This window comes from Camelina sativa, chromosome 14 (genome assembly GCF_030686135.1).
Source record: "Camelina sativa cultivar CO46 ecotype springtype chromosome 14, ASM3068613v1".
Taxonomy (NCBI): domain Eukaryota; kingdom Viridiplantae; phylum Streptophyta; class Magnoliopsida; order Brassicales; family Brassicaceae; genus Camelina; species Camelina sativa.
In genome coordinates this window covers 12,988,185-13,265,743 of record NC_141893.1, presented here as the reverse complement: position 1 = coordinate 13,265,743, position 277,559 = coordinate 12,988,185, and the positions used below count along the sequence as shown (strand labels likewise).

Genomic DNA, 277,559 nt, shown 5'->3' with positions numbered 1-277,559 from the left:
CCAGTCGCTAGAGTGAGAAAAAAGTGTCGCGGGGTAAAAATAGAGTCGCTGGATTATCAAGCGACAGTTGCCGTCGTTCATCGCAACAGTAACGGCGACTCTTTTCCCAGTTGCAGCGACTGTTTAATTAATTACGATCTCGTTTTTGTCTTATTTCTTTGGTCGCTATCGCTCGATGAGCGACATAAAAAAGAACAGGCCCCTTATGTAATAGCATAAGATATACACAAAGTAATTAAATGCTTATTACTAGCTAATAAGCCCATTCCTTGGGAAGAAAGACTTGTCTAGAATGAGAGGAGGTGACAGGGCATGGCTTCTTCGTGAGTCGGTTCTTTTCTAAGCTACCCACTGGTCTCTCGGGAAGAAACACTCCAGTGCCTCGTGGCTTAACTTTTGCTGCACCTGCATCCTTACTTTGCATGTCCATGAAACCATAGTGGTTCAACGTGTAGCACATTCTTGGCTTCCGATTTTGGTAGCTACCTCCTCTCTTCCTCTATCAATTATGTAACACAGGTTGATTCATTTATAACATCCTTAACATTAAGAATGATAACAAATGATGTTATAAGAATGGAGTTATTATATTTTAAAAGAGTACCTGTGGCAATGGACCGATACAATCAAGAAAGAGTTCATTGAATAGGTTTGAAGGTAAAAGAAACAATCCTTCCTCCACACCAACGACAATATCTCCTTTGCAAGACATGTTGGAACGATTTCGAAGAATACTACAAAACTCCCTCCAATGCATTAGCATATATTTATATATGTTACTTAGCCCAAGATCCCATGCATGGTGCAAATTGGTCATAAAGGTCGGATCATGTTTGGTGAACCTCTCTTGTGGAGTGGTGGTGGTGGTTGCAGTTTATGTACGTATGTGGCTTCTCTCTATGGTTTAGCTCGGCTTAAACCATAAATACCAGATTTGTGTGTAGTTGAGGAGGTGGTTATGTACATTCTTCTAACCCACCACACCAACCCGTTTGTATTATTCCTTTTCATATGACACCTTTACCCCATTTATAGATTTTGTTAATGGTTGACCTAAAATATTCAAATCAAAATCTATGTATTTTATCTTTGCTTTGAAACAGACATGAAGGAAATTATTAATTATTGACAATCATACTGTTATACGCTTGGCAATATTCATTTCGTCAGCATAGAGGTGTCCAATTTTGAATTATTCGGTTTATGTGATATTATTGGTTTTGATTTGGTTCGGTGTAGTTAGGGTTGTTTGGAAAAGGGAAATTGAAACTAAATCGGTTTACTTGCACTTTTTGGTTATATCTCTGAATTAGATTTTTTGACCGGGTTTAGTTCGATTTAAACATGTTTAACCGAGATTTTAGCAATTCTAGTTTTTTCGTACAAACCAAACAGTAGGAGGGAGATAAATTCGTGTTTCTTGTGTTTTGGTTACGTTACATGTTAACAAATTGGATTTGATAAAATCTTTTGCATGTCTCGATCCTCTTGTTCGTTATCGCTATGCCTTCATCTTGTCGTTGTTCCGAGAAGATATGAACGTTATCATCGGATCTAGTTGTTCGTTTTTTGGTTGATATGCTCCTTCACGAGAGACGCCCACCACATGTTCGACGAAAGTCCTGAACCAGCTCTCTTGGCTCACAGCTATGTCATATGTTCCACATGTTACGCAGGCTGATTGGAGAACCTTACAGCTACCGTGATTCAGCGGCAAAAAGGGGTAAGTACTTGTCTTTTCATATCATTTTCGCTGGCTCATTCTGCTTTATAGTTCCTCTTTTGTTTAGAATGTAAGCTGTTCAATGGGTTAATATTAGGGTCGAACGTATATATTTTCTGTATCTTATACTAGAGCCTACGTTTACTACTAAGTAGATCATCATACCACTAGACCAAATGCCCTGTTGTTGATAAAAATCAGTTAATGCATAATTGTTCTTGAATCTTAAATACCCTTTTTTTTGGATGTGTTCTTTTCATTTCCTGCAGGTCTCTCTTGAATTATTTTGGCAGCATTCAGCTAGTGACGTTCTATGTTTAATCCGCTATCTAGAAACTGTTTTCTTGCTGCACTTATCAGCCCGTGGACGTGAAAGACAAGGTGCATTGCAATTCTCATTCTCTTTGTAGCATTCAGCTATTTATACCAAAAGTATTAATCTGTAAATTGTTAGAAATTGAAGGGGAGACTCATGCATTAGAACCAGGTTTTGTTCTATGATAGTTATCAATTGGCATTTAAAATAGACATCCAAAAAAGTCAATGGGGGGGGGGCATTCCGAGAATCGAACTCGGGACCTCTCGCACCCAAAGCGAGAATCATACCACTAGACCAAATGCCCTGTTGTTAATCAATCTAGTTTAAGCATTGAACTCGTCATATTTTGATTTCGTTCTCTTAGTTGACTTGCACTAAATAAATATTTTAGTAGGATGTTCCTAGATCTAATCTATGAAATTGAAATTCCTATCCAATGATGTCGTTTGGATTTTCGTCATAAGTTGATTTCTGGTTTGTATTGTTCCCTGTATGGAGATACAAGTTGGCGCAATTATTCAAAACTCTTCTGTATGGATAGTCTTTTTCTCGTCCTACACTTTTCAATTGGCTTTATGATCTTGTTTGTCTTAGCATTTGACTCATTAACTAATTTTGTTAAGAACCTAGAGAATACCACTGGAGTTGTACTCTAGCTTTTTTTGGCTTTCTGCTATCTAAAATCCAATTCCTGAATCCCTATATAATTTCTTTAGCTGGACTGCATTCAAAATGTATCATTCATATCTCAGTTTATTTTTTAATGGAACCAAAAAATGTCAATGGGGGCATTCCGAGAATCGAACTCGGGACCTCTCGCACCCAAAGCGAGAATCATACCACTAGACCAAATGCCCTGTTGTTTATGTAATTTAGTTCAACTATTTTGTTTGATGTTTACAATCCTTTGCAGATAATTTCATACTTGATGAGTCTGGATATTTTTAGTTTAGTATTTTTTTATCTATTCTAGTTCTGATGCTTACAGCTGTTATTGTAGTGTCTTGTTTTTGTCTAGCAAATCTAAGATGAAAGCTTCTTTAGTTCTATCTGTTGAGGTTTGGCAATAGTACTGAAAGTTTTACATGTAATTATTCGTAAATTAATCTTGGTGAAGTTTTAATAATGATATTTATCATTGAAATGCTGAATGTGATCTGTGACAAACCAGGGCCAAAGAAAAATTTATATGCAGTATATATGAGCTTGCATTTACGTTATATATGAGCTTGCATCTACGTTGGGCGTTCCGAGAATTGATCTCGGGACCTCTCCTGTTTTCTTATTATTTGAGAGAATTGTTGCTTCCATTTGCTTTTGTGGTCAATTCTTAATAACAATTCGTTTGCTGTTTCTCCAGTTGAATCTGGCTGCCTACAAAAGATGACAGCCCTCCCCCTATATGGAGTTTACTGAGCGGACGTGACAGCGCTATGCTCTTAGATTCCATTGTATTAAGCACTTAAAATGAAACTTTAAGGTGCCTTTGGTTTGTAATTTCTCTAGCTGAAATGAAAGGGCAATAATGGTTCTTACGTGGATCACCATATGCAACAGAACTAGGACTAAATAAAGATCTGATTTTCTAAGCATATTTCTGGTTGTGTTTGGATCATCATCTTCTTCAAAAAAGTCAAAGGGGCATTCCGAGAATCGAACTCGGGACCTCTCGCACCCAAAGCGAGAATCATACCACTAGACCAAATGCCCTGTTTTTATTATGTTGTTCAGGTAATGCCTCCTAGTAGCATTCTCTATTTTATTTCAGAGGTTTGTTGCTTCGTTTGATTTTCAAGTAGATTCGTAATCAAATTTCTTTCTCTGTTTCTGCAGCTCATTCTTTATAAATCTGGCTGCTCAGAAAACATGATGGTTCTTTATAATAGAAGGATACTGGTTTCAATGATATATTGGTTGGACGTGAAAGAGCGGTAAGTTTCTTTTCCTTAACAATTATCACTTCTCTTACTGAAATGCAAGGGTAATATGATCTGCTGTAGAACTAAGAGTAGATAAAATAAGCAATCTACTTAAAAAGAAGTCAATGGGGCATTCCGAGAATCGAACTCGGGACCTCTCGCACCCAAAGCGAGAATCATACCACTAGACCAAATGCCCATTTGTTAAGCATTTTAGTTGAAACGTTGAAGATTTGGTCAGATTTTGATCCCATTCTCTTAGTTGACTTTTACAAATACAAATTTTAGTCTTAGTAGAGTGTTCCTAGATCTATTAAATTCTATTGAGATGATCATACGCATTTTTGTTTGATACGCTGGTTTGTATTGAATGGAAAATCTTCAGAAGTTTATTGGTCCAATTGTCTTAGTTTCTTCGACGAGAAATCATTAGAAGAGTTGATTAGTCATGTGATCTTGTTTGCCTTATAATTTGACTGATCGATCATGTTGCTATGTCAAATCCTTAGCTATTCACTGACTTTGTAGAAGACATTACGCCAGTAATATTGCTGAAGTTTTAGGTAAAGACTCATAGTTTAAAGGCTGAATGTGATCTGTGGGAAATGAGGGATAAAATAGAAATTTATATGTAAGAATTTAGACTGGAACTTACAATGTATGGTTTCAAAAAGGTCAATGGGGCATTCCGAGAATCGAACTCGGGACCTCTCGCACCCAAAGCGAGAATCATACCACTAGACCAAATGCCCTGTTTTTATAGATTGTTACATGAACACATTCTATTAGCATTCTGTTTTTCCGTTACGAAAATATTTGCTTCCCTTTGCTTTCATTGATTGCTTTTATGCTGTTTCTGCAGCTCAATCTTTGGCAGGTTACAAAATGTGTCTGTCATGACTGTATGAATTTTACTGGCTAAAAAGACATAGATTGGACGTAAAACCGCGGTAAGTTCTTTTTCTTGCATTGTGCAGTTAATTATGAAAATTTTAAGGTATTTTTGTTCTCTTCTTGCTAAACTGGAAGGGTAATATATGGTCTGCAGTTAGGTTAGCTGTGAAAAAATTAGGATTGGATCTTGATATGCTAAGCAAGCTGGCATTTAGAACAGATGTTTTACAAAAAGGCATGGGTGCATTTTGAGAATTAAACTGACGACCTCTCGCACCCTAAGCGAGAATCATACCACTAGAGCCCTGTTCTTAATTTAATTACATTGAATCATGTTCTTGTTTGATCCTGTGGAAAAGAGATATCATGCTTCACTCTGTTTTTACAGGAAAGTTTACTTTTGAGGGTCCTGTTCTTGAAGAAGCTGCCAACATGCAGTAAGTTTAAACTTTTCTATATCTTTATATTTTAATCTGATACTAGAATTTTCTCTTGTTTAGATAATCGAAGAAAGACATTACGTTTTAGATCTAGTTCAATTAGTTGACTTTTGGGCTTAATAGTGAAGGTGGATTGTCTTTAATTTAATGTTGATGAAATGTTAGCTGGCATTTAGAAAACTTTTTACAAAAATTTAACGGGGCATTTCTAGAATTGAACTCGGGGGCCTCTTGCACCCTAAGCGAGAATCATCCCACTATACCAAATGCCCTGTTTCTTATGGTTTTCAGGGATGACATTTCCTTTCCTTACCGTTTCTGAAAATAATAGTCCTATGTTTGTATCAGTTAACAAACTTTTTTAATTCTTCATTGACATTTATGTTTGATACTTGCCTTGTTGCTATAGTTTGGTTTCGGAGAATTTAGTGTTACAGAGCTAGTATAAGTATTGACACTATCTCATGTTTACTAGTTGAAGCTGCAGCAGGGATGTGTTTTCTAGTTGAAGACTAGTTCCTTTACTACTCTCGAGATTTATTACAAGAATACCAGTAGCTGAAGTCGTAGACCGAAAGGCCAGACTACGTGCCCAACTCGTTGATTTCTTTCTGTTAAAAATGGTAACAATCTGGTCCTTCGTTTGATGAGATGATAATTTCATTGTTTAAGAGCAAGTAGTGGCGTTTCTAATATGGTCCTGCTTAAATTTGGTATATCATAAATGCTCAATTGCTGAATGCTGAAAACTTATTTGCAGCGACGTGATCGCTCCATTGGGCAACATGGAAGGAAAGGTATGTTACATTTCTGAAACATGTGATTTGATCATACCAAAGTTACTACCTATTTTTGTTAAACGTCCTACAGAATACTCAAATAGAAGTCTATTGAATATTTAGTTCCTGTTGCCTAACTTTGATATTGAAATGGATTTACTCTACAAGTTCGGCTTTACTAGTATTTATTTATATCTAGTACTATTAGTTGACTTTGTGGGCTTATAGTAAATTGTCTGTAAACTAAGATATTTGTTGAAATATAACACGAAACCACAATCTTGAATTGCTGCATGTTTATTTTATCTTTTATAGATCAGGATGAAGGAAAATATTGTCAGCTGAAATTTAGCCAATAAGATATATAAGAAAATATTGAAATAACATTTATAAGATTCTCTAAAGGAAATAGAATATTACGTGGGCGTGATGATGATAATCGCGAGACATTAAAACTAGAAATACGTAAACACCAAAAACCCTAGAACGAAAGATGATTCGTATGTGACGTACTCGGGAAGGATCCTTAAAAGCGTGAATTAGGTTTTTACATATTAAATTGAGGCTACTTTCTGTGTATGATGATTTTTTAGTATTTTTTCTTGTATCACAAAAAATAATTTTCTGTATACTTTCATCAATTAATGCTATAAAATTTGAATTTTTTTAAAATTTGATGAAATAGTATTGGTTAATAATTATAAAATATCTTATTATAAATAAATAATATACTTATTGTTAAATATGAAATATTTTTCTTAATTCATATGAAAATCTTAAAACATTATCTATTGTGATATAGAGGAGTATTACATTTAATTGGTATGAGTGTTACATCCAAATCCGTTATATAAATATAGGTTAAATACTTAAATTGTAGTATGCTAATTTAAAGAGAAAAAGGCACATGAAATATAGGTGAATCTCCTACCCTAATAATCCGATTAAACCAAAAACATGTCTTCCGGCCATAACTCCTCCGGTAATCTCGCGATGGCCATTGCTCTTCTTTTTGCCGGCGCCCTATATATCTACTTCTCATCACGTTCTGTTTCTGATCCCATCTCCGATTTCCAAAACTATGTCGACTCTCTGGTAAGTTAATTGATTCGTGAAATATAGGAATGTAAGAGTAATTATAGCTAGGAAGATTTGTAATATTGAAGTGATGACAGAGAAGGATAGCGTATCCGGTGGACGAGCTAGAGGCCGTGCTAGACATGGCTGCGACACGAAACAACAAGACGGTGATAATAGCAATGGTGAACAAAGCCTACGTGAAGGAGGTTGGAGGAGGGAGGACGATGTTGGATCTGTTTTTGGAGAGTTTTTGGGAAGGAGAGGGGACTATGCCGCTACTAGACCATCTAGTGGTGGTGGCAGCGGATCAGACGGCCTACGATCGTTGCCGTTTCAAGAGGCTCCACTGCTATAAGATGGAGACCGAAGGGATAGACTTGGAGGGAGAGAAAGTATACATGTCAAAAGATTTCATTGAGATGATGTGGCGAAGGACTCGCTTGCTCCTAGACGTCCTCAGCCGCGGGTACCATCTTATTTTCACGGTAAGGTCGTCTGTTCCTCGATTTTGGAACATATAACAAAACACTTGATTTGTTGCTTTAAAATAGTGTGTACATATGTCAGGATACGGACGTGATGTGGCTAAGGAGCCCTTTGTCCCGATTAAGCAACAACGAAAACTTGGATATGCAAATAAGCGTGGACAGTAATAATGGCACGGGAGGACACTTGATCAACACAGGATTCTACCACGTCCGGTCCAACAACAAGACCATCTCCCTCTTCCAGAAATGGTACGAAATGAGGCTCGAGTGGACGGACATGAAGGAACAGGACGTCCTTAAGAAGCTCTTGGACTCCGGCTTCTTTGACCAGCTTGGCCTCAACGTTGGCTTCCTCAACACAACCGAATTCAGTGGCTTCTGCCAAGACAGCCCTGACTTGGGCGTTGTCACCACAGTCCACGCCAACTGTTGCCGCCACATCTCTGCTAAGGTCTCTGATCTCACTCTTGTTCTTGGTGATTGGAAACGCTACAAAGCCTCCCGTGTCAACAGCAAGTGGAGCCCCCATGTTGAGTGCGGGCGTTCATGGAGTGACGCCCACTATATCCCCAGGCTCTGACCTTCTTTCGTTCATATAGTGAGATTACTATTTGTATACAGAACTCCAGTATCTATTAACTGCATATCGTATTTAGGTTAATCGTAACTAGCTAGTGGAGCATTGCATGCTTCTCTTTTGACAAGTAATTACAAAACAACTTATATGTGTGTTACAACAAGATTGGTTTTTGCTCTGCCTTTTAATTATACCACCTATCTAGCTACTTGAAATATAATTCACAGAAGATGAGTTCCTAGAAGATGAGTCCCAAAGCAAGAATCATACCATTGCACCAAATGTCCTGTTCTTGAAACTTAAATTCATCATTTCACTTGTGTTTTGGGGAAATCAATTGATGTAGGCGGTAAGCTGTTCATCAATTGATGTGAGTCGTAGGATGTGAAAGAAAGGTACGTTGTGGATCCACTTTTTGGTTGAAACTTCAGACTTGATTTCTGAAAGTCTTAATGGGGGAATTATTATGCTTCTTGATGTATAAGATATTGTAAAGTTTTAGTTACATATTATGTTGTTTACTCTATGCACATTATGTTAAGGTTAAAATTGTCAAAATGATTACGAGAAACTAATACTAAAATATAATTATTCTCGTTTTACTGTTTAATTCAAAGAAACTAAAAACAGTAATTTCGTAATACATTATATTAATAATCTAATATGTTTTAAAAAGTATATTTTCGTTAGGAAAAAATCTTTGGCAAATCTAAAAAAGAAAAGGAATTGAAGAGGAGATAATAAAAAGGGGAAAAAACAAATCTCAACTAATTAAATAAAATATGATTGTATCATAATCCAAATATCATAACTCAAAGTGCATTTGCACCATGTCAACCCAGATTCAATTTTTTTCCTTTTCTTTTTACCCTAATTTTTATAAAATCTGAACTAAACTAATAAAATTATTTACACTTAAACCTAAATTTAAACATATTGTTGCTTTTTTTTTTTGTTGGCAACTCATCATTGATTTTCCATATATTCTCAAAATCTGGTAAGTAGTGTAGTCAATGTTTAAGCCGGCGTTAGTTCATAGCAATTGAATCTAAAGAAAAGAGAAATAAAGTGCGTCGTCATAAAACAAAAAAACACAAAAGCCTAATTAATATAAGACGATTTTGTGACGTATTCGAGAAGAAACCTAAAGAACGTTAATTAGGACATTCCGAGAAATAGTTAAATACATAATTGTTAAGTTGATTCTTAAGTCACAATAAATAGATAAATATAGGTTAATTGTTGTGTACAAAATCAAGAGAGAGAGAGAGATAGAGTGGATAATGACACAACAAAGACGTGAGTCTCCTAATTCCTACTAATCAGATAAACCAAAAACATGCCTCTCTGCAATAACTTCTCCGGCAGTCTCGCCGTTGCCGTCGCTCTCCTCTTTTTCGGTGTTTTATATATCTTCAATCTTCAAAACCATGCCAACAACACTCTGGTAAGTGGATTTATAAATATACTGTAATGTAGACTAAATACATAGGAGGAAGAATTATTGAAATATTTTTTTAATTGGTAACAGAGAAGCACCGAGTATCCGATGGATGAGCTAGAAGCGGCGCTGGTTAGGGCAGCTGCAGGAAACAACAAGACGGTTATAATAACGATGGTGAACAAAGCGTACGTGGAGGATGTCAGGAGAGGCAGGTCGATGCTGGATCTGTTTTTGGATAGCTTTTGGGAAGGAGAAGGGACTCTGCCGCTTTTGGACCACCTGATGGTAGTGGCAGCGGATCAGACTGCCTATGATCGGTGCCGTTTCAGGAGGCTTCACTGCTACAAGATGGAGACCGATGGGGTTGACTTAGAGGAAGAGAAACTATTCATGTCAAAGGATTTTATTGAGATGATGTGGCGAAGGACTCGCTTGCTCCTAGACGTTCTTCGCCGTGGTTACCATGTTATTTTCACCGTAAGGTCGTTACTCGATTTTGTTACATATGAAAAACAAAACAAACTTAAATTAATTGCTCAATGATGTCAGGACACGGACGTAATGTGGCTGAGGAGTCCCTTGTCTCGGCTAAACGAGAGCTTGGATATGCAAATAAGCGTGGACCGTAATGGCGTGGGAGGACACTTGATCAACACGGGATTCTACCACGTCCGGTCCAACAACAAGACCATCTCCCTCTTCCAGAAGTGGTACGACATGAGGCTCAACTCAACTAGCATGAAGGAACAAGACGTCCTCCAGAATCTCCTAGACTCCGGCTACTTCGACCAGCTTGGCCTCACCGTTGACTTCCTCAACACCAACGAATTCAGCGGTTTCTGCCAAGACAGCTCTGACATGAGCGCTGTGACAACCGTTCATGCCAACTGCTGCCGCCACATCCCTGCAAAGGTCTTTGATCTCACTCGTGTGCTTCGTGATTGGAAACTCTACAAAACCTCACATGTCAATAGCAAATGGAGTCCCCATGTTAAGTGCTGGCGTTCATGGAATGACTGAATCTGTATGACACCTCAATGCTCTGACCCTCTTCGTTTATAATACATAACCAAACATTTATGAGATTGCTTGTATTAGAAAACTTTGACTTGGACATCACTACATCAAATGTCTTAAAAACGCTGTCGTTTTTCTACCAACCTATCTCTCTCTTCTTTGTCATTATGGAAACAGAGTTTACTATAATTGACTCGGAAAGTTTCAATCTTTATCACAAATTCAAAGCTTTTTTTATGTAAGCATGAGAATCTTCAGATTCACGTCAGTATCACGGCGAATTCTCCCGTCGAATCACTACTCAACAATCCCGTCGAAACAAGACGTTACGTCTCTGTCACCGGCGAGATGCATTGCGGCTGCTCTTCAAGAACACATCAATTCTCCGTCTCCAAAAGCTGGGATGAAGATACACGCAGATATGATCAAAACTGGGTTTTTACCAGATTTGAACATATCCATCAAACTACTCATCCTCCATTTAAAATGCGGCTGCGTGACTTATGCACGCCAAGTGTTCGACGAATTACCCAAACCAACTTTATCGGCGTATAACTATTTGATTAGTGGGTACCTAAAGCATGGATTGACGAAGGAATTTATTCTACTAGTTAAAAAGATGGCATACTCTGGCGAAAAGGCAGATGGGTACACGCTTTCAATGGTTCTAAAGGCATCTAGTAGCTTTGGCTCGAATGTGATGAGACTGCCGCGTAGCTTATGCAAGTTGGTCCATGCCCGGATTATAAAGTTTGAAGTTGAGTTAGATGATGTGTTGTTTACTGCACTTGTGGATGCTTATGTGAAGAGTGGGAACCTGGAGTGTGCAAGGACTGTGTTCGAAACTATGAAAGATGAGATTGTTGTTTGCTCTACATCAATGATCTCAGGTTACATGAACCAAGGTTTTGTGGATGATGCGGTAGAGGTTTTTAATACGACTAAAGTGAAGGATATTGTAGTTTACAATGCTATGGTGGAAGGTTTCAGCAGATCAGCTGAGACTGCTAAGAGAGCAGTTGACATGTATGTTTCTATGCAACGAGTTGGCTTCCATCCGAATATTTCAACTTTTGCTAGTGTGATTGGGGCATGTTCGGTTTTGACATCCCATGAACTTGGTCAGCAAGTGCACGCTCAGGTTATGAAGAGTGGAGTCTATACACATATCAAAATGGGGAGCTCTTTGTTAGACATGTATGCCAAATGCGGAGGGATAGATGATGCAAGAAGAGTCTTTGACCAGATGCAAGAGAAGAACGTGTTTTCGTGGACTTCGATGATTGATGGATATGGAAAAAATGGAAACCCTGAGGAAGCACTCCAACTCTTCACTAGGATGAAGGAATTAAGTATAGAACCCAATTATGTAACCTTTCTTGGAGCTCTCTCTGCTTGTTCACATTCTGGTTTAGTCGACAAAGGTTATGAGATATTTGAGAGCATGCAGAGAGATTATTCCTTGAAACCGAAGATGGAACACTATGCTTGCATGGTTGATCTCATGGGACGAGCTGGAGAATTGACTAAAGCTTTTGAATTTGTTAGGACGATGCCGGAAAGGCATAATTCAGATGTTTGGGCAGCTCTTCTCAGTTCTTGTAATTTGCATGGTAATGTTGACCTTGCAAGCATAGCTGCCAGTGAGCTTTTCAAACTGAATGCTGACAAAAGACCTGGAGCTTATTTGGCATTATCCAATGTATACGCTTCTAATGATAGATGGGACAATGTGAGCAAGATCCGAGAGGTGATGAAAGCAAGAAAGATATCTAAAAATATTGGTCGTAGTTGGACTAGAGAAGATTGATTGTAGGTACTTGAATAAGAGTCTCAGATTTATCATGCTTTTGGGTTTGGTCTATTCATAGAAGATTGATTGGAGATGAGACTTTTTGCCTCAAGAGTCAAGAGTGTTTTACACATATAGTAATGCTTCTCTTATTCATGCTCTTCAAATCAAATACAGTGAGCTCAAAAACATTTGTTCAGTGATGAAACCGGAATTTACACATAGTTGATGATTTTGTGATTCTGTTTCTGCTTTACTGTGCGTACATAGAGTTCGTTATTTTGGTGATCAAGACAGAGCAATTTCACCTTTGTGGAACCTGTCCATGGCCTCCTTAAACTCAGGCATTGCAGATTCGCGTAGGTTCACCAAAACCTTAAATCCACTGTCCTTGCTTCCAGCTGCAGCATCAGCAGAATATGGCAAGAAGAAACATGGTTCCATGCTTCCAAGCAACTTGTTTGATAGTGGCAAAACCGTCACGGGTCCTCCCCATCCGAAATCAATCGTCGAATGCCCTAGGTATCTCCAGTCTGTGAATCCAGTCACTCCTGTTTTATATGATCCAAACATGAAAACGAAAAAAGCTTAAACTTTGTTTTGAGTTTTCCTTAATTTCCAAAACCAAAAAAAAGTTCTTGTATGTTCTTTACCTGAACCGGCATTGATTCCATCTTTGTGATGCAGCTCTTGGAAGTCGATAAAGGAGCGTACATATTCATCACTCGCATTGGATTTGCTCTGTTTTATGAGCTCTGCTGTTTTCCAAATTGGTTGCTCTATGAGCTCTCCAGCTTTGATCTGAGCATACATTGGCACACATCCGTTTCCCCAGTAGCCTTTAGGCAAAGGTGGGTTCATCAATCTTCTTATATTTATCGCATACACATACTTCACATTCTCGTCTTCCCCAGTCTTTGCAGCTCTTACCCTGAACAGTTCAAAATTTTCTTGTTTTCAGATCAAACCTTTCAAGAACTTTGATTAAACAAACATTTCAAAACGATTGTGTTTACTTACTTGGCACGCCAAATGTAAGCACCTAGAGCTTCAAATGTAGTGAAATTCAAACCCGATTTCTCGAGTAACTGGGCCTTGAACCGGTCCAAAGACTCGTCCGTCACAAAGAAACACTCTCGTTTAACGTCTCCAATGGCTTGTCCGTACGGATCAAAGTCCTTATCCAGGCTCAAGAAGTCACGAACCGGAGCTCCAACCCAAGGTTTCTCCCTTGGACCAAGTAAACGTGCTCTGTCCCAAACAGGTTCAATCGAGATCTTAGTCGCTCCACGAGCTAATTCCGCCATAACGTTAAAGAACAGACTCGCACCTAACCCGTCGCATATCGCATGGTGAATCGCCGCTCCTAAAACCCAACCACCACACTGAAACATCGTGACTTGGAGTATACAAGGATTAACCATTCCCTCTTCCCGGGTCGGATCCGGTACCAGTCTCTCGACGAAACCCGGATCAGGTCCATCCAAATACCCAACGGACTCGAGCGGACAGTTAACAGTAGCGTTGACTATAGGCACGCTTTGACCAGCGGTGCAGTATAGTTCAAAGCGATCATCGGAGGCAGAACGACGGAGAGATCCTGCGAGAGGGTAATAGTGAATGAGAGCTGTGGCTAGAGAGGCGGAGACGACGGCGGATGGGGATTTTCCGGCGACGGTGGAAGAGGAGGAGGAGTAGACGCGGAGGTAACGGAAGCTGACGTGGAGGTTGTTATCGTTGTCGAGATGAGAGAGAGAGAGTGTTTGGTCGTTGGGGAGTGGTTGGTGGGAAGGTTGAACGAGGGTTGTTTCGGTAATTTCAAGTTTCGCCATACCTTTGATAATAAAAAAGATTGGTGTCGTGATGTGTGGTATGGGTCTTTGCTGGTTCGTTTTGGGGTCCAAATTTATACTTAAGTATCGATTAGAAAGGCAAATTCAACGCCTTGAGGACAGCTCACACGATCGTAGGCTTCACCAACTACCAAACAGTCAAGTCCCATGTCCAATTTGGTGTTACCTACAACAGTTTTCAAACATAACAATTTTGAAGTTTCTTACTCATACCATACTTGTCTTCACTGTTTTTTTTGTACGAGTCTTTTCAGATCATACTTGTCTTGTTGTCTTCACTGTTTTTTTTTTCTCCTCCACAAGATTAGTATTTTTTTTCTTTTTGCTTTCGTTAAGGACTAAAGTTGTGGTTGAAAAAGAGAGTAACTGCATGCAAGAGATATATAAAAAAAAATGTGAACTAGAGTGCTTCAATAATTCAATTGGTGAAAAGAATAAGGCCTTGAATGTTTTGTAGATTTTAAAAGAGATTTTGGTTTTTGTTTTTCAAAAACTCATTTTTAACCAATCAAGATTTTAAAATTTTAGATTCTCTAGTATTTAGAAAAACTTTTTCGTTGTACTCTTCCATTCACGATTTTAGTTTTTTTAGTACTCCTATAATTTAGAGAATCTAGTTTTTACTCTTTCTAGGTTTCTTTCTCTCAAAAACCAAAAACCATTTTGTTGGGATTTTTCAAACAAAAACCTAATAGCAAAATCTAAAACTAAAATCTAAAATTCAAAAACCAAAAACCAAATCGAAAAACTGAATCAAAAACTGCATCCATTCATGGCCTAATTTTAATCTGTCAGATTTTGGGAATAAAACGATGGCTAGTGAACAAAAAATTCTTGGTAAGAAACAATAAAATAAATTAGAAGTCGAGAAGTAGATATAATAGTTGGTGGAACGAAAATGGTTCTGGTTCATTAGTAAAACACAAGTTGTATGGTAACCACTAAACCTTTTTTTTATAGTCAACTTGACTGGTGCTGATTCCAAAATAATTTAAATAAATGTCGGTTAGATTATTATACTCCTATTTTAGAATTAGATCGAAATTTTAGTTGGAATGATAATCAAATGTGAGATTTCTTGAAAATTGTATAGGCTTTGCTTCAAGATCGAATAGGGTTTTTTTTTTTTTTTTTTTTTTGAATTTAATGTTAAATTATATTTAAAAGAAAAATAAACGTTTTACAAAGTTTACGTTGGAAAAACATTGAACATTTTGACATAAAAGTCACTCAGTAGAATATAGCTGCAAACCAAACTTGGATGGTTTTGTCTTGGCCACCTAGTAGTATACTGAGTCGATTTCGGACAATCTTGTCTATACGCTTGATCAGATGCTCTGCCGTCAAAAGGTGTTTTCCATGCCATCGACCGTTTCTTTCTCTCTAAAGCGAGTAGATGGTAGTTTGGAAAGCATAACTGTAACGCCTCCGAACCGTCCTATGGCCGTACAGGCCACGGGCCGCCCCGGGATGCCACTTGAAAACATCCACCAACGATCCGGCCGAGGTTCGAGAACGAATCAGGACCTTTAGCCAGTCCGTAGGCGGCGTTTCCGACCGCATGGGACGTCCTTTAGGCTTTGCAACCCTTGTGACATCCCAGACGTTGAGCCGACTCGGACAAAGTCTATATCAGTTATTACTCGTACGAATATAAAATCCGATTGTATTAATATATAATGAGTTTATTACAAAATGGTTACCAAAAAGATTATAGTTCGAAGATAAGGCCTAGTGCCAAAGATCAGTTACATATAAAACATACTTGATTTTACAAACAGACACAAAAATCTACTCCGGGGTCCTATCGTTCACTACACCCTCTAATCCCCTCTAAGGTTACCTGCAAGAGAAATTTTTATCATAAGTAATCTAATATTACTTAGTGAGTCACAGGGTTCCTGCAGAAAATAAATCCCCAACTCCAAATCCCCAAAACAAACAATCAAGCAAGCAAGCAATCAAACAAACAACATGCAAGCAAGCAAACAATCAAACAATCAATCAGAGATAGCATGCGGAAGATAATGAGCTAATTAAGCAAATAAATCTAGCAAGCAATCAATCAACTACAAGCAATAAAACTTGAATAAAAGCTAAAAAGTTTTTAACAAGTTTTAATTTATGGGCCCGGTATGCTTCCTCTCCTCAACACCTCCGCATTGCAACCACAAAGGAATGCAACCGGAACAACACTTCGCGCTACACCGTCGTGTAGACAGCCTCGGCCAGGGTAGCGAGCCCAGTAACCTCCGAGCTCTTCATACCAACCCTACAACTCAACGCACATGGGTTACATGACGCGGCTACATGCTGGTACGAAATAGTCTGAGGACAGCTATACCCTAGTTGTAACGCCCCCAAACCGTCCTATGACCGGACAGGCCAACAGACAGTCACAGGACGCTACTATGGGAACTGCACTGGGGTGTTCCAGCCGAGGGACGGAAGCTGCAGACTTCCCGACCGGTCCTCCCTAGCACAATTCCGCCCGAGACCGAGACTGCTTAGGCTTTGCAACCCTTGCGGCCTGGTGCGTTGTGTTGGCCCTGACAAGGTTAGTACCATTTGAACCACACCACTTTAATAAAACAACTTTCATACTTTAATTATTTAACAAAATACGTTCATAAAACATTAACAACGTTTTTGGTACCAGGCCTAGAGCCAAAACATGATAATTTAATTTTACAAAAACAACATCTTGCAAAGGCAACGCAACTCTACACCGGCTGGCCTAACGTCTTGTGCTCCCCTCTAAGGATTTTCTCCACTATGGTTACCTGCAAAAAAAATATGGAGTCTTGAGTGCTAATACTCAGTGAGTTCGGAAACCTAACAAGAAACCAAACCCAACCCCAACCCCAACAAGAAACACACAACATGCAAGCTAACTAACAACAACTACATGCAGCACTCAAATGCAACATGCAAGCCAAATGCAAGAAAACAAGCAAGATAATATGCAAGTTAGTCATGCAATAAGTATACTATCAAAGTATACGCATGCGGAAGCTAACAACTCTTCTTCATCTTCAAGGCCCTTCACTCTTTCACTCCATCAATTCATCACTTCATCACTTCATCACTTCATCACTTCATCACTTCATCACTTCATCACTTTGTTACTTCATCACTTTGTTACTTCCCCCATACCCGTGAACACCTATACTCACAGCCACAAAGGCACAAGAGCATAGAACATCACATGCGAGTCCCTCTCTACAAGCGCTCTCGCCTACACCGTCGTGTAGTACTCGGCCCTAGGCAGCAACCCCGTCTATAACGCCCCCGAACCGCCGTACGGCCGGACAGGACCGTGGACGACACTGGGACGCTACATATGTGGGAACCGCACCCTGGTGGTCCGGTCGAGGGACGAAAGCTGCAGCTTCCCGACCAGTCCTCCTGGACGCGACTCTGCCTGCGGCTGAGGTTCACTTAGGCTTTGCAACCCTTGCGTCCCACGCGCGTTGTGTTGACCCAGACAAGAACACAGAAAACCCTATCCGCTACCCTAAAGTTTGCTCCAGCTCTAGACTCAATTAGGCTTCCTGCAAGACAAAATAATATCATGAGTAATCTAAGATTACTCAGTGAGCCTGGGCACCCCTTTCCTAAACAGGATTCTACCTCCCCAACCCGACTACCCCAGCAAGCAAAGCAAACAAGCAAGACAAGCAATCAACAAGCAATCAAAGCAACACAATAGAAAAAATAGCGGAAGCTATAAACATTGACCAAGCAAGAGAGGTTAGAACGACACGACTCAACTCGGACGATCTAAACTCGCTATTCACAGAGAAAGACGACTAAAGGGAACAAGGACTACTCTTAACTCTTACACAACTCGCAAAGACGACTAGAATAAAACAAGGGACACTTGAAATACTCTAGACTCTTTCACCTATGGGCCCTCGATAATCTGTTCCGTTCCACAACATTTCCCATGCCGAAACCACAAAGGTAACCAACATGAGCCCACACAAATGCTACATCGTCATGTAGCGGTCACGCTAGTAGCTAGCTAGCCGTGACATTGTCCCGCGCGAGTGTTCATCGGGAACTCTCGCGAGACAAACCGCATTTGGAACAGAAGATCGACTACTCTATTCTAGCTAAGACTCAAGAAACAAATTCGAGAGACTTAGCTAAAATACACAGAACAATTCAAGCAAGAAGATCAAGCATTGCAAGCAAGAAAATCAAGCAAGAAAACATGCAACAATCAAGAAGCAACAAGAATGACAATTCATGCAACTTAGATTGTTCTACAAGCATGCAACCACTTTAAGCAACTTAAGCAATTTAATGCAACAAATTCAATTATGCATGCAAGCCAATTTTAAGCGATTTACCCAATTAAATCCTTTAAGTCCATTTATGCATGCAAGCCAACCTCGTCCAGTTTTATGCAATAAAACTGCAAAATAAACTTCACCCATTTAATTCATGCATGCAACCGATTTTAAGCAAGAAATATTGCAAGTAAAATCTTTCAAATTCAACCATGCATGCAAACCCTTTTGTCCAAATTTTAAGCAAGTCCAACTTACTTTAAAATGCATCCAAATTCATTTTCGCATGGTGATTCCTAGCTCAAATTCTATGTGCATTTGAACATGAATTTAGCATGAATCCTACCATATTTCGCATGCATCAATTTAAATTGATTCTAACATGAATCTAGTCTAAATGCAACAAGCAAAGGGTACATGCAAGGATCTAAAGATCAATGCAGCACCACACACACAATTACCGCATAACTCACTTTGATGCAGCGGATGATGGTCGGACTTCACTGCACCGCGGATCAGACAACTCCCTCCTTGCGGCCAACAGCGTCTTCACAGCGCTTCTTCCTCAGCTCTCTCTCTTTGTCCGCAACAGCGTTTCCCCCCTTGGCTCAACAATGACCCTCTCGAACCACTCTCTCCTCTCTTGACTTTGAGAGCAAAATCGAAGCTTTGTGAGTGTTTTAGGGTTTTTAGAGAATGAGAAAAATGATCTCAAGAGCCATATATGTAACACCCCCGAACCGCCGTACGGCCGGAAAGGACCGCGGATGGCACCGGGATGCTACTTGTTTGGGAACCGCACCCTCGTGGTCCGGTCGAGGGACGGAAGCTGCAGCTTCCCGACCAGTCCTCCTGGACGCGACTCCACCCGCGGCCGAGGTTCGCTTAGACTTTGCAACCCTTGCGCCCCACGCGCGTTGTGTTGACCCGGACAAGGCCGAGTACCATTTGCAACTTGCCTTATTTTCCCGAAAACCGCATATATTACTTTAATACTTCATTTTATTGAAAACAAGTCATCAAAGCAATATACATAGATAGTCGGATAATTTTACAAGTATCATTTAGGAAAATATAGGGTTTTACAAAGAGCACAGAAAAACCCTATCCGGTACCCTAATGTTTGCTCCAGCTCTAGACTCACTTAGGCTTCCTGCAAGACAAAAATATTATCATGAGTAATCTAAGATTACTCAGTGAGCATGGGCACCCTTTTCCTAAGCAGGATTCTACTTCCCCAGCCCGACTACCCCAACAGGCAAAGGAAAACAAGCAAACAAACAACAAACAATCAAAGCAACACAGCAGAAACAATAGCGGAAGCAATAAACAACAACCAAGCGAGAGAGATTAGAACGACACGACTCTACTCGGACGATCTATACTCGCTAAATACAGAAAGAGATGACTAAAATAAAACAAGGGACACTTGAAATACTCTAGACTCTTTCAGCTCAACAACAAACAAGACATCTAGAATACTACAAGGAATACTTGAGATACTCTAGACTCTTTCACCTATGGGCCCTCGATAATCTGTTCCATTCCACAACACTTCCCATGCTGAGACCACGAAGGTAACCAGCATGAGCCCCCACAAAGGCTACATCATCATGTAGCGGTCACGCTAGTAGCTAGCTAGCCGTGACATTGTCCCGCGCGAGTGGTCATCGGGAACTCTCACGAGACAAAACACAATTGGAACAGAAGATCGACTACACTATTCTAGCTAGGACTCAAGAAACAAATTCAGGAGACTTAGCTAAAATACACCAAATAACTCAAGCATGAAATCAAGCAAAACAAGCAAGAAAATCAAGCAAGAGAACATGCAACAATCAACAAGCAACTAGAATGATAATTCATGTGCTTAGATTGTCTTACAAGCATGCAACACATCTACCCAATTTAAGCAATTAATGCAACAAGTTGAAATATGCATGCGATCACATTTTAAGCGATTTAACCCATTTAAATGCTTTAAGTCCATTTGCGCATGCAAGCTAACCTCAACCGGTTTTATACAATAAAGATTGCAATTAAGCTTCACCAATTTACTTGTGCATGCAATCGATTTTATGCAAGAACTATTGCAAATAAAATCCTTCCAACTTAACCATGCATGCAACCCTTTTATCCAAATTTTAAGCAAATTCCAAATTACTTAACATGCACCCAAGTTCATTTTCTCATGGTGATCCCTAGGTCAAATTCTATGTGCATTTATACATGAACTTAGCATGAATCCTACCATGTTTCACATGCATCAAAATTAAACTGATTCTAACATGAATCTAGTCTAATTACATCATGCAAAGGTTACACGCAAAGATCTAAAGATCCATGCTGTGTCCCACACACAATTACCACAGACAATTACCACAGAACTCACCTTGGGGCAACGGATGATGGTTGGACTTCACTGCACCACGGATCAGACAACTCCCTCTTCTTGCGACCAACAACAACTCTTCACAGCTCTTATCCAATTCTCTCCTTGTCCGCAACAGCGTTTCCCCTCTTGCCTCAACAGATTCACCCTCTTGAACCACTCTCTCTTCTCTTGGATTTGAGAGCAAAAATCGCAACTTTGAGTGTTTAGGGTTTTCGAAAATGAGAGAAAATGGTCTCAAGGGTCCTATTTATAGGTCGAGCATCCCCCTCTCTTCCCTTAGTGCGTTTTGACAAATGGCAAGCATGAGCTTGCATGTGGCGCGTGTAAGCCACTCGCCAGCCACTTGGCGAACATGTGCTTGCATGTAGAGCGTGAGATACACTCTCCCTTGCATGAAATTTGATTGGCCCAACTCATAGAGACATAATGATTATGCCGTCACTAACACCTCATTCCTCAACCAAAAATCGCACTGTCCTACCGTACAGCACGTACGACATCGTCCGGTCATCTTTCGGCCATGGGTCGGTCTAGGTCCAGAATACGTTCGGTTCCTCCGGACTCCCTCGGTCTTCTCTCGGACAACTCTCGGCTTTCTCTCTCGGGTCCTTCATGTCCTTTCCGGTACTTCCCTCAGACCGTACCGTCCTTCCCGGTACCTCTCAGACCGTACTGGTCTTTCGGGTACTTCTCGGTCCGTACTGTCCTTTCTGGTACTTCTCGGACCATCTCTTCCGCATACGCGGTTTTCTGCGTAAACTGCCAACTCCCGATCGGTCTTAAGGTCTCGATCGTACATTCGGCCACTTTGGTCTTGGCTTGGCCATCCTCCGACTCATGTATTTTTCCTCGGACTTCCTTCGGCCATTCTTCTTTGTTTTTCTTCCTTTTCCTCTTTAAATCCTTTCCACGCCATTTCCTCGAACTTTTATTTTCGGGATTTCTACCCTTAGTGAGGATCATTACAATATATATAGGTCGATCTCCCCCTCTCTTCCCTTAGTGCGTTTTGACAAATGACAAGCATGAGCTTGCATGTGGCGCGTGTAAGCCAATCGCCAGCCACTTGGCAAGCATGAGCTTGCATGTGGCGCGTGTATTGCACTCGCCCTTGCATGAAATTTGATTGGCCCAAATCATAGAGACATAATGATTATGCCGCCACTAACGGTTCGTTCTTCAGCAAAATTTGCACTGTCCTACCGGCTGGTACGTACGGCATTGTTTGGACATCTCTCGGCCATGGGCCGGTCTCGGTCTGGATTGCGTTCGGTTCTTCTGGACTCCCTCGATATTTTCTCGGACAACTCTTGGTCCTTTATCCCTTCGGTCTTTCTCGTCCCTTCCGGCACTTCTCGGACCGTACTGTCTTTCTTGGTACTTAACCGTCTATCCCGTGTACGTAGTTTTCAGCGTAAACCGCCAACTCCCGATAGGTCTTAAGGTCTCGATCATACATTCGGCCACTTTGGTCTTGGCTTGGCCATTCTCCGACTCGCACATTTTTCCTCGGACTTCCTTCGGCCTTTCTCCTTTGTTTTTCTTCCTCTTCTTCTTTAAGTCTTATCCGGGCCATTTCTCCGAACTTTTATTTTGGGATTTCTGCCCTTAGTGAGGGTCACTACATTCTCCCCCCCTTATAAGAATTTGTCCCCGAATTCTCAGGCCTTCTCCTTCTTTTCTTGTGATGTCGATACTTCTTGACACTTGCGTCCTCGTCTTGTGATTACTATCACATTGATATCTTCATTGAAATAATCTTGGAAGACTAAACTTCCCTCACTTCTCCTTGGCTTTCTTGTTGATATAACCTTTCTCCGTTCGATACTTGTTCCGCTTACACCATTGACTGTTGCTTTTGGAAGGCTTTTTCATCTCCAACATCCACTTGGTTCCCCATATTTTTCAAACTCTTCAAGTATTAAAGCTTCTTCCTTATTGTACCATGACTCGTCCACTCCTTTAGATTCTTCGACTCAATACTTCTCTTTTTTTCAGCTTATGCTTGATACTTCTCTTGGTTTTTAACTTTGCACTCTATAAGTCTTTAACTTTTTCCGATTTCTTCGGCTTCACATAGCTTCTCTCCCATACTACTTGAACTCCTTTTTCTTGACTTATATCTTCACTGTCCTTGATTGACTTTAACTCTGGACTTGTTCAAATGATCTTGGTAGAAATTATTGACTTCTCCATCTTCAATGTTTGCCTCCATTTGCGAACTTCTTGTTCAACTCCCATATTTCCACCAACTCCTCGCCATGCTCGGTTCAGCAGAACCTTACTGGTTCAAAACATAGTCTATGTTTTATCCTCCCTTAGTCGACTTTTTACTTCACCCAAATTTTTCTAGCTCCTTTACTCATGAGGTTTCTCAACTCTTGCCACTTAGCATAATAATGCTTCTTCTTCGCCATCCATTATTTTCTTGCACCCTCTTTGTCTATTCGTAGACAATTTCGTCTTCCATGCATTATCTTCTTGCATCCTCTTTTGCACTTATTTCTTGGACCATGCATTACTTTTTTCACTCTCTTGCTCATACTTGGTTTGACCTTCTCAATTTGTTTCGCCATTTTCGATTGATTTGCACCGCTCTTTTGCTCTTCTGATTTCTTAGGATTTGCCTCATCCTCCTCCATCATTTCTCTCTTTTTGCTCTCTCTTTTTTTTTTTTTTTTTTTTTTTTTTTTTTTTTTTGTTTTGCACTGGTTGCTCTTTCTTGATTGTAGTTTCTTGAACTTTCTTGGACTTTCTTGCACTTCTTCTCTTTTGTCTGATCGCGCTTTGTGGTGACTTATGTGAATCCTCATCAATCACGCTGATGCAATGCAAGCTAATTAACTATGCAACCTATAAAACTCAAGCAAATCAAAGCAAGCAGTTAAACAAGCAAAGATTAGCAAACAACAAACACAACAACACCACAAACACGGCTAAATAACACAAGGTACTTTACAAACGAGGAAAAGGTACAAAGGTTCTACACCACTTAGCCGATACTTCAAGGGTTTGGATCCTAGACAAACACAACAATGGTTAAGTCTAGAAGCTTACAACACTAGGAAAACTATCCAACCCTTACACGCAAACCTTAGAGAAAAATTTCCCTTACTCCCAACCATTCTACTGGTTCCTGCGCTTGGTACACTCTTCGCAAGTGCACACACACGCCCTAGCCGGCTCATCAGGTCGCGGTTCAGCGGGAGACTCGGTTGTGGTAGAGGCACCAAACAATGAGGTTCCAGCTTGATTCATCGGGCTTTCTTCATCTCGAACAGCTCGGTCTAACGGGTTCTCCCCCGTATGCACAAGTTGGCTTGATGGGTTCTCTCCCTCTCGCACAACTCAGTCCGGACAGCTATGAGTGAAATGTCCACTCTTCCCGCAACCGGTACCGATGATATGATCTGGGATCAACGGATGTTGCGGTCTTGCTCTCCAGCAATGATTATTCAAGTGTCCCGGCATCCCACACGAATCACAAGGCCTCGAATGCCTCATGTAATCTGGGTTCGGACAGCGATAGGCAAAGTGCCCTCGCATCCCACAATCCTCACACTCCGCATTCTCTGGGGACAGCATACGTCTAAGCGACATCCTCCAACAGTTCCTGGTCCAATGTCTAACTCCCTCGCACAGATCGCAATAAGGTTGATTCCTCATATGGACTTGGTTCGGATACACCACTCTCTTTCGGGCAGTGGCTCTAGTCCTCAGTCGGCCTCTCAGTTGCGAAATCACGGACTGCGCGTCCGGCTGCTCTCTCGACTGTATCTCCTTATATGTCATCCTCGGCCTCTTCAAACTACTTTCTCCTTCCTCGAACCTTACATGCCCTCGGTTCACTCTCCTTAACTCGGTCATCCTCTCCCATTCTAGGTCTCTTGGTTCTTCCTCTTGGTCAGCTAACACCATCCGCAAAGGTATGGCTCGAATAGGACTGTTGTGTCTAGGCACAACCTGGTCCGGTACTACTTGGTCTGGCACCACTTGATCTGGTCCACCTTGGTCTCGGCTTGAACTGGTCCTTGGTCTCGCGTCCTCTCTATGTTCCACACTTACGTCAGCTTCTTGGTCTTGATCTCTTGGTATCGCTTCTTGATCACTCCTTGGTTCTACCACCAAGGTCGGTATCCCCTCGTCATCACTTAACAAAATCTGGATCACCTCCACAAACTCCTCCCTTCTTGTCGTCAGCTCCTCGGACTTAGAGTCTCCATCACCTGGATTCTCTTTCCTCTCGGCTTCCGGTACTATAGGCTCACCTTCAACTTCACCTGCTCTCTCCGGTGAGTGCAACTCATTCAACATATGAAGAATTCTTGTAACCGTCTCCGCTCTCTCCTCCACCGGTTGTCCCGTACTGGTACCTCCGGTCTCGGGTGTTACCCCATTCCCACTAGCAGCAACTTCTTCTCCTGGTGCATACACCTTCGTCAAGAAGTTCAGAATCCTCTCGACTACCTCCGAGTACTCTCTCATATAATCTTCGGGATTAATATCGTCATATTGATCCTCCACAAGTTCCAACAGTAACTTTTGTAACTTATCGGCGAGCTTAACCTCCACCTCCCCATGATCTCATATTGGAACAGTTTGAAAACTTCCTTGCGCGTCTATCCTGACTTGGATACGACTCGGCTCACCAATCTCCAACACAACCATCTGATCATCCTGATCCACTTCCACCTCCTCCGATCCGTCTAGACACTTGGATGGATCGGTCTCAATAGACAGGTTGGCATCGTCTCCGACCAATCGCCAATCCACACTCCAAGTGTTCGGATCAATTGGCTCGTGACTACTCTCCGACTCCGTCGACAAATACCCGTTGTGATGCTCAGAACCCTCATGTCTCGCCCCTCTTCCCCTGAACCATCCCCGCAACCTGAATCAGCTGAAGACATCTAAACCCACACGAAACAAGGTCAGATGCTAGCCCATTCTAAGGTTCAACTTAAAACTAGACAAGCAAACAACCGGATAAAATTTGTGTTTTTGTGACACATTTACTCGATAAAACTTTGAAAAGCACAAGTGCTCGCGGGTTCAAAAACACCGCTCTGATACCACCGTTGTAACGCCTGTGAACCGCCATACGGCTGGATCGGACCGCGGACGGCACCGGGACGCTACATATGTGGGAACTGCACCCTGGTGGTCCGGTCGAGGGACGGAAGCTGCATCTTCCCGACCAGTCCTCCTGGACGCAACTCCGCCCGCGGCTAGGTTCACTTAGGCTTTGCAACCCTTGCGTCCCACGCGTGTTGTGTTGACCCGGACGAGGCCGAGTACCATTTGCAACGTGCCATGTTTTCCCCAAAAACCGAATATATATTACTTTAATAATTTATTACATTGAAAGCAAATCATCAAAGCAATATACATAGATAGTCGGATAATTTTACAGAAATCATTTAGGAAAATATAGGGTTTTACAAAGAACACAGAAAACCCTATCCGGTACCCTAAAGGTTGCTCCAGCTCTAGACTCACTTAGGCTTCCTGCAAGATAAAATAATATCATGAGTAATCTAAGATTACTCAGTGAGCCTCAACACCCCTTTCCTAAACAGGATTTTACTTCCCCAACCCGACTACCCCAACAAGCAAAGCAAACAAGCAAGAAAAGCAATCAACAAGCAATCAAACCAACGCAACAGAAACAATAGCAAAAGCTATAAACAATGACCAAGCGAGAGAGGTTAGAAAGACACGACTCAACTCGGATGATCTAAACTCGCTATTCACAGAGAAAGACGACTAAAGGGAACAAGGACTACCCGACCACTTTAGACTCTTAACTCTTACACAACTCGCAAAGACGACTAGAATAAAACAAGGGACACTTGAAATACTCTAGACTCTTTCACCTAAGGGCCCTCGATAATCTGTTCCGTTCCACAATATTTCCCATGCCGAAACCACAAAGGTAACCAGCATGAGCCCACACAAATTCTACAACCATGCATGCAACCCCTTTTGTCCAAATTTTAAGCAAGTCCAACTTACTTTAAAATGCATCCAAATTCATTTTCGCATGGTGATTCCTAGCTCAAATTCTATGTGCATTTGAACATGAATTTAGCATGAATCCTACCATATTTCGCATGCATCAATCTAAAGATCAATGCAGAACCCCACACACAATTACCGCAGAACTCACTCTGACGCAGCGGATGATGGTCGGACTTCACTGCTCCGCGGATCAGACAACTCCCTCCTTGCGGCCAACAGCGTCTTCACAGCGCTTCTTCCTCAGCTCTCTCTCTTTTTCCGCAACAGCGTTTCCCCCCTTGGCTCAACAACGACCCTTTCGAACCACTCTCTCCTCTCTTGACTTTGAGAGAAAAATCGAAGCTTTGAGTGTTTTAGGGTTTTTAGAGAATGAGAAAAATGATCTCAAGAGCCATATATATAGGTCGATCTCCCCCTCTCTTCCCTTAGTGCGTTTTGACAAATGGCAAGCATGAGCTTGCATGTGGTGCGTGTAAGCCAATCGCCAACCACTTGGCAAGAATGAGCTTGCATGTGGCGCGTGTATTGCACTCACCCTTGCATGAAATTTGATTGGCCCAAATCATAGAGACATGATGATTATGCCGCCACTAACCGTTCGTTCTTCAGCAAAAATCGCACTGTCCTACCGTCCGGTACGTACGGCATTGTTCGGACATCTCTCGGCCATGGGCTGGTCTCGGTCCGGACTGCGTTCGGTTCCTCCGGACTCCCTCGAGCTTTTCTTGGACTACTCTCGGTCCTTTCTCCCTTCCGTCCTTCCCGTCCCTTCCGGCACTTCTCGGAACCATGTACTGTCTTTCTTGGTACTTGACCGTCTATCCCGTGTATGCAGTTTTCCGCGTAAACTTCCAACTCCCGACACTACAAGAAAACATGGAATTGCCGACTGCAAGTTGCGACTAAAAACACAGTCGCTTAATTTTGCGACTGAATTGCGATTGTCTTGCTACTGAATGGCTACTAAAATAAATCAGTCGCCTAGTAAACGCTAATTCGAGACTGATGCATAATGTTGCAGTGTAGTCGCCAATTTGCTACTAATTTGGAGACCAGTTTGACAGTCGCTAAAAATTGCGACTAAAGAGCTACTATTTAGCGACTGCTTTAATTAATTTGGGCTTTAACAAAATTTGGGCCGTAACAAAACACGAAAATCCATTTCTTATTCGTTAATAGGCGCACCATATAAAATGGAAAAACCCTAGTTCTAAGCTTTTCTAATCTCTTTTTTTTCTCCTACGAGAGAAGAACTCTCTGTCTCCTCCTTCGATGTTCCCTTTTCTCATTCTACTATGTTCTTAGCTTCATCTTCCCCACCTCAAGAGAGAGTTGAAACGTTGTTGGCCTTTTCACCCTAATCCATAGTCATAAAAAATCCATTCCCTCCGACTACGAATCTGTGGTTAAGATTCGAAGTTTCTTGATCGTTTATCGCTGGATTCTCTGTTAGTAGTTTCCTCATCACCAAACTCACGGTTGGTAAGTCCATAGATCAGATCTACTCGATTTTCATTTTTTGTTTGTTGTTGAATTCCTATTTTTCAGTTTTAGATGAAAGATTGCATGTTGTTTGTCTTGATTATTGTAGGTGATCTCGAGAGGGCATATTTCTTCACCGGGAGATCTTACTATCAGATGCCATCATCAATGCTACCGTCGCAGATCCGGCGGCTTTGTAAGAGAGCAGCGGCGTGTAGTCCATGAACCCTCATTATTGATGGAATTGTGTTTTTTGTCATCTAATTTGGGCTCGTGTATTGTATAGGGCCCATGATTTATTCGGTTGTAATTCTAATTTTCGAAGGTCCATTATCATCAATTTGTTCTAATTCGGTTTGAATAAACCGAATTATAAAAAAATTCGGTTCATTTTGGAATTGATTTTAAATCTAATAACCGACCCGAATAACCCAATTACCGAATAACCCGAACCGAATTTTTATTCGATTCAATTCGGCAGAATTTATAGAAAACCAAAATTTTGAAAAACCGAATAACCCGAACCGAATAACCCGAAATAATCGAATGCCCAGGGCTACAAAACAGTAACAAAAACAGTTGCAAATGAGTAACCACATCAGTCGCTAAAGCGTTGCAGATTTAGTCGCAACTTTAGCGACTGTTTGGCGAGGGAAGAACGACCACAATTATCAGTCGCCAATTAGTAGCTCCGTTTCGACTGTTTGGCGACTGATTATTTTAGCGACGAACTGTTTAGCGACTACGTATTTCAGTCGCCAATCAGTCGTAACTAAGTAGTTTGCGGCTGTTTAGTGACTGTTTTGTAGTCGGCAAATCCATGTTTTCTTGTAGTGCGATAGGTCTTAAGGTCTCGATCGTACATTCGGCCACTTCGGTCTTGGCTTGGCCATTCTCCGACTCGCACATTTTTCTTCGGACTTCCTTCGGCCGTTCTCCTTTGTTTTTCTTCCTCTTCTTCTTTAAGTCTTATCCGGGCCATTTCTCCGAAATTTTATTTTGGGATTTCTGCCTTATTGAGGGTCATTACACCGTCTCTCCGAGTCTTCGTAATCCACTCTGATTACGGCCTTGGGGAAGTCTTCTCCTGCACAACCTCAACACACAACCAAACAAACCTGCAAAGCACACAAGCTACATGCAAGCTACAAACACACACAGGCGATGCACACAAAGCAACATGCAACAATAACAACATGCAAAGCGCACAAGCCACTTGCAACCAGAAACAAGCAACAAAGAAACTAGAAATAAATCTAGAGACTAAGTGCTAGACACAACCTCACCAACATGCAAGGAAACAAAGAAAACGAGACTTATCTATCTAGAACTCAATCTAGAAGAAAAAGAATCGAATCTACCCCAACACCCACGAAAATGCCTAGATTAAACCCGTAAATCCTAATCAAAAACAATTAAAAACCCCACCTATCATGTGCCATATCACATGCATGGAAACTCACCTGGCTTGGCTGAGAAGAACAAAATCTAAACAGACTTTTAGCAAGGACTGGACGCGAACAGCTCATACAGCGGCACTTGGCTAACAACTCGCAGAAGAGAAAATCTAAGGAAAGAACTCTCTCTCTCGCTCTTTCTCTAGTCCTCACTCTCTCACTCTCTCTAACTTCTCTTAACTCTCTAGCTCTCTCTTTTACTCTAACTTAGCAAGAGAAACGAAAATCTCTCTCAACACACACTAAGGCCTCCTATTTATAGTAGAAATGGTGTGATTCTGGCTGGGACAAGTGGCTGGACATACGGCTCTCTCTTTGCATGGCGAACAAGTGGAGATTTTAGAAGCTTCTCCTCCACTTCTTTCTATGATTAAATTATTCACTTAGTGCTCCACTAACACCTACTAATTAAAATAATTCCGCTAATACAAAATAAGGGAATAAAATATTCCCACTAATCCATCACTTTAATAAAATAATTCTTAGTGGGTTTCCTCCCCACTAACACCAAAATTGCCCATAAAATAATTGTTAATGAGTTTCCTTCTCATTAACGCACGCTGGCAGTCGGACACGGACGGATATGCAGTACGCTCTCGGATGGATCTGTAGTACATGGTACATGGTATGTGGTACGGTACTATCGTCCATTTTGCGGCCTTTCTTCTTCTGTTTCGACTATCCTTCCTTATTCGGTCTCCTTTGTCTTCCCAACTCTCTTTTTCCGAGGAATTTTGACTTTGGATTTTTACTCTTAGCATGGGTCACTAAATTCTCCCCCCCTTATAGGAATTCGTCCCCGAATTCCCCTTGAACTCCTCTGGTCCTCCTTCTAATGCGTCTTGCTTCAATTCTCTTCTTCTCCTTCGTGCGCTTGATCTTGGCTAACTCTCTCAAACACGAACTTGCTTCCAGCCACCAACACAACTTGCTAAACCAAACTCAAAACTTCCACTAACAGGCTAGGAAAAGGGTTCGACCTAGAACACTAAGGTTTCCCTACACGGCCTATCACAAAGGGTTCTCTAAAACGCTTAGCTAGATGGCTTCCTGCACACAACAACTAGGACTTAGACTAGCACCACCAAATGCTTCCATAGCTGAGGAATACTCCTGTGCTTCAGCTTCCGCGTTCTTCGTTCTCCAATCCCAAATGGTCCTTCTGGGTATGTGAGATTGGTCTTCAACTCCTTGATAGGCTCGGGTACAATCATGTTAGGATCCGGTACATGCTTCCGTAGTTGTGAAACATGGAAGACTTTATGCAGTCGCATAACTTCTGGCATAGATAGCCGGTAGGCTACTTCACCAACTCACTTTTCAATCGGGTATGGTCCTATGAACCTTACTGCGAGCTTTCCAACTTTACCGAACCGATCCTTCCCTTTCTGAGGTGCAACTTTCAAATACACCATATCTCCAACTTCAAACTCCACTTCTCGCTTGTTCCGATCTGCGTACTTCTTCTGGCGGTCTTGAGCCTTCTTCATACTTTCGCGGATAAACTTGATCTTCTCCGTCGTCTCATCGATCAGCTTGTGGTTGAAACTCGTCCTTTCTCCAACTTCTGTCCAACAGAATGGCGTTCGACAAGGTCTTCCGTACATTGCTTCGAACGGTGACATGCCGATGCTTGAGTGATAACTGTTGTTATAAGCAAATTCAACCAACGGTAGATTTCCTTCCCAATCCGTAGACCATTCCAGTGCACATAGTCGAATCATGTCTTCTATGGTTCGGATAGTCCTTTCTGTCTGCCCATCGGTCTCCGGGTGGAATGAGGTGCTCATATGAACATTTGTTCCTAGCGCTCTCGGTAGATCTTGCCAAAATATCGAGGCGAATTTTGGATCACGATCAGAGACGATGTTGGCTGGCACTCCATGTAACTTCAAAATCTCGTCAATATACTTCTCTGCTAAAATCGGCGGTTGATCTATACTCTTCACCGAAACTAAGTGGGCGACTTTTGCAAAGCGATCGACCACTACCCATACTGTGTCGTTGATTCTTCCTGGTCTTGTTGGTAGTCCAGTGATGAAATCCATCGAGATAGACTCCTACTTCCATGTTGGTATGGGCAAGTTACAAAGTAATCCTGCTGGCACTCGGTGCTCCACTTTGATTCTTTGACATGCATCACACTGGTTTACCCAATTTGCTACTGATCGCTTCAATCCAGGCCAATGGTAATACCTACGCACGTCCTTGTACATCTTGGTGCTTCCTGGATGAATACTCAATGTTGAACTGTGGGCTGCTCTGAGAATCTCCTGTCGCAGTCCAATCCGGTCGGGTACGGTGATTCTCCCATTAAGAAGTAAGGTGCTGTCATCTGCTAAGTGGTATCCACTAGCATTCGGTCTGTCTAAACTTCTCAATTCTTCAACTATCTTCTTCATGTTATCGTCCTTGGGCTGCTCTTCTCGAATTAGTTGAACTAGGCTTGCTTGAGTAACGGCTTGTATACCCAATGGCTCACTAGATCCTCCTTCTAAGGCTAAAAGCCTTACCTTCTTCAAATCGTCGGCTAGAGACTCTACGTCTCTCTCGACATTAACTTCTACCTTCCGGCGGCTTAGTGCATCTGCCACTACATTGGCTTTGCCTGGGTGGTACTGGATCTTCAAGTCGTAATCGGAAATGAATTCCATCCACCTTCGCTGGCGTAAATTGAGATCTGGTTGCGTGAACAAGTATTTAAGACTTTGGTGATCCGTAAATACCTTAACCACTTCTCCATATAGGTATGATCTCCATATCCTTAGCGCAAACACCACGACAGCCATCTCTAGGTCATGTGTGGGGTAATTCTCTACATGCTTCCTCAATTGCCTTGAGGCGTAGGCAATTACCTTGTCTCCTTGCATCAGAACACATCCTACTCCAACTCTTGATGCATCAGTGTACACGACATAAGGCTGATTTGGCTCTCGCAATGCTTAGATAGGTGCCGTAGTCAATGCTTCCTTCAACTTCCCAAAGGCTTCTTCCACTTCTTCACTCCAAATGAATGGTACTCCTTTTCCGGTGAGTCGCGTCAAGGGCTTAGCGGTAGATGAAAACCCTTTTACGAATTTCCGGTAATAGCCTGCTAGGCCTAAGAAACTTCGGACCTCCTAGCAGGTTCAATTAACCTTAAGTGTTGTAGTATTTAAGGTGTCAATCCAAATGGGATGTTGCTAGCAATCAAGATGCAATCAAGGAATCACAAGTTAAGCCAATTCAAAGAGTGTTTTTATCTAAGAGTCCTAGAATGATCAAAATGCGAAATGGAAATGAGTCACAGAACAAGAAACAAGAATGCATGACGAGAAGCGAAAGTGAATAAAAACGTAAAAGATTCTAAGCATGAACAAACGAAACAGTTCCAGGAATGTAATAAAAATCAGAAAGAAAGAAGTCCTAAGGATGGGGTAATTGATGTCGGTGGAGTATCCTAGTCTAAGGAGTGTTTAACATACCACAAGCAAAGTATCCCTAAACAATGAACATCACAACTTAGCTAATCCAATCTCTTGGCAAAAGCTACTCAGACTCAACCACTTCCATACCTAGCTCTCGCTAGAGAAACGTGGTTGAGCAGGCATGACAGACAAGTTCATTCGTGTCAACAAACATCCTAGACAACTAATCTCTTAGGCTAGGAACGTAAGTCTCTGGCACTAGTTGGTCAGACATTTCATCAAACACCTTTTGGGTGCGGAAATGTCTCGAACCTAGTTCCAATTGATCAGAGAGAAACAAGTAATTCTAACTCTAGTCCAGAAGGGAATCATACAATCAAAGCTTAAACACTCCACATCCTAAGATCCTCCACCTAATCTATCCCATCCTCAGGAACTAACACACTACTCAGATCCGAAAATCATAGTCAAGGATGCAAACACCGAAATCATTGAATCAAGCATAATAAGATAGATAAAAATAAGATTAACAACTTTGTAGAAGGAATCAAATGCAAAATCTCAATAAATCTCAACGATATCGGAATACAAGTCTGAGAACGTGTTTTGGATGCTAGGTTAAAAACCTTCTGGGAACGAAAACGAGATTAAAAGATAAGATGTCTCCGCAAAGACTTAACAAAATGTATATATAGTAGTCCAACATGGAAAGCCCTAAAACTTAAAACGACAAGGTAAAGCGTCGGTTCGGTAATCTCCTGAAGCATGTGAAACCAAACGTCTTTCTTCCCGACATGTGCGATCAAGTCCATGTGCGTCGAATGGAATCCAATGTCATCATAGCTCGGATGGAAGGCTGAGGAGCATGGCTTGGACGGATAGCTCGGACGGAACGGAGATGGTGACAATGGCTCGGACGAGACGGAGATGGTGACCATGGCTCGGACGAGAATGAAGATGGTGACCATGGCTCGGACGAGAATGAAGATGGTGACCATGGCTCGGACGAGAATGAAGATGGTGACCATGGCTCGGACGAAACGAAGATGGTGACCATGGCTCGGACGAGAATGAAGATGGTGACCATGGCTCGGACGAGAATGAAGATGGTGACCATGGCTCGGACGAGAATAGCTTCCAACGTTTCCTAAATACCTGAAATACTCCAAAATGCACAATGTATGCAAGGATGATGCAAGAGCTACCTAGACGTGCAAAGTGTATAGAAAAAACTAGAAAACGATGCAAACCAATGAGTTATCCTAGCTAAATGCATGATAAAAATAGGCTAAGGAGAGACAAAATATAGACATATCAACTCCCCCAAGCTTACTCTTTGCTTGCCCTCAAGCAAACAATCAAGAATAGAGTATGGAGAAGAGGTGTGAAGATGGGGTCTCAGAACCTAAAACATGCTAAATAAAATAGTTAGAATCAAGGTCCTTGTTTTTAGTTCTATGATGCATGGTGAAAGAACTCTATATTTTTTTTACACATGCAATCCTATCAATCATTCCCTTTAACATTCATTAACAGAGAACCGTGAATCAAGCTAAGCAATGTCGTTGAACTCATTTGGCTAGGGTGAAGGGTTGGAGACTTAGATGGTCTCCTTCTCGAGTGGTTTCATCAATACATGACAAGGTTCTCTCACAAAAATGAGTTGAGCTTAAGAGAAGGCTAAAGGTTGAAACCAACTGATACATACAAGAGCAGCGTCCTGTCTACCCAAAGAACATTCCAAACCGAAGTTGGTCCTATCTCTACCCTTCATCAGAAACATCATCTCAAACCCATTCTTTCACTCTTTATACTTGGTCTTAGGGGAAGTTCACTTATTATCATTCTAGCAGATTGGGAAATCTTTATTATCACTATGGTTCTTTTTCTTTTCTTCTAAGGACTCTAGACATCATAAGCATTTTTACTTTCTTTCCTTTGTCTAATCTTTTCGTTTTATGCCCAGAACCAATAACTCATTGTTTTGCTCAACCCAAATCCTTTACTAGACTTGTAAACCTTGAAAACACATCCCCCTCCTAAAGACTTTCTCCCCTTTACTTTCTGTTTACACTTCACTTTTCTGCACAAATCCATACCCAATACCCAAAATCGAGTTCTCACCTAGTCCTACTAGTCCGGATAACGCGAACTAGAACTACACAGGATCCTACTCTTGTCGGTTAGAACCTAACACTTTCTAACAAGCTCAACTCGGAAAAAGGCCTGACATTCAAGAATACAATTGGCTTGAAAGAACGGTTGGTTAAGGGTGCGGGGAACTGTTCCAAAGATGGGAATCAGCTACTTGGATCGACAAGGGTGGTAAAAATGTGAAAGACAATCCAAGTATGTATATGGTATCCATGAGTTCAACTTCAATGCATAACAGGATAATTGCAAGTCAGGATTAGGTTCAAGTAGATAGGGAATGATATCAATTCAAAACATGCTTCAATCTTAAATTTTCAAGTTCAATCAACAAGCATCAAAGAACTAAGAACAAGGGCCTTGATCCTATCCTATTGAATCCAACATGCTAACAAGGTTACAATCATCATCAACCCCTATGCTAAATGCAACAACCCTATATGAATAAACCTAGACTCAATCCTAATATGCAATTGCAAACTACATGAACACTCTGTTTTTGTGGAAATTTTCGAAATTTTTTTTTTTCAAATTTTTTTATGGTTTTTCTATACAAATAGATGGATGCAGACTCAAACATGATATGATGCAAAGATTTGAAATAAGAATCACAAAACACGACATTAGATACATCATCTCAAACCCTCCCCCAAACTTAAAATACACAGTCTCCTGTGTAAGAAAAATTTGCTGGAGGATTTAAGAATCACAATACAAACAATGCAGAAATGAAATGGTATATACAAAGGAAGGTAGGAGTACCTCAGTAGTAGAAAAAGGAGTCTGAGCTCGCCCAAGGAGCTGGTGCGTGGTACTGGCTCTGTCCTTCACCGTGTTCGGGATCCGCAGGAGTGGTCCCACCTGGTTGGTCGACTTGTTGCTCAACCGCTTGAGTATTCTGATAAGTGCTCGGCTGCTCGTCGCACTGCATGTCGTCGACTCTAGACTCGCCATGGTCCGAGACCAATACTACCACATCCGTAGGCTGATAATCACCTTGCTGCCCAACTTGTTGCTCAACCTCTTGCTCAGCTTGAGCTGCAGAACGACGCGCTGATCGACGACTTGAGGAGGCTCTTGAACCACGCAAACCGCGTCCCCTTCTCTCCCTAGATTCATGTGATGAGTGGCGTGAAGGGACGGGAGAAGATGGGCGCTGTCGCGGCACATATGAAGATTGACGTGCGGGTGATGGAATCGGAGAAGGTGTTCGCTCTAGGTTCGCGGAAGGGCGTCCTGGCATTGGTATGGTATCCTCGGGGATGGACTTTGGGACCGCGGTTGTGGATGTCGAACAGCTAAACTTACGCATGAAGTTCATGACATTCTTGGTGAAACGGCTAAACGTTTTGTCTCTGGCTTTCCCCCATTGTTGCAGCAGGTTGAGTCTATGATGAGCGGCTCGATCCCCCTTGGACATTCTCGGATCCGAGTACTCCTCGAAGTGGAATTGCTCCGGGCGGTACTCCTCTGGGCGGTAGTCCTCTGTGTCTTCTTCCATTGGCTCCGCGCGTGTTTCCACAACGTCGACATGATCCTCTTCAGCTTCAGAGTTGTATAAGATTGTCGTAGGAGGGATAAACTCGATATGCTCTCCACCTAAGATTGTAGTCAACTCGACGCAAGGGAGGAGTAATCTCGAAGGTCCGACCGCAGGATGCACAAAATTGTAGAGCAACCTTCCATGCCTCAAACCCCAATCCAAAGTGCGTAGCTGTCGCAGGTAGCGGAGGTCTATCCAACGTGGTGGGTGCGCCTCAGAGTGTAGGGGGACGCCAGCAGCCTCAAGGAACCAAGTCACGATGCCTCCCATGCACATCACTCCGGGAGTGTGGTTGAGGCTTAGTCGCGAGACCCAATGCTTGTATGTCAGCATGTGGTTGATAAGGTAGAGCGAGACGGAAGCGTTGGATATGTCACCTTGCAGCGCGGTGCAATCCATGGCAGTGAATGAGAGTCCCTTAAGCGCCAAATCGATCATCTCTAGATCGCCATTCGTCATGTATCCTTTAATCTCTTTAGCGTAAAATGCATTGGTGACCGCCTTCTGGAAGTAACGCAACACTGGGCTCCGCATGTTCAGCGCTTTTGTCTTCGAGGAGGTGAATGTGGGTGCACTCCCAATCGTTGCCCAGAGTGCGGATATCTCATCCCGATCGAACTGCGGCGTAGTCCCTGTTCCGCTGGGAAATCCAAACATCTCTTCGACAGTTTTGAAACTGAGAGTGTAGAACTGGCCATGAACGCGAAATGTAATGTAGCCCAGACCTCCATCAGACATCATTCCCGGCTCATCCGCATACAGATGCGTCTCCAGAGTACAGAGGAACTGAATTGTCTCCTCCCTGTATCCGCTTTTTGGTGTGTTCATGATTCCCCCCAGATGGCACCGGCTAAACAGATACTGAACATCCTCCCAAATCCCAAGTTGCTGCATAGTCTCAACATGGGGATATCTTGTTCCCTCAAACTCCATCTGCTGGAACAGCTCGTAGTATTCCTTGGGAGTTAATTTCGTCTCAGTGCTCTTCCGTTTGACCGATTTTCTGGGAGCTGGTGTTGAGCGCAAAGCGGGTTCCTCCTGTTCATAATCGCTCCCGTCCTCCTTTGAGTGTGAAGCTTGTGCCGGTCGCTTCCCGCGACTCTTGCTCTTAGAGAGCGGTTTGGCCGGTCTGCTTGACCCAGCGCCTTGCGTAGGCGGCTTGGAAGTAGCAACACGTCCTGGAACCTGACAACCATACTTATCATACATCTCATCCCAAAAATTGTCAGACATTGCAAAGCTGAAACAATTCAAACTCAAAATCAAAGATTAGTAGGTTAGTGACCGAGCAATAATAAAAATCGCAAAAAAAATCAATGAGAGTGAGTGTGGCGCGAGACACACGCAGATTGCGACAGTAGCTCGGTCAACACGCAGATTGCAACAGTAGCTCGGTCAAAACGCAGATTGCGACAGTGGCTCGGTTGATGCCTCACGGAAGCGCGGGGTGAGACGGCGGTGATGAACGGGAGAGTGGAGCTTCGGCGAGAAGATGGAGAGTGAACTGCAGCAGGTCGAAGATGGAGAGTGAGCAGAGGTAATAGAACAAAGTGAGAACGTAAACAAAGAGTGATGAGGGAGTGGAATAATAATGGTCCTGAGGAGAGTATTTGTTTGGTAGGGGTGAAGAGTGAAGGGAGGGGAGAGTTGAATTTAAAGAGGAGAAAAGAAGGAAGAGTGGTGGAGTGATGGGAAGAAAGAAGACATAAAGTGATGTGTTTGTTGTGAGGGAACAAGAGAGGGGGGGAGTGAGGTGATTGAAGATAATAGAGGTTCACGTGGGAGGGGAAGCCAACAAAGAGGGAGATGCAAGTGGGTTGCTTTCTTTTCGTTTTTTCGTTTTTTTTTTTTTTTTTTTTTTTTTTTTTTTTTTTTTTTTCACTCCCTCTCCTTTTCACTCTGTTTTTCTCTGTATCCTCTATCTTTGTTGCACACACTCCCTTCTGTAGATTCCTGAACACAGAAAACCAAAAACAAAAATTAAAAACACAAGAATCCTAAAAATATTTACAGTGATACCTTTGGGACTTCCTCCCAAGTGAGCTTGTTTAAAGTCTCTAGCTTGACTTTTCAGCTTTTTATGCTTTTTGGGGTTCATGGAGGAGTACAGAAAACCCCTTTGGGCGGACTTGATCAGCTAAATATTTTTTTACTCTTTGGCCGTTTACAGTGAATTCGCTGCCATCCTTGTTCAGAAGAGTGATAGCTCCAAATGACAAAACGTCTTTGACTGTAAATGGTCCAGACCACCTAGACTTAAGCTTTCCAGGAAATAACTTAAGTCTGGAATTGAACAGCAAAACCTGATCTCCAGCTTTGAGCTCCTTGACAATAATCTTCTTGTCATGAAAATTCTTTGTCCTCTCCTTGTAAATCTTGGAACTCTCATAAGCATCAAGTCTTATTTCTTCCAACTCATGGATGTCAAGAGTTCTCTTAGCCTGAGCTGTGTCAATATCCAAGTTCAGCAGCTTGATTGCCCAAAGTGCCTTGTACTCAACCTCCACAGGGAGATGACATGCTTTACCATATACCAACTGAAACGGTGTTCTGCCTATTGGCGTCTTGAACGCTGTTCTGTATGCCCAGAGAGTCTCGTCCAACTTGACAGACCAATCTTTCTTCGAGACTCCAACAATTCTTGACAAGATACCCTTGATCTGTTTGTTCGAAACTTCAACCTGACCGCTGGTCTGAGGGTGATACGCAGTAGACACTTTGTGCTTGACCCCATACTTTCTCAGCATGCTCTCAAAAACTTTGTTGACGAAGTGAGTTCCACCATCACTGATCACCGCTCTAGGTATCCCATACCTTGGAAAGATTATACTTTTGAACAGCTTCAGAACAACCTTGTGATCATTGGTGGGGCTGGCTATGGCTTCGACCCACTTAGAAACATAATCAACTGCCACCAAGATATAGACATTCCCATTAGATGGGGGGTTGAAAGGACCCATGAAGTCTATCCCCCAGACGTCAAATATCTCCACTTCCAGGATTGGATTTTGGGGCATCTCGTTTCTCCTTGTGATGTTGCCCATCCTCTGACAAGCGTCACACTTGGTGATGAAGTTGTGAGCGTCTTTGAACAAGGTTGGCCACCAGAGACCTGCTTGGAGAACCTTCTGAGCTGTCTTGAATGTGGCGAAATGACCTCCGTAGACGGAACCGTGACAATGCTCAAGCACTCCCTGCACTTCCCCTTCTGCTATGCATCTTCTGAACAGACCGTCAGAACCTCTCTTGTACAGATAGGGTTCATCCCAGAAGTAGTGGTTGACCTCTCTGAAAAGCTTCTTCTTCCTGTATGGATCCATGTCATCAGGAACTTCTCCACATACCTTGTAATTCACAACATCTGCATACCAGGGTGCAGTCTCAGAAGTGATTGCCATGCATCTGATTTTGAGGTTCTCAACCCCTGTGTCATGCATCCGCTCACAAACCTGGGCTACCAGAAGTTGTTCCTCAGGCATTGAGTCATTTATTGGAACAACATCTTCTATCCTCATTCTTGACAAGTGGTCTGCAACTCCATTTTCTATTCCTTTCTTGTCAACTATCTCCATGTCAAACTCTTGGAGAAGCAGGATCCATCTCAGCAGTCTCGGTTTGGTATCCTTCTTCGAGTAGATGTGTCTCAGAGCGGCATGATCGGTATACACAATGACCTTCGAACCTACAAGATAACTCCTGAATTTCTCGAATGCAAACACAACTGCTAGGAGTTCCTTCTCTGTGGTAGCATACCTTCCCTGGGTCTCGTCCAAGGTGCGACTTGCGTAGTAGATGACATGAAGCTTCTTGTCAATACGCTGTCCCAGAACTGCTCCAACTGCAAAGTCTGAAGCATCACACATGATCTCAAAAGGATGATCCCAATTCGGAGCTTGCACTATGGGTGCTGAAACCAAGGCCTCCTTGATCTTGCTGAAAGCTTCCAAACATGCTGCATCAAATTCGAACTCAACCTCCTTGCACAACAACCTTGTCAAAGGTCTTGCAATTTTTGAGAAGTCCTTGATGAATCTCCTGTAAAACCCAGCATGTCCCAGAAAACTCCTGATGTCCTTCACTGTCTTAGGCTGTTGAAGCTGAACCATGACCTCAATCTTAGCTTTGTCAACCTCAATCCCTTTCTCAGAAATTTTGTGTCCCAGAACAATCCCTTCTTCAACCATGAAATGGCACTTCTCCCAGTTCAGCACCAGGTTCGTCTCCTCACATCGCGTCAATACCCTGCACAAATTTAACAAACAGGAGGAGAAAGTGGAACCGTATACAGAGAAGTCGTCCATAAACACTTCCACCGACTCCTCAATTAAATCCGAGAAAATTGAAGTCATGCACCTCTGAAAGGTGGCAGGAGCATTGCACAAACCAAATGGCATGCGTCTGTAGGCAAATGTGCCATAGGGACAAGTAAAGGTTGTCTTTTCCTGATCATTTGGGTGAATAGGGATTTGGAAGAATCCACTATACCCATCAAGGAAACAATAATAGGGATGACTAGCTAGTCTTTCCAACATTTGATCAATGAAAGGCAAAGGAAAATGATCTTTCCTAGATACAGCATTCAACTTCCTATAATCTATACACATCCTATGTCCTGTGATGGTTCTAGTTGGGATTAACTCATTTTTGTCGTTTTTGATCACAGTTATGCCTCCCTTCTTAGGTACACAGTGCACTGGAGATACCCAAGTACTATCAGAGATAGGATAGATAACTCCAGCATCAAGCAGTTTTAGGATTTCTTTCTTTACTACTTCTTTCAGATTAGGGTTCAATCTTCTTTGGGGTTCAATACTAGCATAAGACTCATTTTCAAGATTGATCCTATGTGTGCAAAGACTAGGTGAGATTCCTTTGATATCATCTAAAGAATAACCTATGGCCTTTCTAAACTTTTTTAGCTCAGTGACTAGCAACCCCAATTCATCATCACTCAACCTAGCATTCACTATGACAGGATAAGTAGAATTGGTTCCCAGAAAAACGTACCTGAGTCCGGAAGGGAGAGTTTTGAGTTCTACCTTCGGAGCTTTCAGTTCCGACCAGTCATCAGCACGGGAGTCTGGAATGATCGCGGTCGAGTGGGAGATATCACGTTCTGAACTCTCTGTCTCAACTGCACGTACCTCCTTTGCGTCAGATATCTGCTCGAATTCCTCTGATCCATCCGTTTCTCTGTGGGAATCTAGCATATTCTTGTAACAAGTTGTCTCCCCATGCAGGAACCCTTCTTCTCCATCCTTGGTTAGAGCAGTTTTGAGATGATCCTCCTCAGCTAGTTCCTCCAACAGCTCATCAGCCAACTTATCCATCTCTTCAATATAGAAGACTTGTCCTCCTATTGTTGGCTTCTTCAAAGTATCCTTGATATCAAACTTCATGATGAAGTCATCGCCCAGATTAAGATCAATCTTGCCATTTCTGACATCAATGATGGCTCCAGCAGTCGCTAGGAACGGTCTTCCTAAAATCAGAGGATCTTTAGGTTCTTCATCCATCTCCAGAACCACGAAGTCAGTTGGTACTTCCACGTCTCTGATCCTGACAGGTAAGTCCTCTAAGATACCATGTGGAAGTCTCACTGATCTATCTGCAAGGATGAGGGAGATGTCGCATCCCTTAAACCTTGTGAAACCCAACCTCTTAGCCACAGAGAATGGCATCAGATTCACTGAAGCGCCAAGATCACATAAGCACCTCTCAAAAGACATGGGTCCAATGGAGCAGGGAAGAGTGAATGATCCAGGATCTTTGAGCTTCTTGGGTACAACCTTCTTCTGGATGATTGCACTGCACTCAAGACTTAGTACCACCATGCCTTGAACTTCTTTTGATCTCTCCATCACCAAGTCCTTGAGGAATTTCTGGTAGTGAGGAACAAGTGCGAATGCATCTAGCAATGGCATTCTCAACTCAATCTCCTTGACTTGCTTTTCGAACAAGGCTTTGTACTTCTCAGTAAGCTGCTTCTTGAACCTCACTGGAAATGGTAGAGGAGGCTTGTACGGTGGAGGGATGAACTTCGCAGGTCTGTCTTCAGGAACAGCAGGCTCCTTAACAGCTTCAGGCTCGGATTGCTTCACTGGCTCGATTGGATCTTTGACTGCCTCGACGGGGTTCTCCATCTGAGTGTCATCCTGACCAAAATCCTCCCCATCTAATTCCGCACTGTCCTCAGTGACGTCTGGTACTCCTTGCCTGGGAGGCAATGTTTTCCCACTTCTTAGCGTAATGGCATTGGCAAACTCCTTGGGGTTCTGAACAGCTTTACCTGGGAATTGGCCAGGCTTTGGTGCAGAAGTAGAAACCGATTGGCCCTCCATGTACCTTATCTTCGAATTCAGAGTTTCGAATTTGACGTTCAGATCATTGTAGGAACATTCCATCCGCTGACTTAGGTCAGCGAACTTCTTTGCAGTATCCATGGAACCGCTAGCTTGACCCTGAAGAATTTGTTGCATCATATGCTTCAGTTCTTGATCTGGGGTTGGTGTAGGCTGAACTGGTTGAGGGCGGAATCCTGGCGGTGGTCCCGAGGGAGCTTGGTAACCCTGATGGAACTGTTGTTTTGGAGCGAATCCCGGATTGTAAGGCACAAAAGGTTTTTGTTGCCCTTGCTGTTGTTGTTGAGGAGGGTACACCTGATCTTGTGGATTAGCAACATTGGTACTTCGGTAAGACAAATTGGGATTCGTCTTGTAGGGGTTGTAACCTTTGTTGTAGCCACCCTGATTCTGAACATAGCTGATCTCTTCACTCTGCTCACCCTCCCCATCTGGAACTTGGAAAGGGTCGTCCTCAGAGACGAAGTGGACGCTCCTCTGCTGGCTCAGCAAGATACGGTCAAGCTTCTCATTTACATTCTTGAGGTCCTTCTTGTACTTCTCTTCAGACCCAGCGTCGCCGCGAAATGTGCGGTCATAATCCTCATTGTAGTTGCCGTCTGACTGGGCGAGATTCTCAACCAATTGCCATCCTTCCTCAACCTCTTTGTTCAAGAAATTACCGTTGGAAGCAGTGTCAAGCAGCATGCGGATTTTTGGAAGTACACCACGGTATAGAGTGCTCAGCAGTGACTCGTTGCTGAAACCATGGTGTGGACACTGGCTGTGGTAACCCTTGAAACGCTCCCAGGCTTCACAGAATGATTCTGAGCTCCTCTGAGTGAAACTGGAAATCTCATTCCTGAGACGTGCCGTTCTGGAGTTAGAGAAAAACTTGGCCAAGAATGCCTTCTTGCAGCCATCCCAGGTGGTGATTGAGCCCTTGGGAAGGTTTTTCTCCCATTGATGAGCCTTGTCTCCCAGGGAGAAAGGGAAGAGGCGCAACTTGTAACCATCCTCACTCACGCCGTTGATCTTGGTGAGACCACAAAGACGGTCGAACTCGTCCAAGTGGTCGAGTGGATCCTCCATAGGCAACCCGTGAAACTTGTTTCCTTGGATCATGGTAATCAGACCACTTTTGATCTCGAAGTTGTTGTTCGGCACGGCGGGAGGGACGATTCCAGCACGTTGAGTGTGAGTGTTCGGTGCATCCCCAGCACCAATGTTTCGCGGTCCCTGATGTGGTTCATGCTGTTGTTCCATAGTGACGTGTGCGAGATGCTCAACGGGTTGACGAGCTTGTCGTGGGCGTTGCAACCGGTTGATTTCGTCGATCACAGGAAGGAGATTCTGATGCCCTCTTGATCTGGTGTGCATGCAAGGTTGCAATCAACAGGTTCCTGAGATGCAAAACAAACAAGCAAACAACCAAAACAAGTCAGTACTCAGAATGATAAGTGTAACAGAACTTAATCTTGCAAAACTTGAAATCTCAAATGTAACAATACGAATCCCAAATGGCAACGGCGCCAAATTGATACTAAGATTTTTGTGTCTCCTAGCAGGTTCAATTAACCTTAAGTGTTGTAGTATTTAAGGTGTCAATCCAAATGGGATGTTGCTAGCAATCAAGATGCAATCAAGGAATCACAAGTTAAGCCAATTCAAAGAGTGTTTTTATCTAAGAGTCCTAGAATGATCAAAATGCGAAATGGAAATGAGTCACAGAACAAGAAACAAGAATGCATGACGAGAAGCGAAAATGAATAAAAACGTAAAAGATTCTAAGCATGAACAAACGAAACAGTTCCAGGAATGTAATAAAAATCAGAAAGAAAGAAGTCCTAAGGATGGGGTAATTGATGTCGGTGGAGTATCCTAGTCTAAGGAGTGTTTAACATACCACAAGCAAAGTATCCCTAAACAATGAACATCACAACTTAGCTAATCCAATCTCTTGGCAAAAGCTACTCAGACTCAACCACTTCCATACCTAGCTCTCGCTAGAGAAACGTGGTTGAGCAGGCATGACAGACAAGTTCATTCGTGTCAACAAACATCCTAGACAACTAATCTCTTAGGCTAGGAACGTAAGTCTCTGGCACTAGTTGGTCAGACATTTCATCAAACACCTTTTGGGTGCGGAAATGTCTCGAACCTAGTTCCAATTGATCAGAGAGAAACAAGTAATTCTAACTCTAGTCCAGAAGGGAATCATACAATCAAAGCTTAAACACTCCACATCCTAAGATCCTCCACCTAATCTATCCCATCCTCAGGAACTAACACACTACTCAGATCCGAAAATCATAGTCAAGGATGCAAACACCGAAATCATTGAATCAAGCATAATAAGATAGATAAAAATAAGATTAACAACTTTGTAGAAGGAATCAAATGCAAAATCTCAATAAATCTCAACGATATCGGAATACAAGTCTGAGAACGTGTTTTGGATGCTAGGTTAAAAACCTTCTGGGAACGAAAACGAGATGAAAAGATAAGATGTCTCCGCAAAGACTTAACAAAATGTATATATAGTAGTCCAACATGGAAAGCCCTAAAACTTAAAACGACAAGGTAAAGCGTCGGTTCGGTAATCTCCTGAAGCATGTGAAACCAAACGTCTTTCTTCCCGACATGTGCGATCAAGTCCATGTGCGTCGAATGGAATCCAATGTCATCATAGCTCGGATGGAAGGCTGAGGAGCATGGCTTGGACGGATAGCTCGGACGGAACGGAGATGGTGACAATGGCTCGGACGAGACGGAGATGGTGACCATGGCTCGGACGAGAATGAAGATGGTGACCATGGCTCGGACGAGAATGAAGATGGTGACCATGGCTCGGACGAGAATGAAGATGGTGACCATGGCTCGGACGAAACGAAGATGGTGACCATGGCTCGGACGAGAATGAAGATGGTGACCATGGCTCGGACGAGAATGAAGATGGTGACCATGGCTCGGACGAGAATAGCTTCCAACGTTTCCTAAATACCTGAAATACTCCAAAATGCACAATGTATGCAAGGATGATGCAAGAGCTACCTAGACGTGCAAAGTGTATAGAAAAAACTAGAAAACGATGCAAACCAATGAGTTATCCTAGCTAAATGCATGATAAAAATAGGCTAAGGAGAGACAAAATATAGACATATCAGGACCTCTGTCAAAAACATTGGCCTTGGCCAATCCTGGATTGCGGCAATCTTCTCTGGGTCGGCGGACACTCCTTGTTATGAGACTCGATGTCCTAAGAACCCAATTTCCCTTTGCCAAAATCTGCACTTGCTGAACTTGGTGAACAACTTCTTCTCCCTTAGTCGTTCTAACACCTTCCTCAAATGTTCTTCATGTTCTTCAGCGCTCCGTGAGTATATAAGGATGGCATCGATGAATATTATCACGAATTGATCAAAATAGTCATGAAAAACTTCATTCATGAGTCGCATGAATGCTGCTGGCGCGTTGGTAAGTCCAAATGGTATCACTACGAACTCATACTGGCCATATCTTGTTCGAAAGGCTATCTTCATCACATCTGGCTCTGAGATCGAAATTTGGTGGTAGCCGGAGGCTAAATCAATCTTCGAAAACCATCTTGCTCCTCTGAGTTGATCTAACAGCAAGTAATTCTGTGGCAACAGATATTTGTCCTTGATGGTGATGTTATTGATTCCTTGGTAATCAATACATAAATGCATGCTCCCGTCCTTCTTCTTGACAAACAGCACTGGGGCTCCCCATGGCGATGAACTTGGTCGAATGAATCCTTTTTCTAGCAAGTCCTCTAGCTGAGTCTTGAGTTCAGCCAACTCGGCTGGTGCCATGAGATACGACGCCTTAGCAATCAGGGTAGCTCCCGGCTCTATATTTATGGTAAAAGGATGGCTTCTTGGTGGAGGCAATCCTTCTAACAGCCTGAATACATCTTCAAAGTCCTTGACTACTTTGATGTCCTCAACTTCTGGATCTTCCTTGTCATCTCCTCCCATTGCGGTAAGAGTGACTAAGTAAACACTCCCTTCCTCGAAAGAATTTCCAATTCTTAACGCTGATGCGAAATATGCCTTTGAGCTTGGGCAAATTCCGTAGAAAACTAGAGGTGTCCTTCCTCTATTTTCCATTGTGACTCGGGTCCTGCTGCAGTCTATATGGGCTTGGTATTCCGATAACCAATCCATTCCGAGTATGACTTCAAATCTCTCCATCGGCATTACAAGCAGATTCCTGGTAGATTTGTATTTTGCAAGACTATCGACGCTTCCTTGATCCTCCTTCAGGTCTTGAGGGGCAGTTGATTACCAGCGGTGTAAACGTTGATATTCACTTCATCCTCCTCACACAATTCTCCAAACTTATCGACCACTTCGGGAGTCACAAAACTATTGGACGCTCCCGAATCGAACAATACATGAGTGGGGTTACTACCAACTAGTAATGTTCCTAATGCATAACAAATATAAAAATGCAATGCAAAAACTAAACACGCAATCACACAAACACACAATCCATCACAAGAGAGTTAAAACCCAATCAAACCTGTTATCGGACCTTTCGCAAGTGTTGGAGGTTTGGGTGGCTCTAATCCTAAGGCATAAACATTGGCTGGGGTCGCTTGTTTCTTTGTCGGGGGTTCCTTCACTTGATGCACTAGCTGAGCACGGTTCACAGTTTGGGCGTTCAGTTTGGTCGGCGTCGATGGACATGAGGTCGCATAGTGTCCCATTTCTCCACAGTAGAAACATGTGATCAGCGCAAGATTGGGACTCTCGGCTTCAGAAAGTGTCGGACAAGTTCGGGCAAAGTGTCTGAGTTGACCATACATAAAACATCCTCTCGGATCAAAGTGGTTCGTTGTACGTCCTCCTTGGTTGGCAATCATGTTGACCTTACTACGGTTCGCACCTTTGTTCCGTCCAGCTACTTTGTTAACCTTTCAGAAATTCACTACCTTGCTCTGCTGCACAGGTTCTTTCTTCTTCTCTTGGGCCATGAATTCTTTCTCCAGCTCAATTCCCTCCTCTACATTCACTGCTCGCTCTTCCACTTCGGCGACATTCTTGTATGTCACAGTATGCAATCTTCCTTTTACTTCTGGTCATAGTCCGTAAAGAAATCTACGGGCCATAGCTTCTTCGTCGTCATTTCCCTTGTACATATATCTCCGCAGTCGTGTGAAGATCTGTCCATAAGCGCAAACACTCATAACTCCTTGTTCCAAATGTAGAAACTGATTCTCTAATCGATCTCGGGACTCTGGTGGAAATTACTTCTGCTCAAACTCTCTCCTGAAAAACTCCCAAGTTATCGGCATGTAGTGGTAATGAGGGACTACACTATCCCACCATGCGCGTGCGTCTTCCTCCAGGAAATTAATTGCAATCACCTTCTTGTATTCCTCCGGGCATCTTGATGTCTCGAAATTCATCTCCAGTTCTCTTATCCACTTGTCTGCTAACATCGTATTCTGCTCTCCCTTGAAATTTTGGACTCCTAAGTTCCTCATCATTATCACCAGGTTCAAAAAACTAGACGATGGAGTATCGTCCTGCTGGCTCCTTTGGTTCTGCTGTTGTTGCTGTTGGATCATGTGTTTTAGAAGATCTTGTATCATCTTTAGTGTTTGATGGGTCTCTGGTACCCTCTGCTCATCTGGGTTCTCCTCACGTCCTTGGTCTCCTCTTGTCATGTTTGAATTCGGGTTGGTAGTGAACTGTCCAATCGGCGAATACTCTCGATTTGGCGGGTACATGTACTCTGGTGTGTTGTACCGGATAGAATTTGGTGGCGAGTACCTCGGCATCGCACCAGGCACATCCCATTCAGGCATAAACATATTTGGCTCGTAAATGGCTGGAAACGATTCCTCTTCTTGCTCATCTCCAAAATGCGGACCCCATTCCTCCGGACCAAACTGTTGACTTGAACCCCTCTCTGGATCCGGCGTGAAGTGCATCGATCTAGACCTTTCAGATCCTTGGCCAGACATCTGCATCCATCATCAATAATAAGGGTTACCTAATCCCATCCCATCTAATCCTAAAGTGGTTAACAAACCGGATTATCCTAAGTGTCTATTTGCGACCATTTTGACTCGATAAAACGTTTGAAAATACGAGTCCTACTAGCATCATGACCATGCTCTGATACCATCGTTGTAACGCCCCAGAACCGTCCTATGGCCGGACAGGCCACGGACCGCCCTGGGACGCCACTTGAAAACATCCACCAACGATCCGGCCGAGGTTCGAGAACGTATCAGGACCCTTAGCCAGTCCGTCGGCGGCGTTTCCGACCGTATGGGACGTCCTTTAGGCTTTGCAACCCTTGTGCATCCCAGACGTTGAGCCGACTCGGATAAAGTCTATATCAGTTATTACTCGTACGAATATAAAATCCGATTGTATTAATATATATGGAGTTTATTACAAAATGGTTACCAAAAAGATTATAGTTTGAAGATAAGGCCTAGTGCCAAAGATCGGTTACATATAAAACATACTTGATTTTACAAGGGAAATTTGATTTAAAAAGACATTTTTTCTTCAATTTGTCCCATTATGCCTTCTACGCTAAATTTGCCACTATGCCTAAATTACCCTTTAAAAAAATCAAACGAACTTTTAAGCAATTTTAAAATTTCAATTCCCTAAAAACAAATTCTAGAAATAAGAAAGAGGTTGCCATAAGGTGTTTTTGATGAAAATTTGGTGTTTTAACATTGAAAAAAAATTGTTCTGCAACATTTAGAATACATCTTCTACTAATTGTATATATTCTGAAGATATTAGATTATAAATTCTACATAAAATACATGTTCTAAATAATGTATATTACAAATTCTTCGCACTCTACTTGTTCTGAAAACATTAGAATAAATATATCTTCTAAAACTTTTAGAAGTCGGATTTTGTATGTATTCTACAGAAATTAGAATATATATTCTACACATAACTCTATATTCTACAAATTTTAGAATTTGTTTTCTTCACTTTATACATATTCTACTGAAGTCAGAATATGAAATCGACATTTTATCATGTGTCCTACGGAAATTAGAACACTAATTATACACTTTACTCTATGTTCTTCATAATTTAGAAAGTTTATTCTACAATTATGTTAAACAAGGAAACTGAATCCGAAATTTAAGAAAACAAAATATTTACGTAATCCCTGAATTATGCAAATCATATATATTCTTAAGATTACGTTCTAATATGTTTAGAAAACGTGTTCTGAAAACATACAAAATCGATTTGGTTAAAGGTTTTTCATCATTTTCCTACGCTTGTCAACCTAAATTCGGCTGTTCTTTCATTCAAGAGTTTATTTTGCAGTATGATGCAAATCTATGTAACATGTGGTGTATGGAGATGTATCGGCCAAAATGAATAGAGATTTATTGTTGATGAAGGAAAACGTGGGAGACTTCTTACTTTTCAAGCCAATTCAACTCTTGAAGAGCTAAAGACGATGGTTTTGGAAGACTATGAAATACAACAAAATATGGTTGATGTGGAATTCAGTTATTTACCCTTTGATCTCAGTGTTGATTCTCCTCCGGTTGTTATGATGAATGATCGCCAAGTGAAAAATATTGTTGCTTATTGGAAAATGAAGAATAACATACGGTCGTGTGTGACGTTTAAAGCCACGGTGAATGATATAAGCAATATTGATCTGAATAAGGAACCAAGCGACTCAAGTGAGGGAGGCTTTGACGTTCTTCTGCGTGAAAAGCTGCCAAAATTTGTGAGCAAAACAAAACCGAATGATTCTAACTTCATAACTTCTAAGGACGCTGAATTTGGTGCTAGATATATGATGGTTGATTTTATGGTAAAGAAGGGGCAATATTTCAAAAGCAAGGAAGCTTTACAGGCAAGTTTAGAAATTTTTGCGATGAAGTATAACTTCGATTACAGAGTTACTAAAACTGGTACAAGATTTTGGTGTATACGCTGTATTGATAATGTTTGCAAATGGCGTGTTTGTGCTGAGTGCTTAGAAGGGTTTGTGTGTTGGAAAATCAACAAGTATGTGGGTAGCCATACTTGTGCTCCTTCAAGGAAAACGAAATTTGGTAGAACACGTTCAGCAAGAACAATCGGGAATCTCATCAAACATAATTATGAAGGTGTCAAGGAGGGACCTAAACCCAATGACATCATTAATATTATGCGTACGGAGAATGGATGTGAGCTAACTTATTCCCAAGCTTGGGAATCTCGTGAGTATGCAGTTAACGAAGTAAGAGGAATCCCAGAGAAAAGTTTTGCTAAGATACCTAAATACTTGCACATGCTAGAAGAGGCGAATCATGGTACGCATACAAATTATGATATTGATTGTGATGGTAGATTCAAGTATCTATTCATTTCATTTGGTCAATCAATAAGAGGGTTCTACAAGAAAATTCGGAAGGTCATTGTAGTTGACGGAACGTTTTTAAAGAGCAAGTACAAAGGAGTTCTACTAGTTGCTATGGCCGTAGATGATAACTCTAATTTGTATCCAATTGCATTTGGGATTGCTGATTCTGAGAATGATGCTTCATGGGAGTGGTTTTTAATGCAGCTTAAGGTTGTTATTGCGGATGACAAAGATTTAGCTTTTGTGTCAGATCGATATATATCTATTTGTAAAATGATTGGAAAAATCTACCTGTTGGCTAAACATGGTATTTGCATCCACCACTTGATAGGTAATGTGGTAAAAAATTATAAAGGAAGAGGTGTGGCTGGTCGTCTTGCAAAAGCGTCAAAAGCGTATAGAGTCGCTGAGTTTGATAAACATTTTGCGGAAATTTGCAATATCAGTCCGGCGATTGGAGGTTATCTACAGGAGGCTGATGTGAAAAAATGGGCTAGATGTCATTTTCCTGGATATAGATATGACATAAACACCAACAACCCTGCTGAATCGATAAATTCAGCTTTGAGATCACCGAGAGAGTATCCAGTAATTCCTTTGTTAGATAGCATTAGAGAAATGTTAACCCGCTGGTTTTATGAGCGTAGGGCATTAAGTGAGCAGCAGAACGACCCTTTAACCATTGAGGTGGATAAGAAGATTTGTAGAAGAATAGAGAAGGGTGAAAAGTTTAAAGCTTATCCTATTTCTCAATTCATATTAAAAATTAAAGGTAAAGGAGTAGATTTTATTGTTGATTTGGAGAAGAGGACTTGTTCATGTGGAAAGTTTGACATAGGAAAACTTCCTTGTAGACATGCCATAGAAGCATGTTTTAGTATTGGGAAAAGTCTGTACCCATACGCTGATGATGTGTTCACTACTGTTGCATGGAGATCATTCTACGAGGAAACCATTAATCCTATAGGTGTTATTGAAGATGAATGGTGTGTTCCCGAAACTGTTGGTGATGTAAAAATTGTACCACCTAAGACAAGAAAAGGAGTTGGTAGAAGAAGAAAAAGAAGATATGAATCAGTGGAAGACAAGATAAGATCGTCACAAGGAGCGAAGAGGCATAAGTGTGGCCGTTGTGGTAAAGAAAGCCACAACAGATTGACATGTGAAAACACGATCTTATAATAGGTTTGTGCAGCAACTTTTACACATCATTATTTGGAGTTCACGTTATTGGATTTCTTATGTTTTTTAATTTTGTATTGCTTATGTTTCAAATACATGTTATTGGATTTCTTATGTTTTTTTAATTTTGAATTGCTTATGTTTCAAATACATGTTATTGGATTTCTTATGTTTTTTAATTTTGAATTGCTAAATATTTGTGTGTCCTCGATGGTGTTGAAAATCTAAATAAGATAATCTAAATAAATAAAGAAATGATAATGTCAATAAGCACAAGATGAAACAATCTTAATTGTAGCACAATTAAAAATTTAACTAAGGTCTACAATATGAGGCGACACAGATGGAGGCTCATACTTCTCCATTCGCTCAATGAACACAGGATCATATGCTGCTTCCCACAAATCAACTGCAATCTTCGTACGAGCTTCTTTATTGTTTTCATCGTTTATCAAACTCATATCTAGGTTAAGCATATGACACTCTATGTATTTAAGTGCATACACTCCGCAATCACAACATGACTTATTAAGATTTGGTGGCACTGAAGCAAAAATGATAGAATATGGAGACACATGAAGATATTTACCATAGGTTTTGGTCTGAACTTCCTTCACAAGTCGAGGGATGAGGATTGCAAATGGATCCACATGACTTCTGTGGGTTAGACCAGAACAATCAAATACTTCAACAGTTCTTAGGCCAAAATTAATGCACACAGATATCCAGTGATTATTATTGACGTTCACAGGAGCGTAAACTCTGTCGAAGTCTAATGCCCATTTCTTCCCCGTCTTTCCATGAGAAGGCAAGTCACCTTTTGCATAACCCAAGATCATAGAATCCCACTTGTGGCTTTTTTTACCTTCTCTAAACTTCAAATATTCGATTTTCATTTGCATGCTAAACATACAATACATGAAGCCAACACGATTTGACTTCAATCGGCCTAAAGATGTATTCTCCCGAAATATATACATCATAGCATCCATTTCCTGAAAATATTGAAACGTACCGGATTCCGAAGCCAAGTGTTGCTTATCATGACTCGATTTAGTAATTCATCGTTAATTACACTTGGACCCAACTTAATCATTCTGCAAATACACAAAAAGAATACACTATGCATAAGCATCAAAAAAGCATAAATCTGTAATAATTATAGTAAAATATAATTGAACAACTTACCCCCTTGTTCTATGCCACTCTGCAAAAGCATCGAATCGATTATCAGAAACGAACACCAAAACAGAATCCATGTCAAATTCACCCGCGTTTGTAGTATTCAATCTTCGTACGTCATCTTTGCACAATACATTTTGTGTAGGATCAAACCCAAGTACATATGCTTTTTGAGATAGGTGTCCTACTGATTTCTTTAAAAATTCTTGTGAATCCAAATTAAGATCTATTTCACTATGATGAGTGAAAAGATCATCAACTAAAAAGGTTTCATCCTGTCCATACAAAAAGTTTAACAAAAATATTAACACTTATTATTACACCCACAAACATACATATCCGATTACATATTCTTCTGAAGTCTTAAAAAAAAAAAACAAACAAACATAACATAGAGATTTAAGTCTTACGTACCACAAATTTACTCTTCTTTTCTGCTGGAATGGATGGTTGATCAACCGTAGCTTGAGTGCTTATTGTAATTCCAGCTGAAGTTATAGTATCCTTCAACGGTGAGACATCCTTTTCTATTTTTCCCAATCGACTGTCAACCTTCTTCTCAAAACTCTTGAAACAAGTCTCAAACACACTAATAAAAGACTTCATTTGTTCATCTGTAGCAGCTCGATGTGTTGTTGCTGCTCGCTCATAGAGCAGTTTTTTTTTTCCTCTTCTCTGCACCATGATCAGGTTGTCTCTTCCTCTTGCACCTGACTCTTCATCGTTAGCAGCTTGCATACTCTCACCACTCTTTGTTGCACTAGAACCTTGATTTTCTTTGCACACCTCACTGCCAACATCATCTTTTACTTGAATATGTTCACCCTCCACATCATCAATTTGTACAGTTCCCCAAATATGGTCTCCAAAATCATTTCCAGAACTGATCTTAGCTTTCAAATTATCGACTTCACCATCGCTAGTTTCGTCAGGCCATAAAAACTCAATGGAGTCAACAATGTCGAAATCGCCAGTCATAGATATGTATGGATAAACAATATCCTAAATAAATAAATAAAAAACAGTTGGAAGTTAAGATTAAACAATGACATCAACTATTAACAAAAAACATGTGATAAGAGTTGGATTGGCAAAGAAAGTACCTTCGGTCCAAATGTACTTTCTAGTTGGATGATTTCATCATATGATACTTTGGCTGCGCCTTTCCAATTAGAACATCGAGGAGCTACTGTAAATTCTTTGATAATCTTTTCTCCCAACAACTTTCCAATGTCTGGAATTGCCTCCATCACCCATATTTGAAATGCATATGAGAAACCATCTAATGCATAGCTATTGATCTTCTTCAAATCTTCTCTTTTTTCTATGATAGACTTAGAAAGACTTTTAAAAGCTTTAAGACCCCAAGGATAAGTCCTCACCTTATCAAGATCCATTACCATCTGGATGTATTTGAGTGGAATATAATTTTTCTCATCCTTAGCCATAATCAACCCAGCTATCACAAGAAGATACACCAATCGGATCTTATCTATCTCACTCCATTCGTGAATTACAGGTAAGTGCACATCAACCAAGCCCTTAATGCTAATAGTCGGACCTTTTCTCTTCATCAATTTGCTCCAAAACCCACCATCATCTTTCCAATTCTCTAAATCACAACTAGAATCGGCAGTGCATTTGAGCCCAGTCACAGCATGAAACTCTTGCATTAAAAATCTGAGTGGCTTCCCTCCAAACACAAACCATATCTCTCTTTTTTTCTTTGTAACCAATTGCCTAGACATAATGCGGTGTATCAAACGCCCTGAATACCCTAAACCATTCTCGTAGATTGCAAACACATGTGAAAAGACTGGATCATTCTTCACTTTCTCATACTCTTTAGGTAATGCTTGTTTGACTTTGCCCAAGATAGAAATTCGACAGGAATTGTTAATCTTCTTCATGTGTGGCTCAAATCCATCTCTAAATAGGCGTTTAGGAAATTCTGTTTCCATACCTACAAAAAAAAATGAAATTCATTAGTATGAACCCAATTAGCTCAATCTCACAATGATTCAATCACATATACAAACTATATTGACATCACCCTAAAGCAAAACCTAGTTTAAACGATACATTATCAAATTTACTGCCGATTTTTTAATTTTTGTAGATCACGGCTTGCTTCAGCTAGTGTTCCTATCACAAAACCGGAAGGGTTGCAAGAGAGTAAACAGAAAATGATTCCTTTACTATGTTCAATCTGCAAGAAAACAGAACTACAACAATCCAATCCAAAAAAACAGAACAACAACAATAAAAAAAAAACAGAATCACAACAATCCAATCCAATCAAAAAAAAAAGAACCACAACAATCCATAAAAACAGAACCACAACAATCCAATCCAATCCAAAAAAACAGAACCACAACAATCCAATAAAACAATTGCATGCATCGATTGAGAGAGAGAGAGAACTTCGATTGGAAATAGATTCCGAGAGAGAGAGAGAGAGAGAGGGAGAGGGAGAGGGAGAAGAAGAAGGTACCGGAGAACTTTGATTCTCGCCGGTGGGAGAAGCTACCGGAGTCGCCAAAGGAAAAACTGTGTCGATATCGAGAGAGAGAGAGAGACAGAGAGTTATGTCGAGAGAGAGAGTAAACAAATGAAAATTTTAATTAAAAAGGAAGTATTTTTTGATTAAATTTAGGAATTATACAAAATAAAAGTTAAGATTTAGGGAAATTTGATTTTTTCTGCAATTAAGGGTATAATTGAGTTTTTCTGTAGAGTATCAGCATAATGGGACAACCCAAAAAAAAAAGAGCATAGTGGGACAAATTGAAGAAAAAATGTCCTTTTAAATCAAATTTCCCATTTTACAAACAGACACAAAAATCTACTCCGGGGTCCTATCGTTCACCACACCCTCTAATCCCCTCTAAGGTTACCTGCAAGACAATTTTTTATCATAAGTAATCTAATATTACTTAGTGAGTCACAGGGTTCCTGCAGAAAATAAATCCCCAACCCCAAATCCCCAAAACAAACAATCAAGCAAGCAACCAATCAAACAAGCAATCAAGCAATCAAACAAACAACATGCAAGCAAGCAAACAATCAAACAATCAATCAGAGATAGCATGCAGAAGATAATGAGCTAATTAAGCAAATAAATCTAGCAAGCAATCAATCAACTACAAGCAATAAAACTTGAATAAAAGCTAAAAAGTTTTTAACAAGTTTTAATTTATTGGCCCGGTATGCTTCCTCTCCTCAACACCTCCGCATTGCAACCACAAAGGCATGCAACCGGAACAACACTTCGAGCTACACCGTCGTGTAGACAGCCTCGGCCAGGGTAGCGTGCCCAGTAACCTCCGACCTCTTCATACCAACCCTACAACTCAATGCACATGGGTTACATGACGCGGCTGCATGCTGGTACGAAAATAGACTGAGGACAGCCATACCCTAGTCTTACTACACTAGCCGGAATTTCTCGCGGACTAAACGCCTTAAGACTTCAACCGATTGATACTTGCGTTTTTAAGCTCATAATTTTACAAGTATCTTAACCAAGTTACCATCTCCAATACTAGAACATTTCGAGCTAGTATCGAGAGTAACCTCACAATTAAGTTACCATCTCTATTACTAGAACATTTTGAGCTAGCAATGAGAGTAACCTCACAGCACATGCATTTAACCAAGAAAAATCACAAAGATAAATTCAAGAAAAATGCAACTATATGCTTAATGCAAACCGTTTACTAGACGGAAGTTTTTAAACTCCATATAGTTCGGTGAATGTGCCTGGACTCACAGAATACCGACAAACTCTTGGTTGAGTGAACGGATTATCTTAGCAACGTCTCTCCCTTGGCAGCACTTCGAATCTTCCCTTGTTGCAAACGAGTTCCTTCTCGATGCAACAGTCTTGGCAGTAGTCGATAGTCTTGTCTTGCTTTTCTCCTTCCTTCACACTCTTCTTCTTCACGCCTTCTTCCTTCTCAACCCTCTCTCTTTTCTCTCTTTTCTCTCTTTTCTCTCCTTCTTCTTTACTTAGCTTCATTTTGCGAAAATAAAGAGAAGTGAGCTTAGAGAGCTTGGGCGGCGAAATGAGCCAATGCATGGCGAGCTTCGAAACTTGGTGAGCAAGTTTTCAAAAACTTGGTGAGAATTCAAAGACTTGGCCGATTCTTCACCACTCCTTTTTCTTCTAGACAATACTTGGTGAGAAATGCATTACTTGGTCGATTCTTCACCACTTCTTCTCCTCTAGATAATGCTTGGTGAAGGCATGCATTACTTGGTTAAATAATAACCACTTCTTCTCCTTTGTCTCACACTCCTTTTGCATGCAATTTGATTGACCAATTTTGTGAAAACATAATGATTATGTTTCTCCACTTTTTGCATGAATTATGATTGGTCAATTAAGGAGACATAAGTTCCTTAATCCTTTGACTCTTGTCAGCTCGGCTAGTGACATCGTGGTGCAGTCGACGGTTCGTGTCGCAGCACGGTCACGGACAACTCTGCGGTACGTCTTGGGGTCTGCGGTACGTCTCGGACGACTCTGTCCTGCGGTACATGGGACGTCCGTGGTATTGTACATGGTACGGTACATGGTACATGGTATATCACATGGTACATGGTACATGGCCATCTTCCTGTCCGTCAACATTTTCTCGGGTCCTTTGGCCAAGGGTTTTTAATTTGAAATTTACCTCGTGGTGAGGGTCATTACAATAACCCAGGATGAACTTTTTGTGTTTTATAGGGGTTTTATTCGAAAATAGATTTTCAAATTCATAAAATACAAGATTTCCATAAAACTTGGTCACACCAAGCAGGTCAAAACATATTTCCTTAAGTGACATATCTATCTTAACATTTTTGAAGTACATTTTTGTGTCATCCTCTCTTATCTTTGTATCCAAACAAGTCTCAACTAAATTCTCTACAATCCTTGCAACCAAATACAATCATTTTCTTATTTGATAATATTAATTTCCTAAAATATATCTATCTAATTTAAATAAATATGTTAGATTAAAATATAATTTTCCTTTCATTTTTATTTAATCTTATATTTAATTATTTTAATTACTATTCAATACATAAAGTTAATAAAATTTTAGATATTTTTCAGCATCTAATGTGATTTGAATTTTTATAAATTGTCTTAGGATATTTGTAACCAAACAAGTATATCCACATATAGAGCTCGAAATACATTTTTGGAGTACAATAGGGTGCCATCACTTTTTGCCAACTTCGGGTCGGGTTTTTAACTAAAATTATAACCGATTCAATTATCCGGATCCTCCTTAAGATTGCCGAATATTTTGGGCCGGTTTTTAATCCATAGCATACTTATTTACATCCAATTAGTTTGAACAGATCAATTACTATGGTGATCAAGAAACATGTAAACGTGGGGGTAAGTATCACCCACCAGGGAACATGCCGGATGGATATGGGAGCACTCACAATTGGCACAAGCAGTGTATTTTTTGGGAGCTTCCATATTGGAAAAATCTTCTCTTGAGGCATAACCTTGACGTGATGCACATTGAGAAAAACTTTTTTGAAAATTTCATCACTACGCTTTTGAATGTGCAGGGTAAAACAAAAGATAGTATGAAATCAAGTTTGGATTTGGCGGAAATATGCGCAAGGATCGAGTTACATATTACAAGAGATGGGAAATTACCAGTACACCATTTTCGATTGACAGCGGATGCTAAGAGGGTGTTGTTCGAGTGGGTTAAATCTGAAGTGAAGTTTCCAGATGGATTTGTCTCAAAATTTTCAAGGTGTGTTGAGCAAGGCCAAAAATTTTCAAGTATGAAGAGTCACGATTGTCATGTCTTCATGCAACGACTACTACCATTTGTATTTCTTGAGCTATTGCTGGGAAACGTTCATGAAGCTATTGCAGGTATATGATTATAAAATGGTATACATTTTTATAAACTTATTTAATTAATTCACCCATTAATTGAGTATGCATTGGCTTGTAGGAATCGGAGTATTTTTCCGGGACTTTTGCTGTAGAACATTGACCATTGATGTGATACAGCAGTTACGGAATAATATTCCAGTGTTGATATGTAACTTGGAGAAAATATTCCCTCCTGCCTTTTTTGACGTGATGGAACATCTTCCAGTCCATCTCCCACATGAAGCAGATCTTGGTGGGCCAGGGAAATTTCGGTGGATGTATCCTTTTGAGCGGTTTATGAAATCTCTGAAAGGAAAGGCCAAAAATCTTGCGAGAGTTGAGGGATCAATAGTCGCCGGAAGTTTAACAGAGGAAACATCTCACTTCACATCATACTACTTTAGCCCCACCGTGAGAACAAAAAACACACGTACTCGACGATATGACGACAGAGGTGTTGCACCTACATATAATGTTCCCGATGTTCCAGATATCTTTGCTCAGATAGGAAGACTCGCTGGAAAGTTAAAGGAAGTTTGGTGGGAAGATCATAGCTACTCTCGAGCTGCTCACAATTACATCTTGCGGAATCTAGATTACGTTCAACCTTTTGGAAGGTATTCTTTTAAAAAAATAAATTTATATTTTATTTACTAAGGTAACAAACTAACAAATATCTTTTTTATAGACTTTTAGAAATGCAGATTCGTGAAGCATATCCTAATTTAGAAGAAGTTGATTATGAAGCTTACAAAGAGCGGGATTTTGCTAATTGGTTAAAATACTATGTAAGTATATATTTAAAATAAAATTATGTATATGTATACTTTATTTATTCTTTAATTTTAATAAGCATTTTCTATTAATTATAGGTTCAAAATGGATGTGGAAATGAACCCTTGCCTCTTTGGTTGCATGAGGTCGTTCAAGAACCAAGAGCAAAAATCACAACTGCTCCGATGTACTTCACTCGCGGTTACACTTTTCATACGTATGCACATGGTAGTCGAAAAGCTACAGCAAATTACGGAATTTTTGTACAAGCTGGTGATAGCGATTTTTATGGCGTTTTGGAACAAATCTTAGAAGTTGAATATCCAGGCCTTCTGAATCTGAGATGCGTACTTTTCAAGTGTAACTGGTATGATCCATCGCCCCGAGGCATGCGAGTAAATAATTGGAGAGTTGTCGATGTAAATGCCAACAGATCGTATGCCAAATTTGATCCTTTCATCCTAGCATCACAGGCACAACAAGTGAGCTTTATTTCCTATCCTCGATTGCGGCCAAGACGTGATATGTGGTTATCAGTCATCAAAGTTTCGCCTCGAGGCCGTATAGTCGGGTTAGTTGATGACCAAGTCGTGTTGCAAGAAGAGAGAGTTGATGAAATTTCCATTCCAAACATATCAACAGAAGATGTTATCCACATTGATCCACAAAACCGACAATTAGAAGATGTTGGTGATGTCTCTAAAGAAGAGGTTGTATTAGACGAATTCGAAGTGTCTGATGATGGAGTAGATTCAGATGATGATAATGTACTTTCCAGTAATTCAGAAAATGAATCTGATTAAGTAATTGTAGTTTTTTTCTAGTAATTTTTTTTATGTATGTACATGGTGATTTTTTTTAATCTCATGAAGTTTGTAGATTGTAAAGGTTCCTATTCTTTTTTAATGTATCAATTCATAAAATGAATCTGAATAAATTGTAAAGGTATTTTTTTACACTTTGCGAGGTATTTGCGACATATTACCAAGGCTTCCCTCGCAAATACCTCACAAAATCGTATACCCTAAACACAACTTTTCTATGTAATAGCGAGGTTTCGAATATTTGCGAGGCGTGTGCAAGTTATTAGCTAGGCAAGACTCGCAAATGCCTCGCAATAATTCAAAAATATATGAAATTTATGTTATATTTCTACTTGTTTTATTGTTTTTAGTTATAAAATTAATCATATTTATGTATGTCCATGGTATTAATGTGAAAACATATATATATGCTATATAATCCACAAATCATAGAGAGAAGTATAAGATATCTTCCCTTGATGCATATATAGAAGTGGTACCATATGCTATGATCTACATGGTGATTTTTTAAAATCTCATGAAGTTTGTAGATTGTAAAGGTTCCTATTCTTTTTAATGAATCAATTCATAAAATGAATCTGAATAAATTGTAAAGGTATTTTTTACACTTTGCAAGGTATTTGCGACATATTACCGAGGCTTCCCCCGCAAATACCTCGCAAAATCGTATACCCTAAACACAACTTTGCTATGTAATTCCGAGGTTTCGAACATTTGCGAGGCGTTAGCAAGTTATTTGCTAGGCAAGACTCGCAATAATTCAAAAATATATGAAATTTATGTTATATTTCTACTTGTTTTATTGTTTTTAGTTATGAAATTAATCATATTTATGTATGTACATGGTATTAATGTGAAAACATATATATTTTTTTAAAGTATAAAATTGTAAAAGTATTTTTTTTTATTTTGCAAGGCATTTGCGACGTGTTACCGAGTCTTCCCTCGCAAATGCCTCGCAAATTCGTATACCCTAAAACACAACTTTGCTATGTAGTTGCGAGGGAAACTAGCAAGTATGTCGCAATATTTGCAACGGATTTGCGAGGCGTCATAACTTTATATATATACTCGGAAGCCCTAGTTTGAGCGAGCTCAAACCACGCCGCAACACCCAAACCCTAAAATTCTTCTTCCTTCTTCTTCTCCGGTTAATCTCTCGCCGTTTCCGGTAAACTGTTACTTCCTTCTTCTTCCTTCTTCTTCTCCGGTTAACCTCTCGCCGTTTCCGGTAAACCCTAAGTTTTTCTGAAGTTCTTCTTCTTCTCCAGTTCGTTCGATTCTTCTTCTCCTTCATCACCGAGAAATCTGAGGTTGTCTCCTTCTTTCATTTGTTCTTTTACTGTTTTATTTGTTCGATTAAACTTCTTTATTGAATAAATCCAGGGTTGATTGTTCGATTTAAGATTTCTATTGAATAAATTTGTGGTTCATTGGTCGATTTAAGTTTTTTTTTTATGAATAAATCTGTGGTTGATTGTTCGATTTAAGATTTTTTTTTAATTATAAACCTGTGATTAATCTCTCAAATAGATATGTGGTTCATTGGTTCGATTAAAGTTTTTAAACCCTCCGTTTCTTTTATTCCTTGTAGATGTTTTCTGGAACGACTACACACGATATAAACGGTAGAGTTAGGCTTGAGTTTGAGAAGAAGTTGAATGAGCGGATGTGTGATCAAGTGAGCCGGTGGAAGGGAAAGTGGAGGGAAAATGGTGATAATGCAAAGCCGCGATGGATTGATCCTCAAGTTTGGGCTGGACTAGTTCAGTATTGGCGTGATCCCAAATCTGAAGTAAAGAGTATCAACGGTCGTAATGCAAGATATCATGATCCAGATGGCACTGGCATGCATAAACACCGCTCAGGCTAGACTTCTTTTAAAGCTCGTGCCAGAAAACTTGTAAGTTTCTGAATTCTAACCTTTGTCCTTCTTTACTACTCTTTTTTTTCTTACTAATAACCTTTGTCCTTTTTTTTACTTTGTTTTAGTCTGAGCTGACTGGTGAAAGCACTCTGGATTATCTACGTGTCCTAGAAGATACTCACAGAAAACCCGATGGGAGTTTTGTCGATGGAAAGTCAGAGTCCATCTACAATGAAGTGTCATCGAAGATACAAGAGGTTCAGTCTCAGCTCTTTTCAGGGGATAACACGGAGAGTTCTGCTTCTGGTGGGCTGTCTGTTCATACCAAGAACAAAATTTACGCCGAGGTAAACTTTATGTTGTTGCCTTATTGTCTTGTGTTAGTTTGTGTTGTTTTAAGTTTGTGATATGATATGCTAGGATTGGTCCAATTAGTTTGTGATAGGCTAAGATTAGTTTGTGTTTTTGTTGGATGTCTTGTCTTCTGCTTAAGTTTGTCATATGGTATGCTAAGATTAGTTTGTAATATGCCAAGTTTGTGTTGTTGTGTCTCTTCTACGATCCAAAGCTTGTATGTTGGTTGTTGCTTGTCTCTTTTATACGACTAGTAATGTGATTGTTTGATTGTATTGCTGACAGGTTGCTCCGAAGAAGAAAAATAGACTTTATGGAGTTGGTTCTTTGCAAAATGAAGCATCATCAGCCCATTTTGGTCCATCGCTTCAGCCTACTGATGATCCGGTTGTTCTTGCTGAGAAGCTCGCTGTCGCTGAAGCTACTCTCGCATCTCAAGCCACTACTCTAGCAACTCAAGCCTCTCAACTTCAAGACAATGCAGAAAAAATGCATTCCTATGATGCATATTTTGACTACTTTGCCGGGAAGGATCCTGAGTTTGCTGCTAGGTTTGGAAGCATAACCCCGAGGACGAATGAAGATGGAGGCTCCAATGCAACCACCAATCCAACCATACCAAGAGGCTCCAATCCAACCATAGCAGGAGGTACCAATCCAACCTTACCTGAGACAGGGGACAACACTGCTACCGGCACCGGCACAGACACAGGAACCGGAACCGGACTTCTCTCTCTATCACCATCTTTTTAATACAATTTGTGTATAAGTTTTTTTTTTTTTTTTTTTGAACATGGTTCTAAAGACAATTTATTTTTGCTAATCAAGAAAATGTTTCAATTGAAATATATGTTTGAATTTTCTTTTCTATTTTTATTACATTTTCTATTTATAAAAATTAGTGTAAAAATATAAAATTCAAAATCAAAAATACAATATCAAAATGAAAAAAAACAAATCCGTAGCAAATTTATGCTACGGATTTGTGATGAATGCAAATAATTGCTACTAATTTGTGAGGAAACATATTTCTGAGTTTATAAGATTATTAATATTTTGCGATAGAAATTATGTCGCAAAAGTCTTGCAAATCTGCGAGGGATTTACTTCAACATATTTTGCAAGAGAGTTGCGAGGATTATTATCCATCGCAGTTTGCGTGTGTTTTGCGACGGATTTATATTCGTCGCAATTTTTGCGAGGAAAGTGCTTCGATTTCCAATTTGTGACACGCGTATTGCGAGGAAATAACGTTTCTCGCAAATCTGTCACTATTACCATTTTGATAAGCGACAAATATTGCCGTTGCAATAGGTATGTTTTCTTTTAGTGATATTTACGAATCATTTTTTTTTCTTTCAAAAATAGGTAATACTCGAACAAATATAATTTATATTTTCAATAATATTTAATATATTTGATTCATATTTAGTTCCAAATAAAAATTGACTCCATTAAAAATTAGTGAGCAGATCGGGCCACTTGAGGGAACGGATCACGGATACTATCGCGTGCGTCAAAACATCTCCATGATCAATTCAAAATTGTTTTCTTTTTCAGTCATTTTATAATTCGTTATTATAAAAACTATACAAAGTAAGGAAGGAATCTTTCGTTATATTATTTTCAACGATATCGAATAATCCAACTTTGTGATAAATACTACTCTTTCTTGCTGGCATCATAAATGAAATCTAATAATTGCCTCATCTCTTGCCATTATTCAATGATGATCTCAAAAAAGACTATAAAAAATTGAGTGATAGAGACGACAAAGACCACGACTCTTCTTCCCCATGGCTTCTTCGCTGAGGAAGCTCATCTCAAGCTTTGTACTTGTCTTATACTCCACTACCATCATTGTCGTTTCATCAGAATCTCATTGTCGGCGGTTTAAGTCAATCATCAGCTTTGGTGATTCCATTGCCGACACCGGAAATTATCTCCATCTCTCCGACATTAATCATCTTCCTCAAACCGCCTTTCTTCCTTACGGTGAAAGCTTCTTCCATCCTCCCACCGGCCGTGCCTCTGATGGTCGTCTCATCATCGACTTCATTGGTACCTAATTTTTCCTCTCTTTAGGCAAAAACCACTTGTTCTCATCTGCTTTAGGTCTTTCTTGCGTGAACATCAAGTTATAAACCCTACTTCCTCCAGAGTTTTAATTTTGTAATGATTTCTTACTATTCAAACAGCCGAATTCTTGGGACTACCGTACGTACCACCTTACTTCGGATCCCAAAACGTGAGCTTCGAACAAGGGATCAATTTTGCGGTGTATGGAGCAACCGCATTGGATCGAGCGTTTCTTGTGGGAAAAGGTATTGAGACTGATTTCACCAATGTGAGTCTAAGTGTTCAGCTTAACACCTTTAAGCAGATTTTGCCTAACCTCTGCGCCTCATCCTCTCTTGGTTAGTAAACTTAGCCTTGTTCACTTCTATATCAGTGATGATGAATCGAGCTTGGTTTTAACGGGGGTTGATTTCTTTCTGTGTTCAGATTGTAGAGAGATGCTTGAAGACTCACTGATACTCATGGGAGAGATTGGAGGAAACGACTATAATTACCCGTTTTTCGAAGGCAAAAGTATCAATGAAATCAAAGAGCTTGTTCCTTTAATCATCAAAGCTATTTCTTCTGCAATTGTGGTAACAAATCTTTACATTTCCCTCCCCCCCACACAAAAATGTGTTATATGTTTTTTTTTTTTTAACAAATTAAGAAACAAAACTACAGGATTTGATCGATTTAGGGGGCAAAACACTTTTGGTACCCGGAGGCTTCCCAGCAGGATGCTCTGCGGCGTATCTGACTCTATTTCAGACCGTGGCAGAACAAGACCATGATCCTTTGACAGGTTGTATCCCATGGCTCAACGAATTTGGAGAGCACCACAACGAACAGCTTAAGACAGAACTTGAACGACTCCAAAAACTCTATCCTCATGTCAACATCATTTACGCCGACTACCACAATTCCTTATACCGGTTTTTTCAAGAACCAGCTAAATACGGTCCGTTCCACTTAAAACTCTGCCACTGACCTTTCATGGTTTGTATCATTAACCGATATTTTGTTTCTCTCTTATATTAGGATTTAAGAACCCTTTGGCTGCATGTTGTGGAGTCGGAGGTCAATACAACTTCACTATTGATAAAGAGTGTGGATATGAAGGAGTTGGCTATTGTCAAAATCCTTCTGAGCATGTGAATTGGGATGGTTATCATTTAACCGAAGCCACGTACCAGAAGATGGCTCAGAGTTTACTCAACGGCCCCTATGCAACTCCTGCTTTTGATTGGTCCTGCCTTGACTCTGATTCAGTGGCTAAGGAGTGTTCCTTCAGCAGTTAAAATTCATTAATTTGTTGTAAAAAGAATGTGATGATGATTATTAACAAGAACAGATTGCTTGTACTGCAAGATTTGACTAATGACAAATGGATAAGTGGTAAATGTAGACAAGATATAATCTACATTAGTCTATATTTTATTAATGGAAAGTTGTATATAGAAATCCCCAAAATATGTAATTAGGAAAAATAAAACCCTAAAAAACTTACGATTTTGATACACCAGTTTGGACTTTGCCTCCTAGGCTCCTCTGCTCCGATTTTCTCTTTTCCACGACGTCTCTTGTTGTTGTCTTCCCTGCAACCTTCCTTCGAAAGTTCGAAGTCTTTTTCTTTATGCTTTAGTTAACAAGTTGGAGGAAGCAAAGATTACGTTATGCATATCTGACAATAATCAAATTCATTTAATAGAAAATAAACTCTGGAAATAACAAACAGGGTATCCAATGGAGTCAGCAGTGTAATAGTAAATGGTCGTGCCAATGGCATGACAAACCTAAATATTGACCTTAATGTAAGTTTATTAAAAATTAAATTATACACGTCCACTAAATCTTAAACTATTATAATATCCATAAAATTGTTTAGTATAGGATAAAAGAACGGTTTCATGCTTAGGTTTTTAGGGGATATGATGAAGTTAAAATTGTTTGGTATAACAATGACTAATTCACCAAAACACAAGTAATTTTTAGTGGATGTGTATAATTTAGAGTCGATATGGACTTGATTTTATGGACATGAAATCATAAATCTGTAACCATAATTATCCCATGTCCAACATATACACCCGCATATTCAAGTAAAGTTTCAGACATATTTCATGTAAGTGTAAATATAGATTACAAATTTGCTCAAAAAATTATTGCCTCTGCTTCTGTTTGTCCTTGCACCTGTCCCTCTGCTTTGGGTTCGGTTTCAGGGTGTTCCTTTTCTCGCAGCTGCACCGTTTCCATGTGCTGTGGCTCGTTTGTTGTCTCTGTTTCTGTTAACCCTTCCAGGTCCTGTATGGCTTGAACCACCGCTCGATTTTCACTTCCTCCCATCTCAGATTTCAACACAGTAACAATATCCTTAGCTCTCGCTTGCTGCATAAATGAGACATCAAAACCAAGCCATAAGCAAATAACATAGAAACCAAGAAATGACCATATTGTGTTTCTGTTCATTAGATAATAAAAACTTACAAACAACTCAAACTTCTTCTTAAGTTCTCTCCATAGTCACCATCTTGCCGCCCAGAAGCTCCCTTTGACACCACATTCTACGTTTATAAACGCAGTAATATTAGATTTAATCAAATAATATTAGAGACAGTGCCAAAGACTCGTCGGTCACGAAGAAACACTCTCTCTTTTAACGTCTTCAATGGGCTTGTCCGTATGGATCAAAGTCAATATCCAGGCTCAAGAAATCACGAACCGGAGCTCCAACCCAAGGTTTCTCCCTTGGACAAAGTAAACGTGCTCTGTCCCAAACAGGTTCAATCGAGATCTTAGTCGCTCCACGAGCTATTTCCGCCGTAGCGTTAAAGAACAGACTCGCACTAGAGTAAAGAGAGATATGGGAGACTAAGAAAAAAGAAGAAGAAAAAATAGAAGAGCACTTTAATACAAGCAATCCTGGTAATAATAATACAAGACCACAAACATAGCTTAAAAGAGACAAACCAAATGGAGATTACATAACGCATATCTGACAATAATCAAATTCATTTAATGGAGAATAAACTCTGGAAATAACAAACAGGGAATCCAATGGAGTCAGCAGTGAAAGCAGCATCATAAGTTTTGGTTTGCGGATCATGTACCACCAGTGTTCGACTATCTTGTCGAGAAAAATACAGCAACTTCTTCTTCTTCTTCTTCTTCTTCTTATTCTTCTTGTCCCCATCCAAAAGTGCTAGTGGCACGACCGGGTATTGAACTTGGAAATCAAACTTGATGAAAGTTTGATCAAGATCTAAGGAATAAATCTTGGCCCATGTCTTGCTCTCAGAGTTGAACGACCATATATCTTGGTTGAGCCAATTCATAGAGGAGACGCACAAGCGGTCGTCAAGGTTGCACATAATGAACTTGTCAGGTTTTGCATTGGCAAAAGGAGTTACAGGGATGACTTGAAAAGCTTCGGTGTGAAGATCCAAAGATATAACTTGGGTTTCTGGGCAGTCGACGGTGAACCAATAAAGCGAGCCATCTACATAGGCAGGATATCGGGAAAAAATCCGGTAAGGTACAGAGGGAGTGACATACCTCCAGGCATTGGTGGTAAAGTCGAAAACTTCGCATGTAGTAGCAGTACCGTCCTCTAGGGACAACTCGGAGGAGTTGTATAACCAAACGGCCTTGTATCTGCCTGTGAATTTGTCTTTACCGAACCCGGCCAAGCTTAAACAAAATGGTTTTTCCTCTGTCAATTATGAGTTGGTTAAAGCCGGAAAGAAGAAGAACTCGATGCCACCTAGTGGTGGCATTGACCACAAAACCGGAGCGGTCGGGAAAGTAGAGACAAACGAGACCGTCACAGCAACTCTCAGCAACAAGGTAATATGTGTTATCCCAAGGAGTAGAGATCTGGAGCGATGATGATGAACCCACCACCAATGTTCTTAGAGATTCGATTCCCGCGACTTGTTCTACGTCATCCGGGTCAGTGAAACCATCCTCGTAAAGAAATACAGACACCATAAGAACATCAGGATCTCCTGATTGCTGACAATGCTTGTATTGTCTTTCTTGGAATAAAGGGGATTCGATCGTTGATTTCCACTGCTTCGATACAGCCTTGAATCTCATCAGAGATGTCGCTGGAGCTCTCTCGAGGATGAGCTCTACGACATCGTGGTAAAGACATTCCGTTCTCGAACAAAGTTTTTTCGACATAACGTTGTTGCAAAATAATATTTCTCTTCATCGTGCAGAACCCTAGTTATCTCATATCTGACCAAAAAAAAAGTAAATTTCACCAACACTTTTCCTTTTTTTTTTTTTTTTTTTTTTTTGAGAAAGAACTTTTCCTTTTTTCTTGAATATAGAAAATTTCATTCTACGGATCTCATCAATTTATGAAGGAAAAAAAAGAAGAAAAAAAAAGGAAAGGATCGTCTTAATCCAGTTGAACATATTGTTCCTCTATGTATATCTCCTAACTGAACTAAACTCATTTCTTTAGAAGGTATGTTCATTGGAGACTTGGAGTTATGGGTATTTGGGTCAAATTCGGATGTACAGAACGCAATATATATTACCGGACTTTTAACACACAAACACACAAAAAAAACCCAATTACCGGTTTAGTGTAGCGAACTTTAGCATATAATTTGGGGGATTTATAAGTAAACAGAGGATTGATTATAGAACAAATGCATTCGAGTCAACATTATTTAGGCCATTTTAATAAATAAACAATGGGTTATACACTATCAAAGACAAAGACGGTAATCTAGTATCTACCATGAGTATGCCTAAGAAACTAAATGAACCACTGACAAAATAAAATAGAAATGAAATTGTAGCAAGCTATTACAGATCGATATAAACAGAAAGAACAGGTTTGCACTATGAAGTTCTTGGATTCATGTTGTCGTATATTTTACCCCTCTTCAAGTGCCACACAAAACTATCATAATAAAAAGATGCGTAATGTTGGCACCTTTAAGATATATAAAGGAACAACCTAACAGAGGAAGTATGCCTTTGCATGAAAGCATCTGTTAACTATTCCAAATATAATAATTTTGTTTAAATGTATACTAAGATACAATACATATATGATATATCGTTAAACGTGTTGACATATCACTTTACCTGAAATCTTTGGAAAATGTAGCAAAATTAAATAGTGGGAACGATACATAAAGTTTAAAAATAAAGTTTCACTTTTTTATAATAAGACGAGAGACTAGCCCAATTTGTATCCCATGCATGCATAAACTTGAGTGCTTTTTTTTTTTGGGTACAAATCTTAAGTAGTGCATTTTAGCCATCTATTTTTTTTGTTCAAAAGCCAATCTAGGCTTGATGAAACTATCTAGGGTTGCCGAGAATGCAACCTCTATATCTCCTAAACTTCATATTATAAGAAAACATTTTGATTGTATATAGTTTTCGTTTTTACTTATCTTTTTTCTAAATAAAAATCATTTGAATTACTCGTCTAGAAATGTCCACATGGTACCAGAGCGCCAACCTTACTGAAGAACCCATCATAAATCTAACATTATATATATTAAAAACTTGTTTCTGTTTTTTTCTTTTTCTTTGTGTGAACTTGTTTATTTTATAATGTGACTAGTGATGTTCGCTTCAATACAACATTTTGTTTCTTTTTTGTGGTCTAGTCTAAAGACATTTAACGTTAAAATAAACATTTGCTATTACCATATACAGTTTGAGGTAGTTAAGTAGTTTCTTGTATAATTAGCTTATCTGAGATTGTCAGGCATATACCATTATAATTAACTTTAGACTACTATGATTTTTTTTATAAAATGACATTTTCTAATACCATGTGTACTAGAACTAATCATTCTAAAAGAAATCTGAAGTTAAGAAAAATTATTTGATGTCAAACTAACCTAACTACAAATAAATACATTAACCGTTATCTTGTTTTCTTCATTCTCTTTTTTTGTTATATCAGTCTTTGTTATTAGATCTCTTGTAGTTCTTAGTAAACCAAAGAGAAGGAAGAAGAGGAAAGGGCGGCAAGGGTTTATTTTAAATCAATGTGTACTAGTTAGAAACTAATTTATAAAAGTATTTATTAATTAGTTCATAATGACTTAATGTCATTTGTAATCCATAAGAAATATTACAAAATTACTGCACAAAAGCTTCCAAGCATATATATGAATGGATTGAAAACATATTTTTAGTTTTACTAAAAGATAGATCATAGTACATAGTATTGATACATCCTGTTCTTATATCATATTCTAAATTATTAAATTTTACATGAAATAGATATAAAATAAGAAAATTATATTAAAGTTTACTTCAAATTATTTCATTATGAATATAAAATAGAAAATTGATTAATTTTGAATTTTTTTTTAAGAAATTTTCAATAACTTTATAAAAAATTTAAAAGAAAATTTCAATAACTTTATAAGACTTTTTAAAGCATTTCTAAGAATTTTAGGTTCTTATTCATTTTTGATTCTGGTTTGGTTGAATTTTAATTACTGATTTTCTTATATGTTCAGTTTATTTTCTAAGTTAAGCTAAAATGATTTTTAAAGTTGTATAGTAAATCTTTTAATGTGCTACTAACGGGTTAATATAGAAGCACAATGGTATCATAAAGTTTTTAATATGGGGTGCATGTATAGATGGTTTACATTATCTTTTTATGAAACGCTAAATTTTCATATAGGCTAGTTTTTGTTTAGTGTTTAAAGAATCTCTTACAACGTAGTAATAATAATAATAAAAAATCTACATAAATCAGTGTTCTACCTTTTTCTAGGATACACCTTTCTAAAAAGAAAAGAAAAAAAGTTCATACCAATGTTTTCACGCCTGGCCCGGTCCGACCGGTTAACCCGCGACCCGGAGACTTCACAGGTTCGGGTATAGTGCTAATAACCGGTAGTAATAAAACCGGCAAAATCCAGAAAAAAACCGTTATTAATCCGCGACCCGGTGAACCAGTTGACCCGGCCGGTTAGCGGTTCAAAAATTCTATTTGATTTTTGAAAAAAATGTAAAGAGATTCACAGTTTCAATTACTTTTAAAACCTTTTATTCGTTTAGAGCTTAGACGGTAACACATAACTCACGACACAACTCTCATCTTCAACTCCTTTGTCATCTCTCGAACTTTGGGTAAGAACAGTTAGTTATTTTTGAAAATGTTTTATTAGTGTTCTTTATTTTTTTTATTTGGATTTAAGAATTTTAATCATTTTATTATTATTATTAAACTTTATACTTTGTTAACATGATATTCTTTTTTATAATATTTTTAAAAATATTTATTTTATATAAATACATTAAACATATTTTACTCAATTGACCTGTAGTCGAATCCGATTGACCCGATGACCCGGTGACCCGAGAGCTAGTCCGGTTCACAATCCGAATCGGGTTTCAAACATTGGTTCATACATTTGTAGATTTCTTATCTAAGTACAGCTAAACAAAATTATATCCCATAAAAATAAAAGAAAGGAAAAGAAAATAGCTTCGTGAGATGTCAAAATTATGAAGAAGGAAAAAAACAAATCTGATTATCTTGTCTCTAAAAAGTGTAACGGTTTCAAAAAAAAAAAAAAGACAGTTAAAGCCTGTTAACAATATCAGTTGAAGAGTACCATCATAAGCAACGAACGGTGATAGATTTGGGAACGGTGCTTTTTACATATATATTTTTTTTCATTTTCTTTCTATGCTTTACTCTTTTAAAATATATTATCTTAAATAACTGATTATAGAGTGACAACTCACTCTCAATTCACAGCTTTTTTCCATCTTGGGATTGTCTTTAGTCTAAAAATAGCTATTTCCTCTATCTCTGATATTGTTCTGGTAGAGAATGTTCTCCTCTACATCGCAACTATGACATATCTACATAAATAAATTAAATTATGTCGTAGATTTTTTCTGGAAAATATAACTAATTTGTTGAGATTTGCATAATAACAATCAAAATATTCAGTAATTTTTTATCACGTTAATTTGGTACAAAATATTGTATAAACTTATCTAATAGTAAAATATTAGTAAAAAGTAATAATTAACAGTTAATATATTGTTTTTTTAATTTATAATTTTATAAGTAACAGTATTATCTTGAAATTCACATATAATTTTATAACTAACGACACCGCATAACGACAATATAGCTAAATTTAATTATGTATTATCATTATTTATAAATGTTAACTTGTTTTAACTAGTTCTATAATATGTGGCGCCGTATAACGACAATATAGTTATATTTAATTTATTCATTATCACTATTTAAAAATGTAAACTAGTTTTCACTAGTTTTGTAATTTGCGGCGCTGTCACAAAAACTTACATTAACTTTAAACAGTATGTTTACTTAAATTTTAGTGAAGTAGATGGTGTTTACGTTACTAAGTTTTAAATTTTGTAAAATAAAAAAAAATTTGAAGTATATCTACTAATAATGAGGGTAAATTAGTGGAGTTCTGAATAATGACAAAAAAATAAATAGTGTAATTTTTTAATTTATTCACCGTAAATACTTTAAAGTAAAAAATTATAAAAAAAAAACTAGAAAAACAAAAAGATACAAAACAATTCAAATGTTATCGTTATGATGAGAAAGTAGCTAAGAGCTTCCTCATTGGACATTGGGTATATATATGCCTATATGGTAGGATTCTCAATATCACCTATACAAACTCCCCCAATTTCTATATCGCTCACCTTTTTTTACTCAAACTCTCCAGTAGTGTCTCTGGTTTTTTTTTCTTTGCAGTTTAGCTCTATTGCAATTCAGATCCTACATCAAAGTTTTATTGAATTGTACAAAAGAGAAATAGTAGAGATCTGTCTAGATAATGAGTAAATACCATACTGATTTCCAACATATAACCATATTTCTTGTCTTCTTTGATTTTTATTTATCTTTTGTTTTGTTTTCTTTGTATATCAATCCTTAGATTTCATGTGCAGAATCCTAAAAAGAAGAACAATCTATTGCTACCGAAGGTGAGAAAGAAAGAGTTATTTGCTTATTGCCAACCCTTTTTTAAAGAAAATTATTGTTTTTGGAGTCTCAGCACATAGATTTATTTAGTTTGGTTTTTCGTTATTCATATATCAAGATGAAAGTGCTCAGGAAAGTTATCAGTGTTGTCTATTTGATATATGCACTAAAAGCTAGAGGCATTTTTCTTGTATACTGATATTTTAGAGGCCTCAAGCAGTTTTTTTCAAGGCTGATTCTGCTTGTGTTATATGTGATATTTATTTTCTATACACACGGATTACTTTATTTTTTTAATATCAAATAGTTTTAAACCAAAAATATGAACTAAACAAGGGCTGAGCATCCAAGTATTAGGGTCAGTTTCTAGTAGGAACGGGTTTGAGTTTCAGACAGGGAATTTTAGATTTTTAACAGAATAAATTTAAAAATTCGATTTGGGTTAGATCGGGTATCGGTTTTTTCAGAATTTCTAAAATCCTAATTAAATCGAAAATTTTGGATTTGGATTCAGTCCAATTTTTTGGTTCGGTTCCAGTTCAGATTTTTGATTAGATTTTTTTGCACAAGCCTAAACTATATGATTACCTCATGTAAGTGTTGCCTTTGTGAAATATAAAGGAGCTTAGGCAAGTCCCTACTAGCCCTGGGCATATTACCTTGAACCCGAAACCCGAACCCAATCCAAAGTAGGGGGTTCGGGTCGGGTTCAAGTAGTGTGTAAAACCCTATCAGGTGTAATACATTTAAGGTTCGGATACCCGATCGGATTCGGATATTACCCGAACTCGAATATCCACCCGAACTAATCCGAATTAAATGTAAAAATATGCATCTAAAAAGATTTGAACCCAAAACCTTGTGCATTTAAGGATGCATCTTTAACCATTTTGTCATCTTAGTTTCTTTGTCCTAATGTAAAACGTTAAATATTTTTATATATATATATATATATACAAGTGTTTTAAAATTTTTAAAAAATAAAAATTAGTTTTTTTTTGTTTATGGTTTGTTTGAGTTCGGGTATATCTGAATTACCCGAACCCGAACGGGTAATACCTGAACCCGATCCGATAGTATAAAAAATCTGAACGTATTCTATATGTCTAAACCCGAAAACCCGAAAACCCAAAAACCCAAACTCGATCGGGTTTGGGAACCCAAATGCCCAGGGCTAGTCTCTACAGTGGTAGAAACTGAGAACATGGACGAAGTATTTGCTGGATTATTCTCCGTTCCAGCAATAAGCGAGGCTACTCCCACAACGAGTACACAACCAAGTCTAGTCCCATTTCCAGAGTCATTAACAATACCACAATATCCACCTGACGTGGTATGTTACCTACTCTTACACATTTTATAGAACATTTAATCATTATAACAAAAAGCCTTCCAAAAAAAAAAATCATGAAAACATATTCTACTAATTAAATTCGTTTTCATATATAAGCAGGAGCCAGTGAGCCACTATGCATTGCTTCTGGATATTTACAACACTCCGATCAACAAGATTTATTGAATCCAAACTTGCTCAATTCCTTTCAAGAGCCAGATGTGTCTACAATGGTAAATTATATATTTCACTTTTTTTTGGTTATCAGGTTTCAAGAGCCAGATCTCTTGTAGTTCTCAGTAAACAAAAGAGAACGAAGAAGAGGAAAGGGCGGCAAGGATTTATAAAATTATTTATTAGTTCATAATGACTTAATGTCATTTGTAATCCATAAGAAATATTACAAAATTACTGCATAAAAGCTTGCAAGCATATATAAGAATGGATTGAAAACATATTTTTAGTTTTACTAAAAGATAGATTATAGTACATAGTATTGATACATCCTCTTCTTATATCATATTCTAAATTATTAAATTTTACATGAAATAAATATCAAATAAGAATTTTATATTAAAGTTTATTTCAAATTATTTCATTATGAATATGTAATAGAAAATCGATTAATTTGAAGAAACTTTTACGAAATTTTCAATAACTTTATAAGACTTTTAAAAGAAAATTTCAGTAACTTTATAAGACTTTTTAAAGCATTTCTAAGAATTTTGGGTTCTTATTCAGTTTTGATTCTGGATTTGGTTGAATTTTAATTACTGGGTTTCTTTTATGTTCAGTTTATTTTCCAAGTTAAGCTAAAATGATTTTTAAAGTTGTATATTAAATCTTTTAATGGGCTGCTAACAGGTTAATATAGAAGCACAATGGTAACTTAAAGAATTTAATATGGGCTGCATGTATAAGATAATTTACATTATTTTTTTATGAAACACCAAATTTGCATATAGGGTAGTTTTTGTTTGTATCTAAAGAATCTCTTACAACGTAGTAATAATAATAACAAAAAAATCTACATAAATTAGTGTTCTACCTTTTTTCTCTAGGATACACCTTACTAAAAAGAAAAGAAAAAAAAGTTCATGAGATGTCAAAACTATGAAAAAGGAAAAAAAAATCTGATGTTTATACCTTTCCATGTTTGATAAAATCTCTATACCTTTCCATGTTTGACAAAATCTCTAAAAAGTGTAACGGTTGCAAAAAAAAAAAAAAACAGGCAGTTAAAGCCTGTAATCAATATTAGTTGTGTCAGTTGAAGAGAATCATCATAAGCAACGAACGGTGATAGATTTGGGTAGAATCCATTGCAAATAACACGTGTAACAATCATTGTCTCTTTTTTTTTTTTCCTAACATAACCTTCCATGCTTTATATATATATATTTCATTTTATTTCTATGTTTTACCTTGAATAACATTAGTTTTTGGGAAGTAAATACAAAAAAGACTTTTCTAATTTAAGTAAAAAGCACTGATTATAGAGCGACAACTCACTGTCAATTCACAGCTTTTTTTCCATCTTGGGATTGTCTTTAGTCTAAAAATGACATATCTACATAAATAAATTAAATTATGTAGTAGATATTTTCTGAAAAATATAACTAATATGTTGAGATTTGCGTAATAATAATCAAAGTATTCAGTAATTTTTTATCACCTTACTTTGGTACAAAATATTGTATAAACTTATTTAATAATAAAATATTAGTAAAAAGTAATAAGTAACAGTTAATATATTGTTTTTTAATTTATAATTTTTATAAGTTACAGTGTTATCTTGAAATTAACATATAATTTTATAATTAATGACACCGCATAACGACAATATAGCTAAATTTAATTATGAATTATCATTATTTATAAATGTTAACTAGTTTTCACTAGTTCTATAATTGGGCGCTGTATAGCGATAATATAGTTACATTTAGTTTATTCATTATCATTATCTAAAAATGTAAATTAGTTTTCACTAGTTTTATATTTTGCAGCGCTGCCACGAAAACTCACATTAACTATAAACAATATTTTTACTTAAAGAGATTTTAGTGAACTAGATCATGTTTAAGTTACTAAATTATAAGTTCTGTAAAATAAGTTTAAAAAAAAAATTCTGAAGTATATCTACTAATACTGAGGGTAAATTAGTGGAGTTCTGAATAATGACAAAAAAAAATAGTGTAATTTTTTAATTTATTCACCTTAAATACTTTTAAAGTAAAAAATTATAAAAAAGCTGGCAAAACAAAAAGATACAAAACATTTTAACAGGTGTCGTTATGATAATAAAGTAGCTAAGAGCTTCCTCATTGACATTGGATATATATATGCCTATATGGTAGGGTTCTCAATATCACCTATACAAACTCCCCTAGTTTCCATATCGCTCACCTTTTTTTTACTCCAACTCTCCAGTAAGTGTTTCTCGTTTTTTTTTTTCTTTCCAGTTTAGCTCTATTGCAATTCAGATCCTACATCAAAGTTATTGAATTGTACAAAAGAGACATAGTAGAGATCTCTCTAGATAATGAGTAAATACCATACTGATTTCCAACATATAACCATATTTCTTGTCTTCTTTGATTTTTATTTATCTTTTGTTTTGTTTTCTTTGTATACCAATCCTTAGATTTCATGTGCAGAATCCTAAAAAGAATATCAACCTATTGCTACTGAAGGTGAGAAAGAAAGATTTATTTGCTTCTTGCAAACCTTTTTTAAAGAAAATTATTGGTTTTAGAGTCATCAGCACATAGATTTATTTAGTTTGATATTTTGTTATTCATATATCAAGATGAAAGTGCTCAGGAAAGTTATCAATGTTGTCTATTTGATGGATGCACTAAAAGCTAGAGGCATTTTTCTTGTATACTGGTATTTTAGAGGCCTCAAGCAGTTTTGTTTTCTTCAAAACTAAGACTAAATTTAAGAAAACAATATTTTAAAGGAAAGAAATGTTTTTCAAAAGGAAAAATGGCTTTTTTCAAAGGCAAAAAATAGCTTTCTCCAAGAGGAAAAGAAATACCATTTTCAAATTAAATAATTATATTAGCCACAAGCTAGGCTCTTATTTAACCAGCTTCCGACCAAGGCTGATTCTGCTTGATCAAGGCTGATTCTGCTTGTATTATATGTGAAATTTATTTTCTATACACTTATTTAATTCTTCTGCACACACACGAGTTACTTTATTTTTTTTAATATCAAATAGTTTTAAACCAAAAATATAAACTAAACGAGGGCTGGGCATCCAAGTATTAGGGTCGGTCTCTAATAGGAATGGGTTTGAGTTTTTTCAGGCATGAAATTTTAGATTTTAATTGGATAAATGTAAAAATTCTGTTTGGGTTGGATCAGGTATAGATTTTTTCAGAATTTCTAAAATCCTGATTAAATCGAAAATTCTGGGTTTGGATTCAGTCCAATTTTTTGGTTTGGTTCCAGTTCAGATTTTTGATTAGATTTTTTTGCACAAGCCTAAACTAGAGGTTTGGCAAGTTAAATATTCTTATAATATCAATTAAAATTTAGATGGTCCAGTAACTTGTTTCTTTACTTTTGGTTAAACCAAAGTTTTGTGTGTGTGTGTGTGTGGTTAAATACAATATGGTTAAACCAAAGTTTGATTTTCTTCTCATCAATTCATACTCGAATCTGATATTTGAATACATATAAGTAGGATGATATCGATCGGTATACAAAAAACGATTCCTCATGTTAGAATTTATACTTGTCTAGCTAGTTTAGTCAAATGGAAGCCAAACATGCTTGCTAATTTAATTTATGATTACCGCAGGTACGTATCGATCTTCCAGTTAAACAAGTCAATATGCTCGATGATCAAAGTTTGCCATTTAGTCCTTCGTGGTTCCCCCCGTCAATCGATGGTATACCTTTTTTTGTTTTTGTCGTGCTTCAAGTTTTATATAAAACTCTATTGTGATATATGTCTATATAGATGAATAAACTTAAGTTTTGCCTTTGTGAAATATAAAGGAGCTTAGGCAAGACCCTACAATGGTAGAAACTGAGAACATGGACGAAGTATTTGCTGGATTATTCTCCGTTCCAGCAATAAGCGAGGCTACTCCCACAACGAGTACACAACCAAGTCTAGTCCCATTGCCAGAGTCATTAACAATACCACAATATCCACCTGACGTGGTATGTTACCTACTCTTACACATTTTATAGAACATTTAATCATTATAACAAGATTTACTTAATCCAAACATGATGTATTCTTTTCAAGAGCCAGATGCTTCTACAATGGTACATTAACTGAATTCGTTTTTATTTCGCCTAAGCAGCAGCAACAACCACCATTATTCAATTCACAATCTGATGAACAAGGTTTATTAAATCCAAACAGACTGAATTCTTTTCATGAACCTGATGTTTCTACAATGGTAAATTACAAATTTCATTTTTTTTTCTAATTCGAATGTAACCAGATGAGACTATATGCTAAGAAACTAATCAATTATAATATATAATTATGTTCGTTTTCATTTTGCCAACAACCATTATCCAATTCAAATGGATATTTACAACAATCAGATGAAGAAGATTTATTACAGAACATGCTGAATTCTTTTCAGGAACCAGGTGGTTCTGCAATGGTACGTTAGTTTTCCTTTGTTTTTTTTTCACTTTTAATTAGTGCAGGACTCATCTTTTACAAAATCAAATTTCTGTGACCTCTCCTCAACTTCAAATACCATCGATTTCTACCAGGTATTAAGTCCAAACATATATAGTCGGTCACAAAATTCAGCACAAGAGATAATTTCTTCTGTGGCAAATTAATTTTTGAACTCATTTTTTTTTTGGACAAAAGAACTTTCATTCACTTAAATCCTCAAAAGAGGGTAGTTCATACAAATTAGAGCTAAGGTAATACAAGGAAAATAAAGATAAACGCTCAAAAGAGGGAAGTTCGTACAAATTTTTGAACTCATTTAGTTTTCTCATTTCTTAGGCATCATGGCAACACGCAAGAGTTTGTAGGTCAGCCTTTTCCGAGCTTTAGACCCCCTCAACAAGAGACTTCTACACAAATACGTCTATGCACAAACTCATTGACTACTCCCCTACAGGTACCATATATTTCATTCGATGAATGAACTATGTGATTATCTTTTTTTTTATAAGTAATTTCAGTAAGAAACCTAACTATTATTTAAAAGAAAAACTAAAACATTAATAACTAACGAGCTGCCCTATCGCTACTTTTTTTTATCTAAGGTCCCACATCGATCACAAGGTTTTTTTTTCAATGTCTTTGATTATTTACTTTCACTTGATAGTTTATTGAAGGCCACATCAAAAGACCATTTTATAACAATATTTTATTTTAAAGAAAAATCAAAACAAGAAATATATTTTATATAGAGAACATTAATACACACATAGATATGTATACAAAATTAGAACTTTTATCAAAATAAAAAAAATATTATTGATGATACGTGTACATTACAGACAAGTGCTATTCTAGGGCGTCGAAGAAGAAATCATCAAAATCAATTTGTGCATGGAGAATCATCATCGCCTGTCCACCAAAGAAAGGTAGTATATAAATATATGTTACTCTCCAAGATAAACAGAATTGATGAGAAAAATACATTTCAATAATGCAGAGGATCGTCTTGCTAGTAAGCAATGTTGATTCAAATGCAGCCAATCCTCCCGGTCAACATAGGTTTATACTTTCCCATCTATTTTTTTTTTTCATTTCACTTTTTTCGATCTATTTTCATAAGTCGTTTTGATTATCATAGGACTCTCGATATAAATATTAATATCATTCTTATGGACATCATAATTATGTTTATATTGTTTCTGATCCAACAAAAGTATGACAGATTTGTCCCAAAACACAAAAATACATCATCCTTACTTTAATTACATGATTACTACTTACAAATTTTCCATATATAACTTTTTAATGGTATTTTTCATATATATAATTAGCTTCATATTATTATATTTATTTCACAGTATTTTATCACTGACTACAAAGAGACTTATGAACATTACTAATAAATACGTTTTACCTTTTTATTTCAGGATACAAAATTCATTATATGATCCAGCATATGAAAGCCTTGGTTTAGCTATCGATCCTATCTTGAGAAATTTTCATTTTCACAGATGAGAAAAACGCTAGAAAATTCTTATATTTAGCTTTTCTATTTTATTCATTAGGTTACAACCTTTATGGTTTAATCTTTCTGTATTTATGAATTCTATTGATGAATAAGAACTATATTGATGAAGAATCGAATTTTATTGTAATCATTAATCTTTTCTTGTTTTTTCTCTCTCTCTTATTAATCTATATACTAGTGACTTTGGAAGAAAACAATTGGTTTATAGTAAATGTTTTTTTTTTTTTTGTGGGTATCAAAATCCTTATAAAATTTCTCAAACATTACTCATGTTTCTTCTTTAATTACATATTTAAATATTCTACTCACATCCAAATTTTGTTTTTTAATGTAAAATTTACAAACTGAGGATTCGAACCTTCAACCACAGCTACAATTATTATTTCCTCGAACCAACTCTCCCAAACTTAACATCGTACCGATACTCCTTAAACAGTTAAACTCATGGCCCCTAGACGGCTAGACTCTAGACCTCAAACCTGATCACGAGTGTGGCCATTATCTCCATGATCTAAACAAGAGTGAGTATATTAAATACTTGGGTAGTGCGAAGGATTATATATTTCCGTCCATATGCAATACAACGCGATGAACGACTTATTTCTATACTGTATGTTCACAAGGGTAATGCTAGTCAATCAATCAATTATTATCACAGCCTAGACTATATATACATGCATATTCTTACAACTAGCGACAATTCATTAGCATGTAATCGGTTCATATTATTTCACATAACCCGTATTTGTTTACCAAAGACTACAGTAGTTGTTTTCTTCTTTTCTAATGCAACAAACTAGCCTTTGTTTTTTTGAATTCCTTTTGTTTTTGGAGCTCATTAGCCGATTTAAATTACATACCTCTGAAAAAAACATAATTGTAATTTAATGTTTTTATAAATAATATTCAAATCTCTTAGTTTTGTTTTTTCCTAAATTCAAAATACATCTTTGTTTTGTATTCTAATTCTACTTAAAACATCCATTAAATAACAAGAAATCATGATTAGATATGTATGTATTCTACATAAAACAGCCATTAAATTTTGAGAATTCCATTTTCCAATAATACTAACATGACTAATGATAGCTAAGCTTGAACCGACGAAATATCATGCACTTCTAAATTGCGTCGTCCTTTAACCACATATTTTCACAGTTATGTATTTTACCAAATGTACTGTTTTGCAGGATTCATGAAGGGGGCTTTAATTAGGCTGCAGGCTGCTTGTTGTGGAATAGGTGGTTTGTACAAACTAAATGTTGATAAGCCATGTGGATCTAGAGGAGTTAGAAATTGTCAAGTGCCTTCGACTATACATGAGATATGAGACGGTATTCATTTCACCGAGGCAGCAAATCGATGGATTGCCTAAGAACTTGCTTAATGGACCGCTTGCGGCTCTTGATATTGACTGGTCCTGCATTTCCTCTTACACGCTCATGAGCTGTTCTACGGACATGCGTTTTTAGGTGCCTTGGATATTATATCTCGAAAGAGATCTCGGATTAGAATATACAATCTTCAAAAATGGAACACTTCGTGAGTGGTATAGATAACAAAGTAGAGATGATGAAATGGGCTTGAAGTTTAACAGTTCCATGCCACACTATTGTTTCGATTTGGTTTGAATATCTATATATATATATATATATATATATATATCCGAATTAAAATATTAAATCAGAATAAAATATTATAATTTTTTGAAAATTTATAGAATTATTACTTTGGAAATAACTTTATATATATATATATATATATTAAAATATATATAAAAACACATAATAAATGTAAATGATTAATTTTAATATCAAAAATCTAGATCCAGATTAGATATCCGTGTATTGAACCACGTTCACGTCACATACCAAAGTATCAAGTTTTTGTGGTTTACAAAGTAGATTGCGTTGTTTATGAGAGAAAAAGAAAGCTTCGTGTAGTCATAATCAGTTATCACTAATCGGTCCATACCCCTCCATTGGCTCTGTATAACCTTTCCAAAACATGATTTGTAAAATAATAAACTAATAAACCAAAACAATAAAAATACTCTTCATGTATAACTCCTAAACATTACATGAATATTGAGGATATTGATAATAAGTTATCAGTGTTCTCTTTCACAGCTGGATTTTTAGGGTTTCTTATGTAATGTTTTTTTTTAATCTTTATGTTTCTTGACCTTCAAGTTATCACTCTCAGACCTTAAGTGGTTTTCTAATTTGTTTTCTCTACACAGCTAAATTTTTGGGGCTTCCTTATGTGCCTCCTTACTTTGGATCTAAAAATGGAAACTTTGAGAAAGGAGTTAATTTTGCTATAGCCTCAGCAACGGAAGCTCTATTTTTGAGGAGAGATCGGGTTTCATATTCCTTACAGCAACATCAGTTTAGGAGTTCAGCTAAAGAGTTTCAAGGAGAGTTTACCAAATCTATGTGGTTCGCCGTCAGGTAGTGAAAAAGATAACTTTTGGAGTGATTATATTGTATTTTCGGTGAACTGATGAGATCACTTGTATATGTTTCTTTTTAAGATTGTAGAGATATATTTGGAAATGCATTAATTCTCATGGGAGAAATTGGAGGGAATGATTATAATTTCCCATTCGTCCAAGGCAAACCTGTTGAGGAAGTCGAAAGGCTGCTTCCGCTGGTAATCAGCACTATTTCTTCTGCAATCATGGTAAACAATTTCAAACCGCTGTAGTACATAGAACACGACCCTTTCATAGGGTGTATCCCATGGCTCAATGAATTTGCCGAGCACCACAACGAACAGCTTAAGACAGAACTCAAACGACTCCAGAATCTATATCCACATGTCAACATCATTTACGCCGACTACTACAACTCCTTATACCGTTTTTTCCAAAAACCAGCTAAATACGGTTTGTTCCCCTAAAACATTATGTCTTTGACTATCAAAGTTTCATTCCTTAATTGACATCTTGTTTGTAGTACATAGAACCGACCTTTGGCTGCTTGCTGTGGAGTCGGAGGTCTTACAACTTCACTATTGGTAAAGTGTGTGGAGACAAAAGAGTTAGCTATTGTCAGAATCCTTCTGAGTAAGTGAATTGGGATGGTTATCATTTAACCGAAGCCACATACCGGAAGATGGCTCCAAGTTTACTCAATGGTCCCTATACAAGTCCTGCTTTCGACTGGTCCTGTCTTGGCTCTGGTTATATGAATAAAGATGATGAGTTAGTACTTGCTCCAGCATTTGCAATAAAGAAGAAGAAATCATCTGGAAGAGTTGCAGAGAATTGGAGGCGTTATAGACGAAGAAGTGGGTAGTCCAATATTGTAGTGGCATTTAAGTGCCACTTAGCCCATATCTAATTATGGACGTTTTTGAAGTTACTTCATTTTCAACAAATAACCAATTTTAGAAAAGAAAAAAAGAAAGAGAGACCATTTTCCCTAATTTACTATTTTCTTGTTGGCATTGCAAATGAGTCCACGGAATCCACCACTGAACATGCTGATCCCATGCTCTCTCTCCGTTATTTAGTAGTCCAAAAAAGGCAACTCTTCCCATGACTTCTCCACTGGAGAAGCTCTTCATCTGACGTTTTCTACTTATCTTGTACTCCACCACAGTTACTGTTACTTCATCAAAATGTCGATGTCGGAGTTACATATCGATCATCAGCTTCTGTGACTCCAGCGCCGACACCAGAAATTATCTCCATCTCTCTGACGTGGATCATCTTCCTCAAGCCACCTTTCTTCCTTATGGCAAAAGCTTCTTCCATCCTCCCTCCGGCCGTCGGAATCTCATCATCGACTTTATCGGTACCTAATTTTCCCTATCTTTCTTACATTTAGGCGAAACCACTGCTTTAGGTCGTTCTTGCTTGAGCAACAAGTTATAAACCCTACTTCTGCATGAGGTTTTGTAATGTCGTTGTACTATTTGGACAGCCGAATTCTTGGGACTGCACTCCGTACCGCCTTACTTCGGAAACCAAAATTTGAGCTTCGATCAAGGGATCAATTTTGCGGTGTATGGAGCAACTGCATCGGTCGTGGGTTTCTTGTGGAAAAAGGAATGAAATCTGATTTCACCAATGGTAGTCCAAGTGTTCAGCTTAACATCTTCAAGCAGATTTTATCTAACCTATGCACCTCGTCTTCTCATGGTTAGTAGAACACTGGCCTTGTTCTCCTCAATATCTATGATGTTGCAATCGAGCTCCCTTGGAACGGTCTTTTTCTTTTTGGGTTCAGATTGCAAAGAGATTCTTGGAGACTCGCTGATACTTATGGGAGAGATTGGAGTGAACGACTTAGTTACCCACTTTTCGAAGGAAAGAGTATCAATGAAATCAAAGAGCTTGTTCCTCTAGTCATCAAAGCTACTTCTTCTGCAATTGTGGTAACATATGTTTACCTGATCCCCCTCAAGATAAAGTCCTACGTGTGTGTTTAATTTTAACAACTTCAACAACCAAACTTCGACATGGGGGGAAAAACATTTTTGGTCCCCGGAAACTTCCCAATCGGATGTTATGCGGCTTATCTTACTCTATTTCAGACCGCATCAGAAGACCATGACCCCCTCACAGGTTTTCTATCATGGCTCAACGAATTGGGAGAGCACCACAACGAACATCTTAAGAGAGAACTCAAAAGACTCCAAGAATTATACCCTCATCATGTCAACATCCTATACGCATATTACTACAACTCTTTGTACCGGTGATACCAAGAACCAGTCAAATATTGTCCGTGCCTTTCTAATTTTTTTTTTTGTCTTTGACCGTCAGTTTGATCTTCTAACCAATGTTTTATATGGTCCATTTTAGGGTTTAAGAACCTACCTTTGGCTGATTGTTGTGGAGTCGGAGGTCAATATAACTTCACTATCGATGAAGAATGTGGACACAGAGGAGTTAGCTATTGTCAAAACCCTTCTGAATATGTGAATTGGGACGATTATCATTTAACCGAAGCCACACACCTGACGATGGCTCAAGGTATACTCAATGGTCCCTATGCAAATCCTGCTTTCAACTGGTCCTGCTTTGGCACTAAATTAGTGGATAAAGAGTGTTCTTCAGCAGTTAAAATTCAAGTTTTGTGAAAAAGGGTATATATAACCTATGTTGTAATAGTGATGATAAGAACAGGTCCCTCATGGCAAGGTTTCGACATAATATATTATTGACTTATGATTCTACTTGATGATGATAGATGCAAACAAACGATAATCTCTAATAATGATAAGGGATCTATAGAATGTCAGGAAAATTATGTCAGAAAAATTAGGTTTAGATTGCTCAAGGTTTGGAGGGAGAAGTTTGACTTTTAAGAAATTCATCGTTTAGAGAAAAAAATCAAATCTACAAAATATTTATACCATTTTTTCCAATATAAAATTAAATTATGTTAGATATTAAATTATTAATTGAGTATTTAGATGATTAGGTAAGATAAATGATTTTCTCCTGCTCTTTTTTAAAGCAGACATTACAAGTCCAACATTATGAGACAAGTCGAAGATATAGGGTTGATGAAGAATATTAAATTATGCAACATTTTGTTTCTTTTTTGTGGTCTAGTCTAAAGACATTTAACGTTAAATAAAAATTTGCTATTACCATATACAGTTTGAGGTAGTTAAGTAGTTTCTTGTATAATTAACTTATCTGATATTGTCAGGCATATACCATTATAATTAACTTTAGACTACCAAAGATTTTTTATAAAATGACACTTTCTAATACCTTGTGTACTAGAACTAATCAATCTAAAAGAAATCTGAAGTTAAGAAAAATTAATTGATGTCAAACTAACCTAACTACACATAAATATATTTACCGTTATCCTGTCTTCTTCATTCTCTTTTTGTTATATCAGTCTTTGTTATTAGATCTCTTGTAGTTCTCAGTTAACAAAAGAGAACGAAGAAGAGGAAAGGGCGGCAAGGGTTTATTTTAAATCAATGTGTACTAGTTAGAAACTAATTTATAAAATTATTTATTAGTTCATAATGACTTAATGTCATTTGTAATCCATAAGATATATTACAAAATTACTGCATAAAATCTGCCACGCATATATATGAATGGATTGAAAACATATTTTTAGTTTTACTAAAAGATAGATCATAGTACATAGTATTGATACATCCTGTTCTTATATCATTTTCTAAATTATTAAATTTTACATGAAATAAATATAAAATAAGAATTTTATATTAAAGTTTACTTCAAATTATTTCATTATGAATATGGAATAGAAAAATTTGATTAATTTGAAGAAAATTTTAAGAAATTTTCAGTAACTTTATAAGACTTTTAAAAGAAAATTTCAATAACTTTATAACACTTTTTAAAGCATGTCTAAGAATTTTGGATTCTTATTCATTTTTTATTCTGGTTTGGTTGAATTTTAATTACTGGGTTTCTTTTATGTTCAGTTTATTTTCTAAGTTAAGCTAAAATGATTTTTAAAGTTGTATATTAAATCTTTTAATGGGCTGCTAACGAGTTAATATAGAAGCACAATGGTAATTTAAAGATTTTAATATGGGATGCATGTATAGATGGTTTACATTACTTTTTTATGAAACGCCAAATTTGCATATAGGCTAGTTTTTGTTTTTGTCTAAAGAATCTCTTACAACGTAGTAATAATAATAATAAAAAAATCTACATAAATCAATCAGTGTTCTATCTTTTTTCTCTAGGATACACCTTTCTAAAAAGAACCGAAAAAAGTTCATACATACATTTGTAGATTTCTTATCCAAGTACACCTAAACAAAAATATATCCCATAAAAATAAAAAAAAGGGAAAGAAAATTGCTTCATGAGAAGTCAAAATTATGAAAAAGGAAAAAAAAAAATCTGATTATCTTGTCTCTATACTTTTCCGTGTTTGACAAAATATCTAAAAAGTGTAACGGTTGCAAAAAAAAAAAAAAAAAAAAAAAAAAAAAAAAAAAAAAAACAGTTAAAGTCTGTAAACAATATGATAGATTTGGGTAGAATCCATTGCAAATAGCACGTGTAACAATCATTGTCTCTCTTTCTTTTTTTTCCTAACATAACCTTCCATGCTTTTTCTATATATATTTTTCATTTTATTTATTTGCTTTACTCTTTTAAAATATATTACCCTCCAATAAAATTTAGTTTTTGAATTGACAACTCACTGTCAATTCACAGTTTTTTTCCATCTTGGGATTGTCTTTAGTCTCAAAATGACATATCTACATAAATAAATTAAATTATGTCGTCGATTTTTTCTGGAAAATACAACTAATTTGTTGAGATTTGTATAATAATAATCAAAGTATTTAGTAATTTTTTATCACGTTAATTTGATACAAAATATTGTATAAACTTATTTAATAATAAAATATTAGTAAAAAGTAATAATTGACAGTTAATATATTGTTTTTTAATTTATAAGTTTTATAATTAACGACACCGCATAACAACAATATAGCAAAATTTAGTTATGCATTATCATTATTTATAAATGTTAACTAGTTTTCACTAGTTCTATAATTTGTGGCGCCGTATAACTATATTTAGTTTATTCATTATAATTATTTTAAAATGTAATTAGTTTTCACTAGTTTTGTAATTTGCGGCGCTGTCACAAAAACTTACATTAACTTTAAACAGTATGTTTACTTAAATTTTAGTGAATTAGATCTTGTTTAAGTTACTAAATTATAAATATTGTAAAAAAAGTCAAAAAAAAAGTTTTTGAAGTATATCTACTAATACCGAGGGTAAATTAATGGAGTTCTGAATAATAACAAAAAAATAAATAGTGTAAATTATAAAAAAGCTGGCAAAATAAAAAAAAAATACAAAACAGTTGTCGTTATGATGATAAAGTAGCTAAGAGCTTCCTCATTGGACATTGGGTATATATATATACCTATATGGTAGGGTTCTCAATATCACCCATACAAACTTCCCTAGTTTTATTATCGCTCACCTTTTTTACTCAAACTCCCTAGTAAGTGTCTCTCATTTTTTTTTCTTTGCAGTTTATCTCTATTGCAATTCAGATCCTACATCAAAGTTTTATTGAATTGTACAAAAGAGACATAGTAGAGATCTGTCTAGATTATGAGTAAATACCATACTGATTTCCAACATATAACCATATTTCTTGTCTTCTTTGATTTTTGTTTTGTTTTCTTTTTATATCAATCCTTAGATTTCATGTGCAGAATCCTAAAAAGTAGATCAATCTATTGCTACTGAAGGTGAGAAAGAAAGAGTTATTTGCTTCTTGCAAACTTTTTTTTTAAAGAAAATTATTGTTTGTGGAGTTATCAGCACATAGATTTATTTAGTTTGATATTTCGTTATTCATATATCAAGATGAAAATGCTCAAGAAAGGTATCAGTATTGTCTATTTGTCTATTTCATTTTTCTTGTATACTGATACTTTAGAGGCCTCAAGCAGTTTTTTTTTTCAAAACTAAGACTAAATTTAAGAAAACAATATTTTAAAGGGAGGAAATGTTTTTCAAAAGGAAAAATGGCTTTTTCAAAGGCAAAAAATAGCTTTCTCCAAGGGGAAAAGAAATACCATTTTCAAATAAAATAATTATATAAGCCACAAGCTAGGCTCTTATTTAACCAGCTTCTGACCAAGGCTGATTCTGCTTGTGTTATATGTGAAATTTATTTTCTATACACACGAGTTACTTTATTTTTTTACTATCAAATAGTTTTAAACCAAAAATATGAACTAAATGAGGGCTGGGCATCCAAGTATTAGAGTCGGTTTCTAGTAGGGACGGATTCGAGTTTTTCAGGCAGGGAATTTTAGATTGTAATAGGGTAAAAGTAAAAATTTGGTTTGGGTTGGATCGGATATAGATTTTTTCAGAATTTCTAAAATCCTGATTAAATTGAAATTTCTCGATTTGGATTCAGTCTAATTTTTTGGTTCGGTTACAGTTCAGATTTTTGATTAGATTTTTTTGCACAAGCCTAAACTAGAGGTTGGCAAGTTAATTTTCTTATGATATCAATTAAAATTAAGATGGTCGAGTAACTATTTTCTTTATTTTTGGTTAAACCAAAGTTATTTGTGTGTGTGTGTGGTTAAATACAATATGGTTCAGTTTGATTTTCTTCTCCTCAATTCATACTCGAATATGATATTTGAATACACTAAGTTTGAACCTGCGGTACACCGCGGGACGATTTTTAATTTTATTATGTTTTTAATATATATATTTTTGATTCTTAATTTTTAAGTCTTAGTTGAAACAATATAATATACTTTTTTCTGTGACGTGTTTGCATATTTTGTAGTTTATATAATAAAAATACAATATAAGAAATAAGTTAAAAGTTTTAGTGTTGGTTTAATAGTTCAAACCCGTCATGCTAGACTTGTCCCACAACTTATCCCACAACGGATTTAAAGATTTTTAACCCCCACAGAAAATTATCCTACGATAGTATATATAAAATATATTTATTTTTATTGAAATATTTAGACCCGCAGTCGCATCTGCCCAACACACTTTAATTTAATTAATAAGTCTACATGTGGAAACTAATTAACATGTGATCCATCGCGGTACAAAACTTTTTTTGTTTAAAACATAACTTATGATTTCAATGTTATACTATATTTTAGAAAATAAAAGATGATCATATATTTTGTTATTTATGTCATTTACGTTTTATATATCCTGAAAACCATTACAATAGAAAAAGTAATGATACTACATTTTCAAAAGTGATAACCAATTAAATTTATTAATTATGTTAAATCCTAGTGCTTTGCAAAACAAAAACACAAATTACATGACCCATTTTTAAAAAGGGGATCTTTTGATCAAGATCCGATTAAGTATAAGATCCAAAATTAAATTAAATGACACTTAAAAAAATGATCTAAGTACAGTATTTTTGGAAACCATATTTTTGACTTATTTCAACACTTATAATACTTTTGGTCTAAGAATGAATCATAATACTTGTTATTTAACAATAGTACTTATAATTTAATTTGTGTATCATAATATTTGTAAGTTTAATTTAAATGCTAATATTTAAATATAGTTTAATTTAGGATCTAAAAAGTAAAACAATTAAATATGATCTAGTCTCAGCCAACAACAATTTACGGTGACATTTGTTACATGTTTTTTTTTTTTTTTTCACTGGATTAATATATTGACTAAGGATTGAAAGGCTTACATGGCTTGTGGAAAGCCTCGGCTTTTGAGAAGCCGCTATCTGTACAATTACCAAAAGACTACACCCAATTCTAACCCCCTTAGATACATGTTATAGACTTATAGTAGTCATGATCTTTACAAAAGAACTAAACGAATATACTGGTTAAAAGGACACTCTTGACACAGAGGATTGAACTGGGGCATGTTATAAGATTAAATATCCTAAGTTACATGTTATAACTATCTAATTTATAAAATTAAATATAATATTTATTATATTTTGTGCTGGGGCAAAAGAAAAATCAGCCGAACAGAGACGTAAAGTCCCGTAAAAGTCACTCCGAATTTGTCTCATATCATCATCACCAATGGTTTATTTGAAAAAAACACAAACTACATGACCCGTTTAAGAAGAAGCGGATGTTCACGCCTCTTCACATAGTGTTGTCTTCTCTTCCATTACCTGAACATATCGTTCTGCAGAAGCCTGCAACTTCTCAATCACAAGCTGGGCTAAGAACGGAGACACGCATAGCTGCTCTCGTCCACTATGTGCCTTCTCTTCCTCTACTTGAACCTGCAACATCTCTATCACAAGCTGAGTTAAGAGCAAAGACACGCAAAGCTACTCTTGTTCACACAATGGTGCCTTCCCATCCTGTAACTGAACATTGCATTTTGCAGAAGTCTGCAGTTTCACAGCCACAAACTGAACTGAGAGACCTGGTTGCGTTTACTCACGAAACAACTCATGCTCCCGCCGTGGAACCTGAGACCTGTCCTGATTTCACCTCCGTAGACAAACCAGCGATAGTCACAACCAGAAAAGCTTCAGCTCCAAGGAGATCACTGCAAGATTGTAGAGCCATTTCACGTTCATATACTTGAGCATACTTAATTGTACAAATAATTACAAAAAAGGGGACTCATATGTTCATATACTTCAGCCCATAAAATTGTAACAATATACTTAGCTGAAATTAGACTAATCTTGCCCATTCTTTTTTTTTTTTTTTTTCTGCTTCAAACATGTCAATAGCATATGAACTGTTTCATAATCGATTTCTCTTTGTCGATCCTGCAATTTAACAAACCAAATTTGCAAATTTATTGGCCAAAAACCTGCAATGTATAACTCAAAAAATCAAAAGCTGCAAATTACTTTACCAAAACCTGCAATTATAAGTCAGAAAATTAATACTCAAACCAAAATCTGAAAATTCATTCACCAAAACATTCGATATATAACTTAGAAAACCAACTCCTGCAATTTCTCAAAGTAATTAGCTTTGTAGACTTGTCTGTTGGGTTTCTTATAGTTCTCTGTCATGAACTCCAAGCAATATCATATCTTTAACCAACTAAATCTTCAAGAAGCAGAAATAACACCATAGACCCTCTGAGTTAAACATCCAATTAGTCGTTCTACAAGACAGAAAAGGAACACGACCACAAAAAAACCAAGTAATTGCTGACCTGACCTAATTTTAAAGCCGGTCTGAGATAAGTTCATCATCATAAGATGTTTGGTTTATTTACCAACTATTGGATCTTGGTTTCAACATCGTACAGTTGTTTTTTCTGCAGGTCTAATTGCTGGACCAGTTTCTAATTCTGAAGCTGTCGAACGGCGGCATCAACCTGAAAAAAGAAACACATTCTTACTGTCTTGCATAATCCTTATTTGCATCATTCTCACACTTCAACTATACACAAAACATTCGCACAACAGCTTACATAATCTCCAGAAGCTAGCTTATTTTCCTTGAAATCCAAATTCAATTTCTTCCATTTAGCTTCGGGGATATCTTCTTCTTCTTCATCATCGGAGACATCTTCTTCTTCCTCCTCTTCTTTTCTTCTGTGGGCGGCGATCGAGAGAGGAGATAAACAAATAATAATATTAGGTCAAATTTACTCAATTTAGAAGAAAAAAGGAACAGGAGATAAAACGCGCGGATTTTATACAAAACGGGTCGAGTAATCGATTTTGTTTTTTTTCTGACCATTTTATCCGTTTCAATTTGAATAAAGCTATTCCTTCTTATAAAATTGAGTGGCAATTTGAGTAAATATAATAAGGATTTTGGACATTTATCCAAACGTACACCTCTTTTAATAGTATTATTATTATTATGATTAAGATATAAGTAGCCAGGATGATATCGATCGGTATACAATAAATGATTTCTCATGTTAGAATTTATATGGGACGAACTGTTGTACTTGTCTAGCTAGCTAGTTTACTCAAAGGGAAGCCAAACATGTTTGCTAATTCAATTTATGATTACCTCAGGTATCTTCCAGTTAAACAAGTCAATATGCTTGATGATCAAAGGTTGCCATTTAGTCCTTCGTGGTTCCCCCGTCATCGGAACCATTTCCTCAATCAATGGTATACCTTTTTTTTTTTTTGTCGTGCTTCAAGTTTTATATAAAACTCTATTGTGTGATATGTCTATATTGATGAATAAACTTAAGTGTTGCCTTTGTGAAATATAGAGGAGCTTAGGCAAGTCCCTACAATGGTAGAAACTGAGAACATGGACGAAGTATTTGCTGGATTATTGCCCGTTCCAGCAATAAGCGAGGCTACTCCCACAACGAGTACACAACCAAGTCTAGTCCCATTGCCAGAGTCATTAACAATACCACAATATCCACCTGACGTGGTATGTTACCTACTCTTACACATTTTATAGAACATTTAATCATTATACCAAAAAGCCTTCCAAAAAAAAAAAAATCATGAAAACATATTTTACTAATTAAATTCGTTTTCATATATAAGCAGGAGCCACTATGCATTGCTTCTGGATATTTACAACACTCCGATCAGCAAGATTTATTGAATCCAAACTTGCTCAATTCCTTTCAAGAGCCAGATGAGTGTACAATAGTAAATTATATATTTCACTTTTTTTGGTTATCAGGTTTCAAGAGCCAGATCTCTTGTAGTTCTTAGTAAACAAAAGAGAACGAAGAAGAGGAAAGGGCGGCAAGGTTTTATAAAACTATTTATTAGTTCATAATGAATTAATGTCATTTGTAATCCATAAGAAATATTACAAAATTACTGCATAAAAGCTTCCAAGCATATATATGAATGGATTGAAAACATTTATTTAGTTTTACTAAAAGATAGAATATAGTACACAGTATTGATACATCCTGTTCTTATATCATATTCTAAATTATTAAATTTTACATGAAATAAATATAAAATAAGAATTTTATATTAAAGTTTACTTCAATTTATTTCATTATGAATATAAAATAGAAAATCGATTAATTTGAAGAAACTTTTAAGAAATTTTCAATAATTTTATAAGACTTTTAAAAGAAAAATTTCAGTAACTTTATAAGACTTTTTAAAGCATTCTCTAAGAATTTTGGGTTCTTATTCAGTTTTGATTCTGGGTTTGGTTGAATGTTAATTATTGGGTTTCATTTATGTTCAGTTTATTTTCCAAGTTAAGCTAAAATGATTTTTAAAGTTGTATATTAAATCTACTAGAAACCCTAAAAAGCTGGAAACCCTAAAAAGATAGGTCCTTTACCATAACTCAAAAAAAAAAACTGTCTTCTCTTGAATTTATAGTTTTATAAATTTTAATAATTCTTTTATCATGTTCTCAAATTTATATTTGTATTCCGATCTTGCTGTTTTTTATGATTCATCGACTAATCCTTTTTATTTTCCTGTTCGTATAGTGGTTTCTTGGAAAACAAGATCCACAAATCATAAAGCTTTGGTTGTTGTTGGTTCATCTTTTAAAAAAAGTATAATATTGTTCTTTTCTGGTTGATGTTTTACATTAAATTTTTGGGAAATTACCTATAATAATACATAAAAGTTGCCTTATTACCATAATATTACGTTTGAAATCAGTCTTACAGTAATAATACATAAAAGTTTGAACATTACTTGGAAACCAGTATTTGTGTGTTTATTTACGGTTTGTGCCATTTTCTAGTTAAATTTGGTTGGAAAAAAGACCAGATTAATTCTTTCTAATTGATTCATCTTTTTCCACAAAATCATAGCATCCAAACATAAGAAACCATATTCTTGTTACAGATCTAGATGTGATTTTTTTTTTTTTAATCCGAAGAACTTATATCTGCTTAAATTGATTCATTAGGTGTTTTTGGAGAAATTTGTTCAATGACTAGATTTTGGTTTATTATTTTTCCGTTATTTTTTTCCCCTATTTCTTTAATTACCTTGAAAGATATAATCTTCATCAGAATTTTTTTTTTTCCTTTTTTCGTATATGTTTGTTTTCAGCCTTATCAAATCTCCAGAAACGAAACAAAAACCTCAATTTTAATCACTAGCCCAAACTTGTTTTTCTTCTCTACTTTGGAATCCATAAAAAAAGCCAAAAGCGCATTGAAGCATGAAGGCCTACCGGAGAAGCAAAAAAGCGGTCACATTTTCCGGCTAAATGGACAGATCGACCGGTGAAAGCTCCGATTTTCTACAGTTTCTACTTTGGTAACCATTGCATGTTTTAAAGTTTCGAGTTTAATGAAATGCTGAACAATCGAATTCATGTAAAATGTCTTTTTAGGACGGTGATGTGTTATGGATCTCGATCGGTTGAGTTCGTTTTTTTTTATGTAGCTCTATTTTGCATAAAGAGATATAATTTGGGAGAGATTTTGACCTAATCTCTGCTTCTTGAGTAATTGTAAGACCGCAAAGTCTTAATACTCAACGACTTTATATATGTAAATTCGGCTCTTTTGTTTTTAGCTAGACCTGTTTGTTGTGTTGCCAAGTTGAATTTTAGAATACTCAACAACTCTGTTTTGTGTTTAATTTTTTCTTTGTTTCTGAAACATTTTTTGGCAAGTGTGAATCTGGGTTTTCAATTCACGTGGTAATATAAAACTAGATTAAAACCAGTGCTTATTTATATTGTAATTTTTATATAAAATATAATTTATGTGATTGTTTTTAAAAGTTTTTTTGTATAAAACATTAACAATAAAATCATATGCTAAATATGATGGGTTGAAAAAAGATACATATTTTGTAAGTTTTATATTGTTAATGATTCTAGATAAGTATCCGTAATATAACACTGGTTAAATTTTATTTTATACAAAATTTTGTATATTTTCGATTTTAAAATAAAATTTTAATATGTTGTATTAGATTATATATGTGAAGTTATTTCAACAATTTATATTTCATCATGACTTGAATGTCATTATAAGACATAATATTGTAAATTTGAATTTACAATATTTAAATTTTGACCCGTTACTCAGTAAAATTTTTAATTCAATATATATTATTTCTAAAGAATAATATTACTAAAGCTTGAATATTTTATAGATTGAACAATTTATATTTGTTTTTAAAAATTCAACTTATGGTATATCCGAAAATAAAACTATTTTTTAATTATAATAAATAATATGATAATTTATTTGTTTCACAAAATAAACTCATATATAAAAATGAGAGGTGAAGTATAATGATAATTAACAAATTAATATATTAAGTTAGATATCAAAAGATTTTATTTGATGAATAATTTAATAAAGAAAATTAATATGGTAAGTTATATGATATTATTCTTTAGAATATTCTCTTTAAGATTTTCGGTATAACCTATTTGTAACCAATTAATCTATCATTAATGTATAACCTATTTGTAACCAACTTATTAAAATTATATAGTCTACAAAACAATGTTGTGTACTTCCGTTTTATTATAAAGGGGATTTTGATCGATGATGGAAAACAACAGAGAAAGGAGAATAGCTCTCACTGCATCTGGTGCGGCTTCTGGGATTGCATCAGGTATTATCCAGAACTACCTCTTCTTTAACAGTTTATGCACCTCCTTTACTGTTATCTATGTCGTATTGGATTATCAATGCACGGAACAGCAACATAGATCCTTCACTTTAGTATGTAGCTACTTAGAATTAGCTTAAACTGCTGAATTTAATCTATAAATGTCCATACTAGGTTCCTGATATCTTTCTAGCTTATGCAATCTTTATGGCCGCTCTATTCTTTTCGCTCACTCTTGGTTCTAGAAATGTGTATGTACAATACAGCCTACCAATGTGCCTATGAATTCTTTAGGTTCTAGTACTAGACAAAGCATCTTGCTGGGACTAATTACTGAAAACTAGTTTATTTATGGCTATTTTGAAGTATGGTTCGTGGGTAATGGTGTCGCCTTCCTTTTGATTAGCTGAAGAAGCTTGTTGAGATTATTGGTTTTTACTAACCCCGATGGGTAAAGGTTCATTACTGGACACACACGAGCTCTCGTCAACGGTGTTCATTTCGCTTGCTATCGGTAAATGAGACTTCGCTTTGGTGGGTGGAGATCGACTTAATTAATTGGCTTCTTAAGAAGTTAGAGCTGAATTTTATTTGTCATATTTAGTTGATGCATTTATCAATGTTTTTTTTATGTTACGTGATTTTAAACTTCACATATTTATTTGGAGATGTGTGGTTTACTCTATCTTTATCAGAAAAGGGATCAAAGGATGGAGAAATAGTAGAGATGTTTGAGAGAAGAAGTGGGTGAGCTTAATGAAGTAATAGATGGGAAATAATATCTACTTAGAAGCTATAAGGAGTAGAAGATGGAGTCTTTGCAGAAGATAAAAGAATTGCAACAGAGACGGAGGGACTGAGATTTGTTTGGTTGTAATTAATAAAATTTTTGGGTAAATGTGAGGTTTTATGTACAACTAGATCACTTAGGTACAACTGAGAAATTTCAGTATAACTTGAACTATTTGGTGCAACTATAGAGCTATTAAAATAAATGTAGATATAGATCATGTGAAAACGAAAAATAAATAAATTTTTGGCGGCGGGATATTCATTTAAAATCATCACACATGTGGTAAAATGAACCAAAGACAACAGAATATTAGTAAAAAATTATTTGGTATACACATAATAATACATAGTTGTCCAGTTGTACTCTCATATTCATAGTTGAACTTTTGCATTTTTTCGTATTTCCAGGTGGACTACAATATAAATTATTAATTAGCAGTTGGCCACAAGATTTATCACTATTAATTAGCATATACAAAGTTTTCATAACACAATGTTCATAAAAACTTGGGTTTCACCTCTTTTGCTTCATTTGAGGTGATCACTTGCTAAGTCTTCCTTATACTATAAAGAGTGTTTTATGTGAAAACGATAGTATATATTAGAAAGTGATAAATTCTTGTATTGTTGATTAAACATGGTTCTTTAATAGTTCAATATGTAAAGAAATTCTTATAAACCTTAATTATCATTTTCATATTTTAAATAGAAATGCAAATCTAAATATATATTTAGTTGTACCTAGTTGAACTGAGTAATACAATTTGACAAATACTATTTATGTTATCTAAATATTACCCTCTATAGATAAAATGTAAATTTGTGTGGTTATTATTCATTACCTCTCGGAAATATAATAAATAAATAAACAATTACGAATTACATAGGTTGTTCTAGTAACATCTCTTACTTGTTTTAGTAACATCTCTTACTTGTTCCATTTCCGATGAACAACAACGACAATATTAGCTAGCGTTGCAGAAGAAGATATGTTGAAGATGACTACAAAATTACAATAATATCTTTCATGAAAACGGATTTATGGACGTACACTAAGCAAAAGAATGTTATGTGCGTACACTAATCTCAATAACGTTATGTACGTACACCAAACTGCAACATACATTAAACAAAAGAACGTTATGTACGTACACCCAACAATATCTCTACCATATTTTATAAGTCTACCGCTACATTTTTATAAATCTGTCAGAGGAATCTATTAACTATATAAGTATACCAAAACAATTTATTAGCATCTTAAGTCTGTCAATTATATCTATTGCAATGGTTAATAAGTCTATCAAAAATATCTGCGCTACCAATAAAATCTATCTAAAAACTCGCCCAATTAATAAGTCTATTATCAAACACAATTAATCTACCAAGTTAATCTACCAAGAACATAAATCTACCTAATTAATCTACTTTTCACATAAGTGTATCATCACTACAACTAAATCTTCCATTTTAATCTATCGTACACCTACAGTCTACCAACTTAATATACCAACTTTCTCTACCATTTTTATGTACCCGATTTGTATACCATCAAACCAACGATAGACTTTCTCCCACTTTCCAATGTTTTTTTTTCCTTAATGGTATTTTCTGTAATTGCATTTTTCCTAACACTAGTTTTAGGGGTACAAATGGTACATAATTAGTTATTATAGTAATTATCAACCTTTTTGTACTACTCTAGTAATAAGAAAACAATTTAGTAATATTATAGTAACTCTCCCTAAATTCTTTTGTCATGTTCTCAAATTTATATTTGTATTCCGATTTTGTGTACAGGAAATATTTTTTTAACGGAAAGTTAAGATAAATAGACACAACTGTAAATTCAATATTAAGTTGTATAAAATTTCTCTATTGCTATAATCATTTCTAAAATTTTAGTTAGATTATAGAATATATTCAATTATCTAGACTCAACATAAAATGGAAAAATTGTTTTAACGAACTTGTTAGTTAGTGATGAAGAGACAAATATAAAGAGAGTTCAAAAAACATGACTATTTAAATAGACACACCTATTAAAATGAAAAGTTGTGATGAAAAAATATAAATAAAATATAGTGAAAAGACACAACTCTACAATGAACAGATACAACCGTTTGAATTTTAAAAAAAACAAATAAAATTTTTTTTTTTTACGAAAAGGACGAAAAATTGCAATTGTTGTGTGTGCACTTGATTATACCTAAAAACTCATATAAATTGCTTTTAAATAGAAGACATCTTGATTACCATATTCAAAAGTCAAATCCAAAAACTTATTATATAATCCATTTAACTCTTCGAAAAAGACTCTAGGTATAAAATTAGCTAAAAGTTGTAAATTAGATTCATCATTCCAAAAATCTTTTGTTAAATCAAGAATTGGAGGAATCTATTCACTTTTAAAAGAATGAATGCTAGAGAATAATTTAGAGAGCTGTAAAAACCGTTGAGATTGAAATTTTATATTATTTGGTGTCATGGCAAAAAAAATGAAAACAGTTCAAACAGACAAATATATATAGATTTCAAAAGATACGAATATTCGAATAGACACAACTCTACAATGAACAGTTGCAACCTTACAAAAAAACCGTTACAATGAACAATCGCAACTTTGTATAAAACACACAATTTAATTTTTTTTACAGATTTTTTTGAAAAATTATCCAAAAAGTACGATTGACAAAACACAACTTTGCTGGCATTTATTCGGATTGCTATAATATATAGGTATTTTCATTATTTTTTTTATATAAAATTAACTAAAAGTTGTAAATTATATTCATCATTCCAAAAATCATTTGTTAGATAAGGAATTAGAGGAATTTTTTACTTTTAAAAGAATGAATGCTAGAGAATAATCTAGAGATCTGTAAAAACCGTTGAGGTTGAAAATTTATATTATTTTATGTCATGGCAAAAAAAATATAAACAGTTCAAACAGACAAATATATAGATTTCAAAAGATATGAATATTCGAATAGGCACAGCTCTATGTCTCTACAATGAGCTATTGCAACTTTACAAAAAAACCGTTACAATGAACAATCACAACTTTTTGTTAAACACATAATTTAAATTTTCTACAGATTTTTTGGAAGATCCAAAAGGTACGATTGAAAAACACAATCTTTGGTGGCATTTATTCGGATTGATACCATATTGAAAAGTCAAATCTAAAAACTCACTATGTAATTCATCTAACTCTTGAAAAAACACTATAGGTATTCTCATTAAACTTTTATATTTAAAACTAACTAAAAAATGTAAATTAGATTCATCATTCCAAAAATCTTTTGTTAAATCGAGAATTTCTTGACTTTTAAAAGAATGAATGCTAGAAAATAATTTAGAAAAATATATAAACCGTTGAGATTGAAAATTTAGTTGATTTTGTGTCATGACAAAAAAAAATGAAAACAGTTCAAACAGACAAATATATATAGATTTCAAAAGGTATGAATGTTCTAATCAACACAACTTTACAGTGAACAGTTGTAACTTTACATAAATAACCGTTTCAATGATCCATCACGACTTTTCAAAAAATATCCAAAAAGTACGATTGAAAAAACACAACTGTTGGTCGCATTTATTCGGATTGTTATTATTATATAGATTAATGTACTGCTAACGGGTTAATATAGAAGCACAATGGTAACTTAAAGATTTTAATATGGGCTGAATGTATAGATGGTTTACATTATTTTTTTATGAAACGCCAAATTTGTATATAGGCTAGTTTTTGTTTGTGTCTAAAGAATATCTTACAACATAGTAATAATAATAATAAAAAAAATCTACATAAACCAGTGTTCTACCATTTTTCTTTAAGATTCACCTTTCTAAAAAGAAAAGAAAAAAAGCTCATACATTTGTAAATTTCTTATCCCATAAAAATAAAATAAAGGGAAAGAAAATAGCTTCATGAGATGTCAAAATTATGAAAAAGGAAAAAAAATCTGATTATCTTGTCTCTATACCTTTCCATGTTTGACAAAATCTCTAAAAAGATGTAACGGTTGCAAACAAAAAAAAACAGACAGTTAAAGCCTGTAAACAATATTAGTCAAGTCAGTTGAACAGAATCATCATAAGCAACGAACGGTGACAGATTTGAGTAGAATCCATTGCAAATAACACGTGTAACAATCATTGTCTCTCTTTCTTTTTTTCCTAACATAACTTTCTATACTTTTTATATATATAGTTTTTTATTTTATTTCTATGCTTTACTCTTTTAAAATATATTACCTTGAATAACATTAGTTTTTAGGAAGAAAATACAAAAAAAAAAAAAACTTTTCTAATTTAAGTAAAAAGCACTGATTATAGAGTGACAACTCAATGTCAATTCACTGATTTTTTTACATCTTGGGATTGTCTTTAGTCTAAAAATGACATATCTACATAAATAAATTAAATTATGTCTTAGATTTTTTCTGGATAATACAATGAATTTGTTGAGATTTGCATAATAATAATCAAAGTATTCAGTAATTTTTTATCACCTTAATTTGGTACAAAATATTGTATCAACTTAATTAATAGTAAAATATTAGTAAAACGTAATAATTAACAGTTAATATATTATTTTTTAATTTATAATTTTTATAAGTTACAGTGTTATCTTGAAATTCACATATAACTTTATAATTAACGACATTGCATAACAACAATATAGCTAAATTTAATAATGCATTATCATTATTTATAAATGTTAACTAGCTTTCACTAGTTCTATAATTGGCGGCGCCGACAATATAGTTACATTTAGTTTATTCATTATCATTATCTAAAAATGTAAATTAGTTTTCACTAGTTTTATATTTTGCGGCGCCGCCACGAAAACTCACCTTAACTATAAGCAATATTTTTACTTAAAGAGATTTTAGTGAACTAGTTAGTGTTTAAGTTAATAGATTATAAATTCTGTAAACTAAGTCAAAAAAAAATCTCTAAAGTATATCTACTAATACCAAGGGTAAATTAGTGGAGTTTTGAATAATGACAAAAAAACAAGTAATGTAATTTTTTTTTTCAACAGTAATGTAATTTTTTTATTTATTCACTATAAATACTTTTAAAGTAAAAAATTATAAAAAAGCTGGCAAAACAAAAAGATACAAAACAGTTGAACAGGTGTCATTATGATGATAAAGTAGCTAAGGGCTTCTTCATTGGACATTGGGTATATATATGTCTATATGGAAGGGTTCTCAATATCATCCATACAAACTCCCCCAGTTTCCATATCGCTCACCTTTTTTACTCAAACTCTCCACCTTTTTTACTCAAACTCTCCAGTAAGTGTCTCTTGTTTTTTTTCTTTGCAGTTTAGCTCTATTGCAACTCAGATCCTACATCAAAGTTTTATTGAATTGTACAAAAGAGACATAGTAGAGATATGTCTAGATAATGAGTAAATACCATACTGATTTCCAACATATAACAATATTTCTTGTCTTCTTTGATTTTTATTTATCTTTTGTTTTGTTCTCTTTGTATATGAATCCTTAGATTTCATGTGCAGAATCCTAAAAGAAGATCAATCTATTGCTACTGAAGGTGAGAAAGAAAGAGTTATTTTCTTCTTGCAAACCTTTTTTCAAAGAAAATTATTGTTTTTGAATCATCATCACATAGATTTATTTAGTTTGATATTTCGTTATTCATATATCAAGATGAAAGTGCTCAGGAAAGTTATCAATGTTGTCTATTTGATGGATACACTAAAAGCTAGAGGCATTTTTCTTGTATACTGATATTTTAGAGGCCTTAAGAAGTTTTTTCAAAACTAAGACTAAAACTAAGAAAACAATATTTTAAAGGGAAGAAATGTTTTTCAAAAGGAAAATTGGCTTTTTCAAAGGCAAAAAATGGCTTTTTCAAAGGCAAAAAATGACTTTCTCCAAAGGGAAAATAAATACCATTTTCAAATAAAATAATTATATGAGGCAAAAGCTAGGCTATTATTTAACCAGCTTCCGACCAAAGCTGATTCTGCTTGATCAAGGCTGATTCTGCTTGTGTTATATGTGAAATTTATTTTCTATACACTTATTTAATTCTTCTGTACATATACGAATTACTTTATTTTTTTACTATCGAATAGTTTTAAACCAAAAATATGAACTAAACGAGGGTTGGGCATCCAAGTATTAGGGTCGGTTTCTAGTAGGAACGGGTTTGAGTTTTTCAGGCAGGGAATTTTAGATTTTAATAGGGTAAATGTAAAAATTCTGTTTAGGTTGGATGGGGTATAGATTTTTCCAGAATCTCTAAAATCCTGATTAAATCGAAAATTCTGGGTTTGAATTCAGTCCAATTTTTTGGTTTGGTTCCAGTTCAGATTTTTTATTAGAGTTTTTTGCACAAGCCTAAACTAGAGGTTGGCAAGTTAATTTTCTTATAATATCAATTAAAATTAAGATGGTCGAGTAACTTTTTTCTTTATTTTTGGTTAAACCAAAGTTTTTTTTGTGTGTGTGACGTGTGTGGTTAAATACAATATGGTTCAGTTAGATTCTCTTCTCGTCAATTCATACTCGAATCTGATATTAGAATACATATAAGTAGGATGATATCGATCGGTATACAAAAAATGATTCCTCATGTTAGAATTTATATGGGACGAACTGTTGTATTTGTCTAGCTAGCTAGTTTACTCAAAGAGAAGCCAAACATGTTTGCTAATTCAATTTATGATTACCTCAGGTATATTCCAGTTAAACAAGTCAATATGCTTGATGATCAAAGTTTGCCATTTAGTCCTTCGTGGTTCCCCCCGTCACCAGAACCATTTCCTCAATCAATGGTATACCTTTTTTTTTTTTTTGTCGTGCTTCAAGTTTTATATAAAACTCTATTGTGTGATATGTCTATATTGATGAATAAACTTAAGTGTTGCCTTTGTGAAATATAAAGGAGCTTAGGCAAGACCCTACAATAGTAGAAACTGAGAACATGGACGAAGTATTTGCTGGATTATTCTCCGTTCCAGCAATAAGCGATGCTACTCCCACAACGAGTACACAACCAAGTCTAGTCCCATTGCCAGAGTCATTAACAATACCACAATATCCACCTGACGTGGTATGTTACCTACTCTTACACATTTTATAGAACATTTAATCATTATAACAAGGTTTACTTAATCCAAACATGATGTATTCTTTTCAAGAGCCAGATGCTTCTACAATGGTAAGTTATATATTTCATATACATATATTTTTTTCTTCCAATTATCAGTTATTTTAATTAGTCTTTTTTCTCTTAATATACAATTCATTATGAGGCATAAATAAAACTATATGCAATCACTAAACCATCAATATGGTTTAATAACTGAATTCGTTTTTATTTCGCCTTAGCAGCAGCAACAATCACCATTATCCAATTCACATGGTTATGTACAACAATCTGATGAACAAGGTTTATTAAATCCAAACATACTGAATTCTTTTCATGAACCTGATGTTTCTACAATGGTAAATTACAAATTTCATTTTTTCTTTTATTCGAATGTATACTTATTAACCAGATTAGACTGTACGCTAAAAAACTAATCAATTATAATATATAATTATGTTCGTTTTCATTTTGCCTACGCAGCAACAACACCAACAACCATTATCCAATTCAAATGGATATTTACAACAATCAGATGAAGAAGATTTATTACAGAACATGCTGAATTCTTTTCAGGAACCAGGTGGTTATGCAATGGTACGTTAGATTTCCTTTTTTTTTTTCCACTTTTAATTAGTTTTCGATGAATTAGGCAGATAAGATCATTACTATATGCCATCAAAACTAACCATCATTGGTTATATATTGATAATTTCTCGGAAGCAGCAACAACAACAATTGGTTTGCCATTCAAATGGGTATGTACAAGGAAACTTTTCAAACATACAATCAGATCAGCAATACTTATCCAACCAAAACATGATTATGAATTCATTTCAAGATCCAAATAATTCTACAATGGTAAACAAAACTTCTTTTTTTTTCAATTTTATTGATCATTGATTACTTTGATGAAGTATCTGATTAATATATTTTTCATGAGCCAGATAAATATTGTTCAACAAACCGAAGAAGGAAACAATGGATATGCACATCAGCAACCATTGACTGATTCTTTTGAGTTACCAAATCATCTTCAAGATCAGTTTCTATCACCACCTGTGTATGTAACAAATTAGTTACAAATACATTAATTTTGAATATACATGTAACATTGATCTATGTTTCTAATGTCTTTTTAAATTTTATGAAATACAGACCAGAAAATTATCCAGCGTACCAACATGGTCCTATTGGTTCACATTTCAACATGTACGAGCAGCAACCACCTCCGAGAGCTTTAACAAACAGAGAAGACGAACATCTCCCCCCAAGGATGGTTTCAGATTTGGTTATGTAAGATCATCTTTTTTTTCCGTAAATACTATTTACAACTTAATTAAGTTGTGACTCCTCTTACAAAGTAAAATTACCTTGCCTATTATATATATCATTATATAAGATCACAATTATATGTTTAGTTATTAAATTATTTTCGTTAACGCAGAACTCATCCCCTACAAAATGAAAATATTAACACCATTAGTCAACCACAAATGCCACCGAGCTCTACCAGGTATATATTATTCTAAGTTTAATCTCTGTTATATTATTTTAAATACTATCACTCTCCCGATATGAGTTTCTCTTATATATTTGTTTCACCAAATAGTTACAGTTATATAGATAAGTTAATTTGGGGTTAATGCAGGACATATTCTCAACAAAATCAAATTTCTATGATTGCTCCTCAATCTCGAATGCCATCGAGCTCGACTAGGTAAAGATATTGTTTTAAATTTAATTTCTCTTAAATATAATTATTCTTTTTATATATATCTTTGTTAAATTATTTTGGTTAATATGCAGGAATTATTTTCATCAAAATCAAATTTCTATGGTTCCTCCTCAACCTCGAGAGCCGTCCAGCTCGACTAGGTATATATATTGTTTTATGTTTGATCTCTTTTAAATTTTATATTTCTGTGTTAAGTAATTTGTCTTGCGTAGGACTTGTCCTCTACAAAATCAAAATTCTATGATGCCTCCTCCATCTCAAGTGCCTTTGAGCTCTACTTGGTATTTTTTTTATAAATATTTTATATTCTAAGTTCACTCTCTCTTATACATGCTAATTCCTTATCTTTCCTTTATATGGATTTCTCTGATATATTTACTCACCTAATAGTTACAATTATATATATATAATAGTTACAATTATATTATAAAGTCATGTATTTCTTTGTTAAAAATATTTGGATTAACGCAGGACTCCTCAACAAAATCAAATTCCTATGCGTCCTCCTCAATCTCAAATGCCGTCGAGGTCTACTACTACTAGGTATATATATTAGTCTACGTTCAATCTCTTATATATATATCAACCTCAAATGTCGTCGAGTTCTACCAAATATATATCTTTCTCCATTATTTTATTCTAAGTTAAATATCTCTCTTTCCTATATAGAATTTTCTTTTATATATATATATATATATATATATATATATATATATATCTGTTGAATTATTTGGGTTAATGCAGGACTCATCTTTTACAAAATCAATTTGCTGTGACCTCTCCTCAACTTCAAATACCGTCGATTTCTACCAGGTATCAAGTCCAAACATATATAGTCGTCACAAAATTTAGTACAAGAGATATTTTCTTCTGTGGCAATTTAATTTTTGAACTCATTCAGTTTTCTCATTTCTTTAGGCATCATGGCAACGCGCAAGATTTGGTAGGTCAGCCTTTTCCGAGCTTTAGACCCCCTCAACAAGAGACTTCTACACAAATACGTCCATGCACAAACTCATTGACTACTCCCCTACAGGTACCATATATTTCATTCGATGAATGAACTATGTGATTATCTTTTTTCTTATAAGTAATTTCAGTAAGAAACCTAACTATTATTTAAAAGAAAAACTAAAACATTAATAACTAACGAGCTCGGTGCCCTATCGCTACTTTGTTATCTAAGGTCCCACATCATCACAAGGTTTTTTTTTCCAACGTCTTTGATTATTTACTTTCACTTGATAGTTTATTGAAGGCCACATCAAAAGACCATTTTACAACAATATTTAGTTTTAAAGAAAAAATCAAAACTAGAAATATCTTTTATATAGAGAACATTAATACACACATATGTATATCTAGATATGTATACACAATTAGAACTTTTATCAAAATAAAAAAATATTATTGATGATACGTGTACATTACAGACAAGTGCTATTCTAGGGCGTCGAAGAAGAAATCATCAAAATCAATTTGTGCATGGAGAATCATCATCGCCTGCCCACCAAAGAAAGGTAGTATATAAATATATGTTACTCTCCAAGATAAACAGAATTGATGAGAAAAATACATTTCAATAATGCAGAGGATCGTTGCCAGTAAGCAATGTTGATTCAAATGCAGCCAATCCTCCCGGTGAACATAGGTTTATACTTTCCCATCTATTTTTTTCATTTCACCTTTTTCGATCTATTTTCATAAGTCGTTTTGATTATCATAGGACTCTCGATATAAATATTAATATCATTCTTATGGATATCATAATTATGTTTATATTGTTTCTGATCCAACAAAAGTATGACAGATTTGTCCCAAAACACAAAACTACATCAACCTTACTTAATTACATGATTACTAGTTACAAATTTTCCATATATAACTTTTTAATGGTATTTTCATATATATAATTAACTTCATATTATTATATTTATTTCACAGTATTTTATCATTGACTACAAAGAGAGTTATGAACATTACTAATAAATACGTTTTACCTTTTTATTTCAGGATACAAAATTCATTATATGATCCAGCATATGAAAGCCTTGGTTTAGCTATCGATCCTATCTTGAGAAAATTCCATTTTCAAAGATGAGAAAACGCTAGAAAATTCTTATATTTAGCTTTTCTAATTTATTCATTAGGTTACAACCTTTATGTTTTAATCTTTCTGTATTTATGAATTCTATTGATGAATAAAAAATATTTACCATTATACTAGGTAGTAACCCGTGCTACTGCACGGGCCAATATGTTTATTATAATTTGAAATTAATAATACTGTATTAGTTATATTTAGATTATTACACATTTTCAACATATTATTGGTACTATGTATTTGTTTTTGACATTTAATTTCAGTGAGCAGGATATTGACTATGACACAGACCCCATCTCTACAGCCTAATTAGCTCTGGCATGTATCCTCTACTCCACACCGTATCTAATAACCTTTGTACTGTATTCTCTTGTATTAGTTGTTGTCTTATGTTTTTGTTTCTATACATGTGTATATTTTATTATAATTTCTTCAAACTAAAAATATTGTACAATTAGATTTTTAAAGATTTATAACGAATATAATGAATGTACTAAGTTATTAAACTTCTCTAATATTATATATAATATATATATACATGGTTAAATAATTGGAAATAATATAGTAGTAAAATATGAAATATAATATATATATATGTAATAAATTAAATAAACGAAACTCAATATGTCTATATGGGATAAAACTTATTTGGTGGAGTACATGAATAATAAGATTTTAGAAATTTATTTGATGGGTGAAAATATAAAGAAAACCTGAAAAATATATATATATATATATATATATATATATATATATATATGATCAAATAATTTAAACGAAGACCATAGCAATTAATTTTGTAAGAATGGAAACAAAGTAAAAACAGAGTCTTACGAAGGTATGAATGAAGATGGATCAAATGTTTTGGAAAATCTCTTTGAAGACGACATTTCTTGTTTTCTTTCGAGGTTTTCCTTTTGGGTCAGTAATAAGAATTTTCAATCCTAATTTACTGCTTACACAGGATATCGCTACGTATAACTGGCCATGCGAGAAAACAGGTCTAGGCAAGTATAAACCAACATTTGAGAGAGACTCACCTTGATATTAATATGTATAAAATCGCAAGATTGACCTTGAGAGAGACTGGCCTTCCTAGGTAGTAACACGTGCTACAACACGGGCAAAATATTTTGTATATAAAATTTAAATTCATAAAATTAAGTTAGAATATTATTATTTTAAATACATCAATTAAGTATTTGTACAATATTGGAATTAAATCATAATATTATATTTCAGTTTGGTTTTAGTTTGGATTATTGTGTGTATATAATCAAGACGTATGTACTTTAGAGCGGGAAATACATCCCCTCCCGTCCAATCTGTACCGTTCCATTTCGTCTTGTTTCATGTACCGTCCCATTTCGTCTTGTTCCATGTACCGTACCATATGTGATTACTCGTTAGACGATGTTTATTAATAGAGAGTGGGTAAAAAATTTAGACAGGATACCCGAATTCCCCGTTAAATAATTATTTTTATTTAGTTAGCTGAAATTATTCAAAAAGAACTATTTAATTGTTTTCAAAAATATCAAAAATTTTCAAATTACCCGTTCCAGAGTAACTGATTACATATCGCATAGTTAACCTTTTAAAAATATATATATATATTTTTTAAAAAGGTTAACTATGTATATATATATATATATATATATATATATATCTTTGTATAAACAACACAATACACAACCCCCTATTAACCAATGAGACTCATAATGTCTTCTAAGTACTATCTCAGCATACAACATGTTCCTATATCGTATCCATTTTCTATATTTGAAAGTTGAAATTAAATTTAATTATCCAAATTTTATGATCTCATCTTGTTTTTTAATTAAAAATAGTTTAGATAATTACTTTTATTGTTTGAATTACCTGTTCCCGTTTCTTACACGTTCTTTTCTATAAGATCATATTTCCTTTTATATAAATGAAATCATTTACATGTTATTAAAAAAATGTTTCCTAAAATTTTCATATAATTATTCCAAAGTAGAGATTTTGTTCTATAAATATCGAGATGGTATAAGATAGGGCAATATTTTATTTACTTTTATTATTACATAAAATAATTTCCCTAATAATCATAACTACTTAGGTAACAAATATTCCTTATTTTTACTATCTCTTTCACCACAAATATCCTCTTGAGTACTTATTTTTTATTTAGTTAGTGAAAATTATCCAAAAAAAAATTTTAATTGTTTTTAAAAATATCCAAAATTTTTAAAGTACCCGTTCCAAAGTAACTGATTATATGTCGCATAGTCAACCTTTTAAAAATATCTATCTTTGTATAGACAACACAATACAAAAAGACCCATTAACCACTGAAACTCTTAATATCTTCTAAGTATTGTATCGGCATAAAACATGTTCTCGTATCATATCTACTTTTTATATTTGAAAGTTAAAATTAAATTAAATTATCCAAATTTTATGATCTCATCTTGTGTTATTTTAATTAGAAGTAGTTTAGATAATTATTTTTATTGTTTGAATTACCCATTCCCGTTTGTTAAACGTTCTTTTCTATAAGATATTATTTTTTATATAAATGACATCATTTACATGTTATTAAGAAAAAAATATTTCCTAAAATTTTCAAATAATTATTTCAAAGTATAGCACGGGATAAATTAATAGTATTTTAAATTGCTATCAATATCGACCCAATTGTCTTGTCATATAACACTCTCCTTTAAATTTTCATATAATTTTTTTTCTGAAGGGTAATGTTAATAATATTGTAAACTTTTCATATGTTTAAAATTTGTTATATTTGTACGCTCCAAGATTTCTATGACTAAACTACATGTTAATAATAAGTTTTTTTTTTCATTTACTGAATTTGTTTAAGTTGCTAATAATAACTTAATTATATAGTGAAATTTATATAGCTGCAAAATTATCTAGTGAAAAACAATTTATTTGATTACATATCTTAATTAATGAGATTCTCATTAATTTCAATTCATGTGTTACATTTAATTATGTTTTTATAATTAATTATAGTTTTGTGAAAAAAAACAATTATCCACAAATATCCCATATATTCAGCTTCAAAAAACAATTATCCACAAACATTTAATTGTTTTTGTGAAAAATACAGTAAATACAGTAAATTATCCAAAAAAAATATATTTTTTATTTAGTTAGCAAATATTCCTTACTTTTACCATCTCATACTACATTTTGTGAAAAAAAAATATTCTAAAAAAGATACTGAATATATGGATTGAAAAATATATCAAACATGGATTTTTATAGATTTTGTTTATATTATTTTCTATTTCTTGTTTTTAGCAAACAACTTCGAATATTTACAAAAATATTAAAATCTTGTAACCAAATGGTGATTAAGATTTAGTTACATGTTTATCTAAAATAAAATATTATGTGCTTTTTAATAGTAGTGAACAAAGTTCAACAGAGAGAAGTCTAATCTTCTTCATTGGAGGAGTCATGTGTTACAAAGATATTCTAATGATAGGAGATTGAAGATATCACAAAATTACAACATATAATAAAAATCAAGCCAATAGCTTCAATTATTTTTTAAAAAATAAACTAAATTAAATTAAAGGTAATAAGGGTATGATTGAATAAAGAAAATTAAAAAATTCTTATTTTTGAACTTCGCTTCAGTGGCACATCACATTCTTGAAAGATGAGATCAATTTTTTTTTGGGGAAAATATGAGATCAAATTATAAGAAGAGAATCCAACAAACATTTCCTGCAAAGTCAAAATCAAATTAATTTATGAATATAGAAATAAAATTAGTTAAAACCAAAGCATACCTAGAAAAAAGTAGTAGACAATATAAATATGAAAATATTATATAAATTGATCACGAAGAAAAGTAGTAGAAAATATTTATATAAAAAACAATCACTATCAAATATAAATATGAAAATATTATATACTTCTGTTTAAAAGTATAGATTTGATGAGCACATACGTATTTTCCCCATTGTTTCATTCCCCGAGATCAAGACAGCAGAGGAGAAGATGGTGTCACGAAGGAGAAGATTTGTGGAGAAACTCAAAGTGATAGATGCTATGGCGTTGGAAATAATGTTGATTCATTCAAAACTCGACAGAATATACATTGAGCAAAAAAATTCTATGTCAATTACATTCTTCTCGACATTCTCATTAGCCAAACTGAAATGTACGAACAACAGAGATCCCACTCCGGTTTGGCAATAACTTCTTCATGTAATACTTCGATCTACTCGAAAAATTGATTCTTTCTTGTCTTGCCTCTGGTATCATCGAGATTGAACATTCATGAAACCCACGTCTCACAAACCAGTCAGCTGTTCTCGTTGTTAGTAGAAAATGCATCTCAAGTCCGAGAGCTAACGCTTTTTTTTGTCAATGTAATCTGCAAAAAATTGATAGTCTAAGAAACTGATTTTTCTTTTAACTGTAGATTGTAAACACACAATACTCAAAAGTTTCATGATTATACCGAGCAATTTATCTCCCTGTCCTTGCCCATGGCAATCTGATGAAACTGCAATAGCTGCAACTTCTCCACACTTTTCTTTAAAGAAAGGGAACAAAGCTGCACAAGCGATAATCTGCGAACCTCTTCATCAATTTTGCGAACTAAAGCCCCTGATTCTTCCAGAGGTTTGATTGTTTTTCTAATTCCAGTAAGATCTTCCACTTTCGCCTCTCGGGTTCCTTCGTATATGTCACTGTGACAGTAAGGGCCATGAAGCTTTTGTAAGAAAGATTAAAACTTTGAATCGTTTGCAATTGAAAACAGTTGTGTATACCTTGCCACCATAGTCCCCATTCCATATCCAACAATAGCACTCCGCTTATAGTACCATCCAATAAGTGAACTCTTATAGTATGAATCAAATTATCAAACCAACCATTTGTGTGAACCTTAGCAGAGGTTCAAGATATACCAAGTACTCTTGCTTCGTTCTCCTAGATCGCCTTTGATGATTCCTTATTTGAATACATCTAGAGTTCACATACAAAATAAAAGGTTAAAGATCATATCATGCATCCAAAAGAAAAAAAACATTTAAAACCATAGAACCCACCAGAAGAGAATCTTACACAAATCGATTCAGATTAAAAAGAAAACAATCGGTATCTGAGCTTACTTGATCGGAGAGATGAATCAGACAGATTTTTGAGGTTGAGTTATTGACGATTTATGAGATTGAGTTTATCATCTCAAAATCGTGCTGATGACCAGAGAATAATCCAAAACCACTACACATCAAGATTCAGAAACCAAATTCCAATTCTTCTCTTCCTCTGCATCTCTTCGAGTTCGTCGACAAAAAAGAAAAAAAAAACTTTAAATCCATTTGCGAGAGACGGCGAGAGAGAGAGAGCAGAGGTGAAGGAAAAAAGTTTTTTTTAAGGTTAGTCAATGAACGATTGCGATTTATTCTTAAAAAAATATTGAACGGCTGAGATTAGAAAATGAAACCAGATCTGAATACCGGATATAAAGGATCCACGTGTTTATCTGAATAGAGAAACGATTAAACGACGATTTGACCTTTTATATATGAATTAATTTGGTCCTAACTTCAATGGCATACCCTTGTAATTTCTTATAAAATAAAGATTTATTAGTTAAACGACTTTACAAATAATAGTAGAGATTGATGAAGAATCAAATTTTATTGTAATCATTAATCTTTTTTTTTTCTCTCTCTCTTATTAATCTATATACTAGTGACTTTGGAAGAAAACAATTGGTTCATTTTAAGATCCCAAATCACTAGTGTATAGATTAAGAAGAGACAGAGAGAGCAAAAATAAAACAAGAACTAAAAAATGATTCCTGTACACTAGTGATTTTGGAAGAAAACAATATAATTGGTTTATAGTAAATGTTTTTTTTTTTTGTGGGTCGAAATTAAAACAGTTGGATACGGGTAGTTTATAAACCAAATTTACAAATGGGTGATCCGAAATTTACAAACGGTTCCTATACTTTAGGAAACAATTCAAATGTATAGGATATCAATCAGAAATCTAATAAGACTAAATCGATCATATCATTATGATGTGGATATAATATCTCTACCAAATATATTTTCGGTAAACTGATCCTAATTTTTAGTCTAATAATTGATTTTAAAATAAGAAATCACATAATCATTCTCCTAAAATATCATATCTTTACCAAATATATTTCGGCATAACTGATCCTAATTTTTAGTCTACTAATTTGAAGTCTCCTAATTGATTCCGGAAAAAGAAAGCGATAAATCATTCTCCTAAACTTTCGAAAATTTGATTACCGAATCAATAACAAATCAATATCAGAATATAGTAAGAGAATATACTCCAACTATAAATACTCATTAGTCAAAATCGTCCATATCTGGCAAGACCTACTCTGGGGAAACCCTGGAAATGGTCCTAGCTGATCTCTCGGTAAGCTTAAAAAATGGTGTAAACGCTTCCATGGCTATCACGGCCGAAGATATTGCTGATGTCGAATCCACTTGTGGCGGACTCGAGATCGCGATGGAGGAAACGACAACGCCTGGAGCGGTCTTCTTCGGTAGGAGATCCGGGAGGAGCAGAAGAAGCTTTGATGGAGGAAGATGAGACGGCGATGGCGGATCTGGCTTTGCATGATAGAGAAAAGGGAAAGGTGTGTGTGGGAGCTTAATGGCGTGAGAAGTCATTTTCCTTAATTAAAGGACCATTTGATTACGAAGTGGAGGGGTCATTACTCTTATTTTTGTTCTATTAATTATGCCTTATTAGCTTATTCTAATTATTCGTAAGTATATTTTGCTTTGATTGTGTTTAGACATCGTTTGATTTATTTATTTATAATGTTAAATCAAACCGAGATTCTGTGTGGAATTTATTATTTCATCTGATTTTCTAACTAATAAAGAGACATGTATTTTTTTTTTTTCTGTCATAGACACATATCTTTCTCAGAAAAAGTTCACTTCGTCAAAGACGACAATTGAGTTATCGTTTAGGGGTTTTTGTTGTTGGAGTATATAAAAACATACTGTTTTCATACAAATTTTCAACATAACAAAATTCATTTATATTTTAATACGAACTATTAGATATTCACAGGTGGGTTGAATAGAAGACTCAACCTATGAAACAAAAGAGGATAAAAGAGGATAAAAGAGGTAGAAGTGAACATATTAGAGTCTCTACCATTATCATTTGTGATTTGTGAAGATTGCAATCTTTCTAATATATATTTCCCACATTGTATTGAATTATTTCATGCCACATTTAAAAACCAGACTTTTTTATTTGAAATTCTAAAAATCTCAAAAATACTAAAAACATATTATATATGTTTAAAATAATTTAAAATAAGTAATTTTCCTATTTAAATTTAATGTGGATACTTAAGATATTCATACGGTGGATTTGCTACCTCACTATAAAATAGCAAGACTGGATTAGTTAGTATTTGATATAAAATTGTTATAGTTGTTATAAAGTTCCATATCATAATATTATAATTGGATTAGTTACCATTTAATTTATAAAGTTCCATATCATAAAATTGTTTTTTTCATATTTTATTTTATCCAAACTTATTATAAAAATATGACTCTCCGTGATCGATTAAATTATAGTGATATGAAAATGAATAATGTATCCAATCCGTTATCGATCTAATATCTTTAAATATTCCCGTGCTGTTAAAAAATTCTGTTTTATTTTTTTATTATTATATCAAACTCATTATATTACCATTTACTATACTCACTTTTTTAATATTATTTTATCCAAATTTATTACACAAATATATAATTCATTATAATCGACAGTACTATAATTATGAAAATATAACATACTCTCTTTTTTTTTTTGGACAAACAGATCTTGTTTTCATTCATTCAACATGATAACGGTTACAAGGTTTAATAGTTTTTCCAAAGCAAAGCTTGATACAATAATAAAAACATAGGGAAAAGATAGATAATTCACAACATATGAGGGAACTCGGAGACGTGAGCAATATAGCACCAAATCACAAGCGAGACCCATGTACGTCGAAGCCACATTCACGAATAGTTCGGAAAGATGGTGAATTGTCCTTATCAAGAGATATTGGGACGTTAAGAAGAGTTTCATGAACTCAAGTTTGGGAAATTTCTCAGTAAAAGAGATTCACACCAAGAAGAAAGAGATGTCGTGCGACAACATCACCGAACAAGACGCAAGCGATGGTCCAAGATTATCTCCTGCCATCGACGAAATCCGGTGAGTGAATTCTTCTGGAGTTTGCTTAAGGCCGGGAGAGTGATAATTGAATAGTCCGTGAACCAAAGTCAACCCAAGCCTCGAAAGGAGTCTTCGGCCATTCATAGCAGCAATGTGTCGACTAGGTAAAACAATGGAACTAAACAAATTAAAAGTTGAGCTGGACCTGGGCCTAGTGGAAGTGGGAGTTGGGCCGCCACTTTTGAAAAATGTCCAAAAAAAAGACATTGGGCCGTAAGGGGACAAGCCCAACAACGAAAACCCTAGTTTCCTTTGGACTGGATCGATGGAGTATTGAGTGTTGCGGCTGAGCGGCGGCGAGCTGATGATCGGAGTTGAAAGAGGCATCGCCGAGGGTTGTGGCATCGGAGCAGGCAAGATCGACAAGCTGCGATACCATTTGGGAGGAGTGACCAAGGGTTCTGGGAAGGAGGAAGTTTCATGGATTAGGGTTAATCCTTCCGTCGCCATCCTCAACATCGGTCCGAGCGTTGCTAAAATATGGTGAGTTCGTTGGTCGACGAGGATCGCGAAACACCTAGACTCCAAGTATCTAGATGCGGGTGAGAGGTTAAGCTCGGATTCGAGCGTTGAGGCGGTTTTGGATTTAGGGGGTCTCGCCAATATCAAGGCAGAGTAAAAGTGTAAAACTCATCGACGGTGGCCAGCCTTGCACCATTTCTCTGGTGAATCTTCGTGATAGTTTTAGAACAAGCAGATCCGTGAGAGTGGAAGAGACATATCTCAGATTTAAAATAATTAAAACCTTTGGAGGCTATAGCCTCATCTTTTGCAAGCTTTAACGAACACTGAGCAGGTGGGGTGTGAAGTAGAGGTGATTCGCCGGAAGGCAACCTCGAGCTCCATCACAACTTGCCATGACGAGAAAGTGTGGAAGCAAAAGGATGTGGTGATGTGAAATGGGAGCGAAAGGGGAAAGCATAAACCAGAGTAACCAAAGAGTAAGTCGAAGATTGGTATGTGACAGCAGGTCCCGACGCCGGCGAGCTACAGCTCCACCGGCTCCGGAAATTATGAAGATGAAGTTTGCTTCGATAATGGTGCCTGGGAGAAAACCTTTTTTCGTCTTTTTTTGTTCTTTTTTTTTTTTTTTTTTTTAAATTACCGATACTCCTTAAACAGTTAAACTCATGGCCCCTAGACGGCTAGACTCTAGACCTCAAACCTGATCACGAGTGTGGCCATTATCTCCATGATCTAAACAAGAGTGAGTATATTAAATACTTGGGTAGTGCGAAGGATTATATATTTCCGTCCATATGCAATACAACGCGATGAACGACTTATTTCTATACTGTATGTTCACAAGGGTAATGCTAGTCAATCAATCAATTATTATCACAGTCTAGACTATGTTGTTGACTGGTTTTTCTGTTATCTCCCGCAAACACTGTGTTTGTGGGTGGTAGCGGTTGCTAGCGATTTGAACCAATTACATAAAACGCTCCTAACCGCTTTAAACCACTGAATTCCAAAAGCTGCTTCTCGCAAGCGTTTGCGGTTGCGGGTGATTGCGGTTGGATTTTTTTTTTTAATAAAAAACTTAAAAGAAATCAATGATAATGAAATTCTTTTGTGTTATATCTTCTATCTAACCATTTTACTCATTAAGGATGAGAAAAAATGAAGTACAGATACGATTACAAAGATTATAAAATAAACAATTAGAAGAAAATAATATTTCAATTAACAATAACTCGGAAAACTTGATGTAAATTTAACGACACATCGCACATAAGTTCAAAAAAATCTAAATAAATATAATAATTCATCAGAAATTTTTCATAAAATAAAATTATTTGTGAAAAGTATTAAAACAAATCACCAGTGACTTTTCTCAACTCTCACTTAACCATTCCTACTGATGCAACTAGTGACCCACGATCTAAGAGAAAAGAGAAAATATCCATGATCTAAAGCATATGTTTTGTCATTTATCAAATTACTTGATTAAATTTTTGGTGAAAAGCCAAATGCATAAGGAATAAGTATTTCAATATGAAATTTATTTGTTTTTTGAATAATTATTTTAGTATTTTTTAATAAATTTAAATTATAAATCAAGTTTGATTAAAAATTTTGTGTTTTTAAACATTTATATATTATATATCACATTTATTATGTTCCAACCGCTATTGCACCCGCTGGTCAACCAGTCGTGAACCTCCCGCAAACGCACCAGTTTTAAATCGCTAAAATAGTCGTTCAAAACGCTTAATAATGCTTGAAACCGTAATCTCCCACAACTACAACCACAACCGTAACCGCAGCGTTTGAACCAGTCAGGCTCTATATACATGCATATTATTACAACTAGCGACAATTCATTGGCATGTAATCGGTTCATATTATTTCACATTACCCGTATTTGTTTACCAAAAAGACTATAGTATTTGTTTTCTTCTTTTCTAATGCAACAAACTGGCTAGCCTTTGTTTTTTTGAATTCCTTTTGTTTTTTGGAGCTCATTAGCCGATTTAAATTACATACCACTGAAAGCAACATAATTGTACATTTAATGTTTTTATAAATAATATTCAAATCTCTTATTTTTGTTTTTTCCTAAATTCAAAAGTACAGTTTTGTTTTGTATTCTAATTCTACTTAAAACATCCATTAAATAAACAAGAAATCATGATTAGATATGTATGTATTCTACATAAAACAGCCATTAAATTTTGAGACTTCCATTTTTCAATAATACTAACATGACTAATGATAGCTAAGCTTGAACCGACGAAATATCATGCACTTCTAAACTGCGTCGTCCTTTTTGTTGATCGTTAATTGAGTTTATGTCTATGTGAAGTTTATTTAGTCAAGAGTCGTGACCTTTAGAATAAGTTGTGTCGTTTAAATTACAAAACCACAATACACAACTATTCACATGTTGTGTCTGTTTGTTTATTATATAAACTTATTGTATCATGGATGTAAATCTACAAGTTTTAGATTAATAAAAATTTCCTTCTTTTACTGAGTATATTCATACTCTGTTTTTCTCTTGCTTTCTTACTCTGTTGGAACCAAAACTCTAACATGGTATCAGAGCTATATTGAATCAAGGGACAACAAAAAAAAAAAAAAAAAAAAAAAAAAAAAAACAAATCTCTGCACAAGTAAGCACTAAGATCAAGCAAAAAGAGAGAGAGTAGCGATGGAAGCAACATCGCATCAAGTGATTCCCATATTCGATGGGGATAAGTATGATTTCTGGCGTATTAAGATGACAACCATCTTTAAAACCAGAAAGTTGTGGTCGGTGGTGGAAGACGGAGTTCCGAGCCAACCGATGGAAAGAGAGGAGACTGCGGAAGTGTTGAGTTTGAAAACTAGATGGGAAGAAGCGACAACACATGATATGATGCCTTTGCAAAATTTGCAAACGGCTGTGTCCGATCAGATCTTCTCTCGCATAGCACCAGCAAAATCATCAAAGGAGGCTTGGGATTCTCTTCAAACCGAATTCCAAGGCACTCCGCAAGTACGATTGATCAAACTACAATCGTTGAGAAGGGAGTACGAAAATTTGAAGATGAACGAAGGTGATAACATCAAAGTTTTCACAGAGAAGTTGATTGATTTGGGAAATCAATTAAGGGTTCATGGTGAAGAGAAGACGGACTATCAAATTGTCCAGAAGATTCTCATATCTCTCCCAGCAAGATTTGACAGCATAGTGGCTGTGATGAAGCAGACAAAGGATCTGACTTCGTTGCCGGTAACAGAGTTAATAGGAACTCTGAAAGCACATGAGAAACGTGTGGAAGCCCGAGGCGCGACTATGTCGGAAGGGGCGTTTAATGTTAGAACAAGGGGAGGAAAATCTGGATTCAAATCTTTCAACAACCAAAGCCATGGGTATCAAGGCAAAGGCAAAAGATGGTGTGGCTTCTGTAAAAGAGATAATCATACAGAGGCTTATTGCTGGGAGAAACCGCAGAATGAAGATCAAGGAAAATATCTAAGAAACAAGATGATATGCTACAAATGTGGCATACGTGGTCATGGATCAAGGGAATTTCAGTAAATGTGGCATACGTGGCCATGGATCAAGGGAATTTCAGTCTAAGAGGTATGAAAGGGCACACATGAGCCTTGAAGATGAAGATGAAGATGATGGAATTCATATGCTCTTTAGATCAAGTGAAGAAAATCCAACACCCACGAAAGAAGACGTTTGGCTGATCGACAGTGTTTGTACAAATCATATGACTAAAGAAGAAAGTTACTTCACAAGACCTGATAGAAGTGTCAAGGTTCCAATAAGAGTCGGAAACGGAGAGATTGTCATGACGGCCGGCAAAGGAGATATTATTGTCATGACAAACAGAGGAAAGCGAGTTATAAAAGACGTGTTCTTGGTGCCGGGTGTAGAGAAGAATTTGATCAGTGTTCCATAAATTCTATCTTGTGGAAATCGTGTGATGTTTGAGAAAAAACTGTGCGTAATCTTAGATTTCATGGGAAGGAAGTTTATGGAGGTACGAAAGAAGAATAAGAGTTTTCCAATCAAATGGAATCCATCACAAGAAATGGCGATGAGTAGAGTGAGCAAGAAACAGCGGCGATATGGTCACGTGGGGAACCCAAGACTGCAACAAATGCAGAACAAAAGAATGGTAATTGGATTAGCAACGTTACAAATCAGCAAAGAAGTGTGTGGAGCATGCAAACTTGGGAAACAAGGAAGAGATGCGTTTCCAATGGAGTCTCAAACAAGAACGAGGGAGAAACTTGAGATTGTTCACACTGACGTGTGCGGACCGATGCAAACCGTTTCACTTGATGGAAGGCGGTACTTCTTACTGTTCGTAGATGATTATACTTACATGTGTTGGGTATATTTTCTAAAGAACAAGTCTGAAGTCTTCTCAATGTTTCAAAAGTTTAAAGCATTAGTGGAGACACAAGCGGGATGTCAAATTAAAAAGCTACGATCTGATAGAGGTGGAGAATTTACTTCAACTGAATTCAATAAATTTTGTCAAGACTGTGGAATGGAGAGATAAGTAACAGTACCATATTCACCTCAGCAAAACGGTGTTGCAGAACGTAAAAACGATCACTTGTGGAGATGGGGAGAATCATGATTACAGATCAAGGTTTACCACATAAACTGTGGGCAGAGGCGATGTACACGTCGGCGTATTTGCAAAATCGTTAACCAACAAAAGCCATTGAAGCAAGTATCACACCGATTGAAAAATGGAGTGGGCATAAACCAGCAGTTGGATAGTTGAAGATTTTTGGAAGTCTATGCTTTGTTCATGTACCCGATGAAAAACGAAGCAAATTAGACGGGCAGGCCAAACGTGGAATTTTTATTGGTTATAGCAACCAATCAAAAGGGTAAAGAATTTTCATTTTAAAAAATGAAAAGGTGGAGATAACTAGAGACGTGCATTTTGAAGAAGGAAAAAATGGGATTAGGATAGACATGAAGAAGGGAAAAGGAATTTTGTCTCTCCCCTAACTAATTAAGTGTCACGTACGCCATGCACGGAGCAAGTTCAAGACATTTCCATTCCAATTCATTTTCAACAAAATGATGGTGGTAACGATGAAGAAGAAGGAGAGATTTCTGAGCCAGCAAAAAGATACAAGTCAGTGAATGAGATTTGAGTGGATATATCGTATCAAGACGAATGCATATGGAAAACCCATCAAGTATAAGGCAAGGTTAGTTGCAAGGGGTTTCTCTCAACAATATGGTGTTGATTATCTTGAAACGTTTGCACCGGTCTCAAGACATGACACAATTCGTGCCATTCTCGCTCTTGCGGCACAAATGAAGTGGAAGCTCTATCAAATGGACGTGCAGTCGGCATTTTTTAACGGAAATCTTAAAGAGGAGATCTATGTTTCACAACCACCTGGAATTGTAGTTGAAGGGGAAGAAGATAAAGTTCTACGGTTGCGGAAAGCATTATATAGCTTGAACAATGGATTATCTGACACAAAGAATTATTTGATGAACAATTGATATAAGTTGGTCATAAAAATTGAGAGAAGGATATTGATAAATGAGAATACCATGTATCTTTTTTCAACTAGAAAATTATAAACTTTTGTAGTCTCCCTTAGTTTACTCTGATTAGTGATTAATAACTTTGAGCTCCTATTTCAATTCATCTCACGTTCCATTCTTTTACTCCAAAGATTAGTCAGTCACTCTCTCTCTCTCTCAATTCAAATGATTACCATCCAAAAAATTATCTTATTGTAATCGTTACATTTATTATAACATTCAATATCACACTACAAGAAATATCCACATTGATAGCACAAGACAATAGCTCATTTTTTGTAACTGCTATGAAAGATAACTTTTTTTTTTATTACTCTATAATAGCACTCAAACAACACTATAACAAAAAATCATGAAGCGGGAAGTTAAAATTACTTGTTCCGCCAATATTTGGGGAAAATTTTCACTTAAGCGTCGTATGTAAACAAGTCCATAGAAAAAAAAAAAAACTTACCTTTAAAAATTAAAACATTAAACATATCTCAAAAGAAAAAAAATTAGAAACTCTCCTTCCTCAAGGGTTTCATCTGCGAGACCGTCGTTGTCTCCATCTACGACATTAGTTGTTGGAGATTCAGTAAAGTCTAATCCAATGTCTCTCGACTCTCTCCCGACCCAAATTGGTTTCTTTTTCTGAGATTAGTGCCCAATCTCTTGCCAAGGCGAAGAATCTGGCCCTTCTCCCAACAGATCTGAATTTAGAGGATGCAGCTTTGGTTTCTCCGGAAAAATCTCTCACTACTGCGAAAACCACAGAAGTGGAGGACCCAGAATCCGGCAAGCGTAGAGGAAAATTGGTCGAAGGTACTCTCTCTCTCTCTTTCTCTCTCTGACTTGAGACTCTGTTTATCACTGAACCAACTCATCCATATTGATTTATATCAATTCCACCACCATCGTCACAAAGAGGCTCTCTAAGTCTCTATCGGTAATCTCATCTTCTTCTGCTCATCTCTAAGATTTTAGGGGTTTCTGCAACATTTGTGTTGATTCACTCTCAGATTTTAGGGGTTTCTGCAACATTTGTGTTGATTCACTTCTCTTCTCGCTGTATGAATCCGTACTGATCTGGGTTTTCTTGTTAATCCAAGTAAATTCGTGAAATTTGTGTTGGAATTTTGAGCTCAGAGTGGATGGTCGTGGCCTTTATGATTACCACAAGCTATACTATCAAGTTTGGCAAGTTAGTTCTTACTCTTTTCTCCTATGTTGTTTAGCTTGAAAGCTTCGATTTTTGTGAGATGTATGAATTTAGTTTTGGGTCTCTTCAGTTTATTACTTTTGATTTCTCTGGTTTTTGTAATATTGTGAACTGATGGCAGATTTATATATGTGTGAGTTTTTAATAGGGAATATGGTCTCTATTTTCACGGAATTTTCTCCAATGGCTAATCCCTCGTTTGAGCTTGGCCGCATTATAGATCTTGCTCTAACTCTAAGGTAAACTTCTCTTTTGGATTGATGATGTTATAAACAAAAACTTTTGGATGTTGTGTCTGGATTGATGTGTCTTTGTGTTGGTGGTTATAGAGAAAGTCGTGCAGTAGATACAGTCATACAGAGTCGCTCTCTGTTCTAGCCGGAAAACTGGTCTGGTCTGTTCGCATTGGACAATGGAGGGTAGGTTTAATTGGCTGCATTTCTTCTTCATGTGTAGGTTCTTGTTGTAACAATGATCTTTTATGTGAATTTTGTTGCTCACTCTCTAATATGAACTTGGTTTTTTTTTCAGAAGCCCAAGTTGTTGTAACACAAACTCGTTAAGAAGAAACCTGCAGAGAAGTAATACTTGTTAATTGTGATCTATCTGCATTTCCTTGCTGTGTATTGACAACAGTCGGATATATCTAGACTTGAAGCCAAAGCATAACTCCAGCAGAAGGATAGGGAAATTGCAGCTCAAGTTTCAGGTAAGATGCTTTTCTCTTAGACTTTTTGTTGACCAGGTTTGTAAACACTTTGAATATATTTTCCTGTTTTTCATTTCTCTTGTTTAATCCTTTGTGCGTCCTACGACTTCACCAACTGTACAAAAAATAAGATGTTTACCATTGCTTGTGAACCGATTCAACTTTTGACTCTTTTTTTGTTTTGGTTACAATTACAATTTAGGGTTTATTTATCTCTCGGTGATTGGTATGTGCTTATAGGGTTAATGGCAGATTGTGGCTTCTCATGATTCTTTTGTTTCATATGAGCAGATGCATATGGAGAGGATAACATGGAACATATCTTTTTCATATATTCAAAGTGAACTAGTGGCTGTTCATTGGATTGTTTCAAGGCAAAGTGAGCAGAAGAAAGGTTTGGATGGGTTACATGTACATGTAAAGTTTGTCTTTGTTCTTTGTAATGTTAGTTTTATTTTATTTAAGACTTGGTGACACTTGATGTTATGTAAGACTTATTTTGGTTAATGTAATATTATTTTATGAAATTTAAAAATATAAAATCTAATTTAATAAATTTTGAAAGAAAAAAAAGATATTACCATATTATATAAAATAGCACTAACTCCTAACATAGCGTGTAAAATGACTTATAATATTAGTTTAAAATTTTAGAAAAGCCCCATAACAGAGCATTTTGGTACTGCTATGGTAGAAGACTTTATCATAGCATACATATCTGGCGCTATTGTATGTGTGGTACCTATGATAACAGTGGCCTAACATAGCGTTTGTAAAAGAGCTATGAATTACATATTATAGCGTTTCTTTCGGGCTAACAATGTACATATTTGTTGTAGTGTCAACAACTAATTGAAGTCATGATGATGTTAATGGTTGAAACAATAATTTATGGTACAGTTTCAATCATTAGTCATTATTATTGTTATTCTTAGTGGCAATGATATTTGGTTTTGATAACGATTAGAGATTCTTTGGTTATATCAAGAAGAGTAAGAAAACATTCAATAGGTCTTGCTGCCTCAGCTCCGAGACTAGCTAAGAACAAGAAATCAGTAGACAGAGATTATTCATTGATGAAATTTTCTACAACCTGGTCTAAAACTTTGAGCCAAGAGAGATAATGAGAAAAAATATACATGTACTTAACAGCTTGTTCTGGATCTTTGCATTGTATTGTGTTGTTGTTTAAGAGAGAGTGGTTCAAATGTTACTACCTAAATCATGTAGTATCTTTAGAGAGATGACTAGGCTTGCAATTAGCCCGTCTACAAATTGGTTCTATGCATGGTCAATTATGCAGATTAAAAATGACCAGACTTGCAATTAGCCAGTCTAGGTTTAAAGCAAAGCATGTCCAATCCTCCCACTGTTGTAAAAAAAAAAAGTGTCCAAGTGTCAATGAGTAAACCCAAAAAAGAAGGGGAATTGGCACCAACAACCAAAAAAAAACTAAAATTAACTAACTAACTACTCTAACTATATACCTACTATATTCTCTGTATAATATACAATATATACCAATTTTCCCCTACTATATATACTTCTACCACTACAAATCACATCCCCTCCTACCACCATTACATCACCTCTGGCCGCCGTACCACCACCGGATCACCACCCCACCGCCGGAGCACTGCTAGAACATCGCCGAACCATCATCGGACCATCGCCGGACATTGCTGGACCACCGCTAGAGAACCGCCAGAACACCGCCGGAATACCGCCGAACCATCGCCAGACCATCGCCGGACCACCGCTATACCATTGCCGGAGAATTGCCGGACCACCGCCGGAGGTAATTTACCTTGATCCTACTTTTCTAATTTTTTAAAATATATGGCTATATTTTTTGTTGGTTTTTTTTAGGTTATTCACCTAATTCACCCAAAAAAGAACCATAAAAAAAGTGTCCAGCTAATGTGAGTATAATTGGATTCAAATTAATTAGATTCATCATAAAAAAAATATATAAGATAAAAATGTTTGGTAGCTATAAAAAAAAGACATGTTGTTTAAATAGACATAAAAATTTGTCAAAGACACAACTATTAATTAGAATGAAAAGTTTGATTAAAAAATAGTAATCAAAACATGGTGAAAAAAAAGAAAAAAAAATGAACAATTGGAGCTTTCTAAAAGAACAGACGTTACACAACCGTAAGAGGTATTTTAAAATTATTAAAAATAAAATAAAAATTTCAAGAAGTTACAAGAAAAAGATGGCAAAACATTTTTCACATTGTTATTATTGTATACATTTAAAATGAATATACATTCAATATTTTCATTCCAAATTTTAGTCTACCAAACTAAATAAAAAAATACTAATGAAACTATAATTGTTTATACAAAATGGGGGAAGGGTATAACGTTTCTTTCAAAGTGGCTTCAAAGTCGCAACCACTACATCAAATATGAACAAATAGACAAACATGGCCACGGCAAGAGAAACCCTTTTCTAGTCACTCTATACCTAACAATTCCATTATTTTGTCTCCGAGCGTATAGAAAAGAGAAGGAGAGCGCAACCTTCGAGCCTCTCACGTACATGACGCATGGCATGTCCAGATTCTCCTCTGTTGATGAAGCTCGTGAGCTTCATTATATTAGCTTTCTTAGTCACTAATTTGAACTCGCAAACGCAATGCAAAAATTTCAGATCGATCATTAGTTTTGGAGATTCGATTGCTGATACCGAAAACTTGCTCAGTCTCTCGGATCCTAACGACCTTCCTGGTTCTGCGTTTCCGCCGTACGGAGAATCCTTTCTCAACCACCCAACGGGCCGTTTCTCCGACGGCCGCCTCATCATTGATTTCATTGGTACGTTAATTTACTTTAAGGTGTGAGTGAGTGTTTATGAAGTTGAAAACCAAAAATATCTATTTATTACTCTGGATGATCTTGCTTGAATAGCTAGTCTGATATTGTATAAAACCTAAAATCATCTAAATACAGCCATCAAGTGTGGTTAAGCCTCCTTATTGGTTTCTCAACTTACAGCTGTCTCATGGTTCTTTTTTTTTCTATGGTTCTGTTCACAGCTGAATTCTTGGATTTACCGCTTGTGGCTCCTTTTTATGGATCTCAACATGCAAGTTTTGAGAAAGGAGTTAATTTCGCAGTGGCTGGAGCAACGGCACTGGAACCTTCCTTTCTTGAGAGGAGAGGAATTCATTCTTCTACCACCAACTTCAGTTTAGGCGTTCAGCTTAGGAGCTTCAAGGAGAGTTTGCATTGCTTACGTGTCTCTCCTTCAGGTGCCAAAATATCGACTTTTTGTATTCTGTATTTGTTTTTTCATGTTTTATGTTATTAGAATATATCAATCAAAACATGTTATCCTTATGCTCATATATTACAATAGAGTAATTATTTTGTATTTGTAAAGACTTGAGCCATAACTTGTAATGCTTGATGCTGTCGTTTTGTTTTGTTTTTAGATTGTATAGATATGATTGAAAATGCTCTGATTCTCATGGGAGAGATTGGAGGAAATGATTATAATTTCGCACTCTTCCAACGCAAAGCCATTGAGGAAGTGAAAGAGCTTGTCCCGCGTGTGATCGCTACTATTTCTTCTGCAACAACGGTATAGACATTCTTGATCACCCTGTTCCGGGAAACAGAGTAAAACATATTTGTATCTGCACTGAATTAGTTTGTTAAAATAATGTTTTACATGTTACTTCTGAATGTTGAATCCAGGAGTTGGTCCGTATGGGAGGAAGAACATTCCTAGTTCCTGGAAATTTCCCGCTCGGATGCTCAGCAGCCTATTTGACATTATATCAAACATCAAACAAGGAAAAGTATGATCCTCTAACGGGATGTTTGACATGGCTGAACGATTTTGGAAAATACCATAGCGAGCAACTTCAGACAGAACTCGACAGACTCAAGAACTTGTACCCTAATGTAAACATCATATATGCTGATTATTACAACGCTTTGTTGTGCCTTTACCAAGAACCAACCAAATTCGGTTAGCCTTCTCAATTCTTCCACTGAATCAACACAACCAAGTCAATGATTAGATTCACTAACCGAGTTTATAATTCAATCAGGGTTTATAAAAAGACCCTTGCCCGCTTGTTGCGGTTTAGGAGAGTTGTACAACTTCAACTTTACCAAAAAATGTGGGAGTCTAGGAGTTGAATCATGTAATGATCCTTCAAAGTATGTGAATTGGGATGGCATTCATATGACTGAGGCTGCATACAGATGGATATCTGAGGGCTTACTCAATGGACCTTATGCGATTCCTCCATTCAATTGGTCTTGCCTTAACTCCAAGATTAAGAAAAAGAAATCATTAGATACTCTTGACTTATTATGAATAGGTGATACACGCTTGTCTGAAAGTTTGAGAGACGAGAGAATGAGAAACATGTCTGTTCTTAATTAAGCGTTTGTGTTAGATCATGATGTATTGTATTATTTAATTGTTTGTTTGGGAGAAAGTGGTTAAGTGTTAGTATAGCTAAATCATGTTATATTTTTAGAGAGATGGAAAGTGAAATTATTGGGGTGTTCTATGTTCACATTTCTCAACCATTTCGGTTCTAAAGAGGGTAACGTGGCTTCAGTAGTAAGGTGATGTGGCACTTGTGAAACTGACGTGCCATGTTTATAGAAGTTTTTTGTTCTTGCTGTGGACACTCTCACAAGCCCCAAAATATTTTATTTTATAAACAGTAGATGTATAAGCACATAAAGAATCATATTATAAAGCACCAGAACGACAAGAGATATATATACTACTACCTAGTACATCCAATAATTGACCTCTTTATCATTATTAAATTGTCCTCTTTAGCTATTTTGACAAATTAATTTACCAAAGGGACGGAGACCAACCTCCGACCTCTCCCAATGGCTTCTCCTGATCCTGATTCTCCTCTCTTGATGAAGCTCATCATCTTCTTCTTTTTATCTACTTTTATGGTCACTTACGTGAGCTCGGAGACACAGTGCCGGGAATTCAAATCGATCATCAGTTTCGGAGATTCGCTTGCAGACACTGGAAACTTGCTTGGCCTCTCCGATCCTAACGAACTTCCTCACGTGGCGTTTCCACCGTATGGAGAGACCTTCTTCCACCATCCCACTGGTCGTTTCTCAAACGGTCGCCTCATTATAGACTTCATCGGTATGTTTTATTGTGTCCTTTGACTTTACTTAAGATGTGTAAGCAAGTGTTGTTGAGAGTTAAACTTGATTTTTAATCAAAATTAATTAAATCTAAGTTTTAGAGTTTTTTCTAGAAATATCAATATCTCTACCTTTTTAACAAATATTTAGAAATTCTAGAAAAATATATTACCTTTTTAAACATAAAAATTTAGATATTTAATTAGAATTATCTAGATAATTATATTATTATAGTCTAGATATTGTGATAAAATAATCTAGAATAAAAATTAAAATATTCTAGATATTTTGTAATATAGAAGCTATAAATACTTTCTTATATTCTTGATGTTGTGAAATTGTTCCAAGTTAAAATTAAAGTAATAAAAGTTTTATTTTCTAAACTACTCTTTTATTCAAAACACTTTGTCCATTATTTCTAAAAGAATCTATTTTCCAACAAAGTAGTATCAGAGCAGTGAGAATGAAAAAAAGAATGATATGTGGGAGTTAGCTTCACTTCCAAATGGACACAATGCGATCGGTGTGAAATGGGTGTACAAAACAAAGAAAAATTTGAAAAGGGAAGTTGAAAGATACAAGATAAGATTGGTGGCTAAAAGATATAGCCAAAGACCCGGAATCGATTATGATGAAGTGTTTGCTCTTGTTGCTCGTCTTGAAACTGTTCGACTAATTATTTCCTCTTTAAACATAAAAATTTTGATATTTAATTAGAATTATCTTAAATAATTATATTATTATAGTCTAGATATTGTGATAGAATAATTTAGATTAAGGATTAAAATATTTTAAATATTTTGTAATATGGAGGCTATAAATACCTTTTTCTACTTTCATTTGTAATTAAGATGTTGTGAAGTTGTTCCAAGTTAAAAGCAAAATAATAAAAGTTTTATTTTCTAAACTACTCTCTTAAATACTCAAAACACTTTTTCCTTCACTTCTAAAAAAATTTATTTTCCAACAAAATGATATCAGAGCTTGAAGATCCTAAAAATGGCAAGTAATGGTGTTCCCTTCTAAGTCTCGGTGCTCAGAAAGAACAACTATGACAATTGGAGTTTACGAATGATTGTTATCCTAGGAGCACATGACTTGTGGGAGATAGTCGAGAAAGGTTACATTGAACCAGAGAATGAAGGTAGTCTCTCTCAAACCCAAAAGGATAGTTTGAGAGACTCAAGAAAGAGAGACAAAAAGGCTCCCTGTCTAATCTATCAAGGATTAGATGAGACACATTTGAGAAGGTTGTTGGAGCTACGTCAGCCAAAGAAGCATGGGAGAAGTTTCGAACATCTTACAAAGGTGCTGATCAAGTCAAGAAGGTGTGTCTTCAAACTCTAAGAGGAGAATTTGAAGCTTTATAAATAAAGGAAGGTGAACTCGTCTCATATTATTTTTCAAGAGTTTTGGTGGTTACTAATAATCTCAAAAGAAACGGCGAGAAGCTAGATGATGTAAGAATTATGGAGAAAGTTCTTAGATCATTAGACTCAAAATTTGAGCATATTGTTACCGTTATTGAAGAGACAAAAGATTTGGAAGCCATGACAATGGAGCAACTTCTTGGGTCATTACAAGCTTATGAAGAGAAGAAGAAGAAAGAAGACATTGTTGAACAAGTACTAAAAATGTAAATTAAAACATTAAAGAATATATTGGGCAAAGTTATCAAAGAAGAGGTGGTGTTCAAGTATGAGGACGAGGCCGTGGATATGGAAATGGAAATGGACGTGGTTGGAGGCCATATGAAGACAACACAAGTCAAAGAGGAGAAAGCTCATCAAGAGGTCGTGGGAGAGGAAGCTCCAATTCAAGGTACAATAAATCAAGTGTAAAATGCTATAATTGTGGAAAGTTTGGACATTACGCTTCAGAATGTAAAGCTCCTAGTAATAAAAGAGTCGAGGAGAAGGCCAACTATGTTGAAGAAAAAATTCAAGAAGAAGACATGTTATTAATGGCTAATTACAAGAAGGATGAACGAGAAGAAAATAATAAATGGTACCTCGATAGTGGTGCAAGCAATCACATGTGTGGGAGAAAAAACATGTTCGTGGAGCTTGATGAGTCGGTGAAAGGAAACGTCGCTTTAGGAGATGAATCGAAGATGGAGGTACAAGGAAAAGGAAACATTCTCATTCGATTGAAGAATGGAGATCATCAATTTATTTCCAAAGTTTACTATATTCCAACCATGAAAACAAACATCTTGAGTCTTGGACAATTCTTAGAGAAAGGTTATGATATTCGATTAAAAGATAATAACTTTTCTATAAGAGACTAAACAAGTAATCTCATTACTAAAGTGCCGATGTCTAAAAATAGAATGTTTGTTCTTAACATTCAAAATGACATCGCACAATGTCTCAAGATGTGCTACAAAGAGGAGTCTTGGCTTTGGCATCTTCGATATGGACATATAAATTTTAGAGTTTTGTAGTTACTTTCGAAGAAAGAAATGGTGAGGGGCTACTTTGGATCAATCATCCAAATTAGGTGTGTGAAGGATGTCTACTTGGAAAACAATTCAAAATGAGTTTTCCAAAGGAATAAAGCACAAGAGTTCAAAAGCCATTAGAGTTAATACACACGGATGTGTGCGGTCCAATCAAGCCAAAATCACTTGGTAAAAGTAACTACTTCCTTCTCTTTATTGATGATTTTTCAAGAAAAACATTGGTTTATTTCTTGAAAGAAAAATCCGAGGTGTTCGAGAACTTTAAAAAATTTAAAGCACATGTTGAGAAGGAAAGTGGTCTTGTGATCAAAACTATGAGATCTGACCGTGGAGGAGAGTTCACATCCAAGGAGTTTCATAAGTATTGTGAAGATAATGGCATTCGAAGACAACTAACGGTGCCTAGATCACCTCAACAAAATGGAGTAGCAGAAAGGAAAAATAGAACAATTCTTGAGATGGCGAGGAGCATGATTAAGAGTAAAAGACTACCAAAGAAGCTATGGGCGGAAGCTGTCGTGTGTGCGATGTATTTATTAAACCGATCTCCAACAAGAAGTGTCTCGGGTAAGACACCACAAGAAGCTTGGAGCGGAAGAAAGTCCGGTGTTTTTCATTTAAGAGTCTTTGGAAGCATAGCTCATGCTCATGTACCAGATGAGAAGCAAAGCAAACTAGATGACAAATGTGAGAAGTACATCTTCATTGGTTATGACAACAACTCGAAAGGCTACAAGCTTTACAATCCTGATACGAGGAAGACAATTATAAGTCGAAATGTCGTATTCGACGAAGAAGGAGAATCGGATTGGAAGTCAAATGATGAAGATTATAACTTCTTTTCACACTTTGAAGAAGATGATCCAGAGCCACCAAGAGAAGAGCCTACTACACCACCAACTTCACCAAAGAGTTCTCAAGAAGAAGAAAGTTCTAGCGAAAGAACTCCACGCTTTAGAAGTCTACAAGAGCTTTACGAGGTAACCGAGAATCAAGACAACCTTACCTTATTTTGTTTATTTGCGGAGTGTGAGCCCTTGAACTTCCAAGAAGCTATTGAAAGAAAGACTTGGAGAAATTCCATGGATGAAGAGATAAAGGCTATACAAAAAAATGATACATGGGAGTTAGCTTCACTTCCAAATGGACACAATGCGATCGGTGTGAAGTGGGTGTACAAAACAAAGAAAAATTTGAAAGGGGAAATTGAAAGATACAAGGCAAGATTGGTGGCTAAAGGATATAGCCAAAGACCCGGAATCGACTACAATGAAGTGTTTGCTCCTACTGCTAGTCTAATTATTTCATTGGCGGCTCAAAATAAGTGGAAGATACATCAAATGGATGTCAAGTCAGCCTTCTTAAATGGAGACCTTGAAGAAGAAGTTTACATTGAGCAACCTCAAGGCTACATAGTTAAAGGAGAAGAAGACAAAGTTTTGAGGTTAAAGAAGGCACTTTATGGGTTAAAACAAGCCCCGAGAGCTTGGAATACACGAATCGACAAGTATTTCAACAAGAGAGACTTCATCAAGTGTCCATATGAGCATGCACTTTATATCAAAATACAAAATGGCGATATATTGATTGTGTGCTTGTATGTAGATGACTTGATGTCTTACTACCTTGGAATCGAAGTAAGACAAGAAGAAAATGGAATTTTCATTACTCAAGAAGGATATGCTAAGGAGGTACTTAAAAAGTTTAAGATGGAAGACTCAAACCCGGTGAGCACACCAATGGAATGTGGAATCAAGTTATCAAAGATCGAGGAAGGAGAATGAGTGGATCCAACACTATTTAAAAGCTTAGTTGGAAGCTTACGATACTTAACATGCACAAGATCCGATATCTTATATGCGGTTGGAGTTGTTAGTCGCTACATGGAACATCCAACAACAACTCATTTTAAGGCGGCAAAGAGGATTATTCGCTATATCAAAGGTACCATGAACTTTGGTTTGCACTATTCTATTTCAAATGATTATAAGCTTGTTGGATATAGTGATAGCGATCGGAGTGGAGACGTAGATGATTGAAAAAGCACAAGTGGTTTTGTGTTCTACATTGGAGATACGGCTTTCACGTGGATGTCGAAGAAGCAACCAATTGTCACGCTTTCCACTTGTGAAGCGGAGTATGTGGCGGCTACTTCATGTGTGTGTCATGCTATTTGGTTAAGAAATCTTCTAAAGGAGTTAAATTTGCCACAAGAAGAGCCAACAAAAGTCTTTGTGGATAACAAGTCAGCAATAGCTTTGGCGAAAAACCCAGTCTTCCATGATCGAAGTAAGCACATTGACACACACTATCATTACATTAGAGAGTGTGTTAACAAGAAAGATGTGCAATTGGAGTATGTGAAGACAAATGATCAAGTAGCTGATATTTTCACCAAGCCTCTCAAACGTGAAAACTTTATCAAGATGAGAAGCTTACTTGGAGTGGCAAAATCAAGTTTAAGAGGGGGTGTTGAGAGTGAAACTTGATTTTTAATCAAGATTAATTAAATCAAGTTCTAGAGTTTTCTCTAGAAATATTAAGATCTCCACCTCCTTAAAAAATATCTAGAAGTTCTAGAAAAATGTATCACCTCTTTAAACTTAAAAATCTAGATATTTAATTAGAATTATCTAGATAATTATATTATTATAGTCTATATATTGTGATAGAATAATCTAGATTAAGGATTAAATTATTCTAGATATTTTGTAATATGGAGGCTATAAATACCTCCTCCTACTCTCATTTGTAACTAAGATGTTGTGAAGTTGTTCCAAGTTAAAATCAAAGTAATAAAAGTTTTATTTTCTAAACTACTCTCTCAAATACTCAAAACACTTTCTCCATCACTTCTAAAAAAATTTACTTTCCAACAAGTGTGTAGGAGAAGGTTAAACCAAAAGAGTTATTAATTTTTTTCGTACGTTTTCTTGATGTTCTTGCTTGAGTAGCAAGTTTGATAATTGTATAAAACCTAAAACTCATCTAGATACAAACAGAACCATTAAGTTTGGTTATTGGTTCTTCAACTTACAGTTCTCTCATGCTCTTCTTTTCTTTGGTTCTGTTAACAGCTGAATTCTTGGGTTTACCGCTTGTGCCTCCGTTTTATGGATCTCAAAAGGCAAACTTTGAGAAGGGTGTTAACTTTGCGGTAGGAGGAGCAACAGCACTGGAACGTTCTTTTCTTGAAGAGAGAGGAATTCATTTTCCTTACACCAACGTTAGTCTAGGCGTTCAGCTTACTAGCTTCAAAGAGAGTTTGCCTAACTTATGTGGCTCTCCTTCAGGTTGGGACGATTAATTCTTTTAGTTTCTGTATTTGGTGTTTCCTATTTTATATATATGGTTAGAAATAGTAAGTCTGATATCTTACCGTTCCCATTGTAAATCAGAATAGTACTCATCAGCTTTCGTTTAGACGTTGAGAGTCACAAATAGTAAAAAAAAAAAGAGAAAAAAGATTCGCTCTGTTTTGGTTTATGCTTAGATATCCTACCTGGCCTGTAGTCTGTAGAGGTTCAACTCCATGATGTAATGAATCAAGCTGACTTGTAGAACAATGGCTTACAATTTAAACTTGTTTTAGACTGCAGAGATATGATAGAAAATGCTTTGATTCTCATGGGAGAAATTGGAGGGAATGACTATAATTACGCATTCTTCGTGAACAAAAGCACTGAAGAGACCAATGAGCTGGTTCCACTAGTTATCAGAACTATTTCTTCCGCAATCACGGTAAATATTACTCTTATTTCTAATTATCTCATTAAATTCTTGATCTGCTTCTTAGGAACAATGACTGACTGAATATTTGATAACACAGGAGTTGATTAGTATGGGGGGAAGAACATTTCTAGTGCCCGGAGGTTTTCCAACCGGATGCTCGGTGGTCTATTTGACATTATATCAAAAATCAAACGTGGACGAATATGATCCTTTGACAGGATGTTTGACATGGCTGAACAAGTATGGGGAAAACCACGGAGAGCAGCTTCGAGTGGAACTCAACAGACTCCAGAAGTTGTACCCTCATGTCAACATCATATACGCTGACTACTACAACGCTCTCTTGCGGATTTACCAAGATCCAGCCAAATTCGGTTAGCCTTCTTGATCCTTTTACTGAACCTTCGCAAACAAGTACATTGGTCAATTTGATAACCGAGTTAATTATGCAATCAGGATTCATGAAAAGACCCTTGTCCGCGTGTTGCGGCGTAGGAGGACCTTACAACTTTACCGCAGGTAAGAAATGTGGGACTGATGTAGTTGACAGTTGTAATGATCCTTCAAAGTATGTGGCTTGGGACGGTGTTCATCTGACTGAGGCCGCATACAGATTGATGGCTGAGGGTATACTAAACGGACCCTATGCAGTTCCTCCTTTCGATTGGTCTTGCCTCAGCTCGGAAATTAAGGACAATGGAAAACTGACACGCACAATTATTTGATGAACAACGTGTATAAGTTGGTCAAAAATTTGAGAGAAGGATACTTATAATACCATGTATGTTTTTTGGCTTGTCTTGGATCGTGTCCATGCATTTGTATTTGACAACTTGTAATGTTGCTGTGTTAGATAAACTAGCAGTCTACCGCCGAATTTTATTTCTGAACTATATATATAGATTTCAATTGTTTTTACTTCCGCTTAAGATCAAAAGAGTACTTCATGCTCTTGCTTGAGTAGCAAGTTTGATTATATAGAACCTAAAATAATCTAAGATACAAAACCACCAAGTCTGGATCTCAAAAAGCAAACACGTTTTCTTTGATTCTGTTCACAGCTGAATTCTTGAAGAGAGATGAATTGACTTTCCTTACACCAGTGTTAGTCTAAGCGTTCAGCTTAGAGATCTCACCTGGCTTGTAGAGGTTCAACTCCAAGATGCAATGAATCAAGCTGACTTGTAGAACAATGGATTAGATTGTAAACTTGTTTTAGACTGCACTAATATGATGCACTTGTTTTAGACTGCACACATACGCGACCAACTGTTAGCCATTGCGCTTACTGGGAGATCCCCGATACGACGAGGGGCTACAAGTTTGGGTTGGCTCAAGAGTTTAATTTCTCTCGCTCTGATTGTCTTTAAAAACTTCTTTGAACAACGATGCACTTGATGTAACAAAGCAATTTTTCATTTGAATATAATTTAACATTTTATTCAAAAAGAAAAAAAAAAAAATATATATATATATATATATATATGATGGAAAATGCTTTAATTCTCATGGGAGAAATTGGAGTGAATGACCATTTTTACCTATTATTCTTCGTTGGCAAAAGCATTGAAGAGATCAAGAATTGTCAAAATTCGGTTTTCCTAGTATTTCTTTCATAATTGTCTTAGTGTTAAGACAAGTTTGGTTATGTTTATTTTGGCTTTGTTTTGTCATCTCTGTATTGACTTTTTGATGTTATTAAAAAAACCCCAGTTCACAGAAAAAGAAGTCTTTCTCTGTATTTTCTGATTTAAAATAAATCAAAACTAAATTAGCTTTTAGAATTCGAGAATTTTTTTTGTGCTTTGACGAAACCCGGAGAAGTTGATCCGGAGCTCTCGCAATGGCGTCTCCTCTCTTGATGAAGCTCCTCGTATTCATCTGTTTATCTGCTTTTACTGTCACTTACGTGAGCTCAAAAACACAGTGCCAGGAATTCAAATCGATCATCAGTTTTGGAGATTCCAATGCCGACACTGGAAACTTGCTTGGCCTCTCAGATCCTAACAATCTCCCTCACTTTGCGTTTCCACCGTATGGAGAGACCTTCTTCCACCATCCCACCGGTCGTTTCTCAAACGGCCGTGTCATTATCGATTTCATCGGTACAGTTTATTGTGCCCGTTGACTTTATTTAAGGTGTGATGAAGTGTGTATTGTGTATAGGAAGATGAAACCAGAAGAGTTATTAATTTTCTTCAGCCCTTTCTTTTTGTTAACGTTTTCTTGATGCTCTTGCTTGAGTAGTAAGTTTGGTTGTATAAAACCTAAAAATCATCTAGATACAGAACCATTAAGTTCATCTAAATGCGGAACCATTAGGTTCATCTAGATACAGAACCATTAAGTTTAGGTTATTGGTTCCGCAACTTAAATCTCCCTCATGCTCTTTTCTATGGTTCTGTACGTTCACAGCTGAATTCTTGGATTTACCGCTTGTGCCTCCTTTTTATGGATCTCAAAATGCAAACTTTAAGAAGGGTGTTAACTTTGCGGTAGCGGGAGCAACAGCACTGGAACGCTCTTTTCTTGAAGGGAGAGGAATTCATTTTCCTTACACCAACATTAGTCTAGGCGTTCAGCTTAGTAGCTTCAAAGAGAGTTTGCCTAAACTATGTGGCTCTCCTTCAGGTTGGGAAAATCAACTCCTTTTAGTTTTAACTCCTTTTAAAACTAGGTGATCTAATGAACTAATTAAACCGGTGGCCTAATCAACCTAACCGTAGTCTTTGTATCAGTTTCCTGTTATATATGGTTAGAAATATTAAATCTGATATATTACCGTTCCCATTGTAAAGTAGAATTAGTACTCATCTGCTTTGGTTTAGTAGAGTCACACAAAAAAATAAGAGAAAAAACATTGGTTGTGTTTTTGTTTATGCTTAGTAATAACATTCGACTGATGCAATGAATCAAGCTCATTTGTAAAATAATGGCTTACTTTGTAAACTTGTTTTAGACTGCAGAGATTTGATAGAAAATGCCTTGATTCACTACAACAAAACAGTCGATTTGCGATGGAAGAATTCATCGCAATTCCCTCGCAAATCGACAGTCGCAAGGGATTTGCGAGACACAACTATTCCTCGCAAATTGCGTCTCGCAAATAAGCTGACATCGCAATTCCCTCGCAAATCCCACGCACATTGCGAGAGACGTTTGTACTCGCAATTGTCAAGCAAATTGCGAGGACTTTTTTCCATCGCAATGTTCGATCCGTCGCAAATTTTGCGACTACTTTGCGACGTCCATCTGCCTAGTACTGTTGGTATTCGCTAATTTGTAGCAATTCTTCATTTTTAATTTTTTTTTCTTTTACCATTTTTATGTTTGATTTTTTTTTTGTGAATAATGTTTTAGATGTTAAAAAAAAATAATAATAAAAAGAACAGAATTGAAAATTCAAAATAGAATAAAACATAGATATTAAAAAACAAAAGTCATGTTTAAGTTTTCTCCCTCACGGGGATATCAGAACAAAGTGAGAAGAGTTCTTAAAAGGATTGAGAGAGAGAGGTCACGTTTCTAGTCCCAGTTTGGCTACCAGCTGCTCCCGTTTCACCTGTGTTGCCCTCTGGGTTGGTGTCTTCCTGGTTGGTGCCTTATGGGTTGGTGCCTTATGGGTTGCTCCCTTGTTGGTTGGTCGGATATCGAAACTTGGCAGCAAACTCAGGATCCTTTTCTGCGAGATAGTCAAAGTATGCATCATAGCTATGCATTCTTTGACTACTTTCATGGATTTGACTTGCCTGGGTTTGGATTTGAGTCGCCTGGGTTTGAATGCATTCCTCAGCGGCAGCAAGCTTCTGAGCTAAGATAACCGGATCATTAGCTGGAGACAAAGGTTGCGGACAGCTACTGGTAGAGGACGTTTCAAACTGCAGAGAACCAACCCCAAAAATTCTGTTTTTCTTCTTCGGAGCAACCTAAAAACAAAACAACAAACGACAAGTTACAAACATACAAAAGAAAACAATGGATCGCATACTAAACAATTGCAAGTTATCACAAACTAAACAATCCCAAGTTATCACAAACTAAACAAGGAAGTTATCACAAACTAAACAATCGCATGTTATCACATACAAAACAATCCTAAGTTATCACATACAAAACAATCCTAAGTTATCATATACAAAACAATCCTAAGATATCACAAAATCATTAACAAGACAATCGATAGCAATATATGATTGGCAACTGAACACACCAGAAGCACTAAAACTAACTTAACCACACAGTTCAACCATTGAGTATTTTTTAAGAAAAAGAACTAAGAACGTGTATCTTACCTCAGTGTAAATTTTGTTTTTGATATGAATGGGCACCCCACCAGAAGCAGAATTCTTTCCATTCTCCCATGTGCAAAGCTCATATTCTAACTCTTGAATCTTGGACGACACCTCATTGAACACGGACTCGGACTTGCCATCCGTAAATGAGCCATCTGGTTTTCGATGAGTGTCTTCTAAGATTCGTAGGAAATCCGGAGTTAACTCCCCAGTGATCTCAGACTTAAAAGAAACAAAAAGAGGTTGATTAGTTAACAAATAAAAGAGTGTCTGAAGGCATAATCTTAAGAAAAAAAACTTAAGGAACTTACATGCTTTCGAGCACGGGCTTTAAACGAAGTTTGGCCTGAACAGTGCTTGTATATTCCAGTGCCATCCAGATCATGATAGCAAGCATTCCGACTGTTGATGCTCTTGATTTCTGATTTTGGATCAAGCCAATACCGAACAAGACCCTCCCATACTTGAGGATCAATCCACCGTGGCTTTGCCTCATTGTTTTTAAGCTTCCACTTTAACTTCCACCTTGACACTTGATCACACATCCTGTCCTTCAACTTGTTTTCAAACTCTTTCCTCACTCTATCGTTTATGCAACGGTCCCAATTGTAAATTTGCTTCCAACAAAAGAAGGGATTAGTCTATATTTAATTAAGGCAAAAAAACATATTGTAAAATAGCAAACAAAGAGATTTCACTGACCGCAAACGTTTCATACCAACGGTCTACCACTTTAGTTGGCGTCTGTATCCAATTGGCATGGGCTCTTTGAAATCTCTTTCAAAGATGCTTCGAACAGTAGCCGCAACACAGGAGTCTTGCTCAAACCTTCAAAATAAATTCAACTTTCAGAATCCATACAAACAGAACTTTGTAATTATATTATCAAATTAAAAACTTAAAAGAAATTTCTTACCACAGAGTTCCTGGAGGTCGGCGCGGATCTAGTTTAGTTAAACTAGATCGACCAGGACTATCGAGTAACTCCTCCAAAGTCAGGTTGTTGAGACGTTGGGACATGACTGTAGACGAGGAAAGCGCGGGTTGAGACGCAGGAATTTCAGGATCTGCCGCAGTGCCACCATGCACGGGAGATGGTGAAGGCGTATTATATGGAGGCATGACAGGCAGGTGCTGCGAGGTTGGACGGCGGCTATTCTGAGAACCGGAGTTTGGGTTGTGAGAACTGGAGGCACCGGAGGTTGGATGGCGACGATTAGAAACAGTGGGAGAGGGATTTGAAGTAGTGGGAGTGGCTAAACCTTGATCCGACAGGAATCTTGTGTAATCGTTGCCTCCAAACATCTAGAAACAAATAAAATGGACATCTAAATTAAAACGAAAGGAAAGATCGAAAGCAAAATGAAATCGAAACAAGAACGAAATCGAAATAAAATTAAATCAAAAGTAGAGAAGAAGAAATCATATGCGAGAAGATTTACCTTTCAGATCTAGAGAGGATAATGGAGAGGACGAGGTCGGAAGAAGAATACCGGAGAGTACGAGGTTGGAAGAAGAACACCAGAGAGGACGAGGTCGGAGGAGAAACACCGGAAGAAGAACACCGGAAGAAGAAGATGGGAAGAAGAATATCGGAAGAAGAAGATCGGAAAAGGATTAGGGTTAGATCGAAAGAGAAAGAGAATTAGCGTTTAGAGTTTGACGGAGAGTGTTTTGGGTTTGAGCAAGCTCAAACCACGATTGGTCTTGTATATATAAACTTTTTAAAGCGTCGCAAAGCCCTAGCAATATTTGCGAGGGATTACCTAGGATACCTCGCAAATCCCTCGCAATAAACTTAAATTGTGAGGGATTAGCTAGGATTCCTCGTAATTCCCTCGCAACATTTGAGTGTCTAGGGTTTACAATTTTGCGAGGGATTAACAAGCACCACTCGCAATTCCCTCGCAATGTTTAAAATTGCGAGGGATTAGCTAGGAACACTCATATTTCCCTCGCAACCTTTGCATGTCTAGGGTTTACGATTTTGTGAGGGAGTAGCTAGGACTCATCGCAAATCCCTCGCAAATCCATCGCAATGTTTAAGTGTTTAGGGTATGCCTCGCAAATCCCTCGCATATAATATTTAGGGTATTGAGTATTGCTAGGGATTAACGACCATTTTGCGAGGATTTCCTCGCAAGTACAACGCAAATCCATCGCAAAACTATAAATATGTTTTATAAAAAAAAACATGAAAATATACAATTGTGCTCATTTGGATTTATTTTCTAAACTATTAGAAATTACATTATCATCATTAGAATCTTCTCCAACGTCTGAACACCTTCATACCACAATTGCTTCAGCTCATGAATCAGAGGCTGTAAGAAGATATCTAGAGATCGCTTTGGATGCTTTGGACCTGGTACCAAAATACTCAAGAACAGAAATTCGCTTTGCATACACATATCTGGAGGAAGATTGTATGGCGTCAATATAACTGGCCATAAAGAATACTGCCTCCCTGACATACCAAATGGACTAAAACCATCTGTACACAACCCAAGATAAACATTCCTACACTCTTGAGCAAAGTCAGGATATACCGATTGAAAATTTTTCCACGCCTTTGCATCAGATGGGTGTGTAATTTCTCCTTCTTCAGTAGAATGTTCTGCATGCCATCTCATTGCCGCTGCAGTCCGTTTTGATTGGTATAGGCATTTCAATCTATCAGCAACAGGCAAGTACCACATACGTTTATATGGCACTCGCGTCCTTCCTTGTGTAGGTTGATATCTCGTCTTCCCGCAAAACCGACATTCCTGCAGCTTAGCATCATCTTTCCAAAAAATCATGCAATAGTCAACGCACACATCAATCATTTTAGATGGTAATCCAAGACTCGCAACCAACTTCTGTATTTCATAGTAGTTCTCAGCCGATACATTATCAGGTGGCAAATACTCTTTAATGAGTCCAACCCAAGAATCCATGCAATTCTCACTTAAGTTATTATCAGCTTTAATTGTCATCATCCTAGATGCCAATGATAACTTAGAATGCCCTTCTCTACATACATCGTAGATAGGTTGATTTGCAGCATCTAACATAGTATAAAAACGTTGTGCATCTACGTTGGGTTCTTCCGTATTATTCTCAGGAAATGCAGCAGTAGTTTCATGAAATGCATCATTAACCATATCATGAAATATATTTTCCTCATTATACCCATAAAAACCAAATTGATCAGATTCTTGATGCCCATAATTACTAGGTTGATCAACAGCATAATTCATACTACTACTTCCAACGTTACTGCTACAACCCTCTCCATGACGAAACCATACATAGTAATTTGGCATAAATCCTCTATTATAAAGATGCTTCTTCACTAGATTAAATTCTAAATAATTATCGTTGAAGCACTTAGGACATGCACAAAAATATTGTACCGTTTTGACGAGCAAAGTCTTGGTTTGTCGCCTGGTACATGAAAGCGCGCAACCCATCACAAAACTCTCTCGTCACATCACTGGTCTCCGGATCTCTGTGATTGTACATCCACCGTCGCAATGTGTATATCTCATGCTGCCCGCCTCCAAACATTATTATATAATTTAAAGTGTTTAGGTTTTTTTTTAGCCTTTTTTTCTTTCACAATATTTTTTTTCGTATTCAAAGTATTTTTGTTGGAAGTGTTTTGTGTTGTGGTTTCCATGGATCATAAACTTGCTATTTATAGGCCTACTAAAAATAGTTGCTATGGATTTGCTAGGGAAATTTGCAAAGGATTTGCGAGGGATATTTTAAAATATTATTTTCTTGCAAGGGATTTGCGAGGCTTTTACTGTTTTGCCGACAAAACAGTTACACTCGGGAAAAACGTGGCTGCCGACATCATCGACCCTTGCAACTCTCTCGCAAATTTGCTACGGAAAATGTCAGCGCTAATCCGTCGCAATATGCGAGAAGTTGCGATGTTTTTGCGAGGATGTTTCGCGGAGTCGCAAATCTGTCGTAAATCCGTCGCAAATTTGCGAGGGATTTCGCCGTCGCAAATTTGCGAGGGATTTCGCCGTCGCAAATTTTGCGAGGGAATTGCAAGTACCCTCGCTAAACTAGCAAACTACTCGCAAATCCGTCGCAAATTTGCGAGGGCATTTTGCCGTCGCAGATTTCCCTTGCAAATCGACTGTTTTCTTGTAGTGATTCTCATGGGAGAAATTGGAGGGACTGACTATAATTACGCATTCTTAGTTGGCAAAAGCATTGAAGAGGTCAAGGAGTTGATTCCCATGGTGATTACTGCTATCTCTTCTTCAATCACGGTAAATTTCTCTTTTTGAATATCTCATCAGATTCTTGGAACACTGACTGACTAAATATTTGATAACAACAGGGGTTAATCGGTATGGGGGGCAGAACATTTCTGGTGCCCGGAGATTTCCCACTCGGATGCTCAGCAATCTATTTGACATCTTATCAAACATCAAACATGGAAGCATATGATCCTTTGACAGGATGTTTGACATGGCTGAACAAGTTTGGAGAAAACCACGACCAGCAGCTTCAAGCAGAACTGAACAGACTCCAGAAGTTGTACCCTCATGTCAACATCATATATGCTGACTACTACAACGCGCTGTTGCGCATTTACCAAGAACCAGCCAAATTCGGTTAGCCTTCTTGATCTTTTTACTGAATCTCCACAAAAAGTACATTGGTCAATTTGCTAACCGAGTTATCTATGCAATCAGGATTCATGAACAGACCCTTGTCCGCTTGTTGTGGCGTAGGAGGACCTTACAATTTTACCTCATTTTGGTAATGTGGGGCTGATGTAGTTGAAGGTTGCAGTGATCCTTCAAAGTATGTGACTTGGGACGGTGTTCATATGACTGAGGCTGCGTACAGCTTGATTTCTGAAGGTATACTAAAGGGACCCTATGCGGTTCCTCCTTTCGATTGGTCTTGCCTCAGCTCGGAAATTAAGGACTGGACCGTCTGAAAAAAGAATTGTTTGATGAACCACTGATATACGTTGGTCAAAATTTTGAGAGAAGGATCCTGGTAATACCATGTATGTTCTTCAGTGCTTGTCTTGGATCATGTTCATGCATTTGTATTAATTTGACAATTTGTATTGTTGCTATGTTAGATAAACTAGGACATATACCACGGAATGATATTAATATCATTCCGCTTTAGATGATCATTTTTAGATGATCATTATCATATCATAAAATAATGGAACTACGTGGCTTGCAATTTGCCAGACTGGCCTTACAGCAAACTCTAATCCTTCCACTGTAAAAAAGTGTCGATGAGTTTAAACACAAACAAGACCATAGAACCGGAACTATAATGTGACCAAAAGTGAACATCGAAATATACTTGCAAATACCAGTTAAGACTTGCTCACTTGTTGGTTATGATCCATGGACATATATGAATCTTATCCCCGTACTTAGAAATTATTTAGAAGAATCTGCAAACATATATTTTGTGGAGGATGGCTAAAATTCACAAGTAGGTTTTGAACGCGATACAAAAAATGCAAAGATTTCTAATTCATAGAAAGTAAATATCCTAGCCCCACCAGGATTTATAAGAAAACAAAAACGCTTATTGAGTCATGACCAATATGTCCTTTCAAACCAATTAGGTTCTGTACTTTCTCCTAAACAAAACATTTTGAAATTTTTCGATCATAATAAAATATGGAAATTTTTTGATCTAGTGGTCATGAATTTAAAGACTTATAATTTACAGAGGTGTTGCACATAGAGCCGTCATTTATGGAATCGACTGTTAAGAGTAAAATTGTCCATCATTGGTCTATCATAAAGTGAAAATTGTTCGCAGGAAATCCAAATATTACGAGGAAAGTGGCACGTTTCTAGACTTGTTTATCAAAAATTATTTTGTAAAAGAACCAAAAAACTGTTTATCAAAAAAAAAAAAATTCTTTAAAACAAAAGAGAATAACAAAAAGGAAAGGAATAGGATTTGTCGCATTCACTTTCACCAGCGTGCTTTTTGTTTCTTTGCCAGGAATATTTTCGTCACGAGAATGCCATTAGTTTATGGTAAAAAAAATTTTTAAAAAGGACCAAGAAGGAATGGTAATTTTGGGAAGTTTCACTTATATATGACTAAACATAAACAATATGAGCTGAGTGATGATGTCAAAACCAAAAAAAAACAACTATTATTGTAGTTGAATTATTTACTATGTTAAGATCAAGTAAATTAATATTAGTAACTATGTATAAGAAATACTGTAGTGTACTATTTTTTTTTTTTTTTTCTTATCAAGCTTATCGACAAAAACATCCACAATCGTTTTAGCACCAACCAAACGTCGGCCACGGATGCTTATGCTCACGGAAAATAACTACAGAGGAGAATTTAAACTATTTTGACAATAAACTATCAATCTCTGGACCTCTCGCAAGTCGCAATGGCGTCTCTCGATTCTCCTCTCTTGATGAAGCTCATCATCTTCTTCTTGTTATCTACTTTTCTTGTCACTAACGTGAGCTCGAAAACACAGTGCCGGGAATTCAAATCGATCATCAGTTTCGGAGATTCAATTGCCGACACTGGAAACTTTCTTGGCCTCTCAGATCCTAACAATCTCCCTCACTTTGCGTTTCCACCGTATGGAGAGACCTTCTTCCACCATCCCACCGGTCGTTTCTCAAACGGCCGTCTCATTATCGATTTCATCGGTACGTTTATTGTGTCCTTTGACTTTACTAAAGGTGTGAGTAAGTGTGTAGGAAAGTGATAAACCAAAAGAGTTCTCGATGCTCTTGCTTGAGTAGCAAGTTTGATTATATAAAACCTAAAATAATCTAGATACAAAACCACTAAATGTTGTTAAGCACCCTTATTGGTGTTCATACTCTTACAGCTCTCTCATTCTCTTTTCTATGGTTCTGTTCACAGCTGAATTCTTGAGTCTACCACTTGTGCCTCCTTTTTATGGATCTCAAAATGCAAACTTTGAGAAGGGTGTTAACTTCGCGGTAGGAGGAGCAACAGCACTAGAACATTCTTTTCTTGAAGAGAGAGGAATTGACTTTTTTAACACCAACGTTAGTCTAGCCGTTCAGCTTAGTAGCTTCAAAGAGAGTTTGCCTAACTTGTGTGGCTCTCCTTCAGGTTGGGAAGATTAACTCTTTTTAATTTTTGTACTTACATGTTTCCTGTTTTATATGGTTAGAAGTATTAAATCTGGATTTCTTACGCTCCCATCGTAAAGCAGAATTGATACTCAGCTCTATGAGAGTTTATGATAGTAAAAAAAAAAAGAGAAATTAAAAAAAAATAAAAAAATAAAAAAAATCACTCGTTCTGTTTTGGGTTTGCTTAGAGATCCTACCTGCCCTGTAAAGGTTCAACTCCAAGATGCAATGAATCAAGCTGACTTGTAGAACAATGGCTTACATTGTAAACTTGTTTTAGACTGCACAGATATGATGGAAAATGCTTTAATTCTCATGGGAGAAATTGGATTGAATGACTATTTTTACCTATTCTTTGTGGGGAAAAGCATTCAAGAGGTCAAGGAGTTGATACCCCTGGTTATAACTACTGTCTCTTCTGCGATCACGGTAAACATTTCTCTTTTTGAATATTTAATCAAATTTTTGGAACAACGACTGACTGAATGTTTGATAGCGCAGGAGTTAATCGGTATGGGTGGGAAAACATTTCTGGTGCCCGGACAGTTCCCTATGGGATGCTTAGTAGCCTATTTGACATTATATCAAACATCAAACATAGAAGAATATGATCCTCTGACAGGATGTTTGACATGGCTGAACAAGTTTGGAGAAAACCACGACTCGCAGCTTCGAGCAGAACTCAACAGAATCCAAAAGTTGTACCCTCATGTGAACATCATATATGCTGACTACTACAACGCGTTGTTGCGCTTTTATCAAGAACCAGCCAAATTCGGTTAGACTTCTTGATCCTATTATTGAACCTACGCAAACAAGTACATTGGTCAATTTGCTAACAGATTTAATTATGCAATCAGGATTCATGGACAGACCCTTGTGTGCTTGCTGCGGCGTAGGAGGACCTTACAACTATACCTCAGTTTCGCAATGTGGGACTGATGTAGTTGAAGGTTGTAGTGATCCTTCAAAGTATGTTGCTTGGGACGGTGTTCATATGACTGAGGCTGCGTACAGATTGATGTCCGAGGGTATACTAAAGGGACCCTATGCAGTTCCTCCTTTCGATTGGTCTTGCCTCAGTTCGGAAATTAAGGACAAGGGATCATCTAACACAAAGAATTATTTGTTGAACAATTGATATAAGTTGGTCATAAAAATTGTGAGAAGGATATTGATAATACCATGTATGGTTGGTTTTTCAACCAGAAAAATTCTTAACTTATGTAGTCTCCCTAAGTCCAAAAGTAGCTTTTTAGTAAACCTTGTTTACTCTGATTACTCACTTTTACCTCCTGGTATCTTTTAATTCATCTCACGTTCCTCTCTTTTACTCCAATGATTAACAGTCACACCCTTAATTCCCGTACTTAATTAAACCCAAAATATGTACTAAATTAATGTTGCAAGTGTAAATTAATCGTTACATTTATCAGAACATTCAATATCAACAACTAACTATAAGTCGTGTGTGGTTGAAAGATTCATGGTACAATTTAAATTCATTGGTCATTATTATTGTCACTTCAGGCAATGGTATCTGGTTTGATAACGATTCGAGATTCATTGGTAATATCAAGAAGAGTAAGAAAACTTTAAATATGAACAACAACTAGGCCACCCATACTCCCCATTCGTCGTGTCGTGCCCATCCCCCTTATTGGTTTTGTATCTTTTCTTGAAAACTTCAAAAAGAAAGATTTCGAATTCGTAGGGACGACGGAGATCTCTTCTCGCATGGCTTCTCTATTGACGAAGCTCGCGACCATCTTCATTTTATCTACTTTTTTTCTCACTATGGTAAACTCGGAACCAGAGTGTCGGAACTTGAGATCGATCTTAAGTTTCGGCGATTCGATTGCCGATACTGGAAACTTGCTCGGCCTCTCCGATCCTAACGATCATCCTCAGGTCGCGCTTCTACCGTACGGAGAAACTTTCTTCCACCATCCCACCGGACGTTTCTCAAACGGCCGCCTCATCATCGATTTCATTGGTACGTGTCTTCTTGACTTTCTATGAAAAAACTAAGAGGGGCACGTGTCCTATACTAATTTTATAATCTTTGTCTAATAGTCCTTGCTAATTTTATAAACTTATATGATTTTGTAATTGATACCCACAGGCCACAGGCAACATGCTTTTTTTTTCTTTATCTATCTTCCTGCATGTTTTCATTTTTTTTCGTTTTTCTAATATTTCATGGTTGCATTTTCTTTACTTGAAAAAAAATATTTATCAAATAGTATGAAATAACTTTATCTCCCTTACGGAAAAATGGCTTTTTTATACCCTCACTAATAACATATGTTAAATTCATACATCATCTATGCTCTTGTGCCAAGTCATACCTCCATTTAATAAAAGTTTAAATTTACAACCTAAAGTTTTGTTTTTGTGCTAAACCATACATAGACATTAACAATGTTAAATCGCGTGATGATGTGGATGCCACGTATTATACCACGTCGTGTTAGTGCAAAACCTAGAATCGAATTATTTTGTTAATACGACGTAGTTGGAGTGTGGGCAGAAATTAAAAGCAACATCGAGCATGCCGTCTCATGTTTTACTTTATTTTTCACAAAACCTGTCGTCTCATTGATCTTCTTTTAACTCTCAACGAAGATCACAACAATTGGGACTTCACTTCTTCTCTAACCATTGACGAATCCGAAGTTAGTAGAAACGTTTTTTGAAGTTAAAGAGTTTTGTGGAAGTGGAATTAGAGTTTCTCATCCCTTCACCCGCTGGAAAAATGAGGTAATTTTGAAATAAATTTTGGGGTTTTCACTTTATTTATCTACATATCATATAGATTTAGTTAAATATCTTATTTTATTTGTATATATTAGATGTGATGTGTGTTTATGTCTCAGTATATACAGTTATTTCCTAATGAGACACAACGTCTTGTTTATGAACACCAAGTACTCGATAATTTGTCAAATTCTAAAAGAAAAAAATTGTTGTTGTCATTTCAGCTATGAGAATGGAAATGCGAATACAGCTGCTGGTGATCATGAGAATGATTATAGAGTTGATGTAGATGAAAATGCCAACGAAACTGGTGGTGATGGAATTGATAACAGAGCTGAAGGTGAGCGGCTTGATGAAGAAGCTCAAGTGGAGGAAAATGTTGCAGGCTTTGTTGATGAAGAAGAGGAGGACAATGATGAATATACTCCTCATAATTCAGATTGTGAAGAAGAGGGAAGACAGTATTTAAGATGCCAAAAAGGTAGTGGAAATATTAGATTGGGGCAGGTATTTGACAACATATCTCAATTTAAAGAAGCTGTAGTTGATTATGCTCTTAAGGAAGGGTGTAATGTGAAGTTCACAAGATGGGGACCTGATAAATCAGAAGTAAAGTGTTCACTTGGTGGTGATTGCAAGTTCAGAATTTATTGTTCATATGAAGCACCAATAGGAGCATACATGGTTAAGAGATGTGAAGATGAGCATTCATGTATTAAGGATGGGTTTAGCAAGGTAGTGAAGGATGGGATTATTGCTAAATTATTGTTGAATGACATTAGAAAAGATCCTACCTACAAGCCAAAGACAATGCAAGACACACTTGAGGAGCGTTACAACTTGATTGTGACACCTGATCAGTGTAGAAAAGCCAAGAGAAAAGCCTTATCGATGATTCAGGATGAACATGATGAGCAATTTTCAAGGATAAAAGACTACCGACTAGAGTTGCTAAAGTAAATAAAATCTATCCAAATAATTCTAATTATTATGTTTTATAGTTGATAATCTAACTTTGTTTCTGATTTTAAAAAGGTCTAATCCAGAATCTACAGTTGAGTTGGGGATAATAACTGGTGATGGTGGTATAGAGTCTTTTGATAGGTTCTATGTGTGCTTTGCAGCCCTCAAGGAGACATGGCTTGCTCATTGTCGCCCTATTATTGGAATAGATGGCTGTTTTTTAAAGAACGATGTTAAGGGTCAACTCTTGGCAGCCGTAGGAAGGGATGCAAATAATCAATTCTTTCCTGTTGCTTGGGCTGTGGTGCAAAAGGAAAATATAGACAGTTGGTTATGGTTTATCCAGAAGCTTAAGACTGATTTGAAACTTCAAGATGGAACTGGATTCACACTTATCTCTGATAGACAAAAAGTAAGTTCAGTGTTCATTTACTCTTTGTCATCTATGTAATCTGTTTAAGATAGTTAGAATAAAGCTCTTTTTTTTACATGATAGGGCTTACTCAATGCTGTTGACCAAGAATTGCCTAAGGTGGAACATCGTATGTGTGCGCGCCACATCTATGGAAACCTAAGGAGAGTTTATCCAGGTAAAGAATTGCCTAAGGACTTATTTTGGGCAGTTGCAAAGAGTTTCAACATTGGTGAATATGAGAGAGCCATTGCCGCATTGAAGAACTTTGATGTTGGTGTGTATGAGGCATTGATGATGAGGAATCCACATAAGTGTAGCCGCGCTTTTTTCACTTCCACATCAGTGTGTGAAGATGTTTCGAATAATTTCTCTGAGTCCTACAACAATACTATCAACAAAGCCCGAGAGATGCCCCTTGTTGAGATGTTGGAGACAATAAGAAGACAAGCCATGATTCGTATGGATATAAGAAAAAAGAAGGCCATGAAGCATCAAGGAAAATTTAGTCTAAAAGTTGCGAAGACCATCAAGGAAGAGGAGAAACACCGAAAGTTTTGTCAAGTAATTCCTGTTGGAAATAGTCAATTTGAAGTGGTTGAACACAAGCAGGGTCATCATGTTGATATGATTGCAAGAACATGTGCATGTAGGAGGTGGAGTATGACAGGGATTCCTTGTCGTCATGTCTTACGTGTAATATCATATAAGAAGTTTAAGCCTGAGGACTATGTCTCCAACTGGTATTTGACATCTACATGGCGCAAACAATACAATGGTCCTATCAAGGCAGTTAATGGAATGAACTTTTGGGGAAGGTCAGATGAGCGTATGATTCAAGTCCCGCCAAGAGAAGCGTCTCAAGGTGCTAAAAAGAAGCAAAAAAGAATAAAAGGAAAGAATGAGTCTCCGAAGAAAAAGAAGAAAGAGAAGGGAGTAGAAGAACCTCCTGTGAAGAAAACAAAAATTACAAGAGAAGGGAGGGAAATTCATTGTGGAAGGTGTGGTTTGGCAAGACATAACACCAGAAGTTGTCCTAATATTGGTGTCCCGGTTTACAGGCCAAAGAAACAACCTAAAAGTGTTAGTGAGTCTAGTCAAGGGGAAGGATCTAGCCAACCAAGCCACACATCACAATTTGTTTAAGGTACGTAAAATCTTTTCAGTTTTAAGGTTAGATATGCTTCTTCTAAACTTTTTTTGAAACTATCTTTTGTGTTTATTATGCAAGGTTTGATGAAGCGGAGTGAAGAAAATTGGAGTAGTTTTATTGGAGTATGTTTTCTTGATGATTTGACTCAGATACTTGGGTCTTTGGAACCTTATTCTTTATTTTGTTTACCACTGGAACCTTAGTTGGTTAATGTCGTTTGTTTTACGTCTTGGAACCTTGTTAGAAACGGCTTTTTCTTGCCTCCAATTTTAAGAATTTGGAACCATTTTCTTGGCTTGTTATTGCTCCCAGTTTGTGATGTTTTTAACAAACCATGCATCTATCATAAACCAATAAAAATGAGACGACGCTTATAATATTGCTATTTGATAGGTGCAACAATCCAAACGACGTCGTATCATATCACTACGTAGCTTAAAACGACGTTTAAGTAGAGATTTTGATTATTTTTGCACTAACACAACGTGGTATAATATGTGGCATCCACATCATCACGTGATTTAACATTGTTAATGTCTATGTATGGTTTTGCACAAAAACAAAACTTTAGATTTTAAATTTAAAGTTTTATTAGGTGGAGGTATGACTTGGCACAAGAGCATAGATGATGTATGAATTTAACATATGTCATTAGTGAGGGTATAAAAAAGCCACTTTTCCTCTCCCTTACTAATAGACTAAATTTAAATCTTCATATATAGATTAAAAAAAAAATCTGAAGTATAGTAATTTATACAAGTTTCAGTTTTTTATATAATCTCTTGACTTTAAATTTATGTGATATATTTAAATGTTAAACTTATATATTTAAATATATACTTTCAGTTATTATTGAAAATGTAACTGTGTACTGTGTACTATTGTAATACATAAATTCTAAAAAAGAAATAGTATTTAATTTTAACATGAATATAGTATTATAAATTTTTTTATAATTTAATATTATCAACCATATTTAAAAGCTCAGATACTTTCTTGAAAATTACATCCAAAGAAAAAGTTCCGAGCAATTTGGAGCATGTATTATTGTGGATTGCATGACACGATTAAGTCATGGACTTGTAATATTATTTGGTTTCACCATGCTTGAAAACACACACTCATGGTTTGTAATGTACTAGCACTTACAAATTACGTAGTTTGTTGTTATATATTTCTGATGTTTGGTTCTCCCCTGTTTTGTCCTGTGTGTCACTCTTACTTTAACTTCTTTTTCTGGATGCTCTTGCTTGAGTAGCAAGTTCCATTGTATAAATACAAAACCTGAGATCATCTATATACTACACCATTAACAGTGGTTACGCCTTATAAATTGGTTCCTCAACTTACAATCTATCTTTGGTTCTGTTCACAGCTGAATTCTTAGGTTATCGCTCGTGCCTCCATTTTATGGATCTCAAAATGCAAACTTTGAGAAAGGAGTTAATTTCGCGGTAGGTGGAGCAACAGCACTGGAACGTTCCTTTCTTGAGGAGAGGGGAATTCACTTTCCTTGCACCAATGTCAGTTTAGGTGTTCAGCTTAGTAGCTTCAAGGAGAGTTTGCCTAAGTTATGTGGCTCTCCTTCAGGTTAGTTGGGAAGATCAACTCTTTTTAACCTCTAAGACACAGTGAATTAATCAAGCTATCACTTGCATGTAGAATAAATGACTTACATTGTAATCTTGTTTTAGACTGCAGAGATATGATAGAAAATGCTTTAATTCTCATGGGAGAAATTGGAGGGAATGACTATAATTACGCATTCTTCGTGGAAAAAAGCATTGAAGAGGTCAAAGAGCTGGTTCCACTAGTTATCAGAACTATTTCTTCCGCAATCACGGTAAACATTTCTCTTTCCACATATATATATACCTAATCAAATTCTTGATCTTCTTGAATATCTCATCAAATTTTTGGAACAATGACTGACTGAATGTTCGATAGCGCAGGAGTTAATCGGTATGGGAGGGAAAACATTTCTAGTTCCCGGAGAATTCCCTATGGGATGCTCAGTGGTCTATTGGACAATATATCAGACAACAAACATGGAAGAATACGATCCTTTAACAGGATGTTTGAAATGGCTGAATAAGTTTGGAGAATATCACAACGAGCAGCTTCAAGTAGAACTCAACAGACTTCAGAAGTTGTACCCTCATGTCAATATCATATACGCGGACTACTACAACGTTCTGTCGAGCATTTTCCAAGAACCAGCCAAATTCGGTTAGAGAATTCTTTATTCTTCTACTGAACCTACACGTACATTGATTCAATTTTGTTAACCGAGTTAACTATCCAATCAGGGTTCATAAACAGACCCTTGTCGGCTTGCTGCGGTTTTGGAGGACCGTACAACTATACGGTGGGTAAGAAATGCGGGACTGATGTAGTTGAAGGTTGTAGTGATCCTTCAAAGTATGTGGCTTGGGATGGTGTTCATTTGACTGAGGCTGCGTACAGCTTGATTGCTGAGGGTATACTAAGCGGACCTTATACAATTCCTCCTTTCGATTGGTCTTGCCTCAGCTCTAGAAAAATTAAGAACAATGGAGGATCATATCTGACACAACCAATATTTTGAGGAACAACTGATCTAAGTTGGTCAAATAAATTGAGAGAAGGATACTAATAAAACCTTCTTTTAGTGCTTGTCTTGGTTTATGTATTGTATTCAAACAAATATATGGTTAATTAAAGTATGCAACTATTTGTTAAAAAACTATCTAGCTAAATGTACCTTTAGTTAAAATGATATTACTAAATAACAAAAGAAATATTAGAAGAAACCTTCTAGACATGAAACTTACAAATGATTCTATTGATTAAATTGTTCATCTTAATTTCTCTGCATATGACTACAACAATGGTAAACCCAAATGTAAGACAAATGTAACTTAATCACACACTTATTATATGACCAAAATAAAAATCAAGTAGACATCCGCACCATCAAGTGGAATCGTGGGACTATGAAACAACATATGTGTTAATACTTTTATTTATCTTATTTGATTATAAAATTCAGATGGTTGTGACATTAAATCACTCTTAATGGTTATGATTTTCTTTCGTAATATTATTTACTAGAATTGGACAGTGCTAGAGCACGGATTAACATTTATTTTATTTATTTTGAAATTTTTATTTAAAGTATTATATATATAATTGTTTTTATTTGTTTAACTTTTTTTTTTGCTCAAACATTATGCCATAAAATAATGAGATGATATTTTATATTGAATATAACTTATGAAAATAACATCTATTTTGTAAGATATATTATAGTAGATCTAGATTTTGACCCGCAGTACACTGCAGTTTAAGTTATTTGATAAAAATATTAATTTCTGTTTGTTAATTTTATTTGATTTGTTTAGTTTTTAAAATTATATATTGTATATTGATTGTTAATGACTTAACCTACACTATACCGCATATTAATTATTTTGTTACAGTATTAATTAATCGATTTAATTGGATACGTCTATTAATCTAATATGGATATTGTTAACAAAATAATGAGATGATATTTTATCCATGTAGCACCGAATTAATGACATTTTAAGTTTCTGTTAATATCTACTCAAACATGTCTAGCCATATAACCCGTCGTGTGATATTTTAATTTATTGTACACCGCAGAAAAAAACTTCATAAAAATCTATATATATTTTTAAAATTTAAAAAGTTTTTATAAAGTTTCTTTTTTATAGAAATTGAACTACTTATAATATTTGAAATTCTTATAAAGTTTAAATATTATTAATATCTTAAACAATTATAAAAATTAAATGTTTTAATAATTAAAATATCAATAATCTTTAAAGTTTTTTAAAAGTTCACAAAATAATAAGATAATATTTTATCCGTGTAGCACCGAATTAATGACATTTTAATTTTCTATTAATATCAACTCAAATATGTCCTGCTATATAACCTGTCACGTGATATTTTAATTCGTATATATTATTAAAATTTAAAATGTTTGAATAAATTTTATTATTTTAGAAATTAAAATACTTATAATATTTGAATTTCTTATAAAGTTTAAATATTATTCATGTAACACCCCAATCCACCGTTGTTGGACCAACTCCGATTTTTGACGAAAAGAACTCCAGCCCATCAAAGCCCAACTTCTCTAATAAAAAAAAACCTAAGTGTGTATGTATATATATGTGTACGTAGCCTCGTTCTCGTCACCGCAGATTTTGTCATCACTTTCATTGATCTTAAGCAGGAAGATCATAAGGAAATATCGATTCTAAGCCTCAATCATCCCCTATAGTTGAAGTTGGAGGTTACATTTATGGTAGTTATTGTGTGTTTCCATCGTGAAAAAAAACGGAGAAGTTTAGTTGATCGTCGCGTTCCACCATTTAACACCGGCTTCATTTAGGTAAGGCAAATCTATCATGGATATATGGTCTATTCCATTAATTATGCTTGTATTGGTTACTGAGTTTGTAACTTATGACTCCATAGTTGGTTTTAGTGAAGAAGAGGAATTCAGAAACAGTGTCAAGTAGTGGTTTTGGTGATCCATTTCCCGTCGGATCTGAAGGAACCAGATCACGATTTTGGTGTCGTTGGATAGATACTGCTGCTAGGAATAAATAGAATCTTTCGGTTCTTCGTTACAAGTTTGCAGTTTCGACCTGAGGTTTTGGTGGAAGAATTCCGGCGTTACCTAAGCGATTCAAGTCAGTTCGACGGTTGTTACAGATATAAGGGGTGTTAGGGAAGCCACCTGAGCCATCATTATCACCGAAAAAGATTATTGCTAGCTGCTCCAGCCTTCTTCCTTCCAGTCCTATTTCTAGCCAGAATTCAGGTGAGGGCGTGATCTGTGGATTTTGAACACCAAGCTATTTTGACCGTAATCGTATTATAAGGTTTAGGGATAAGTTGTTTGATTGTTTGTATGATATAGGTTGATTAGTGATGATATGTCTATTAATGACAGATATGTGTTACGTGAGTGTTTGATATTGATATGTGGATGTATGACCATTAGTGTCTGCATGAGGAAAAACGATGTATGACCATTAGTGTCTGCATGAGTAAAGTGGATGTATGACCATTTGTGTCAACATGAGTAAGAGATGTATGGTCAATGGTGCCTGCATATGCTACGAGTTATTATATGATATTGTGTGGTGGCATGATTCGATGTTTTAGATGTGAGTTGTGTTTAGTGAAATATATAGCTTATATGTTGTTGAGGAAGCATGTTTGATTATTGGAGATATTAGGAGGTTTGTTGATAGCTTATTCTTAGACTTTGTGTATGCGCTTGCTGGTGTGCTTAGTTTTGTGTTGACGGTCCTGTGGGCAGGCGGGATCGTTCTCACTGAGTAAAACTTGTTTTACTCACCCCTCTTTTCTCTTTCTTTCAGGTCAGGTTTGGTTAGAGAGTTTTACGCAAGTCGTCCGAGTTCTTTTGGTGTATTTGAGGGTTGGGGTTTCACGATTCATATCTTAAACATTTTATAAAAAGATAAATGTTTTAATAATTGAAATATTAATAATCTTTAAAAAATTTAAAAAGTTATACATTTGAATTTTTAAAGTTATTAAAATTTGAAATTCTTTAAAATAAAGAACCATAATAAAATGCATAAAATTTTTAATTTCAATGCCTGATAAATCAAGATTTCTGCTCATTCGTATTCAGAATCATTTTGGTCTCTTTTTTATTAATATGATTTTGAATCTTTGCATAGTTTTCTTAGGTGATGTAGGATATTTTGTATATTTTTTTATTCATCAATTGAGCAATATATGTCTGTTTAAAAAAATTTAAATTACATCATATGCAGAAAAAATCATAAATTTTATTAACTAAATATATTAGATAAAAAAATAAAATAATTTAAATATAAAATAAAATAAATGTGAAAGAAGAATCATATATTTTTGTTTTAATTAGGTTGAAAGATTTTCTTATCTTTTAAATGTTACCTATAATTGATTTATATGTTACTATACTTAACTAAATTCATACTATCCTTATTTACCAAAAATCAGACTAACTCGTATATTATGATACACATATGTCACAAGTTTATAACCAAAAAAACATAAATATATCTATTATATAGTCTACAAAAAAAATGTAGTGTACTTCCGTTTTATCATATAGGGGATAGCGAAAAAAAAAGTAACTAAAATTATAATTATGACGCTAATCCCATTAACTAGCAACTAATTTGATACTACTTGCTTTTCTTAATACAAATGCGGTAATTCCAATTGACATAATCCCATCGATATAATAGTTTAAGAATTGTTTTTGTTATATATATCCTAAAGCATATCATATCTCTGCATAACATTACTGCTTTCGTTTTCCAACAATCAAACATTTACTTTAATTTTTTTTTTTTTATGTGTGTCACTCAACAGCTGTTTATTTTTATTTTTTATGGGATTAAAACAGCTTAATTACTTAATTAAGAAAATTAAGAAGACAGCTGGTTTTGGGATAGCTTCATCTTATTTCATGTAAAAAAAATAAATAAATATATATAATCCATTAAGATAAAACCAAAACCAAAATAAAACAAAGTACCCACTCAAGTTTATAATAACAAAAGAAAAAATCTACACAACAAATCAAAAACGAAAAAAAATCCAAAATCCAACAACCATTTAAAAAACAAACATTCATGGTCATGCTTTAAGTAAGTGATATGGTTAAAAAAAAAATTCAGCTTTATATACCATAGTTTTCATTACCATCTAAAGCATACTATAATTTTAATTTGGATAGATTTTAAGAGATATTTATGGTTGAACGTTACTTTCTGAATTTACGAGTAGACAGCGAGACACGGTCCTTTTTACTTTTTAGCCTCAAAGTTAATATATCCCAAGCAGTGCCTCATTGCTGAAGCTGAACTACACATTGCTCTGCTTTTGCGTGGCTTCTTCCTTGTCCAGTCTTCTTATTCTTCTTCGATGGAGTCTCCATATTTTTATCTGTTGAAGAAACTCACTAGGACCTTCTTCCTAATCACTTTGCTAACCACAGTCATAAGCTCACAAGTACAACAGTGTCGGAAGTTCAAATCTATCATCAGCTTCGGAGATTCCATTACCGACACTGGAAACTTGCTCGGTCTCTCCGACGCTGACAATCTTCCTCACTCCGCATTTCCACCGTACGGTGAAACCTTCTTCCACTTCCCCACCGGTCGTTTCTCCAATGGTCGCCTCATCATCGACTTCATCGGTAATTTAATTTTAATCTCTCTATTTGAGTCTTGAAATAGTCCTTTGAGATTTTTAAGTATGAAACCTTTTTTCAGTGATTCTTCAAATTTTCTCTTGTACAGCTGAATTCTTGGGGCTTCCGTATCTGCCTCCCTTCTACGGATCTCAAAATGCAAGCTTTGAGAAAGGGGTTAATTTCGCTGTAGCGGGTGCAACAGCATTGGATCAAACAGTTCTTGAGAGCAGAGGAATTTATTATGATTACACCAATGTTAGTTTAGGAGTTCAGTTTAAGAACTTCAAGGAGAGTTTACCAAATATATGTGGTTCACCTGCAGGTAATAGAATATATATTTTTTTTATCCTATGTATTAATTAAAAAAATGTCGAATATGATTTGTTTCTTATAAAGATTGATGAAAGTGTATACCATAAAGTTTGTCCTCGGACCTCGGAGATGCAATGTTACAAACTCACTTGTAATGATTTTTTTTTTTTTTTCTTATAGATTGCAGAGAAATGATTGGAACTGCTCTGCTTATCGTTGGAGAGATTGGAGGGAACGATTATAACTACGGGTTCTTGGTTGGTAAAACAGTCGAGGAGCTAAAAGAGTTGGTTCCGTTAGTGATCAGTTCTATTTCTTTTATGATTACGGTACCATTCTTTCTCATAAACCCTTGTTATTAATATCTCTAAATAAATCAGTCAGTCAGAGTGAATCTTGAATATGAATAGAATTAACAATATATATATATATATATAGGAGTTGGTCAAGATGGGAGGCAAAACCATCATGGTGCCTGCGGACTTCCCAATAGGATGCTGGACAGCGTTTCTAACAGAGTATCGGATATCAAACAATGAAGAATACGATCCTTTAACCGGATGTTTGAAGTGGCTAAACGAGTTTATAGAATACCACAACAAGGAGCTTCAGGAAGAACTCAACAGAGTACAAAAAATCTACCCTCATGTTACAATCATATACGCTGATTACTACAATGCCTTGTTACGTATTTTCCAAGAACCGGCCAAATTCGGTTATACCCCCAACTCTTTTGAATCTATTTACCTACCCATTTCTTTTTTCAAAACTAAAGGTTCTCAAACCGATTCTTGTTTATGAACAGGGTTCACGAGCGGACGACCCTTGTCAGCTTGTTGTGGAACAGGAGGACCATACAACTTCAATAGTATGAGTTGGTGTGGGACTAAAAAAGTGGATAGTTGTAGTGATCCTTCCAAGTACGTGCATTGGGATGGTTTTCATTTGACCGAGTCTGCATACCGATGGATCGCTATGGGCTTCCTCAAGGGTCCTTACACAATTCCTGCTTACGACTGGTCTTGCCCCGGTTTTGAAATCAACAACGGACCAGCAGCAGGTAAACAGTATTCTTTTAGCAGTAGGTGATGAGAGTTTGAGAGCTGTTCTCGTCAAAACCTTCTTAAAATAGAAGATATTTGCTTAAAGAAGTGTGTGTATAACGATTATGTTTACAACTCCGGTTTAATGATTTAATCGACGAGTAACGCAAATAATCACCGGTTAACAATTAAACCGGGTTACATTATAAATAGTCTCTCTCTCCTTCAGAGACTCCTTATATCTGATTTCGAATCTTCTTCTTCTCCAGTCTCCACCACGACGACGATGACGAGCTCCTTCAACAATGGAGGACTGCAACAATCCTCAGTCTCTACTCTTTAATTGCATCGCTTAAAGCAAAATCCCGATCCTTTCTCCTTCTAAAACCCTAATTCTAGCGAATTTGAGTTTTGTTAATTCGAAATTTGAAACCTAAAAGTCTCAATTCGTCTGGGAATTTCAGAGACCGATCAAAATTCTCTTTTTCAAGTGTAATCTTCTTCGTCTCCTCTTTAATTCGAGCTATCAGGGAGAGAGAGATCAAACGTTAGCAACAATGGAGAGCGAGAGCGAGAGCGAGAACAACGAGAGAAGTGAACATAGAGCAACCACTTCATTGGTACCCAGAGGAGGACCCATTTATCTGCCAAACATGGTTGGAAACATTTCTACAGTCCCTGAGTTCCGTTCTTCTTTTCTCAACCTACTCGAGGATTTGGATACTCATTTATCTCCCTCATCATCTTCTCAGCGATTTGATGTCTCGTTAGTATTCCTTTGGCTCCTTTGGTTTCAATGAGAAAAAAAAAAACAATACATAAAAGATATATGTAACTGGGAGGACTTTGTTGCAGAACTGATGATCTCAAGATTTATACCGATGAGGAACTCACGGAGATGGCTATGAAGGAAGCCTTTCCTGTATGTTGCCTAATCATCCTTTATTGGATTTGTTGTGTTCTTCTTTCTTTTTGCTGTCTTTGGAGTTTGAGTGACAACTTTGGGTCTTGATGTTATCGCAGGAAGATGAAAACCTTTCCCAAAAGGAGCTCGAACTATCTTTAAACGCCTCTCATCAGTATGTATCATTTCCACACTATTTCTATTTTTAATATCTAATGCTCTGTCTTGTGTGACTGTTGGTGAAAAAAGGCAATTGGCAAGTAGCTTTTCTATAAGTCTCTGTGTTTTGAGAGACAAAGTTAGGTTGACTTATATACAATTGTGGAATGATAACAAACTGTTATACCTCTCCTGTCTCCTGCAGTGCAAAAAGGAAGAGGACTGTAAAGAATACTGGGGTAAAGAAGAGAACAGAAAAAAAGACTGATGTAAGTTTATGTAACATGGCTGGCTATATATGTGTTTAGTTCACTTGATACCAACTTTACATGGATTTTACTAGTGTACTGGCTTTGGTTAAACAATGAACGATGGTTGGCGTAGTCAAGCTTAAGGTTAGTTGCATTTCTTTTTCTGATTGATATGGTCATGTTTTTGGTTTCAGGAAGCTTATCTTGCCAGAGTCGAGCAGCTTGCGAAAATCAAACAAAAGCAGGAGGAGGATAAGGCAGCTGTGATGCTGCACTGCTTCAGGTCTGTGATCTACTATTGGATAGTCTCTGGTTTGCTGATGTAACCTTGTTATGCTTATGTTTCTTTGATTTTTAACTTTTTGTTCAGCAAAACTTGTGAAACTGGTAAAGATGTAGCTGCACCTGCAGACGGTTATGAGCAGATGCAATCTCTTAAGTTCATATATAACAATTACACGGCAAGTTATTCCCCCCGCTGCAATTTTGTTTTGTTTCGACTATGCTAGTCCAAACATCTTTTTAACTCATCATGCCTCCTGCTAAATATTATCTTCGTGCTATGTAAACAGAAAGTGAAGCCATCAGACATCCAGGGACAAGTGGAGACGCTATTTCCTGAAGTCATTTTGTGTGTTGAGATTTATAACAGTCGTAAGGTTAAGGTACTGCATGGTTCTGTCAAAACCCTTTGATGCACTCTGCATATTTTTTTGGAGAAATCAAAGTCTGAATTACATTTGACTGAATTGTGCTAACTACTACAATATCTGTGTAAATGTTTTGTTCAGACCCAAGAAATTTTGGTTCTATGACGTCAAATGTTGACTGAATTGAAAGACAAGATTCACTGTCTTACAGACCACGTGATGAAAAAGGCTGGAAAGTATAACCCCTCTGGATACTTTCTCATAGAAGTAAGAATTCATCTGTTCATTATTCTTATCTTTTGATGACTAAATAAGTTTAATTTCTTCTTTTCTAATTCAATCAGTTGCTTTTTGCTTGTCTAGGATGTCTTTCACAATGATTCAAGGAACCCGTCGGTCAAAGATTACAGCTACCCTATTTTAGATTGGATTTGGAACTCGAAAGATGAAACTCTTAAAAAATGGGAATGCATTCTAACCGGCGAATTACATAAAAAGCAGAAAGCAGTTCTAGGTGAATCGAAATCCATGGATGTACCTCGTTTCAGAACTACAAACATGCAGAGTACACGCTTCTGTGACATAAGATTCAGAGTCGGAGCTAGTTATCTCTATTGTCATCAGGTAAAAAATCCCTTTTCTGTTTCCTTTAATTCTCATCCTAATGACAAACATTTCCGCACAGCACGAGATATTTTACTGATTAAACCGAGAACAGGGAGAATGCAAGCACATGATAGTGATACGGGACATGAGGCTGAGTCATCCAGAGGATGTTCAGAGCAGAACAGCATACCCGATAATATTTCGATCGAAGCCCAAGTTTCAGAAATGCGGAGTTTGCAAGATAAATAGAGCTTCAAAGGTTGCAGTGGATAACAAGTGGGCACATGAGAATCCTTGTTATTTCTGTGATGTTTGTCTTGCACTCTTACACTCAGAGGAAGGCTCTCTTGGCTGTGACTTCCCAGTGTATGATTATGTGCATGAGTGAATACAAATTTTGTTGCTTAATCCTTAAATAGAAAAGATAGTTGTAGTTGCAAACTGAAAACATGATGAGTATTTAACTTGAATGGTTACTAGGAGTATATATTTTATGCTGAACCAAATGGGAATTTATAACAGCTGAAACCGAATTAACTTGATATGTGTAAACAAAAGTTGTCAAACCGGAAACGTGTATGTTTAGCCTCTTTCAAAAACTCTCTTTCGTTTCTAAGCGGTAGAAATTTAGAAATGTTTATGTTTAGCCTAATTTTAAAAAACAAAAAGTAGAGGAGGTTCCTTAAATTTCTGTTTCTTCTCGCTGTCTTCCCACATTCATAACTCAAATTGGTATCTTCTCCAATTTAGAAAACGTTAAAAACAAGAGAAGATAAAACTTATGTTTTAGAACCAAAAGAAATAAGAAAACGCATTTTGGGATTTCTCATTGTCATCCCAAGTTCTTGGAATAGCCAAATACATTTTTCATTATTAGATATTATCGTCTCAATTAAGAACAACCAACCTCATAAAGAGAAAGAGGTTAAACTTCGGATAGAAGATGGGAGCATACAGAGCAGAAGACGATTACGATTACCTATTCAAGGTGGTCTTAACCGGAGATTCCGGCGTCGGTAAATCTAACTTGCTATCTCGTTTCACCAGAAATGATTTCAGCCACGACTCACGTGCCACCATAGGTGTCGAATTCGCCACACGTAGCATCCAATGCGACGATAAGATTGTCAAGGCTCAAATCTGGGATACTGCTGGCCAAGAAAGGTATCTATCTATCTACTCTTAACATTACTTCAAAATTTGTTTACGTTGTTCTGTATGATGACCAAAATCAAATTTAAAAACTAGGTACCGAGCCATCACGAGCGCATACTACAGAGGAGCCGTTGGTGCATTGCTTGTTTACGACGTGACACGTCATGTGACATTCGAGAACGTGGAGAGATGGCTAAAGGAGCTAAGGGACCACACGGATGCAAACATTGTGATCATGCTCGTTGGTAACAAAGCTGATCTTCGTCACCTCCGAGCCATCTCAACAGAAGAAGCAAAGGCTTTTGCAGAGAGAGAGAATACCTTTTTCATGGAGACTTCCGCACTTGAAGCTGTGAATGTTGATAACGCTTTCACCGAAGTTCTCACTCAGATTTACAGAGTCGTTAGCAAGAAGGCTCTTGAAGCTGGAGATGATCCAACCACTGCTTTGCCTAAAGGACAGATGATTAACGTCGGAAGCCGTGATGATATCTCAGCTGTTAAAAAACCTGGTTGCTGCTCTGCATAGACAAGCTTACTTCTCTCTCTCTCTCTCTCTCTTTTTTTTTTTTTTTTTTTCTTTCTTGTATTTTTGTATCATTTAAAAACAACATTTTTATTAATTTCCTGCAAATTTGTATACATTCTTGGAATTATCAAACAAAGAAAGCTCACACTAAAGTTTTTCTTCTGTTTTGTTAAAACTCTACAATCTCTTGCCTTCTGCTCTCTCTACTTCTCACGATAACGATCGATGCTCTTGGTAATGTACATGAAGATGTGCCATTGTTGATGCCCCATCTCGCCTCTCATCCTGCTTTCAAACGATCTGCAAATAGAGGTTGAAACAGCCTCATTAGTTTAGTGGAGTTGATTGTGAAAGTCTTAAAAGTTAATACTTCAAAACGTTTCTTTCAATTGCATGGAATTACAGATGTTGAGTGTACCACAAACTCAGGATTCATCCAAAAATACCTTGTCAAATGGAACTTCCATTTTCTGTAATATCTCTCACTCAGGCTAACCAATTGCAGAAACCTCATCAATGAGTTAAGAATACGAATATGGAACTTAGTCACTAACTAACAAGAGCACATTATGTGCTGCACATACATAGTAATGGATTCTACAGATGTGAGTAGCAAAAGAACCACCTAATCATCCTCGGGTTTGTTTCTACTAAATTGCATAGAGTTGGATAATAATCTTCAAATAATTCTGAGCTTAATCATCTATAAGCAACGAACCAGAGTCCATATAAATTCCAATCTATTTGGATCAAGATCGTCTGAGATAAGTTTGTTCAAAGAATCGAGATATTCAAAATTGAAGAAGATGAATCTCACCAGTAAAAAACGCAGACACAGAATCATTCATTTCTCATCATCGCGTCCAGGAGGAGGTGGCTTAGAACTCGATTGAAGAGAAGGAAGAGGATTAGAGCCCTTGATGATCCAACCGAGTCCAAAGAAGAGTCCTCCGGCAAGAATCGCAGTCCCCCAAGCGTGAGAGTACCATTTGCTGTACTGCCTAATCGCGAACTTCCACTGCTCCCTTAGCGTCGCCTGATCCGGATTCACCGACTCCGGTGGGTTATAATACGGAATCCTTTTACCAGAACCCGATCCGATCTCCGGCGTCGGTTTCTTCTCCGCCGACGATGAGGTAGTGTTGTTCTCCTCCGCCATTGTCGTCGTTGTTTTTAGATTCTTTGTTTCGTTGAAATGTAACCTTTTCTCTTTGAACTCTATCGACGCTGACACGTGGCAAATAATGTGACGTGGCACTTTCGAATACGCAAAACGATACCGTTTTGGTTGCTTCGTCTACCTCAAACCTCCCCCCCCCCTCCCCTCTTAGGGTTTTAGGGAATTTTTATCTGTTCGTCAATGGCTTCTACTGCTTCTTCTTCTTCTTCTTCACTTCTCTTTCCCTCCAGAAATTTCAAATCTGTTCCATATCGGAGAAGAAGCTTCGTGTCTTTTATCCGTTTTGCTAAAAATCCTTCTGCGGAGGAGGACATTCTCCGTTTCGTGGCGGAATCAGATGGGAAGGCGCTTCCATGTGTACGGACTTACGAGAACAATTCAGCTCGGCTCAGTCTCGTTGGTACAGTAGCTTTTGATCAGGCTTTGACTGCGGCTGCTGCTGACGGTGGTGAAGCTGCCGATGATCATCTTCGTGAGAATGTCCCTGTTATGGTGGTCGAGACTGTTTTTCCCGGAGGATCTGACCCTAAGGCTACTGTGTCTACCAGATTGGTCAGTTTCTGGTTGCATTTGATTCACATTGATTCTAGATTATAGCAATTGAGTTTTGACATTTAAAGGTAACATTTTGTTTTTGTGTATTTGAACAGTTCTTGCCTACTAAAAAGGTTAAAGAGCGAGCTAAAAAGCTGCGGTGGTCTCTTTCCGAGGATCTTTCTAGTGGAGATTTGTCCAAGAACATACTTGCTATGACTTTTAGGCAAGTTGTTTTGAGACAACTGTGGAACTTTCAGCTTGTGTTGTTTGGACCTGGAGCTGAAAGAGAAATGGGAGATTTCGAAAACCCTCGAGAGGTTTAACTTCGCTTTGATGTGATGTTTCTAGAGTCTGCAAGTGGAAAAATTAGTACTGATAGGTTCAGTTGTCTTATTCATTTCCGTTTCAGCAGGTTTCTACATCTTTCACTCTTAGCTCATCCGATGAACGGGCTATATCTGTTATTGCAGAAGTTGTATGCATCTCCGCTCTTCAAAGCACTGAGAAGAGTTTCCTTGATGATTATCTGGAAAAAGCTAAGTTTCCCTTTTTCAAGTGGTTCTCTAAACACAGGAGGATTGCTTCAAGAGATTGTTCAGTTGTCCTTCATAAGGTATTTGATGATGAGCAGAATACCAACCACTTGCTTGAGTATTACCAGTCAAGGGAGGAGAATTTTAAACTTGCAGACACTAGGCAAAGAAGTCGGTGGTGGAACATGTCTGCAGATTCGAAGTTGGAAAAAATTGGAGGCCCTGGATTTAGTACTTGGGCAAGCGAGTATTTACCTGCATATCGACTAGAGATTGATACTACAATACTTGCGGACCTAAAGCTTGAGGGGTGGAGAAAGTCCAGCGAGAATAAGTGGGAGGTTCTTCTAACTCACTCACAAATGGTATAATTCCTTTTCTCTTGCTTTTGTTATTGATGCTTTGTGTACGACTAGGAAATAGGAATGGCAGTGTGGCTTCCCCTTTATATATGCATCTCCCTTAGTTTGAAAGAACATTCCACATTTCTAGGTTATCATCTTCGGTTAGTCTTAGTCATTCTTGGTTATATATATGATAATATGGAGCCATGCTATTGTCTTAGACAGTGTAGAATTTATCACAGGTGTAGTCATCCTTTATATCCTATACACACAACAAGGAGATGCTGATAGAATTTTGTGGCATTCAAAGCTAGCAGGATGAAAGATATTATCAATCATTCAGTTTGGTGCAATAAAATTTCTTATACTGCTGCATTTTACGTGCTCTATGGTGACTAAGGTGTTTGTTTCCACGCACGGTATTTTCATGATATCCCCTACACTCCTAACACTTGTATAAAACTCTTTAGGTTGGATTGGCTGAAGCATTGGATATTTACTTTGAAGATGTATACTCACTGCCCAAAAAACAGCTACCGTGTGATGTTTCTGGAAATTATGCAAACTTACCCAATGAAAAGGTATTGACTATTGGACGCATATGTCGCCAATTTCTAAGCTTTGAATCTTTGGTATCTGATTATTTTTATGTAGTCAGAGCCAATTGACAGCCCTTGATAAATCACTTGCTCTATTCAATCAGTGTGCTTCATTTCGGTTTCCTGCTGAACTATGTTTTCAGTCTGCTCAATGAATTCATGTTTGCTATTAGAGTTTGCTGCATTATGTTGGAGAAATGTTGTGATGTAAGAAGATTGGCTTAATGACTTAAGTGTTGGTAGCTTTTCCAGTGAAACTTCTGATAACTTTTTTTGGTTTGCTTAATCTCTATTGACAGAGAGGACTGTCTTTGTTGAAAATCCTATCTGTCACTGTGGCCAGTGGAATTCTTCTTCTTGCTGTTAGTACTGCGGCTCAGTTCTGTTTTCCTCAGAAAGGCGAGAGAAAGTATCCTGGAAAAAGCCAAGATATCATATGGGCCGAGAGTGAGTTGTTATCTCATCAATCTTCAGATTCCTCTAAGGTATGGATTTCAAAAACACTTGTTCATATAGATGTGTAGGCTAGCGAATGCATGTAGACATAAATAGCTTTTCAGAACAGCTCTAGTTCATTTGATTATATCAATAAAGTACTGGTTAGCCAATTTTTTATTGTAAACCTTGAAGTCAACCATCCAAATAATATATCAAGCAAAGACAACGCAAGGTCTATATATTTCATGTTATTGGTTTATGGTTCCTGTAGGAGTATGGACTCTCTACTGAGATTAATGATAACCACGAATTATTATTATCAGTCTTTAGTTTCATTGTCTTCGAAAACTAAAGTTTGAAACTTTAAATGAGTAGTTGGATTCATTCTGTGGATTACTCGTCAACAAGCTCAAGGATGCTTACAGCTGGGTGGGGGAGATAACCCTAGAAAGCAGCATAGGTGCCTGGATTGGGGAAGTACCTGATTATTTGAAAGAAACCAGCAGAGCTAAGTCTGTTGAAGATCACATCGTTACAAGCTCTTCTCTTCTGGAAAAACTCAATGAAGATGCAAAGGCATCTGCGCAAGATATCGCTACTTACCAGGTAATTCCAGTGAGTTGTGGCGAGTGTAAATCTTTAAGTGGCCTACTACTTCATCTTTGTTGATTTCCTTGTCTGGCTCTTTAATGGAAGCAGGTAGTGTTATCACCTGAAGGTAAAATTATAGGGTTCCAACCAACAAGCCGGGTTGCTGTGAACCACTGGGCTGCTAATCCTTTAGCTAAAGAACTTTATGGAGGAAAAAAACTCTCGCCTGGTAAATCCATGATTCTTCTTTCGATTTCCTCAAGTTCAATGCCATTCTTATCCGTTAATTGTATGACGATGATGTGTTCATTCTTTCTGTTGCAGGGCTGATTGAGCCTGGTTTAAAGAGTCGCCCTCCAACAAATGTAGTTGTGTTGGAATTGTTAATGTCTGTAAATTCAGTTCGTCCTTTTGCATTGGTTAGACCATTATTACCACAATAACCATGGCCAAGCTCCTGTCTCTTTAGATGAAATTTTACAATACCTGTAGCATTAGCATATGATTTATTGCTACTAACATTCTTGCGTGTATGAAATATAAATGCCTTGAGCTTCCCGGTAAAAATCAGTGATAACGTGATAACATGATCTTAAAAAGATGCTGAAGATTTTGAGCTCTTGGGAAAAAAAGAAAAATGATAATCAATGAAAGATAAACTAGGAGCAAGATTGGTGATCTCATTGAACAAAGGTCCTGATTGGATTAAGAACAATAACGATAATCGAACCGTTCCAACCTTCGGGTTACATAATTTGTCATCTGCATTACATATCACAGAAGAGAGTCGAAAATGCATCAAAATATATAAACCGGAATGTTAGTAAATATGCCTTCACCTCCACAAGACTGAATCTTTAAAAAAAAGCAGTCCCCACATCACATTTACTTTTCCTGCTTTTGGTTAGAACAAAGCTCTCAAACTCCAGGACAGTCTTCTGCATCCCCTTCTTGTTGTTATATATATATACATAATCTCCATGAATAGAGAGAATTATAATATAAAGAAACAAATTATACGAGTCTATTACTTTGCCCTACGACATGTAGATAGCTTCTTTTTGCTGCTGCCTAATTAAATGGTAAGCAACAGCTTTTCAAACCTGATTTTTTATTCATTACTCAGGCGATATAATAGTCGCTTAGATTTCCGACCAGATAGTTAAACTCTTCACCTACTCCATAGTCAGTGGCCTGCTCTACTGTGTTCTGAACATTCACGGTGGCAACTTTAGTGTTCACTTTTGGTCTTCCTTTGATGCAACGTTTGTTGTTGTTGTTGTTGGTGGTGGTGGTAGTCATATTGTTGTTTTCTGGAGGGAACTCAGCTGTGAGTCTTCCCATCTGCTTCTGCAAATCTGCCACCGAGTCGTTTGAAACTTTTCCCTTTGAATTCTTCTTCCCATCAACGAGCTTGAGCTCGAGTCTGTACAAGGCACAAGCATCGCACTTGTTGATCTCGTATTCGTAAAGGTGCCATTCAAAATGTTGCAGAGGCTGTGGATCCATGTAGTAAGATCTCTTTAGCCCTCCAAACTCGACCATGATCTGTTTACGTGACTCATGCCAACCGCGACCATTGTAATCTGGTAAAGATCTTTGCTTTCTGTTCCCACTCTCAAAGGCCCTCCTTGGTTTGTCAAAGAATAGCCACTCCCTTAGTGTCTCACTCTCTAGAACCGTGAGATCAAAGAGCTCTACAGTCACAACAGAGATTCAAGATTTGAGTATGACCAACACAAGAATAGTGATCAATTAATATATATGTAAAATCCAAGAGAGCAAAGCCTACCTGGAGCATTCCATGGAGATTTCGCAGTTGCAGCTCCTTCACATTCAGGAATACCAACATCTTTCCCTCCAGCTTTGGCGCTAAGAGCAGCAAAAAGAAGACCGTCTTTCAAACCAATGCCTCCTGGACGCACAACAGGATTCATACCTGGTGGCCCTTCATTGAAAGCCAGTGCAGCATGGAAGCTGCTGCAGTAATCCTGGAACCAGTCGAATCCTTGAGCTGGCCTAGGACAATCCCAAAGAGCACATTTTGGACCCAAGAACGCAGAAGGTGGAGGACAGATAGTCGGCATAAAAGTAGAGATATGCAGAGGACCCTCAACACCGTAACTGGGACAATCGTTGAAACCACCATTGAAGTTTGGCTCAAACTCTTGTTGCAGATCAAACTGATTATATTCCAGATTAGCAGTTCCAACAAAGTTGTTGTTGCCAACTACTAAAGGCGGATCTTTGCAATGATCAGCCAACGGAAATCCATGTTCTGACTTCCCCTGAACAAAATTGTATCCCTGTCAAGATTTACCATGACCTCTGTATTAATGAACTCCACACGCACAACTAAACCACCATTGAAAAAAATTGGGTAGTAAAAGAACAACTGACCCTTTGAAAGACAGCAGCTTTGCCAGCTTCAAGATTCTGATCAGCAGGCTCAGGCTTGGGAGCAGCTAATTTGCTGGTAGCATCATCTTCTTCATCACAGAGCTGAAGCAGCCGACAAATGTCTGATGAGAAAGAGCCCAGAGTACCACCCTGCTTTAAGCAAAACAAACCCATGTTATTTCACAAAAAAAACAAAAGCATGCAAGTGTCACAGAACAATCCAAAACAAGAAGGAAGCATACTTGTTGCAAGGAAGAAGCAGGAGAAGGTTCGTTGAGCTCAGATTTCCACTCACGAAGCATCTGATTCACTTGTTCCTCAAGGAGAGAGACATCAGTACCCCTAGACTCTTTCCTAGCGGATTGAAGATCCAAAAGCATGCCTTGCAAATCATCAACACGGTTCTTAGCCTTATCTTTGAACAGCTTGTGCGAAGCAGATCTGCAATTAGTCTTAGTTCTCTTTCCCGTCATAAGAATCTCTCTACTCCACTCCACTCAGTCCCACCCACCAACAAATACAAAAACGTTCCTTACACAAGATTCTGTCAAAAACACAATCAAAACATTTCACATGAGTTCAAACATGATCGATCACTCTAAACATACATATGCTTAAACAAAACAAAATTACAGTAATTGATTCATTCAAAAGAGACGAAACACACACAAAAATCAAAAAAGGGAGTTAATGATCACAAAAGCTATACACAGAATCTTAGAGGATAATGGAAGAAGAGATCAATCATGCACAGAGGAGTCTTAAAAAGAGAGAGATTGAAACAGATCGAAGTATATGTGAGAAGTTTTAAAGAGGAACCCAGGAAGAAACCTTTACTACTGTAGCAGCTGCAGCAACTAAGAGAGGAGATTAGAGAGAGCGGAGGAGAAACGTTGGTGGATTCTCTTCTTCCTTCTTCTTCTTCTTCTTCTTCTTCTCTCTCTCTCACCCCTTCAACTCCAACTTTTCTTTTTTTCCGTTTTTATCAGCTAAATAATTCCAACCCTAAGAAAATTTATAAACAATAAATAAATATGTATACTTGGAAAAATAAAGAAAATGTATTCTAATTATCTTTTTTTTTTTAATTTTTGGGTGAGAGTTTTTTTTTTCCTTTTTTGTAATTATTGGATTATATAAAAACATACATGTTAAATATATATATATGTATTTATTGTGGATTCTTCTCTTTTTTTTTTGTTTTTCATGTTTTCTCTTTAATATCATGCATGTCTAAATATTAAATTTATATAATGAGCACATAAGTATCATTTTTGTTATTTTGTTTTCTTAAAAAATATATATATATTTTTAATAGTGAGGTGAGTTTTTGTTTTTTGTTTTTGTGCACTCATTGCCTTAGAAAATTGGTGTTTTTCTTCATCTCTATGAGTAAAAAATTGGTGCCTTAGAATAATTGTTATTACAAAAAAAAGAAGCAAATTTACAGAGTTTTTGTTTTTTGTTTTTGTGCACTTATTCTGTAAATTTGCTTCTTTTTTTTGTAATAACAATTTTGATTACTATTATTTGATGAAATTCAAATACTCTTAGTTGAATTAGGACGATGAAGTTTTTTTTTTTTCAGATTATGTATTACATTTGGGATTGGGGAGCCAAAACTTTTTTTTTCATACAAATTACTTTGGATCATGATATGCTATATATAATAACCACGCTGATTATAAAACCTAAAAATTGATCTAAAGCAAAACAAGATTAATAATGTTACAAAATTACATACAATCCTACTATATTAATTGAGAAGTACAAATATGAAACTAAACTTAAAATGTATAAAAAATTACATTCAATTGCCATTAGAAAAAATTAATTAAGCTTAATTAACTAATTTAAATAAATATAATTAATTAAAAATAAAAAATACTCACAGATCAAATATTAAAAAAATCTAAAAAAAAAATTCTCTCTCTAATAAATTATGGACGAATTTACTAATTATTTTTTAAAAATATATATAAACCAATCAAAATTTTAAAAACTAAAATTTTATATCCAAGTATACAATACAATTATTTTTAATAACTAAATTCGAAGATTTTGTTAAGATTTCAAATTATGATTCTCCTATCATCTTTATTTTATTTTATTTACAAATTGTTTGGAATTTTCATATAATACTTATAATTAATAAAATGCATATTTTTTTCTGCATATGTTGTGATTTGAATTTTTTAAAACGAAGATATATTACTCAATGTATGAAAATGTGTGTTTTAATTTTCACATTAGCGGGTTGGTAAAACTAAATTTATATAGATAATAAATTAGTAATTTTTATTTGCTTACAATTATAATATTAAAATTATTATTTTATATTTCACAAAATAATGATGCAAATACAACAAATAAATAATATAAAATTGTAATAATACGTCAAAAATAAAATACTATAATATTCTAAAATAATTAGTATTCAAATAGACTAATAGATTTACATAACAATTAAAAATAAATATTATCTCAAACAAAATAATTAAAAAAAAATAATTTTTATTATTATATTATAATTTTTTTTTAAATGTTGACCGTGCTTTAAGAACTGGATATATCCTAGTTTCCATGTAATTCTAGAGGAAGAATAATATTTTGTTGATAGACTTGACATAGACTTTATGATAGGATCTAGGATATAACGACGAGAAGGACTTTTGATTCAATGGCTAAACAATGATTGTTTTATGGTAGTATCTAGGATATAATGTCTACCAAGTGTTTTAAGCAGAATTGAATACTGAAAAAATGTAACGTATTTTCATCAAAACGTCAATTAGAGATAGATAACCGTAATATTGATTGCCTTTGACTAATGACTACTGGACATTTCATATTAGAACTAGCCTAATATTACTAGACAATAGATCAGCGATGAACTGGCAACTTGATTTCATGTTTTGTGACTCTATTTCGTACTAATTATTTTAAGATATTCGTCATTATTAATAACACGACATCTTTGATAACAGTTATTTATAGCTTACGTTCGCAAACTTTCAAATATAGTACGCAGAGAGACATGTTACTAATCATGATTTGGACCGATAACTTTTTCTTGTTAATGAGATGTTTTGTACCTAATGTAAGAGTTGCCGTTTGACAAAAAAAATGTAAGATTTGCCAAGTACTTTGCATTCCTTTTGTTTTCGAGGAAAGAAAAGAAGAAACAAACAAAGGAATCTAGTAGGGTAAAGAATAGCAAAACCAAGAATTTGGACAAGTGTCGTCGTGAATACTCATTGATTATTATCAATCTCTTTATAAGAGAAAAGAGGTGTGAAAGGAGGAGGTATATTTAGCAAATGGCAAGGAAGGAATAACACAAGCTTTTTTCCACTAAGTTGTCAATATTCCTATTTTGTGATGCTCATTAGTTTTCATCATACAATACCATACCCATCTCTACTTTTTAATTTCATCAATGGTCATATATATTCATCGTGATCTCTATGTTTTGCTATTATTCTCATTTTCAAGTTTTACAATCCTTGTCGTATGAACAAAAATTCAAATCCATCATGTTAACTAATAATATCTCCCTAATTTGATACACATTATTTACTAAATTTTGATTACACATATTCTGATGATCACAATTGAACCATGTGTTAGACATCCAAATTTCCAACATTTTCTTTGAGTGATGTAAATAGCATTGGTTTTTTTTTTTTTGTCAAACAAGTTGACCTTTCATTCAAATCAGATCCTCATAAAGAGGTGAGTTCTTACAGCATACAACAAGATAATCAAAAGAGAAAAGGGATAAGAGCTCCATGAGTTCTTCAAGAGAATCTGTTGGAACCAAGGTGGATTCGACCATAAAGACAAGCTTTGCAAAATCCTTGACCACCAAGTAGTCATAAGTAGTTGTAGCGGTTAACGCAATCGAGCTTTGAAAAAAGGATGTGACAGCGGTAGCACTAGATGGGTGTATCGCCAATATTAGAGATAAAGTAGTTGGAGCAACGTCATTCAACACTTTAAGATTGAAACTTATATCTCTAGAAGGAGCTTCAACTGGGGATCGAAAGAGTTGGGTGTCAAACCGTAGCAAAGCAGGTGAGTCCTCCCTCACATGAAGCTCATGGCCATGGAGGTTAAGGAGTTTCACACAAAGCTTGCAGCCGGTTTGACCCTGATTTATAATAGCAGACCCTAGCTTCCTATCTTTCAGTGATATGTGACAAATGGGGACCATGATTGTACGCTTCAGATTCACGCAGCTTGTTGGATCAAGTTCCAGATTAGAGTTCAGCAATAAAGAGACCCAAACACTGCTAACCGACTGGATTTGACAATGATATATCTCAGACCATTCTGCATAGCACAATATACTGCTACCGAGGAATCCTCGACTTGACCAAGCAGATTTGATCGGAACTAGAGAAGGTGAGTTGGATATCACAATATCATTAACGGATCTAGGTAAGACCATCCACGACCCGACCAGTGCAGACAAAACACAGCACAAGAAGCTTCGATGGTCACCATGACTAGCAACATAGTAGATAGTCTCAGCCCTACATAACCTTAGCATTACTCTTGTCAATAACGCCGTTGTTTCCCTGAAGTAACTTATTTTCACAAATACAGACTTGAGTTTCTGGGGAAACAGAGGTGACTGGTTGATAAAGCATCGGTAACCAACACTATGTGGAGGTGTGGTCATAATGCCGTTGCTTTTCAACACCTTCATCCAAACCCGACACAATAACATATCAACCAAACCAAGGGGGACCACTACTCTTCTAGCATAGGATTCAAGACCAGCCAATCTAGAGTTAAGAGGTATTATGATGGAGGTTGATAGAGGGTTATAAAGATCAGACCTGGGCAGAGAAACTCGATGTCCAAAGTCATAACGTCGATAGCGGTTCAGCAAGAGTAGGCCTTTATGAAGCTTGACGAGGAGAACATATGGTGTCAGGATTTCATAGATGCATTGCCAATACCCGTTCCATGGGTTCAATTCGAACTTCAGATGGAGACTACATCCATCAACTGTAGAAGATCGGAACTCCATTTCGGACTGGTTTGACAAGAGGGAGAGAGCGATAAACCTGAACCATTTGCTTATTGCATTTGGGCAGTAGCTTTTGGTAATGGGCCGAGGCTTAGAGATAAGGCCCACCAACATTGAAAACCCTAGAGATACCCTTGGTTGGGTAGGGGAATAAGCGCTGAAGGCGGCTGCGGCAAGGCGGGTCAAGGATCGGAGTTGAGACACCCGACGCCGGAAAAAAACCAGATTCACTTCTCCCAGTCGCTTGTGCAGATTGTAGCTGGTGGATTTGTTTTGAAGGCCAATGATGATTTTGGGGTTAAACGCTGCTTCATAGATGTTATGGGCAGAATATGAGACTGAGGAAGAGATGTCGGCCAAAACCCCCCTCTGTCACCACTAAGCATTGTTTGTCCAAAGCAGGTTGCAAGTTTGATGGAGGGTTGAAAGAGAAAGAAGCTTCCCAATGATCGAGCTAGATACCAAGAAGGGATTGCAAGCAGCGAGTAAGAGTGATCGAAAGCAGGGGATACCGTAGAGTCCCGACGCCGGCGAGTCATAGCTTCACCGGCGTCGTAGGGGATGAAAAGATGAGTTTCCTCGATATTTGGGCCTGAGAGAACTTTTTATCTTTTTTATTTATTGCGTCCACCTATGTAAATAGCATTGCTATGCATCATATCCCTTGGTTAGTAAAGTGGATTGGTCCACCACTTCACTTTCAACTTAGATCCGGACTAAATTATTGACAGTTTGCAAAATACTATATTTTATAGCTGTGTTGATTTGCCTAATCTAAATTTACTGTTTTTTTTTTAATTTTATTAGTAACGTTTCCAGCTGAACCAGCCTTTGATGGAATACATTTCTTATACTGTATGTTGACCATAATAGATTTATATGGTATGTGTGAAACGTCCACCTCAAATACAAAAGAAGGGCGAGGGCGGTTCCACTAGATGATGCTTAAACGTCGAACCCATATTTCTAAGAAAGCATGTGCCCCGTTCGAAAAAAAAGTAGGGGTTTCAAAGAACAAATGATGTTCATCAAATATGTCACAATCTCCCGGATAAATTATCCATGAAATAGTAGCTTCAACATCAACATTTTCATATAGATATCACTAGAACAATCAAACCAATTTGACAAATCCAAGATTTTGTTGTGGATATATACTATACAAATTTCAAAGAACGTGGATGATATGTCTATTAGATCATTACAAGTCGCATGCGTTTTTAAAAAATGATGTCTTGTTTTGTTTTTCTTTTCTTCTTTTTGATCGTTGTCATAAGAACAAAAACTGAGATGCTTTTAAGGAATTCTATGCATTTGTCCAAATGATTTTTTCCACCAATTATTCCCTTTCTCTACCACCAAAAGAGATTCTCACTTTTTATTTTATTAGTAGTAAGTTATATATTAAATTTATACGAAACTTTATGTGGAATAAACATAACAACATATCTATAGCATAGGTTCTTTTTGTTTTCTTTCTCATTTAAAATGAAATCGTTTAGGAACAAATACATTACTCTTTTAGAAAATAAAAATTTGATCACCTTTTACCATGAAACCCAAATTAGTTGTCGCTGTAGTTTTGACCTTATTAATATATGGGAAAATTGGAAAAAAAAGTATATTTTTTTTTAAAAATGTCCATATATACTTTAGTTCTTTATGTTTGGTCATATAGGTTTTATATTAATTAAAATCCAGTTTTACCCTTAATTTTGAAAAAAAAACTTAAATAAAAAAATACAAAAATATAAAAAGTAAGGGAAAATTAGAAAAAAGGATATTTTAAAAAAAAATGTCCATATATACTTTAGTTCTTTACGTTTGGTCATATAGGTTTTATATTAATTAAAATCCAGTTTTACCTTTAATTTTCAAAAAAACTTAAATAAAAAAATACAAAAAGGTAAAAACTAATTTATTTACAAAATTTTTTTAAAAAAAAAGTAACCCGAAACCTCTGTATGATTCTCGAAGGATTGGTCTCGATTCACAGTCATGGTTATGTTCATTGTGATCTCAAGTCCGATAATCTCCTTATCTTCTCTTGCAAAGATTCTTCGTACGAGTTGAAGATTTCTGATTTTGGAAACACTAGAGAAGTCGGAGAAGTTCCAGGTCACCGGAAAATTGATTTCCCGTTTGTCGGAACGCGTGTTTACATGCCACCAGAGTCTCTCCACAGCGGGGCCGCCAAGAAAACCCTAGATTTGCGGTCGTTAGGGTGCTTAGTGTTGGAGAGGAAAGCTGTGGAGTAATAGACCGTATTAAGTAACCCATACGTACGATAATATTCCAGAGAGTCCATATCTCTTCAACTTCTTGAGAAACCTGCAATTTTTGCAGCACATCCAGGCGGGCAAAATTATCAACAGGAAAAGGAAGAGATAATTTCTAATGCTAAGATTATATTAATTCCCCAAATCTTTCCTTTGCAATGCATATCTCAATCACATTGAACTGAACCGGAACTATCTTATCTAATATTTGGACAGACCATATCAGAAATACAACTTACATTTTCATGATCATCACAGAAGTGGGAAATCAAGTAACTCAGGCAAATCATTATGAAAAGCAAAGATAAACATTAAACCGCAATACTCAGTTCTCTGTGGGAGTCTCGAACAAAACATGAAAATAATTACCATAATACCATGGTAGCCATAGTCATATTTAAACTCATAAGCGTCATTACAGAGGCATTAGAAAAATATATATCAAAGCAAGGATTTAGTATATGACATACTCTTCTGAAACGAACGGGTTGCTCCTGGTTGTCCCAATCTTATCCAACATTTCACCTAGAAAAGGTAAGAGAAGACAGTGTCATAACTCAATTCAATAACAAACAAACAAACATGGAAAGAAAGACAAAAAGGAGAGAATGTATCAACCAGAGAGTATAGAAGATACAGAAATTGAATCGTTGATGTAAATGTCAATACATGAATACCTTCGCCATAAGAGTTAAACTGTAGATGCCAGCGACACTCATCACGGCGGCGTAGATTTAATGTAATAACACGTCGCAATTATCGTCAGTGTGGATTATATTAATTTTACAAAATTCATGTAAAACCGTTTAACTGTTAATTTAAACCAGAATCTTTAAACCGAGTCTAGAAAGCTGTTGGAATCTTGACCTCACTTCTCTTTAGAGGTTAGATTCATCCCATCTCTCCATTGTTCTTGATTTGTTTCTCACTCACAAACCCTCTAGAACAATTAGAGAGATATCTCTTTTATGTCTATATTGTTACTTGTTCTTGATGATGGATCTCTTAGAGATTAGGTTTAGCCACTACAACCTCTTTCTCCTTAATCTCACACACATACTTGTCTCTTACAACAATACAACATATTTATACCAATACTATTTCTAACCTAAACACATAAGTTAAAACAACCAAACCCATTAACATTGGACTTCAACACTTTTATGGCCCAAAGGTCTTTTTCTCTAATCTTCTTCTTCTTCTTCCTACGACCAATGCTTCTTCTTCTCTTCGATGTCTTCTTCTGTTGCTTACTCTTCTAAGATCTTCTCTGTTTTTCTCTGTTTTTCTTTTGTAGGATTAAGCTATGAATCAACTTTCAACAAAAGCCTATGCAACTTCAAGACTCCGAAGGCAAAAGGATTATGTGATTAATCTCATTCTCAAAACTTATTTTTCGTGAGAGAAGAGAAGTAAGCAGAGCAAAGAAGAGTAACGAAGAGGAAGAAGAAGAAGATGATGATGATGATGATGGAAGAAAAAGTTATAGACCTTAACCACAACCGTCGACGACATTGATCTCTCCTCTCCTCCGTATCACTTCTCCACCTTACGACTACTCTCTTTTCCCATCTGTCTTATTTTAAATTAGAAATCAGAGAAAACTCCTTTGGAGAGTGATCAGAGTTTATACACTTTTAATTTTATTTTTTTTAAATAGGATCTTAATTTTTAGTTTCCTTTTTTAAAACTTCACTTCCTATATTTAGTGAACTCTAAAATTTTCTGACTATATATTCTATATTTTTGTAGTATATATCTACTAATTTTTTTAAAGATAGAGTAAAAAGAATGAAACATATTCTAACGTTTTCAGAGTATAGAGTAAATCGTAGAAAGTTTATACTAAAGCTTTTAGAACATAGATTAAACTGTAGAATACATACTCTGAATATCGTAGAATATTGAATTTCGGACTACTAAACTATTTAGAACAATAAATTTTTATGAAATTAGTATAACATGAACAAAGTGGTAGAATACAAAATCCGATATTTTCAGAACAATAGAAAACGTTTTCTAGATGTTTTATATCAAATTTTATCTATCAAAAAAATAACTTATATATATATATATATATTTTGTAAAAAATTATATTGCTTCTATAATTCTATATCTACATATTTTTCTAGATTTCACTTTTTAAAACTTGTAAAATTTGATTTTATTAATTTGTATAGATATTTTAGGTAAAAATGACCATTTTGAAAAAAGGTGTATATGGACAAAACTTTTTTTAGTGATCCTTTATTTCCAATTTCCCCTTAATATATATACTAGTATAATAAACGATTATATGATGTAGGTAGAAGGAGAAAAATCTCATTTTGCATCTGTCAAGGACTCAAGGTCGCTTTCATTATGAATTCGTCATTATCCAACATTGCCTAAAATGTAGCAATTGGTCTTAGAAGACAAACGTGCACCAAACCCACAACATCAAAAAAAAAATTATTTGTCACCCTAATTTGATTGTTAGAGAAAGCAGATTGTTCTTGATGATGACGATACATGTATATGTATCTATAATGGTCGATCTATAAGAATGTGGAGGAGAGAGAATCATAAACTCCCCTATCTCTTGTGAAAGGGAATCATTGCCGTATTGTCGACATTGGTTTCATTCTCGGAGATCAATCAATACGATGATGATTTCAATTGGATTTTGCTGCCGTCCCGCTACTTGTAGTACTGGGCTGTGGTTTTAACTGGAAAACGCCGCTCAGTCCGCGTGCTTTCGCAAGTTGTTCAAGCTCCTCTAGCTTGCTCTTGAGATCTGCGACTTGCTTTTCCAGTGCTTCATCTTTCAATCTTAACTCCTGTAAAACCACGAGATTCAAAGCATCTTAAACTAATCAATAATCTAACCTCAACATTGTTATTTCTTCGAACAAACATACAAGTTAGCTCGGTCTCTTAACTAGTGAAATCCTATTTTGTTTAGATGTTACCGCAGATTTCAAGTCACTGGGAACAACATTGAGCACGACTATTGATAATTGTTTTCATCTATGGCAGAAGTCGCAGAAGCTTCAAGGGATGAGAACCAATTCTAAAGGCTGCAACTTATAGGAAGTCTTAAGTTAGGCATCTTAAATCTTTTATCTACGCGAGTTGTATATTGAAAGTTCTTCCTGAGCTTTTCGATGTATGCTAATTTGATCCATATAAATATGCAAACCACTCTCATTTGAAGTACTAACTAACAGCATCTACCAACTATTAATCCTGAACAGCAAATGAAAAATTGACGCAAAAATTATCCTCCAAAAAATGTTCCTGTGTACCTCTAGCTCTTGCTTACGTGCTTCCTCTTTTCTTGCTTCTGACCGAGAACTTCTCTGCACCTCAAAAACAACAACGGCTCCACCTACCTGCTCATACAATGTATTAGTTTTACAGAACAATTGTATAGACGAATGACCCTCAAGATATCTGAGTTTGACACCATCTCCCACTTAAACCAAACCCCCACCAACTAAATGGAAGAAACTAAGAAACACTTACATAACTTATTAGCATAGGTTTGTAGTATCAGATTAAAAAGAGAAAAGATACTATCGATATGATGGTACATTTCCCTTAAAATCTTAGTACTTTTGATAGAAAATACAAAAGTTTTATCCCCGAAGCCAAGTTGGATACTAACTAATGCACATACACCTAGAGATAGCTGAAACAACATCACTGTCTGATTGTATGGTATCAACAAGAAACTGATAGAGTAAAGCTAGAAATCATTTCTCAGTTATTCCATGAAAAGAGTTCAATCAAAACATAAGCTGTTTAGTTTTCTCAAAATTTTGCTTCCCTAAACATCTTGACCAGGTAAAGATCCAATATCTCAAGGCCACAATAATCCTTTTCACATAAAACATTACCAATTAATGAAAATGCAACTAACCATCGATGAGCTAGAACGAATTACAAATTCAAATGCTCATCTACAAGTCACTGCACAAAGAATGGTTAGTAAAAAGAGTGTTACCCCAAAGAGGAAGAGCTCTCCAATGAGATCAACAGCAGCTTGAACAGCCTTTTCTTCGTCCAAGGGACGAATCTCTACATCAGTGGCATGACCATATATCCTTCTTTGCATTTGCGTCGTGATTCGATGATTCCTCTGTTCACATATTTTCCAACAACACATCAAAATTCCAAATTCACAAAACTTGTTCAATCGAATGCTTCAACAACTATTAACCTAACAAATCATATATCCCGGAGGTTCCAAATACTTAGGAGACATCATCGGAATTGAAACGGAAGAAGAAACAACGTAATGATAAAATCGAGATCAAGAAACGAAACGATTCTATAAAAAAAAAAAAAAAAAGCGAGTTAGAATCAGAGGGATTCTAAGAAAATCACCTGAGCGAAGTTGATGATAGATTGGCGAAACTTGGGATGAACCTTAGCTTGATGCTTGAGCTGACTAGCCAAGGGTTTACTTATGGTTTTAACCAAGAGTGTGCCCAGTTTCATCAACGGCAACACCATTTTTTTTTTTAATTTCCGAAAGAACCTCGAGAAAAGCTTAGGAGAATCTCAGTTGACTCGAGCAGAGGGGATGCAAAGGGATCTAGAACTAAGCTGGGTGAGCATAGAAGGATCATAAGAGCATAGAAATCGCCATTGTGATCAATCAAAAGTTTTTTTCGAATTTTGTTGGATCTGATTGATGAAGAAGAAAGAGGAGGAGAGGTCTGGAAGAGAGAGCTGAGTCGTCGTTTTTGTTTGGGTCGTCTTTTTACAACTTTAATTAATTTGTGAAATGGACCCCTCTCTTTCGTTTTTCTTCTTTCGCATGTTCAATTTGTTGAATTAACTATTAAGACCCAATTTTGACGGAAACAAAAACGTGATCCGTTTTGTGTACAGTAGTAGTAGTATGTGATAACAAATGTTTATTTTAGCTCATCTTTTATTTTTACAAATTTGCTGACTTGTGTAGTATTTTATTTAACTCATAGAATCCAATAGCCTTTGTGTTGTATTGTTATATGTAAAAGAGACACTATCAAATATTAATAAAGTTGGAAGGAACCAAACCAAACACTCGTATGTGATCATCTAGGGGTGTAAACTTGTGCTTAAAAGGGATGACCATACGAGTATGAATCCATATCACAGAAATATTCAGAGATTGGGAACTTATAGTCCCTTTGATGTCCTCAGACCAAGTTAGAACTGAATCAAAGGGCTCTGAGAACTACTGAATCATCCCCACGATTAATGTACACACTCATACATATACGCTAATAACTTAACCCTTCCTTGTATTCAAAACACACACGACACGAAAACAAATTCACCTAAACAGTTCAAACACACAAGATATACATATATATATTATCAGATCAACATCTTTTTGGACCTCCAGTCCGAAGTCTCTTAGAACGATGCTCGGCATCTTTATCACTCCAAAAAGAACCCTGGAGAGTCAAGCATCCTGAATGCGCATCGATGACTCTTCTAATGATAGCTTTGCGTTCAACATGGTCACCAATCTCATGATCAGCAAGCGGTGGGGACTTGGCCAAGCCCTTAAAAGTAATGTAGACATGTGCCCTTCTGGCACTGAGTCTCTCATCCGGGGGATTCTGATCTTCTTCCTCAGTTTCTATCACCACTTTCAGAATCTGAAGCTTGGGCAGACCACTCTGCAATATCTGCAAGCAACATTAACAGTTTTGGTGATCGTTAATAATTTATTAACAACAGTCAGATATGAAAAATTCTTGGGTTCACCCCTAGGGTGAACAACTCTCATTCACCCCTCCTAATTAACCAATCAGAATACAACAATATGTGATGTCATATCTTATTAAAAAAAATAAATCAAAATTAAAATAAAAAGACAATACAAATTAAAGAAACAAATTATGTAGATCTTTTATTAAGGAAATTATGTCGGTTTGTTGTTATAAAAGAGGATTAGAGTTTAAATTTGTAATTTTAAAATTTTTATATCGGTTTGGGTTTATAAAAAATGGTTAGGATTTAGATTTTATAATTAAACAAAATTATATGTCGGTTTGGGTTTACAAAAGAATAGTTAGAGTTTAGATTTTACAATTAAATGAAATTATATGTCGGTTTGGATTTACAAAAGAGTGTTTAGGGTTTAGATTTTACAATTAAACAAAATTATATGTCGGTTTGGGTTTATAAAAGACTGTTTAGGGTTTAGATTTTACAATTATACAAAATTATATGTTGGTTTGAGTTTAGAAAATAGTAGTTAGGATTTAAATTTTACAACTAAACAAAATGATATGTCGATTTGGGTTTATAAAAAATGGTTAGAGTTTAGATGTAATAATTAAAAACTGTAATTTAATATTTAAATTAATAATTTTAAAATTAATTGATCTTCAGAATTTATTTTCTTAATTAAGATTTGTTTCTTTAATTTAAAAAGGGTGAATAAGAGTGGGGGTGAACTCAAGAATTGTCTCTCCGATATATGGTATATCATTGATATGCAAAGAGAAAATTACTTACACCAAACATCCCTGTATCAGTTGCACAAATCAAAAGTTCCAAATAGAGAGAAATCCAATCAGTGGTTTGCCACTCTGATTCCTTGAGCTGCAAAATTAAAGCACGAAAAATATGTGATCAGCACTACTGCTTAGAATGATCAAATCATGAGCAAAAAAAAAAAAAAAAAATTAAAATGATCATGTTGTGTGTCTTCTTAGTAATAAAAAAATAATCTTACGTACCACGTAAAACCGGTTTCTATCATCATTCAATGCATCATCTGACGGCCAATCAGGCAATCTACCTTGGAAGACGAGAACACCATCTGACACTGACACTACGCTACGATGAAAGTGAGGTATGAAGGGCTCCTTGGGGGTCAAGGCCGCTATGGCGCAACATTATTAATCAGCAAGTGAGATTTGATTTTATAGTACTCTCTTGATCATTTGTATTTAAACAAAAAAAAATTTAATGAACCACAATTATATTAGTCACCTTCATCTTGATTTTGACCTACTACTTTTTTAGGTCTAGCAATAGAAACGGCCACATCCAAACTGAGATACTCCATTTCATCAACTTTAACCTGAAAGGTTTGCTGGAATGGAGGGATAGCTGCTGGATCGTGTGCAAGAAGAGTAAAGTAGTAGGAAGACGCAAGGCTCATTGTCGTGATGAATTTCTATACAGCATCGAGCTTGAAGTTTGCCCCCTGACAGAGATCAGATGAATTCAAAGAGAGAATTTAAATTCTTGGATGTGGTATAACACAGGACATGTTGATGAAGCACCAAATATATATATATAGAGATAGAGAGAGAGAAAGAATAGTTATTGAATAATGAATATACCTGCAAAATATTGTAACGATGAAGGCCCAACAAAGCATAACCCTCGAGCAAGAGCTCATAAGCATGACTAATACCTTCGGGTCCACAGTGGTAGGAAACCATTCCCTTAACTGGTATTGGACCTCGATACTCATCGATATCAAAACCCTAATTAAAGAAGACCCCCCATCATCAATCATCAATGTAATTAATCAGAGTTAGTCTAGCCTAAAAAAGCAATATATATATATATATATAAACCCTAGATCTAACAAAATATACACTAATCAGTTTAGCTAGCCATCCCATAAACAAACAACACTATAATTTAGGGTCAAGAATATAATTTATGTGTGGAAAAAGAGCAACAAAATTAAATCATTGGAAGATAAAAGAATTTTACATCAGATTCCGCCGCTACACGCCAGTATTCCCTCACATTACGAGAATATTCCTCCGGCGTAATACTGTACTCCTCACACACCGTCGTCCTACTCATCTTCTCCTCCGCCTCCTTGTGTCTCTGTGTGTGGGCCTCTCTATTTCTTTATTAAAAGATCTATCCAATCGATATATCCCATCCGCTGGATTCTTTTATGGGATTCAGTTGGGCCTTATCAACCCCAATCTTATCCAAGAGTGAAACCTTGTAATTCGGTTTATTAAAAGCTTTTTCGTTCAATTACCTTTATTAACTTTGGCTTATATTTTTTTTACTAGGTATTAGTCCAGGTAACATATTTTTTTTCTTTGAATTGAAGAAGTTAAAAAGACAAAAATGTGCACCAGCCGGGAATCGAACCCGGGTCTGTACCGTGGCAGGGTACTATTCTACCACTAGACCACTGGTGCTTCGTTGCCCACGTAACATATTGTTATTGTTATTATGTTTTTCGGTGTACATCAAAATTTAAAACCCGCCTAGTATGAATTTAAATAAAGTAAAAAAAATTAAATTTTCTTTTAATAATAATATATAGTGCAATTAAGTTATATTGTATCTTACATGTCATATGCCATATATTTTTCTGGTTGTAGTCATATTTCAGAATCATTGTGATATCTATTTTCATAAAATTTATTTTGCGGTGTTAGTTATGCATATTTTTTTATTTATTTATGGTGATAGCTTAAATAGATTTAAAATTTTTCAATTAAGAAAAAATAAAAAATAATAAACTATAGGTTTGATGTGTTTCATACATATATAACTAAGTGAGTCTAACAAATAACAACAGATTATTAGACTAATACATTTTCCATAAAAATAAAAGAAAAAAACAGCAATTACTTTATTAGGTTGTTATCTTATGGACTTTGATTTATATAAAATGATAATGTTTCATATAGAAATTTTTTTTTTAACATATTATGGCGTACTAGACACATAAACATAAATACTATTTCTTTTGTTAACAAACGTTAAGACCTAGAACGGAACTTAAGTTTTCTCTTTCCAATCTAATATATATATATATATACTTCTATTCTGTTATAACATTAAAATTTGACGTTTTACTTTAAGTTTAACTTTATTTAGGCTATTGTCTAACATTAGTATGTTAAGTCATCAATTTTCTGAAAAATAAATTTAAAATTTTGAGATCAACAAAAAGTTTATTAAATAATAAAAGATTTGAATTTGTAATCAATGATTATTATTTTTTAATAGTTCATCACATATACATGGAATCACTACAAATAAATCATAATATAAAGTCTTTTAATTAATGTCATTTTAAAAAATTATGAGGTCAAAATTTTATATTTATATACAGATACAGAAAAAGTGAATGACTACAACATTAAAAATTTATTTGAAATTATATTTATATACAAATACAAAAAAATAAATGACTACAATTGAAAGTAACAAACAACAAAGTATATATTTTCGAGTACAGTATGATAAAATTAAACTATATATCATATATTACATGTAAAAATAATGATATTGTAGAATTTATATAACAAACAAAAAATAATGATATAGAAAATGATGATATTGGTTATGCTAATGTTGTATCAAAGGTAATTATTTGAGAGTTACAAAAATGCAATTAAGTGTTTTATGCCATATTCAAAGGCATGGAGTTCCCAGAGAATTGCACAAGGAGTTTGACTGCACCAACCACAAGCCTTCGAGTGTTGATCATGAGGATCCTTCCATGATGCGCAAGAGAACTTTCAAAAATGCTCGAAGACTCAACACACTAGAAGAAGCTTTGCATGAGCTCCAATGGCAACCGATATCAGCGGGCTTAATTCTTTACTCAGGAGTGAGTGGAAGAGGAAAGTTTGCTTATCATGGTCCTACCAAAATGCGGATTCCTCACCCTATCTTCCTCGGATATCACTTTGTAATTATCTATGGCCTTGACATAACTGATGGGGAGCTTTTGAGTGTATGCAAAGATAGCAGTGGAGATGGAATCAGTGAAGATGGCTACATTTACGTCTCCCTAGAGATTTTGTATATCCTTGTGGGTGTAGAGAGTAGACTTAAAGGACTGTTGAAGGCTCCTCTCATTTAATACAAACGAGTCAATGTGCACTTGAACACATTAAAACATGCACATCAATAATAAAAATAAAACAAAAAACAAAAACTATAATATGTAAGACAAAGAAATCACGCCTAAATTTTAAAACTGGAATCTCTAATAATAATAATGATTTGAAAAACTTTATTTTGAACAATCAATATATACTATATATATATATATATAACATTTGAGGATATTTGTATCAACATTCAAGAAATACAAACAAAAGTTGTACAAAAAAAACTCACAAACAAGATAAATATGCGGTGACACACATTGACGATAAGAGACTTAATCAGAAATTAGGACACCAAACTAGAGAATGTCATTTTTGATGTCAATATTTTTTATAAATACAATATTAACTATTAAGATTTGTTATGCTATGTAATTTGGGATCATAATATAATATTTTTCATGATCTAGTCATTCCTAAATAATGAAGTACGCGGTCACATGAACTTTTCTTTCTTTTCAGTTATAGTATGGTTTTCTTTTGTCACATAGATTTTTTTTTCATTTCTTATAGTATATTATTCTTTGAATGTGTCCAGTACCTAACAGCTTATGCAACTGAAAAAGAATTCGGAATGTTCATGGAATTCTGGAAAATTCTGAGTACATTGGAAGAGGAAGCTTATCAAGATGGAATTCAAAAACTTGCAGAAATTCTACAAGGAGTAGCAGATTCATATTCACCACTAAGGTAGTCATCGCAATTTTGCTTACCACTTGAACAACAATGTCATGTCTGTTCTTGATAAGGTACATTGTAATTTTCTTACCTTTTTTGTAGTCTTGTTTAACATTGTTTTTGTTTGTGCATGATCTCTTTGTCTTCTCTTGGGTATTGTAATAATAGTACACTAGGTAATGGCGTTAAGGGCATATGAATTACTCTCAACTTGCATGCAACTCTTTTTTCAAACATAATATTGCCACACTTGTCTATCTTCTTCCTTCATTTGGTCAAAATTATATATTATTAGTCTAGCCATGAGACTAGTAATAAGTTGGACTATCTTGGAGCAACCAAACCAAACATAACACATGCTTGTGTTTGTCGTATATGATCATATAGGGGGTAACCAATTCCTTTTTCATCATCAACTTGTGCTTAAAAGGGATGGACCATACGAGCATGAATCTATCACATAAATATTTAGGTACAAAAACATATTCAGATTCAGAATTTGTAGGCCCTTTGATGTCTAGGTAGTGTTCAGATCTAAAGACCAATAAGGCGGTTTAGGTTTATAAATGAGGATTAGGGTTTATAATTAAACTAGAATATGTGTCGGTTTAGGTCAGTTTGAGTTTACAAATGAGAATTAAGGTTTTGATTTAATAAATGAAAATCAGGTTTTACAACTAAAGTTGATTATGTGTCGGTTGGGTTCCACTAAATTAATATTTTTGATAATTTTCATTTTAATATGTTCTATTTATTTTAGTTTAAATTTTATTTAAATATAGTATGACATCGAGCATTTTCATTGGTTAAAAACAAAAGTGATGAAGCCCAAGTATTGCTCATAAAATTAACTTAATTTGAAGAGTTTTATGTATGAGTTTATCCTGTTTTGTGAGACATATCAAACAAATTATTTTAACCGGCAAAAATCGAGATGCTCTTGTTATGTAATTTAGGTTCATCTTTTATGATACTTATTCTGAAATTCCGGAAGAAATGAATTTGTATTTTATATGCCAAAAGAGAAAACTTGGAATTGGTTACTCACTTACTCTTACTCTACAAGGCATAAACATTTGTTTCAAGTTACTGGTTATCAGATAAGAAGTTTATTTATCAGGACTTGAACTATACGTGATTTATTGCGATCCCACAGCTAAAGAATTATAATTTCAATCTCAAAAGCCACAGTTCCAAATATGATTGGTGATCGGATAAGAGAAGAAAAACCAGAGAACTTTATGTAAATATGTTCCTATTTGTTTCACCACACACATAACAATGTCAACATCAAAATACCATCTCTAAAATTCTGTGGTAGCACGGTATTAGGTCAAGAAGACGAGAACAAAAAGGATGATGAACAAGACAAGCAAGAAACATATCATCATCATCTGCCCTTTCGCTCCAGCTTTCTTCATTACCATTCCCACTTTTTTCTGTCACAAAACCATTTTCATTCATTCACATTTTTATCAACAACAACAACAAAAACCATTTTCATTGTTTCACTTTCCACTTTCTTAAGGCTTACTTCACAATCAATACAGCCATAAAACCTTAAGGGGTTACCTGAACAAACTCAAGCCGGTTCTTTGTACTGTCCATCTCCGTATCCAATTCATCTATTATTCTCTCCTGGAACACCCAATAACAAAACACTTGATGTTCCTGATCTCTACTGATATTACTATTGTTAAATCCATCTCCATATTACTAACCTGTGCTACAAGTTCATCGTGAATAGTGAGCCCCACTCCTCCAATTCTCTGTACACTTTTACTGAGCTCATCCAATTCTTCATCTTGTTGCCTGAAGCGACAAAAATGATGTCAGGTTATAAAACTACTCTGTTTGAACAAACCTATGCTACAAACTAGTCTTCAGACACTGCAATTTCATAAGCAAAGAAAAGACTGCAAAAATATGTAGAAAAACTGAAAGAGCTATACTTGATCAACAACATCTGCCTATCTGATTCAGACTGTACAAAACCGTCATCATCTCTCCCTCCATACTGATCGTATCTATTTGCTTCATTCGCGTTTGGCATTCTCATTAGTTCTCTGCGCACTTCACTTGCATGACCAGCTCCAGAACTTACCTTTCCAGCTAAAACACCAGACTTCACATTCCGCACCTATAAAGCGTATCGTAATTTCTTGCACAAGTCAACAAACAACAAATTTATCCTACTCTATAAAGCAGTATTCGTTACAAACTTAGAGACATACCTGTGTCCTAGCATTACTAGTCCATCTCCTCCGTTTTTCAAGCTCAGCTTCATCAATGCCATACCACGAAGGATCTTTTGCTGCAACTGTAATCGCTTTTTCCAGCTCATCAACCTTCCTATCAGTAAAGACAGCTTCAATATCCATGAAAGGACTCTAATTTTGACTAGCACACCTACTTATTCTATTGGAATTTTGATCATGTGGGTAACTGAGTATTGACATTCCATTCTAACAGATCAGCTAGTGTTCAGCATCCATCATCCCATTAACACAAAATAACAGAATCCATAGACACACACACACAAACTGGGATTAATAGGATAGTGACTAGATACGAGTACCTGCCACTCAATGCTTCCACAAGTAGCAACAAGCTCCTTCGCCACATGCGCTTGATCCCCCATGTCGGGAGAGATACGCTCCCATTTGTGGAATGTAGATTGCAACTTATCAATCTAACAAAGCATCCATCACCAAAACCAAACACATCAATTACTGTCCTTAAAATCTATTTTTTTTTAAAAACACCTCTAGCTATTCCGAACAACTTACAGAATCCTGAATCTCTTCTTTAACAATGTAAAACGGATCTTGCGCTGAAGACATCCTGACACAACTGTGCTACCCTATACACCAAAATAACACAGCTGATTACACAATACAATCAAGTTCATATTCTCAACAATGAATAACACAAACATTAACATAGACAGTTCTGGAAATTACGCAAAATTCTAAGATTGCTCAATTAGGACTATATCACAATGATCAACTCGGTGAAACTATTAGATCCAGACAATTCCGATTAAATCAACTAATCTAGATTCAAAACTTTCTACAGTATGACGGGTTACAGCATTATCAATCTCTATACTTAAAGATCTACACAAACCTTAGAAAAAAAATTATTGCGTTTAGGAAAGATAACGATAAGGATCAAAGGGAAAGCAGAAATTGATGTAAGAGGAAACTTGAAGAAGCTTATTTTACCTAGGAAGGATTAGTCGAAACGAGACGCGACGGAGATCGAGAAAGAAGAAGAAACGACGGTGAAGCAAAAAAAAAAGTCCGGCGTGAGACTCGTCTCTCTTACGTAGCAAAACGCATCACCTGCGGTTGGCTTTGAGTGATTCGCTGGAGGAGGAGGATCGCTGAAAGGCTTCGCTTTGGGCTTATTGGTGAAGCTTATAAAGCCCAATAACAAACCATAGAGCCCTTTTATTTTAAAAGAAACTAATATGTTTTCGAAGATTACTATATACAATTCATCCTCTATATAATAAAACGAAAATACACAACATTATTTTGTAAACTATATAATTTGAGGAAGTTGGTTATAAATAGGTTATAGATTAAGTTTTATATTATTTGTATAGTCTGGATTTATTTTTTACAAAAATCTTAAAGAGAATATTCTAAAGAATCATTTGATATTAACTAACTTACCATATTAATTTTTTTATTAAATTATTCATCAAATAAAATCTTTTGATATCTAACTTAACATATTAATTTGTTAATTATTATTATACTTCACCTCTCATTTTTATATATGAGTCTATTTTGGTAAACAAATAAATTTTCATATTATTTATTATAATTAAAAAATAGTTTTATTTCCGGATATACCATAAGTTGAATTTTTAAAAATAAATATAAATGATTCAATCTATAAAATATTCAATTTTTATTAATATTATTCTTTAAAAATAATATCTATTGAATCAAAAATTTTACTGAGTAACCGGTCAAAATTTGAATATTTAAATTCAATTTCATACCTTTTTATTGAATTTTATAATTTTATATAATATAATAAACTTTAAATAATTTATTTTGAAACTTGATATTAAAGTTAGAAACTATAAACACTCTAAATTGGTTTGTTATAGCAATGTCAATAATATGTCACTATAATATGAAAGAATTTAAAAAAAACAAGTATATTAAAACAAAAAGTATAAAAACATATTAAATTACTCATAATATAATAACTCGCTTTTTAAAAACCAAATTCACAAAATTATGTCTTATAATGACATTCAAGTCATGAGGTAGAATATACATTGTTGAAATAACTTCACGTACATAAATTAATACAACATATTAAAATTTTATTTTAAAATAGAAAATATACAAAATTTTGTATAAAATAAATTTAACTAGTGTTATAGCACGGATACTTTAATTGACGACGAAGATTATAAAAAAAATGTTAGAAAAATGACCATATGCATTGAGAAACGCAAAATTTACATGTAAAAATTCGATCGAAAAAATGATACACCGAGATAGTCCTGGGCAAATAAACCGAACCGAATGGACCGAACCGAAATCGAACCGAAATTTCGGTTCCGGTTCGGGTATGGATAGTGGACAATAACCGATTGGATAGTGTTTTAATTATCCATGGATATCGGTTATTAACCGAACCGAACCGATATCCATTCGGTTATCCGAATCAAACCGAACACGTACTTAAATTATGTTTTAGCCGAGAATCGAACCTGAGACCTCTACAAACTGGAATGTGCAACATGGCCACTGCGCCACGTTGAAGTTTTAGCTTTGTATTACGTGTTAATTTATATAAGGTAATAAAAAGTAAACAAAAAAACCATATATATTTAGACAAAAATACCAAAATATTTGAAATAAATCAAATATCAGGAAGTTTTTAGATATATTTGTTAAAATATAATCAAATTTTATTTAAATAATATTTTAAAAATTTATATTACACTATTTTGGATATCCGGAACCAAACCGAAAATAACTGAAACCGAACCGAACCCGAACCGAAATAGTAAATTAACCGAATGGATACTAAATCTCTATATCCAAACTAACCGAAACTGAATGGATATATCCGAAACCAAACCGAATACCCGAATGCCCAGGACTACACCGAAGACATGCATGTACGCACTAACGCGCACACACTATTTTTTTTTAACGTTTTAGGACGATGATGATTGATGAATATGTTAAACTTCCATTTCAGGATTTGGTCGAAGGATGCAAATTGGAAAAGGCTATTGAAAAGGTTAGTTAAAGGGTGACGAGAATTTAAGTCTTTAATAAAGAGACACGAGACAAATATTGAAATATAATATAGTAATTAAACTCTTAATGAAGGAAGAAAAGAGTGCATGAAGTTGAAGAAGAAAATGATGTCAGTATTCCATTTAAACCAACCAATAATGCTAAGTTGGTGCTGACGTTTTTTATATACCGACTTTTTCCACCGTCCATCGTACGATCGTCGATGGTTCGTTCTTTGTTGGGATCTTCTCATTTTTAAGGCTCCACTACGCCGAAACTACCGACTGCACATTAGTCTGAGAGTAATTATTAATGCCAAACTTGTTTTTTTTTTAAAGTCGCTTTTAATGGTTTTAAAAGATTATTGTTTCAACACGATCACTTCCCCATAAAATATATTGCTCATCATGATCTACTTTCATCCAAACACGGTCGGCCAATGCATATTTTGAGATTCAGTGAACTATTATGACATGATTCAATTAATTACATTAGTTTTGAAATACTATAACATACTCCCTCCGTTACAAAATATAAGATGTTTTAACTAAAGCATGCAGATTAAAAAGTTTTTACTTTTAACAAGTTCAACCAATCAGTAACAATATTGCATAATATAAACACTAAACTAATCTAAAAGTTGCATAAAAAATTGAAAACATCCTATATTATGAAACAAAAAACTTCTCTAAAACATATTATATTTTGAAACAGAGGGAGTATCTACTTTTCGTATAAATTAGAATTTTGTTTGGAGTTTTCACCACTCAGAATGTTTTCGTCTTCCAGTGTGACATGTATTTTCTCACCTTTTTAATCTAGAGATGTTATTTTGAACTTGAATTGTTCGAACTTACATCTGAAAGTATCGAACGTTAAGATTTTATTCTCTCTAGTCTCTCTTCATTTTAGCAATTCCAAAACAAAATTGTGTTTATACAAATTTAATTAGTATCGTCTGATTACCTAAATTATTATACGTATATATAGTCCGTTGATTCAAAGAAGCATCCACTATGTTTAGTTGATGGTCGAGATCCAAAGAAGCATCTACTATGTTCACATGCGAATATTTGTAAGTATTAAAGACAAAAAAAAAAATTTATTGATATAAAACTAGTAAACTATTATGAAACACACAACACGTAGAAGGGTAAACAAAATCAAAAACATGCTGATTTCTATAAGAAGAACTAAAGTGGGATATATCCAAAAAGTCAGCGTGAATCATGTGCTACGGAATACGATAAAAACAGCACACGGTCCTATATGACCAAGTCCACTCTCATCCGGTGACGTCAAAACAGCATAACATATAGCTTGCTATGACGCACATCCTTACGTAACCATCGTTGACGCTCGACTTTGTGTCTCTGGTTCTCTCTTACTTCATGTACTTATATTTATACCAAAACCTTCCCTTTCCTAATTGGTATTATATCCATCTTTTAAACACACACCTGAAAAAAATGCAAGGAACGATTTCTTGTATGAGAAATTATAACATGAACACAGTCGGGGAATCTCTACGGCCGCTAACGCTTAAAACACAAGAAAACGGTGAGAGCGTTCGGACGTTGGTGGAGGAGAACGCGGTGATCGTGATTGGACGGAGAGGATGCTGCATGTGCCTCGTGGTGAAGAGGCTGCTTCTTGGACTTGGAGTGAATCCAACGGTTCTTGAGATCGATGAGGAAAGGGAAGAGGAAGTGTTGAGTGAGCTAGAGAAGATTGGAGTCCATGGCGGCAGAGAAACGGTGAAGTTACCGGCGGTTTATGTAGGAGGGAGGTTGTTTGGAGGGTTAGATAGGGTTATGGCCACTCTTATTTCTGGTGAGTTAGTTCCAATTCTTAAAGAGGTTGGGGCTCTGTGGTTGTAATTGTAATTAAGAATCTGGTTGTTAATATCTCGGCTTTATAATTGGATTGTTTATATTTTTTTTTGATATGTGTACAAATAAATAAACTAAAAATTAAAATCTTAAGTTGAATTTACCTATAGATTGTATAAAATGGTATTCACTAATTTGTATTGTTCATTGGCTCATTGTATTCTCTGCTTCTACTCTAAATGGATTTGTTTTATATAAAAGATTCTTTAAACAAACGTGAAATGTGTCAAAAAACCATATTTTTGGTGTATTACTAGTTAGATGATACTGATTTAAAATGTGAATAAATTAAAGAGTCGGAAAAAAAAAACTCTGTTCTTGTTGTTCGCAAAGAACATTTAGCACTAGAGATGGACATTAGCCTATCCTTCTTTGTGTCTCTATTCATTTTTTTCATTCAATCGATTTGATGACATACTCTAAAGATAACCAAATCGAATGAACAACGTGCTTGGATTATCAGTTGGGAGGCCAAACTATTCTTCAAAGGTGTTCAAGAACTCTTGGAAAACAGAGCTGCATAGGTAACTAACTTAGCGGTCACCGCCGCTATACAACATTATTATTAATAGTCAGCAAGGGTGAGACTGATTATATATAATACTCAGATCGACTGGTATATTAAAAACAAACATAGAACAATGTATAATGAATCGCACTATCCACCTTCATTTTGATCTCTTTTAGGTCTAGCAATAGCGACTATCAAATCTAAACTGCCAAATTTTTGTTCATCAACTCGAACTGAAAGGTCTTTTGCCAAGGGGTAGCTGCCAGATCGTTTGCGAGCAAAGTAATGTAGTAAGAGGACGTTAAGTTCATTGACTTGTTGAATTTCAATAGGGCATCAAACCCGATGTTTGTCCCCTGACAGATGAAGAAGATGAAATTAAAAGAGTTTACATCGGATTTGGCCACTATACGCCAGTCTTCCCTTTCATGACGGGTGTACTCCTCTGACGAATTACGCTCCTCGGTCGACATATTTTCCTCCTTCTCGCAATATATATGATGTTAGGTTTTGCCGGCACAAGAACTAAGAAATGATTATTTTGTTTAAAAAGTTAAAATGTAAAACATTATTATTATTATTATTATTATTATTATTATTATTATTATTATTATTATTATTGTTGTTGTTATTATTATTATATCTAATTGGAATTATTCAATCAATAACAGAATAAATTGCAAAACACAATGATTGAAACAAATAAAATAAAAATAAATTAATTTTGTATTGGAATTTGAAAACTTCAAAAAAGAAAGCAAATTATTAAATTAATATTCTTAAAACATCAATTAATCAATTATTATGTGAGTATTATTCAACAATGTGTGATATATTGCGTGAATGGAGAGAAAATATGACCATGGTTGGGGAGTTCAACTAGAAATTGATGATTGTAAAACTATGAGGGTAAGAAAATTAGATTTTAATTCGTGTAATCTACACTTGAAAGTTGAAATCATCTTGTTTACTATTACGATATCTTTTTATCTCTGAGCACGTCTTGATTGTTTCCCTCTCTCTCTTTTTCTAGCTATCATTGCATTTAGACATCTCTAATCAAATTAAAAGCTTACATATCTTTTTTTTTTTTTTTCAACAAAATGGTTTACTTACAAAGGATGAATGAGAAGAAATGAATAGGCAAATGAAAACGTGGAAATTTTGGAATAATGGAAAAATAGAGCTCGTGATGAAAAAAAATGTGCAACTAATTAAGGAGTAAGGACGATGGTTGTTACAGGTAGGAAGCTATATCGACGAAGTAGTACTGCCAAGCTCCATCTTGTGTGTACCATGATCCAACGTTGATGATATCATCTCGTGTTGCTATTCCTGCTTAGTCGCAAATATTTTAACCTGATTCATAAATTTTTGGCTCATTTTATAGTGTTTGGGAAGGCTTAGCATCACCAAGCTTTTACTTCGGATTTATATGTATTCTATCTTCTCTTTGTAAAACTTAAGCTGAGTCATTGTAGGATTAGCTGGAACAAAGGTACGTTCTCGCTAATTCTTCAAATGGACGTACTGTTTAATTTCAACGTCTTGTGTGCATCATAATTACCATAAAAGCATTCAGGAAGAGCCATTGAGTCACATGTTGATGTTGGTGTCGTACGTTGGTCATCTTGTTCCCATGAGTTATCGGTGGCTCCTAGCCTCCTATTCTTTATCATCTTTCAACTTATACGTTCCATGAAATTTTCATGTGAATTATCTTTTCTCGTGTCTGCAATAATGCAATGACAACAAACAAAGACTTCATAAATATAATATATATATCTTGCTAAGACGGTGACAGCTAAGCTATGAGCATGCTAGGAAATATATTTCAGAAAGAATCGTATCTAATTAATACGACAAAAGAGAGTTGGCTAATCACGTATTCCAATCCTTTATGAGAAAAAAAAGATAGCAACCAATACGTGTTTCACCGCGTCACATGAAATTTAATAAAGCTATGAAAGATTTCCAATTTTTCAAAAGTTGTAGTTCCTTATGATTCAATAGCTTCATTAGGTTGCTGCTATATATACCCATATCGATATGTTTGTCTTAGACTCAAGTCACTCAATAATCACCATGAATAACACTAAGCCATCAATTCTGTTCTCATTCATCTCTTTGTTCCTTCTCTTGTCGGCTGTTGCTAAAAGTGATGGGGAACCAGTCAAGGACAGTAACGGAAAGCCACTTAAAATACAGACCAAATACTTCATCCAACCAGCTTCAGGTAAGAATGGAGGTGGTCTTATCCCAGCAAGCGTTGACTTAACCCATATATGTCCATTAGGTATTGTCCAAACAGCCCTTCCATTTCAGCCAGGCCTACCTGTTACTATCTCCGATCCATTAGCTTCCTCCGAAGGCAATGTGGTCACAAATACCAGCATAACCATAGTCACCAATCTGGCTTTGCCCTTCTTCGAAGATATGGGAAGTCGATTCCTCCTCTCCGATTTCCGACAATATCTATGTAACCACTTGTGGTAGTGCTAACAATGGAAATAGCTTATTCAGGCTTCAGAAATATGGAAACGACGAAAAAACTTACAAGCTCGTTCATTACCAGAATGACTCGGACACAAAAGGTAAGAGTATTGGTGCCACTACCAGCTTTTATGGTGCACCCATACTTGTTCTTAATGATGCTGAAGATGATAAGAATGCTTTTCCGATTAAGTTCCGTGAGGTTGGGACATCTGAGAAGAATGCGTTTGAAAAATCGAGTCTAAAGATGTTCCCTTTCTTCTAAACTATAGAGCCTTGAGACTCGTGTTAGGTTGTAATATGCAATAAATGGTTGTAATCCCTTGTAAAAGTAAAATAAAGCAATAAAATGGTTAATCTGTTTAAGTTTTTTTTTTCTTAAATGAAGTAAAGTAGTAATTTAAGAAAACTTAACGTGTCATGCTAAACACAAAATTATTCTTCCTTAGATATCATATTACATTACATGCAAATTTTTGGCAGATAGACGACTTTTATTAGTTTGCCCCCAAAAAAAAAAGACTGACGAACTTTATTTTTTAGTAAGTTGATCGAGGTAATTTTAAGCTCCGATACATTTTTTAATTAATTTTATAATAATCAAATTTTCATCCTAAAAAAAAAGACCTTTCATATCTTTTTTTATTATTATTTTTACCTTTCATGTCTTCAATTCAATTCACACACGTTTAACGCCACGACCAGATCCTTCATGAAAGTGACGAGCACCAAATCATTTGCATCAAATGCTAAAGAGGAGCAAAGAGTTCCATGTGTTCCCATTCCCAATTCCATATAATATCCTTTATTTCTTAGCTTAAATTATTACAACAATTCAAAAAGAAGAGCTATTACCGTATTGTTTTGACATATTTTATTCAGAAATAGAAAAAAAAAAAAACAAAACAAAACAAAACAAAGATCAGTAATGTCTGGCGAGGTTAAAGTTACTCCCCCAAGTAAATCCCTAAAAAAGGTTAAAACCTAAATCCCCCAAAAGCTTTTGAGATAGTTTACTATGATAGTTACCCAACACCTACACAAAGAATCTGTGCCCTCTCATTCTTTCCCTCATCTTTACTCCATCTCCATTTATATATATTAGGTTCTATTGATTCTTCATGAAGCTTTCTTTACCCTTACTTGCATCACAAGTAAACCTAAGAAAGGAACATGACCCATCGCCTTCATGAACCACCAACTCTCGAATCACCTGCGACGCCTCTTCACTTTTCCCTCCATGCTCATACCCAAAACCGGTCTGAGTATTTTCATAACTAAACCGGTTTAGGTTTACAAAATTCTTTGGTTTAGGTTCCGTTGAATTGCCGCATTGCCTAGGCTGTGTTTGGTAGAAGACTTTAGATAGGACTGGTTCACCGTCTTTTTCGTCCTCACTGTTGCCTAGATGATACTGATGCATCACCCAATTCGTCTTCTCGGGCTTCTTCTGGCGACCATAGTTGGTGTAGAGCACTAGGATCTTCTTGAAACCGGCTTCTCCTGATTGCGACATAACGGGTCGGGTCTTGCCCGTTTTGTGCCACCTTGTCTCGTGTCCTTCCTCATCTGTGCTCACTTTTCTTCGTTTTCGTGTTCCGGTCGTATAAGCCTTTGATGGCCGATGGAAGAAGTGCCGTACTTGCCCGTCTTTGCTTACTCCTACTTGACGTAAGATAGCCATGATAAGTCAAGCATATGTTGATTTGATCACCAATAATATTGGATTTGATGAATTCTTTTTTATAATCATTGTAATCTTACACCAAATTTGTAGAGAGACAAAAAAAAAAAAAAAAATACAAGATTTAATCATTTGTTTTTAGATAAATCCAAAAATCACAGTTATGGATAAAGTTTATGTATAAAAAAGCTAGCACTACAAAAATACATATCTAGCAATATCATTTTATTATATAACCAAAATAACAAAAAAATGGATAATTCTTATTGTTTTTCATGGTGCTAATTGAGCAAGGTTTTTTTATATATAAATTGTTCTCTCTTTTTTATTCTTTGTTCTGTATTTGATATTACAAAAAAAAAAAAGAACGTTACGTACCAGGAAGTTTCTCAGGATGCGTATAACAAATTCCATTCTCTCCTTCGAGCGTTGGTATAAATTCATCGATCAAGGGATGAAGTTTCCGCTTATCCGATGAGACCTTCGCTTCCAAATGCATAAGGATCTCTTTATCCGACGGGTCAAATTTGACTCCTGCCGGTAAGCTTGGTAAATCTTTGATGCTACCAACCTTATCAAATTTCATTTATATCACAATTACATGTCATTATATGTCAAATATAAAGTAAACAAATTGATAACTAGAGAACATGTAGGTGAATTAATGGTTTAACATATGTAACCTGGTCGTCTTGGTGATGGATCTTGTGTCCACAAGAAGGACAAGTGATCATAATAGGAGATTCAACGATAATCTTGGAATCTGGACCGCTCGTGACACATGATTGAGATTGGTCTTTGAGTTGAATCGATGGATGATCAATGTTCGATACTCTTTCAATATTTAGGTCGTAGTTATCATCTGAACCATCACACCAGCTCATCCTCCTCCTTTTACTGATCTCTCTCGTTCTCTCTCTCTCTCTCTCTCTCTCTCTCTCTATACAGTGACCTAACAAAATCTAAATCTAGTTACAATCAGAAGGTTCAGAACTAACAAAAATATAAAATCGAGAGAGAGAGATCAGAGAGAGAGAGAGAGAGACAAAGATGTGAAGGCGATATAGAAAGAGAGGCAAGTGAATGTTAAGTTTTGGAACTAAAATTTAATTATAATACATTAAATTAAAATAATCTACTAAACTAATATTTTTAGGGGGGTTGCGTGGACGTCAAGTTAATCAATGGTGCATGTATATACGTTTGCAACATAATTATTAAATGCATTTTTCCGAATTTTGATTATGACTATTTTGAACCATATTTTCTTTTCTTGCTAGTTTTCACAGTTTAAATAATATTGCATGTGTTAGTTAGATTTGTGTGAAATTTGTTAACTATGGGGTCTAACCATAATTAGGAAAAACCCTTATGCAAGAGAATATTAAACTAAATCAGGATATATATATATATATATATATATATATATAATTTATAAATAAATAAATAAAAGGAGAGAAAGTAATCTCTTCAAAATCAAGAAAGGTGACGAGAGATGGAGTGTCGTTATTGAAACTCATTTTCTTTTCCTAATTAACTATTCTAATTGTCAGTTTTAATCATTTTGTATTCACAAAGATATCACATATTCATATATATGCCATAATTAAACATCATCTTGATTGATCCTGTAACAAATATACTAAAGACAAAATCCAAGAACTAGATCGTGTGTGAATTATGGGCAATGGCTAGATCTTCCTTGAAAACGTTAAGTTAGGCCCGACGTGACTAACCATTATTCACGTATATATAGTAGAATTCACCATTCACAAAATATATAATAGATTAAAGAGAAATGTTAGATCCTACACCACCTATCATTTTATTTATATGTTAGACCAACTTGGTGAAGTAAGAAGACCATATGTTCACGCACAGTACAAAATCTCGTGTATAGCAAGTTACCTATACCCAAAATCTTCAATTATTTGCTCATTGACAACAGGTTCTTCACCAAAAATTATTTACCCGTTATACGTATTTTCCAATGTTGTCTTTAATGTAGACCTAATATTGAGTTTCTTACTTAATAACATAATTTTTTTTAAAGAATATCTATAACCAGAATGTACTACCATCGATCAAAGATATTTAAGAGGTCAACCATTTTTTTTTCTATAAATGCTATGGTAATTCTGTTTATTTTGTATAAGCAGTCGGGTCCGTACAGATGATCCTTGATGGAGATGCTAAGAGCAAGTTTATTGGGGGTTCATATAGGAGGGGAGTTCTTAAATTTTTTATGAATTAATTGTGTACTGTTTGGAATATAAGAACTCATGATCTCTTAGATAAAATTTTCTCTTTTATTGGTAGGTTCTTATTTTGTGTCTCTTATTTTTAAAAATATTGTTTTTTAAAATTTTAAATAGAATAGAAGTGATATAAATGTGTAAACGTTAAAGATTTTATAAAATTAAAAAAAAATATTCCATTTTTATTAATTTTCAAACATACAAAACATAATAAAACATTAATACATATTACAACAGAAGTGTAATTTATAAATGGAGAGAATGATTAATTTTAATACTAATTAGCTCCAAATTTTGCCCAAATATTCTCAACCAAATCATTTTGCAAGCACTTATTTTTTTCCTTATCACGAACATCCTTTCGATTCTTGAGCATAGTAGCGACACATGAAGGTCTGGGTGTTGGAAGTGTGTAGTCAACTTCTGAAGCTCTACTTGACTCCATTTGTGTGAATTCAGTTTGATCAAACAGAGAGTACCCATCTCGTTCGTCCTCTACTATCATATTGTGCAGTATGATAAACGCTCTCATTATTTTCCCAATCTTTACTATATCCCAAATAAGTGTCGGGTTTTTGACTAAGACAAATCAAGCCTGCAAAACTCCAAAAGCACGCTCTACATCTTTACGCACAACTTCTTGTTGTCTTGCAAATAAAGCGTCTTTTGGAGTTTGTGGCAGTGGAATAGATTGGATAAAAGTAGACCATTTTGGATAAATACCATCTGTCAGATAGTAAGCCAATTTATACTCATGTCCGTTGACACTGTATTTAACTTTAGGAGCTCGACCATGCAAAATATCATCAAAGACTGGAGATCGGTCAAGAATATTGATATCATTTAATGTACCTGGTAGTCCAAAGAAAGCATGCCTGATCTAGAGATCATACGAAGCCACCGCCTCTAAAACGATTGTGGGCTTTCCAGATCCGCGGGTGTATTGACCTTTCCATGCGGTGGGACAATTCTTCCACTCCCAATGCATACAATCGATGCTTCCTATCATGCCGGGAAATCCGCAATACTCGCCAATGTCGAGTAGTCTTTGAAGATCTGCTGGTGTGGGTCTTCTCAAGTACTCATCTCCAAATAAATTTACGACTGAATCTGTAAACTTGTCCAAGCATATTAGCGCCACGTTTGGAGAAAGGCAGAGGTATTCGTCAAACGCATCAGCTGCATGATTGGTGATTTGATCGCATGTTTGATTAAAACATTCATCAAGTATGTCATCAACATCATCATTATGGGAAGAAGAATGGGAAGAAGAAGCCATTGTAAAAAAAGAGGGAACTAAAGAGAAAGAACTTTTTTTGGTTGGTATTGAAATTTGAGAAGTGTTGAGAAGGAGGTAGCTTGAGTGTTTAGAAGTGTTGATAGTGTTGATCATTATATAGAAAAAAGGATGTAGCTTGAGTTCTTGAAATATGTGGTACACAACCATTACAAATAATATGTGGTAGAAGTAAATAATGACAAAAATACATGTAAAAACTTGTGGTAGAAACACAAAAATACAAAAGAGCTAGTAAAAACTTGTGGTAGAAACACAAAAATACAAAAGAGGTTGTAAGAATGAGAGTTGTTGTGTGTCACGGACTGATGAGAACATGTGGTCAAACACACCATGTCACTTTATCTCGAACACACCATCTCGAACACACCATGTCAAACACACCATGTCAAAACAGAACACACAGTGAAGTAAGTAAACCATTGATTACACAGCTTTAAACAGACTTAATTAAAACCACAAACAAAACTGAAACTAAAACACATCAATCGGATGAATACATACATCCACATATGTTACAGCCGCAAACATTAAACACTAAAATTGACACAAACATTCGAATACATAAAGCACTACATTCGCATGCATAAAACACTACAAAGACAATGACATAGTTAATACAAACACTACATTCTTTAAAATTCAACCTGATGACATCATGTCATCAATTAGCTTTTCCTTGAGAGCTTTTTCTGATTCAGTTAGTGTATCCTTTTTAGAAATCAGATTTTCAAGCATCACATACTTGATATTCTCCTTCTTCATAGCAAACTCCTTCTCTTTCAATTCAAAGTCCTTCTGCTTCATCTCATACATCCTAGAGACACGCTCCAACTGAACCTCAAAGTTAGCTTTTCCATCTTCCTCCACATCAATAGGTTGGGTGTTTGAGCTTTTTTTGGACCTCCCCTTGGCAGCCTTAACACCAGTAGGACGGGGCAATGGTTCATCCACATCAATCGGATGGTGTGCATCCTGTTCAGACCCATCAATACTCACTCTTCCCCTTTTCACTCCAGTACCTTTAATAGACATGGAGGCACATCATTTTTGTTTGTATCTTAAGTCTCGCCATGCATGCTCCAAGGTAAACTTCTGTCCATGATCATTAAAGTAGATCTGATGTGCTAACTTCATCACATCATCTTCATTCTGTCCTGACGACTTCTCCCTAGTTGCAGCTTCATAACATCCAACAAACTTGCACACCAATTCGTTTATCCTCCCCCACCTCTGCTTACAGTGACTCGCCTCTCTCTTTGGCCGACCATCAGCATTCGGACAGGATGCAAAGTATTTTGCAATCCTCCCCCAAAAGGATGCAAGTCTTTGCTGGTTGGAAGTAATCGGATCTTTGCTAGTATTAAGCCAAGCACTGACCAACATGATATCATCTGTTGGTAACCATGCATTCCTTGACTTATGGTTTTCTTGAGGGGATGCAGGTTCAGATGGAGTTTCAGAACATGGACTATCAAGAGGAGTGTATTCAAGGTTTTGGTTATCATGTTGGCTGTGTAAGAGGTTCATATAGCTAGAGGAGGGAAGATATGGATTCAAAGAGTCGTCAGAATCCATATCGTGAGAAAGAGATTGCTAAAGGGTTTTTAATGTTTAGGTGTTATTTACTTTTGTGGGTTAAAGAGATTGGTAATGGGTTTATAAAGAAAGAACTTGTGTGTTAAAGAGATTGGTAAATGGTTTAAATTTTGAAACTAAGTGTTTACCTAACACAAAGCATCAAGTACACATACATATTTAACAAAGCATCAAGTTTTTACCTAACACAAACCATCAAGTACACATACATATTTAATAAAGCCTCAAGTGACATAAGCGCACAAAGCAACAAATACTAAAGCAATGACATCAATGACATAAGCGTATTAATCACAACCACCATCCGAAAGCAATGACATCGACTCATACCTAAACTAACACCAAGTAAATTAAGGAAGAGAAGGATAATAAATTACCTTCATTGATGGCCGAACAGACACAAGGACTCTATACTCATCATCTAGCTTTCTTTAAGCTGTTAAAGAATGAATTAAAAAAAAAAAGAGTTAGAAAGGAAAACAAACATCACATGCTTAACTAAAATAAAGATATAGAACTCAAAACCTTGATGTATTGTCTTCACCAGCAACCTAATGTATTGTACTTGTTCTTGTCTTTGTTGGTAAACCGGACAACGAAGAGATTAGTACTCGCTTTATTGTACTTGTTCATGTCTTGGTTGATAATACGGATCCTTCTCCTGTAATCAGTCTTTCCATCTACATAATCATGAAAAACATAAGTGTATTAGCGCATCAGTGATCTCTATAACAGAACAAAATGCTAAACTCTCAATCATTAATACTTAACCAAAGGTTATCAAAGTTAAGACAGAACAAAAAGATATCCATCTACATAATCATGAAAACAGAACAAAAAAGGCATCAGTGATCTCTATAACAGAACAAAATCATCTTGAGTCTCAATCATTAATACTTAACTCAAGGTTATCAAAGCTATGACAGAACAAAAAACATATCCATTTACATAATCAACAAAAACAGAACAAAATACGAATCAGTGATCTCTATAACATAACAAAATCATCTTGAGTCTCAATCAAACAGCTGATAAAGTATAACAACTCCAAAATCACAAGGCTTATACGCAAATCCCTAATTTTCTAACTAACATCAAATAACCCTAATTTGAGATCGAAAATCAAAGAACCCTAATCATAAAACAATCTGTGATTCATGCAATTGTACTAACAAATGTACCTTGTGATTCCAATTGCTTCAATCTCTTCCAATTTATTTGACTGAAACTCGAATCATGCAATTGGCGATTAGCTTCCAAATCGCCATCGCTACTAATCTTCTTCTCTCCAATCCCATCGAATCGCCTTCTCTTCATTCCCAACTGAATCCAAACTATTCTCGGTCCTTCGATTCAAACCCATGAAGCTTCTGATTCCAAACCGTTTTCTTGTTTCGGAGAAAGGAAAAATAATAAAATCAATCGGATGATTTTTTTTTTTATTTTGTATTTTCTGTTCGTCCAACAGAAAGCTGATACGTAGCAGTCTCTTAACCCATGATCCAGTATACTATATAAGAGGAGATCTTACATTTTTTCTTTTCTTCTGATTTTTTTTTTTCATCAAAACACTAAGAATTCCAGCCTTAACCCACCGATGATCATGGTCTAAGCTTCTTCAACAAGAAACTAATTATATTCTCAGCCAAAAAAAGTAAGTGAAAGACAAAGAAACGAAACAGCTTACGGAGAAAGCTTTTGGAGATGATTAATTTTAAATATTTCATCCGTTTTAACATTAAATAAGTCATGCCGTTTAACAATATATATATATATATATATATATATATATATATTAAATAAGTCTGTTTCATTCAATCCAATATATTATGTAGAAAATTTGTGGCAACAACATTTTTTAATATACAATTAAGGCAAACGATTTTGTTCTATATAAGATTGTTTGAAATGATATGAAAAACAATTAGGTCACTACTTGATTGGTTCACAACAACAATTATATGATGTTATCGAGTTATTTATATATATATATATATATATATATATAAGTATATAGGAATTAGTATTAGAAATTAGAGAAATAATATATTTTGTAAAAATGTAGTTAATGTAGCAAATAATCAGTCGATTTTATTATTTTTACATTTTTCTTAGAAATATTTCTTTATTTATATAATGAGACAGTCGATATTTTCTAATATATGAGTGAATTTGTAACATTTTTTTTTTGTCAAAAGAGTTTATTTTTTTGGTTGTCAAAAGAGTGAATTTGTAACATATGAATGTATGATCATCAAATAGGCTAAAACTACAAAAAAAAAAAAAAAAAAAAAAAAAGTAGTACCATAAGTCATCCAATTAGGATGAATGAATGATAGCTAATTAGCTATTTGGTGATTACCAACCTCTTATCTTTCTCTTGAATGCAGATTTCTAGATAAAATGGGATACAAAATAGTTAAAAATCAATTGGAATGCTAAAAGGGCATTTTCGTTTGTACTATTTACCAAATGGTTAACCAATTTATTTTATGTTCAATTGGTGAGTATTCTATGAATAACCATGTTATTATCTGTACTACTTGGATATTAAGCCAAGAACATATTATAGAGTTCACTTTGTTCACACAGCTATTAATTAGTATGACTATTCTCGAAAAGTCAAAATGGTCTCATGATGGGCTCGTTCGTGACAAAAGGCCCACTCGAGTGAGAAAGCCTAATCCACGTTACGATGTCTAGGCGGTGAAGAAGCCTCGAAGATTTGGTGTTAGGTGTTTTTGCTTTTTATTTGGCTTTGGATATTTTCGTTTCCGTTTGGTGTTATCGTTTTTTTGGTGTTATCCTTATCTCTTCAGACTTAATAGTTTCTTCTATATAAAGCAATAAAAAAACCATAGAAGGTAGTCATAACTACCTATTAAAAAAGATCTTGTGTTCTTGTTCCTTAAACTTTGATCGGGACCACAACAAGTGGTATCAGAGCAATCATCCTGCTATTGATCCGGACCACCTTGTGGTATCAATAGCACCCTACATCCACTATCAATATCAAGTTTGATCTGGACCACCCCTTGCGTGGTATCAAACATGGCGAATACTAACAAAGAGAGAATTGAAGAATTGGAGGCTAATGTGTTGGACTTGAAGGAAGAAGTTCAACAGATGAATCAAGGATTCTCAGACCGGTTTCAGGCAATGGAAGCAGCAATCGACAGATTGACTGCGTCAGTAACGGCTGATCGTGAAGGAGAAGGAAGTGCTCTACGTTCCACCACAAGGAACACGAAAAATCCAGTGGCAACGGGGAGGACCGTGAAGCTTGAATTTCTGAGGTTCCAGGAGGGAGATCCGACAGCTTGGTTAAGTAAAGTCAAACAATATTTCGACTACAACCAAACCCCGGCGGATCAGAAGGTCGGATTTGCCTCGTACACACCTGGAGGAAGAAGCGAATGAGTGGTGGCAAGTTACTTCGAAGGCCTTACGGGACGACGCTGTCGTTCTCACTTGGCAAGTATTCAAGGAGGAGTTGTGGGTGCGATTCGGTCCAGCTGAAGGCGAGGATTTTGATGAAGCTTTGTCAAAATTCAGCAAACGGGCACCTTACAGGAATACCAGCGAGAGTTTGAGCGGTTACAAAACAAGGTTGAGGGGTGGATGCAAAGGGCTTTAATTGGTACGTATGTAGGAATAATGGACCCGACCATTGCTGACAGCGTACGCATGTTCATGCCCAAGTCACTGAAAGAGGTCTTGAACCTGGCGAGAATGAAGAATGAACAACTTCAACGACAGCAGAGGAAGTTCAAGACATCTGCACCACAGACATATGCATCTAGCCCGGTGAATCGTGTGAGTGCATTCAAAGAAAGCGAACCGCCACCCAAGGAGAACAACTCACGAACCCCGCATAAGCTTAGCTGGGAGGAGATCAAGAGAAAACGTAGCTTGGGACTATGTTTTAGTTGTGACGAGAAGTTCCTACCAGGACACAAGTGCAAGAAACCTCATTTGTTCGTTATGGAAGGGGAAGATGACCCTGGGGACGACGTTGTAGGAGAGGAGGAAGAGGAATCAGAGTCAGCCGAGATTTCAGCTTACGCACTAACCGGGTGGAGCGCACCTCAGACCTTGCGACTTCAAGTTGTAATGGGCAAACAGAGGCTGACCGCATTGGTGGATAGTGGTTCCACACATAACTTCGTCAGTGAGAGGGTTGGCCGAGAGCTTAAGTTGTCATTAACACCGGTGAAACCTTTGCAGTGCAAGGGAAAATTTGCTAACATCGCGGTGAGAGTCGGTGGAGCAGACTTTATCATGACACTGTACATCTTGCCTTTAGTAGGTTTAGACATGGTGCTTGGGGTGCAATGGCTCAGCAGCCTAGGACCCATCAAATGTGATTAGAAGGCTCACACTATGGAGTTTGATTGGGAAGGCACGGTCCAAAGACTTCAAGGGTTGCAATTGGAGCTACACGAGGCAGCTTTACCCGCGGTAGAGAAAGAAGTTCGTTCTGGTCAGGAACTGTTCGTTGTTCACGTTAGTGCAACTATGGAGCGTGAATCGGCTATTCCAGAGGAGATGCGTACATTGGATGGTGAGTTCGAAGATTTGTTCGAACCACCCACACAGTTGCCACCACATCGTGAGTTTGAGCACCGCATCACATTGAAAGAAGGAACCGATCCGATCAACGTACGACCGTACTGTTATGCCCATTTTTAGAAGAATGAAATCGAAAAACAAGTAAGTGAAATGTTGCAAGCGAGAATCATAAGGACCAGTTCGAGTCCGTTTTCATCGCCGGTGCTTTTGGTAAAAAAGAAAGATGGAACGTGGCGATTTTGTACTGATTACCGGGCTCTCAACTTGGTAACCATCAAGGATCGCTTCCTAATTCCCACCGTCGAGGACATGCTGGATGAGCTTCATGGAGCAGTCTTCTTTACCAAACATGATCTAACCGCGGGATATCACCAGGTTCGTATGCATCTGGAGGACGTTCCCAAAACAGCTTTCCGAACACATAATGCACATTACGAGTACTTGGTAATGCCTTTCGGACTCTGTAACGCTCCCTCGACGTTCCAAGAATTGATTAATGACATCTTTCAGCCTGTTTTGCGAAATTTTGTCTTGGTGTTTGCTGACGATATACTTGTGTATAGCGCCACTTAGGAGACTCATTTGGAACATGTGAGGGAAGTCTTCTCGATTCTGCGAAGTCGACAACTCGCGGTTAAGCTTAAAAAATATGATTTTGGTCAGCGGGAGTTGGAGTATTTAGGCCATATGATCTCGGGTGAGGGTGTACGGGTGGATCGGACAAAAATCCAAGCCATGCTGGATTGGCCTACACCTACTACCATCACGGAATTGCGTGGCTTCCTTGGGTTAACCTGATATTACCGGGAGTTCGTCAGGGACTATGGAGTGATAGCACGGCCTCTAACGAACCTGTTGCGCAAGGGAGCTTTTGGATGGGGACCAGAAGCGGAAACAGCCTTCAATGTGTTAAAGACTGCAATGACAACGACACCGACTTTGGCATTACCGGATTTTTCTAAGCCATTTGTAATCCATACTGATGCGTCGAGTGAAGGCATTGGGGCAGTACTAACACTGGGTGATCAGCCCATCGCCTTCATGAGTCGGGCTCTTGGTGTGACAAAAAAATCTTGGTCTACGTATGCGTGAGAGATGTTAGCAATCATGGTGGCGATACGTACCTGGAGACCCTATCTTTTGGGAAGATGATTCTATATACAAACAGACCAAATTAGCCTGCGCTACCTTTTAGAACAGCGAATTTTGACGCCGAAACACCAGAAGTGGATGGAAAAGCTGGTCTGCTACGATTACGAGATTACTTATAAGCCCGGAAAAAGTAACGTTGCTGCTGATGCGTTCTCTCGGGTGTCTGGTAGTCCTATACTCAATGCAGTGTTGGTGCAACGAACGTCTTTGTGGGATGACATTTGGGAGTTATCTAAGACGGACGAGTATATGCAGCGTGTAGGGAAGCTGGTGCATATCCGGCCAGGTGAGCCATATGCATGGCAAGATGGACTGCTCTGTTACAAGAACCGTGTCTTGGTACCGCCTAAATCGTCATTGGTTCTCCAACTTCTACAAGAGTACCATGACACCCCTAAGGGCGGCCATTCCGGTGTCCTACGGACCTATAAACGGCTCGCAAGACAGTTCTATTGGCCATCTATGCACCGTGTAATCAAACAATATGTGGCGGAGTGTGACATTTGTCAACAGTCCAAGTCGACGGCCTTAGCACCCGCGGGACTCCTACAACCCTTGCCGGTTCCTGATAAGGTATGGGAGGATGTGTCAATCGACTTTGTTGATGGGTTGCCTCGGTCGAATGGACACACGACCATCATGGTGGTTGTCGACAGGCTAACCAAGTTAGCGCACCTGGTTCCACTAACGCACCCGTACACGGCTAAGGTAGTGGCTACACGGTTTGTGGACTCGATTGTAAAGTTACATGGTATGCCGCGGTCGATAGTAAGCGACCGTGATCCAATGTTTGTGAGCTTGTTTTGGCGAGAGTTTTGGAACCTGGCAGGCATGAAGATGCGGATGTTATCGGCTTACCACCCGCAGACGGACGGACAGACTGAGGTGGTTAACCAATGTATCGAACAGTTCCTCCGGTGCTTTGTTCAAAACTGACCTACGCAGTGGAGTGCTCTTCTTCCATGGGCCGAGTTTTGGTACAACACGTCGTATCATGCTTCCACCGGCATGACTCCGTTCCAAGCTCTCTACGAGCGAGCTCCACCACCGATTCCAACGTACGAGGTAGGGTCCTCCACGCTGGCGGAGGTTGATGAAAAACTCGCGTCCCAAGACAAGCTGTTGTCAGAGCTTAAGAAGCGTCTTCACAAGGCTAACAATCGCACCAAACAACTGGTGGATGCCAAGCGCCGTGATGTGAAGTTGGAATGCGGTAGTTGGGTCTATCTTCAACTTCAACCGTATCAACAGCGTTCTGTTCTTCGTCGTACATCACAGAAGTTGGCTCATAATTTTTTTGGGCCATTTCAGGTTGAAGAACAGGTAGGAGCAGTTGCGTACAGACTCAAGTTGCCCGCAGGATCGCGCATCCACCATGTGTTTCACGTGTCTCTTTTGAAGCCATACGTGGGTTCCACAGTACCGCCTACGGGTGTGCTTCCCCTCTGCGGGAGAATGGCTACCTCCATCTGCAACCTGAGTTGGCACTTCGCCGGCGACATGTACGTCTGGGAGGCAAAACTCATGTTGAATTGCTTATTAAGTGGAAGGGCTTAACTGATGAAGACACTACTTGGAAGACTGAACAGCAGGTCGTGGAGAGTTTTCCCGAGTTTACACCAAACCTTGAGGAAAAGGTTATTGTTCGTGGGGAGGGTATTGATGGGCTCGTTCGTGACAAAAGGCCCACTCGAGTGAGAAAGCCTAATCCACGTTACGTTGTCTAGGCGGTGAAGAAGCTTCAAAGATTTGGTGTTGGGTGTTTTTGCTTTTTATTTGGCTTTGGATATTTTCGTTTCCGTTTGGTGTTATCGTTTTTTTGGTGTTATCCTTATCTCTTCAGACTCAATAGTCTCTTCTATATAAAGCAATAAAAAACCATAGAAGGTAGTCATAACTACCTATTAAAAAAGATCTTGTGTTCTTGTTCCTTAAACTCTGATCGGGACCGCAACATCTCACCAAGTTTTATTAAACTTAAAAGTTAAAAATGCATTTATTTATATATTGTTGTAAAAGTCTATATTATTTTCTCTTCGGTTTTTTTCGGGAAAATCCCAGAAAAAAACCCCAAAGTGACACCAGCTCCCAGTTTAAACCTTGAAGGTTTTGCACTTCCACTTTTATACCTCAAAGTAACAATATTGCTAATATAATACCTCAAATTGACTTATATGTTCATGGATCCGAAAATTTAACAGAATTTTTAACTTTCTTAACAGAACTAGAACTATTAACAATAGTTAACATCGTTGAATTATTGGATGTAATGGCCACGATGCATCTGATTTTTTTTTTTTTAATATATGAAACAAACATTTAAATTAACTAAAATAATTAAAAATGATAAAATCCCAAAATCGTTTGGGGGAGTTCATAAGGAAAAAAAAATCGAGAGAGAGAGAGATACGTAGAGTAGAAAAAAGAGAATCGAAGAAGAAAGTATTCTACTGGGTTGAAATGGGGTAAGAATTGTTTCAGCCTGTCAAAATTTTAATTGATTATAATTTTTTGTGATTTCCCAGTTGATTTGAAAAATTTATGGGTTTCAGTTTTTTGGGTTTTGAGCATGTAATGTGTTTCTGAGTCTAAGTGTTTCTTTGTTTGGTTTCATATTAAAATTGCAGTGAGGAGATGATTAAACTAACAATTCACTATGGTGGAGAAATGGAGAAAGTGGAAGATGATTACAACTATCTTCAATCAAGTTCTGCAGTTCATGCTTCTTCAAGTGCACCACAGCCTTCAATCTCCTCCAACAAACCAAAAATCAAGAAGCGTGGACTACCTTTAAAGACAAGAAAAGTGGAAAACGTTCCAAGAGGAGTTGGAACATTTTGGAGTCCATTCACTGGTCGGCCATTTCAAGTGTTTGGAGACAAGGTGTATGATATGTCTAACAATGACCCTCAATCTCCTCTTTGAATGTTCATATCTTTCAATTTCTGTTTTAGGATGAAATCTTTTATGGTTTTTACGTTGTCAATTTTTGGTTTTGGGACAAAATATGTCTTTTGAACAAGTTCTGGGAATTTTTCATCATGAATGTGCTTTTATGTTTATCTTCCTTTTTTTTTCTTTCAGTTTTTTAGATTATCCTTTCTAATTTATATAAAATCACAATGTATTTAAAAAAAACAATCAACGTTAACTATTGTTAACAGTTCTGTTAACAAAGTTAAAAATTCTGTTAAATTTTCTGATCCACGAACATATAAATCAATTTGAGGTATTATATTAGCAATTTTATTATTTTGAAATATAAAAGTGGAAGTGCAAAACCTTCAAGGTTTAAACTGAGAGCTGATGTTACTTTGGGGTTTTTTTCAGGAATTTTCCAGTTTTTTTCTTTCCGTTTTTGGATTTTAGGAAGAGAAAAAAGAAAGCAAGATCGGTTTAAGTGGTTATTGTTTCATTTCTTTGTGGGCTTTTAAGAAACTTAAGAAAACCGCGAGCTAATAAGTTACCAAACATATATTAAATGTAACAATAGATTGTTCTCACAGGTCCACTATAAAATCCGAGCTTTTGTTCCAACTTCATTATCAAATGTGTCATATTCGTGACAAGTTGGAAAACTCAATCATAATGATCCGATTTTGTCCGTAAATTCTAAAAATTTATATGCGCTATAGGCACAAAAAGTGTTATATATTTTACCATTACTGTAATATTCACACATGCAGTGCCGTGCATAGACATATGGAAGCTTAGGGCAGATTTTCATATATGAAAAAAAAAATAGTATTAATTTGATAATGATATTCATTGAAATTAGTATTCATTGAAATTAGTATTAATTTGATTTTTAAACATTTTAAAACATTTATAGGAATGATATTCAAGAAAATTATAATTTCAATGTATTTATAGTATGGTTTTAAAAAAAATACAAATAATTTATACAAAAATGTGACCTATTATGTATAATATTTTTTTGGTGGCCTAGGGCTATTGCCCTTTTTATTACATGCACTGGCTGACCCAGAAATTTTTTTAACCTGTGTCAAAAATATTTGATTATAATTAATGAGATGTCAAAAACCAAAATATGGTGGGTTCAATACAATTAAGTCCATAAACCCTTAATAAAAAATCAAAAAATTCAAATGAATGGTGGGTCAATTGAACCCCTTTCTTGCTTAATAGGTCCGCAAGTGATTACATGGTAGGCACGGCACTGCACACATGTAGTATACATATATATAAAATAAAAAATAAAGAAATTAGGTAGATAACAAAAAATTCAAATAAATACTAAGTATTATATTTCATTTAGTATTTAACATATATTTAGCTCTGCTCCCAAAAATTATACCCTAATAACAGCCATTTAAGCATGTCTAAAACTAAAATCACCATCACCAAATCTCACTTATCATAAGAAATATAAAATGTGTAAATGATGACCCCAATACAAAGACAATAGAGTTCATTAAAAACGAAAAGAAAAACAAAATTTATTTAGGGTTTGAACTTCATTCAACTTATGTTTTAACTTAAAAGTTAAAACAAAAGTTTTTAAAAAAAGAAGTGACTTCTCCAAGTTGTAAAATCTAAACATATTTACCAAAACCGTGTTTTTGTAATGGGCCTTTGACAAATTAGAATAAGCCGAAATGTAAGACTCATTCAAAAATGTGGAAAACCATGTAGGTCCGATGATAGGCCCATCTAAAAAAACCATCTGACCCAAAGTGTGAGTGTGTACCGTGTGGTTGTGGGTCATAATAACTTAATTACTCATGTGTTAAAAATTATTAATGATGTATCTGATCATTTCGCAATCCTCACCCTTATCTATCCAAACTCTTGGTCCCTACTATGCTTTCCATTATAATAACTTTTGTTTCTTATAAATTATGTAATATCCACAAACCTATATATATATATATATATATATATATGCTATTTCCTTTACTGATATTACCAAGTAGGCAAGTACCAACCATTAGCAAATAGCAACAAGACTATACCAAAAACTACTAGAACTAGAGAAGCTGGTTAGTTGCATCTTATCTATTAAAAAAGGCTTTACAAAAACAAAATTGACATGGAAGTGTGATGCTTGTTCTAGAAAAAAGACAAACAAATTATATAGAATCTCTCTCTCTATTAAAACCTCATCATGAAACAAGTTGAAAACAATAACAAAAAGGAAATGGAAGACAAAGAACAAAATTTGAGAGAGTGAAAGAGACAGAGAGACAAGGCAAAAGATGAGGGTGAGGTGTCAGTGTCCCTTAATGAATGATAACAATGTGGGCTTTCAATGCTTTTTGGCCCACTTTTTATTAATTTCCTCACCCAACAGCTCATATTTTAAGTAGAGATTCTTTTACCTATTTCTGTATCTAATAACCCAATCTTAACGTAAATTATCTTACTTAGATAATCTAAGCTTAGGTAATGTTGAGATGTCATTGTTTTTGTGTTTGTTTTGTTTCCTACTCAATCACTAGTACTATACTACTATATGTTATCTATCTTCTAGTAGTTTTTAATGCCATTATTAAGAGCTGACTAAATTGCAATTACATGAATTTTAACGTACCTAACTACCACCTGTCGAGTTAGATGACTTAACTACTTTTTTTTATTTATTTGGAAAAATGTTTTTGTTAAAATATAGTTCTCGAAAAGTCATAATTGTTATATAAATAAATAAAACATACGTTGTTTATTATACTCCTTATTTTTCATGTCACTTATGTTTGTTATTAGACAAATCAGACTTCTTCAAAGTTCAAACAAGTATCAGAAGAAGTAAACAGAGATCTTTTTCGCAGAAAAGTTGATATTAGTCATCTCATGTGCCAAGTCTGATTACATATCTGATGCCTCACGTACGGAGAGAGTAAGTAAATGAAATAACACAAACCTGAATTCTTTTTTATTTTTTTGGAAAGAGTCGAAAAGGTAGTATGAAAAAAGTTGAGAATTTAAGAGCCATGTGAATCTACAGTGACATATACTGTACGCGAGCCTCCAAAGAGTTTCACTAAAAACGAGAGAGAGAGCCCACGCTTTTAAAAAGATTCAGGTTTCACACAGACATGTTCCTACAATTACCTTGAATCGGTTTACACCTAATATGGAAACTCTTTAAATGCATGTTAACGCCAGATTATCGCTTTTTTTCATTTGCATTTACTTGAAATATAGAAAAAATAACTCTTACAAAACCAGAGTTACTAGTTACTACAATAAGCTTGCTTTACAGTGGAGACTGAAACACTGAATTAGAAACTTTTTTTTCTTGATATATATATAATATAAAAAACTTAACAATCTCTAATTCAATGCCCTAATTCACAGCTTCAAGCACCAAAAATTGAGAGAGCTTTTTTTTTTTGGGGGCAAAAAAAACACTTTCTATCTCCATTTTGTGGTACGGTCTCAAGCTACACTTCCCTGGTCTGAGGTTTCTTCGTGGTAATAAGGTGTTAACTTGCCATCCTTATCGTCTCTTATCTTGTTTTGGCTTTCCTCGTCTCCACCGCCAATTTCTTGCAACATCTTAACCACACGCCTCATCGAGGGTCGGTTAATGGGCAACGGACTCGTGCAGAGAAGCCCCACGTTGAGGATCTTGCTTATCTCTTCTTTGAAACAAGAGTCGAGCTTCGGGTCTATCACATGCTCTATGCCTTTTTGGTCTAGTGTAGTGCAAACCCATTTCACCAAATCCTTCTCCCCAAGTTCTGGATCAACTGGGCGTTTTCTAGTCACTATCTCTAGGATCACTACCCCGAAACTGTAGATGTCGCTCTTTTCGTTCACACGAAGAGTGTATGCGTATTCTGCAAAGTAGTTTGAAATCAAAAGTTATGGAGGGAAACAAACAAACAAACAAATAATTTTTTTTTGAAATATTCCATTAATGGAGAAGTGAGAAGGTGTGGAGCCATGGTATCAGACATGTCTCAATAGATAGTGAATGCTCATTTAAGTCTCAACTAATAAAAAAACTTAAATGTGGTTCATCTGAATCTCCGTGCAACATGTACTAAATGAGCATTACTACCATAAGCAAAACTGATGATTATAATCATGCAAGCACATTTAAGTTGAATCATAAGACTAACCTGGTGCAATATAACCGCATGAACCAGCGATCACTGACATCGACTTAGGAGCTTTTCCGGTCAAGTCCACAGCTTTAGCCACACCAAAATCAGCAACTCTAGCACCATAATCTCCATCAATCAAAATATTGTTGGACTTAATATCTCTATGCACAATCGGAAGAACACAATCATGGTGAAGATACGAAAGCCCCTCAGCCGCATCTAAGATAATCTTAAACCTCGTTTGCCATGCCAACAATCCTCCTTTACTGCTATGAAGCAAATCTCCCAAGCTACCATTAGGCATGTACTCATAAACCAATAGCTTGCAGTCTCTTGTTGAACAGCAACACCAGAGCTTCACAATGTTCTTATGCCTAATCTTACCCAATGTCTCGACTTCAGCTTCAAAGGCCTCATCTTGTACCCCAGGTCTGTTACCTTTCTCTGGATCACAGTCTTCAGTTTCCTTAACAGACCCTGTCCAAAGCCTCTTGACCGCAACAGTTTCTCCATTGGTGAGCACAACCTTGTACACTTTACCCGAAGCTCCAGCTCCAATCACATTGTCTTCATCCAAGCTTTCGAGAATCTCATGCTCACTGAACCCGAGTTTATGAAACGACATTAAAGTCCACTTGGATCTCTCAATAGCTCTAGCTTTCTTGTAAGTCCTGTACTTGAAGTAGAACCAAGCAACACCCGCAACAAACACAATCGCAGCAAGTACAAAAATCAACCTGAGAAGCCATAAGCCTCTCTTCTTAGCTTTATCCCCAGAGTCACACAAACCCTTGATAGCCCCACACAATCCAGGATTCCCAATGAAGCTGTTCTTATACACTTCTTTCGCTAAAGAAGGCGGTAAGTCACCTGATAACCGGTTATACGAAAGATTCAGCTGGTTTAGCTTCAAACTCTGCAATGAAACCGGAATCTTGCCAGAGAATTGGTTACCAGATAGATCAAGATAGTTCAAGACTGACAAACTCCCTATCTCATCAGGAATCCTACCGGAAAATTCGTTATCGGCTAAGTTCAACTCGTTGAGCTTCTTCCAAGATTTGATTCCAGGAGTTAACTCACCTGAGAACTGATTACTATGAAGATCAAGAGTACCTAATTCCCCAAGCTGCATCAAGCTAACAGGCAACGAGCCACTGAACTTGTTCCCACTTGCCGAGAGCTGATTAAGATTGTTCAAAACACCAACCTCCTCCGGCAAAGATCCGGTGAATTGGTTGTTGGAGAGAATCAACAGCGAGAGATTCGAAGCGCCTCCGATGGACTTAGCAATCTCACCGGAGAAGGAGTTGTTGATGAGCTCAAGCAAGTACACATGAGGCAATCCCCAAAAACCGGTAGGAACTGAACCGGAAAATTTGTTATAAGCTAACCGGACACGTGTCAAGCTTTTGCAATCGCCGAGACTCTCCGGTATAGCGCCGGAGAATGAGTTGTGTATGATCAGCAACTCCTCTAGCTCCCCTTTCTCGCACAGATCCGCCGGTAATTCGCCGGAAAACTCGTTCTCCGAAACGTCAAGCCATCTCAAAGGCGAGTTACGACCGAGGTCTCTTGGTAATTCTCCGGTTAACCGGTTTCCGAAGATCCTAAGCTCGTACAAGTTCGGGGACAAAGCTATACTCGCCGGAACTTCACCTTCTAGGTTGTTCTCGTACAGATTCAAACTCTCCAACGGAACACGACAGAGCTCGTCCGGTATCTTCCCGGTCAACTGATTCATCGACGCGTCGAGAAGCCTCAGCGATTTCAGATTCCCGAGCTCCGGTGGAATCTCTCCGGTCAAGGAGTTGTTGTAAAGCTCAATCTGAACGACGCTACTCAAACCGCCGAGCGAACGAGGGATAGGACCAACGAGGTCGTTGAGCGCAAGGTCCAAATCAACGAGTCGGGTGAGTTGACCCAGCGAGTCAGGGATCTGTCCGACTAGATGACACTCGGTGAGCCACATGACCTCGAGATTCGTCAAGTTCCCGAGCTCCGGCGGGATCCGACTCGGACTAAACGGGTTGTACGAGAGGTTCAGCATCTTCAGGGAGCTGATGTTGCCAAGATACGGAGGAATCGTCCCGTCTAAGAGGTTGTAGACGAGAGAGAGAACCTCGAGGTTCTGAAACTTGCCGAAACTCGCCGGAATATCACCGGAAAAGTTGTTTCCGGTCAAATCCAAGTGCACCAAGGTGGGAATATCGGCGAGAGTGTGAGGAATCTCGCCGGTGAGAAGATTCTGAGAGAGGTCGAGAAGCTGGAGACGGTTACAAGCAGCGACGTCGAGAGGAAGCGTGGAGTTGATGGAGTTGTTGTAGAGAGAGAGCTCCGCGAGTTTGGAGAGACGACAAATGACGGAAGGAAAAGGACCGGCGAGATTAGCGCCGGAGAGGTCGACTGAAGTGACGGAGGTGAAATCTCCGCTGCAGGAAACGCCGAACCACCGACAAGGGGAATCATCGGTGGAGTTCCAAGAGGAGAGAGACGAGTCTGGATCGTCTAAAGAGTGTTTGACTTGCTGAAGAATGAAAGCTTCTTGGTTGAGAGAGAAGACGGTTGGGAAAAGTAGGAAGAGAAAGAGATAAAGATACATGTTTCGTCTTCTCCGGTGGATATGACGGTGAAGCTATGGTGGTTGTGTTTTTGAGGAGAGAGAGAGAGAGAGAGAGAGTGAGATAGGAGAAGAGTGAGTTAGTTTGTTTTGAAGGAAGAGAAGAGAAGAGAGTCTAAATAAAGCGTTGACCAGGGAGACAGGTGAATTATCGTGATTCTGACTGTAAGAAGAATGCTTATAAATCATTTTGTTTTTTTCTAAAATCATTCAGTTTTTTATTTTTTATTTTAATAGTTTTGTTTTATCTTATAAGTTCGTTTCTCTCTAATAATAATAATTCGAATGCAATTATTAGTAATATCTATGTCGAGTTTCCAACATTGTATGATTTATCCTTTGTTTATCTGTTTTTTTTTTATATATAAAGATTATGCTGGTCTTAAAAGATAATGTTTCCCATAATGAGCTAGCTAGCCTATGAAAACATTCTTTTTTGTACTTTATTGTTTTAACAGCTTTAAGTACATTTAAAAAAAATATATATAGTTATGTAAGAAACGAAAGAATATGAAGATTTTGTTATATATGTTTATAACGTAAATAAAAGGGAGTTGATACAGTAAATGTGAAAGGTTTAAAAATGGCAAGGGTAAAAAGAAGGTTTGGTTAAAGCATTAAATTATAAATGTAGTACTCATATATATCTGAACAATTTGTTTTTGTTTTCTCTTCCATATAGTGAAAAAGATTGTGAAAAAGATTCCCACATTTATATTTATTTTATTAACGGCGTTTTGTAAAGTTGTAAAGTACAAATATTGTTAGAACATATATATCAAAACTCTCAGAATGTGTTTGCAACGTAGTCTCAACTTCTTAAGTTGACGTGAATTAAATTAGTTCTCATTCACTATTAAAAAGTCTATGCACGTCTTAATCATGTATTATGAGAATAAGCTATAAGCATGTTGAAACATGCAAATATATTATTTTGCTGAAATATTCAATTTATTCGAAGGTAAAATAATTCAAAAATAGATATATATATATGGGAGATAGGATAAGATATCAAAATGTTAAGTTATTTAACATTTTCATATATATATATATATTAAGAAAAGTTGTTAGTATTGCAAAGGAAAAGAGGGCACATTGTATATATTTTGCCTACATATATATATAAATGTCAGTTAGGAAACGTATATTCTAATATGTGTCGGTTGAGAAAAAGCATCACTTTAATCAATTACAACATACCCTTTGGATGATATGTAAAGAGATAGAGGAGTGAACGAACGATCTCGAGCTCCTGCCTCCTGGATGGCTGGATTGAGTACTTCAAGCAGTCTTCTCTTCTTCGTGTGTCTCTCTAATAGTTTTTTTTGCGAACACACACAATACAAGTTGCTACAAACACACAACATCGTAAACTAAACGTAGGTGTATCATGTAAGATAGACATCTAAGAAATTACGTATACACTACAATAGCGGCAAGTTTATGTCTTTAGGAGATTGCTTCTATAAGCAAGTCTTTATCATCTTACAAATTTGTTGCTTGCTAGTTGATTGAAAGAGAAACCATCAACGTAGTTTTGTGTATATATACTTTTCTTTTTTATTCGTTATTTATTTAATAAAATAAATATATCTCATGCATTACGTATGATTTGATTTCCATTTCATAACATTGTCACCTTGGAAGTATTTTAGAGAAGTATAAACTTCTCACGAATATTGTATACAAGCAAGCAACCTTTGATATATAATTTGAGATTCATCTCCAACTTCTTATGTACATGGTTTTGATATATTTCCCTCCTCATCGCTTTTGAGCAACAATGACAACAATGGTCAGCTTTGATTTTCTACATTGTTTCATATTTGCTCTCATATTCCTCTTCCCAACTCTCTTTCTCTTTGTTTACTTCTTAAAGAAACCAAATAATGGAATTAATCTGCCTCCAAGCGCTCCTTCTCTTCCGATCATTGGTCATCTTCATCTTCTCCTCTTTGATTCAATCCATAAATGTTTTCAAAAAATATCGACCAAATACGGACATTTTCTCCATCTTCGCATTTTTCATGTCCCCATCGTTCTTGTGTCTTCTGCCTCGGCAGCTCACGAGATCTTCAAAGCCCATGACATGAATGTCTCCTTCCGTGGTGCTATTGCTATCGATGAATGCATTGTGTTTGGTTCTTTTGGATATTTTAGAGCTTCTTGCGGAGACGACTGGAAATTCATGAGGAAACTAATCATGTCTAAGGCGCTCGGACCCCAAGCGCTAGCGCGGTCACGTAGCATTCGTGAACTTGAGCTAGAGAGGTTCCACAAAAATCTGCTTGATAAAGCGATGAAGAAAGAAACCCTCAAGATCGGTGAGGAAGCAAGGATACTCGTTAACAACACCCTCGGCAAAATGAGTTTGGGAAGTAGTTTTTCAGTGGAGGACAATGATGGGAAAAAAGTTTCGGAATTTTCTATTCAGTTAGCTGATTTGTCCCGCATGTTTTGTGTGGCACAAATATTTCATAAGCCGCTTGAGAAGCTAGGGATCTCTTTGTTAAAGAATGAGATAATGCAGGTTTCAAATAAATTTGAGGAGCTGCTGGAAAATATTCTTGTGAAATACGAAGATAAAGTGGACAAGCATCAAGGTACTGAATTCATGGATGCATTGTTGGCAGCTTATCGAGACGAAAAAACAGAATATAAGATCACTAGAAACCATATCAAGGCATTATTAGCGGTAAATGACTATCCTCTCACTGGTAGTAATATTTCAATGAGAATGCAAACAAATAATATCATTATATTAAACAAAAAAATGCAATTTGTTAGGAGCTTTTTTTTGGAGCCGGTGAGTCCTCTTCTTCGACAACACGGTGGACAATGGCAGAAATCATTAATAATCCTAAGATCCTTGAAAGATTGAGAGAAGAAATTGATTTTGTGGTGGGAAAATCAAGGTTAATTCAAGAAACCGATCTACCAAAACTCCCTTACTTGCAAGCAGTCGTGAAAGAATCTCTAAGATTGCATCCGGTAGGAGCAGTATTGCCAAGAGAATTTACACAGGACTGTACGATCGGAGGGTTTCACATATCTGAAGGAACATCACTTGTCATCAATGCTTATGCAGTGATGAGAGATCCTAATTCTTGGGAAGATCCTAATGAGTTTAAGCCAGAAAGGTTTCTAGCTGCTTCAATATTAGGGCAAGAGGAGGATAGAAAAGAACAAGCAATGAAGTTCCTCCCTTTTGGCGCCGGCAGGAGAGGATGTCCTGGATTAAATCTTGGTTATACATTAGTAGAAACCACAATTGGAGTGTTGGTGCAGTGTTTTGACTGGGAGATCAAAGGAGATAAAATCAATATGGATGAAGGTTCCGGATTAAGATTCTTCTTGGATTTGGCTCATCCTCTTGAATGCATTCTTATTCCTCGAAAATAATAGGATACATTTTAAATTTATACCAAAAATATGCATCAAAAATCTAAAAAGACATTTCAAAACATTTTAATTTTAAATTTTGGAAAAAAAAAATCAAATAAAATGAAACACAGATTTGATTACAAAAATTTATCAAATTCCGGTGTTTTGAATCTGTTGTGAAAGGAATGTTAATTGAAGATATTGTACATGTGTTTATTGCTAATAAGAATTGTTAAAATGCACACATGTTTCAGTTTTGTAGGTTTCACAGATTAACAAAATAACCAAATCATTGCAAAAGTATTTAATACACCTAATATTTAGATCCTGCAGTGAAATTTATGATAGACAATAATAAATGGTACAATTCCTCCCAACACCGAGATCCACAAATAATAAATGTTTGTATATAAGATTTGTTATTTGTATGTAACACATAACAGTGATGAATACGACTCATAAGTTCTCATGATTTTTGATTTATGAACAAGCAAACATGAAATAAGTTTATCCACATTCATAATCATATATAAAGAAGAAAGCTGAGACTGAGAGATCAAATTGTTGATGAGCCGACAGTTAATAATATGTTGAGTGGTAGTAGTATTTGGGTGAGTAATTATCATATAAAACAGCATGCCAGTCTCAAATACACATACCACACTCCAAATTTGTCTTATCTTTTGTCGCATCTCCAATTTTTGTTTTTTTGTCATATTCGTAACTCAAAATGTAATGTTATCTAGCGCAGGCCCTACATAGATAACAATATCATTTTATCTCACGTCCAAAGAACGACTACTTTATATATGTTACCCCGGCGCACTCATGTATGTCTTTATCACACTTTTTTTATTTTTGTCAATTACTACACATATGTGTAATTATAACAAAGTTTTCTAACAGTTATAGTGGACTACCTAACCACATATTTGACGACAAATTCTTATCACATGATTGATAAATTACCAAAAATTTATATGTAATATAGATTGTGTGTCTTCATATATCTTGATTTGAAATTTTTGTGGAAATTTTACTATACAATTTTACTTTTTCAGTTTTTTTTTGCTAATCTCTAAACTTACAACCATTTGAAAAGTTGGGAGAAAATGCCTCGGACAAGGTGATCCAATATCATCCTTGCTCTTTGTTCTTGCAATGGATGTTCTGTCAAAACAGCTGGATAAAGGGTTGTTACAACAAAAGTTTGGTCCTCATCCACTCTGTCTAGCGCCTATAATAACTCATCTGAGTTTTGCCGATGATGTTCTCATATTTTTTGATGGACAAGTGGAATTATTGCAAGAAATTCTTATGATTATGGAGGTTTTTAAGAAACAGTCAGGTCTGGGAATTAATAGGGACAAGACTGCTCTTTTTCTTGATGGAGGAAGCTTCATTAGAACTCAGGATATGGAAAATGTGGTGGGAATAACACAAGGGTCTCTCCCAGTTCGTTATTTGGGAGTCACTCTCACATCAAAAAAGCTAAGCCGCCAGGACTATCAACCTCTACTTGATCGTATTAAAGGACGGTTCTCGGCTTGGAATGTCAGACATTTGTCATTTGCGGGAAGATTACAACTACTTCAGTCAGTCATCTATTCAACGGTCACCTTCTGGGCTTCAATCTTCCTCCTCCCAAATCAATGTATTGAGGAAATCGAAAGACTTTGCAGTGCATTCATATGGAAGGGAGCCCCTAACTCAGCTAGGGGAGCTAGGGTTAGCTGGGAATCTGTCTGCACCAGGAAAGAGAGTGGTGGATTGGGCTTAAAACGTCTCTTACCCTGGAATAGAGTTTTGGGTCTCAAGCTAATCTGGTTGTTATTCACCTCCGTCGGGTCGTTGTGGGTTTCTTGGGTGAGGATCAATCTGCTAGGTCATACAAACTTCTGGGAATTGGAGAACATTACCTCTGGCAGCTGGATATGGAAAAGCATATGTAAGCTGTGATCTCTGGCCAAACCATTCGTCGTATGTAGGGTGGGAACTGGAATCACTTGCAATTTTTGGAGTGATAATTGGACAGGTTTGGGTCCGTTGTTGGATATAACAGGGGTGAGGAGGCCAGCTGTATCGGGTTTGTCTAGAAATGCAGTGGTGGCGGAGGCATTAAGGGATGGAGATTGGTGGGTTTCAAGGAGTCGGAGTAGAAATCCGATCATTGTTTTGTTGAAGGATTGTCTTCCTTCCCCCTCGGTAGTTAACCCGCAAGCGGATGGAGAGGATGATCAGTACCTATGGAAAGTGGGGGATGATATAGCTTCAGAGAGGTTTTCCACGGCTAGAACATGGGATTTCCTCAACTCGTTAGGGCCGAAGGTGGATTGGTATGAATCTGTATGGTGCAAGGGAAGGATCCCAAAGCATGCATTTATTGCTTGGTTGGTGGCTCGTAATAGATTACATACAAGGGATAGACTTGTAGGCTGGGGATTGGCAGTTCCTTCGGTTTGCCTACTTTGTGCTCAAGCGGATGAATGCAGGCAACATTTATTCTTTGATTGTGATTTCTCAAAGGAGGTTTGGAGATATTTTTACTTAAGGGCCAGGGTTTCTCCTCCCATATTGTTTCAAGATGTTTTAATATGGTTGAAGAATCCTTCTAGAGTCAGAAACGTGGCAATGATTCTTCGGCTGGCTTTCCAAGCTTCAATGTATTTAATCTGGAAAGAAAGGAACTCAAGGCTTCATAATACTACCTCCCGTACTCCAGCGGTTTTGATTGAAGAAATTAAGGTCATCATGAGAAGTCGGCTGGAACCTCTATCACGTACTCAAGTGTCGGGAAGACCGGCAAGGCTCCTAGGAGAAACTGAACTGGTGACTTGGTTTGAACTGTTTCAATATTAATGTGCTCTGGCTTTTGGTTGTTGTTGTTGTTTTCTTGTTGTTATTGTAGGTGTTACTCTAATATGAGGCACTTGTAACCGGTATCTCTTTTTGAGGAAAAAAAAGAAAAAAAAAACATTTGAAAAGACCAAAAAACTCATTCTCTCTCATGTTATTATTTTTAAATATAATATACATTTTTATATAGAGATTAATAATAGTATAATCGTTCGATGTTGTTTCCACTGGAGAAAGAGTTGTTCTATTTAGGTTAGAAAATCGATTTTAAAAAATACAAAATTGAATACATCACTTTTGTTATGTCATTCTTTACATTATATTATTAGTGGTAAGTATACTGTTTGACGCCTAAAGTTATCTTTAAAAGGATTATTATGGATTTTGTCGATCAACTTCAAAATATTTTTACATAAATATAGAGTTGGTCGGCAGAAGTTTGTTATCTATTTTAAAAATAAAACAGACTAAATTGTTAATAGATTTATATATTTTGACCATCGTCATCATTCAAACCCTAAAAATTGAGATTACTTTTTAGTTTAACTTTTCATTTTAAAATTACTAATGTGTTATAGGAGAGGAAAAAGAATTCAAAATAACTTATAAAAAAAGACATCCAAAATAATATGGTTTCGGAGATGATTAAAAAACTAATTAATGTTACAGAAGACAAGCGAACATCGTGGATTGTGAATTTTAATTGCGTGCAATTGAAGTTATGGACAAAAAGAGTAGCACCATTATCATAGAATCAAGACTTTCCTGTTCCAAGTTCCTTAAAATCTCTAGCATTAACTATCACATTCATTTAGTAGTAGTGTAGTACTATGTCCCTTCTTCTTCTTATAGTAATTTCTTCTTTTCCTATTAAGTGCACTTTTAAATGTTTTTCAGAATTTTTGTTATTAACTAAAGAAAGAGAGTAAAACAAGATTAGGGTGTTGCCTAAAATCTGTATTTCAACCTATGAGATTAGGGTGTTGCCTAAAATCTTTAACCACCGAGTCGAAGAAGACTCCAACAAAAAAATTCAGATTTTAATCAGTAAAAAAAAGGATAAAAATTTTCTAAAACATTAATCATTATTGGTTTGAAACCAAAATAATATCACATACGTCACGTTTTTTTTTTTTTTGGGTTTGCTAAAGAAGTGAGAGAGAGAGAGAGGTGAAAGAGAATCGAGAAAAGAAAGCATTGCATGTATTCCCGAGACAGAGCCAAAGTTGGAAACATCGCGTCGGTCGTCTTATCATTCTTCTTTCTTTCCATAGGGACTGCTGAAACCAATTAAACTGCATACAATCTCGATGTCTGTTTCTTTTTTACCAAAGCAAAAACACACTCTCACACACACACACACACGAGATTTCAAACAGCTGTTTGGTCTTTTGTGTTTTTATTTTATATATTTATTAATTGTATTTTCTAACTATAGCCAGCGTCAAACTCTTAGAGAGTGGTAATAAGATTGGTGTGTGAAGGTAATTTGGATATTGTATCATGAGGATCATGCACCAAGTAGCATTGTAGTAACCGTTAAGAGAAACGGTTATTAGGAGTAGTTGGACACCCTTCATCACATGGACTCATTCTTCCACATGTTACAACTTATATAACCCTTTTTTGTTTATGGTCTCTTCTATAAATTAGAAATCTTATAGTATATTATTAAAACATCTATAAAATTAATACAATTGATTACTTGATATCAAACTTTAGTGACATGTTAATACAACCATTAGCTTTTATTTTTTTCAGGTCATGAAAGATACTAATATTAATAAGCCAAACGAAAACTTTGTTCTACTATAGATATAGTATTATTCTCAAAGGCGTTTCCTTTTCACTTTCTTTTTTGCTTTTGGTGAAATCTTCAAACAAGCTTTTGCGGTTGTACCCAAACTTTTTCCGAAGTATCCACTTGCCATAAGATCTGTGGGACCATATAAATATTAGAAAGTGTCACTTTTGCAAACTTTGAGGGAATATAAATCATACATCTTCTAATCATATACTCCTTCAATTCCTCTCGTCTCCAGATTGTATTTTGTTAGAAATATCAAGTGTGATACTGATACCCAATTACAAGAGATATATGCTCAAAGTTATAAATTATTTTTTTTAATTTGTCTTTCAAGCTTAATAATTAGTCTATTGCAAATTTGTAGATATATATATATATATATATATATATATATATCCTAGATCATTTAAAAGTCCCTAAGTACACGAATCATGTTAATCTTGTATTTCCTCCTCAATGGCAAGTACTATTCGTGTATAAATCGTTTAATGAAGAGGACTATTTCATAACAAAATAATTAGTTACCCAACAAGGTTGGTACATTAAACCTTCTTTGGAAAACCCTAGTAACCACCAGCCAAACAAGGCTAAGCTCTAGATACACTTGTAGTCTGACAAGGTTAATCTCAATGATATACTAGATTTTATTTTGAAAATCATAATGGTAGAGTTCCCGCTAGATAATTGAGACTTATGTTTTCTCGTGATCTATATTACTAGTGTTTATCTGGACCAATGGGTCCAAATATTAATTTAATTTATGAAAACAACAGTAGTTGTGGGTTCTACGTGGTTAAATACGTTTTGTTTATGGGTTAAAATATGAAAGAACAAAAGTTGAGCAAAAGATATAGTAAGTAATAGTAGTAATAAGCATCTAGAAGATATATAAAGAACCAAGGAGAAGAGTCAGCGGTCCAATTTATTCGGCCCAAGTTTTTGGTGATCTTTCTTTCTTACCTTGCAATCATAACTATTCCCTTAAGCTTAATCATTCTTCACTTTAATTAAGCTTTTTAAGAATATTGAGTTTTAATTTACATCCCCACCTTCTCCCACTATCCATCCTCTTCTCCTTTTGGTTGGCGAGGTAAAAAAAGAAAAGAAGAAGCCTCTTTTAACAACTATTTTAGATTTATTTAGTTTCCATTTGAAGTTCTATATTTGTGTATTGTCCTCGAAAGTTCTACTTTCTCGTCTTTTGATGCATGTTCTATGCTTGCATATATATAGTATTTTTCTATATCATGTAATGTATATCATTACCGTATATATGTCTTCTGCAAATGTGTAGGTAGCTTAGATATGGATAACACCAATCAAAGCTAGTTTAATTAATATGCTGATTGAATAAATTCATAAAAACATTTCACCTTGATGTTAAAATTGTAATTACAAACATATTTTCTATATACAAGACACTGAATAATTTGCTAATTTGCTATATCCGATCACTAGTGTATGAAATATTAAAATGTAAAAATCTCGTGTTGTATGATTCAAAACTCAAAAGAATTGATAAATGCTTTTTTCTTATCGTATTCAACCTGTAATAAAAAACAAAAATAAAAATATCACTACGCAACTAAAAGTGGTCTACCTTGGACCATCTAGTGAAAGTACGTACACCTTTAACTTTAAAACAACTGATATACAAACACGAAACTTAAATTGTAATTTTCCAAAGAATTATAAAGGCAAAAAGTTTTAAAGACATCGAAGCTTAGCCGAAGATATTCAGACGATTGTGAATAAACATGGCAATGATTTGAGAAAAACACAACTCTTTTCAAGTCATGTCTCTCCAAAATGTCTCTATTCTTTTGGGATTTTTATACAAAATTAGGGATTGGACCGCACAGATACGCGGGGTTAATTTTAAAAGAACTAAGTTTGTAATTAGGTTTGGATTATGTGGAGTTACATTTGTAATTATGAATGTTAAAAATATTATTAATATTCATAATCTAACTTTATACTAATTTATTTTCAGTTTGGTTTGGAAAGAAGATGATTAGATTTAAGTACATTAAAAAATAGTAAAAGAAAGATAGTATATTTGTTTATGTGTTTCTGGAACCCATCCCATCCCATATACGGTATGTCCCTTTTTTTTTATCTTATAACCGTAGTTTTAATAATATTTTATCAATTTGAGATTGTATATTTTAGTCCAACCAATAAGGAAGTAGGTAAAAGATTCACAACCACATAACATTTTATTTGTAAATATAGTTATTTGGTATAACATTTATAACATAAACTTATATTGGTTTACCTTCATCAAATTTCTAAACGTTTGAAATAATAACCGCTTCACCATAAATTTTTGATTCACATAAAATTTAATTTAACTATCGTAATTTTATAATCTCATCTTGATATATTTATTTCTTATTCTTTTTTCTATGAAAAATAGTTTATATAATGTTTTTATTTTTTTAAAATTACCCGTTCCCGTCTCGTATATGATCTTCCCTGTAGATTAGATTTTTAAATTAATTATGTATTAGTAAAACTAAAATTATTTGGGGTTAATTTCTGTGAACTAAACCTATGGACCAACCCACACTTTTGTGCAGGGTTTTAATTTTTTTTTAAATTTGTTTAAATTGTTTATATTAGACAATTTATTAAAAATAGTGAGAAGACATATAATATATAAATTTTGACAGAAAACATAAATTTGTCTAATTTAATTCAACCCAAAGTCAGTCTTTAGGAGCCATAATTATAAAAGTCCATTATAATAAGTATTGATAAAATAAAAAATGAAGTTAAAAATATTTTAAAACTAATATATTATTAGTTTGGTAAAAATAAAAGAAAAATAAAAAAAATAATGAGTCAAAACAGTATATGCAATTCAATTTGATCATGTAGAAGTTATAAAAAACTTTTTCAAAGTTGTAAAGGTTGCATTCATAAAAATTACAGATTCAAAATATAACTTTGTAATTAATTATTTTAAATGAAACTTTCTGATTGTTTGTTTAAATGGATATATGTCATGTATTTTTTATTTTTTTGTATCCCTAAGTGTGCTCCCTAATTAATATTATAGATATATGATTATTTGTTTCTATCTAATTGTATTAAATTGATTTGTTATTTCCGTAAATATCTCACAATTTAAAACCAAATCAAATATGTGTACATATATCTCTATATATGTATATATATATATAATTTTCGATTTAAATTCTTTGATTATTATTGAAGCAAACTTTAAACTTTAAACCATTTCCAAAATATAGGGTAATTTTTATTTTATAATTAGTTTCGTAATTATTGTTTCCATAAATATTAGATTTTTGACTAACAGATTTTGTTTACCATATATTGTTTACTTTTTTATTTTTAATTATATAAGTAATTGAACATGTTTGGCAACATAGATATATGTCATGTTTTTTTATTTTTTTTTGTATCCCTAAGTGTGCTCCCAATTAATATATATATATATATATATATATATAATTTTCGATTTAAATTCTTTGATTATTATGGAAGCAAACTTTAAACTTTAAACCATTTCCAAAAATATAGGGTAATTTTTATTTTATAATTAATTTCGTAATTATTGTTTCCATAAATATTAGATTTTTGACTAACAGTTTTTGTTTACCATATATTATTTATTTTTTTATTTTTAATTATATAAATAATTGAACCTGTTTGGCAACATGGATATATATCATGTTTTTTTTTTGTATCCCTAAGTGTGCTTCCCAATTAATAGTATAGATTTTTTTTTTATTTTTTTTTTCATATAGCTTTTGACATTTAATGGTGAAATTCTGCATGAATCCTAGGACTAGTGATTCTCCTTTAGAAGAAAAGGTATGAAATCATAATCACACCCATATTGTTAAGAATCATTCATTGAAAACTTTAATCCCGTAGAAGAGAAGAGGGGGAGCTATTAAGCATTGGAGATTCACACATGATGAATCATTAACTTACACTTATAATGAAATTGTTATAATGATAACGAAGGCATTTGCTAAATTCATGCCTTGGCTTTGGCTTTAACTGCACCAAAACTAATTAGAAAATGTTCTTCTATAGCTTCTCTTAGGTGAAAACCTATTCTGATACTATCTCTCTTTTTTCTCCTATATAATTGAAATATATATATATATATCTTCAAGAATGTAATCTTCCCTCTTCACAAGCTAGTTCATGAATCGCTGCTGCTGTAACCACCTTCTGATTCTCTGTCGTAATTGTTTGCTGCATTATTAGCAGGAACGTCATCATCATCTTCAGAGCTCTCACTCATTTCTGCGTCATCTTCTCCTTCGACCCGCTCAACACCAACAACTTCTTCTTCCTCCTCATCCTCCATAGCTGCTTCATTTGGGTTACTATTCCAATCTAATCCCCACTTGTTTCTCTGACTGTAATCCACAAACTGACCATCAACATCATCATCCTCTGATTCAACTCCTACACTGTTGTCACTTTCATCATCCACTTGCATCGGCGTCATCATTCTGTTAGGTGTTTCATTGGCCCAGTCGTCGTCCATCTCTCTAGGAGTTTCACCTGCTGCCCAGTCTTCATCAATGTCTCTGAATGTTTGCTCTTCTTCTTCCTCATCTTCTTCAACTTCTTGACTTTTAGGCCTAACAATATCAGCCATTCTATTGACTATGTGGTCATTATCCTCATTGATCCTCTCTGGTCTTTTTCGAACAGTCCTTTTTCCTCTTCCAGGGACTTGGTGGTTCAACTCCATGCTCATTAAGTTATTATCGACTGCAACATTTCTCCGACTAACAACAAATCTGTTAGGACCACCTTGCGCTTTCTTTCTCTTCACCTTTTTGTTTGATCCAGATCCCAAACTTACTCGTGCACGTTTATTACTACGTCTGTTGCCCAAATTAGGAACAACCTCGTCTTTGTCTTCTTGCTCTCGGGGTCCTTTGCCTTTGAAAAGAGAATCTCCAGGGAAAAGGCTCTGCAAACGTAGAGTAACATATTCCAAAATCATAAAAATAATTTCCAAAACCATAGTAACAATTTTCACAAATTCTTGAACCAATATGGTCTAGAAAACTTACAATCTGCTCGTTCTCATCTTCAGGGATTAGATCAGGTTTCTCTGGCTTTACATAAATAATGGATGCATCAAGTTCTGAAAGTCTCAAAGCAACCGCTGATACTGTCTTTGGTATCCATGGAAGAACGTCCACTGATCCCGGATCATCAACATTAGCATCACCAACTCCCAAGAGCTCTTTCGCCGACATAAAATTGGATGACAAATATTCTTTCTTGATTGCACTCTCTAAGGAAGTCAACACCTATCAAAACCAGAAAGGACAATACCGGGTTAGAAAATAAAACGTCATTTCCTTCCAATTTGTATTTAATTAGGGAAAAAAAAAAAAGACAAGATGATGGAACCTGCAAAAGTTCTTCAGGTGATGATGATGCATTCAACCTAAACCCCCACATTTTTCTTTTATCCTCTGTCCAAAAAGATTCAAGTGCTTCATCTGGAACAGATGCCTGTCAATAAAAATGAAATTGTGGAGTTGTCAATAATTGAGACCATAAGAACAGGCGCCTAATCTGACTGTAGACTAGAAATCGAGAAAGTTCATTTATGCTTTACCTCAAGAAAAACAAGTAGTGGTTTGAGCAACCTGACTCCAAAAGGAAGAGGTGACACAGTCAAACCTGAATCTAATATTTCTGAACCATCAACCATGTCCGATCTCTGGTGACAAGAAGTGCAGTGAGTATACTCAGACAAATAAGAAGCAAAACACAGGGCACATGTTGCTAACAATTCAGATCTCTTCTTCCCATATTTCTTAGCACAAGAAGGGAGTGAGCTGTACGTCTCGGTCCACATCCATCTCTGGAAATCATGGAACCGTTTTGATAAACTCTTCTTCTCTGTGTCGTTTCTACCTAACTCAACTCTAATAGAATTTGACGTTTCCATTGAATCAGAGTTGGACCCTGATACAGCACTAGACGGGCTCACAGAATCTGAAGGAGAATGATTCATAACACTCTTTTCCTTCAAGAAAGGGTTCCTAGCTAGCTTCATATTCTTACGTGCATTCTCTTTGAATGATCCCTCGATCTTCTGCAGCATTATGCGTAAATGAGACTCTCTGATCCCACGCATATCCAGTGATGCAACCAGAGTGTCAAAAGCCTACACAGAACAAATTCACAAAGGCGTGGTTAAAATATTAGATAAGCTGGATACTCAAACCAAAGGGTATTCAACATTTTTACAGCTAAAAAGAATTTAACATACTGTTAAGGTTGTTATTACCTCCTCTGAATCAATGAGGAGCCACTTGCCATCATGTAGCTCAACAAATAAGAGCCCCGAGGATGGATCACTCTTAGACGCTGATGCAGCAAAAAGCCAATAACGATTGTGGCGCCGATCTTGTCCAACCGGCAATGATCGATATGGATACACCTCTTCTGCTTTGTGGCCTATATATGATTTTAATTGTGAGCGTGATCTCTTCGAAGCATATCCCTGTTGGAAAGAACAATTTTCTTGGCTTATATTGGCCTCCTGATTAATAATAAGTCCTCTCTCAGCAGTTGATTTCTGGAGATCATTCGAAACAACTTCCAGGGGCTTTGTTTCATCTAGAAGTTCAGAAGGGTCTCCACCGAAATTATCCCTTTCACGATTAGCGCTTTGGATGATTGGTAGACCCGTCGTTGACTCGGTTTTACTGCTTGCTAAGTTTTGAAAATCAAGCTTAAGTACATCTCTCATACAGCTGTTATCTAACTGTGCTTCAGCCCACATCTGCTTTTTGAGAGAATTTGCTGCTTCCATACGATCCTGCGAAAAAAAATTAAATCAGATACGAATAACAGACTCTAAAGGTCAAATTCTTCTCTGTTCAAGAGGAAAACTGATAATATAAAACCCAGACTTTACCTCAAGACCAGATCTGATGGAATTTCCTTCATTGGCAATGCCGACTAAAGCAACAAGGGCATTAAGGCGCTCTTCAACACTTAGATGACAGTAATCCCCTTCTGTAAGACCTTGAATCCATGATTGGCCCTCGTTGCTTTCATCAACCATAGCATCCAAGCAGCCAACCGCTGTATCTTTAAGCCGCTCATTATGTTGTGGAACAATGCTCTTTATACTGCTTGGAGGAGGAGATGAAAACTCCTTCTCAATCTCACTCTTTACACCTGCTTTAACATCACAGAACATAGTATCTCCCCCCTTTCCAGAGAAAACATTCGCTTCACCTAGATCGGCACCTTTTGATGCACTTGCTAAAGTGGCTAAATCATCAACCTCAGGATCCTCATCAATATCAATTTCAAAGTCTTCATCCCTTTCAAGATCATTCACATCTTCTGGACCTGTCAACCCACTTTCAAATGCCCTTATCTTTTTCCTGGCATCGGCGAGTATCGCCTTTCCATCCGCAGGATCCTTCACATAAGGAGCTCGCACACAATAAGTCGAAGGAGCTATTCTTTCAAAGAGTTTCACATCTCTTGTCAATGCAACAGAGATAGATGCCTCTGGTGTCTTGCTTGTTGTCAGGTCCCGAAGTCCGGATTTCTTTCAATTGAAACCATAAAAACTATGTAAATGAAATATTTTCAATTACGATGAAAAATGCAGACCATATTTAGATTATCGATTTACCTGAATCTTGTCAGCAAGTTCCAATACTGTCAGTCCCTTGCTTCCCTCAAGAGATAGAACATGAAAGGCTGCAAATTTGACAGTTCCAGGTGTCAACCGGTGCCTCGACTTGCGTGGAGCCAGTAACCCTTTCTCCCGCATTAATGCAAAAGCACTTTCAGCTGCTGAACCACTTCGGATAGTAGAAATGATATCTTCACAACCTTTAGCCTGCATACACAACCAACAAAAACAATGTTTAAGAAAAAAATGAAAACCATCTTTATGTCAAAAGCCTAGCTTAACTCCCAGGATTTCATTTTTCGTTTTCGTACAGTACTAACATTACATCCTAAGCAAAAACTCAGTTAGGATTTAGGGGGAACACAAACACGAATAAGTACCTCATCTTTGTCACCAGTATGGGTCAATCGGGAATTTTTTTTCTTCAGCCTAGGCCCCAATCCAGTAGAGAGTCCCAATTGCCGCAGTATTTCAGGCCATGTTAGTGGGTTCAAATTCTTTTTCCAACTACGAATGTCAAAGCCCCATGCATAAGCCTGAAGTAGAAAGATGCATCTGAAAGATGAAGCGCACTGAACCAAAGCAGAAAGAGAAAATGGTATTAACATACAAAGGCGGAGAAAGTTACCCCTTCAACTATTTGCGGATGTCCACCTTCAGGATTGGCTGTAGTATATTGATTATTTCCAATTCCACTAAAGGGTGTTCGAGCAACATCTTCAATATCTCGTATAATTGATCTCAGAAGAGTAACATGTATCTCCCCCAGCAACCTTGAGTCCTAGAATAGGATATATATCATATACAGAGCAAGAACAATGAAATGAAAGACAACTACTATTGAACACAAGAAAACAGGGAAATCTAGAAGGAGTACTGAAGAGAGCCTTACATAGTCATGAAAAGCCTGAATAAACTCATCCAGCGTAAAAGGCCATAGGTCAAGAACATCAGAAAATGATGTCAGAAATCTCCAAACCTGAAAAGCAACCACAATACAAGAAATGTGAAACGTGCAAAAGGTTTCATTAAACGCGAAAAAAACAAATCCAACTAAATTCCACAGTGGTCTAAGTTATTTTGATCATTATACTAATTTGAAATGAAGGGTAGCAGCAGATGTACGGTAAAGATCAATAGAGCATACCATTAGAAGGTTTCCAACACTTTCATCGGAATCTTTCCATGGAGAAATGGTAAACGGCATTTTTAGTTGCAAACCCTTTGGTGGAAATGTGCTCAGAGAATCTGGAAAAAAAATAGAATAACTTTGATAAATTGCAAGATCTAGAAGGAGATTACAACACTATAATAACGCTAACCCAATCGAGTTAGATATAAGCAAATTACTTTGACTGTCTCGATTTTTATAAGTATATCAAGGAGATAGATTAGTAAAAGTAAGCAAATATAAAAGCTACTACCCAATCTAGAAAGCAACGTATTTACAACAAAAATAATCAACTGAAAGTAAAAGCAATTTTTCTCGGTAGTGTTCTAACATGCTACATCAATATGGAATATTCCAAACAAGGCCATAGCATGTACCAAACTGTAAACGTAAAAGTTAATACTAAGCTTAAAATTCAGAGGAAAAAGACTAAGAATTAATAACGAAAATAATTGAAAAGCTACAGATCGTTACTGGCTAAATCAGTTTCACGGTGTGGCAGAAAGACCATACCTCTGTACAGTTCAAGATTTTGCAATGTGTCATGATCAAGCTGTAATACCGAGGGCAATCCTTTGTTAATAGCAGCCAAGTCCATCAGTTCTAGCTGCTCATCCTCAATTAGATCCATAGACTCCTTGGCAATTCTACGTGCAGTTGCCTTCTCAATGGCAATCTTTCGTCTAATAGCATCTTTCTCTCGACGAATCTCTTCTTTTTGCTTCTTTTTCTCCGCCTTTAACATGTCAACAAAAAGATAATTCTCATTTTCCGAACTCTTGCCACAAAGGTTGCTCAATCTCAGCAGTATTAATAAAAAATAATGAAGGATAATAACTGGGCATAGTTTTCCAAACTTACCCTTTCATTTTCTCTCTGTAAGAACTTTTCTCTTCTTTCCATTTCACGTCGCTGCTCACGCTGTAACCTCTCCTCTTCTTTTATTCTTTCACGCATCAACCTCTCTTCTTCCTTACGCCTCTCACGCTCGTTCCTTTCCATCTCTTTTCTCATGCGTTCTTCATTCTGAGGACACAAGAATCAACTCGTCAATATATGTTACAGTGATGCTAATAAAAGACAATAAGATCTTTCTAATAATCAGTAAAAAGTATGATCTATGAAGAGACAATACTTTTTTCTTCTGAATTTCTAGTTTCTCAAGATCTTTTGGTCCACGATTCTCTCGGGTTTCACTCCCTCTTCCAAGTCTAACATCGTGAATCTGTGAGAGGTAAACATGGGAAATTGACATTACAACAAAAAAAATCTCGTCAACAAAAACAGATGAAATTAAAAGTTGGCGTAGGAAGTTACCTTTCCCTTCCTATGCACATCGTTACTCTTACGCACCCCGTCAGACAACATGTATGGATCTTCTGTACGAAGGACTGATGAGTCCTTTTCCATTAGGAATCTATCCCCACGATGAGCTGATGCAACAATGGGGCTTGGCATGTCTTGTTGAGATGTAGAACAGTTACGAGAAACATAACCAGGAGTACCGTAGGACCTTGGTAAAGACCCATTCTCGTGCATAAATGATGAACTCCTAGGACGTGCAATTTCATAGTCCATACCATGTGCATGATTTTCCGAGTATCGTCCATACATCTCAGGTGTAAAGGAAGACGGATCATCCAGAGATTGTTGCTCATGGAAAGAACGGGCAGCAGCTTGAGACTGTAATCAACAAAAGCAAATAAGTTCAGCAAAGTAGTAAAAATAAAATGTGATTACATGAATGGACAAGAAAGAGAATATAAACAGCAAAGCAGAGTTCATCTTTCTAACAATGATCAAAGACTTCTAACTCCCATAAGACCAATAATGTCAGCCTTTGTGCAATGAGAACTCTAAAAATGATTCCTACCATAAAAATCATAGACCATCAGTTTATGATAACATCTTCAACTAGTCAATTTGATATGGGGATACGTTAATTTATCATGTAAGAGATCTCAACTGATAGAATCAACGACAGGAAACCCCTGTGCTAGGAAAGCAATTTCTAAGTAATTTCTCAAAGCGGCATGAATTAATAGATAGGTTGCATCTAAAATATAGAGTTTCATGGCAGCATTTGCATTCTCTGATTCAAGTACAGGCTGCCACCATCTACATATATCTAGGATGCACAATTTAACTCAGACTAAACAAAACTAAATAGAGCGTATCAGTTTTGGCAGAAAACTAACTCTTCGAGGGCGGACATCATGTGGTTCATACATTTTGCTCTCATATGGATGAAGTAGGTGCTTCTGCATTGCTACAAAAACAAAAACAAAAAAAGTTAAGAGAGCGGAAAACAAACAGAACCTGATCACATCATGAGTGTAATACTAAGACTAAAGACTGACATTAAGCATGTCAGTCAGTTGGTTTATAATACTCGAGTAACACCAACACAAATAAAAGTCAGCAAACATAGAAAGTAATGTATACCAATAGGAGTACCGAAAGCACCAGGGGGCAACGGATCAAACTCCATGCCAAGAATAGGTCCATCATCTCTCAAGGGCTCCCCTAACTGAGCCTCAATGCAGACAATAGCTCTACGCACCATGGCCGACAACCGTGGCTCGTAGCTCGGCTTTCCCATAGTAGTCTCGTATTCATCCAATTCAGCACGAGAACTACTACTACCACTAGCAAAATTCCTCCTGGAGTCAGAATAAGGACTGCAACCTGAACCAGAATCCGAACCAGATCCGGAGTCCTGTTCAGGAACCGATCTAGCAGGAGGCAAATCGTGAACGGAAGAGGCTAAAGCAGGAGGAGGCGGTCGAACAGGAGGCACGGCAGGTTTAACCGGCGGTGTCTTGGACTGAGACTGATCATCCTTCTTGTCCTTGAGACGTCTATGACAAAACCACATCTGTAACTGTCGATCTGTCAAATTCAATTTGTCAGACAAATCAGCCCTCGTCGCCTCCGAAGGATACTTCTCCTCTGAATCCAAAATCAAACAAAAGAAACAACAATTCACATCAACACTAAGGCAAAGAGAGAGAGAGAAAACGAAGAAGAAGATAAGGAAGAATCAAAATTGAAGAAAGAAACCTGAATAAACTTTCTCCAAGGTCTCAAGCTGAAACGGAGTCTTCATCTGACGCTTAGGCTTGGCGGAGGAGGAGGAGGAATTATCAATCTTGTTCTTCTTCTTGTTATTGCTGCTACCACCACCACCACCAACAACATCAGCAACGCTCCTGATCTGATGATCTTCTTCTTCATCAGAACCCATCTCCATGTGAAAAGAGGAAACGAAACCCAGAAACGGCCGCAAGGATCACCACACAAAAAAGAAAGAAGAACACAAAAACAAAAACTAGGGCTTCCTCCTATACAAACAAACCCTTTGATCCCCAAAAAAATTTATAATTGTGGAAAAACGTAAAAATAAAAAAGAATATATAAGTAAGTATAAGAAGAGGAGAAGAAGAAGAACAATAATAATAGTAAAATCGATAAAAACCAAAAAGGAAGAAAAACAAACAACAGGGCTCGTACCACTCATCTCAATTTCAACCTCCTTCATATTCTTTTTTTTTCTTTCTTTTCCTTTTCTCCTAATTAAAATCTTTGTTGTTGTTTCTCTTATTATTAATTTTTTTTTTAAAAACGTTTTTTTCGTAAAAGAAGAGAAAAAAAAATCGAAACATGAGGATTTCTATCTACAGCGAATCGCGTGCTTATGTTATGTGTGTTTCTGCCGTTGATGTGTTGTTTATGAGATACTAGTTTTTTTATGAGATGATGATGCATCATCAAGTCTTTTCTCCTTAAAACACTTTCAATAGTTTATTTGATTAAACTTAACTAATACAAAGTCCTCTTCAAAGGCTTTTGTGATGTTTTTAATACGAGCGAGCTTTGGTCTGTTCACTTTTGTTTTGTTTTTTTTTTTGTTTTTTGTCGTTCACAGATCCGCGTGTGTTTATCTCCAGTTTCTTCATTTCTTGAGGGAACAACTTGTGTTGTTGAGAATAAACGTCTTGACGTTTACTGTTTTGGAGTTTACAATTCCTGTCGTTTTTAAATGATATTTTAAACCACGTAAAAACCGGTTCAATTTTTGATTTCCCAAACCCGGTTCAGTCCTCGTCCCTGAGAATTGAGAGTGTACGATTCGAATTAGGAAGCTTTGACTCCAAAATCTCGCTGAAGAATAAGAAGAAGAAGAGACGAACCTGTTTTCTTAGTTTCCGGCGCGGGGAACTAATAACTCCGGTGAATAGAGAATGGGGATGCATTTAGCTGCTCTGTTTCTCGCCATTATCGTTTCACCACTCTGCGTTTTCTCATCTGAAATCCAGGAGATCGGTTATAATCAGAACTTGGTCAATAATGATGATCTGGAAGCAGCTAAGCTCAGAATATCTCAATTGGGTAATAGTAAAGTCTAGCTCTTCCTGCTCAGAATATATCTCATTTGACAACAAAATCTTCTCTTTTTTTTTTTTTTTTTTTGTGTGTGTGTGCTAAATGTATTGTATTGTTTTGTTTTGTTTGCTGGGAATGGATTGGCTCTGATCTCGTGTAGAAATTGTTCTTGAGGCGACCATAAATAAGACCCTCTACTTGAAAGAGCGTGAGAAGTTGATCCAAGTTGCTGAAATTCAGATCCAAAGTTTGCAGTCTGCTTCATTCAGTGACGAGGTTCGTTTGGTTCTCTTAAGGCAAATGTATTGGGATTTCAATGGATGCAAGTTTAGAAATTAGCTAGAAAGGGCATTAGAGTTCGTCTAGTGATGAAGGAATGAATGTGGTAGGACACTCATTAGATCGATCGTCTGGTCTGGTCCTGAGGCTATTGAGCTTTATCATCATAGTTATAGTTGTAGCCTGCCCCTTCTGTCTAGTAACAGCTGCCAAGCCTTTTAATATAAGATTCTCAAGTGTTGTTGATATAAGAAAACTTTTCCGGTTAAGTAGTCTCTCTTCTAGGTGTGTTTTATATGCCCGTAGAAGCATATCGAGGGTTTTGGTATGTTAGTGTTCTTTAATAGGGTCTTTGTTTCTGTTTGGAATCAAAATTCATAATTGAGATGTTTTCTTGTGTTATAGTTTATCATGATATTCGCATTGCTGACATTTAGGCTGACACTTATTACTTGATCACAGAGTGGGTTAACTTTGGTCCAGAAAAGGATAAGCGACCTGGAAGAAGAGGTCCGTTCAGCCATGTGGCTATTCTATTTCTTATATTACCTATCTCAAACTGTTCTTTTATATTTTACCAAGGCTGGAGCTACTTTTTCTTCTACTCCACTAATCTAAGGAACAGGGTTGGCAATGCTAGGTTAAAAAACTATGGGCTGCCTTGCGAACAACTAACTTCGAGCTTCACGTTTTAGAGGATAAAGCTAGAGATGCAGAGGGTAAAGTTAAAGCTAAGGCTTTGGAAGTTAAACAGGTGATTATTGGCTTGTTTTGACTTTACCCATTCCTTTGATTTTCTATCCAAAACACAAATGTGAATGATTCTTTGTAGATCAGAATCGTCTCATAGTTCACTTCATAGAAAATGATACCAAAGTTCCGACTGATTCTTTCTTTTTAAAATTGGAGTGTAACTTAAATATGTTTGGATCCTCGGGGAAACAAACATATATTGACATAAACCTTCTTGTTAGTTAGTAGGTATATAAGCATCTGATAATCTCTGTAACTTCAATTGTTATGTGTAGTAACTAATCACCCTATTTTTGTTTGGCTTTGTGCTTATCTTGTTCTGTTTATCCTTTTGTTATGGCAGCAAATGAAATCTCTCGATTTACGATGTGTTTAGTATGTTAATGAGTTTTCAGAGTGTTGTTGTCACCAAATTCTTCAAGTTCATGGGGTTCTGACCTGGTTTTCTTTATCATTTTAGATGGTAGAAGTTGTTACGGAGCAGTGGATTCAGATTCAGCATCTTGAGCAGGTCTTTAATTTTAGCGTATAAGTGTGCCATTTAATATAGTTAAATCTCATGAGTTGTATGTTGATGGTTTTTTCTGTTCCTGTTGCATCTTGAAGATGAGAGAATTTAACAACCGAAGGCATCACACACCTAGCAGATGCCTTTTCTTGAAGGTAAAATCCAAATCCAGCTGTTGAACTTACAGTGATATGAAATCCGAGGAAATGACACTTAAACCGTCGTTTAATCATCTCATAGCCTCTCATTTTATCTTTTTGTATCTGCATTTAGCTCATGAGCGACATCCAAAGACATCTGCCCAAAGTTCATGAGTCATTTGACATTCACTGGAAGGGAAAGAAGGTTCTCGCTGTGCTACCATATCTCACACAAGCACAGTCACGGTTAGAAAGCCTCTGGGCAGCTGTTACCAAATATCACCATCAGGTTTTGTTTCTAATAATTACGTTTCACCCTCTCGATAATATTTAGATCGAATGATTTTGTAACCACGCTTTGCTTTGATTCTTTATAGTTACAAGGCTTCATCAAGAATGAGATGGAAAAAAGCGAGATCACAGCAGCGCTTGCAAACAGAGAAGTGGTGTTTTTCATGGTATGTCAGTCCATATTTTCAGAACTGGTATAGTTAAATCGATGTTTGATTTTTTTGTCCTGAATCAAATCTGCAAAATGAAATTCTCCAGGCATCTGCACTGATTACCTTCCCCGTGTTTGGAGCTTGGATCTTACTCTCTTCCTAGGTTGATTTCTGGATGACATAATCAACCCATGCATCAGCCATGTTTTGCTTCTTATGGCTCAAAACATTGTTTTAAGCTTTAAGGTGGTTCCTTCCGATTAATTGCATCCATGAGCAAACCGATAACCGGTTTAAACCAGTTAGTATTGGGTTGGGGTGCACAGTTGTATGTATCCAAGATTAATTTTTGGGAGTAGAAAAGAAAAAACATTGGGTTTTGTAATTGAAGAAGAGACAAAACCAAAGAGATGCAGACAAAGTCAGTCCTTGTTCGTTTGTTAAACCGTTAGTTATGGAACTTGCCAGTAGCGGTAGGCTTACTACTGCCCGTAGGGTTTGGTGTGTTTTGGTTTAATCGAGAAAAAAGACAAAAAAAACACATGGACAAATCTGCGGGAAGACCACAATACTGGATGATAATGAAGATAATCTCTTACACATTCTCTGCAAGACATTACGAAATTCCATTTGTACAATAGATTTTGATCACTCATTCATTAGTAGTGTGAATCGAGTAGTATCAAAAGATCAACCTCTTATCATAAAGAAAACATGTTATTACCTTATTCTTAACTTATACAACCATTAAATAAAGTAACACAATCAATCCTCTTAATGTTACATATTCTCAATAAGGTTTTTAGAAGTGATAGGTCTGAGTTTGGCTTTGAACATAAAAATTGAATTGGCGGATCAAAAGAAAGAGATACTATAATATATGTAGCATGGATTTCTAAGAAGATTGCTTGTAGTTGTCGCAAGGTCCTACACGGCTCTCGTCTTCTACCACTCCCACCACACGACCTCTTTTGTTGTCCCATTTCCGCTAGTCACGCCACAAAGTCTCTCTCAACACTTTCGAGTCTTTGATTGATTAATTTCATTACTCTTGTACTCTTTTTTTGGGGTTAAACCATAAGTAAATCTGCTACTTTTTTTTTTTTACCCCTTTTATTGAATGGTGTTACTACCTATTTTCATTGTATCCTTCTCTTATTTATATGTATAAAAGAAACTACTTTATTCTTCTCATTTATATTCCTTTCAGCTTTTATTATTATGTTAAATGATCCTTTTAGCTTTTTAAAATGGTTGGAGTGCTCTTTGATATGTCTCTCAATGTCTGAAAACGAGAAATACCTACTCTCTCGTACACATTCCCGCAAATTACTCAATATTGTTAAAATTATTTAGTGACATTTATCTTTTTTTTCATCTTTCGGTTGACAATTGTATTTCTTAACTACTACTTTTTCATACGTCCTAGTAGTATTTTTTGTTCATGTATATTACTTCTACAAAGAGATCTAATTACCGAGAAACAAAATTTGATATTTTATATAATTTTTGACTGCATGTCTTTTAGAAGTTAGAAGTGTATCATTGTAGTTTGTATGATGAAGACAATATACTGTATAAACGACGAAATTTAGAGCCACGAAATTTTGTCACACACAATAGAGACTAGCGCGAGAGTAGTGCTTAGGGTCACATGATATGTGTATTCGTGTCTCCATAGTGATCAGTGGGATTGGGGGCAATCCCACTAACCCTTCCTCAATCCTCGCATTATTACTCGCCTCTCAATTTCTCCCCTCTTTGTTATTTATTTCTTTTTATTATCATATTTTCTTTCTCCTTTTCGGACAAAGTGAAATCACACCACAGAGGAAGAACGAGCAAGTTTTAGTTAGCTTTATAAGAAAGAAGGAAAAAACACATTTGCAAACCCCATGGGATATAGGTTCTGAATGTTTCTCATCTTTTTGAGAATGAATTATACACATATATATAGTACAAGGAAAGTCTAGGGTTTAATAATAATTACAAGTAGATCCCTAAGTTCTATTGATATATATTGATCTCCTATATGCCCCCTCAAGATGGAGGGAGCTTGATGACTCCAATCTTGAAACAAGTTTCTTAGAACCGTGCGCGTGGTAGGGGTTTGGTGAGAGTGTCAACCAACTGATCATGAGTAGAAACATGTGAAACACGAAGCTGGTTGGACTGGATCTGTGTACAAACGAAATGGTAGTCAAGAGCGATGTCCTTCATTTGGGAATGGAATACCGGATTTGCACAGAGATACGTAGCACCGACATTATCACAATAGATGACAGGAGCATATGGGAGGTTCAAACGCAATTCAGAATACAATGAACACAACCAACGAAGTTCGGCCGCAGTGTTAGCGACAGCTCTATACTCAGCTTCAATTGAAGAACGAGCAACACCAGTCTGCTTTTTGGAGGACCAAGAGATTGGGTTTCGACCAAGGTAAATAACATAGCCATTGGTAGAGATATAATCATCAGTATCTCCAGCCCAATCCGCATCATATAAGCCTTGGAGTTTAACAGGAGACGTCGAAAAACAGTGGAGAGAGCTGGAGATGAGGCATGAAGATAAATACCATGAGTCGTAGTACCAGCAAGATATCAGAGTACTCGTTTTGCTGCTTGCCAATGATCTTGAGTCGGGAGATGCATGAACTGGGACAGGTGACTGACAGCATAGGAGATATCGGGTCGAGTGAATGAAAGGTATTGAAGGCTGCCCACGACAGAATGGTATTTTGATGGATCATCAAGAAGAGCACCACTTGTGAGTGTGAGTTTTGGGGTGGTTGGTAAAGGCGTAGAGACAGGTTTTGCATCGGACATGTTGGTCTTGAGCAGGAGGTCATTGATGTACTTGCGTTGCATGAGATGCGTACCGCGTTTGGACCGAGAGACTTCAATACCAAGGAAATAATGAAGATCAACATGATCCTTGATGGAGAAACGATCGGCAAAGGCGGTGAGTACAGCATCAACGATGCGTGAGTGACTTCCTGTGATGATGATATCGTCGACGTAGACAAGGACATATGTGAGGTTGGAGCCTGAACCATGAATAAACAAGGACGCATCTGCGAGAGAGTTAGTAAAACCAGAATCAAGAAGATGTTGTTTAAGAGCCATATACCAAGCACGAGGAGCTTGCTTAAAGCCATAGATAGGCTTGCGTAACCGACAGACATAGTGTGTTCGATCCTTGTCAATAAATCCCGGCGGTTGAGACATGTAGACTTCTTCAGTGAGTTCATCTTGAAGAAAAGCATTGTTAACATCAAGCTGCTTTATTACCCAATTCTTCTTCACTACAACATCAAGGAAAGCACATATAGTTGTAGACTTGATTACAGGACTAAAGGTGTCAGGGTAGTCTTTGCCATATTGTTGATGGAACCCTTTAGCAACCAAGCGTGCTTTGTACCAATCAAGAGATCCATCAGCTAGAAATTTTGTGGTGAACACCCACTTGCAACCGACTATATTTTGTTTTTCATCAGGAGGCACCAGATACCATGTGAAAATGCCCGTTAAAGCATCGTATTCCATCGAACATGCCCATCCCAAAAACGGATCCTTAAGAGCTTGAACTATTGTTTTTGGTTCCGGGGATAAAGAATTACGAACCGTTGCGAGTAGACCAAACTTTGGGTTGGGTTTGCTAATATTATTTTTGGAACGAGTTTTCATTTTGTGGTGATTTTGCAGTGGTTCAATATTTTGTGTTTGGCTCTGTGGTCGTGTGGAAATAGCTTGGTGTGGAGGGTGGTTTTGAGGTTGTTGGGGCTGAGTTGTGGGTTGCAAATCATTTTGTGGTCAAGCAGTGGGCTCAAGATGACGAGGGTGAGTCTGAGTTGTGGGATTCAACTTATTTTCAGGAGGAACAGTAGGCTCCAGAGACATTGAGGGAGAGGAAGAAGACGTAGATGAAGAAGAGGTGATACAGATAGAGGACGATACCTGATGGTGAGGAGACGATGGCAGGTGAGGATCTGTAGAGGGGGGTCCAATACTCGTTGTTGGGGAGGCATGTGGACTTTGGTGAGCTGGAGATTGACCGTGAGCTCGAGGAGTGGGTAATGGTCCATTAGAAGTAGCCACAGACTTATCACGTCGTTGATATGTAAACATTATAGAAGGTCTCGACAATGGTAGCGAGGGAGAAGGCGGTGATGGCGGAGAAGGTGGTGTCGGTGGTGGAATCACCTGTGATGACGTCACCGGAGGCAGAGCAGGTAGCATTGGCAAGGGAGATGAGCTCGAGTATGATGGTGTGCCATTGTCATCTTGCGACAGCGTTCGTCGAAAGGGAAAATTATGTTCCACAAATTGAACGTGACGTGAAGTATAGATGCGACCAGAGGGAATGTGGAGGCAGTAGTATGCTCTCTGCGTGAGAGAGTAACCAAGGAAGACACAGCCAAGAGAGCGAGCATCTAGTTTGTGATTCGTGTAGGGTCTTAGCCAAGGGAAACACAAGCAGCCAAAAACCCGAAGCTTCTCATAGTTAGGAGATGTTTGAAAGAGCTTCTGAAACGGTGAGTGGAGACCAAGAACAGTTGTGGGCATCTTGTTGATAAGATATACCACAGTGGAAAATGCATATGGCCAGTGATCCTTGGGTAAGTTTGCTGTCGACATGAGTGTGAGACTAGTCTCCACAATGTGCCGATGTTTCCTCTCTGATAAATCGTTATGTTCCGGTGTATCTGGCGGTAAATTGAGATTAGTGATACCATGAGTAGAGAAAAGCTGTCGTAAAGCTATAAACTCGCCCCCATTATCCGAGAATAATGTCCTTATCCGGATGTGAAATCTATTTTCAACTAAATCCTTGAATGTAGAAAACACGGTTTTGACATCAGATTTGTGTTGGAGAGGATACAACCATGTGTATCGAGTGTAGTGGTCAACAAGAACAAGATAGTATTTGTAGTTTTGAGTAGAAAAGATTGGAGAGGTCCAAACATCTGTGAAAACATATTCAAGAGGATATGTGGAGGTGATTGAAGACTGTGTAAAAGGTAATTTGTGACTTTTATTGATAAGACAATCTGAGCAAGATAAGTGTTTTGAAGTAGAAGAAACAACAGGAAGATAAAAAGTAGAAACAGTAGTGTTTAGAATTGGAGGAGAAGGATGACCCAATCGTGAATGCCATGAGAGGAGACTTGTTCTTGGACCCGACGAGGATAACATGGCCATAGCCATCAGTTGTGTCATCGGCCATACATACAACTCTTTGTCAGTTTTGCCTTGGAGTAATGGGACCCCCATAGTCAGATCCTTCACCTGAAAGAAGGCAGGAAAGAAATGAACAGATACTTGGTTACCGTTACAAAGTCGATATACGGAGATAAGATTCTGATGGATATCAGGAACGCATAAGACTTTATCCAATATTAAAGATCGAGTTTGAGTAAGAAGAAGCATGGAACCAATATGTGTAATAGGCATGGTAGAGCCATCAAAAATGGTCAAATCTTCACCACCATTGTAGGGTTGGTGCAAAGAGAGATTGTTGAGGTCGGAAGTGATATGATGTGTAGCTCCAGAGTCGAGAACAGCGGCCATATTGGCACGGGGTTGCCACGGCGTAAACAGACTGGAGTTGCTAGAGGTAGCAGAATGCATGGAGAGAAGTTGAGGACAGCGCCTAGCGCTATGTCCTTGTGTGTGGCACAGTTGACACTTGCCCAAGTAGGGTCTTGAAGATCGATTGTTGGTGTTGCTGTTGTTGTTGTTGTTATAGGACGGCCAGTTGTTGTTGTTGTTGTTGGAGAAGTGTTGTGGTTGCGATCGAAAGCGGTTGTTGTTCTGGTTGTTGTTGTTGTTGTGGTAGGAGTTGTTGTTGTTATTTGGACGATGTTGAACCATATTAACAGAGATAGGAAACAGAGTTGGAGTGGCAGCAGCAACGGCAAGGAGTTTGGCTTCGCGATTACGTAAGCGCTCATGAACATCGGCAATGGTTGGTGGAGAGTCCTTGCTCTCGATCTGGTTAACAAATAGTTTGAAGTCTTCTGGAAGACCTTCAAGAATCTTCTCAATTTGATCCTCATGATCCATAGGTTTACCAAGAGCAGCTAATTCATCAAAGCGTATAACAAGGCGACAGACATATTCATCAATGGTTCTGTTTCCCTTAGTCTATACCTTGAGTTGAGTGTGGATGCCTTGAACATGTCCATGACTTGGTTTAGCGAATGTAGAAGCAAGTGTTTCCCATACTTCAGCAGCCGTGGTGGCGCGCGAGACCAAAGGTTGAACAGATGGAGACATGGCTCCAAGCAAGGAGCTAAACAAGAGGCAATCTTGACGTTTCCAGATGGCGAAATCTGGATTTGGAGTTGAGGTGGCTCCAGGGGTGACTGTAGGAGGAGGGGCAGTGGTGGATCCATCAAGGTATCCAGCAAGTTCATAACCATCAACCAAAGCGTGGATTTGAAGGCTCCACATCAAGTAGTTGATATCGGTGAGTTTGGTTACATTGCCAGTGTTGACAATGAAGAGTGAAGTGGTTCCGTTTGTGATGACTTCACCGGTCGATGGAGAGGTAGTCATGGTGGCGGCGTTGTGTTTAGAAAAATTTTAGGGTTATTTTAATCGTAAGCTCTGATACCATATAGGTTCTGAATGTTTCTTATCTTATTGAGAATGAATTATACACATATATATAGTACAAGGAAAGTATAGGGTTTAATAATAATTACAAGTAGATCCCTAAGTTCTATTGATATATACTGATCTCCTATATGGGATTCAATATTTCGATTGTTCATATTTTTGATGGCTCATTCGCCCCGGCTTATTGTACTAGCTAGTCGTGCTAAGGCAAAATATTTTCATATAATTGTATTATTTTGAATATATAATTTAAGTATTTGTATAATATTAGTATAAAATCCAAATATCAGATTTCAATTTGGTTTTAATTTGGATAATTACGCGTCTATAACCTAGACGTATCTACCTTGGAACGGGAAACACGTCCCTATCCATCATGTCTCGTTTTATCATGTTCCATCTTGTCTCCTCTTGTCCCATATCCATCAAAAAAATTCTGTTTTATGATCGTTCTCTTTTAAATAATTACTCGTTATACAATATTTTTAATAGAGATTGTGTAAGAAATTTAAATAGGATACCAAATTCTTCTTGAATATTTAATTTTATTTAGTTAGTTGAAATTATCCAAAAAGAACAAGAATTACAATTTTTAAAAGCTATCTAGCTGTTTTCAAAAAATACCAAAATTCTGAAAGTACTCATTCCAAACTGGCTAATTACTTCACGAAATATATAAAGTCTCCATGAATTTTTAATTTATATAGTTAGTGGAAATTATACATCTCAAAACTTCTCAAAATATTTTTAAAAATATACAAAATTCTCAAAATATCGATCTCATATTAGTTCTTTACATGTCACATAGTGAGCTTTTTTTTAAAATCGTTTAAGTGCAATCTTTTTTATTATACGAATTATCCATTTTCGTTGTACATCCACTATTTTTCATTGTAATGCCATAAATAGTCCAGACTTAATCATAATTTATTTTGCATGTTACATCAAATTTTAGTTTTATATGTTTTCTGTTTAGTGGCGGAAAAATGGCTTTTTTATACCCTCACTAATAACATATGTTAAATTCATACATCATCTATGCTCTTGTGCCAAGTCATACCTCCACTTAATAAAAGTTTAAATTTACAACCTAAAGTTTTGTTTTTGTGCTAAACCATACATAGACATTAACAATGTTAAATCGCGTGATGATGTGGATGCCACGTATTATACCACGTCGTGTTAGTGCAAAACCTAGAATCGAATTATTTTGTTAATACGACGTAGTTGGAGTGTGGGCAGAAATTAAAAGCAACATCGAGCATGCCGTCTCATGTTTTACTTTATTTTTCACAAAACCTGTCGTCTCATTGATCTTCTTTTAACTCTCAACGAAGATCACAACAATTGGGACTTCACTTCTTCTCTAACCATTGACGAATCCGAAGTTAGTAGAAACGTTTTTTGAAGTTAAAGAGTTTTGTGGAAGTGGAATTAGAGTTTCTCATCCCTTCACCCGCTGGAAAAATGAGGTAATTTTGAAATAAATTTTGGGGTTTTCACTTTATTTATCTACATATCATATAGATTTAGTTAAATATCTTATTTTATTTGTATATATTAGATGTGATGTGTGTTTATGTCTCAGTATATACAGTTATTTCCTAATGAGACACAACGTCTTGTTTATGAACACCAAGTACTCGATAATTTGTCAAATTCTAAAAGAAAAAAATTGTTGTTGTCATTTCAGCTATGAGAATGGAAATGCGAATACAGCTGCTGGTGATCATGAGAATGATTATAGAGTTGATGTAGATGAAAATGCCAACGAAACTGGTGGTGATGGAATTGATAACAGAGCTGAAGGTGAGCGGCTTGATGAAGAAGCTCAAGTGGAGGAAAATGTTGCAGGCTTTGTTGATGAAGAAGAGGAGGACAATGATGAATATACTCCTCATAATTCAGATTGTGAAGAAGAGGGAAGACAGTATTTAAGATGCCAAAAAGGTAGTGGAAATATTAGATTGGGGCAGGTATTCGACAACATATCTCAATTTAAAGAAGCTGTAGTTGATTATGCTCTTAAGGAAGGGTGTAATGTGAAGTTCACAAGATGGGGACCTGATAAATCAGAAGTAAAGTGTTCACTTGGTGGTGATTGCAAGTTCAGAATTTATTGTTCATATGAAGCACCAATAGGAGCATACATGGTTAAGAGATGTGAAGATGAGCATTCATGTATTAAGGATGGGTTTAGCAAGGTAGTGAAGGATGGGATTATTGCTAAATTATTGTTGAATGACATTAGAAAAGATCCTACCTACAAGCCAAAGACAATGCAAGACACACTTGAGGAGCGTTACAACTTGATTGTGACACCTGATCAGTGTAGAAAAGCCAAGAGAAAAGCCTTATCGATGATTCAGGATGAACATGATGAGCAATTTTCAAGGATAAAAGACTACCGACTAGAGTTGCTAAGGTAAATAAAATCTATCCAAATAATTCTAATTATTATGTTTTATAGTTGATAATCTAACTTTGTTTCTGATTTTAAAAAGGTCTAATCCAGAATCTACAGTTGAGTTGGGGATAATAACTGGTGATGGTGGTATAGAGTCTTTTGATAGGTTCTATGTGTGCTTTTCAGCCCTCAAGGAGACATGGCTTGCTCATTGTCGCCCTATTATTGGAATAGATGGCTGTTTTTTAAAGAACGATGTTAAGGGTCAACTCTTGGCAGCCGTAGGAAGGGATGCAAATAATCAATTCTTTCCTGTTGCTTGGGCTGTGGTGCAAAAGGAAAATATAGACAGTTGGTTATGGTTTATCCAGAAGCTTAAGACTGATTTGAAACTTCAAGATGGAACTGGATTCACACTTATCTCTGATAGACAAAAAGTAAGTTCAGTGTTCATTTACTCTTTGTCATCTATGTAATCTGTTTAAGATAGTTAGAATAAAGCTCTTTTTTTTACATGATAGGGCTTACTCAATGCTGTTGACCAAGAATTGCCTAAGGTGGAACATCGTATGTGTGCGCGCCACATCTATGGAAACCTAAGGAGAGTTTATCCAGGTAAAGAATTGCCTAAGGACTTATTTTGGGCAGTTGCAAAGAGTTTCAACATTGGTGAATATGAGAGAGCCATTGCCGCATTGAAGAACTTTGGTGTTGGTGTGTATGAGGCATTGATGATGAGGAATCCACATAATTGTAGCCGCGCTTTTTTCACTTCCACATCAATGTGTGAAGATGTTTCGAATAATTTCTCTGAGTCCTACAACAATACTATCAACAAAGCCCGAGAGATGCCCCTTGTTGAGATGTTGGAGACAATAAGAAGACAAGCCATGATTCGTATGGATATAAGAAAAAAGAAGGCCATGAAGCATCAAGGAAAATTTAGTCTAAAAGTTGCGAAGACCATCAAGGAAGAGGAGAAACACCGAAAGTTTTGTCAAGTAATTCCTGTTGGAAATAGTCAATTTGAAGTGGTTGAACACAAGCAGGGTCATCATGTTGATATGATTGCAAGAACATGTGCATGTAGGAGGTGGAGTATGACAGGGATTCCTTGTCGTCATGTCTTACGTGTAATATCATATAAGAAGTTTAAGCCTGAGGACTATGTCTCCAACTGGTATTTGACATCTACATGGCGCAAACAATACAATGGTCCTATCAAGGCAGTTAATGGAATGAACTTTTGGGGAAGGTCAGATGAGCGTATGATTCAAGTCCCGCCAAGAGAAGCGTCTCAAGGTGCTAAAAAGAAGCAAAAAAGAATAAAAGGAAAGAATGAGTCTCCGAAGAAAAAGAAGAAAGAGAAGGGAGTAGAAGAACCTCCTGTGAAGAAAACAAAAATTACAAGAGAAGGGAGGGAAATTCATTGTGGAAGGTGTGGTTTGGCAAGACATAACACCAGAAGTTGTCCTAATATTGGTGTCCCGGTTTACAGGCCAAAGAAACAACCTAAAAGTGTTAGTGAGTCTAGTCAAGGGGAAGGATCTAGCCAACCAAGCCACACATCACAATTTGTTTAAGGTACGTAAAATCTTTTCAGTTTTAAGGTTAGATATGCTTCTTCTAAACTTTTTTTGAAACTATCTTTTGTGTTTATTATGCAAGGTTTGATGAAGCGGAGTGAAGAAAATTGGAGTAGTTTTATTGGAGTATGTTTTCTTGATGATTTGACTCAGATACTTGGGTCTTTGGAACCTTATTCTTTATTTTGTTTACCACTGGAACCTTAGTTGGTTAATGTCGTTTGTTTTACGTCTTGGAACCTTGTTAGAAACGGCTTTTTCTTGCCTCCAATTTTAAGAATTTGGAACCATTTTCTTGGCTTGTTATTGCTCCCAGTTTGTGATGTTTTTAACAAACCATGCATCTATCATAAACCAATAAAAATGAGACGACGCTTATAATATTGCTATTTGATAGGTGCAACAATCCAAACGACGTCGTATCATATCACTACGTAGCTTAAAACGACGTTTAAGTAGAGATTTTGATTATTTTTGCACTAACACAACGTGGTATAATATGTGGCATCCACATCATCACGTGATTTAACATTGTTAATGTCTATGTATGGTTTTGCACAAAAACAAAACTTTAGGTTTTAAATTTAAAGTTTTATTAGGTGGAGGTATGACTTGGCACAAGAGCATAGATGATGTATGAATTTAACATATGTCATTAGTGAGGGTATAAAAAAGCCACTTTTCCGTTTAGTGGCACACCAAAAGATATTTATTAAATGTTTACAAAAATGATTTCTCATGAAATGTAATTTATTGCGTATTGGCTTTCAATAAAAACAGTGATGATGAATTATAAAATGAGTTGTTTAATCCTAAGAGACTTATTGTCTCATATTTATTTCTGATTTTTTTTTTCTTTTTTTTTTCAAATTTTCGATGAACATTAATAACATAATTTCGTGGTTTTGTTTAGTTTTATCTCTTTCATTTATATTAATTTAGTATTAACTTTGTTTTTTCATATAAATTTTAAATTTGAAAAAATGAGTTAGAACTGTATAATTTTAAATATATAAAAATAAGTATTTGTACAATATCGATATTAAATCTATATATTGGATATTAATTCGGTTTTAGTTTGAATTATTGTGCATATATTACTCATTAGAAAATGTTTATTAATATGAATCAAGTTGGTGTAGCTGATTGAGTTGCTGATCCACGTGCTCCAAGTTGGTCGTCATTGATGCTGGGCTGAGCTCTCGGAGTAAGATATGAACTAGGCCAATAGACGAAGCGAAGAAGAGATAAAGATTGAGATTTGTTTTGCTTTTTTCGTTTTCAGAAAAAAAAATGTTTATTAATAGAGATTCGGTAAAAAAAATTTAAGCAGGAGACTCAAATTCTCTGCTGAATATTTTATTTTAGTTAGCTGGTCGAAATTATCCAAAAATAAATTTAAATTCTCAAAAACTATCTAATTATTTTTAAAAATACTCAAAATTCTCAAAGTACTCGTTCCAAATTAGGTCATCTCCTATATAATAAAACGGAAGTACACGACATTTTTTCGTAGACTATATAATAGATATATTTATAATTTTTTGGTTATAAACTTGTGACATATGTGTATCACAATATACGGGTTAGTCTAATTTTTGGTAAGTAAGGATAGTATGGATTTAGTTAATTATAGTAACATATAAATCAATTATAGGTAACATTTAAAAGATAAGGAAATCTCTCACCCTAATTAAAACAAAAATAAGTGATTCTTCTTTCACATTTATTTTATTTTATATATATTTTTTTTAATTTTTTTATCGAATATATTTAGTTAATAAAATTTATGATTTTTTCTGCATATGATGCAATTTAAATTTTTTTAAACAGACATATATTGCTCAATTGATGAATAAAAAAAATATACAAAATGCTCTATATCACCTAAGAAAACTAGGCAAAGATTCAAAGTCATATTAATAAAAAAGAGACCAAAATGATTCTGAATACGAATGAGCAGAAACCTTGATTTATCAGGCATTAGAATTAAAAAATTTATGTATTTTCTTATGGTTCTTTATTTTAAAGAATTTCAACTTTTAATAACTTTAAAAATTCAAATGTATAACTTTTTAAAAATTTTAAAGATTATTAATATTTCAATAATTAAAACATTTATCTTTTTATAAAATGTTTAAGATATGAATAATATTTAAACTTTATAAGAAGTTCAAATATTATAAGTATTTCAATTTCTAAAATAATAAAATTTATTCAAATATTTTACATTTTAATAATATATACAAATTAAAATATCACATGATGAGTTATATGGCATGACATGTTTGAGTAGATATTAATAGAAACTTAAAATGTCATTAATTTGGTGCTACATGGATAAAATATCATCTCATTATTTTGTTAACAATATGAATATTAGATTAATAGACGTATCTAATTAAATCGATTAATTAATACTGTAACAAAATAGTTAATATGTGGTATAGTGTAGGTTAAGTCATATAATTAACAATCAAAATACAATATATAATTTTAAAAACTAAACAAATCAAATAAAATTAACAAACAGAAATTAATATTTTTATCAAATAACTTAAACTGCAGTGTACCGCGGGTCAAAATCTAGATCTACTAGAATAGATCTTACAAAATAGATGTTATTTTTATAAGTTATATTCAACATATAATTTCATGGCATAGTGTTTGAGCAAAAAAAAAATATTAAAACAAATAAAACAATCATATATATAACACTTTAAATAAAAGTTACAAAATAAATAAATAAATGTTAACCAGAGCACGGGTCCAATTCTAATTACCAAATTAATTAGGTAAATGATCTTATTCTTTATATAATTAATAATCTATTGTTTGGTTACAGTTTCATCCTTATTGCAATTTATTATGAAATACGCACCTAAATACATTTATTTATGATAATTCGTCGGATGATACAATATTTTTCCAAATATTAAGTTTTCATAACTATAATATACTTGAAATGTTTTGCTCAAGAAAAAAGTATATAGAAAAAAGTTAACTGCCAGCAGTGGGTTAATTTGTAACAGGAGTTTATGCCCAATCGACACTGCTACCATATCCCACTAACTAATTAAATTGAAACAACACGTTATTGCTCCAATGATACAACTGGTTTATTTATTCGCCGAAGAATTGTGTTGCTAAAGTTTTCAATGCAAAATAATTATCTTTTTTAGGTCTTGTTTAGGTTTGCAACTTACAATCGCCATTGAACAATTGAAATTCTTAATGTAAAGATCGTAGTATTGCCTTTTCCTACAGCATTGGATAACAGATTCACATAGTATCTCTTTGGATGTTAATGTTGATCGGACCAAATGGCCCGATATATATTATTCATGTTTTGGTCGTAGGATAAAGCAAGAATGATTACGAGTAGTACATGATGAATAAAGATTACTGGAGCATTTCAAATCAGCTTTATATAAATGTGGTTTTGTCTGACCATCCGAAATAATCAAATAGAAGTTTGCTTGAAGATCGGGAAAGTTGGAGACATAACTATAAAGTGATTTTTACATAAGAAAGCATCTCGAGGCTATTCAATTATCAACTTGACACTATTATGTCGATTTTTCTAGGGGGATTAATTAGGAAGAATAATGTTCATAAACAACACAAAATTTTCTAGCTACTCCATGTTTTCTCGAAATGCTGACAAAAAAATGTATGCATGTTTATCACTTAAGACTATAATTAAGATACTAAAAAAGTTTTAGTAATAACCATGTGGATTGGCCTAGTGCAATTTGAGCCTGATGCATAACAGTTTTCTTATGTATAAAATGTATCATATCAATTGGGTAACTTATAATTGATTCATGGGTTATATACTTAGATGTATTACATTTAAAAAAAAATTCTGTTGAAAGTTAATTAGTCTAATGCAATTCAAATATGAAAACAAATAAATTTGGATTTCTTGAAAAATATGTAACTTCCAACTAATGCTAACAATATGAAAGACTTTTATGATAGGACTTAAATTTTGGTTCTAACTCCTAAGCTGCTGATCAGCAACAATGACAGTATGACATGAACGAAGGGGAAAAAACAAAAGCATCCCTGTCTATTCCTAGTCCATATTTGTTTTCAACAAACCAACTAAAATACGATCCATGTTCTCATGAGATGATCACCTCAACTAAACTAGTCGATAATTGTTGTTTGTCAAAGTTAACAACCCAAAATAGTTATTTACCTTTTTCTGTTAAACTAATCTTATAGGCAAGAAAGCCGAGCAACCTCTTTGAAAAATCATCTCATCCTCAAGGACCCACCATCAACCATTATCACCTATCCAGTCCCCATTTCCACCTAACGACTTCAAATTAAAACACATAAAAAAGTCCAGAATTTCTAAAGAAAAAGTGTAAAAGAACAAAGAAAAAAAAAAGGCTCACAGCTTAGAATCTTTCAATATATATAAAGCTCACACTAGCTCTCCATAAACCCACAATATCTAATTGTCCCTTCTCTTCTCTCTATCACACTACCACACACATTATGGCTTTCTCCACTAGAAGCTCCCTCTTCTTCTTCTTCACTACACTTATTCTTCTCTCCACTCAAATCCATGCTAGAGATAGCTACTTCTTTGGGAAATTCCACAGAGACTCTCCCAAAGACCAAAACCCTAACAATGTTCTCCCTCTCGAGACCAGCGAGAAAACAACAGTAGATGAATCCATCCCCAACAAGAAAGAGCAAGAACAGGATCCTACCTTTGTCCCCGAGTCCGGAAACGGCTATGGCTTGTATGGTCACGAGACCACCTACAATGACAACAAAGAAGAGTTCAACAACAACAACAAGTACGATGACAAAGTCAACAGCAAGACTTTCTCCACTCCAAGCCTGAGCGAGACTGAGGAGTCTTTCAACAACTATGACGAAAAGTACCCGAAGGATACAGAGAGCTACGGCAGCAACGGTTACAACAACGAAGAGTTCAACAACAACAACAATAACAAGTACAATGCAAACTTCAAGGAAGAGTTCAACACCAACAACAAGTACGATGAAACCCCCAAGGAAGAGTTCAACAACAAGTACGCCAATGAAGAATTCAACAACAACAACAACAACAAGTACGATGAAAACGTGAAGGAAGAGTCTTTCTCTCAGAACAATGGAGACAACAAGAGAAGCTTCTACAACTCTAACGCTTATGGGACAGAGCTAGAACGTGAAACGCCGTACAAAGGTTACAGCCACAATTTGGAGAGACAAGGCATGAGTGACACAAGGTTCATGGAGAAAGGTAGCTACTATTACGATCTTTACAACGCAAGAAACCACGGCCATTACTACCGGAAGCCTCACAGCAAAAGCCCCGCCGGTTTCTATTCATCTCCGGCGACAGAGACTAACTACGACCAGCAATCGTACTCGTACGGAAACAACAACAACGACAACGAGGAGAACAGTTTTAAGGATCCATACAACTCCGAGTGGGAGAACGAACAGACTGAGGAGTTTGTTGCGGGGCAAGGCACTAATCAGTTCAAGCCTTGATGAAGATTGTTATTTGATTTCCTCTCAAGACTACTAGCTACACTCTTCAGAAGCACTTTCTTTTATTTTCAACTAAGTTATTACTTATCGTTGTTTAGTCAAAACTATATCGTTGTTATCATTGCAACAAATTAAAAGTGAAAGGGGTTTGTGTTTTTTAAGTTGAGGTGGGTTTGCTTTTTTATGGGGTTTTGAACTTTGATGTTTGCGTTTGCATATATTATTTGGAGAAAAGAAAGGTACTAGTTTATATATATATGGTGCTACTTTATGTTATTATTCTCTTATGGTAATTTAATCACTTTTTTGGTAATTTTATTTTTAAAAAGTTTAGTTAAAGACTGTATGGATCTCCATTATTAAAAATGGGACCAAACGTGACAACTTATAATGATTTATAATGGGGGGACATGAAGATGCCTCTTCCTCCTTGCGTAAGTGCAAAAGAGAAAGTAATAATTACTTGCACAACAAATATTTAATTTTAATGGATCTAGAAAACATATGCTCCACTAGATTACAATCGAAAATACATATTGTCGACGCCACAAAAATCTTCTCAAAGATGTGCCTTAATGTTAATTGGGTACATCAACAGTTGCCAGTTGCCACCCACAGGTCTAACAGTTCTATATATCAAGCTGTCAACCCAATTAGCCTTTAGTACCTTCAATCACGTTTATTACGTTTGTGTATAGTCTCCTTAAGTAGTGTAGTAGTAGTCCTTAAGTATACAATAAGAATTTAGTGTAATGGGGTATAATATGGCCTGGAAGGCTGGAAAAGACCAAGAGAAACGCCGGGACAAGTAAAAGACAACGACAGTTCCAAAGGCACTCACTTAACATTAGCAATAAGAATCCACTCTCTCGAGTCTTTACTAGGAAAAGAAAAGTCCTAATTCCGCTAATCACGGCCAACATAAAGCACAAATTATAACCCCCTTTTTTTTCCTTTTCTGGATTTATTAACTTTTTCCTAAAAGAAATCATATTATTAAATAGTGAAAATATTACCACCATGCCGGTACAAATATTTACAAATTTTACTAGTTTATATATTAAAACATATTTTTCTGTGCTAATCGTGAAATCATAGCTAAAACAACAGTGTGTGTGTGTGTTTTCTGTTCGTTAGTTTATACTTGAGTGACACTTAAAAAAAAAAAAAAAAATTCCAGCCTTCCAGGTTCTGCAAGTGAAACTATGAATGTTCAAAATATATTCCAGCATGCTGAAAAATACTACATGTTGTATACCAAAAACTTTAAATTAGTGATTTGACACGTGTCACTTATTCGCAAAGCAATTCCACCACGCTTCCAGTAAGCGCAGCTGCATCTGATCCCTTACGCAAAAACCCTTCGCAAAAGCCCTAATCTCTTTCTCTCTCCTCTCCAAGAAGAGATTAAAAAAAAAAAAAACCAAGTCGAAAGATCTGAATCGTTCAATGTCTGCCGCCAGGTCAGTCTTCCGCTCCGCCGCAAGCCGAGCATCCGCAGCCGCGTCTAGGTTCTCCACCGGACCCAAGCCTATGCCTTCATCGGCGCGGTCCGCGTTTCGGATGCCTAAACAGAGCCCTCTTTCAAACCGCATTTTCAGGTAAAAAATCTTCTCTTAACCCAGAGAGCACTGAGTTTGTCGCTAAGTTCGTTCTATAATCGATTCTGAATTTTTATGTTTGCGGGCGGATTTGTTTGGAATGTAAAGGTCTCCGGTAGAACTGAGCTGTTGCGTGGAGACGATGCTCCCTTACCACACTGCCACTGCATCCGCTTTGCTCAATTCGATGCTCTCAGCTTCACGACGTGGTTGGATCGTTGAAGGTACCTCACTCTGTTCTTATCACTATCCTATTGTCCGATGATTGAAATGTACCAACTAAGCTTCAATCAAAAATGCCACTTTTGTTTTAGTCTCGTCTTTTAGGTTAGGTGAATGTTAGGTTACTGAGACGAAACCTAGTGTTGAAGATGTAAATCATAGTGTTGATTATTGATTAGACAATTGACTTGATTCGTCAGTTTGTTGCGTAATAGTGGTAATGATTCATCCACTGGTCATATGTTAGCTCTTATATATCCATCATATGCTTGTGGATTTTCCAATGTACGGTTCTTGTAGATAGACACAATAAAGTCCTGGTTGTTGGTGTGGGTTCGGTTTCGAGTTGTTATGTTTTTGTACCTAAACAGTCGTGGATCGTGACTCTATTAGTGTAGTGAATGTGGCGTTTTTTTATGAGTTCATGGATTCTTTTAGTTCTACACTTCTCTGGCACCTCTGAGTTTTATTTGTTGTGTGCAGTATTGATGAGCACCTTAAGTTTCTTTTGCGATTATGGGATTTTACTTTCCTTATGTCTGTATTTTTCCCAGTAATTAGTATTCATAGGTCTATGCCCTTGAGATCTTGGTGTTCATAGGATCAGAAGTCCTTTCTTTTTACAAAATTTTTTCTTCTGCATCCAATGTTCTCCTAGAATACTCTACTTTTGAATAGTGGGATAGTATAACGTTCTACTGAAGTATCTATCAGTAACCTTTAGCAGAGTCTGTCTTTTGGCATCTTTTCTACATATATTTACCCAATTATCCAATGTGTTGCATTCACTGAGCCAAAAATCAATCTTTTTTTTTCCTTTGTAGGGCTAGACGAGACTAGATGAAAGAACTATCAACAAGAGTGATGTGAGTCAATTTATCCTCTGGTCTTGGAGTTAGGTCTTTTACTTGATTTGCCATCATAGTTAGAGATTGTTTTCAAAAAGGGATTATCTTAAGCAAACAAATTTCCAAGAAAAATGGGTTAGTTTGTGGTTGATTCTGTGTGATAGGATTCGTTGATAATGAGATTGAATATGCTTGGAATATTGACATGATGTTATATTTTCTATGAACCTCTGGGACTAGAACGCTTGTCATTAGCACAAAAATCACACTGATACAAAATTGTATTCACTCAGATTGCAATGATGATGTATGATGAAATTACTGGGGAGAGGTCAGCGATGCATGCAGTCTATAAGACAAGGTGGTGGTGTAATGAAGCTGTTTTTTTCTTTTTTTCTTTTTTGGTTTCTTGAACTTGATCTTAGGGCAGTTTATAGGGAGAAGAAACCATTAGAAGTGATAAATAATCGAGTCGCATCTCTTAGGTCACAAGGTTTACCTTTTTCTGTATTACCTTGATAAATTGTGTCGAAAAGTTCTAATGGAGTGTTTGTATTCTGTTGTTGTAGATGGATGACTCTTCTTCTCACCATTGCAGTGGCCAGAAAGATTTGTTTTAAGAGTTGTTAGATCACTTGTGTTGATTCTTAAACCATAAGATGTGGTTCCTGCAAATGTTTTCTACTACTTTATTTACCTTTATAAAAATATCAAGTGAGTTTCTTGAATCAGTTAACATGGGTTCTTACTTCTCACATCACACCGCCTTCTAGTTTGTATGCATCTGAAATTATATCTCTTGAAAGTGAAGAGGCAATTGTAATATAGAATAAAACAACAGAGCTAGATTTTGATTTGACCATATGATATTCATATTCATATACTAAAAATAAAAAGACCACTTAAGGAGCCATAGTAGTCAGAGCCTGAAAACATCACATGTGACGAACGTAGAGTTCACACGTATTGCTGAATTTAGTAAACAATTTGATTCCTTGACTTCAGTGACTCAGAAACGAACAAGAAAGTCATGTAAACTTTCCAAAATGGGTGTAAATGTGTGTACAAATCCCTCATTCTCATCCTTATTCCTGCGTGGTCCCATTTCAAAGAGGATATAATATCTACAGTTTAGACAAAAGACATTTTTCGTTTGAGACAAATTATAGACTTAGGTCGGAGGTGGAAAATTATGATCATATCTAACTATACTAGTATTTCCTGAGCCAATAATATGTTACATCCACCATCTACAATAGAAAAAAAAAAAATCTTATGGATGTGTTTCTTAGCTTAAAAAGTTAAAATATGTAATCTTTTTGGTTGTTTTGTTGTAAGTTCTTTTTGTATAGCCACACATTTAGCACATGCCAAAAGAAAAGAAAATTATGAATTTGTTATACGTTTCTTGATTTCAATCATCCACCAACATATCCGGCGATGAATCATCCAATCATAATAATGCATGTAAAAAATCTTTACTTACTAAAAAGTGTATCATTATTATCACAAATCAAACAATACATTGAGCCGGAAATAATACTAGAAAAATCATCAAAAACTTAAAAAGGAAATAAATGATTACAGACACACACTCACTAACTCATGCACAGATACACACATACGTAAAATACGTTAGTAAATTACAAATTAAATCATTTGAGCAACTTTGAAGTTAAAAAAGAAAAGAAAAAGCAACTTTGAATTGTTTTCACAACTTATTATACCTTTCTCTTGCTTTCTTGCACCAAAAGCTGTTCAACAGTAACCCTCCTCTCACACACCTCTTCTTCTTCTTCTTCTTCTTCAAATCATGCTCCTCCTCCGTTCTCACTCTTCTCTCTCTAAATCTCTCCCATGGGTTATCTCTCTTCTTGCAACTGCGACTCCGCCGTTGCGATCTGTGATTCCTACAACTGGAACCCTCGTCGACGATCGAAACGTCATCATCCTCCAAAACTCCGAATTTTCAGCTACGACGAACTCGCTGCCGCTACTAACGGCTTCTCCGCCGGAAACTTCCTAGGAAAAGGAAGCCACGGCAGAGTTTACAAAGCTGTTCTTGACGACGGAAAGCTTCTCGCTGCCGTCAAGAGAACAACGCTCACCACCACCACTAACAACGTGAATCAAGCGGACAACGAGATCGAGATCCTAACACGAGTTCGTCACCGTTGGATGGTCAACATAATCGGTTACTGCGTTGACCACCGGAGAAAAACGAAACTCTTAGTCGTCGATTACATGCCTAACGGTACACTTTACGATCAGTTACATTCTCGTTGTTCGTTACATCCACCGCTCAGTTGGAACCGGAGAACCAAACACGCGCTCCAGATCGCGTCTGTAATCCACGCTCTTCACACGGCGGAGACTCCAGTGATCCACCGCGACATTAAGTCGTCGAACATCCTCATCGACGGCGACGGTAACGCAAGGTTAGCAGATTTCGGATTAGCTTTGATCGGAAACGTTGGCGACGAGCGATTGAAATGTACGCCGCCGGCGGGAACGCTGGGGTATTTAGATCCGTCGTATTTAGCGCCGGCGGATCTAACGGCGAAGACCGATGTTTTCAGCTTTGGGATATTGTTGTTGGAGATGATCAGCGGTAGAGAAGCCATTGATTTGAGTTATAGTCCGTCGTGTATCGTTGATTGGGCGGTTTCGTTAATAAAACGCGGCGAGTTCGCCGCGGTTTGTGATCCGAAGATTAAGAACCGTCCTTACTCCGCCGTGATTCGGGAATTAGCGGTTATGGCGGCGAGGTGTGTTAGATCGACGGCGAAGAAACGTCCAGATATGTTAGAGGTCGTAGAGTGTTTGAAAACGGTGAGGAAACTATCTCAGGCTTCTCCGGCGTGGAATCGTCTACGGCGAGGGAGTGAAGAGAGATCGGAAAACGTTTTCGCGGTTGAGGAAGAAATGAAGGAAGAGATCCATGTGAGGATCGTGAGAGGAGGAAGCAGCAGGAAGAACCGTAAGGATAGTAATGTATTATACGAGAGAATAGTTTCGGAGGAGGAGACGTTGCTTTCTCCGCCGCCGCAGCTTCGTCGTCGGAATTTTGTGTTGAGGTCGAGATCAGTGGGAGCGAAAGTTGGACCTGATCCAAACGAAGACATTGGAGATAACGAGACGGTGGTTACACTCAGAGTTCTTATCGAGAAAGAAAGATCGGTGACGACGACGGCGGCGGCGGAGATGAGGCTGAGAAAGTCGAGGTCGGTGGGGATTGTACGTAGTAATAAAACGGCGTCGCGGAAGAAATATTAAATGCGTGTTTTTATTAAAAAAAAGTCAGCTATTTTGTTTGACCGTTGCCTGTTTTGTTTTCTATTTTTGTTTATTTCTTTGTCTCATTTTGTTTGTTTTATTTTATTATTATTTATTGAGCTAATATTTGGATTTCATTGTTTGTAATTTGAATTGAATAAAAAGTATGTTTGCTACAAATTTTTCAAGGTGATTTGAACATAAAAGTTTTTAAAAAGTCAGAAAGAAAGAAAGGGATACACTTGAATATCATAAAGTTGAATTAGAAAAATGAGTAATAGTCACATTGAATAGTTTTTTTCTTTCTTTCTTTCTTTAAAACTCGGTTTTGTCAAGATGAAGTTGGTTTTTTACCTAAATTTGTATGAATCTTTGGTATTTATTTAGCTAGTTTACTCTATTTTCAAAAGACTAGTAAAGTCTGTTTTAAATAAAAATAATAGTAAGATTTTTTTTGTTTTGTATTTTTTTAGCGACAATGACCAACGATTAAATCATGTTTTCTTTTGTATTTCTTAACTGGTTTTGCATAATCAAACAAAGACTTGGCTTCACGTCGCACTTGTATCCGCTCTAAATACCTCCTCACGGTCCACAAACACGACATCACGTCGCACTTGCCGCAGTCTGTGGTAGGAGTTCTCGCTGCTATCATTTGACGTGTCATTGACATCAAAGACATAGTTGTGAAACAAACAGATTTTGTGATTCAGTGAAATTTCTAAAAGAGAAGAAACACAAAACCGTTTCAATTTCATCCAAATATGTTCTACACAAATATGTATATCTAAATTCAACAGTATCCAATATACAACGAAGCATTTACATCAACAGATAAATAAAATTTTCACAACCCAAAAACACGTGATCAAACGCAGCTAACCACAAACTGAAACCTGCAAAAATCCAACAGACACACTACTACTTGTGTTCCCACTTAGACACCCCTCCATGTCCTTTCGAAGTGCATGAATCCTTCAGACCAGCGAATCTTCCGACATAACAGTAAGCAGAGAGTACTTAGCTTTGATTGAGATCTTGCCTGCCTCAACACAGAGCTTAGCCCCAGTCACTACCCAATATCCAGGGGGTTCCTCTGGACCTCTCACCACCTCCTTCATGTCCACAAGATTTAGCAGCTTTGGTTTCACTGGCGGAGATGGCCCCCTAGGATACACTGCAGAGTTTAGATCAATCTTAGACTGTGGCTTTGTTGTTGCCGGGTTTGGATTTAAACCGGCGCTGAGTCGTGTACTAATCATTGAGAAAACACCCGATTTGCGAGAGTTTGTTGAGAGATTATCCCAGCATGATTTACGTATAACAGCTGAAGCATCGAGTGAGAAACCGAGCCTCAGGAAGAGAACTTTCCTCATCCCCATTCCTTTAACTTCTAACCACGCTTTGGTTACAATAGAGGCGGTGTCATCAGCCCGTGCTCCGTTGTACTGAACTGGGAAGGTGCAAACGTGTGAGAATATTCCCCATTTCACAGGTTCATAATACCCCTTTTCTTCTGGTTCATCTATGGGTTCATAGGTGTCATCGTGTGAGAGATGGAGACTTGGAGGACATGTAGAGAGGTGCTGCAAATGAATTGCTAGATGATCTCCTTTCTTCCCCTCCAGGAAGAAGCGTAGTCCAGTTACTGGTCGCTCACATGAATCAACCTATAAAACAGTTTTTGAGAATCGAGCAAAACGTTTATTATCTACAGCAATGTGAAGAGCATGTGTTACCTTTGATGTGTTGACATATAATTTTGGACCCAACAAAGAGAACTGAAGGGACGGAGAACTTTGTTTTCTGCGGCGTAGTCCAAGAGGGAGATCTCCATAAACAGGAGCCCATTGGCGTGGAAGTTGAAACTCAAGAAACTGATGCAACTCTTCTATCGGTGGCTTATCTACAACATTATATACAACAACCTTGTTACCTGAATGAACCGTTGAGTAACTAACTAAGATACAAAAGCCAAAATGCAGAGTGCTCACATCGAAGGTATAAGTTCACCGCATGACTAAGAAATCCTGTTCCTGGTAGACCACTCAAGAGTGAAGTTATAGGGACAAAGCACATTGATATGGCATTGGGTGATTGTGAAATTGTTGAGAGCCACTGATCATGGCTTTGTCCGATATCAACACCTCCTCTTCTGACACAAATGCTCACCATATCCTATAAAGATGAAAAGTTTAACTTCCGAGTTTAAGCATACAGAACCCATAGTAGTGGAAAGAAGAAGCAGACCTCGTTCTTGGAGCGCAAGATAACTGGGCGACTAACCGAGGCATTTAATGGTTGAAATCCCCACTGAAGAGGATTCTCCTCCTGCAGAACCATCAAACATTTCAGATTCCATTGTGATTTAAATGCAATGAAGAACGATCGAAAAAACTAGTAAAAGACTTATTACATTTCGCTTTCCGGAATGAACAGCAGCAGAAGAGATACTTTCAACTGGATGAGCAGAGAATCTTTTATCACCCAATTGCTTCAACAGTTTCTGGACTTCCTCAGGCTCATGATTCGAATTACGCAGCTGCTTCATGTGAATAACATCTTTCCCTCCCATAGTCACTCCAACAACTACATGAGTACCATATTTCTCAATAAACCTGTCATATAAAACACACACCAAAATCAATCTTACCCCTTTACAAAAGATCCAAACTTGCAGTCAAAGAGCAAAACTTTATTAGTTACCCAGAAAGTGCAGCAGAGTCCCAAGAAGAAGGAACTTCACGTTTGACTTCATCACGTAGAGTAACTTGCGACCTAACGAGCTCTACACTGTACAAACTAATGAACCAACCATCATAAGCTAAAGTCTTGACAGAGCTCGCATCTTTCTGCCAACATCTGTTAAACTCAAACATAGTATTAAACATCCCTGATGGTATCTTCCCAGACAGAGACATATCTTGATTAAACTTCTCCGACATCTACACACAAAAACCACTCCAAATTTTAAAAGGGTTTCACATAAACACGAATCAGTTAAAAAAGATCAAGTCTTTAGGATAGTCTAAAACCTGATTAAAAGAGAGTATATCGGAGCGTAATCGAGTACGTTCGCCTTTATCGCACTTAATCGAGCTGGAGACGTTATTAACAACGATCCCACCGGGGAAAAACAAGTCACGGTTCCGGGTCGGGTCAATCTCGACTAGCCTAGACCCGTCTGGTGTAGCTTTACAATAAGAGAGACGAACATCGGAACAGAGGTCATAACCTAATCCGATCACTGATACGGCTTTCTCGGCGGCGGATTGAGCATCGAGGCGGGTGAAATTGTAAGCCATGGGATAAGAGAGAGAGAGATGATGATGATGATGATGATGACGAAACAAAAGGGGAAGAGGAAAATTTCAAAAAAGATTGTGGCTTTGAGTGGTGAAGAAGACGAAGACGAGGAACGAAGCCATTTTTGAAGTGGTCAACGGTGTATGGCTCACAAAAGAGCAAAGAGACTCATACAAAAGGAAAACAAAATATTTAGTCAACACGCAATTACTTTGACTTTATTTGGTTAAAACTTAAAACGTTTGAATTGTTTGGTTATGATATTAAAAAGTGTGTGAATATGAAATTGCTTAGAATAATATTTTTTACCTAATTTTTTTTTAAATGTTGATTTAGTAGCAACAACTAATACATAAATGATATTATTTTATTTTAATATATCTTGTTTGAGGATATACCTAGTTAGGCTGATGATATTTGACTAAGACAATGTAAAAAATTCATGATCAGCAGATTTGTTTTGTAGCTTTTTTGTCCAATTTTCTAACTCAAAAACGAAATTGATGGTTACTAAGTGTTTTACAATTTGTCTTTTAAATAATCAGTATGTTTTAAACTAATAAATTGATCAAACTTCTGGCGGATGTCATGAAGACCAAACCTTGTAACATGAAACTTTCTTTGGTAGACTTTTCTGATAGTGCAAGGCTGTGATCAGGCAGTAAGGCGTTACATCATTGATTCAATATTTTAATTCTTTGTAAGATTTTTTTTTTTTTTAACATTAGCTGTGCTTGTATAATTTTGGGTGTCAAACTCACTGTAGTGTAGTTGGTATAGATGGGCAATGACATCTTTTTTTACACGTTAGTCGTCGCATGTTACTCAGTGATTGACAAAGTTGCGGCGTTGGACCAAATATAGATTTTTTTATATTTTCTTCTCGAAATCTCTAGAAATAACACTTACAAACTTTGCAGGCCTTCAATTTGGAGGCCACCATCAGGGGCATTTGATGTGTTGATTTCTGATGGATCAATACAAAGGCAATAGATAGCAGCTGTCTTTAGAACTTTTTTACTGTATACTGTATTTTTTCCCCTACCAACAGCCCTTAGAATAGAACCAAGTGACCACCATCGATCTTCTGCAGCAAGGGAAACGATTTTTATGAAAACATCGTCGGGGAGATCCGGCATCTTGGGTGCTCGAGCGGACAGTGTCGTAAAAAATAATTTTATTCTAGTTTGTAGTTGAGAGGTAATAGACTAAAGGAACATGAATATTATAACTCAGTCAATTGGTTCTATTTGTAGTTGAGAGGTAATAAATAGACTAATAATTTTATTGTAAAGCAATATTTTGGCGGGAAACCATAAGTTAATCCTTTCGTTTTCTGTAAATTTTATAACTTAGCCGTGAATTCATATGTATCAGCCATCTACTTCCAGATTATTCCTAGTGATAACTCAGCCATTACTTACTAAAAATCAGCCATGACATGAATCAACGAGACCTTTCGTTTTCCCGTAAAACTATAACTCAGCCGATAAGCAATATTTTGGCGGGAAACCATATGTTACCCTAATAATAGACGCGACCTTTCGTTTTCATATTGTTTTCTCTTTATATTCATATAATTCATTATATCGTTTCGGTTTTTCTTCTCCGCTCATTGCAGTTCACCTTCAAATCTCATCTATCATTATATTGCATTTCCTTCGATTGTTGCACATGTAAGTCTCCTCTCCTTTCCCTCTCAATATATTGCATATTTTCAGATCATTGCACCTATCAGTTGGTGATGGTTGTTTTTATTTTGATAGCCGAGCTATGGACGGAGAGGGTTCGAGCATACGTGAAAAATGGAAGGCAGAGTGCGTAAATGAAGACAATCAGCCGTCCATCCGCATGGCCGGCTCAAGTTCCAGTAAACGTCAAAGAAATGCAGATTTTGAGTGGGAAGAGGAAGCACTATTGGCCGTGTCCAAAGCTTTTACTCAGACGAGAGTCGCGGCCGAGGCGGAGACAAAAGATTGCTATGCAGCAATTCTGCATATGATGGATGATCATATGCAGAAGAAGGAAGAGAAGACCGCCCTTGACTATCAAGTGGAACTAATCGATGCTCAAATATCCCAACTGAATCAAATCTTGGGTGGAGAACTTGTCGACTTAGAGACGGAGCATAAGAGGTTAGAGGTTATGAGAGAGATTGCGGAGGCTGATGTCGAACAGTGTTTGGTTCCTCCTCCTCTTGATTGGGAGAAACTAAAAGTTCCTGGTTCCTCCTCCTCTTAATCGGTTTTAAAAACCATCTTTCATTGTACTGTCGTCTCGTCTTCTTTATTCTCAAATTGTTCTCCAAAACCCATAACTCAACTCCATTTCTTGATTCTGAATGTTGAGTAACACCTAGCTTTCCTTCATAGCTGACCAAGATGAGACTGCTATCGCATAATAGTACGTCCTCAACAGAGAAAATAGACCAAGTTTCGGTTCGCATACAGAACTGGATCACGTTGTTCTTCCTTGTTAACCAATGCAAGAAACCGTATGCTGATACCGGTATAGCTTCTCTCGGGAAAAACTCTGATAACTCGAAATCATTCAGTCGCTTCCACGTGAAGGAATCAGAATCGTAGATCTCACAGTTGTGAATATAGAAACCTTCCTTGGTGATCCATGTCCTTGGTTCAGAAACCCTTATGATCTTATACCGAAACAGATTCAAAGAAATAACCATTAAACCGGTTGTGATCGTCAGATATCGATTTTTAGGGTTTGGTATGATCCGGAACTGCTTTGTGGCAGGTTTACAAACGATGTACTCTGATATCATTTTCGCTCCTTTAAACCTATCACCGATACAGATCAAAATCCCATGATGTGTATCACAAGCTTTGATCTTTGCGTTGTTCTGAGGAAGAAACTGAAGCGAGATTTAGGTTTTATCTCCTTTTTCTTCTTGTTCTGCTTCAACGCAGGGGACAAAAAGGGGCCGATACCTAAACAATTTGTCCTCGTAATGAACAAAATAGCCGAAAACAGAGTTGGCTCTATGGAGATGATGATCGATACATCTCAACTCGCAACTTCGTTTGTTGCACTCTTTGTTTTGTAGAAGGAATCTTGCAATCTCCGTCGCTGAACAATGAGAGAGGATTTCTTGAATCACGTCTTGGTTCAACATCGCACGTGGCCAGATAAAACCTTTGAGAGGTTTTTTTCTTGTGATAACACAGCCATAACATATTTATAAATCACTATAACTCATCCGTCACATGCATCGACGCGACCTTTCGTTTTCCCGTAAAACTATTACAAGTCGTATAAATCAATCGTATGCTTTCATATTGTTTCTTGTAATAAGTCAGCCATAACTTACAATAACTCAGCCATCACATGAATCGACGAGACCTTTCGTTTTCCCGTAAGTTTTATATCTCTCCGTCAAGTAATATAAATGAGCCATTTACTTTCAGATTATTTCTTTTGATAACTCAGCCATTATTCAATATAACTCAGCTGTAACATGAATCAACGTGACCTTTCGTTTTCCTGTAAAACTATATCTCAGCCGTAAAGTAATATTTTAGCGGGAAAACATAAGTTAACCTAATAATAGACGCGTTGTATCGTTTCAGTTAATTCATTGTATCGTTTCGGTTTCTTCTTCTCCGCTCATTACACCTATAAATATTGCATCTTCGTCGATCAGTCCACCTTCAAATCTCATCTATCATTATATTGCATTTCTTTCGATCATTTCCTTCAAATCTCAGCTATGGACGGAGAGGTTTCCAGTAGACGTCAAAAACGCAAGGCAGAGTGGGGAGACGAAGACAATCAAGTGGCCGGAACAAGTTCCAGTAAACGTCAAAGAAATCGAGATTTTGAGTGGGCAGAGGAAGCACTATTGGTCATGTCCGAAGCTTTTACTCAGACGAGAGTCGAGGCCGAGGCGGAGACAGCTGATCGCTACAAAGCAGTTCTGCATATGATGAATGATCATATGAAGAGGAAGGAAGAGAAGACCGCCCTCGAGCATCAAGTGGAACTAATCGACGCTCAAATATCCCAAGTGAATCAAATCTTGGGTGGAGAACTTGTCGACTTAGAGACAGAGCACCAGAGGTTAGAGGTTATAAGAGAGATTGCGGAGGCTGATGTCGAACAGTGTGTGGTTCCTCCTCTTCTTGATTGGGAGAAACTAAAAGTTCCTGGTTCCTCCTCGTCTTAATCGGTTTTAAAACCATCTTCCATTGTACTGTCGTCTCGTCTTCTTTATGAACTCTGAACTTTTTTTTCTTCTTTTTGTAATGTTTAATATTAATATAATTTATCTGGTAATACGATATCTCAGCCATTACGCGTTTTCCCGTTAAGTCACATATATCAGCCATTTACTTTCAGATTGTTGCTTGCGATAACTCAGCCATAACTTACACTAACTCTGCCATGACATGACCTTTCGTTTTCTCGCAAATTTTATAACTCATCCGTAAATTCG

The 277,559-nt window shown here is 36.1% G+C and overlaps 36 protein-coding genes, 5 long non-coding RNA genes, 7 other non-coding genes and 13 pseudogenes across 65 annotated transcripts; 37 read left to right on the top strand and 24 right to left on the bottom strand.

Annotated features, from left to right (window-relative positions):
- Positions 1 to 122: 122 nt before the first annotated feature.
- Positions 123 to 852, bottom strand: LOC104741483 (uncharacterized). Its single transcript, XM_010462363.2, has 2 exons — positions 605 to 852; positions 123 to 499 (listed from the first exon to the last, which is right to left on the bottom strand). The coding sequence occupies exons 1-2, from the start codon at positions 815 to 817 to the stop codon at positions 254 to 256; spliced, it is 459 nt and encodes a 152-aa protein (XP_010460665.1). The 5' UTR covers positions 818 to 852; the 3' UTR covers positions 123 to 253.
- Positions 853 to 1,189: 337 nt separating this feature from the next.
- Positions 1,190 to 6,374, top strand: LOC104741481 (uncharacterized). The gene is made up of 8 exons (XR_002034999.2): positions 1,190 to 1,723; positions 1,993 to 2,104; positions 3,403 to 3,773; positions 3,876 to 3,973; positions 4,824 to 4,911; positions 5,244 to 5,292; positions 5,771 to 5,918; positions 6,056 to 6,374. It is a non-coding gene; the product is annotated as an uncharacterized LOC104741481 (long non-coding RNA).
- Positions 2,275 to 2,346, bottom strand: TRNAP-UGG (transfer RNA proline (anticodon UGG)). The gene has a single exon. It is a non-coding gene; the product is annotated as a tRNA-Pro (tRNA).
- Positions 2,828 to 2,899, bottom strand: TRNAP-UGG (transfer RNA proline (anticodon UGG)). The gene has a single exon. It is a non-coding gene; the product is annotated as a tRNA-Pro (tRNA).
- On the bottom strand, positions 3,681 to 3,752 carry TRNAP-UGG (transfer RNA proline (anticodon UGG)). Its single transcript has one exon. It is a non-coding gene; the product is annotated as a tRNA-Pro (tRNA).
- On the bottom strand, positions 4,089 to 4,160 carry TRNAP-UGG (transfer RNA proline (anticodon UGG)). Its single transcript has one exon. It is a non-coding gene; the product is annotated as a tRNA-Pro (tRNA).
- Positions 4,642 to 4,713, bottom strand: TRNAP-UGG (transfer RNA proline (anticodon UGG)). The gene has a single exon. It is a non-coding gene; the product is annotated as a tRNA-Pro (tRNA).
- A 430-nt stretch (positions 6,375 to 6,804) lies between the features above and the next one.
- LOC109124882 (uncharacterized protein At1g28695-like) lies at positions 6,805 to 8,410 on the top strand. Its single transcript, XM_019235216.2, has 3 exons — positions 6,805 to 7,169; positions 7,250 to 7,639; positions 7,722 to 8,410. The coding sequence occupies exons 1-3, from the start codon at positions 7,032 to 7,034 to the stop codon at positions 8,220 to 8,222; spliced, it is 1,029 nt and encodes a 342-aa protein (XP_019090761.2). The 5' UTR covers positions 6,805 to 7,031; the 3' UTR covers positions 8,223 to 8,410.
- A 716-nt stretch (positions 8,411 to 9,126) lies between these two features.
- LOC104741480 (uncharacterized protein At1g28695-like) lies at positions 9,127 to 10,922 on the top strand. Of its 2 annotated transcripts, none has more exons than XM_010462360.3 (3): positions 9,127 to 9,666; positions 9,751 to 10,140; positions 10,213 to 10,922. In XM_010462360.3, the coding sequence occupies exons 1-3, from the start codon at positions 9,559 to 9,561 to the stop codon at positions 10,681 to 10,683; spliced, it is 969 nt and encodes a 322-aa protein (XP_010460662.2). In that variant the 5' UTR covers positions 9,127 to 9,558; the 3' UTR covers positions 10,684 to 10,922. The 2 variants fall into 2 exon arrangements, with proteins under 2 accessions (XP_010460662.2, XP_087341952.1); XM_087485826.1 differs by having other exon boundaries at positions 9,228 to 9,666; positions 9,751 to 10,145; positions 10,213 to 10,907.
- On the top strand, positions 10,912 to 12,728 carry LOC104741479 (pentatricopeptide repeat-containing protein At1g28690, mitochondrial). The gene has a single exon (XM_010462359.3). The coding sequence runs from the start codon at positions 10,925 to 10,927 to the stop codon at positions 12,488 to 12,490; it is 1,566 nt and encodes a 521-aa protein (XP_010460661.2). The 5' UTR covers positions 10,912 to 10,924; the 3' UTR covers positions 12,491 to 12,728.
- LOC104741478 (tetrahydroanabasine acetyltransferase) lies at positions 12,597 to 14,678 on the bottom strand. Its single transcript, XM_010462358.3, has 3 exons — positions 13,493 to 14,678; positions 13,126 to 13,403; positions 12,597 to 13,023 (listed from the first exon to the last, which is right to left on the bottom strand). Exons 1-3 carry the CDS (start codon positions 14,302 to 14,304, stop codon positions 12,761 to 12,763), a joined length of 1,353 nt encoding a protein of 450 aa, XP_010460660.2. The 5' UTR covers positions 14,305 to 14,678; the 3' UTR covers positions 12,597 to 12,760.
- Positions 14,679 to 44,183: 29,505 nt separating this feature from the next.
- On the top strand, positions 44,184 to 44,290 carry LOC147928140 (small nucleolar RNA R71). Its single transcript, XR_015581069.1, has one exon. It is a non-coding gene; the product is annotated as a small nucleolar RNA R71 (small nucleolar RNA).
- Positions 44,291 to 50,773: 6,483 nt separating this feature from the next.
- LOC147928139 (uncharacterized) lies at positions 50,774 to 52,987 on the top strand. Its single transcript, XM_087486036.1, has 2 exons — positions 50,774 to 50,785; positions 50,828 to 52,987. The coding sequence occupies exons 1-2, from the start codon at positions 50,774 to 50,776 to the stop codon at positions 52,985 to 52,987; spliced, it is 2,172 nt and encodes a 723-aa protein (XP_087342162.1).
- A 311-nt stretch (positions 52,988 to 53,298) lies between these two features.
- LOC147928138 (uncharacterized) lies at positions 53,299 to 53,907 on the bottom strand. The gene has a single exon (XM_087486035.1). It carries the CDS (start codon positions 53,905 to 53,907, stop codon positions 53,299 to 53,301), a length of 609 nt encoding a protein of 202 aa, XP_087342161.1.
- A 5,680-nt stretch (positions 53,908 to 59,587) lies between these two features.
- Positions 59,588 to 61,645, top strand: LOC147928137 (uncharacterized). Its single transcript, XM_087486034.1, has 4 exons — positions 59,588 to 60,065; positions 60,148 to 60,685; positions 60,757 to 60,856; positions 60,941 to 61,645. The coding sequence occupies exons 1-4, from the start codon at positions 59,588 to 59,590 to the stop codon at positions 61,643 to 61,645; spliced, it is 1,821 nt and encodes a 606-aa protein (XP_087342160.1).
- A 3,856-nt stretch (positions 61,646 to 65,501) lies between these two features.
- On the top strand, positions 65,502 to 67,357 carry LOC104741477 (GDSL esterase/lipase At1g28670). The gene is made up of 5 exons (XM_010462357.3): positions 65,502 to 65,948; positions 66,086 to 66,304; positions 66,393 to 66,541; positions 66,630 to 66,906; positions 66,987 to 67,357. Exons 1-5 carry the CDS (start codon positions 65,684 to 65,686, stop codon positions 67,244 to 67,246), a joined length of 1,170 nt encoding a protein of 389 aa, XP_010460659.2. The 5' UTR covers positions 65,502 to 65,683; the 3' UTR covers positions 67,247 to 67,357.
- A 1,599-nt stretch (positions 67,358 to 68,956) lies between these two features.
- Positions 68,957 to 70,130, bottom strand: LOC104743595 (F-box/LRR-repeat/kelch-repeat protein At1g09650 pseudogene; annotated as a pseudogene).
- A 10,459-nt stretch (positions 70,131 to 80,589) lies between these two features.
- Positions 80,590 to 82,551, top strand: LOC147928136 (uncharacterized). The gene is made up of 4 exons (XR_015580856.1): positions 80,590 to 81,378; positions 81,764 to 81,850; positions 81,922 to 81,983; positions 82,352 to 82,551. It is a non-coding gene; the product is annotated as an uncharacterized LOC147928136 (long non-coding RNA).
- A 1,160-nt stretch (positions 82,552 to 83,711) lies between these two features.
- Positions 83,712 to 85,356, top strand: LOC147928135 (GDSL esterase/lipase At1g28600 pseudogene; annotated as a pseudogene).
- LOC104741474 (GDSL esterase/lipase At1g28640-like) lies at positions 85,344 to 87,621 on the top strand (annotated as a pseudogene). Its single transcript, XR_015580853.1, has 4 exons — positions 85,344 to 86,255; positions 86,385 to 86,602; positions 86,691 to 87,187; positions 87,269 to 87,621. The product of XR_015580853.1 is annotated as a GDSL esterase/lipase At1g28640-like (transcript).
- On the top strand, positions 86,923 to 87,546 carry LOC147928134 (GDSL esterase/lipase At1g28640 pseudogene; annotated as a pseudogene).
- A 5,341-nt stretch (positions 87,622 to 92,962) lies between the features above and the next one.
- LOC109128610 (uncharacterized) lies at positions 92,963 to 94,574 on the bottom strand. 2 transcript variants are annotated; one of them, XR_015580855.1, is made up of 3 exons: positions 94,376 to 94,568; positions 94,120 to 94,279; positions 92,963 to 93,716 (listed from the first exon to the last, which is right to left on the bottom strand). It is a non-coding gene; the product is annotated as an uncharacterized LOC109128610 (long non-coding RNA). The 2 variants fall into 2 exon arrangements; XR_015580854.1 differs by having other exon boundaries at positions 92,963 to 94,279; positions 94,376 to 94,574.
- An 11,404-nt stretch (positions 94,575 to 105,978) lies between these two features.
- On the top strand, positions 105,979 to 109,954 carry LOC104743594 (uncharacterized). Its single transcript, XM_087486419.1, has 15 exons — positions 105,979 to 106,074; positions 106,185 to 106,352; positions 106,634 to 106,783; positions 106,872 to 106,985; positions 107,115 to 107,249; positions 107,336 to 107,451; positions 107,547 to 107,684; positions 107,836 to 107,904; positions 108,040 to 108,108; positions 108,198 to 108,266; positions 108,339 to 108,407; positions 108,598 to 108,669; positions 108,871 to 108,939; positions 109,045 to 109,162; positions 109,560 to 109,954. The coding sequence occupies exons 1-15, from the start codon at positions 106,000 to 106,002 to the stop codon at positions 109,710 to 109,712; spliced, it is 1,584 nt and encodes a 527-aa protein (XP_087342545.1). The 5' UTR covers positions 105,979 to 105,999; the 3' UTR covers positions 109,713 to 109,954.
- A 4,353-nt stretch (positions 109,955 to 114,307) lies between these two features.
- LOC104741472 (putative amino-acid acetyltransferase NAGS1, chloroplastic) lies at positions 114,308 to 115,156 on the bottom strand (annotated as a pseudogene). Its single transcript, XR_015580852.1, has 3 exons — positions 115,030 to 115,156; positions 114,717 to 114,948; positions 114,308 to 114,629 (listed from the first exon to the last, which is right to left on the bottom strand). The product of XR_015580852.1 is annotated as a putative amino-acid acetyltransferase NAGS1, chloroplastic (transcript).
- A 6,508-nt stretch (positions 115,157 to 121,664) lies between these two features.
- Positions 121,665 to 122,537, top strand: LOC104743593 (uncharacterized). The gene has a single exon (XM_087486033.1). It carries the CDS (start codon positions 121,665 to 121,667, stop codon positions 122,535 to 122,537), a length of 873 nt encoding a protein of 290 aa, XP_087342159.1.
- Positions 122,538 to 125,202: 2,665 nt separating this feature from the next.
- LOC147928133 (uncharacterized) lies at positions 125,203 to 126,990 on the top strand. Its single transcript, XR_015580944.1, has 7 exons — positions 125,203 to 125,342; positions 125,630 to 125,721; positions 125,888 to 125,978; positions 126,069 to 126,158; positions 126,271 to 126,320; positions 126,390 to 126,448; positions 126,740 to 126,990. It is a non-coding gene; the product is annotated as an uncharacterized LOC147928133 (long non-coding RNA).
- A 1,840-nt stretch (positions 126,991 to 128,830) lies between these two features.
- LOC104743592 (GDSL esterase/lipase At1g28590-like) lies at positions 128,831 to 130,995 on the top strand. Its single transcript, XM_019236260.2, has 5 exons — positions 128,831 to 129,274; positions 129,496 to 129,711; positions 129,895 to 130,043; positions 130,160 to 130,436; positions 130,519 to 130,995. Exons 1-5 carry the CDS (start codon positions 129,007 to 129,009, stop codon positions 130,788 to 130,790), a joined length of 1,182 nt encoding a protein of 393 aa, XP_019091805.2. The 5' UTR covers positions 128,831 to 129,006; the 3' UTR covers positions 130,791 to 130,995.
- A 1,592-nt stretch (positions 130,996 to 132,587) lies between these two features.
- Positions 132,588 to 133,245, top strand: LOC147928132 (uncharacterized; annotated as a pseudogene).
- Positions 133,246 to 139,562: 6,317 nt separating this feature from the next.
- On the top strand, positions 139,563 to 141,202 carry LOC147928131 (GDSL esterase/lipase At1g28580-like). The gene is made up of 3 exons (XM_087486417.1): positions 139,563 to 139,906; positions 140,217 to 140,432; positions 140,761 to 141,202. The coding sequence occupies exons 1-3, from the start codon at positions 139,645 to 139,647 to the stop codon at positions 141,078 to 141,080; spliced, it is 798 nt and encodes a 265-aa protein (XP_087342543.1). The 5' UTR covers positions 139,563 to 139,644; the 3' UTR covers positions 141,081 to 141,202.
- Positions 141,203 to 145,977: 4,775 nt separating this feature from the next.
- LOC104743590 (GDSL esterase/lipase At1g28580 pseudogene) lies at positions 145,978 to 147,145 on the top strand (annotated as a pseudogene). Its single transcript, XR_015580788.1, has 3 exons — positions 145,978 to 146,367; positions 146,439 to 146,715; positions 146,797 to 147,145. The product of XR_015580788.1 is annotated as a GDSL esterase/lipase At1g28580 pseudogene (transcript).
- Positions 147,146 to 148,218: 1,073 nt separating this feature from the next.
- On the top strand, positions 148,219 to 150,495 carry LOC104741471 (GDSL esterase/lipase At1g28580-like). 3 transcript variants are annotated; one of them, XM_010462356.3, is made up of 5 exons: positions 148,219 to 148,773; positions 148,994 to 149,209; positions 149,522 to 149,661; positions 149,734 to 150,010; positions 150,093 to 150,495. In XM_010462356.3, the coding sequence occupies exons 1-5, from the start codon at positions 148,503 to 148,505 to the stop codon at positions 150,371 to 150,373; spliced, it is 1,185 nt and encodes a 394-aa protein (XP_010460658.2). In that variant the 5' UTR covers positions 148,219 to 148,502; the 3' UTR covers positions 150,374 to 150,495. The 3 variants fall into 3 exon arrangements, with proteins under 3 accessions (XP_010460658.2, XP_010460657.2, XP_087342002.1); XM_010462355.3 differs by having other exon boundaries at positions 149,513 to 149,661; XM_087485876.1 differs by having other exon boundaries at positions 149,513 to 150,010.
- A 362-nt stretch (positions 150,496 to 150,857) lies between these two features.
- On the top strand, positions 150,858 to 157,248 carry LOC104743589 (GDSL esterase/lipase At1g28580-like). The gene is made up of 5 exons (XM_019236249.2): positions 150,858 to 151,228; positions 155,896 to 156,110; positions 156,215 to 156,363; positions 156,473 to 156,749; positions 156,830 to 157,248. The coding sequence occupies exons 3-5, from the start codon at positions 156,226 to 156,228 to the stop codon at positions 157,105 to 157,107; spliced, it is 693 nt and encodes a 230-aa protein (XP_019091794.2). The 5' UTR covers positions 150,858 to 151,228; positions 155,896 to 156,110; positions 156,215 to 156,225; the 3' UTR covers positions 157,108 to 157,248.
- Positions 151,856 to 154,816, top strand: LOC147928130 (uncharacterized). The gene is made up of 5 exons (XM_087483155.1): positions 151,856 to 151,995; positions 152,217 to 152,948; positions 153,028 to 153,367; positions 153,452 to 154,514; positions 154,599 to 154,816. Exons 1-4 carry the CDS (start codon positions 151,991 to 151,993, stop codon positions 154,511 to 154,513), a joined length of 2,139 nt encoding a protein of 712 aa, XP_087339281.1. The 5' UTR covers positions 151,856 to 151,990; the 3' UTR covers position 154,514; positions 154,599 to 154,816.
- A 1,456-nt stretch (positions 157,249 to 158,704) lies between the features above and the next one.
- Positions 158,705 to 160,080, top strand: LOC104741470 (uncharacterized). The gene is made up of 3 exons (XR_760319.2): positions 158,705 to 158,925; positions 159,012 to 159,360; positions 159,926 to 160,080. It is a non-coding gene; the product is annotated as an uncharacterized LOC104741470 (long non-coding RNA).
- A 1,272-nt stretch (positions 160,081 to 161,352) lies between these two features.
- On the top strand, positions 161,353 to 163,608 carry LOC104741468 (GDSL esterase/lipase At1g28610-like). Of its 2 annotated transcripts, XM_010462353.2 has the most exons (6): positions 161,353 to 161,763; positions 161,867 to 162,082; positions 162,253 to 162,401; positions 162,511 to 162,787; positions 162,878 to 163,132; positions 163,385 to 163,608. In XM_010462353.2, exons 1-6 carry the CDS (start codon positions 161,490 to 161,492, stop codon positions 163,456 to 163,458), a joined length of 1,245 nt encoding a protein of 414 aa, XP_010460655.2. In that variant the 5' UTR covers positions 161,353 to 161,489; the 3' UTR covers positions 163,459 to 163,608. The 2 variants fall into 2 exon arrangements, with proteins under 2 accessions (XP_010460655.2, XP_087339049.1); XM_087482923.1 differs by lacking the exon at positions 163,385 to 163,608 and having other exon boundaries at positions 162,878 to 163,289.
- LOC104741469 (snRNA-activating protein complex subunit-like) lies at positions 163,354 to 166,183 on the top strand. Of its 2 annotated transcripts, none has more exons than XM_087482924.1 (10): positions 163,354 to 163,885; positions 164,002 to 164,037; positions 164,139 to 164,194; positions 164,384 to 164,447; positions 164,624 to 164,712; positions 164,800 to 164,890; positions 165,002 to 165,094; positions 165,221 to 165,346; positions 165,443 to 165,703; positions 165,798 to 166,183. In XM_087482924.1, the coding sequence occupies exons 1-8, from the start codon at positions 163,673 to 163,675 to the stop codon at positions 165,242 to 165,244; spliced, it is 666 nt and encodes a 221-aa protein (XP_087339050.1). In that variant the 5' UTR covers positions 163,354 to 163,672; the 3' UTR covers positions 165,245 to 165,346; positions 165,443 to 165,703; positions 165,798 to 166,183. The 2 variants fall into 2 exon arrangements, with proteins under 2 accessions (XP_087339050.1, XP_010460656.2); XM_010462354.3 differs by having other exon boundaries at positions 163,598 to 163,881; positions 163,971 to 164,037.
- LOC147928129 (snRNA-activating protein complex subunit-like) lies at positions 165,251 to 166,073 on the top strand. The gene is made up of 3 exons (XM_087486032.1): positions 165,251 to 165,346; positions 165,443 to 165,703; positions 165,798 to 166,073. Exons 1-3 carry the CDS (start codon positions 165,251 to 165,253, stop codon positions 166,071 to 166,073), a joined length of 633 nt encoding a protein of 210 aa, XP_087342158.1.
- A 223-nt stretch (positions 166,184 to 166,406) lies between the features above and the next one.
- On the top strand, positions 166,407 to 167,544 carry LOC104741465 (ras-related protein RABA1i). The gene is made up of 2 exons (XM_010462352.3): positions 166,407 to 166,849; positions 166,934 to 167,544. Exons 1-2 carry the CDS (start codon positions 166,629 to 166,631, stop codon positions 167,367 to 167,369), a joined length of 657 nt encoding a protein of 218 aa, XP_010460654.1. The 5' UTR covers positions 166,407 to 166,628; the 3' UTR covers positions 167,370 to 167,544.
- Positions 167,441 to 168,528, bottom strand: LOC104741464 (uncharacterized). Its single transcript, XM_010462351.3, has 2 exons — positions 168,187 to 168,528; positions 167,441 to 167,669 (listed from the first exon to the last, which is right to left on the bottom strand). Exon 1 carries the CDS (start codon positions 168,526 to 168,528, stop codon positions 168,214 to 168,216), a length of 315 nt encoding a protein of 104 aa, XP_010460653.1. The 3' UTR covers positions 167,441 to 167,669; positions 168,187 to 168,213.
- A 23-nt stretch (positions 168,529 to 168,551) lies between these two features.
- On the top strand, positions 168,552 to 172,158 carry LOC104741463 (uncharacterized). Of its 2 annotated transcripts, none has more exons than XM_010462350.3 (8): positions 168,552 to 169,101; positions 169,200 to 169,403; positions 169,499 to 169,984; positions 170,434 to 170,544; positions 170,862 to 171,047; positions 171,376 to 171,606; positions 171,700 to 171,820; positions 171,916 to 172,158. In XM_010462350.3, exons 1-8 carry the CDS (start codon positions 168,730 to 168,732, stop codon positions 172,032 to 172,034), a joined length of 1,830 nt encoding a protein of 609 aa, XP_010460652.1. In that variant the 5' UTR covers positions 168,552 to 168,729; the 3' UTR covers positions 172,035 to 172,158. The 2 variants fall into 2 exon arrangements, with proteins under 2 accessions (XP_010460652.1, XP_010460651.1); XM_010462349.3 differs by having other exon boundaries at positions 169,496 to 169,984.
- Positions 172,159 to 172,274: 116 nt separating this feature from the next.
- LOC104741462 (transcription factor VOZ1) lies at positions 172,275 to 175,153 on the bottom strand. Of its 2 annotated transcripts, none has more exons than XM_010462347.3 (5): positions 174,823 to 175,153; positions 174,234 to 174,535; positions 173,992 to 174,141; positions 173,384 to 173,897; positions 172,275 to 173,288 (listed from the first exon to the last, which is right to left on the bottom strand). In XM_010462347.3, the coding sequence occupies exons 2-5, from the start codon at positions 174,462 to 174,464 to the stop codon at positions 172,714 to 172,716; spliced, it is 1,470 nt and encodes a 489-aa protein (XP_010460649.1). In that variant the 5' UTR covers positions 174,465 to 174,535; positions 174,823 to 175,153; the 3' UTR covers positions 172,275 to 172,713. The 2 variants fall into 2 exon arrangements, with proteins under 2 accessions (XP_010460649.1, XP_010460650.1); XM_010462348.3 differs by having other exon boundaries at positions 173,384 to 173,879; positions 174,823 to 175,014.
- Positions 175,154 to 183,636: 8,483 nt separating this feature from the next.
- LOC104741461 (OPA3-like protein) lies at positions 183,637 to 186,115 on the bottom strand. The gene is made up of 4 exons (XM_010462346.3): positions 185,683 to 186,115; positions 185,300 to 185,434; positions 184,599 to 184,685; positions 183,637 to 184,130 (listed from the first exon to the last, which is right to left on the bottom strand). The coding sequence occupies exons 1-4, from the start codon at positions 185,809 to 185,811 to the stop codon at positions 183,966 to 183,968; spliced, it is 516 nt and encodes a 171-aa protein (XP_010460648.1). The 5' UTR covers positions 185,812 to 186,115; the 3' UTR covers positions 183,637 to 183,965.
- Positions 186,116 to 186,544: 429 nt separating this feature from the next.
- Positions 186,545 to 189,147, bottom strand: LOC104743588 (putative UPF0725 protein At1g28500; annotated as a pseudogene).
- A 267-nt stretch (positions 189,148 to 189,414) lies between these two features.
- Positions 189,415 to 189,485, bottom strand: TRNAG-GCC (transfer RNA glycine (anticodon GCC)). The gene has a single exon. It is a non-coding gene; the product is annotated as a tRNA-Gly (tRNA).
- A 1,202-nt stretch (positions 189,486 to 190,687) lies between these two features.
- LOC147928128 (uncharacterized) lies at positions 190,688 to 191,167 on the top strand. The gene has a single exon (XM_087486031.1). The coding sequence runs from the start codon at positions 190,688 to 190,690 to the stop codon at positions 191,165 to 191,167; it is 480 nt and encodes a 159-aa protein (XP_087342157.1).
- Positions 191,168 to 193,088: 1,921 nt separating this feature from the next.
- LOC104741460 (syntaxin-61) lies at positions 193,089 to 195,306 on the bottom strand. 2 transcript variants are annotated; one of them, XM_010462345.3, is made up of 8 exons: positions 195,101 to 195,306; positions 194,663 to 194,736; positions 194,452 to 194,565; positions 194,108 to 194,221; positions 193,826 to 194,013; positions 193,595 to 193,685; positions 193,446 to 193,511; positions 193,089 to 193,312 (listed from the first exon to the last, which is right to left on the bottom strand). In XM_010462345.3, exons 2-8 carry the CDS (start codon positions 194,714 to 194,716, stop codon positions 193,202 to 193,204), a joined length of 738 nt encoding a protein of 245 aa, XP_010460647.1. In that variant the 5' UTR covers positions 194,717 to 194,736; positions 195,101 to 195,306; the 3' UTR covers positions 193,089 to 193,201. The 2 variants fall into 2 exon arrangements, with proteins under 2 accessions (XP_010460647.1, XP_087342541.1); XM_087486415.1 differs by having other exon boundaries at positions 195,204 to 195,226.
- A 2,954-nt stretch (positions 195,307 to 198,260) lies between these two features.
- On the top strand, positions 198,261 to 199,262 carry LOC104741459 (glutaredoxin-C9 pseudogene; annotated as a pseudogene). The gene has a single exon (XR_015580851.1). The product of XR_015580851.1 is annotated as a glutaredoxin-C9 pseudogene (transcript).
- A 2,344-nt stretch (positions 199,263 to 201,606) lies between these two features.
- LOC147928127 (kunitz trypsin inhibitor 2-like) lies at positions 201,607 to 202,420 on the top strand (annotated as a pseudogene).
- A 420-nt stretch (positions 202,421 to 202,840) lies between these two features.
- LOC147928126 (NAC domain-containing protein 10-like) lies at positions 202,841 to 205,110 on the bottom strand. The gene is made up of 3 exons (XM_087486414.1): positions 204,419 to 205,110; positions 204,114 to 204,306; positions 202,841 to 203,713 (listed from the first exon to the last, which is right to left on the bottom strand). Exons 1-3 carry the CDS (start codon positions 204,617 to 204,619, stop codon positions 203,160 to 203,162), a joined length of 948 nt encoding a protein of 315 aa, XP_087342540.1. The 5' UTR covers positions 204,620 to 205,110; the 3' UTR covers positions 202,841 to 203,159.
- A 1,472-nt stretch (positions 205,111 to 206,582) lies between these two features.
- LOC147928125 (uncharacterized) lies at positions 206,583 to 207,272 on the bottom strand. The gene is made up of 2 exons (XM_087486030.1): positions 206,984 to 207,272; positions 206,583 to 206,845 (listed from the first exon to the last, which is right to left on the bottom strand). Exons 1-2 carry the CDS (start codon positions 207,270 to 207,272, stop codon positions 206,583 to 206,585), a joined length of 552 nt encoding a protein of 183 aa, XP_087342156.1.
- A 528-nt stretch (positions 207,273 to 207,800) lies between these two features.
- LOC104743587 (glutathione S-transferase T3-like) lies at positions 207,801 to 208,996 on the bottom strand (annotated as a pseudogene).
- An 11,891-nt stretch (positions 208,997 to 220,887) lies between these two features.
- LOC104741456 (receptor-like protein kinase HSL1) lies at positions 220,888 to 224,617 on the bottom strand. Its single transcript, XM_010462340.3, has 2 exons — positions 221,702 to 224,617; positions 220,888 to 221,416 (listed from the first exon to the last, which is right to left on the bottom strand). Exons 1-2 carry the CDS (start codon positions 224,286 to 224,288, stop codon positions 221,013 to 221,015), a joined length of 2,991 nt encoding a protein of 996 aa, XP_010460642.1. The 5' UTR covers positions 224,289 to 224,617; the 3' UTR covers positions 220,888 to 221,012.
- A 1,285-nt stretch (positions 224,618 to 225,902) lies between these two features.
- LOC104741455 (cytochrome P450 705A1-like) lies at positions 225,903 to 227,910 on the top strand. Its single transcript, XM_010462339.2, has 2 exons — positions 225,903 to 227,001; positions 227,094 to 227,910. Exons 1-2 carry the CDS (start codon positions 226,090 to 226,092, stop codon positions 227,706 to 227,708), a joined length of 1,527 nt encoding a protein of 508 aa, XP_010460641.1. The 5' UTR covers positions 225,903 to 226,089; the 3' UTR covers positions 227,709 to 227,910.
- Positions 227,911 to 236,221: 8,311 nt separating this feature from the next.
- On the bottom strand, positions 236,222 to 245,067 carry LOC104741454 (homeobox-DDT domain protein RLT1). The gene is made up of 18 exons (XM_010462336.3): positions 244,266 to 245,067; positions 243,648 to 244,154; positions 243,401 to 243,471; positions 242,520 to 242,885; positions 242,338 to 242,427; positions 242,064 to 242,228; positions 241,716 to 241,938; positions 241,179 to 241,279; positions 240,924 to 241,010; positions 240,660 to 240,812; positions 240,412 to 240,567; positions 240,029 to 240,238; positions 239,294 to 239,941; positions 238,661 to 239,194; positions 237,983 to 238,537; positions 237,772 to 237,876; positions 237,426 to 237,668; positions 236,222 to 237,322 (listed from the first exon to the last, which is right to left on the bottom strand). The coding sequence occupies exons 1-18, from the start codon at positions 244,453 to 244,455 to the stop codon at positions 236,537 to 236,539; spliced, it is 5,190 nt and encodes a 1,729-aa protein (XP_010460638.1). The 5' UTR covers positions 244,456 to 245,067; the 3' UTR covers positions 236,222 to 236,536.
- On the top strand, positions 244,926 to 248,156 carry LOC104741453 (uncharacterized). The gene is made up of 9 exons (XM_010462335.3): positions 244,926 to 245,594; positions 245,749 to 245,864; positions 246,330 to 246,377; positions 246,508 to 246,621; positions 247,081 to 247,131; positions 247,227 to 247,283; positions 247,402 to 247,557; positions 247,646 to 247,726; positions 247,818 to 248,156. The coding sequence occupies exons 1-9, from the start codon at positions 245,447 to 245,449 to the stop codon at positions 247,872 to 247,874; spliced, it is 828 nt and encodes a 275-aa protein (XP_010460637.1). The 5' UTR covers positions 244,926 to 245,446; the 3' UTR covers positions 247,875 to 248,156.
- A 7,422-nt stretch (positions 248,157 to 255,578) lies between these two features.
- Positions 255,579 to 258,620, top strand: LOC147928124 (uncharacterized). Its single transcript, XM_087483561.1, has 5 exons — positions 255,579 to 255,809; positions 256,031 to 256,762; positions 256,842 to 257,181; positions 257,266 to 258,328; positions 258,413 to 258,620. The coding sequence occupies exons 1-4, from the start codon at positions 255,805 to 255,807 to the stop codon at positions 258,325 to 258,327; spliced, it is 2,139 nt and encodes a 712-aa protein (XP_087339687.1). The 5' UTR covers positions 255,579 to 255,804; the 3' UTR covers position 258,328; positions 258,413 to 258,620.
- Positions 258,621 to 262,664: 4,044 nt separating this feature from the next.
- LOC104741452 (uncharacterized) lies at positions 262,665 to 264,107 on the top strand. Its single transcript, XM_010462333.3, has one exon. The coding sequence runs from the start codon at positions 262,843 to 262,845 to the stop codon at positions 263,851 to 263,853; it is 1,011 nt and encodes a 336-aa protein (XP_010460635.1). The 5' UTR covers positions 262,665 to 262,842; the 3' UTR covers positions 263,854 to 264,107.
- Positions 264,108 to 264,962: 855 nt separating this feature from the next.
- LOC104741451 (protein NUCLEAR FUSION DEFECTIVE 6, mitochondrial) lies at positions 264,963 to 267,255 on the top strand. 4 transcript variants are annotated; one of them, XR_760318.3, is made up of 5 exons: positions 264,963 to 265,454; positions 265,563 to 265,678; positions 266,501 to 266,542; positions 266,818 to 266,885; positions 267,094 to 267,255. XR_760318.3 is itself a non-coding variant. In XM_010462331.3 (4 exons), exons 1-3 carry the CDS (start codon positions 265,303 to 265,305, stop codon positions 266,835 to 266,837), a joined length of 288 nt encoding a protein of 95 aa, XP_010460633.1. In that variant the 5' UTR covers positions 264,963 to 265,302; the 3' UTR covers positions 266,838 to 266,885; positions 267,094 to 267,255. The 4 variants fall into 4 exon arrangements, 3 of the variants coding, with proteins under 3 accessions (XP_010460633.1, XP_010460632.1, XP_010460634.1); XM_010462331.3 differs by lacking the exon at positions 266,501 to 266,542; XM_010462330.3 differs by lacking the exon at positions 266,818 to 266,885.
- Positions 267,256 to 268,014: 759 nt separating this feature from the next.
- LOC104741450 (serine/threonine-protein kinase-like protein At1g28390 pseudogene) lies at positions 268,015 to 269,980 on the top strand (annotated as a pseudogene). Its single transcript, XR_015580850.1, has one exon. The product of XR_015580850.1 is annotated as a serine/threonine-protein kinase-like protein At1g28390 pseudogene (transcript).
- A 547-nt stretch (positions 269,981 to 270,527) lies between these two features.
- Positions 270,528 to 273,359, bottom strand: LOC104741449 (MACPF domain-containing protein NSL1). The gene is made up of 7 exons (XM_010462326.3): positions 272,836 to 273,359; positions 272,507 to 272,745; positions 272,217 to 272,418; positions 272,051 to 272,131; positions 271,795 to 271,978; positions 271,540 to 271,706; positions 270,528 to 271,470 (listed from the first exon to the last, which is right to left on the bottom strand). The coding sequence occupies exons 1-7, from the start codon at positions 273,103 to 273,105 to the stop codon at positions 270,778 to 270,780; spliced, it is 1,836 nt and encodes a 611-aa protein (XP_010460628.1). The 5' UTR covers positions 273,106 to 273,359; the 3' UTR covers positions 270,528 to 270,777.
- A 1,890-nt stretch (positions 273,360 to 275,249) lies between these two features.
- Positions 275,250 to 276,239, bottom strand: LOC104743586 (F-box protein At5g41720 pseudogene; annotated as a pseudogene).
- Between the last annotated feature and the right edge of the window lie 1,320 nt (positions 276,240 to 277,559).

Bases quoted from the DNA above. Each gene is read 5' to 3' on its own strand.
- LOC104741483 (XM_010462363.2), bottom strand. From the start codon at position 817: ATGACCAATTTGCACCATGCATGGGATCTTGGGCTAAGTAACATATAT. The intron at 500-604 runs GTACTCTTTTAA...CATAATTGATAG, and splicing joins GTATCGGTCCATTGCCACAG to AGGAAGAGAGGAGGTAGCTA.
- LOC109124882 (XM_019235216.2), top strand. From the start codon at position 7,032: ATGTCTTCCGGCCATAACTCCTCCGGTAATCTCGCGATGGCCATTGCT. The intron at 7,170-7,249 runs GTAAGTTAATTG...AAGTGATGACAG, and splicing joins AAAACTATGTCGACTCTCTG to AGAAGGATAGCGTATCCGGT. The intron at 7,640-7,721 runs GTAAGGTCGTCT...TACATATGTCAG, and splicing joins GGTACCATCTTATTTTCACG to GATACGGACGTGATGTGGCT.
- LOC104741480 (XM_010462360.3), top strand. From the start codon at position 9,559: ATGCCTCTCTGCAATAACTTCTCCGGCAGTCTCGCCGTTGCCGTCGCT. The intron at 9,667-9,750 runs GTAAGTGGATTT...AATTGGTAACAG, and splicing joins ACCATGCCAACAACACTCTG to AGAAGCACCGAGTATCCGAT. The intron at 10,141-10,212 runs GTAAGGTCGTTA...CAATGATGTCAG, and splicing joins GTTACCATGTTATTTTCACC to GACACGGACGTAATGTGGCT.
- LOC104741479 (XM_010462359.3), top strand. From the start codon at position 10,925: ATGAGAATCTTCAGATTCACGTCAGTATCACGGCGAATTCTCCCGTCG.
- LOC104741478 (XM_010462358.3), bottom strand. From the start codon at position 14,304: ATGGCGAAACTTGAAATTACCGAAACAACCCTCGTTCAACCTTCCCAC. The intron at 13,404-13,492 runs GTAAGTAAACAC...TGAACTGTTCAG, and splicing joins GCTTACATTTGGCGTGCCAA to GGTAAGAGCTGCAAAGACTG. The intron at 13,024-13,125 runs GTAAAGAACATA...CATATAAAACAG, and splicing joins TGGAATCAATGCCGGTTCAG to GAGTGACTGGATTCACAGAC.
- LOC147928138 (XM_087486035.1), bottom strand. From the start codon at position 53,907: ATGTATTGTATGTTTAGCATGCAAATGAAAATCGAATATTTGAAGTTT.
- LOC147928137 (XM_087486034.1), top strand. From the start codon at position 59,588: ATGCCGGATGGATATGGGAGCACTCACAATTGGCACAAGCAGTGTATT. The intron at 60,066-60,147 runs GTATATGATTAT...ATTGGCTTGTAG, and splicing joins CGTTCATGAAGCTATTGCAG to GAATCGGAGTATTTTTCCGG. The intron at 60,857-60,940 runs GTAAGTATATAT...TATTAATTATAG, and splicing joins CTAATTGGTTAAAATACTAT to GTTCAAAATGGATGTGGAAA.
- LOC104741477 (XM_010462357.3), top strand. From the start codon at position 65,684: ATGGCTTCTTCGCTGAGGAAGCTCATCTCAAGCTTTGTACTTGTCTTA. The intron at 66,542-66,629 runs GTAACAAATCTT...ACAAAACTACAG, and splicing joins CTATTTCTTCTGCAATTGTG to GATTTGATCGATTTAGGGGG. The intron at 66,907-66,986 runs GTCCGTTCCACT...CTCTTATATTAG, and splicing joins TCAAGAACCAGCTAAATACG to GATTTAAGAACCCTTTGGCT.
- LOC104743594 (XM_087486419.1), top strand. From the start codon at position 106,000: ATGCTTGATGATCAAAGTTTGCCATTTAGTCCTTCGTGGTTCCCCCCG. The intron at 107,905-108,039 runs GTATATATTATT...GGGTTAATGCAG, and splicing joins ATGCCACCGAGCTCTACCAG to GACATATTCTCAACAAAATC. The intron at 109,163-109,559 runs GTACCATATATT...TGTACATTACAG, and splicing joins CATTGACTACTCCCCTACAG to ACAAGTGCTATTCTAGGGCG.
- LOC104743593 (XM_087486033.1), top strand. From the start codon at position 121,665: ATGGAAGCAACATCGCATCAAGTGATTCCCATATTCGATGGGGATAAG.
- LOC104743592 (XM_019236260.2), top strand. From the start codon at position 129,007: ATGGCATGTCCAGATTCTCCTCTGTTGATGAAGCTCGTGAGCTTCATT. The intron at 130,044-130,159 runs GTATAGACATTC...TGTTGAATCCAG, and splicing joins CTATTTCTTCTGCAACAACG to GAGTTGGTCCGTATGGGAGG. The intron at 130,437-130,518 runs GTTAGCCTTCTC...TAATTCAATCAG, and splicing joins CCAAGAACCAACCAAATTCG to GGTTTATAAAAAGACCCTTG.
- LOC147928131 (XM_087486417.1), top strand. From the start codon at position 139,645: ATGGCGTCTCCTCTCTTGATGAAGCTCCTCGTATTCATCTGTTTATCT. The intron at 139,907-140,216 runs GTACAGTTTATT...GTACGTTCACAG, and splicing joins TGTCATTATCGATTTCATCG to CTGAATTCTTGGATTTACCG. The intron at 140,433-140,760 runs GTTGGGAAAATC...AACTTGTTTTAG, and splicing joins ACTATGTGGCTCTCCTTCAG to ACTGCAGAGATTTGATAGAA.
- LOC104741471 (XM_087485876.1), top strand. From the start codon at position 148,503: ATGGCGTCTCTCGATTCTCCTCTCTTGATGAAGCTCATCATCTTCTTC. The intron at 148,774-148,993 runs GTACGTTTATTG...TTCTGTTCACAG, and splicing joins TCTCATTATCGATTTCATCG to CTGAATTCTTGAGTCTACCA. The intron at 149,210-149,512 runs GTTGGGAAGATT...AACTTGTTTTAG, and splicing joins CTTGTGTGGCTCTCCTTCAG to ACTGCACAGATATGATGGAA.
- LOC147928130 (XM_087483155.1), top strand. The intron at 152,949-153,027 runs GTAAATAAAATC...GATTTTAAAAAG, and splicing joins TACCGACTAGAGTTGCTAAA to GTCTAATCCAGAATCTACAG. The intron at 153,368-153,451 runs GTAAGTTCAGTG...TTTACATGATAG, and splicing joins TTATCTCTGATAGACAAAAA to GGCTTACTCAATGCTGTTGA.
- LOC104743589 (XM_019236249.2), top strand. From the start codon at position 156,226: ATGATAGAAAATGCTTTAATTCTCATGGGAGAAATTGGAGGGAATGAC. The intron at 156,364-156,472 runs GTAAACATTTCT...TCGATAGCGCAG, and splicing joins CTATTTCTTCCGCAATCACG to GAGTTAATCGGTATGGGAGG. The intron at 156,750-156,829 runs GTTAGAGAATTC...CTATCCAATCAG, and splicing joins CCAAGAACCAGCCAAATTCG to GGTTCATAAACAGACCCTTG.
- LOC104741468 (XM_010462353.2), top strand. From the start codon at position 161,490: ATGGAGTCTCCATATTTTTATCTGTTGAAGAAACTCACTAGGACCTTC. The intron at 162,402-162,510 runs GTACCATTCTTT...ATATATATATAG, and splicing joins CTATTTCTTTTATGATTACG to GAGTTGGTCAAGATGGGAGG. The intron at 162,788-162,877 runs GTTATACCCCCA...GTTTATGAACAG, and splicing joins CCAAGAACCGGCCAAATTCG to GGTTCACGAGCGGACGACCC.
- LOC104741469 (XM_010462354.3), top strand. From the start codon at position 163,673: ATGGAGAGCGAGAGCGAGAGCGAGAACAACGAGAGAAGTGAACATAGA. The intron at 164,891-165,001 runs GCAAGTTATTCC...CTATGTAAACAG, and splicing joins TCATATATAACAATTACACG to AAAGTGAAGCCATCAGACAT. The intron at 165,095-165,220 runs GTACTGCATGGT...TGTTTTGTTCAG, and splicing joins ATAACAGTCGTAAGGTTAAG to ACCCAAGAAATTTTGGTTCT.
- LOC147928129 (XM_087486032.1), top strand. From the start codon at position 165,251: ATGTTGACTGAATTGAAAGACAAGATTCACTGTCTTACAGACCACGTG. The intron at 165,347-165,442 runs GTAAGAATTCAT...TTGCTTGTCTAG, and splicing joins CTGGATACTTTCTCATAGAA to GATGTCTTTCACAATGATTC. The intron at 165,704-165,797 runs GTAAAAAATCCC...AACCGAGAACAG, and splicing joins GTTATCTCTATTGTCATCAG to GGAGAATGCAAGCACATGAT.
- LOC104741465 (XM_010462352.3), top strand. From the start codon at position 166,629: ATGGGAGCATACAGAGCAGAAGACGATTACGATTACCTATTCAAGGTG. The intron at 166,850-166,933 runs GTATCTATCTAT...TTTAAAAACTAG, and splicing joins GATACTGCTGGCCAAGAAAG to GTACCGAGCCATCACGAGCG.
- LOC104741464 (XM_010462351.3), bottom strand. From the start codon at position 168,528: ATGGCGGAGGAGAACAACACTACCTCATCGTCGGCGGAGAAGAAACCG.
- LOC104741463 (XM_010462349.3), top strand. From the start codon at position 168,730: ATGGCTTCTACTGCTTCTTCTTCTTCTTCTTCACTTCTCTTTCCCTCC. The intron at 169,985-170,433 runs GTATAATTCCTT...AAAACTCTTTAG, and splicing joins TTCTAACTCACTCACAAATG to GTTGGATTGGCTGAAGCATT. The intron at 171,048-171,375 runs GTATGGATTTCA...TTAAATGAGTAG, and splicing joins AATCTTCAGATTCCTCTAAG to TTGGATTCATTCTGTGGATT.
- LOC104741462 (XM_010462347.3), bottom strand. From the start codon at position 174,464: ATGACGGGAAAGAGAACTAAGACTAATTGCAGATCTGCTTCGCACAAG. The intron at 173,898-173,991 runs GTCAGTTGTTCT...AAATCTTGACAG, and splicing joins AAGCTGCTGTCTTTCAAAGG to GGATACAATTTTGTTCAGGG. The intron at 173,289-173,383 runs GTAGGCTTTGCT...TTGTGACTGTAG, and splicing joins ATCTCCATGGAATGCTCCAG to AGCTCTTTGATCTCACGGTT.
- LOC104741461 (XM_010462346.3), bottom strand. From the start codon at position 185,811: ATGGTGTTGCCGTTGATGAAACTGGGCACACTCTTGGTTAAAACCATA. The intron at 184,686-185,299 runs GTAACACTCTTT...TTGTATGAGCAG, and splicing joins GAGAGCTCTTCCTCTTTGGG to GTAGGTGGAGCCGTTGTTGT. The intron at 184,131-184,598 runs GTACACAGGAAC...GTGGTTTTACAG, and splicing joins CACGTAAGCAAGAGCTAGAG to GAGTTAAGATTGAAAGATGA.
- LOC147928128 (XM_087486031.1), top strand. From the start codon at position 190,688: ATGCAATTAAGTGTTTTATGCCATATTCAAAGGCATGGAGTTCCCAGA.
- LOC104741460 (XM_010462345.3), bottom strand. From the start codon at position 194,716: ATGTCTTCAGCGCAAGATCCGTTTTACATTGTTAAAGAAGAGATTCAG. The intron at 194,222-194,451 runs GTACTCGTATCT...ACTGATAGGAAG, and splicing joins GTGGAAGCATTGAGTGGCAG to GTTGATGAGCTGGAAAAAGC. The intron at 193,686-193,825 runs GTATAGCTCTTT...TTGTCGCTTCAG, and splicing joins AGGCAGATGTTGTTGATCAA to GCAACAAGATGAAGAATTGG.
- LOC147928126 (XM_087486414.1), bottom strand. From the start codon at position 204,619: ATGAGCTGGTGTGATGGTTCAGATGATAACTACGACCTAAATATTGAA. The intron at 204,307-204,418 runs GTTACATATGTT...AAATTTGATAAG, and splicing joins TCCATCACCAAGACGACCAG to GTTGGTAGCATCAAAGATTT. The intron at 203,714-204,113 runs GTACGTAACGTT...TACGTCAAGTAG, and splicing joins GCATCCTGAGAAACTTCCTG to GAGTAAGCAAAGACGGGCAA.
- LOC147928125 (XM_087486030.1), bottom strand. From the start codon at position 207,272: ATGGCTTCTTCTTCCCATTCTTCTTCCCATAATGATGATGTTGATGAC. The intron at 206,846-206,983 runs GTATGCATTGGG...TTGGACTACCAG, and splicing joins CATGATAGGAAGCATCGATT to GTACATTAAATGATATCAAT.
- LOC104741456 (XM_010462340.3), bottom strand. From the start codon at position 224,288: ATGTATCTTTATCTCTTTCTCTTCCTACTTTTCCCAACCGTCTTCTCT. The intron at 221,417-221,701 runs GTTAGTCTTATG...ACTACTTTGCAG, and splicing joins ATGCGGTTATATTGCACCAG to AATACGCATACACTCTTCGT.
- LOC104741455 (XM_010462339.2), top strand. From the start codon at position 226,090: ATGACAACAATGGTCAGCTTTGATTTTCTACATTGTTTCATATTTGCT. The intron at 227,002-227,093 runs GTAAATGACTAT...GCAATTTGTTAG, and splicing joins ATATCAAGGCATTATTAGCG to GAGCTTTTTTTTGGAGCCGG.
- LOC104741454 (XM_010462336.3), bottom strand. From the start codon at position 244,455: ATGGAGATGGGTTCTGATGAAGAAGAAGATCATCAGATCAGGAGCGTT. The intron at 238,538-238,660 runs GTAATAACAACC...TGTTCTGTGTAG, and splicing joins TCCTCATTGATTCAGAGGAG to GCTTTTGACACTCTGGTTGC. The intron at 237,323-237,425 runs GTAAGTTTTCTA...CTACGTTTGCAG, and splicing joins AAGATGAGAACGAGCAGATT to AGCCTTTTCCCTGGAGATTC.
- LOC104741453 (XM_010462335.3), top strand. From the start codon at position 245,447: ATGGGGATGCATTTAGCTGCTCTGTTTCTCGCCATTATCGTTTCACCA. The intron at 245,865-246,329 runs GTTCGTTTGGTT...ACTTGATCACAG, and splicing joins CTGCTTCATTCAGTGACGAG to AGTGGGTTAACTTTGGTCCA. The intron at 247,132-247,226 runs GTCTTTAATTTT...TGCATCTTGAAG, and splicing joins AGATTCAGCATCTTGAGCAG to ATGAGAGAATTTAACAACCG.
- LOC147928124 (XM_087483561.1), top strand. The intron at 256,763-256,841 runs GTAAATAAAATC...GATTTTAAAAAG, and splicing joins TACCGACTAGAGTTGCTAAG to GTCTAATCCAGAATCTACAG. The intron at 257,182-257,265 runs GTAAGTTCAGTG...TTTACATGATAG, and splicing joins TTATCTCTGATAGACAAAAA to GGCTTACTCAATGCTGTTGA.
- LOC104741452 (XM_010462333.3), top strand. From the start codon at position 262,843: ATGGCTTTCTCCACTAGAAGCTCCCTCTTCTTCTTCTTCACTACACTT.
- LOC104741451 (XM_010462331.3), top strand. From the start codon at position 265,303: ATGTCTGCCGCCAGGTCAGTCTTCCGCTCCGCCGCAAGCCGAGCATCC. The intron at 265,455-265,562 runs GTAAAAAATCTT...TGGAATGTAAAG, and splicing joins CTTTCAAACCGCATTTTCAG to GTCTCCGGTAGAACTGAGCT. The intron at 265,679-266,817 runs GTACCTCACTCT...GTATTCACTCAG, and splicing joins ACGTGGTTGGATCGTTGAAG to ATTGCAATGATGATGTATGA.
- LOC104741449 (XM_010462326.3), bottom strand. From the start codon at position 273,105: ATGGCTTACAATTTCACCCGCCTCGATGCTCAATCCGCCGCCGAGAAA. The intron at 272,419-272,506 runs GTAACTAATAAA...TTTATATGACAG, and splicing joins GACTCTGCTGCACTTTCTGG to GTTTATTGAGAAATATGGTA. The intron at 271,471-271,539 runs GTAACACATGCT...ACTGTTTTATAG, and splicing joins TATATGTCAACACATCAAAG to GTTGATTCATGTGAGCGACC.